Genomic DNA, 278,069 nt, shown 5'->3' on the forward strand with positions numbered 1-278,069 from the left:
TTCTGGGACCTCTCCCAAGTTGAGGGAAGGTTGAAGGATTATAACTTGCAATTTTCATTGTCACCTCCTTCAGTATCCTCAGATGCATTTCACCCTGTCCAGGTGTTTTGTCGATTTTGATTACCAACAGGGCTATCTAATACTTTTTAAAATCAAATGTGAACAATTATAGTAAAAAAAATTCCTCTTCTGCCATTATGGTGTGGGTAGTATCTACCTCTTTGGTGAATGTCTTAACTTCTTACCTCAACCACACCCACTGCCTGCATGTGTAAATCCTCCTTACCACTACTCTACTACTTATGTGCTATCAGAAACAAGACTTTGGGATTTCCCCTTTACATTGACCACCAGTATTTCCTCATAATTCCATTTTATTTCTCTAACTTGCTTTCTTGTATTCCCTCTGAACCTTCCGTGTTCCTCTTGGTTGTCAATTGTATTGTAAACCTGACAGAATTTTATGGTCTGGAACTAACTTTCAGTTCCTGGTTTTGTGAACTTCAAAGTTTGCTGTATTTCATAATCAGTTGAAAATCAAAATGCATTGAAGCATTTTTGTTTTAAAAAAAGTTAACTGTTGTTTTATTCAAACTATTGAGGATTAGTGGCACTTGATATTTTATATTATTTATTTAATGTTTGCACAGTCACTTGACCAAGCAATAGCCTTTTCAGTAACTAATGGTGTTCAAGTCCATCTCCAAGTCTAGTTAGTGAACACTCTCAATTAGGTACATCAATGTTTGAAATGCATTAGAGCTGCACTCTGTATATTCTTGGGGACCCTGTTGCCCAGAGCCTCGGCCAGCCCAGAAATGTTTTAAAAGGGCCCACATGTTGTGGGAGATAAAAGCTGAAGGAACTGGCAGTGGGATGTACAATGGGAGAGTGCTTTCTGATGGTTATTTTCTTGAGTCACTGTTATTCCTAGTGTGATGACTTTCATCATTTGGGGTGGCACCTCTTAGTTACTTCTGGTAAGTTGAGAAATCATTGAATGAGAGTTGATTTTGGTTGAAGTAGACCTTTTCCAGCAGGTTGCCGGTTGCTATTCCCCTTCTGATGTGGATGGGCAATGGAAGCAGGCAATGTTGCTTTGGACTGAAACATGTGGAGCTTAGTTGGTTAAAGAGTACATGCAATTATGTGCATGTTGATTTGCACATTGACAAGTTTGGACACAATATTCTGCAGTTGTATCAGTGATGTTTAGGATAACTCTTATATCTACCATGTTATTCCAATCATTTCATTTGTCTCTAGCACCACCTTTTTTTAAAATTGTTTTAAACATAAGGAAAACTTTTGTATTTGTTGTAATAGAACATAGAACAGTACAGCACAGAACAGGCCCTTCAGCCCACGATGTTGTGCCAACCATTGATCCTCATGGAAGGTACTGGATCAGTGGTGCTGGAAGAGCACAGCAGTTCAGGCAGCATCCGAGGACAGGCAAAATCGACGTTTCGGGCAAAAGCCCTTCATCAGGAATAAAGGCAGAGAGCCTGAAGCGTGGAGAGATAAGCTAGAGGAGGGTGGGGGTGGGGATAGAGTAGCATAGAGTACAATAGGTCAGTGGGGAAGGAGATGAAGGTGATAGGTCAGGGAGGAGAGGGTGGAGTGGAAAGGTGGAAAAGGAGCTGGGCAGGTCGGACAAGTCTGGACAAGTCAGGGGATCGTGTTGCTGGAGGTTAGAAACTAGGATGAGGTGGGGGAAGGGGAAATGAGGAGGCTGTTGAAGTCCACATTGATGCCCTGGGGTTGAAGTGTTCCGAGGCGGAAGATGAGGCGTTCTTCTTCCATGCGTCTGGTGGTGAGGGAGCGGCGGTGGAGGAGGCCCAGCACCTCTATATCCTCGGCAGAGTGGGAGGGGGAGTTGAAATGTTGGGCCACAGGGCGGTGGGGTTGATTGGTGCGGGTGTCTCGGAGATGTTCCCTAAAGCGCTCTGCTAGGAGGCGCCCAGTCTCCCCAATGTAGAGGAGACCGCATCGGGAGCAACGGATACAATAAATGATATTAGTGGATGTGCAGGTAAAATTTTGATGGATGTGGAAGGCTCCTTTAGGGCCTTGGATGGAGGTGAGGGAGGAGGTGTGGGCACAGGTTTTACAGTTCCTGCGGTGGCAGGGGAAAGTGCCAGGATGGGAGGGTGGGTCGTAGGGGGGCGTGGACCTGACCAGGTAGTCACGAAGGGAACGGTCTTTGCGGAAGGCGCAGAACGGTGGGGAGGGAAATATATCCCTGGTGGTGGGGTCTGTTTGGAGGTGGCGGAAATGTCGGCGGATGATTTGGTTTATGCGAAGGTTGGTAGGGTGGAAGGTGAGCACCAGGGGCGTTCTGTCCTTGTTGCGGTTGGAGGGGTTGGGTCTGAGGGCGGAGGTGCGGGATGTGGACGAGATGCGTTGGAGGGCATCTTTAACCACGTGGGAAGGGAAATTGCGGTCTCTAAAGAAGGAGGCCATCTGGTGTGTTCTATGGTGGAACTGCTCCTCCTGGGAGCAGATACGGCGGAGGCGGAGGAATTGGGAATACGGGATGGCATTTTTGCAAGAGGTAGGTTGGGAAGAGGTGTAATCCAGGTAGCTGTGGGAGTCGGTGGGTTTGTAGAAAATGTCAGTGTCAAGTCAGTCGTCACTGATGGAGGTGGAGAGGTCCAGGAAGGGGAGGGAGGTGTCAGAGATGGTCCAGGTAAATTTAAGGTCAGGGTGGAATGTGTTGGTGAAGTTGATGAATTGCTCAACCTCCTCGCGGGAGCACGAGGTGGCACCAATGCAGTCATCAATGTAGCGGAGGAAGAGGTGGGGAGTGGTGCCGGTGTAATTACGGAAGATCAACTACTCTACGTAGCCAACAAAGAGACAGGCATAGCTGGGGCCCATACATGTGCCCATGGCTACCCCTTTGGTCTGGAGGAAGTGGGAGGATTCAAAGGAGAAATTGTTAAGGGTGAGGACCAGTTCGGCCAAACGAATGAGAGTGTCGGTGGAGGGGTACTGTTGGGAACGTCTGGAGAGGAAAAAACGGAGGGCTTGGAGGAGTAGAGGGATTGGATATCCATGGTGAAGATGAGGCGTTGGGGGCCGGGGAAACGGACATCTTGGAGGAGGTGGAGGGCGTGGGTGGTGTCTCGAACGTATGTGGGGAGTTCCTGGACTAGGGGGGATAGGACAGTGTCGAGGTAGGTAGAGATGAGTTCAGTGGGGCAGGAGCATGCTGAGACAATGGGTCGGCCAGGGTGGTCAGGCTTGTTTTACCTCGTTTTTACCTCATGTAAGGTAAACCTAATGTACGAACCCTCAAATTTCTGTGACCATATGCATGTCCAGCAGTCTCTTAAATATCCCCAATGACCTCGCTTCCACAACTGCTGCTGGCAATGCATTCCATGCTCCCACAACTCTCTGCGTAAAGAACCCCCTCTGACATCCCCTCTATACTTTCCTCCAACCAGCTTAAAACTATGACCCGTCGTGTTAACAATTTCTGCCCTGGGAAAAAGTCTCTGGCTATCAACTCTATCTATGCCTCTCATTATCTTGTACACCTCAATTAGGTCCCCTCTCTTCCTTTTTTCCAATGACAAAAGTCCGAGCTCAGTCAACCTCTCTTCGTAAGATAAGCCCTCCATTCCAGGCAGCATCCTGGTAAACCTCCTCTGAACCCTCTCCAAAGCATCCACATCTTTCCTATAATAGGGCGACCAGAACTGGACACAGTATTCCAAGTGCGGTCTAACCAAAGTTTTATAGATCTCACGGTTCTTAAACTCAATCCCCCTGTTAATGAAAGCCAAAACACCTTATGCTTTCTTAACAACCATGTCCATTTGGGTAGCAATTTTAAGGGATCTATGTACCTGCACACCAAGATCCCGCTGTTCCACCACAGCGCCAAGAATCCTGTCTTTAATCCTGTACTCAACTTTCAAGTTCAACCTTCCAAAATGCATCACTTCGCATTTATCCAGGTTGAACTCCATCAGCCACCTCTCAGCCCATCTCTGCATCCTGTCAATGTCCCGCTGCAGCCTACAACAGCCCTCTATACTGTCAACGACACCTCCAACCTTTGTGTCATCTGCAAACTTGCTGACCCATCCTTCAATCTCCTCATCCAAATCATTAATAAAAATTACAAAGAGACGAGGCCCAAGAACAGAGCCCTGTGGAACACCACTCACCACTGACTTCCAGGCACTACCTTCCTTCCACTATATTCCTTCAACTACCACTCGCGTCTTCTGTCGACCAGTCAATTCTGTATCCAGACAGCTAAATTTTCCTGTATCCCATTCCTCCTGACCTACCATGGGGATCCTTATCAAATGCCTTACTGAAGTCCATATACACCACATCCACCACTCGACCCTCATCGACTTGTCTAGTAACATCCTCAAAGAACTCAATAAGATTTGTGAGGCATGACCTGCCCTCACAAAGCCGTGCTGACTGCCTTTAATCAAGCCATGCTCTTCCAGATGGTCATAAATCCTATCCCTCAGAATCCTTTCTAACACCTTGCAGACAACAAACGTGAGACTGACTGGTCTGTAGTTGCCGGGGATTTCCCTATTTCCTTTCTTGAAGAGAGGAATTACATTTGCCTCCCTCTCGTCCTCAGGTACAACTCTGGTGGAGAGCAAAGATGCAAAGATCTTCACAAGTGGCAAAACAATTGCATTTCTCGCTTCCCAAAGCAGCCGAGGACAAATCTGGTCTGGCCCTGGCGACTTGTCAATCTTAATGTTTGTCAAAATTCTCAGCACATCAGCTTCCTCAATCTCTATCCGTTCCAGCATGCTTACCTGCTCCTCAATGGTTTCATTCACTACAAGGTCCTTTTCTTTAGTAAAGACAGAAGCAAAAAAACTAATTTAGGGCTTCCCCTACCTCCTCAGACTGTATACATAAGTTCCCTATGCTATCCCTGATCGGCCCTACTCTTTCTTTGATCATTCTCTTATTCCTCACATACGTGTAAAATGCCTTTGGATTCTCCCTAATCCTTCCTGCCACGCCTTTTTCGTGTCCCCTCCTGGCTCTCCTCGGATCATTTTTGAGCTCCTTCCTCGCCTGCCTGTAATCCTGTAGAGCTGAGCAAGACCCTAGCTTCCTCCACCTTACGTAAGCTGCCTTCTTTCTTTTGACAAGAAGCTCCTCCGCTCTCATCATCCAAGGTTCCTTTATCTTACCCCTTCTTGCCTGTCTCAGAGGAACACATTTATGCATCACTCGCAACAACTGTTCCTTAAACAGTCTCCATATGTCTATAGTGCCCTTTCCATGGAACAATTGCTCCCAGTCCATGCGTCCCAACTCACATCTGATAGTATCATAGTTGTTTTTTCCCCAATTAAATATCCTCCCATTGTGCCTGCTTCTCTCCTTCTCCATAGCTATGTAGAATGTGAGGCAGTTGTGGTCACTATCATCAAATGCTCTCCCACCGCAAGATCTGACACCCTCCCCGGCTCATTGCCGAGCACCAAATCCAAAATGGCCTCTCCCCTATTCGGCCTGTCAACGTACTGAGTTAGGAACCCCTCCTGAACACACCTTACAAAAACAGCTCCTTCCAAACCATCTGCTCGAAGGAGGTTCCAATCAATACTGGGAAAGTTAAAGTCACCCATTACAACAACTCTACTACATTCACACTTTTCCAAAATCTGCCGACCTATGCTTTCTTCAATCTCCCTGCTGCTACTGGGGGGCCTGTAGTAAACCCCTAATGAGGTGACTGCTCCCTTACTGTTCCTAATTTCCACCCATACTGACTCAGTAGGCAGACCCTCGACAATGGTAACTTCTGTAGCTGTGATACCCTCTCTGATTAGCAGTGCTACACCCCCTCCTCTTTTTCCCCCCTCCCTATTCTTTTGAAATGTTCTAAACCCTGAAACATCCAGCAACCATTCCTGCCCCTGAGAAACCCACGTCTCTGTTATGGCCACAACATCATAGCACCAGGTACTAACCCATGCTCTAAGCTCATCACTTTTATTCCTGATACTCCTTGCATTAAAGCAAACACACTTTAACAGATTCCTTGGTTCTTTCCCAGAAAAACCCTTCCCACTAGCTGGTCTACTTCTTGCTATTGCCTCAGCTCCATCAACTCTCACCACCGGTATACAGCTCAGGTTCCCAACCCCCTGCCATACTTGTTTAAACCCTCCTGAACAACTCGAGCAAACCTTCCACCCAGGACATTGGTCCCCTTCCAGTTCAGGTGCAACGCGTCCTTCATGTACAGGTCCCACCTTCCCCAGAAGGCATCCCAATTATCTACATATCTGAAGCCCTCCCTCCTACACCAGCTGCGCAGCCATGTATTAAGCTGTGCCCACTCCCTGTTCCTCGCCTCGCTATCTCGTGGCACCGGTAGTAAACCCGAGAACACTACTCTGTTCGCCCTGCTCTGCAGCTTCCACCCTAACTCCCTGAAATCACTTTTTATATCCTCGATCCTTTTCCTGGCTATATCATTGGTGCCAATATGTAACACGATTGCTGGCTGTTCGCCCTCCCCTTTCAGAATCTTATACACCTGATCGGAATATTCGAAAAACCAAACAATTCAAACCAATGTAAAAAAACACTAATTACATAGATAAATAAGTAATAACTAATAACTTAAAAAAGGAAATCATAACAATAATAATAATGATAACAGCTCAATGAAACAGAGCAATAGCCCTCTACCATCGAGCGCATAAATTTATACATATTCATATGTTTGTAGTTCCTCCACTTGGGATACCAGATTCACTAAACAGAATTGCTATGGCTATATAAAGGCTCCTGCTAGTAAGGCGGACACATCTGTACCCAGGTAGTCCAAAAAGGGTTGTCCCATCTTATAGAAATTCTCAGTTTTATGGTGCACCATACTTGGAAGAAAATCCAAAGGGATGTGCTCCATGTCTAGCTTATGCCAGCCCGACAGCCCCGGGGGATTGTCCGACACCCACCCTGATAGAATGTTCCTTCTGGCATAGAAATTGAGGATACTGAAAAGCCTTTTTTGTGTGGAAGTGAATAAACAAGGCCAAGAAGAAGAGATACTGGGTCCATCTCCACCTCCGTCCCCAAGACCTTCTCTATTTCACCTACCACAATGCTCCAGTATGCCCGCAGTCTGTGGCAGGACCAAAGACAAGGAGTGAGCATGCCCAAACTCACTTTGCATTTGGACACATCGGAGATGCTCCTGCTTTAAATTTAGTGAGGCGGTCTGGAGCCATATGGACCCTGTGGAGAATCTTCAAATGCAAAGTGTGGATCCTGTTGCAAATGGAGATCCTCCCATACTTCAGAAGAAATCTGAACATCCAGCTCCGTCCCCCATACCTTAGCTGTTTGGACTCGTCTGAGGGACCCTCTCCCAAAACATTGGTTACAGAAAGTGTACCCTCAGCGCTCAACCCCCTTCTCTATGTCAGACTTACAAGAATTAGTTAGAAGTGTGGTCTCTTTTTGTGTGAAATTTCTAATTTGAAAAAAATGGAAGAGATCCCCACTGGGCAATTCATATTTCTGAGCCAACTGGTCAAAAGGCATCAGTATGTCCCCTTCGAATAAATCACTAAATCACCCAGGCAAGACAGACCCCTAGCTTCCCATAGTTTAAACCCAGAGTCCATTATCCCTGTCTGAAAGTCCGGTGTACCATCTACGGGTGTCAAAAATGATGCTTTGGCAGTATTCCCCACATGCATCGACCTCCATGCCATGACAGTTTTGATGACTACTGGGGCTGTGACAATATTCCTTAACTGTCGTCATTTTGTCTAAGAACAGCAGGCTACTAAGGGGGCAACTTGCCTGAGGTGCTTCGATGTCCAACCCAAGTGAGTGAGGGTCCCCCCCGGCCCAATCATTCATGTAAGATAGCACTGAACGTAACTGATAGTTTTTGATATCTGGGAGGCCCACTCCTCCCAGTCTGTAAGGTAACTGCAATTTAGTCAATGTAATTAGGGGCCGCTTGCAATACCAGACAAAAGGACTAAACCAGCCGTTCAGTCTTCTGAATATTTGCTTAGTAAAAAGCAGAGGAAGCATTTGCACAGGATACAACAGGCGGGGCAGAATGTTCATTTTAATGAGGGCTATCCAACCTAACCAAGAGATCGGAGGAAGCACCTCCCAACTGTGAAGGTCCTACTTGATTCTGTCGAATAAATGGGCAAAGTTGGCTTTAAATAGCTGATCAAAAATGGGTGTAATAAATATATCTAAGTAGAGAAAGCCCTCACGCAACCATCTAAAGGGGAACCGAGATCCGCCCTCAGAATCAGGCACTCTCGGGAGACCACCCATGGGCATGGCCTCTGACTTCGTAAAATTGATCTTATAACCTGAGAAGCCACCAAATAAATTGATGCGTTGCATCTGGTGTGGTACTGAGACTGTTGGGTTTGATAAGAAGACAAGAACGTCGTCTGAATACAGTGCAATATTATGTGACTTCGTCCCTACGTCTGGAGCGATTATATTGGGATCTCTACATATTGCCTCTGCCAGTGGTTTGATCACCAATATAAACAGCAACAGTGATAAGGGACAGCCCTGTCAACTGCCCCTACAAAGATTAAAATTGCTTGACCATCCACCATCGGTGAGGACCTCAGCAAGAGGATCACTATACAAAACCTCCACCCGCCTGATGAAGGTCTCTCCCAGGCCAAACTGCTTCAAAGTATGAAAATGATATGGCCACCTGACCCTGCCAAATGCCTTTTCCACATCTAAGGAGATCACCATTCCCTGTACCGATCACTGTTGACATACTTGGATTATGATAAGCAATCTCCTGACATTATTCGACCTTTTATGAATTCCGTCTGATCCTCTTTAATGATGGAGGGCAGTACAGTTTCTAGCCTTAATGCCAGAGTCTTGGATAGGATTTTGAAGTTGACATTCAGGAGCGAAGTGGGTCTATAGGATGCACAGTCCTCCGGGGCTTTCCCTTTTTTTAAGGATGAGAGAGATGTTCGCCTCTTTTAGATGGTGGGAGGAGGCCACGACAATGTGAGTCATTTAACATACTAAGCATCGGCCCTGACAATATACTTATAAATTCCTTATTTAACTCACTGGGGATTCTGTCAGGACCCAGTGCTTTACCATTCGGAGCTGCCTCACAGCCTCCTGCACCTCTTGCTCTGACAATGGGGCATTGAGGAGACACTCTTGTTCAGGGCTCACTCCCGGAAGGTCCAAATTCTTAAAAAAAGTCTTCAGCCTAAGCCACCCATCCTCACAACTTTCAGACTGGTATAGTTAAGAGTAACATTTCCGGGATACTGTATTAATCCTTTTAGAATCATGGGTTAAATTTCCAGTGTCCTCTGTGATCAAGGTAATGGCTCGGGGGGCACTCCTTTTCTGAGCCAGGTACGCTACGTACTTGCCCGCTTATCCCCATGCTCAAACAGCCTTTGATTTGCAAACGTAAGCTCCTTCTTGGCTGTGTGGCTGTGTGAGCAGTGTTCAGTGTAGACCGAAGCACTGTGATCCTCTGCAGTTTAACCAGCGAAGGCCTGTCAAAGTTAGCCTTTACAGCTACTTTCAGATTCACTTCGAGCAAGTATTGCTGCTCACCTGTATTCCGCTTCTTACTGGCTGACTAGGAAATAACCAACCTTCTAGCTTAGGCTTTAGCTGTTTCCCAAAGAATGGATGGGCTACTGGCTGAGCCTGAATTAATATCTAAAAAAAGCCATGAACTCAGTAGAAAATAATTCAATAAACTTGCTAACCTTGAGGATGATGGGGTCTAGTTGCCAGTGCCTCAGGCCTACCACAGTATCCTTACTATTAATCGTTAAATACACTGGGGCGTGATTGGAAATAGTGATATTGCCAATTGTACATGATGCAATCGAGCCCAAATGCGCTGCAGGATCAAAAAAAGATCAATCCTGGTATGGCATTTATGCGGATTTGAGAAGAACATGAAATCCCTACCAGTAGGATGAAGGTGCCTCCAAGCATCTACCTATCCCAGTTCAGCACACAAATCCTTTAATCGCTTAAATCGCTAAGAAGTTATTGGAGGTCCTTTGGGCAATCTGTCCACCATAGGGACCATTAGAAATTTAAGTAAACATTTAAGATCCTGTATTCTCCCCCATGTATCAGAGCTTTAAGCATATCTTTAATACACTCTCATAACTTAAAAGGGAGACTCTTTCTAACTAGAATGGCCACATCTCTACTCATAGAGTCATCGAGATGTACAGCACAGAAACAGACCCTTCGGACCAATCCGTCCATGCTGACCAGACATCTCAACCCAATCTAGTCCCACCTGCCAGCACTTGGTCCATATCCCTCCAAACCCTTCCTATTCATATACCCATCCAGATGCCTTTCAAATGTTGCAATTGTACCAGCCTCCACCACTTCCTCTGGCAGCTCATTCCACACACAAACCACCTTCTGTGTGAAAAAGTTGCCCCTTAGGTCTTTTTTATATCGTTCCCCTCACACCCTAAACCTATGCCCTCTATTTCTGGCCTCCCCCCATCCCAGGGAAAAGACTTTGTCTATTTATCCTATCCATGCCCCTCATGATTTTATAAACCTCTTTTAGGTCCCCCCTCAGCCTCCGATGTTCCAGGGAAAACAGCCCCAGCCTGTTTAGCCTCTCCCTATAGCTCAAATCCTCCAACACTGGCAACAGTGTTGTAAATCTTTTCTGAACCCTTTCAAGTTTCACAACATCTTTTCGTTAGGAAGGAGACCAGAATTGTACGCAATATTCCAACAGTGGCCTAACCAATGTCCTGAATAGCCGCAACATGACCTCCTAACTCCTGTATTCAGTACTCTGACCAATAAAGGAAAGCATACCAAACGCCTTCTTCACTATCCTATCTACCTGTGAATCCACTTTCAAGGAGCTATGAACCTGCACTCCAAGGTCTCTTTGTTCAGCAAAACTCCCGCGGACCTGACCATTAAGTGTATAAGTCGTGCTAAGATGTTTTCCCCAAAATGCAGCACCTTGCATTTATCTAAATTAAACTCCATCTGCCACTTCTCAGCCCATTGGCCCATCTGATCAAGATCCCATTGTAATCTGAGGTAACCTTCTTCGCTGTCCACTACACCTCTAATTTTGGTGTCATCTGCAAACTTACTAACTGTACCTCTTATGCTCAAATCCAAATCATTTATATAAATGATGAAAAGTAGAGGACCCAGCACCGATCCTTGTGGCACTCCACTGGTCACAGGCCTCCAGTCTGAAAAGCAACCCACCACTACCACCCTCTGTCTTCTACCTTTGAGCCAGGTCTGTATCCAAATGGCTACTTCTCCCTGTATTCCGTGAGATCTAACCTTGCTAACCAGTCTCCTCTAGTGTGCTGATACCCATCTCCACATCAACACCAAGCTTCCTGATGCCTGTCTCTGATGTCTCACACTACTTGTCAGGCTTCACCAGATAGTTTATCCAACTAAAAATGAGAAAATTTTAGCCATTGTTCTCCTGTGACAATCTCAGTTGCTTTGCCACAGATTCAGTCATTTCTCTGGCAACTGTCGAAGCATGATTCGCAATGTTGGCAACCTTGATTTCACAAGAAACCCGGAAAAGAGTTTCCACAAGCAGGTTCATTTAATCAGTCAGGCCCTGTAACTGGCCAGCATCATATCTGATCAGCTGCTGCCACACTTTGGCTGTTGCTGAAATGATCACCCATGCGTATTATACCTCCAGTCATGATCATTCTCTGAAGATTCGAGGGTTCTTCCTTGGATTTTGGGGTGGTACTGGAGGACTGCAGAATTTCAAACATCATGCTCTTGTTCAGAAAAGGACATAAAGATACAATTGTTTAGATCAGAGTGGTGCTGGAAAAGCACAGCAGGTCAGGCAGCATCCGAGGAGCAGGAAAATCAATGATTCGGGCAAAAGCCCTTCATCAGGAATAGAGGCAGGAAGTCTCCAGGGTGGAAGATACAATTACAGACCAGTCAGTTTAATTCAGGTGGTGGGGAAGCTTCAAGAAACAATTATTTGGGATAGAATTAACAGTCATAGTTAAAAAAAGTTGGGTCAATTTTGAACAGTCAGCATGGATTTGATAAGTAAATATTATGTCTAACTAAATATTTGGAGTTTTTTGAAGAGGTCATATCGGGGACGAGGGAAAGGTTGTTAATGTGTGTACATGAACTTCCAGAAGTTGTTCAATACTTGTAAGGTATGCCTGGTGCTGCTCTCTAGCGCAGCCTCTTGCGCTCTCCATTGAACTAGAATTGAATGAAACGTAACTGCAAAACAATGGTAGATGTTACAGACAAATAGATAAGGTGCTGTGAGGATGTAGGTTAAGCCAGATATGCTTGCACTAGCAGTAGTTATAAGCATCTGTTCCCCACTTTTGCAAAAACACAAAAACAAACCCCAATTAAAAGGTCATAAGGATCAATATGGTTGGGGAAAGGGAGGAATTGTCACAGGTGGGGGAAGTAGATAGTAGTGAAGAAGAATATACCTAACAATGGGCCACAGCAGGATGTGGTGAAATGGCCGAGTAAAACTTGTACTTTGTTATGCACAAGGCCGGATAAGGCAAGAGATAAACAATAGTAATGGGCACTGGGTTTGGAGTAGTGAATCCTATATAAGATATGTACTTGCTAAACTCTGTGTGCCTTACTTCAGGCACCACGCTTGCAAGTGTATAATAAACACACTGATTGCTTCAGATCTTGTCTCGGACTGAAATTATTGAAGTGAGTGAGCTTTGGTTCTCACAAGAGAGGAAGCAGAGTTAACATTTTGGGTGGAGAGATTCTTCTTCATCACTGATTTTAGCTTGGAAAAGTATATACAGTACATTCTGGATTAGTGGTGCTGGAAGAGCACAGCAGTTCAGGCAGCATCCGAGGAGCAGTAAAATTGATGTTTTTACGTCGATTTTACTGCTCCTCGGATGCTGCCTGAACTGCTGTGCTCTTCCAGCACCACTAATCCAGAATCTGGTTTCCAGCATCTGCAGTCATTGTTTTTACCTATACAGTACATTCACCTATCTGCCCCAAAACTAAGTAACAACAAGTCAATATCACAGCTTTTAACCTATTTTTAAACAAGGTCTGCACTCACTAATGTCATCATTTGCAGGGGTTCTCGGGAACGGAACCCTCATGGATACAGACAAATGACTGTATGCTGAAGATTGGGTGGGGTTGGGAGAGAAGCAAACAATGGATGAACCTAGGGTGAGAGAATAAAAGGGCAGCAGAATGGGGAAAGATCAGAATGGTAAAATCAATAACTGCTACTGGGGACCATTGGTGGCTGACAATAGGTTGTCTGTGGTAGTAGCCTGTGTATTGACGAGGCCTGGTTTGTGGGAGTTTGCATAAAGACAAAGGGGAAGGTGCTCAGGCCCTAAAATTATTGAGCTTGATATGGAATTCTTAAAGGCTGTGGGGATCCCAAGTGGAAAAGGAGATGCTGCAACATAAATTTTGTAATGCAAATGTTGTTGGTGGATATGGTGGATATTAACATTAATTAATAGTATATTTCACATTCATATAAAAAAGAATTCCTCCAGTGAATTTCCAGTGCAGGTAAAACTTTGCTCTGGGTCGGTCGAGTTGGTCTAAGTTATCTGGCCTGCCTTTCTATGGGTTATTCTGAGTTAGCTCCCTCCCTCACTCAGGCTGTTCTGAGGCACGTGGCCAGCACCACCACGTGCTCCAGCTTCCGGGTACTTGTCCCATTGCGTCACCGGGGCGACCCTGGGCACGTACATCCGCTTACTACCCCGCCCACCGGCCTCGAGGCGGAAGTTGCCGTTACCTGGGAGACGGGGCCCTTCTGAGAGAGGCTGCCTGCGGGGAGCGGTGAGTGGTTCGGCGGAGAGTTGATGCTGCACGGACGGGGACGGGGACGGGGACGGGGACCCGGGACCCCGGACCCCTCACCCCGGACCCCTCACCCCGGACCCCTCACCCCGGGCTGTCCGCTGCCCCCGTCCCCCTGGCCCCGGGGAGCAGTGTGGGGTGGAGTGAGCATCCCTTTGTAACATCGGTGCCCGCTCCCTGTCTGTAAGTGAATGGGCTGAATGGCCACAGTGGGGCCCCTTGAGGACAAATTCAGATCCCAGCTCCTTTGGAAATCAGCAAGTGTCGGGTTCTCTAGATCGTGGTGAGGCTGAATAACCCCTGAACCACTTTGCTCAGCTTGTGTTGCACTGGGGTTTACAAGGTCAGAGGTCACAGCACAGTTTACAGTCCAGCAGGTTTATTTTAAGTCGCCAGTTTTTGGGGCACTGCCCCTTAGCAGACTTCTCCTGACGAAGGGGCGGCGCTCTGAAAGCTTGTGATTTCAAATAAACCTGTTGGACTGTAACCAGGCGTGGTGTGACTTTTGAGCTTGTGTTCCGCGAGGCTGCTGAATTTATACAGCCAGCTCGAACATATGTGCGGGCTGAGGAGGGTGACAGTCATCACCCTTGAAATTAAAGCAGAAATTGCCCATCCGTGCGACCTGGGAGTGTAGTGCTGGAAAAGCACAGAGGGGCAGGTATCCGAGGAGCACGAGAATCGGGTTGTAGGTCAGGGCCGAGAGATAAATGGGAGGGGGGTGGGGTGGGGTGGGGGAAGGTAGCTGAGAAAGCGATAGGTGGATGAAGGTGAGGAAGAAGGTGTTAGGTCAGAGGGGGCACTGATGGACGGGTCCGGGGGGGGCGCGGTGCCGAGTTGGAGGCTTGGGATTGGGATAATGTGGGGGGGGAGGGGAAATGAGGAAGCTGTTGAAATTCACATTTATCCCGTGTGGTTGCAGGTCCCAACACGGAATATGACATGTTCCTCCTCCAGGCATCGGGTGGTTTGGCGGTAGACAAGGCCCAGGATCTGTTTGGAAGGTAAAAACAATGACTGCAGATGCTGGAAACCAGATTCTGGATTAGTGGTGCTGGAAGAGCACAGCAGTTCAGGCAGCATCCGAGGACAGGCAAAATCGACGTTTCGGGCAAAAGCCCTTCATCAGGAATAATGAAGGGCTTTTACCCGAAACGTCGATTTTGCCTGTCCTCGGATTTTGCCTGTCCTCGGATTTTGCCTGTCCTCGGATTTTGCCTGTCCTCGGATTTTGCCTGTCCTCGGATGCTGCCTGAACTGCTGTGCTCTTCCAGCACCACTAATCCAGGATCTGTTTGCCCTTGACTAAATGGGAGGGAGAGTTGAAGTGTTCAGGCACAAGGTGGTGGGTGCGGGTGTTCCAGATATGTTCTCTGAAACAATCCGCAAGAAGCTGACCTGTCTCCTTGGATGCTGCCTGACCTGCTGTGCTTTCCCAGCACTACACTCTCGATTCTGAGCTCCAGTATCTGCAGTCCTCAATTTCTCCTCCTCAGTGCGATCTGACAAAATTGAAATTAATGGGTATTAGATGAAAACTCTCCATGATCTGTTTCTTTTTTCCATGCAGTTCTGCCGTCTGGAGTCCCTGAGTTAGGCCTGGTACTCATCTATCAACTGAATAGAGTTTATGAGTCAACATTATGGCATTGAGCCATTCCATTAAAGAACGAACAATTGCAGAGAACAGCCTCATCATACTTCTCCAGGGGATACATAATCATGTTACCACTGTGGAGCTTAGGGACGAGAGCTCCGTGAAGGGTCGCTTTGTGAACGTTGATGCATTCATGAACATCCGGCTAGCTGAGGTTACATATACTGATAGACAGGGCAGAGTGTCGAACTTGGATGACTTCTTTGTGACTGGCAGAAATGTACGTTATGTTCACATCCCAGATGAGATTGATATAATTGAGACTGTTCAGAGCCAACTGCAGAAAATCCACCAAGTGCGTAACTTTGGAGGGAAAGGTCGAGGGAGAAGAGAATTTCCATCAAAAAAGTAGCAATGATGTGCCATCACAGCTCAGTGATGCATGTGGGACATAAAGGATAATGTCAGAACTCGGTGATGTTGGGGTTTGGACAGTGCAGTGTTTGGGGTGTATGAGGACTGGATGGTATATGGCAAGTGTGGACATCAGGAGTGGGTGGGGAATATGAGGACTGTAGTGTTTGAGAGACTGATTAACAGGACTAAGTGGTGTGTGGAGGGGTGGATACCATGACTGGTGTTTGGGGTTTTGTGTGTGAATATAATGACTGTGCACTGGAGGCTTGGTTATCCAAACTTGATGTTTTGGTGGGGGGCGGGGGAGGGGGATGGTGTTGGGTATCTGAACTGATTGCTTTTTTTCAGGGTAATTAGATAGTCAAATTGGGTGGTGTTTGGAGAGAGTGGATATCAGGGCTGGAGAGTGGGCATCTGATTTGGTGGTATTGCATGGGACTGGAGTTGATATCTGGATTCAGTGACGTTTGGGGAGTGTGGTGATCAGGAGTGATTTGTGTTTAGGGTGTGGCTATCAGGACAGTGTGGTGTTTGGGCACTGGACATCAGGGCTTAGTGGAGTATGGTGACTGGTCACTGTGGGATTTGCCTGCCCAGTTGGTCTGATATGCTTGGCAAGAATGGCTGCAATCCTTATTGCCATGTTGGAAGCTTCGCACTCCAGTGAGGAATGGGTGGGTCAGTTGAATTCCAGAGCAGTACTGAGAGGGAGCTGTGTTGTTGGAGTTACCATCTTTGAAACATCATACCACAGTATCAGCTGTTTCAGTGGTCATTGTGCCAGTTCAGCTCCCTTGGCAGTTTTGGAAGAATGGAAATTACTAGTTCCTGTACAGATTCTACATAAACATTGATTTTATCTTGGAATCTTGCTGTGTTGAACAGCTGCTACATCCCACAACAGATCAGTGACTTGCACTTCAAATTCCATGTATTTCTTCAGATGCATTCTAAGTTATCTTTGAGATGTGGAAGGATGATATACAAATACAAGTGCTATCACAAACATTGCCGCTGTGTTTATGTCTGTGCTCCTAATAGGTGATTGGATAATTGAGTGGATTTCTTAAGAGCCAGTGCCGCCATGTCCATGGTTTCTGTCTGCCTATTGTGTAGGTCAGCAAGATCCATGTGTATTTGAAACAAATGCTGATCATCGTAGGTGGTAATGGTAAGTATTGTCACTGGTGTGTCACCTTTCCAAACAGTGCATTGTAAATAGAATGAATGGCAGAAGAAAATGCTCCCACAACCTGGTACTTACTCCATTGCAGTCACTACCATTATACTACAGGCCATTCACATCCATACTGATAATTAAATATAACAAAAGTTTGTATGAATCTCTTCTTTTAAAATTGAACCCCACTAAAAGTGAATATCATGTCCATGTGTACCTCCCTTTCAGTCATGTGGTAGAGAACCGAATCCAGAGTTCATGTTGGCAAGGACAGAATCTTAAGTGTTTGTTGAAAGTGTGAACATTTAATTCAGCTGATAGCAAGCACTGCTAAACCCAATGACTGTGCTGAGCAACCATAATAATTCTGAAGTCACTGTACATACTTGTATCTAAACACAAACTTGTATCAATTCTTTTCTCATTCCCAAAAAGGGTGATTCTGCTTGTAAATACATTGTGATGACTTAGGTTTTGGGTAATGTGGGACAGGAAGGTCGCCTTCTCACTGGAGGGAAAGGCATCCTTCTCCAACCAGACTCTGAGACAGTGCCTGGTTTTTAAGAGTAAATCTTATGTTGTAGGTGTTCACAATAAGTTGGGTGCATTTTCAGTTAGTGTAGAACTAGTCTTTCTTAGTCATCCCTAAATTGTTGACAAAGCTAGTATTTATTGTTGATTTCTAATTTCCCTTGAGAAAGTGGTGGTCAGTTACTGCATTGACCTTGAGTTAGTTATACTTCCGGTGCTAGTAGACCATAAGATATAGGAGCAGAATTAGGTCCTTTAGCCGATTGAGTCTGCTGCACCATTCTCACCTGCTACTAACACCAATTACTCTGTCTTATTTAGCAGCATATATTTGGAAATCGAATCACGCCCATTAGCTCTTGTTACCATCTCAAATAATTTTAACAGATGTGTCAGGCATGACTGCCCCTTGAAACCATACTGACTCAGCCTTATTTTACCATGCATTCCATTTACTCCGCAATCTCAGTCTTAATAATGGGCTCTAAAATCTTACCAACAACCAAGTTCATGCTAACTGGACTATAGCTTCCTCCCTCTTCTTAAACGAGGGTGTTACATTGCCGGTTTTCCAGTCCTTTGGCACCCTCCCTGACTCCAGTGTTTCCTGAAAGATCACTACTAATACCTTTACAACAATCTGCACTTGTTCTTCTAAGTGGTAGATGTTGTGGGTTTGTGAGGTACTGCTGAAGGGAGAGTTATAAGAGAACTGTGTGTTCTTACCGCCCCCTTGCTCTTGATCTTCCAGCGTGTTCTGTGACCTCCACTTCACCCGACTCTCCAAGCTCCAGCACTCATTTTCTCACCATAGATTCAACTTATTACCACCTTTTCTGGCAATGCTCCTTCCAAAGTACGTTCTTGCACATTGACCTGCTCCTGTATCTCTTAAAATTTTAATTTCTTTACCTACTCCTTGTGCAAGAGTAAACCTTATCCACATAAGTAAATTCTTTTAAGAGATCTAGTACTCTCATATTAACCAACCTTTGACCAGGCTCTTCAACTTCCAATGGGATCTCCTTTACCACTTTAATAAACCCCATTGGTTTTTTTGTTTTACCACATCTAATTTCTCAGTAGTTTTCTTAAATCACCAACACTAACTTCATAAAAAAATCAAAAGAACTGTGGATGCTGTAAATCAGAAACAAAAACAGAACTTGCTGGATAAAGCTCAGCGGGTCCGGCAGCATCTGTGGAGAGAAATCAGAGTCAATGTTTCAGGTCCATTGGCCCTTCTTCAGATGGTAGCTAGGAAAGGGTTGTTTATGCAAAAAAATAGGGTGGGGGAGGGGTGTAAGGAGTAAACAATAGGTGGAGATAAGAGCCCAAAGAGAGAGAAGGGTGAAGGAAGATGCTGGAGGTTTAGGGATATTGAGGCTTTGGTCAGGACTAAGAAGAATGCATACATTAGGTTTAAGCTATCAGGCTCAAGTGAATCCCAAGATAACTATAAAAAGTATAGGAGCGCACTTAAGAGGGAAATCAGAGGAGCTAAAAGAGGGTAAGAGATGGATCTGGCAGTTAAGGTTAAAGATATTCCCAAGAGGTACTGTAGTCATATTGAGAGTAAAAGGCTAGGGAGAGAATAGGCCCCCTTAAAGATCAGCATGGCTGTCTGTGTGGAGCCACGGGAGATGGGGGAGACGTTTATTGAATATTTCTCCTCTGTTTACTGAGGAGAGAATCGGGGATGCTAAGGAAATAAGGGAAACAAGTGGGGGATGTTTTTGACTGCATACATATTACCAGAGAGGAGGTGTTTGCAGCCTTACGGTGCATTAAGGTGGATAAATCCCCTGGACCTCATCAGGTCCATCTTCAGATGTTGTGGGAGGCTAGGGAAGAAAACGTGGAGGCCCTTGCAGTAATTCTTGCTCCATCTTTAACCACTGGTGAAGCTTTGAAAGACTGGAGGGTGGCTACAGGCCAGTGAGCATGACATCAGTGGTAGCAAATTGTTGGAGAGGATATTGGGGGACAGGATCAACCAACATTTGGATAGTCAAGGTCTGATTAGGAATAGTTAGCAGGGATTTGTATGCAGGATGTCAGGTCTGACAAATCTTTGAGATTTTTGAAGAGGTAACCAAAGTGATAGAGCAGGGTAGGGCAGTGGATGTCGTCTACATGGACTTTAGTAAGGCCTTTGACAAGGTCATACATGGCAGGCTAGTCATGAAGGTTAGGTCACGTGGGATACAGGGAGAGCTAGCTAATAGAATTCAAAATTAGCTCTATGGTAGGAAGCAAAGGGTGAAGGTCGTTTCTCAGACTGGAGGCCTGAGACTAGTAGTGTGCTGGGGTCGGTGCTGGGACCTTTCTTACCTACATTAATGATCAGGATGTGAATGTACTAGGGATGAATAGTAAGTTTGCAGATGATACAAAATTAGGAGGTATCACTGATAGGTAAGAAGGTTATCAGAAATTGCAGAGATCTTGATAAGATGGGAAGTGGGCAAATAGAATTCTACAAATACAATTCACCCCACAGACTTGTGTGTGTGTGTGCGCGCGCATGACAGAGAGTGTGCATGAGTGTGAGTGCCTGTGAGAAAGCTTGGTAAAGTGTGTGTGTGTGGGAGTGATGGAGTATAAGCCTGTGAGAGGGTATGTGCGAGGGGTGGGGGTGTATGTATGTTTATAAGAGAAAGCGTGTGTATGAGAGAGAATCTGAGTGAATGTGTGCGAGAGAGAGTGTATAATGTAGTGGGGTCACCTGTAGTGTGACATGAATCCAAGGTCCCGGTTGAGACCCTCCTCTTGGTTACCGAATTTGGCCATCGGCCTCTGCTCGACCACTTTGGTTTGTTGCCTATTCCAAACTCCGCCTTGTAGGATGGTCACCCGAAGATCCGAGGCCGAATGTTCCTGACCACTGAAGTGTTTCCTGACTGGGAGGGAACACCCCTGTCTGATGATTGTTGTGCGGGTGACTTAAAAGGCATTCTAGGATTTACATACGAATGAACTGAAACCTGCAACCCATTCTAAAAGATGAAACACCTAACAACAATCCAGGGTTGTTCAATATATCATTTAGTTGCATGACACTGTAATCTTTTGCTGTAAATTGTGTCTTATGATCCACAACCACCTGATGAAGCAGCACTCTGAAAGCTAGTGCTTCCAAATAAACCTGTTGGACTATAACCTGGTGTTGTGTGATTTCTAACTTTGTCCACCCCAGTCCAACACCAGCTCCTCCACGTTGAATATAGGAGTTAGGACGTTATGTTACAGTTGTATAAGTCATTGGTAAGGCTACACTTGGGAGTATTGTGTACAGTTTTGGCTACCCTGTCACAGGAAAGTCATAGTTAAACTGGAAAGAGTGCAAAGAAGATTTATGAAGCTGTTGCCAGGAGTTAAAAGGCAAAGGTTGGCCAGGATAGGATTTTATTCCTTGGCACGTAGGAGAACAAGGGTTGACTTATCGAAGTGTATAAAATCATGAGGGACATCAATAGGATGAATGCAGATAGTCTTTTTCGCAGGGATGGGGAATTGAAAACTAGAGCGCATAGGTTTAAGGTGAGAGGTTATAGATTCAAGGAGGACCTGAGAGGCAACTTCTTCATGTAGAGAGTAGTACATGGTCTGCCAGAGAAAGTGGTTCTGACAGGTACAATAGCAACATTTAAAAAACATTTGAATATGTACATGGATGGGAAGTGTTTAGAGGGATCTGGTTCATATGTGGGCAATTAGAACTAGCTGAGTGGGCACTATAGTCAGCATGGACCAGTTTCAGTCAAAGGGCCTGTTTCCATGCTGTATTACACTGATTCAATAAGACCAATTGGACAGATAAAGGAGAAGCAGTGAGAAAGTGAGTAGTGGAGATGAAGGGCCAAAAGATGAACAAGAAACCAGAATTGTGGTGCTGGGAAGAGGTGAGGTGGCCTGGCCAGAAAGGCTACAATGGTGGGAGGAGAGACATGCTGTTAGGGAGGGTGCTGCTAAGATGCGGTGAAAAGGAGAAGGCGGCTTTAAAGGGGAGAAAGGCAAGGACTAATTAGGGATAGCAACAATGCTCTGTGCGTGGGAAATCATGTCAGTAACTTGATTGAGATTTTTGAAGAGGTACAAAGAAGTTTGAAGGCAGAAAGGTAGACATCAATACGGTAGCAAGCCAGATGGTGGACTGGTTAGCAGTAAAAATCCAAGGAAAGCTAGCCAGTTGGATACAAAATTGGTTTTAAGAAAGGAGACAAAGGGTGTGGATTTTCAGACCATAGGTCTGTGACTGGTCGTGTGCCTCAGGATCAGTGCTGGGTCCACTGTCTTGTCATTTATATAAATGATTTGGATGAGTATATAGGAGTTATGATTATTAAGTTTACAGGTGACACCAAAATTGACGGTGTCAAGGACAGTGAAGAAGGCTATCTCAGAGTACAATGGGAGATTGATCAGACAGGCCAATGGGCTGAGTGGCAGGTGAAGTTTAATTTAGATAAATGCAAGGTGTTGCATTTTGGTGCAATATGACTTATACACTTAAAGGTAGTGTACTGGGGAGCATTGGCAAACAAAAAGTCCTAAGGGTGCAGGTGCACGGTTCCTCGAAAGTGGAGCTGTAGGGTGTTTAAGGCAGTATTTGGCATACTTGCCTTCATTGGTCAGTGCACTGAGTACAGAGGAACCTCGATTATCTGAATGACATGAGCGTACAGTATTTTGTTCAGATAATCGAATGCCGGATAACACAGTTTAGCCAAGCATCGGGATCTTGCAATTTATTTGGATAATCTGAAATTTGGATAATTAAATGCCGGATAATTGAGGTTTCTCTGTATAGGAGTTGAGAGTCATGTTGCGGCTATGATTTGGTTTATTGTTGTCACATGTACCTAGGCACAGTGAAGTTTTGTTTTGTGTGCAGTACAGGCAGATCATAATGTACAAAGATCTTTGGGTGATTGAACAGAGTGAGGAAATAAAGTTACAGCTGCAAAGAAGGTACACAAAAAGCAAGATCAACTTTGGATTTGAAATTAGAGAAATCCATTCAGAAGTCTAATAAACAGCAGAGAAGCTGTTCTTGAATCTGTTGGGCAGTGTATCGATTTAAGAGAATATGTTAGTTGTTTTGACAGACTTAGAATTGAGGATTAAAAGTGCAGAAGTGTGAGAATAAGATCTACTGCAGAGATCTCACAAAGATTTTCCCTGTATCAGTGCCACCTTGGAATTAGGCTGTACAGGATATTGGTGAAGCCACTTTTAGAATGTTGTGTTCAATTCTGGTCTCCTTGTTATTAGAAAGATGTTGTTAAACCTGAAAGGGTTCAAAAAAGATTGACAAGGATATTGTTAGATTTGGAGGGTTTGAAAGATAAGGAGAGGCTGAATAGGCTGTGTTTTTCCCTGGAGATCCAAAGACTGAGAGTTGACCTTGTTGAGGTTTATAAAATCATGAGAGGCACGGATAGGTTGAATAGCCAAGGTGTTTTCCCCCAGGATAGGGAAGTACAAATCTCAAGGGTAGAGGTTTAAAGTGAGAGGGGAAAGATTTAACAGAGACCTAAGGGACAATTTTTTCACACAGAGGGTCATGTATGAAATTTCTCCATAGCTGATGGTGGGTATGAAATGAGCTGCCACAAGGAGATGGTGGAGGCAGGTATACCTACAACATTTAAAAAACATGTGGATGGGTACATAAACAGGAAGAGTTCAGAGAGATGTGGGCCAAATGCTGGCAAATGGGTCTCGATCAGTTTAGGATATCTGGTTGGCAGGAACAAGTTGGACTCAAGGGTTTGTTTTCATGCTTTATAACTCTGATTCTTCAGCCATGTTCTACACAGCACTGGTGCTGAATATTTATTCAACAGCTTGTTAAACAGTGAGAGAACTTAAAGAACTAATGTAGAGTAGTCAGAATCCAGATGGGGTGGGTGCACATATTTATAATGCCAGCCGTTTAACCAAGGATGCAGAGCGAGTTATTTACAAATCACTCTGCATCTTATTAAAAGCTAAGACACTAATATGCTGAACATCACAGGGCTTGTTGTGCAACCTTGTCACACAGCAATCCCAATGATGTACACTAATGCATACTTGCCTGACATTTAACAGACACCCAAGCACCCACAGAGAGTTACTGGAGGTGCCAATCTTCCAGAATTCCCATTGGGTCTCCAGAAATTCAAAGGTAATTTCATATACGCTGTTGTGAGCAACATGGGAAAAAAAAATCATTGAACAGTATTTTCTTTTTCTCCGAATACTTTATTGATTTTCAAAATTATAGAAAAATATTAAGATACATAAATGTCTTCTCCAAGGCAGTTCAGAATGAGTAATAAATACATAATAGTCATGGGGAGGCAATGGCCTTGTGGTATTATCGCTGGACTGTTAATCCAGGGACCTAGGGAATGTTTGGGGAACCTGGATTCAAATTTCTCCATAGCTGATGGTGGAATTTTAATTTAATTTTTAAAAAAATATGGAATTAAACATCTGACAATCACCATGAATGATTGTTGGAAAAACCCATCTGGTTCACTAATGTCCTTTAGGGAGGGAAAATGCCACTCTTCCCTCGTCTGGACTACATGTGACTCCAGATCCACAGCAATGTGGTTGACTTTAAATTACCCTCTGGGCAATTAGGGATGGGCAATAAATGCTGGCCTAGTCAGCAATGCCCTCATCCTGTAAATAAAGAAAACTGGTTCAGCCAGCAGCACCCACATGCCATGAATATATTTTCACAAAGTGGGAGAATTCATTTTTAATGTGAATTAGTGTGAGCACATTCTTTTCACTGACACTATATTATCTCTGAAGATTGTAAAGAAAGTACGATAATTTGGATATCAAGTACATTGTATTTCATTTAGGAACTTGGAATTCTCTCCATTTTAAAAGTCTCCTTTAAGATGTTCCTTAAAATCTACCCATTGACGGCTGGGCATATCCTGGATCTACAAGGTCAGTTCCTGTTTAAACACAAAAATGAACAGTTAAAGACTCTAGTGACTCCAAGGATTCTGTCAAATATATCCATGTGGGCCACAGCCGTTGTGAGCTCCACAGTGTGTTTTCTCCTAAAAAGGTCTTTTCCCTCACCCTTATAAAGTGCTTTTATTTCAGCTTCCCTGGTCTGATATGCTAACTACGGTTTCTACAGGCAGCTCCTCAGATGTGAGGTAGGGCACAGAAAGATGATTTATTTGTTCATTCTTGGGATGTGGGTGTTGTTGGCTGGCCAGCATTTACTGCCCACCTCCAGTTGCCCTTGAGAAAGGTGGTGGAGAGCTGCTTTCTTGAACCACCGCAGTCCGCTTGCTGTGGGTTGACCACAATGCCATTTGAGAGAGAATTCCAGGATTTTGACCCAGCACCAATGAAGGAACAGTAATATATTTCCAAGTCAGGATGGTGAGTGGCTGGGAGGGAACATACAAGCAGTGGTGTTTTACTAGGTCAACTGCCCTTGTCCAACTGGATGGAAGTGGTTATGGGTTTGGAATGTGCTGACTGAGGATCGTCAGGCTATCAGACACTTGGATCTTTGTAAGTAGCCAGTTATATCATGCATATTCAACCAACTGACTTGTTTTAGCTGCATACACCATGATACATTTACTTTAAAAAAAGTGCCCATGTGTCTTGGTAGAGGGGCTGGGATTTTGGAAAACATTTGTTTACACTACCAATTGTCAATGGTTTTGAAAAATTATGGAATGCTGCTTTATCTTCCTTCAAATCTGTGGCATCATATTGTTGCATCATCTTTGCCTCATGCACCATGTCTGAGGTAATGAGATTTACTCTGGATGAGTTTGACCTATGTTACGTGCTACTGACGGAACTATCAACAAATCAAGCCAGTCCTAACTTCATGTACATTCCCGGGTTAAAATCTTGCAGTTCTGCCATTTGCAGTCATAAATGATACAGACAGTTAAACAGCTGGGAGGATGGGGGTCAGGCTCACCGGTCTATAGTTCCCTGGCTTGTCTTTACCACCCTTCTTAAACAGTGGCACCATGTTTGCCAACCTCCAGTCTTCCAGCACCTCACCTGTGACTATCGATGATACAAATATCTCAGCAAGAGACCCAGCAATTACTTCTTGAGCTTCCCACAGAGCTCTAGGGTACACCTGATCAGGTCCTGGGGATTTATTCACCTTTATGCGTTTCAAGACATCCAGCCCATCCTCCTCTGTAATATGGACATTTTGCAAGATGTCACCCTACAGTCCCTACAGTCTATATTTCCCTACAGTCTATATCTTCCATATCCTTTTACATAGTAAATACTGATGCAAAATATTAATTTAGTATCTCCCCCATTTTCTGTGGCTCCTCAAAGGCTGCCTTGCTGATCTTTGAGGGGCCCTATTCTCTCCCTGGTTATCCTTTTGTCCTTAATATATTTGTAAAAACCATTTGGATTCTCCTTAATTCTATTTGCCAAAGTTATTTCATGTCCCCTTTTTGCCCTCCTGATTTCCCTCTTAAGTATGCTCCTACTGCCTTTATACTCTTCTAAGGATTCACTCGATCTATCCTGTCTGTACCTTACATTTGCTTCCTTCTTTTTCTTAACAAATACGTCAATTTCTTTAGTCATCCAGCATTCCCTATAGCTACCAGCCTTTCCTTTCACCCTTACAGGAATATACTTTTTCTGGATTCTCGTTATCTCATTTCTGAAGGTTTCTCATTTTCCAGCCATCCCTTTACCTGCAAACATCTGCCCCCAATCAGCTTTTGAAAGTTCTTGCCTAATACCATCAAAATTGGTCTTTCTCCAATTTAGAACTTCAACTTTTGCACATTCTCCCCGTGTCTGCGTGGGTTTCCTCCGGGTGCTCTGGTTTCCTCCCACAGTCCAAAGATGTGCAGGTTAGGTGAACTGGCCACACTAAGTTGCCCATTGTGTTAGGTAAAGGAGTAAATATAGGGGAATAGGTCTGGGTGGGTTGCTCTTCGGAGAGTTGGTGTGGACTTGTTGGGCTGAAGGGCTTGTTTCCGCACTGTAAGTAATCTAATCTGGTCTATCCTTTTCCATCACTATTTTAAATCTAATAGAATTATGGTCGCTGTCCCAAAGTGCTCCCCCACTGACACCTCAGTCACCTGCCCTGCCTTATTTCCCAAGAGTAGGTCAAGTTTTGCACCATCCACATACTGAAACAGAAAATTGTCTTGTACACACTTAACAAATTCCTCTCCATCTAAACCCTTAACAGTCCCAGTCTATGTTCAGAAAGTTAAATTCCCCAACATAACCACCCTATTATTCTTACAGATAGCTGAGATCTCCTTACAAGTTTGTTTCTCAATTTCCCTCTGATTATTAGGGGGTCTATAATACAATCCCAATAAGGTGATCATACCTTTCTTATTTCTCAGTTCCACCCAAATAACTTCCCTGGATGTATTTCCAGGAATATCCTCCCTCAATACAGCTGTAATGCTATCCCTTATCAAAAACGCCACTCCTCCTCCTCTCTTGCCTCCCTTTCTATCCTTCCTATAGAATTTGTATCCTGGAACATTAAGCTGCCAGTCCTGTCCATCCCTGAACCATGTTTCTGTAATTGCTATGATATCCCAGTCCCATGTTCCTAACCATGCCCTGAGTTCATCTGCCTTCCCTGTTAGGCCCCTTGCATTGAAATAAATGCAGTTTAACTTATTAGTCCTACCTTGTCCCTGCCTGCCCTGACTGTTGACTCACTTCTGTTCTCAACTATACCAATCTAAGGTTGATCTCTTTCCTCACTATCTCCCTGGCTCCCACCCCCCACCTTACTAGTTTAAATCCTCCCGGGCAGCTCTAGCAAATTTCCCTGCCAGTATATTAGTCCCCTTCCAATTTAGGTGCAATCCGTCCTTCTTGTACAGGTCACTTCTACCCCAAAAATTAATTCCAATGATCCAAAAATGTGAATTCTCCTATACACCAGCTCCTCAGCCATGCATTCATCTGCTCTATCCTCCTGTTCCTGCCCTCACTAGCTTGTAGCACCGGGAAGTAATCCAGATATTACTACTCTCGAGGACCTCCTTTTTAAATTCCTGCCTAACTCTCTGTAATCTCCCTTCAGAATCTCAACCTTTTCCCTTCCTATGTCGTTGGTTCCAAAGTGGACAATGACCTCTTGCTGGCCCGTCTCCCTGTTGAGAACATTCTGCACCCTTTCTGAGACATCTTTGATCCTGGCACCAGGGAAGCAACATACCATTCTGATTTTTCTCTGTTGGCCACAGAAACGTCTTTCCTTGCCTGGATGAATACAGCTCCAAAAACGTTCAAGATGCTCAACAGCACTCAACTTAAAAGGAGCCCACTTGATCCACACCCCATCCACCTTATACATTCACTCACTCCACCACTGGTACAAAGTGCATACTATTTACAAAATGAACTGCAATAGTTCACTAAGGCTCTTTGAACAACATCTTCCATACTTCTGGCCTCAGCCACCTCAAAAGAACAAAAAGCAGAAAGAAATACCTTGTAAATTCCACTCGCCATCAGACATGGCCACTTGTACTGCCATTCATTTACTGTAGACAGGTCAAAGATCCTCCCAAAAAGCATTGTGTGTACTAACATCATATGCACTGCAGCAGGTTGAGAAGGTAATTTAGGGTGGGCAATCAGCAACACTCAAATCCAAGGAGTGAATGAAACAGAAATGTTCCAAATAAAATGTAAGTGTTCTGGACGTACAGTATGGAAACAGACTCTTCAGTCCAACTCGTCCGTGGTGACCAGATATCCTAACTAATCTAGTCCCATTTGGTCCATATCCCTCTTAAGCCCTTCCTATTCATATACCCGTCCAGATCCTTTTTAAATGCTGTAATTGTACCAGTCTCCACCACTTCCTCTGGAAGCTCATTCCAAGCACACACTACCATCTGTGTGAAAAAGTTGCCCCTTAGGTCACTTTTACATTTCTCCCCTCCCACCCAAACCTGTATACTCTAGTTCTGGAGTCACCCAGTCTATGGAAAAGATCTTGTCTATTTACCTTATCCATGCCCGTCATGATGTTAGAAACCCTAGAAGGTCACCCATCAACCTCCGACGCTCCAGGAAAACAGCCCTAGTCTGTTCAGCCTCTCCCTATAGCTCAAACTCTCCAACCCTGGCAACATACTTGTAAATCTTTCTGATAGGAGGGACACTAGAACTGCACACCACATTCCAAAAGTGGCCTAACCAACGTCCTGTAAAGCCACAGCATGACCTCCCAACTCCTATATTCGATACTCTGACAAATAAAGCATACCAAACTCCTTCTTCACTATCCTATCTACCTGTAACTCCACTTTCAAGAAACTATGAATCTGCACTCCAAGGTCTCTGTTCACCAATACTCCCCAGGACCTTATCATTACGCATATTTCACCAATTTTCTCTACACTTGAGTCAATTTCTTTTTCCTGAATTTGACACTAAAAACGAAACCTGAAAAACGCCTAATTTTAAAACCTGTAACGAGAACTTTTTTTTTGTTATCCAAATTCACCTGTCATTGGAATACCTTCACCATTCTACCTATACATCACAATCAACCACAAGGTCATGATTCGGAGATGCTGGTGTTAGACTGGGGTGTACAAAGTTAAAAATGACACAACACCAGGTTATAGTCCAACCGGTTTATTTGGAAGCACTAGCTTTCGAGCACCAGCAGTGCTCCAAAAGCTAGTGCTTCCAAATAAACCTGTTGGACTCTAACTTGGTGTTGTGTGCTTTTTAACTCCAACCACAAGGTGGCACCAAAACAGCACAGTTCAAAGTATTGTACAAAGATTCATACCCTAACTGGTAGGGAAAAGCGGCAGTGATCCCAAAAACTTAATTGACATAAAGGGAATGAAACTATTAGGTCTTTTTTGTAGCAATTGAAACATGATCTGAAATTCAACCTCATTGGCAGCTGTGGCTCAGCATTAGCACTTGCCTTTCAACCAGATAGCAGCTCCCAAGACATGAGTATTAAATAGATATTTTTGATCAAGCTGTTCAGACATATTATGACAAATATCTGGGGCAAGTGGGGCTTTAACTGGCCTAGAGGTTCTACCACTACTGCTGCACCACAAAATGAGTAATTAACATAAACTGACACTTCAGTTCGACATAGTGACAGAATGTTGCACCACCGTAGGTGCACTAATCTGGAATAAGATATTAAACAAAGTCCCAGTTTGTCCTCTGAGGGAGACACAGGATATCCTATGGCACTATTGAAATGATGTTATCCTCAATATCCTGGTCCATACTTATCCCTCCAGCTATACCTGAAACAGATTTAATCATCATTATCACCCTGGTATTAACATTGGTAATGCAAATTAATGTCAACATGAGATAGCCAGATTCTCTGTTACTGGAGATGGCCACTGCCCCGCATTTGCATGGCATGAATATTTCTTGGCACAAAATAACCCAAACCAAACTGAGTTTACAGAGCAGATTGTGAAGTTCGATAGCATTTTTGACGACACAGTGATAGACTCCCAAATAACAAGAACGTATGTACAAGATTCCGACTGGGTGCCATGTGATAGAGTAAAATCTTCAAGGAGAGCCAAAGAAAATGTAATTCCCATTACCCATTTGAAAAGGATAGCCTTCATGTAATTATGAAGGAAAGGATCATGGTGGCAAAGTCAGAAGCTTGTCTTGGGCTGAAGGCTGATAGGTTTGTCATGTAACCATTAAGTGTCTGTTAACAAGTATTCACTGAATTGGAGGAATCCTTTTTAAAGCACAGAGATTAAGAGTGATAATGTGGTCAAGTTTTCCAGACAGCATACTTTCAAATCTTTCCATGGAAATTTGAGACCTTGAATTATTAAAGAAAATAGTTGAGAAGTTGTATGAAGTTCGTAAACATGATCATGAAGCTGTTGGATTGCCCTAAAAACAAACTGCTACACCTTAAGGAAGGAAATCTGTTGTCTTTACTCAATCTGACTATAAAGTGACCACAGATCAACAGCATAGCTGGCTCTTAACTTCACTCAGAAACAAATCATTTGATTACAAAGGTTTTCTGTGACTTAAAAAGAGAGCCCGTTATCACCACTTCAAGAAATTAGGGTGGAACAATTAATGCCAGTGGCAGACACAGCTCACGTACAAAAAAAGTATCACAGGGTTTCATGAAACAAGGTTGTTAGATTGGTTGTTGGTCTGTTCGCTGAGCTGGTAGGCTTGTGTGGAGACATTTGGTCCCCTTTCTAGGTGACATCATCAGTGCTGTGTTGCCCCCTGTGAAGAGCTGCTGTACTGTTCTGCTTTGAATTGATGTGATTCCGTTTGCGCTGCTTCCGGTTGGTGCCAGTTCCGTTTTTTCCATTGCAGCGTTGGCATATCGGGTCCAGGTCAATGAGTTTGTTGATGGAGTCGGAGGATGAATACCAGACTTCCAGGAACTCCTTTGCTGTTCTTTGGTTAGCCTGACTAGTATCATTGTCTCAGTCAAACCTGTTGTTCTTGTTGTCCGTGTGTATGGATACGAGGGAGAGTTGGTTGTGTCGCTCAGTTGTTAGTTGGTGTTCCTAAATGCGGGTCATTAGCTGTCTACCTGTTTGTCCTACATAGTGCCTAATTAGGCACCTTCATATGCAACACCAAGAAGACAAGGCATGCCCCAACACAACAGCTACTCTCCCATATATTAAAACATTTCGGAACTGACGACTAAACTGCTCCAACCACTGACAGCATCCAACTATCTTGACAGCATACAAATCAACAGCCACACAGAGAGCAGCTCACCAGAATAAAGGACCCATACCCAGTATGTGTAGGACAAATGTAATTTACAAAGTCCCATCCAGCGACTGCATTAAGCACTACATAGGGCAAACAGGCAGACAGCTAGCGACCTACATCCATGAACACCAACTAGCAACTAAGCAACACAACCAACTCTCCCTGGTTTCCATACACACGGACAAGAACCATAAGTTTAACAAGACAATGATACTAGGTCAGGCTTACCAAAGAACAGCAAGGAAATTCCTGAAAGCCTGGTGCTCATCCTCAGACTCCATCAACAAACTCATTGACCTGGACCCGATATACAAACCGCTGCAATGGAAAAATCGGAACCGACACCAACCGGAAACAGCTCAAACGGAATCACATCAATTCGAAGCGAAACAGTACAGCAGCTCTCCACAGGAGGCAACACAGCACTGATGATGTCACCTAGAAAAGAGGATGAAACGTCTGCCCCAAACTTACCAGCTCGGCAAATAGACCAACAACGAATCCAACTACTTCCCGAGCTACAGATCTTCACAAAAACTTTAACAAGGTGGTTAGCTCGAGCAGAATCATGACAACATATTCTCCTCTTTCCACCTTCCATATCCTCCCAAGCCTCCAAGAATGGTCACAAATATTCAAACTAAAGAATCTCTCTCCATGCAGCGTGAGCAGACTTTGACCAATGTAGATGAAAACCTTAAGGATGAACCAGGGTAAAGCACCGTCCAATGATGAGGTTGAACATGTGTACTGGAAGCTATGTACTGTGTGCACTGGAGGTCCCATATGAGGACTGTCTCTGCTATTACACCCAGGAATTCAAATCTTCTTGGGATTGTTTAAAATGTAGACAGTTGCTTGGGCATGGTCACCCACATGGACCTGTATCCTTAAAATAAAATAAATATTCAAAGGGTTCAAGACCTCAACACCTCATCTATGAAGTCTTTCATTACCAGTTTAGAGAACAACTATGAACATTTTATTTTGCAGGAGTAGGCCTTGCAATCCTGTTTAGCTTTTGCTGTTATTCAGTAAGATCATGGCTGCACAATGTGAGTGAAGTAACTCAGCCCAAGGCCCCAAGTCATGGTACTGAGTGCACTGGATAAGGATGGGAGGCTTTCGGAGACAATGGCTTGGGGAAAATATGAATGTCAATTAGGCTACTTTTAGGGCAGGCCTGGGGTGGCATTTTGAACGATGAAGTTTGGAGAGGTCGATGGGATTCAGTAGGGCAGGGAAATGATGGTTAGATGAAACATTGGCAAGGGTGGGGTTGGGGTGTGGAGAGATAAAAGTTAGGTGGGCTAGTGGCAGTGGGCAGGTGTGTGTTGAGTGGGGTGCGTGACTGGGTGAAGACCGACTGACTGAATGGTGGGTGAGTGGGTTCAGCAACTCAACTGCTGGTTTTGAGATACTTAGCTGAACAGACACGCACCCTCCTTCTCTGGTCCATGCACTTTCATGTGTAACGTGCCAAGGTCACCTTAACGTGCATCCCAGCAGAGATGAATGAAAATGTTAGTTCAATCCAATTCCTTCACTGGCGCCAATACCTACCCTCTTTCCTAGTGATCAGCATTTGGAGCCTTCCTTTCTCTTTCTGCTTAACCTAAAAAGGGAAAAAAAGTTTGATTCATTCACTCTTGCTCAGGCAATGGTTACAGATAATATACTTGTATGCACACACTTTATTAAAGAGCTATATTTTTGCTTCCTAAAGGTATGTTTCTAATATGAGAGAGTGGCTCCAAAATATTCTGAGGGCCATGGGAATAGGAAGCTCAGAAATATGTTCAAAACATCTGCCCATGGCTTTTTAGTGTAGCCACTTCATTATTGTTTACCTTTATGTACTACAGTCAAGTTTGCAAATGACAGAAAAATAGTTGGAAAAGAAATGGTGAGGATGACACTGAGTCTGCAGACGGATATAAACTGGTTAAGCGAGTGAGGAAAACTATATCAGATGGAATATGGCATCAGCGGTGGGCAAGTTGTTGAAGGGAATTCTGAGGAACAGGACGGACATGTATTTGGAAAAGCAAGGACTGATTAGTGATAGTCAACATGGTTTTGTGTGGGGGAAACATGTCTCACAAACTTGATTGAGTTTTTTGAAGTAGTAATTAAGAGGTTAATGAAGGCAGAGCGATTGATGTGATCTATATGGACTTCGGTAAAGCGTTCAACAAGGTTCCTCATGGTAGACTGGTGAGCAAGGTTGGATAACATTGATTATAGGGAGAACTAGCCATTTGGATACAGAAGTGGCTCAAAAGGTAGGAGTGGCGGTGGAGCGTTGCCTTTCAGACTGGAGGACTGTGACTAGTAGTGTATCACAAAGATTGGTGCTGAGTCCACTGCTTTTCATCATTTATATAAATGATTTGGATGTGAACACAGGAGATATAGTTAGTAAATTTGCAGATGATACCAAAATTGAAGGTGTAGTGGGCAGCGTGGAAGGTTATCTCAGAGTACAATGGGATCTTGATCAGATGGGCCAATGGGCAGAGAAGTGTCAGATAGAGGTTAATTTAGATAAATGTGAAGTCCTGTATTTGGAAAGGCAAATCAGGGCAGGACGGATACACTGAATGGTAAGGTCCTAGGGACTGTTGCTGAATAAAGAGACCTTGGAGTGCAGGTTCATAGCTCCTTGAAAATGGAGTTGCAGGTAGCTAGGATAGTGAAGGGGTGTTTGGTGTGCTTTCCTTTATTGGTCAGAACATTGAGTACAGGAGTTGGGGGGTCATGTTGTGGCTGTATAAGTCATTGGTTAGGCCACTTTGGGAATATTGTGTGCAATTCCTTCCCATTGGAAGGATGTTGTGAAACAATGAAAGGGTTCAGAAAAGATTTACAAGGATGATGCCAGGTTTGGAGGGTTTAAGCTCTCGGGAGGGACTGAATAGACTGGGGCTGTTTTCCATGGAGGCAAGGCTGAGGGGTGACCTTATGGAGGGTTTATAAAATCATGAGAGGCATGGATAGGATAGATAGACAAGGTCTTTCCCTTGGGGTGGGGGAGACCTAGAGGGTATAGATGTAAGGTAAGAGGAGAAAGATTTAAAAGGGACCTAATGGGTAATGTTTTCATGCAGAAGGTGGTGTGTGTATGGAATGAGCTGCCAGAGGAAGTATTGGAGGCTGGTACAATTACAACACATAAAAGGCAACTTGGTGGGTATATGAATAGGAAGGGTTTAAGAGGGATATGGGCCAAATGCTGGCAAATGGGACTAGATTAATTTAGAATATCTGGTTGGCATGGACGAGTTGGATTGAAGGGTCTGTTTCTGTGCTTACATCAGGACATTGAATCATATCTGAAAATATGACACCTGGTGACTAAAAGCTTGGTCAACAAGTCGATTTTCTTTTTGTCTCAAAAGGAGGAAAGAGTGGTAGAATGTCAAGACTTTTTATTCGTTATTGATCTGCCAATTCCATAAGGGAGGCCTTCCTGCTCCCTTATTAATTTCTTGACAAAACTTCCATATAATTTCTCTGGTTTCAGAACTTTATTTATTTTTATTCTCATAATGGATTACTTAAAGGAAAATGTGATAGTTATGGACAGCCTGTTCTTGTACTGGGTGAGCAACTCCCCCGAAAGCAAATATATATTAGCACGTCAGCTACAGGGTTAATTTAATGTCCTTGTACAGGAACGTGGACATAAGATGAAGCGCTTAAAGTATATACACAGTTTAAACTGTGACCCTGAGGAATCTTGTAAATTTCCACTATACAAATAGTTTAGTTATGATTGTAACTGCAGAATGATGCCTGTTGGAAACTGTCCCACCTGATGTTTGATCAACCGCATTCAGCAAGTGTTGCCATGGTGAATAATCGCAAAGCTCTATTTGACCCATATTCTTATGTTGCCAATATTACTGGAGTTGCTCTGCAGCTAAAATTAATGAATGTAGACAAAAGCCACACAAAAAAAACCTGCATCTCTAGTCAGGTTGCCTGAATTGACATGTCTTGATATTACTGTAAATGTCAAGGCTATTTACCAGAAAATTTCAGGCTTCCAATCTTGCTCTTAAGTTTGAGTGTTTGGCTATTTATATAGTTTAAAGGTGACAAGACTTGAAAATGCAATAACTAATATTCCGGAAATAACCAGGAATTTCCAGCATGTGATGGGAATATGATTGCACAGTAGTAACAGATGTCAAGAGGACAGAGACACAGTCACACATCTGTCTATGTCACCAGAGTAAAATCCAGTATTGCATTTTGTAAGGAAAAATAAATAAGGCAAAAAGAAATGAAATGGTATGAATTCTAAATAGAGGCGTCAAGGTGAAAAGCAATGCCATATTGCTGATACTTTATAAATTACTACCTAGACATTGCTGCAGCATTGTGTTCAATTCAGGGTACAACACTTCAGGAAAAATGGATATCAAGGCTTTGAAAAGTGTGCTTAAGTGTAACCATTTACCAAAATAGTTCCAGAGGTAAAGGACTTCAGATTTATGGAAACACTAAAGAAACTGAAACTATTCTTCATAGTGCAGAGATGGCTAAGAGAAGATTTGATAGAAATACTGAAACAAAAACAGAAATTGCCAGGGAAACTCAGCATGTCTGATAGCATCTAATGAGAGAAAGCGGAGTTAATGATTCGAAATAAGTAATCCTTCTTTAGAACTGAAAATTCTGAGGTGTTTTTATAGTATTAATGGGGAAAAACTGTTTGTACCAACATGAGAGTTAGAAATTAGAGATAGAATCCAGAAGAGATTTATGTAGCAAATTGTTATTGCCTAGAATCCACTGCCTAAAAAGGTGTTGGAAGCAGATTTAATTGTATCTTTTCAATAGAATTGGAGACATACTAGAAAATGAGAAATTTGCAAGGCTACAAGAGCAGGAGAGTTGAACTAATTGGATAGCTCTTGTGCCACCGTGTGGGCGGCACAGTGGCACAGTGGTTAGCACTGCTGCCTCACAGCGCCAGAGACCCGGGTTTAATTCCCGCCTCAGGCGACTGACTGTATGGAGTTTGCACGTTCTCCCCGTGTCTGCGTGGGTTTCCTCCGGATGCTCCGGTTTCCTCCCACAGTCCAAAGATGTGCAGGTCAGGTGAATTGGCCATGCTAAATTGCCCGTAGTGTTAGGTAAAGGGTAAATGTAGGGGTATGGGTGGGTTGCGCTTCGGCGGGGCGGTGTGGACTTGTTGGGCCGAAGGGCCTGTTTCCACACTGTAAGGAATCTATCTAATCTAAAAGAGTCATCAAAGATGCAATGGGCTGAATGGCCTCTTTTCTCTACTGCAGATTCTGTGTTGTACTTTTGCATTGTTAACTGAATGCTAGATGGTCAGAGTTATCACTAAATTTGACCATAATATTCAAATGGAAAATGAAAGCACTAACCCCATTATTTTGAGTGCTTGTTAAGATAAAAATAACCAGGAATTTCCAGCATGTGATGGGAATATGATTGCACAGGAGCACAGCATGAGAGAGAACAATTTTAGCATTATCGAATATTGAAATCAACTAGATTCTAAGTTTGTCTTTGACAGGTAGCTAATGCCTTCACTGCATGTTCTTCACTACATATTGTCACCTTATTCAACAGCATTTCATATTTAATGTTCAGCCTAATCAAAGGTAGCATGCAATGACAATAGTTTGAATATTTTACAAAGTATTTTTAAGATCGAGGCATTTCTTGTTTTTCATAGCCAGGTTCCAATGTTGTACCCTGAATTGCACAGAGACACGAGAAATTCTGACTCCATGAATCAACCCTTTAAAAACAGCTGCCTGCATTTCCTATTTTCAGCCTGAGGCGTGGGCTGAATTGGAATTTGGGCCAGGCGATTCAGGAAAAGCTGAGAAGGGTGCCTGGATTCTGAGGCAGGCTGGGTCACCCTGAAGCTCCAGCAGTACATCCGTTAAAGAGTAAAATATAAAACATTCTTACAACCCTCGTTATTCATGCTATAAATGAGCCTGCAATTCAGCCAGCCTCAAGTAAGTAAAGCTACAAATTGCAGAGGCCAGCAGGATTGAATGTGGTGCCTAACTCTGTAGATTAACACAAGAAAGGTTCAATATCCTCATAAAGGTACAGGAAGGTGACTGTCTGGAAACTCTTAAATGGTAGCCATTACTGTCTCACCTCCTTTATTCTTTTGTACATCACTGCTTTGATTGATACTCCCTGCTGTCTCACACATAGCTTTTGCTCCAGTCTCCTCCTCAAATCTCCATTTTAACAGATAACATGGCAAGTTCCCAAGTTATTGTCCCTCAGTCTCCTTCTTCAATGTCTACACTCCATCAGCAGTGATCGTTGAGTCCTCACACTCCGATATGCCTGCTTTTTCGCACTGTAAAAGACTGTTCAGATCTTAGGGAGCATAGGAGGTAGAGCTGCAGCTGAAGCCGCCACCACTATAGGATTGCAAATATGTAGACCATGCATTACTGGAAAGGTGTGCATACAGCTTTCGATATCACATTGGTACTTTATACTTAATTATCATTCATGGTGAACTGACATTGCTAAATGTCACTATCTGCAATATACTGACTAGGACCCTATTTCTAGCTTCAGTACTGATCTGCGTATTTGTCCTCCCACAGGTAAACTGACAGAAACAATCTGTGGAGGAAATAAGAGAAAAAGAAATTTTCAGAGGACGTTCAGCACTCTGATTATACATAATCTTATGACTGTCTTACTTGTACCTTGCACATAGAACAGGCCAGGCCCCAGGCTCTAGGATTCCCTCCCCAAACCTCCCTCTCTACATGAATAAACTGCAGGAATTTCCAGGGAATTATTAACAAGTGGTTTACAGTTTACTCAAAATACCATTACATAATAAATTGTCCAAAGGAAAACAACAGGGTTCTCAAACTGATGCCCAATATAGAAAGTCTGGAAGTTGAATATGATGATTCTTAATCAGTAGAGGAATCAAGGGTTATGCAGAAATGGCAGGAAAGTGGACATGAGGAAAGTCAACTCCGCCATAATCTTATTGAACAGTGGCACATGTTTGAGGGGCCAAATGGCCTACTACTGTTCCTATTTCTTATTGATCAGTCTGAGGGAATTATATTGATTACAAAAACCTTCAGTCTAATAACAACAGTACAGGTCCATTTAATTACACAGTGCTGGTTAGTAGTTGCATCTGGATAGTAATAAGAACAAACTGGTTAAAATAGGTACAGGGATAGGTCTTTGGAGCAGGAATAACCTTCAGAGCCCTATAAGACTGCTTTGCCATTCAATAAGATCATGACTGATCTAAATGTGGTCTCAACCGTATTTCTGCCAGTCAGATCCTTTGATTCTGTTGTCAAAACTCTACTTTGCTCATTCTTGAATAAGTTCAATGGACCAACCTCCAATGCTTTCTGAGGAAGCAAATTCTACGTAACAATAACTCTAAGTGAAAAAAAATCCTGTTTGTGGGAAAATATCCCTTTATCAAGTCCCCTCAGGATTGTGTGTGCTTCACCAAGATCACATCAGAACACAAGAAATAGGAGGAGTGATTATTTGGCCCCTCAAGCCTGGCTCTACTCAACAAGATAATAGCTGATCTGCCAGACCTCAATTCCTCTTTTGTGCAGCTGCGCATAGTGTTCAACTCCCCAATATTTCAAAAAAAAAACTGCCTCCTTTTGAAATACTTTGTACTCTAGCCTCTACAACTCTCTAGGCTAATGAATTCCAGACATTCACGATCCTCTGGGAGAAGAAATTCCATAGCATTCTCAGCTTGGACTTCCATTCATTAATTCTCAACCAAAGTTCCTCAAACAGCCAAAACTTGCTGCAATTGTGGTCACCATGGATTCCACTGGCACCCACGAGTTTCAAATGCTATAATTACATAAAATAGAGATGGCTGGGCAGGCAATCAATTTAGGTCTTTAAACATGTTAATAGCAAAATCCTTAACTGTAATCTTGGCTGTAATAACATCACCTGAGTTCAACAATTTGGCCAATAAAGAGACACAGAAAGAGCACCTACCAATCACCCATTTTCCTGTGACGTCACACATTTCAGACATGTAGAAACAAGTTGAAAGGGCTCTCTGTCACAGTTTTTTTAAATCTCCCAGTCCCACCATCCTTCTCACGCAGGTCTACTTATCTTTATGAAGTTACTGTCGCCACTGTCTCACATTATTTGCTTATTCTATTCTCTTTCCTGCTCTTCATGAAGCTGCTGTGCCTGCTTTGTCTCTGTTGCACTCTTTACAAAGCCTCATTCCTGCTCTCATCACTGAAAGTCCCAGCAAATGTATACATGGCTACGTGGCTAAGGTGATAGGCAACAGTTAAGAGCTATGGGCTGGAAAATTAGGTGAAAATGTGGAAAGCAAGAAAATGCTTCTGGGAGTGACTCTGGCACGAGGAAACAATATGTACTGGCAATTTTGAGGATTGATCCTGTAGCAGCAGCCCTGAAACTCAAGGAGATGTAGTAGAGGCTGTAGCTTGACTATGCCTGTGAGAGAATAATGACTGCAGAACAATTTAAGAATTTTATGATTAGTAGAGATTGGTGACAAACAAAATCTACAATAAAGTAATAAAAGGAAAAGAGTAATAATGTAATAAAAGAACAAATAGAGTTGGAGAGTTTGAAGGAATTTAGTAATTGCTCTGAAGTACAAGTTAGAGGACAGTAAATCTTATCACAAACTTGTACAACACAGAAAAAGAATATGGCTAGAATGAGATTAGTGGCTTAGCATTTCAAAGAGAAACTTTGAGATCAAGATGTTAGAGTAAATTCCCTCATAGCTCTCCAGGCTACATATTTGTGGGAATATAAGTCAATCAATACAAAAATCATTCCTTTAAAAGGTGAAAAATTTAAAAGAGAAGTGTTTCCAAAGCCACTTTTAAGAAGTGTGATGTTGAAGGGGAGCTGTGGAAATCAAACAGGTACATTTATGGATTGAGTGATGCATCAAGGGACTAGTCTGTCTTGCTGAACATGGACTTTATGCAACTGACAGGTACAGTATTACGCTGAAGCACGCTATTTGATAGGTTTGCAGGCCAACAGAGAATTAACAGAAAGTAAATTTTCTTGAATGTAAGTTGTTGAATAGGAAGAGCGACAATGAGGAAAGGCCTCACTTGATGAAAATTTCCAGCATCTTCTCCTCTTAAGGTTTTCAGCATCTATGCTATTCTGGTCTTGTGTTGTAATAATGACAAGTAACCCAGGTTAAAGATGATTAAGAGCTGAAAATGTGTTGCTGGTAAAGCACAGCAGGTCAGGCAGCATCCAAGGAACAGGAGAATCGACGTTTCGGGCATAAGCCCTTCATCAGGAATTAAGGATGATTAAGGACTAAGTATTGGCTAGAAACAAAAACAGAAATTGCTGGAAAATCTCAGCAGGTCTGGCAGCACTGCAGAGTGAAATCAGAGTTTTTGGGTCCATCGGCCCTTCTGCAGAATTTCCAATAGTTTCTGTTTTAGTTTCTGATTTCCAAGCTTGGCAGTCTTTTTGTGTTTTTGTTTCGTCAAGTATTGGTCAGACATTGGAATAAATACCCTCGTCTTCTTCAATGGTTTTTAGGAACTTTTATGACGCGCTAAAGAGGACAGATGGGGACTTGGTTAACATCTTATTCAAAAGAGGTTACCTCTGGTCTTGCAGCATTCTTTTTGCTCTTAAATGTCAGTGTAGATTATGTGCACAAGTCTTTGGAATAAGACTTAAACATAACTTTCTGACCCCACTAGACACAGCTACCTACTGATACTACTGGGTTCTTCCTAATCCTTCAATTCTTTCCAAAATATATATATTGCCCCATGTCCAGGTGGACAACTTCCCCACCTTGTAAACTATCTTTACAATACACATGGCTGTCAATTTTCTGGAGCAGCGTCCCTTATATTTATAATTTGCTCTCACTTCAACACTACATCTTTGAACCACCATTTCTTCATTTTCAAGGTATCTTTTCTGTAAATTTAGACAAATTACCAACATTAGCTCTACCCACCTATCCTTCTTATGCAAGTATATTGGGAAGAAGCATGCAAACATTCAACAAGAATGTACAAAACTGGAAAATCGAAGACTAGAAGATATAAGAGCAGACCAAGGCCAATCAACCCATCGAATCTGCTCTGCCATTTAAGAAGATCATGGCTCATTACATAATCTTCAACTCCACTGTTTTTTCCCCATAATGCTCAATTCTCTTACGGATTAAAAATCTCAGTCAATATCCTTAACAAGCAACCTCTACAGCTGTCTGTGGTTAAGAATTCCATAGATTCACTACTCTCGGAGGAAGAATTTCTCCCTTATCACTGTCTTAAATATGTGACTCCTTATTCTGAGATTATATCCTTGGTTCTAGACTCTTCCCAAATGGGAAACAACCTTTTTGAATCTACCCTGTCAAGTTCCCTAATAATCTTGCATTTTTCAATTAGATTCACTCTCCAATGAGTACAGATCCAAAGTACACAACTTCTCATAAGATGGTGTCTCCGTACCGGGAAACAGCTTAGTGAACTTTCTCTGGTAGTCTCCAATATTAGTGCATCTTCCCTTAGATGAAGGACCTAAATCTGTTCAGTATTTAGCAAGCATTACATATTTTTATACTCTATTTCCTTTGAAACAAAGGCCAACATTCCATTTGGCTCCCCATTACCCACTGAACTGGATGCTTGCTTTTGTGATTCACACACATAGAATCTCAAATCGCTGTGTTATAGACTTATTCAGTCCCTCTCCATTTAAGTACCATACCACTCCTCTATTCAGCCTTCAAAATAGTATAACTTCACATTTTCCCACATTATACTAACTAAGCCAAGTTTTTGCCCAGTCTTTTAAATCTGTTTATATCCTTACTGCCAAGCTACTTTTGTGTCATCTGCAAACTTGGCCACAGTACATTAACTTTCCTCCTACAAATAATTAATATACAGTAAATAATTATGGCTTAAAAATGTGTTGCTGGAAAAGCACAGCAGGTCAGGCAGCATCAAAGGAGCAGGAGAATCGACGTTTCGGGCATAAGCCCTTCTTCAGGAAGTAAATAATTATGGCCTAGCATTGATCCCTGTGGTACACCGTCCTGAATGAACCTCCTTATCCTAACTCTCTGCCTTCTATTAATTAAACAGTCCTCTGTCCAAGCCAATATTCTATCTCCAACATTATCGTATCTCATTAAGTAGCCTTTGCATGTGGTGCCTTATCAAGTGCCTTCTGAAAATTTAACCTGCAATGCAACCTTAAACTCTGAATTTAATCTCTAGAATGCCCTCTTTTCACTGTACCTTCGGTGGTTATGTTTCCATGAACTTCACCATGATAGGAGTTTCCTCTTGGATCAGTTGCCTGTCCTTCCTACTTTTTAGGACCCCCTTTAAAATCCACTTTTGACCGATCATTTGGTCACCCTTTCAAATATCTTCCCTGTTTAGGTCTGGGTTTTTAGGTTATGTCTATGTGGTTACATAATACTGGTCAGAAAGATTACTTCAATGTTTCCAATATAAGGGTTTTGAAACTTTTTTCCTCTCCAGGTTCATTGATTTCCATTTGTTCCAAATGGATTATCATAACGGTGCTTTAGCTATATGGCTAACAGTGACTGGAGATTATGAGCCAGGACAATTTTACAACTGAACTGTACTAATTTTTAAACCTCCTGTCTCCTGTCTCCAAAGAAATCTTGATGCCCGAAACGTCGATTCTCCTGTTCCTTGGATGCTGAATGACCTGCTGCGCTTTTCCAGCAACATATTTTCAGCTCTGATCTCCAGCATCTGCAGTCCTCACTTTCTCCCCTACTTTTAATTGTAAAGAAGTCTTGCTCCTGTTTGTTTAACCAAAATGCAATCCCTCGGACTTATTCAAATTAAACTCCATATGCCACTCTTCAGCCCATTGATCCAACTGATCAAGATTTCTTTGTAATCTTAAAAAACATCCTTCAATGTCCATTTATAACCAATTCTGGCTCCATCCGCAAACTTATTAACCATGCCTTCTATATTCTCAGCTAAGTTACTTATATAAATGACAAAAGTGGACCCAGCACCAATCCCTGTGGAACATCCCTGGTCACAGGTCTCCAGTCTGAAAACAACTCTCCGCCATCATAGTCTGTCTCCTGCCGTTAAGCCAATTTTGTATCCAATTGGAAGCTCACCTTGAATCCCATGTAATCTAGCTTTACTATTTAGTCTACCAAGCGAACCTTGTCAAAGGCTTTCTTAAAGTCTGAGTTAACAATGTCTATGTCTCTGCCCTCAATCTTCATAGAATGCCTACAGCATGAAATGCGCCCTTCGGCCCATTGAATCCAACTGACCCTCAAAAGAACATCCCCCCCCTGCAATCCTCATGGCAACCCACCTAGCCTGCAAACTATGGGCAATTTAGCATGGCCAATTCACTTAACCTGCACATCTTTGGATTGTGGGAGGAAACTGGTGGAAATCCATGCAGACATGAAGAGAATGTACAAATTCCACACATAGTTGCTCGAGGCTGGAATTGAACCCTGGTCCCCAGAGCTGTAAGGCAGCAGTAGTAACCAGCGAGCCACCATTGGTTACTTCCTCAAGAAACTGCATCAAGTTTGTCAGACACTATTTCCATAGCAAACAAAAAAACATGCTGACTGTCCCAAATCATTCCTTATCTCTCTAAATGTACATAAATCCTATCTTTCAGAATTTCTTCCAACAGTTTATCCACCACTGAAGTCAGCCTCACATGTCTGTAGTTCCCAGGCTTCTCCTCACATACCTTCTTAAACAAAGGCACATTAGCCACTCTTCAATCATCTGGCACCTCACCCATGGTTATAGATGATACAAATATTTCTTCAAAGCAGCCTGGAACTTCCTCCTTAACTCTCCATAACATTCTGGGACACATTAGGTCAGGTCCTGGAGGTGTATCCACCTTTAACGTTTCTACGGCCTCCAACACTTCCTCTTCTGTAATGTGAAATGGTTTCAAAATATCAATATTTATTTCCATGTTCACTAGCCTCCATTTCCTTCTCCATGGTAAAATCTGCCACAAAATACTCATTTGAGGTTCAATACAAAGATCTTTAAGGGGCCGCTCTCTCTCTCTCTAGTTGCTCTAATTGATGTTGCACCCCTCTGCTGGAAGGTGAACAATCCTCTCAAAGCCATCCGTATGGCTGCAGGCCCTGATCCCCAGCGCCATTCTAGTAGACTTTTTAAATATCTTCTCAAAGGTGTTGAGGACAACAGGGAGTGCTTCTCACAAGTGGGTTCATAGAGATGTACAGCAGGGAAACAGTCCCTTTGATCCAACTTGTCGACGCCAACCAGATATCCTAAATTAATCTAGTCCCATTTAGCCATATCCCTCGAAACGCTTCCTGTTCACGTTCCAATCCACATGCCTTTCGGTTGTGCCTCTCAGTCTTCCAGGTGATTGATTCCCATCTTGGTCCCCACCTTCAGCCAAGTCTCACCTGCGGCTCCAAGCGCCAAAGCACGTGTTTCGGCGGGAATCAACCAGCGCCATTTGCACGGGCGGCCTGCACTCGGAAATACCGGGCGCCATGGTGTTATCATGGGGCAATTCTCGCTGCCACACCCGTTATACCGTGCTCCCCGCTCATAGGTAACACTGAGGTAAGTTTAACGAATATCGGCAATTAAACTCGAATCCCTTTCACCAAATGCTGAAGCGTACTCCCCACTTTACCCGAGATAACATACACACACGCGCGCGCAGTCTGAGGGATAACCGCTAACATCACACTGACTGCTTCCGAGAGCGTTTGGGAAGACACGAACCCGTCCAGAGGGCTCGGCAGCGGTTCGGGAACGGCTCGGGGTGGATTCGGGAGGAAACGGCGGCGGTTCTGGTTTTCGGGAGGACTCGGGAACCGCTCGGTGTGGGTTCGGGAAGACTCGGGCGCGGTTCAGGCGTTCGGGAGCGGCTCGATGTGGGTTCGGGAGGACATGGCGGCGGTTCAGGTGTTCGGGACCACTCGGGAGCGACTCGATGTGGGTTCGGGAGGACATGGCGGCGGTTCAGGTGTTCGTGTGGACTCGGGAACCGCTCGGTGTGGGTTCGGGAAGACTCGGGCGCGGTTCAGGCGTTCGGGAAGACTCGGGCGCGGATCAGGCGTTCGGGTGGACTCGGCGGCGGTTCGGGCTGCGCCGGGGGCCGCTGGTAGCCGCCAGACTTCCTGAGCGGTGAGAGAGTGTGCGCGAGGTGGCCGCTGTGCGAATCGCTGCTCGGAAGTGCACGGCGCTCAGCAGTTTTCAATGACTGGCCTGGTTACTGTGAGTATTGCCCGGCCGTACAAGTGGCCGTGTTTGGGCCTGAACGGGGTTGGGCCCTGGCACTTTTGTCCGGAGCCTCGAGCTCGCGGCGTGGGGGTGCCGGTCAGTCCGGGGAACCAGGCCCGTATTATCGGCTTCCGGGGAGTGGAGGGTGGCGGCTGCTCGAGAAGCGCAATTCGCGGGTGTCGAGTGAGTGAGTGAGCCGCGGGCCTGGGCCCCGGCCGCTGGAGGCCCCGGAGAGTCAGGCGGAGGGAAGGTAGCCGGTCGGGTGGAGTTAATTTTGATCATGGCTCCCTCCAGTCCATCTCCAGATTGTGTTCCGTGTTACCAGGGCGGGGGAGGGGGGAGTGAATGATCACCAGCTGTGGCTTGGCCATGGAGAGGGAAGAGGATGTGGATTAGCTAATACAATATTTAATTTCTGTGGCTGGTTGAGAGTTGGATAGTAAAGGAGGAGTTAGGAACGAACTAGAAATAGGAGAAACCTTTCAGAAAGCTTCGCGGCGAGCGTAGTGTGTTTGACAGGAATTGGTTGGTGACTTTAGATCATTCCCAAAGCTCTACAACCTTCAGGTTTCCTCACTCGTGCCCGAATCCAGTTGATAAAGATTAGTTCCAAGGATTACTCGCTAACTTAATGTTGTATCATTTGCCCATTATGAAGGGTGAAAGTGAGGTCTGCAGGCGCTGGAGATCAGTCAAAAAGTGTGGTACTGGAAAAGCACAGCCGGTCAGGCAGCACCTGAGGAACAGGGTCATTCATTCCTGATGAAGAGCTTGTGCTCGAAACGTCGTCGCTCCTGCTCCCTAGATGCTGACTGACTGGCTGTGCTTTTGCAGCACCACACTTTTTGACACTGCTAGAAAGGTAACGAGCAATTCCTATGCTGTAGCTTAGTTAGGAACAACGTGTGAAATGTCTGTACTGTTGAAGAGGAGCATGCGGGTATGTGTGAGCAGGAGACATGACATTTGATGTAGAGGAAGAGACGTAAATACAGGAATTGGATAGGTTTCCTCCATGTTTGGTGTAATAAAGTTGTATATATTTAAAGAGTGGGTTTATAATTAATTTTTTTTGCAGTGAATAAAGCATAGAGGAAATCTATCAATGATGCAAACGAAGAATAGAGTTTTGTATTAAGTAATGAAAGAAAGTAGTGGGTATAGGGTCAAGGTCATACTCTGAGAGTGAGCATGCATGTGACAAGTGAGCTCCTGAAAGTGTCAAATCTGGGACACGATCTTTTTCGGGGAAAGCATGTTCGTTGAATGTTGGCCCAGAATAGAGAAGGGAAATGTGCAGTGGTGTCTAGTGAAATTTTATCTGAATGTGCATGTAAAATAAAGTACAAATCGACAATGAGGACACGCTAATCCATGGGGAAATGTGTTGGAATGATGATTTGGAATGAGAATTATAGCTGGGAGTTCACTGTTGTGAGGAAGTCTATGTTAAATCAAATGGGGGCATAAATTAATGTTGAAAAGATCCATTCTTAAACTTGAGCAGATATTTAACTGTATATTTTAAGGATGTAATAGTGTCATTTTAATGCTACCAGTTTGAAGTGTACCTAAATTTAATATGCTTGAAGGTGCTACTGGTTGCTTTATTCTGTCTTGTTACAGATCCTGTTTTATTCCAAACAGTAAATATCTGCAACCCCAGATGTAAAATGATTTTCAATTTTTGATTTTTAAAATGGACTGTTTTATGGGTAAAACTGGTGCCTTTTAGAGTAGTGATTGTGTCACTGATTCACATAGATCAGAAGAGATTTTTTAATCGGGGACTCAAGCCTAAAGTTCCTGGCTCAGTGGTAGAGACACTACCACTGCACAGCAAGAGCCCTATATTTTCTAACCAACCTGATCAGATATGTTATTACACACGTTTGGAGTATTTGTGACTTGAAGCCAGGTGTCTCAGTTCAGGGGCAGGGACACTATCTCTGCACCATGAGAGGGCTCCTGTTTCTAATTAATCTGTTTTTATACGACCTGGTATACCTGGTCACTCCACAGCCTGAATTCTTTCCAGTTAATGGGACTATAATTATAGTCCAGCATTTCAGTGAGGCCAGCCTCTGTGTGAAATGGTGTACTGAAATAGGCAGAGAATCCAGAATTGCAGAGAAGTAAAAGCAGGATTTGATTCGCAATAGAACTTACTTCAGCAATAGTACACTAAACTGCATTCTCTTGGGAGTTAAAATGAGAGTATAGTAGAGAATGGTTGCTAAGTGATACCTGGTTCAGAGGAGTTTATGGAATGTGATCATAAAACACTTTTGGTTTTTTAAAAAATCTCGTATGTTTATAATGTCTTTCATAATCTCAGGATGTCCTAAAGGATTTTTACAGAAAGCAAAGTAGATTAATTGTCTAATCTAATCTATGTTCCAAGATTATGCTGTTGTCTTTATTTTTCTTTTGCATTGTGGGGTATAAAGCGTATATTGTAAACTGAGGTGAGCTAATTTACTCCTGACATTGAGCAGTTGTCAACGATCATCATCCTGCATGTTACTGTGAAACTGCATTTGCAAAAGATGAGTAGTTTAGGTTGATTTAAGTTTATCAAATAGAAATGTGTAGTTGCTGAGAAAGATTTGGTCAGTAAATTGATTCCCTATGACTCATGAGCAGCAGCCACTTAAGACTTTCCCCGAATGTAATTGTATTTATTTCGATCTGGTAATCATTTACCAAGGGGGAATATCTCATAGCCTGTTTTCCTTATGTGGTTATATTGACAATGCTAGAATATTGTATAACTGCTATCATATCAAATAAAGCATATCTACCACTGCTGCTGTGTCTTTCATTGAAAGATTTGGAACAATTGAATTATTTTCAGTCTAAATAATTGACAGTTTTTTTTGCTGTGCCGCCTTTTGACTTCATTGTAAACTATTTACATTTACTTATTTAGTAGGACTATGAGTAATGAAGGTTACAAGTTTTGGTGTATTTTTGTGTTAAGAGGTTGCAGCTCCAGTTTAACTTTAAGAACCAATTTGAGATTATTTCTTATTGTTGCCCTGCCAATATATTTCAAATTCAGAACCCCATTTTTGTTGTCACTGTATAAATTAATCCAAGATTACATATGAGATAAAGGTTGGATCTATATACAGAGACTGGGGGCAAGGTGCAAAATAGTTTCCATGGTCAAAACATTCGTACAAAGCAAGAAACGCTTGATAAGAAGTTTATACTGACACTTCTGAATTCCTTTATTATGGAAGTTTACTTTTTTTGGGGAGCCTGCAAATAGGATACCAAATGGCATGCACACTTGCACTTCCTCACATTGACTGTATAGGCTGATAACCCCTTATGACACCTGACTTGTCACACTGACATTTAGAGTTTTGGGGATTTCTCTTTGGTGAGAAGGTGAAGGTTCAAACCATATTTTGTTTTTAAATATCCCAGCAGTATAAAGATTTTGTTGATGACCTGTTTCAAATCCTCCTAAATGCTTTTCCAAAGAGTACAAGTTGAGGTGTAACATAAGGTGAAGAGCGCTATTTGAAATAGCTTTGACAGCTGAAATATTGAATTAAGAACATGACGACAAAAAGATACCACCTGAGAACATTGGCAGCAGTCAGAGGGATCTCTTGGAGAAAACTGGTCACATGAAGTTTAACAACGAGGGCTCTTTAGCCTCCTTTTTCCTCTATATCATTTTGAATGTCAAGGTGGAACTGAATAATAGAGAAAATGAGTAGTAGTCATAGAGATGTACAGCTTGGAAACAGACCCTTCGGTCCAACCCGTCCATGCTGACCAGATATCCCAACCCAATCTAGTCCCACTTGCCAGCACCCAGCCCATATCCCTCCAAACTGTTCCTATTCATATACCCATCCAAATGCCTCTTAAATGTTGCAATTGTACCAGCCTCCACGACATCCTCTGGCAGCTCCTTCCATACACGTACCGCCCTCTGCGTGAAAAGGTTGCCTCTTAAGTCTCTTTTATATCTTTCCCCTCTCACCCTAAACCTATGCCCTCTAGTTCTGGACTTTCCGATCCCAGGGAAAAGACTTTGTCTATTTATCCTATCTATGCCCCTCATAATTTTGTAAACCTCTATAAGGTCACCCTTCAACCTCCGACGCTCTGGGAAAACAGCCCCAGCCTGTTCAGCCTCTCCCTGTAGCTCAGATCCTCCAACCCGGCAACATGCTTGTAAATCTTTTCTGAACCTTTCGAGTGTCACAACATCTTTCCGATAGGAAGGAGACCAGAATTGCACACAATATTCCAACAGTGGCCTAACCAATTTGCTGTAAAACTGCAACATGATCTCCCAACTCCTGTACTCAATACTCTGACTAATAAAGGAAAGCATACCAAATGCCGCCTTCATTATCCTATCCATCTGCAACTCCACTTTCAAGAAGCTATGAACCTGCACTCCAAGCTCTCTTTTGTTCAGCAACATTCCCTCGGACCTTACCATTAAGTCTATAAGTCCTGCTAAGATTTGCTTTCCCAAAATGCAGCACCTCACATTTATCTGAATTAAACTCCATCTGCCACTTCTCGGCCGATTGGCCCATCTGGTCCAGATCCTGTTGTAATCTGAGGTAACCTTCTTCCCTGTCCACTACACCTCCAATTTTGGTGTCATCTGCAAACTTACTAACTGTACCTCTTATGCTCACATCCAAATCATTTATGTAAATGACAAAAAGTACAGGACCCAGCACTGATCCTTGTGGCACTCCACTGGTTACAGGCCTCCAGTCTGAAAAACAACCCTCCACCACCACTCTCTGTCTTCTACCTTTGAGCCAGTTCTGTATCCAAATGGCTAGTTCTTCCTTTATTCCACAAGATCTAACCTTGCTAATCAGTCTCCCATGGGGAACCTTGTCGAACACCTTACTGAAATCCATATAGGTCACATCTACTGCTCTGCCCTCATCAACTCTCTTTGTTACTTCTTTAAAAAACTCAATCAAGTTTGTGAGACATGATTTCCCACGCACAAAGCCATGCTGACTATCCCTAATCAGTCCTTGCCTTTCCAAATACATGTACATCCTGTGCCTCAGGATTCCCTTCAACAACTTGCCCACCACTGAGGTCAGGCTCACCGTCTATAGTTCCTTGGTTTGTCTTTACCGCCCTTCTTAAACAGTGGCACCACATTTGCCAACCTCCAGTCTTCCAGCACCTCACGTGTGGCTATCGGTGATGCAAATATCTCAGCAAGAGGCCCAGTAATCACTTCTCTAGCTTCCCACAGAGTTCTCAGGTACACCTGATCAGGTCCTGGGGATTTATCCACCTTTAACCGTTTCAAGGCATCCAGCACTTCCTCCTCTGTAATCTGGACATTTTGCAAGATGTCACCATCTATTTCCCTACAGTCTATATCTTCCATATCCTTTTCCACAGTAAATACTGATGCAAAATATTCATTTTCTGTGGCTCCACACAAAGGCCACCTTGCAATCTTTGAGGGGCCCTGTTCTCTCCCTAGTTACCCTTTTGTCCTTAATATATTTGTAAAAACCCTTTGGATTCTCCTTAATTCTATTTGCCAACACTATCTCATGTCCCTGTTTTGCCCTCCTGATTTCCCTCTTAAGTATACTCCTACTTTCTTTATACTCTTCTAAGGATTCACTCGATCTATCCTGTCTATACCTGCCATATGCTTCCTTCTTTATCTTAACCAAACCCTCAATTCTAGTAGTCTTTTTTTTCTAAAACTACACACCTCGTGCACTGGAGAGACTTGACAAGCAGTTAGCTTCCTGTGCTTTTTATGATACAAGAACTTCTACAACAAAAAAAAAGTTAACATCAGCACAGATGAAGTAAAATTGAGATGAGAGGGAAGTTCTGACTGTAACATTGCATACAAGTCAGTGTTAACATGTATGGAGATGCACAGTGCTGGATTCAGAGGTTTTGGATGGTTCAAGCTAATGGCATATTACTGACCAAAGTGTTTGGGAGCTTAATGCTTGTCAGCTGCCTGGAGGTTCTCTGCACAGTGAAGCACAGGTTTGGGAACTGCTGTCTTGTGTACTGGACACTTCATTATTTTAGCAGGCTGTACTGCTGCTCCACCCAATGATTGTATGAAAATGATCTTCCAATGCTTTATGCATTGGCTTCTTCTAATGTATTCTGTTTCTAGAGGAAAGAGGGTAGGAGCTGTCAATAACGGATTTTTCAGTACAGAAAGACAAAATACAGAAAAATGAATAGTAGGATATGCATGAGATCTGAGAAATCCCTTACTTAAACCGAGGTGTTTTAGCATTGAAATAAGAACAAAAGAAATTCAGATCAGGTTGAATCTGTGGAGAGAAACAGAATTAATGTTTCAGGTTGATGACCTTTCACATTTTTAGCTTTGGCTATTCTTTCATGGGTTAGAAATGAGATCAGTAATTGTGATTTCCCTTTAGTGAAGGGAAGTAAGGCTGAGGTTGGGAAGAGATGGGGAGTGAAAAAAAGGATGCAGCATGTTCCTGGGGGAACTTACTGGATAAAAACAACCAAAATTTATTTTACAATTAGCTGTTTAGGATTACCACCTGCTGAAAACTTATGACTTGACACTTTTATTTTGCTGTTTGTTGCAAAAAAATATTTTTTGCTCTTGGCTTAATGTAAACCATTGTCTGCAATGGATCACTGAAAAGAAAATAGTATTTTGAAACTTTTGTAGAACCTTAAAGTTTTATAAATGAAGTATCTTTGTAGCTAGATTACATGGGTGGGAGAGTTGAGGAACTGAACTTCTAATTCTGCATTTTTGATATTAGGATGTTGTCATGTAAATTTCCATATAACTTATGTACATTGATCATGTTTGTTTATTATAAGTTTGTAGCTTGCTTTACTCATTCTGGTATAACTTGCATGAAGTAATTTGTAATCAGATTGAAAACAGCTCACAGATGCTCATAAATGTAAAATGCTGTTTTTGCATGCCATTGTAAAGCATTCTACTAGAGGTCCCGGCACTAATGGCTGCCTATTTCTTAGGGAGAACAGGCTGGTTTCATGCTGAAGCTGGTAAATGGTGAAACTAATTGGCTTCCTCCAAGTGTTGTAATAAGAGCAGAAACCAACCTCGTCATAATCAGACTTCATTCTATCTGATAGGTTAAAGATGTTCTTTAGTGAATCACCTGTACTGACAGTTGTGTTATTCTAATGTAGCCGTTTAAATGTTGTACTAACATAATCAAAGTTTTCATGAGGAGGATTAATGTAACTTTTATATCTCTTGTGTGTTTAAGTGTTGCCTCGGGAAAAGTTTCATTGCTATTTTCTACAAATATGACCTTATCCAGTTTTACCTAACTAAGACAGAGCCAAAATATTAAGTGGGATAAATTATTCAATCAAAGGTACAACCTTGGTGACAACTGAAGTACTGATAAAATGTATGTTCAAAATGACACATTTGCCTATAATTTCAATTAGTAATTTAGCTTGGAGCATTACATTCACACAAGCATAATCTTTAAAACTAAATCATATTTTGGATCCTAAGCATGCATCGCAGTGATTAGAAAAAGTTGAGGGACCATTGGTATTCTAGATAATTTTTAGGAAGTCATGCTTGCATTTCAAATATTTTCCAGCTATTGTAATACTGAAACCCTGTTTTAAACTTTTATTGCCTGTGTAGTGTTAGCTCCAGTTGTGGAATAGTTAAAGATGATCAGCCAACTTTTGTATCATAATCTTTCACTGACTGACTATACTTCAGTTTATGTGAGGAGAGATTGGAATTTTACCAGGCCCTCTGACGTTAACCATACAGATTAATTTCTAGCAAGTGTGTACGCCTTGTAGATTCATGCACAATTTACTTTTAAGTATTCACTGACCCATTTCAAACCCAACTGCCAGAAGTGGAAGTGGCTTTTAAATCTCTTGTTGCTGATACAGCTTTGAACAACAGATTAACATCTCTCGGTTAGAACAAAACAACTGCATTTAGCAACATTATGGTTTTGCCTGCTGTCTCATCTGTCAGATGGAGCTAGTTAGATTGGGTGGAGATAAGCTCTTATTAAACTCACTTTGAAAAATCCACTATTTAGAAGATTTAAGTCTGCCCAATGGCAATATTTGAGTACCTAAAATATGATCTTTTTGGAAGGTTATAGGAATGATAAAAATTAAAGAATGTTTAGTAATTGCTTTGTATTTGTGTACTTTTAAGCTCAGATGGCTGGTTTGTTTTGTGTTGCAGAAAGGCACCAACATCCTGCACTGGCCGAGGTCACCACAAAGTCCTAACTTATCAACTGCACCCCTCTTGTCTCTTAGAATCTTGTATTTTTTAAATTGGGCTGTGGGATTTGTGCATCACTGGCGAGGCCAGCATTTGTTATACATACCCAGTTGTCCTGAGTGGCCTGCTAGGTATTAGTTTAGACATCACATGGCTGCATTATGTGGAGGGCAGACCAGGTGATTTCCTTCCCAAAAGAATACACATGAGCATCTACGACAGTCAACAGTTTCATGTTTGCCATTATTAAGACTAGTATTTATTCCAGATCTATTAATTCCATTTAACCTCCACAGACTGTAGTAGTGGGATTTTAGCCTGTGTCCCCAGAACATTAACTTCGGCCTCTAAATTGCTAGTATCATTGCCATGGTCCATCATCTGTCGCTGTGTGGATCTTTTAACATAATAAAACAATCAAACAAATATGTTGGGACATCAAGTTAATGTACAGGACATTGGTGAGGCCATTTTCAGACAGTTCTTCTCACCGTGCTGTAGGAAGGATATTGTTAAATGGGAGAGGGTTCAGAAAAGATTTAGAAGGATGCTGCTAGGACTGGAGGGTGTGAATTATAATGAGAGACTGGATGGGCTGGGACGTTTCTCATTGGAGTGTCAGAGGCTGTAGGGGGACCTTTTTATAGAGGTTTATAAAATCATGATGCGCATAGATGAGTTGAAAAGCAAAGATCTTTCCCATGGGGTAGGGGAGTTCAAAACTCAAGAGCATGTTTTTTAGGCTTAGAGGAGAACATTTTAAAAGGGAGTTGAGGGGCAACCTTTTGATGCTGAGGGTGGTTTGTATGTGGAATGAACTGCCAGAGGATGTGGTAGATGCAGGTAAGTTACAACATTTAAAAGACATTTGGAGTACATGAATGGAAACGGTTAAAAGGGATAAGAGGCAAGTAGGACTAGTTATAGAGTCATACAATTATATAGCATGGAAACATACCCTACAGTTCAACTATGCCACAGAAACCATGTTCCCAAACTAAACTGGTCTCACCTGCTTGTGTTTGGCCCATATCCCTCTGAACCTTTCCTATTTTTGTACTTATCCAAATGTTTTTTATATGTAACTGTACCTGCATCCACCACTTCCTCTGTCATTTCTGTCCACACTGTAACCACTCTTCGGAAAGAGCTTGCCCCGATCTCCTTTTTAAATCTTTCTCCTCTCATCTGGTAAATCTTTTCTGAGCCCTCTTCAATTCTATAACAAGACAATCAGGACTGCACACAGTTCTCCCGGAGAGGCCTCACCAACATCTTGTACAACCTTAACATGATGTCTCAATCCCTATACTTAAAGGTCTGGACAATGAAGGCAAGTGAGCTAAATGCCTGTCCTCCTGTGCTGTAAATTTCGAAGAATTATGTACCTGAGCCCTGAGGGGTCTCTGTTCTACAACACTACCTTGGGCTTTGCCATGAATTGTGTAAGTCCTGCCCTTATTTGTTTTAGCAAAATGCAATACCTTGCGTTTATCCAAATTAAACTTCATCTGCCACTCCTCAGCCCATTGACCCAATTGATAAGGTCACTTTGTAATCTTAGGTAAATTCTTCACTGTCCACTATATCTCTAATTTTGTGTTGTATGCAAATTTACTAACCATGCCTCCCGAAATTCTCGTCCCCAAATCCTTTATATAAAAGGACCCAGTACCGATCCTTTTAGTTCGGGAAACTTGGTTGGCACGGGCAAGTTGGACTCATTTGTTTGTTTTTGTGCTGTATGACTCTGCAGTCTGAACCTCCTTTAAAAATGAGGCAAATTGCCAAAAGCTTGGATGAAGTATGGTTTTAAGTGTGCCTTAAATGAGAAAAAAGTGAGCTAAACAGGTGAAGAAGCTGAAGGAGTTAATTGCGGAGTTTTGGGCCCACACATCTTGGATGCTTAAATGTGTAGCTTTAGTGAAGCATGGACCTCTTGGAAAAATCTGGAGGAGATGCTTAAATTGGGGAAGTACAGGCTATAATTTTTGAAAATGAAGCTGGGAGTTTTGAAAATTTGTAGATGATATGAGGTTCACACCTCAATGTTTGAAGCTAACTTTCCCAGCCAAACAAATTAGCCGAGAATGCAAGAAACATGTATTGTCAGAACGCAGATATTTTCAAAATTAGTTGCTCATTTATAGATGTGTAACAATGATTATCCCTTCAAACATTCTTGTAAATGGGCCTTTATCTCAGACCTTGACTCCCACCTGGTCAGTTAACAGCAATTAGCAAATCCATTGTAAATGGATAAGCGTACCTACTTGGCATGTAGGCTTTCCTTAATGCACCTGGTCGCTGGCTGATCAGCATTTATTAGTTGCCCTTGGAAAGGTGGTAGCGAGTTGCCTTCTTCGACTGGTACATGCCACATGCTATAGGTAGACCCAAAATGCCATTAGGAAAGGAATTTCACGGTTTTCACCCAGGAACAGCGATATATTTCCAGGTCAGCAGAGTGGTTTGGAGGGGAGTTTGCAGGTGGTGGTATTCAATGTATCTGCTGCCCTTGTCCTTCTAGGTGGAAATGGTCATGGGTTTTGAAGATGCTGTGTATGGATTTTCTGTAAATTTCTGTAGTACATCTTGTAGATACAGTCAGTTCTGCTATCACGCGGTTGTTCCATTCTCGTGCAATGCCGTATTATAAGAAAATCATGCAAAGCAGTACTATTCAAGCTAATGGGACCAGAATCACATTATAACCAATACACGTTTTAAATGTTCATGCTTTAGAAACAGTGTGTCCAATTTGTCAATCGTGTTATAGCAAATTTGAGTTAACAATGCACATTATAGCACAATGACCTAAAGTACACATTGCTGCTATTAAGTGGCAGTAATAGAGGGAATAGATGTTTGTGGAAGTGATGCCAATCAAGAGGGCTGCTTTGTCCTGAATGTTGTTCACATTCTTGAATGTTAATGGAGCTGCACCCATCCTGGCAAGTCAGGATTATTTCATCACACTCATGCCTTGTGTCTTGTATATGGTGGATAGGTTTTGGAGAATCAGGAGATGATCACCACAGTACAGTATTCCTAGCGTCTGATCTGCAGATCTAGCCACTGTATTTATGTAGTGAGTCCAGTTGAATTTCTGGTCAATGGCAACCCCCATGATGTTGATATTAGGGGATTCAGTGATGCTAATACCGTTGAATATCAAGGGGCTGTGGTTAGATGGTCTCTTATTGGAGATGATAATTGCCTGGCATTTGTGTGGTACACACTTTACTTGCCATTTGTCAGCCCAGGCCTGTCTTTTGTCAGTATCATGTTGTATTTGAACCATGGACGACTACAGTATTTGAGGAGTCGTGAATAGTGCTAACAATTGTGATCACAATGAATATCCCTGCTTCTGACATATGATAGAGAGAAAGTCTTTGATCAAGCGGTTGAAGTTGGTTGGACCTAGACCCCTGCAGAGAGATCCTGGAACTGAGATGACGACTTCCAAGAACCACAACCATCTTCCAATGTGCCAGGTACGACTTCAACCAGTGGAAAATCTACCTCCTGATTCCCATTGATTCCAGTTTTGCTAGGGCTTCTTGATGCCACATTTGGTTGAATGTGGCCTTGATGTCAAGGCTGACTTCCCTTTGGAATTCAGCTCGTTTGTCCATGTTTGAACCAAGGTTGTAATGAGGTCAAGAATTGTGGTCCTGGTGGAACCCAATTTGGTGTCACTGAGCAGGTTATTGCTGAACAGGTGCTGCTTGCTAGCACGGTTTATGACCCCTTCCATTGCTTTACTGATGATTGAGAGAAGAGTAAACTGGCTGGGCTGTCCTGCTTTTTGTGTACAGGAGACACACTTGGGCAATTTTCCACGCTGTCGGACAGATGCCAGTGTTGTACTTGTATTGGAAGAGCTTAGCTCAGGAAGTGGTGAGTTCCGGAGCACAAGTCTTCAGTACTATTGCTGGAATGTTGTCAGAACACATAGACTGTGTAGTATCGAGTGCCAACAACCATTTCTTGATAGAATGTGGACTGAATCGAATTGGCTGAAAACTGGCATCTGTGATACTGGGGACCTCTGGAGGAGAGGGAGATGGATCATCCACTTGGCACTTCTGGTTGAAGATTGTGTGAATGCTTCAGCCTTATTTCAGGCTCTTCCTTCATTGGAAGTATTTGTGGAGTCACCTTCCCCAGTGAGTTTAATTGTCCACCGCAATTCACAACCAGATATGGGAGGACTGCAGAGTTTAGATCTGATCCACTGGTTGTGTCTGCTTAGCTCTTGTCACTTGCTTATGGTGCTTGTATGAAAGTAGTTCTTTGTGAAAGTGAGGATTGCAGATGCTGGAGATCAGCGTCGAGAGTGTAGTGCTGGAGAACCACAGCAGGTCAGGCAGCATCTGAGGAGCAGGAGAATCGACATTTCGAAAAGAAGTTCTGTTTGGAGGCTTTGTGAGGTTAAGACCCCATATTGAGAAGTGCCAGTACTCTTAAGACGGGGATTAGCCCTATTTCAGATGGTAATGGTTGAGTGGGGGAGGAAACCGGAGCACCTGGAGGAAACCCACAGACATGGAGACAATGTGCAAACTCTACACTGGGTGGCAGATTTCCTTCCCTGAAGGGCATCAGTGAGCCACGGAGTTTTCAATGATTAACAGTGATACGGGTTCAGTAAATTCTTAATCACTGGTTTTTAAAATTGAATTCAAAATTCACCATCTGCCATGGTGGGACTAGAGTTGAGAGTGTGATGCTGCAAAAGCACAGCAGGTCAGGCAGCATCCGAGGAGCAGGAAAGTCGACGTTTCGGGCAAAAGCCCTCCATCAGGAATGAGGCATGATTCCTGATGAAGAGCTTTTGCCTGAAACGTTGATTTTCCTGCTCCTCAGTGCTGCCTGACCTGTGCTTCTGAACATCAAATTCTCAACTCTAATCTCCAGCATCTGCAGTGCTCACTTTCGCCGTGGTGGCTTTTGAACCGAGATCCCCAGAACGTTAGCCGAGTTTCTGGATTCATTGTATAGTAATAATATCCCTTGAAAATTGCCTCCTATGTTGTTGTGGCATAGTGACAGTGAACCTACCTCTAGACCAGGAGGCCATAACAGGCTATAAACATCTAGGGCAGCTTGAACAAAAGCTTCTGTTTGGCAAAAAGGTTCCCAACAAAGTTGCAACTAGAATATTTGACACTTAAATTAGGGAAAATTCTTTCTCGTGGCATCCTCCAGATTGGTCCAGCTGCAGTTCAAGACCTGTGAGTGCAGTGCAACGACTGGTATGAGAAACATCCCTCTCCTCTTCCTTGCTAAAATCAAAGAGCTTTGAGGAAATAACCTCCACCTTGTGGTCTGGGTTTATTGATCTGCAGAATTTGTTTTCTTTCCACCCACAATATTTGTGTCAAATCATCTGATTTGTCTGTCTTATGAATAATTTGTGCATGTATTGGGTTTAAAACACTACAACCTAAACTGTGTAATACATTTATCCAATTTTTGCCTCTGTTGAAAACCAATTTTGTCGACAATAAATAGTTGATTTTCTGTTAACGCTGAAACCTGATGTGAATTACCTTTGCCCGAAGTAGCAGTCCATCAAGCAAATCAATCAGTCAGGACGAAAACTGTCCGGTGGTTAGTCATGCCTGACATAGACGAAGTTGGTTGTAGTTGTTGGAGGTTGGGCATCTTATTGTCATCCTCACGGGGCCTTGAACCCCAATTAAACACAGAGGACATGAACCCCAATTAAACACTAGCCCCAGTACTGTGCAGAGGACCCGAACCTCAATCACACCCCCCTCCCCCCAGTGCAGCTCAGAGGACTCTAACCTCTATCTGCCAGCACGCTTGCAAAACTGTCTCTCTCTCAACTGGACTAATTAGCGTTTGAGGAATCCATAGGATAAAGAGCAATCGAGCGAGGGGACCATCTCCGGCACACAGGAATATCGAGAGGGACCAAGGTTGAACACCTTGTGGGCCCGTCCGTCGTGAGGCACTGATGTTCCGGGCAGACGCTGACACTGTGCGATCGTAAGTATCTGGATTGTTTGCCGACTACGCCAATATTGTCTTCCCGTTTTCCCCCTCCATTTGAAGCATAATGCTCAGAGACAGTGTAGTTTTACTTCCTTCATTCTTATTCATCATCTGATGAAGCTAACAGTGGTGAAGAGGAGGTCTGTATGTTTTTTGTCAGTGGGCTTCCTATGGATATTAAACTACGTGAGCTTTACCTTGTCTTTCGATCATTTAAGGGATATGAAGGTTCACTGATCAAGCTAACATCAAAACAGCCAGTTGGCTTTGTTACATTTAACAGCAGAGTTGGAGCAGAAGCAGGAAAGAATGCATTTAATGGCATTCGACTTGATCCCGAAAATTCTCAGACATTTTGGTTGGAATTTGCAAAGGTGAACATTAACGTGGCCAAAAGCAACTGATGGCTGCAACTAACCCCACAAATACGCACCGTGCCTTGGGAGCGCACTTCATTGCACGGGACCCTTAAGAACAGTACTGATCCCTGAACTTCCAGAGGCCTGGGCTCCCTATCCACTGTACACAACAGAACTGACCCCTGCCATTCCACATACTGTGTTCACCTACCCTGCTGCTGAAGCTGCAGCTGCCACACATCACGCTCAGATGCACTGGTATCCTCCATCTGAAGTATCTCCATGAAGATGGAAGTCTTTTCAGTTTTGTTAAGTATTTAACTGCCCTTATCCAAGAATTCAGATTTCTCCATGGAGAAATTTTGTTTTCAGGTTGGACTTTACTGAAGGAGATTTTGCATAGCTGGCTCATTTTCACTCCACTTGGAGGGGGTGGAATTGTCACTAAGGAATGTGGAATTTAAGAACTTGACTAGTGAACACTTTTGTTTTCTATGTGAGGATCCTGTTGACTGTATGGACTAGTAATTCTTGTTACAATCATTGTATGCTATGTGTCAATAACTTACTTAAATACTGGCTGTCAGATTCTTACAAATAAGCTGGTAGCACCTTTTTCATCCTCATTTAGTTGGTCATCCTGGAATGATAAAAGGAGGGAATGAGATGTTAAAAGGTTAATTTGTTGTGCTGGCATGTAAAAATATTGGATGAGCCAGCTGGGGGTGGGGGGAGGAGGGAAAAACGTTGTTTTCCTGTCTTGCAGGTAGGATGTGACAATCTAATCCCATACCGTTTTAAGGGAAAGCCTGATCTCACGCCGTTTTAAGGAATAACCTGATCTCATTTTTGGATATAATCTAATCACTTTACGTTGTTTTTGGGTGGCATGTGACTGTGGGGGAGTGCCCAGGGTTTGTGTCTTGTGTACATGACTGACTGTGATATAAATGCCTGTATAAAGGGAGGACGGTACCTTTGTTCAGGGAGCCTTGCTTGACATACTCCGCAAGACTTACCAAGAGTGTTAAGTGTTCCTCCAAAAGCTTGTACTTGCCGAAATGAATCGCGGCTATTCACAGAAATTGGTGTATTATAGTTGTATCAAGCATGTAAGAATCTCAAGAAGGGAACCTAACAGGGAGATAGAGATTTCTAATTAGGAATGGACGGAAGGATTATGAAGAGCAGGCAGTAAAGTGCAGTTGATGTGGAAATGAGATCAGCCACGATCATATCACATGGTGGAGGAGGCTCGAGGAGCTGAAATGGAGTCATGCTTCTAGTTCTTAAGCTCTGAGTTTACAATCAGTTTTGTACTTGATAGAACAAAACGTTAAAAGCTAAAAGACTAGATCTAACCTGGCTACAAAATTTTTGTGATGCTCCATGACAACATTACATAAGGCCTACATATAAAATGGTTGGACTGGGTTGTGGCTGCCCTAGTTTAGACATCAAAAGGTTATAATTATTGGCCCCTCAGTTATTTTCAGCCTGGTCTGGCGAAGCAGAGTTATTTAAGGCTTGTTCTTCTATCACGTACAGCAAAAAATGTCTGAATTAAAGTCCTCTGTTTTGTATTCCAGGCAGTCCACCATGACCTAGGTAATTGAGCAAATTTCAGGAATTGATGGAAGAAGCAAGGTTGATGGGATAGCATGTTTTTGAATCTTCTTTTCAATTAAAATGATCTAGTATGAACAGTCAGCAATCTTCATACTTTCAGTCTTTGCCCCATTTTGGACTGGACATTTATGGTTAGGAACTGGTTCCTGTCTTTTCAAGAAAACTTCCATCAATTAACATACCACCTAATTAAATCTATTTCTGATTCCCTCATTCCTTTCTGCTTGTTGGCATTGAATCAGTACCATTGAAATGGCAGACAAAAAAATGACTTCAGTGCTTTATTTTGCATTTTGGGGTTTGTGGATTATGAAGGTGAAGTAAACATTATGCACTGTTTATGCACATTAACCCTGTGGGGGAGGGTGTGTGGTGGTATTCAAACGGAAGATCCATAGAAACACCAGAGAAGCTGCAATATTTTCCAAGTCAGTCAGTTTAACTTCAGTAATAGGAAGCTTTTCAGAGACTCTAATCCAGAACAAAATTAACAAGTACGTGGACAAGTGTGGATTAATTAAGGAAAGACCGGATTTGTTCAAGGGAAATTTGTTTTAATAATCCCCACAGAGTCCTACAACTTTTAAAAATAATTCCAGTCACTCACTGACTTAAAAGAAACTTGGCCATGACAGGCATTGGACAAGAATGGGTCCTTTGGGGGACAAGTGGAGTGATAACTTTTGGGAATAATGAGACAAGGCAATATGAAATAAAGGATACAAATCTCAAGGGAGGTGTAAGAGAAGAAACGTGGTCTTTATGGGCACACATCTTGGTGAATATATTGCAATTTGAGAAAGCAGTTTAAAAAGCTTTTGGGTTCCTGAATTTTAGTGAAACATGAATGTCACAATAAATCGCTATTAATTCCAGATGTGTCTCTGTAGAGGACCTTGAAGATGCAGAGAATGTTTACTAGAATGCTACCACGGTTTAAGAACATGTGGAGTAATTGAAGTTGGATTTTAGATTTTAGAGAAAGTTAAGCAAGTGATCAACTCATGAAGCATTTTGATAGAGTAAGCCAGAGAAACAATTTTGCTGGCAGTAGACTCTGTGATAATTGGCAGTAAAGGACAGATGTGAAATGTGAATTTTGCTTGCGTATTTAGTTGTGATCTTGAATGTGCTGCCTGAATTAGTGAAAAAACAATCCATTTTAAATAACTTTAAAATCGAATTGGATGCAGGGTTATGGGGAAAATAGCGTGGGACTAAGATTAATAAGTAGCTCTTTCAAAGAGCCTGCATTGGTGAAAGGGACCAAATGACAGCCTTTTAAGTTTTAAAGCTCAGTGAAATTTTAAGTATAGGTCTGCTCTGACAATGAAAAGCTGTATGCAAGAACTTGTGTTAAAAAAAAAAGTTATTGCCTTTTTAAGCCATGTTGCTTAGTGTCTCTGTGGTACATTTTTTAAACTAAAGGGCAATAACTAGTACTGGTTGATTGAGGTAAAAATAGTCTCCCATTTGTGAAGTTCTTTGGTGCCTTCCCTGTCTGACCATTCTTCATTTGATTAGGCAAAAGTGAGGACTAGTTGCTGGAGATTAGAGTAGAGAGCCTGGTGCTGGAAAAGCACAGCAGGTCAGGCAGCATCCAAGAAGCAGGAGAGTTGACAATTTGGGCAAAAGCCCTTCATCAGGAATTCTTCATTTTGAGCTCATACTAAGACTGATGGTCAACTTTTTGACAACGAACTGAGAAACACAACTGAACCCTGATCTGTCCTTGTGTGAAACAGACATTTGCACATTTTCCAACAAGTCAGTGACTCTATGCTTCTCTCCCCTTTGTCTTTCTCTCTTTCCCTACACACTTTTAGTTCCCCCCCCACCCCTCCAGTCAGTCTTTCTGTCTATGCATTCTGACAATCACTCTCTTCTTTGTCTCTCTCTACTTGTTCTGACAATCTGAATCCTACTCGAAACATGCTACAAAGGTGACTAATTAGGCAAAGTGAAATGATATTATAATCCTGACTCAAAGTATTTAATACTGACACTGCCTAGTACAAGCAGGAACTGCATAATGATACGTGCAGTCTATCATTGCATAGACTTTCAGTCAGGAAAGCATATTTGCCAGAAACCTCATGGCTGAAAGCGAGTCTTTAATTAGACCAAGCCATTGTGTTCAGTTATTTGGAAGACGAGGTTCTTACTTTATCATATTGGAAAGAACTAAGCTCCCTTGTGTACCCTGATTTAGTAATTCCCATACAAGGAATGAAAGTAATCTAGAACTCAAGTGCTGTTTAAAAACACCCGGTTTGTTTGCCTACTTAATCTCCTTTTAAAGGTAAAAAATCACACACCACCAGGTTATAGTCCAACACGTTTAATTGGAAGCACTAGCTTTCTGAGCACTGCTCCTTCATCAGTTGGTTGGATGAAGGATCCAAAAGCTAGTGTTTCTAATTAAACTTGTTGGACTATAACCTGGTGTTATGTGATTTTTAACTTAGTACACCCCAGTCCAACACTGGCATCTCCAAATCCTTTTAAAGGATTGTTCTTATGAATTCTGAGGTGGGATAAATACCACACCTTCCCTCAAGACAGTACTCGTTCTAAGAGCATGGCCTAATAATTTTGGCACCTGTAGATATTGCAGTAGTCAGGTAATATGTCATCATATGATCATGCTGCAGATTGCACATACACATGTCATCAAGCAGTGTGCGATGGTATAGAAAAAGCCAATTTTAACTCTTGTGGAGACTAGTGACATTTTGTTGTTTGTGCCTGAAGAATTGTGAAGGAAATCTTTCACAAATACATTCCAAGGCCAATCCAGGAATTTTATTGGAACATTGGAAAGGAATTTAATTCCCACTGTTTATCCGGTAATGTTTTGTGTAGCTTGCTAATGGATATTTAAAAAATGAATTCACCTTTATTCATACAAAATATGTAGCTGAAATTTGTTGGGCATTTGTAATTGTGATTTGCAAACTAAAAATTGGGGGTAGCTTATTAGCTGTATTCCAAATCTGCTGAAAGTTTAGTCAGGCATTTCACAAGAGTTTTCAGTCCCCTCTACTTTGACTAGCCAGTTAATTGAATGTCATGTCTACTGATTTTTTAAGGCCCAGCCATTGTTTTCATGCAGATTATGATCCAAGAATACAGATTTCTCAAAGGGAATTTGTTGTGCACTCAGTGTCCCCACCTCTGAGCCAGGAGGCCTGGATTCAAGTCCCACCTGCTCCATAGATGTGTAATAGCCCCTCCGAACAGGTTGGTTAGAAGGTATTTACAGATTTCTCTATCTGTTGCTGTTACCACTGTTCAAAACTGCCCATGAAGGTTGAAGTATTAGGCTCAATTTCAGTGATCAGTACTCCTCTTGTATTCAGTTGCTCTTCCTTTAGATACTATTTACCCAGCTGTATCCCAAAAGCAGAACAACTATTTAACACTATCTCTTCAAAATAGAGACCTGCATTTGAACTAACATATTTCATCCAACTGAGATAACTGACAGTTGGCCCAAAGATCTGAACTGTTAATTTTCATATTGGCAAATAAACACAATTATTTAATGCCAGTTGGAATAATTATCTAATTATCAGTGAAAAAATGTAACTGTGTTCCAGCAGCATGTGCCTATTTATTTTGCAGCATGGTGGTTCACACCAGGGATTGAAGGGAACTTTACCTTTTTGTTTTGTAAGTTCTGGCATATTTTGCCATCAAACTATTTTCGGCATGCTACTTGAGTCATAGTTGTTGCTTTCAATGATCAGAGCTTACATCACAATTTAATGACTAGGTAGTTAACTTGTCAAAAAAATTATATGTTACACTTCTATTTCTGTAATTAGCATTATAGTAAATGAAAGAAGGCAAAACAAGTCAGTGGGAATTAGGGGCAAAATCTCTCCATTATAGAATCATAGAATCCATATAATGTGGAAGCAGGCCATTCAGCCCATCGAGATCATGCTGACCCTCTGAAGAGCATCCCACCCAGACCCACCCCCTTACCCTATCCTTGTAACCCTGTATTTCCCATGGCTAATCTACCTACCCTGCACATCCCTGGACACTATGGGAATTTAGCATGGCCAATCTACCTAACCTGCATATCTTTGAACTCTATTAGTTGGAGTCATCCAGGGCACATAGTAAATTGGTTGTGGTTGTTGGAAGTCAGTCATTTCAGCTCCAGGACATCTTACAGGAGTTCCTGAGGGTAATATTCTAGGCCTACCATCTTCAGCTGCTTCATCAATGACCTCCCCTCCATCATAAGGTCAGAAGTGGGAATGTTCATCTATAGTTATACAATGTTCAGCATCATTTTCGACAACTCTGTTGCTGAAGAAGTCCATTTTTCAAATGCAGCAAAACCTTGATAAATAACTAGACTTGGGCTGGAAAGTGGGATGGCACTTTGATGCCACAAAAATGCTAGGCAATGACCATTTCCAATATGAGACAATCTAATAATCATCCCTTGAAATTCAATGGCTCTACCATCACTGAATCTCCCATTATCAATATCCAGGGGTTATCACTGACCAGAAACTGGACTGAACTTGTCACGTAAGTACAGTGGCTACAAGAGGAGGTCAGATGTTAGGAATCCTGCAGTGAGTAACTCTCCTCCTGATTTGCCCACAGCCTGTCAACCATTTACTTTGCACAAGTCAGGAGTGTGATGGAATACTGTCCATGTAATCTGGATGAATACAAAATAACAATGCTCAAGAAGCTTAACACCATCAGGACTTGCTTGATTTGCACCACACCCACAAATATTTACTCCATCTACCCAGAGGCATTCGGTGACAGTAGTGTGTACAATTTACAAGATACACTGCAGAAATTCACCAAAGATCCATGGACAGCACCTTCCAAAGCCATGATCACTTCTAGAAGGACAAAAGCAACAGATACATGGAAATGCCAACATCTGCCAGTTCCCTTCCAAGCTGCTCACTATTTTGATTTGCATAAAAATGCCATTCAGTGTATTTGGGTCAAAATCTTGGCATTGGTTACCTTGAGGCATTATGGGTCTGTCTACAGCACATGGACTACAACAGTAACAGTACCTTAAGAGTAACCAGGGATATGCAGTGAATGCTAGCTTGGTCAGCAAAATAAAACAAACTTAACTTGGAATAGTTTCAATAGAAGCTTGCACCCATAGTTGTGTTTTACAAGGAAAACTCAAACTTCACTTTTTGATTGAAGAGTTTACAGATCAAACTCTGAATTCATAACATCATCATTGCGTTGAGGTAAAATGTATTCCTAACAAATTGGTAGTGTTCAATGTTTTGTTTTCTTGTCCACAAAATAAATTAAATGCAATTCAACATAAACTGTATTTGATATTCCAGATTTGTTGTAAAAATCTATTTGTCATGGCACCAGTGATAATTATCCATTGTTATTTGATTAATTGTCAATTATATCAAAAATGTGTAGAGAGTGGGTGACTAGGACCTGTTACAGCAAATGGTGATTCCATTTGTCAAGACTTCTTAAGCACTGCATTTTATGTAAGAAGAAAAGGATCTTAATTCACTGAGCTGAGCATTAAACTTGGTTGGTACAATAATTATAAAAATGCATCAGAGGTGCTTAGCTTTAGTTTGTGTTACAGGCTCTTTAGTTTTTCTCATTAAATGTAAGAATATTGGTGTAAAGTGTATTTTGAGTATTCTCTTTCTTGTCTTTCACTTTGTCCTACCAAGATAAAAATGCTAACTTTGCCTATTAAGTTATTGGTCACTTATGTGCTGCCTTGTACATATTTAGTTCAAACATTTAATGAAGTAATCACATAGGGCAAGAGTCAGAGGGAGACTTTAAATTTCTGCAGTGAGCATGAAGATCATTTTATTTATGTTGTGTTTATTTTGTGGACCCACTTCAGAAAACAGTTTTATAATATTGACTGCGGCATTTTGTGCTGTGGGATCCATATTTATTTTTGTGGGACAGATTCCGTGGCAAAGCAGCAGTAAATGCTGGTGCCTTGAGTATGCGTAGTTAAATTTAATTTGCGTATACTTAGTTCTGGCTGGCACACTGGCTACCAGGGAAATTTGCCAGCATAAAAGGAAGACATTATTTATATTTCTACAGCATAAAAGCCCACTTTCAGAGTCAAGAAGCTACCAGAGACCGTAATGCCTTAAAACAAAGTAGTGTACTGGATGGCAAGTAAATATGGCTTGACTGTGTTTTTAGATCAATATGAAAAGTTTTAAAAGTTAAAGTATTTATTGAGGCCATCGGATTGGTTGTGCATTTGAGATGGTAGAGAAATATCGGGTGGTGTTCTTTTGAGCTGTTATGAGTTGAAGTGGACACTTTTCAATGCCTGAGGAATCGAGAGTTAGATGAAGAAGGATGTGATGATGTCTATTGAGTTATAAGCCTGACTCAATGGTTGAGCTTTTATTTAACAATCTCCAAACCTGTGTAGGTGTTAAAAGATTCAAATTTTGTGGGGGAGCTGTTATTTGTAGTGTAGATAATGCACTTTAATCCAAGACCTCATGTCTTTTATCTGGATGTCTCTCTTAGTATGTGGAATTAAAGCTCAGCTATTCTGATATTGCAAGTCTAATATTCTTCAGCTTAGCTAGCTGATGACTCTAGAACCAAGGGGCATAATATCAGGAAAAGGGGTGGGCCATTAAAGACTGAAATGAGTTTCATCACTGAGGAGGGTGAATGTTTCAAAATCTCGATCACAGCTTCATAGAATCATGAAGTAGAGACATATCAGTGTTACTGCATGAAAAGAGGCCCTTTGACCCATTCTGTCCACGCCACTCATTAAAGTATCTATCTAGTCTGATTCCATTTCCCAGCATTTGGGCTGTGACCTTGTAAAATGTGGCTTTTCATTTAATTAAGACTTGAATGTTGCCTCTACCATCCTTTTCAGGCAGTGAGTTCCAGATATCCACCACTCTGGTCAAAATAATATCCTCCTTAAGTCTGCTGTAAATCTCCTACCAGTTACAGATAGTTCTCATATAAAGCATGTTTCGGTAGCTCGATTTGGCTATAATATCACTGAAGAATTAGGGAACGGTATTTTCGAAAACGCTTACCTCTTCGCAATCGTGCGATTCCAGCAGCAATCGTTTTGCTCACTTTGTTCTGCACATGCATTGATGTCAGCACTGAAGTCTCCGCGCTGTTCTGCACATGTGCCGATGTCAGCTGCTGTCAGAGCATGTGAGAGGTACAGTACCAAATATTGAGCAGCTTCATCTCAAACATTAAACTAGTGAATGTAGATTGCTCTCCCTCTGAGGCAAGAATATTCTTGTATAATTCCTGTCTAACCCCTGTATAATTCCTGTCGGACTGCATTACTTTCATACATGCCATTTGCCTTTCTAATCTGTTCCTGTACCTGCATATCTCTTAATCTGAACTCACCCCCAAGAAACAGTCAGGAGACAATCAACCACAGCCATCTCCTTCTGCAACCACAACTACACCAGAAGGTAGTGATGATGATGACCCTCTGTTCCTGCATCAACAATATTTTTTCAATGTAATGTGTTAAATTTACTTTTGTTTCATTAATAAATGATTTAAACCTTCATTCAGGCTGTGCTATACTTTGTGTTAAGCTTTTGAGTGATGTTTGAGCAATCTTGAGTGATATTTTTAGGCCCTATTATTTATATTAAGTTATTTTCTATTAAGTGAGGTGTAACTGGAATGCAACTATGGCATTCAAGGAGAATTAAGTGTACATTTAAAACTATGCCCCCTGGAAATCAGCCGTGCAGTATCTGTGCTCTTTGTAATTTTGTAGACCTCAACTGGTTTTCTTTGTTCCAAGGAAAACAATACACCGAAGCTCAATCATTTTGCATGTTGAAGACTGAAATTGGCAGTTTAAAGACAAATGACATCAAAGCCATGGCAGCAATGCAGGAATTTGTCATTGAGGTAGATGATAAATCATAATCTAATTGAATGACTACAGGTTGTACTAGTTGAGTGGCCTACCGCTGATCCTAATATTCCTTTGTTCCTATTAGCTACATCCCCTCTAAGTTGTGTGATGGAACATAAGGAAAGCAATTCCAATGTTCTGCACATGGCGATTGCTTTGGCACGCACATTGTGGCATTGAGTTCCAGTTCTGGGTGTTTCTGCCATGCATGGACTTTGGATACCAGCCCAGCAGGGAGAAAATGTGAGGGAACACTGCCACTAAGTATTGTTTTTTGAAATGTACTTTGATAACTGGAAAGTTATGGTGCCTGGTATGACTTGCAGGCTCTACCTGATTTAACTGATTAAATCATGGTGACAGTTTCATCAGTTTCTCTGGTTACTGTTTTTGTGTGACGTTAAGTTGTAATACAAATACTTGTACAAGCAGTGACATTCTATGGTTTGCAGAGTTGTATTATCATGTTTTCATCCTCTAATTGCATTAGTCAAATCTCACTTGCAAAATTTCAAAGCCATATTATATATATATAGTACATCTTTCCATATCTTCAGACAGAGCGATGGAAATTAACCTCTGACTCATTTGACAGCTGCATGAGTGGTTTCTTAAATTCTGTAGTTGAAAGGCACGTTGAAGGACAGAATGAAGCTGTACAGATGTTTAAGGGTTAATCTCAAATCCCTGATGTATAGTTTAAACATTTTTTCTAGTTGTCGCACTCCAGTGAAGATGGTAACTGCCTGAATCTTCTAAACTAAGTGCTGAGTGAAATTTTCCACTAGAAATTTAGTTTTTGTGCACATGGTGACCTTGGGCAGGAGTGAGTGTGATACTGTTGGAGATTATATCATGGTGCTACTTTCATGGCCTGGTTAGCAGAAACGGGAAATGACTCACCAGCATGTGTTGGATTTAGTGTGCAGCCACTGAGTAGTTTACTTTGAACGAAGAGCCAAGGAATTGTTGTTACTGAAGCCAAAAGAGAAAAAGCACTTGAGCTATCGTTTGCTTTGTTATCTCCTGGATTTTGCAAGTTTTCATTATAACTAAAAAGTAACTTGCCACAGTCCCAATTCAAACATACTTCAAATTAGTTTCTCTGTTAAGATTGCCGCAAATACTTTACTGATATTACTTGATGCTTTAATATTCAAGGCACTTTGTATGTGGATCTTGTTTCCCAAATGTTGTAGTTTCCTGCTGTAACACTCAACTTAGAATACAAAACACATGTTGTGCAAGGTATTCCTGTGTGGTAATTATTTTGTATGGAATTATGTTTGCAATCTGTGCCCAGCGTCGTCTTCTAGCTAGAACTTCTAATTGTTACAAGAAAAACTTGTATAAAAGTGCAAAAACACTGTTTCGTGCTGTATTGATTGGGAAAGGAGAGAGTTTCTTATTTGGTACATGAACAAGCTATATCCTACTTCAGTTTATTCAAAACTTGACTGTTGCTCTCACTCCTTTAACCAATTATCCTTCCTTCTTGAAAACAGAACACAGGTTGACTGTCCCCATCCAAGCAGTTGTGTTTGTCGATTAATTGATCCTTTTTGAGTAGGTTATGGAGTCAAGCTTACCTTGCAAAGACTAATCAGGTACCTTGCAATATTCCCTCTAATTTGCACAACTACATGGCAATCCTAGGAACTTCCACACATGCTGTGAACTAGTTAGCCCTTTTAAATTACCGCAGTTAAAAATGGTTGCATTTTTAAGTATATTTTTTGCTCACTCCAAACGAAATAGGAAGAATAAGACCATAAGACATAGGAGCGGAAGTAAGGCCATTCGGCCCATCGAGTCCACTCCGCCATTCAATCATGGCTGATGGGCATTTCGACTCCACTTACCCGCATTCTCCCCGTAGCCGTTAATTCCTTGTGACATCAAGAATTTATCAATTTCTGCCTTGAAGACATTTAGCGTCCCAGCCTCCACTGCACTCTGTGGCAATGAATTCCACAGGTCCACCACTCTCTGGCTGAAGAAATGTCTCCGCATTTCTGTTCTGAATTTACCCCCTCTAATTCTAAGGCTGTGTCCACGGATCCTAGTCTCCTCGCCTAACAGAAACAATTTCCTAGCGTCCACCCTCTCCAAGCCATGTATTATCTTGTAAGTTTCTATTAGATCTCCCCTTAATCTTCTAAACTCCAATGATACAATCCCAGGATCCTCAGCCGTTCCTCATATGTTAGACCTACCATTCCAGGGATCATCCGTGTGAATCTCCGCTGGACACACTCCAGTGCCAGTATGTCCTTCCTGAGGTGTGGGGACCAAAACTGGACACAGTACTCCAAATGGGGCCTAACCAGAGCTTTATAAAGTCTCAGTAGCACAACAGTGCTTTTATATTCCAACCCTCTTGAGATAATTGACAACATTGCATTCGCTTTCTTAATCACTGACTCAACCTGCATGTTTACCTTTAGAGAATCCTCAACTAGCACTCCCAGATCCCTCTGTACTTTGGCTTTACGATTTTTCTCACCGTTTAGAAAGTAGTCCATGCTTGTATTCTTTTTTCCAAAGTGCAAGACCTCGCGTTTGCTCACATTGAATTCCATCAGCCATTTCCTGGACCACTCTTCCAAACCGTCTAGATCCTTCTGCAGCCTCCCCACTTCCTCAGTACAACCTGCCTGTCCACCTAACTTCGTATCATCGGCAAACTTCGTTAGAATGCCCCCAGTCCCTTCATCCAGATCATTAATATATAATGCGAACAGCTGCGGCCCCAACACTGAACCCTGTGGGACACCGCTTGTCACCGGCTGCCATTCCAAAAAAGAACCTCTTATCCCAACTCTCTGCCTTCTGTCAGCCAATCCTCAATCAATACCAGTAGTTCACCTCAAACACCATGGGCCCTCACCTTGCTCAGCAGCCTCCCGTGTGGCACCTTATCAAAGGCCTTTTGGAAGTCTAGGTAGATAACATCCACTGGGTTTCCCTGGTCTAACCTACTTGTCACTTTTTCAAAGAACTCCAACAGGTTTGTCAGGCACGACCTCCCCTTACTAAATCCATGTTGACTTGTTCTAATCAGACCCTGCTCTTCCAAGAATTTAGAAACCTCATCCTTAATGATGGATTCTAGAATTTTACCAACAACAGAGGTTAGGCTAATTGGCCTATAATTTTCCATCTTTTGCCTTGATCCTTTCTTGAACAAGGGGGTTACAACAGCGATCTTCCAATCATCTGGGACTTTCCCTGACTCCAGTGACTTTTGAAAGATCTCAACCAACGCCTCTGCTATTTCCTCAGCCACCTTCCTCAGAATTCTAGGATGTAGCCCATCGGGGCCAGGAGATTCATCAATTTTAAGACCTTTTATCTTTTCTAGCACTTTCTCTTTTGTAATGGCAACCATACTCAACTCAGCCCCCTGACTCCCTTTAATTGTTGGGATATTACTCATGTCATCCACTGTGAAGACTGACGCAAAGCACTTGTTAGGTTCTCCTGCTATTTCCTTATCTCCCATCACTAGGCTTCCAGCATCAGTTTGAAGTGGCCCAATGTCTACTCTTGCCTGTCATTTGTTTCTTATGTATTGAAAGAAACTTTTACTATAATTTCTAATATTACAGGCTAGCCTACCTTCATATTTGATCCTCTCCTTCCTTATTTCTCTCTTTGTTATCCTCTGTTTGTTTTTGTAGCCTTCCCAGTGCTCTTGGCCACTTTATAGGATCTCTCTTTTTCTTTGATAGATTTCCTGACTTCCTTTGTCAGCCATGGCTGTCTAGTCCGTCCCCGGATAATCTTTCTCTTCTTGGGGATGAACCTCTGTACAGTGTCCTCAATTTTATCCACAAACTCCTGCCATTTTTGCTCTACTGTCTTCCCTGCTAGGCTCTGCTTCCAGTCTATTTTCGTCAGTTCCTCTCTCGTGCCGTCATAATTACCTTTTATTTAACTGTCACACCATTACATCCGATTTTGCCTTCTCTCTTTCAAACTGCAGACTGAACTCTACCATATTATGATCGCTGCTTCCTAAGTGTTCCCTTACTTTAAGATTTTTTATAAAGTCTGGTTCATTACATAGCACTAGGTCCAGAATAGCCTGCTCCCTTGTGGGCTCTATAACAAGCTGTTCCAAAAAGCCATCCTGTAAGCATTCCATGAATTCCCTTTCTTTGGATCCACTGGCAACATTATTTACCCAGTCCACCTGCATATTGAAGTCTCCCATGATCACAGTGACCTTGCCTTTCTGACATGCCTTCTCTATTTCCCGGTACATGTTGCGCCCCTGGTCCTGACCACTGTTAGGAGGTCTGTACATAACTCCCACTATGGTTTTTTTGCCTTTGTGGTTCCTCAATTCCACCCACACAGACTCCACATCATCCGACTGATCATGACAGGCCCAGGTTTTGCTGATTTGTCTAGTTTCTGGTTTGTGTTCTGGTTCCTATAACTTTATTTTTGGGTAGTTGTTAGTGTACATCCTTGCTTGCATTCTGTTGTTGCATAACTGTTGTTCAACAGTATTTGAACTTCAGTATTGCAGAGGTTTAGAAAACTTTTTAAATTCATTTGGCTGTCTAGAAGTAAAGACTTAATGAGATCATTCAGGGGAATTTTAATTATAATAATTTTCATATCAAATCATGCCAAAAAACTTAGATTTGATTAGATTCCCTGCAGTATGGAAACAGGCCCTTCGGCCCAACTAGTCCAAACCGATCCTCCGAAGAGTAACCCACCTAGATCCATTCCCCTACCCTATATTTATCCCTGACTAATGCACCTAACATTATGGGCAATTTAGCATGGTAAATTCACCTAGCCTGCACATCTTTGGATTGTGGGAGGAAACCCATGCAGATACTGGGAGAATGTCCACATGGACAGTCACCTGAGGTTGGAATCGAACCTGGGTCCCTGGCGCTGTGAGGCAGGAGTGCTAACCACTGAGTCCCCGTGCCACCCTTACTTTGCAGTTTACAAACTGAAAAGGCAGGAGAAACTCAGCAGGTCTGGCAGCATCTGTGGAGAGTCATATTGGACTCAAAACATTAATTCTGTTACTCTCCACAAATGCTGCCAGGCCTCCTGAGTTTCTCCAGCATTTTGTTTGTTTGTCTTCCAAGATCTTGTATTTAGTTTTCACTTTACAGTTTAATCTTAATATTATTTTTAGCAGTACTTATTACTGCATGAAGGTTTCACATTGAGAATGTGACCTTAATTGGTTAAGTCCTGCTAGCCTACATGTGTGATTGCATAGATGTTCTGATTGACAAGCCAGATTGTTACCAGTGCAATATCAAAGCCACAGTTAGTCACTGTGAAGCAAAACAGGATAATACCCCGATTCCGATTAAACATGTACTATAGAGTTATAATTTTTGTCTTTGAATATATAACTTGGAACATTTTTCAGTAACTCCAGGATCCATTTTGGAATCAAAATATCAGGCAATAAAAATGTCCAGTCATGCTGCCTTTTGGAGGGGAAAAATAATTGTATCTTTCTAAATATCGTCATCAAGTGTTGACAAATAGAACATCATTTTGAATATGAAGCGTCTGTATCAGACACTTAAGTTCAGGAGTTACAGATTGCCAATTGCAAAATAACATTGCCTTTTTTTGTCCACTCTATTCCAAGCATTTACCTAAAATATACCAAAACAAAAGTGGAATACCTTACTGTACTGTTTTGACATTGTTTGATGGTGACAATCCTCAGCTTTTTTTTAGAATGAGGATGGAAATTGGTGTTTGAAGCAATCTTGTGCCACCTATCATGTTGGCATCTAGATTAACAGGGCACAAGCTCATTCTGCAAAGATTGTACTTGTTTTAAAAAAAAAATTGAAGGGAATTGGTAGCACTGAGATGGCATTTTTAAAAATATTCTTGCACTGAGGCTTAATTTAACCTTCATTCTCAACTATTTAATAAATTGAGCCAGTCATAGTGGCCGTAACACACAACCAAATTTAAATTGTACTAGAAGTTAACAAATGAAACAAATTTGTACTGTTTCAGTTGGGGCATTTGTGCATAAGTTTAAGGGAGAGTCAATGTTGACTTTGTTTCCAGCTTTCAAATCAATCCATGCTCTCCAATTAGTAATGAGTTGGCAGTCTATAAAAGGAAGCAATATCCTTTTAAGGTCATCTGTTCTGCTGCGAGAGAATTTTTGCAATCGCCTTTTGACAGTGGTGCTGTATTGAACAGCATCAACAGAAACTGGAAGCAGACATGCATTTGCTGACCGAATTGGCCTTCACCCTCCAGCCACAGATGCTGCAAAAGTTGTGAATCGCTTCTACAATGGGAAATCACAAGTACAAACATGCAGTCTTTACAGCACCTGCCATGCAGAACTGTATTGCAGAATGTTTTGAAAATATAGAAGGCAGCTACCTTTTTTCCCTTTGAACATTCTGATGAAGGGCCATTGGACCCGAAAAGTTAGATGCTGCTGGACTTGCTGAGTTTCTCTAGCAATTTCTGATTTTAGTTGCCAAAATTATCTATCTGCATTGTGGTCATGTTGGTCATAGTAAAAGATTGCCCTGTGGTCAGATATGACATTTGTTATAATGTTAATTTTGACAGCATAATTCTTTTGAAATTTTAGAATTTTCCAGTAATGTGTTTAATCTTGGGCTGGACCTATAATTGTGTGGCAAATTATCAGTTGAACTTTACATACTTTGCTATGTAAACTAAGTAAATATACAAAGCATGTTACAAGGATGCCTCTCCCTTTTAAATAGCTCAAACTGAATGTATAAATGCATCAGTGTTGGTAATAGTTGAAGCTATTAATTTGTGATCTGGTAATTCATAGAACTAAGTTTTAAATAAACTTAAGATATGGCTTCCTGAGTTTGTTTGTAATAAAAGGTTTTGCCGGCAGGCTCTTCTTTAGTACTTGCAGTTCAGGGCAAAACTTCTTACAGTATGGCATGTATAGAGATGGCCTACAGGTCTAACTCATGTTTTTGATGATTGTGGTTTTTGTTGAGCTAGAACTCGAGGTTCTGCCAGTTTCTCCATTTTGGCAGCAGAAATAACAATGCCTATTTCTATGTCTGCCTTTATCTTTTATTAATACCCTCGTTCAAGCTTCTGAATTGCTTCCAGACTTGATTTATTCTTGCACTGTCTGTCTTGTTTCCCATCCTCTATCCTGTATAAACTTGAACTCATCTATAGTTCTGCCACTTCTTTCCTCACCTGTACAAAGACCTGCATTTCCAGCATGACCACCTCACTATCATTTATTAGGTCCTGGTTCACCAATGTCAAATATGTCATAATTCTCATTCCAGTGTTCAGATGCTTCTATGCAATTGCCCTCCCTGATGTAACCTCCTTCATCTCTACAATCCTTTTAAAACTCACCTTTCTTAATGCTCCTCTTAAGACTTTCCTTAGAATTTACCTGTTTCTCCATTTTTAATCGCCCTTGTTATGGACCAGACCAGACCCCCTCAAAATATATGAAGACAGTAGATTTCTCTTTTTAAACAGGTAAATGTGAAGTGCATTTGTCACACAAATAGAAACTAGGACAAAACACCAGTGCTTCACTGGAAGCTCACTGATGATCCCCAGCATAGCAACGAAACGTCCAGCTCAGTGAGCAAACTTACAACCTGAATGCCTTTTATGTTTGAGAGTGGGAACCATCCTTGGTATTTTTGTGGCAACACCTTGGATGATTCTGAGATCCTGTAAACAGTTTTTTAAATCTCCAGAGTTCAGCGGGCTTGTGGTGTAGGGACTAGTGAGGTCAGAACTCCCAGGTGCTAACTAATTACAGTGTAGGTCTCTCTGCTGTAATGCGTGTTTCATTAACAAATTGGTAGCACTGTTTCTAAAGCACAAACTTTTAAAATGTGTGTTGGCTATAATGTGATTACAATACATCGCCAACACTGTAAACGCTGTTTCAAAAGCGCGATTTTTCTATAAAGCAGGGTTGCATAAGACCACAACCATTGCATTATAGAAAAACTACCTGCATAGTGAATTTAATTCATCACAATCTGACCATGATGAGGCCTGTGGGGCAGCAGGGCAGATCTGTATTGCTACAAAGCTGTTTGCAAACATGGTAACGAGTGAGTGATTGGGATGAAGTGAAGGTTCATAAAAAGTGCCACTGAATGAGTGCATGGTAGGGGGTGTTTGGGGGTGGCAGACCTAGCATAAAATGCATTCAGGAAGTGAGATGTCTTTGAAAATATGGTTTTGAAACAATAGTAGGCATTTGGCCCGTTGCCTGCTTTGCCAGTCAATACGATTGTGACCTCAAATCCATGTTTTCGCCTACCCTGATAATCTTTCGAACCCTTGATTAACAAGAATCTATCTTCTAAGGTCTCTGCTTTCACCTTTTGCTTCCTTTTCTGGAAAAGAATTCAAAGACTCTGTTGCCAGGGTTAGAAGATTTGAGCTTATAGGGAGTGTTGAATAGGCAAGAGCTGTTTTTCCCTGGAGCATTAGAGACTGAGGGGTGATCTTTATAGAGGTTTATAAAATCATGAGGTCAGGGAGACCAGAACTAGAGGGCATAGGTTTAGGGTGAGAGGGGAAAGACATAAGAGACCTAAGGGACGACTTTTTCATGCAGAGGGTGGTGCGTGTATGGAATGAGCTGTGAGAGGAAGTGGTGGAGGCTAGTACAATTGCAACATTTAACAAGCATCTGGATGGTTATATGAATAGGAAGAGTTTGGAGGGATATGGGCCAGGTGCTGGCAGGTGGGACTAGATTGGGTTGGGATATCTCAAGACTTGGACCGAAGGGTCTGTTACTGTGCTGTACATCTCTATGACTCTGACTCATTATTTATTGAAAAAAATGTTGGTTTTAAATGGGTGTCTGCTGATTGTTAAACAGTGACGTGTTGTTCTAGATTTTCCCGTAAGATATTTATCTTTCCCACATGAATCCTGTCAAGTCTGCTCAGGATCTTATGTTCAAGTCAGTTGCTCTTAAACCTCAACTCCAGCAGATACAAACCTATCCTATCCAATCTTTCGTCATTTGATAAAACCACCACCCACCCATTCCAGGTATTAGTCTAGTAAACCAACTTTGAACTGCTTCCAATGCATTTCCATCCATCTTAAATAAGATAACAAATACTGTGCATAGTACTTCAGATGTGGTCTCACTGGTGCTCTGTATAATTGAAACATTATCTCCCTGCTTTTCTATTCAGTTTCCCTTGTGATAAGTGATAACATTATCAGTTTTTCTAATTGCTTGCTGTGTTAGGGCGGCACGGTGGCTCAGTGGTTAGCACTGCTGCCTCACAGCACCAGGGTCCCAGGTTCAATTCCAGCCTTGGGCAACTGTCTGTGTCTCTCTGTGTCTGCGTGTGATTCCTCCGGGTGCTCCAGTTTCCTCCCACTCTCCAAAGACCTGCAGGTCAGGTGAATTGGCCATGCTAAATTGTTCGTAGTGTTAGTTGCATCAGTCAGAGGGAAATGGGTCTGGGTGGGTTACTCTTCAGAGGGTCGGTGTAGACTTGCTGGGCCGAAGGACCTGTTTCCACACTGTAGGGAATCTAATCTAATCTTCATACTAATCTTTTCTGATTAAGCTGAAAGCACCCAAAGTCTTCTACTTTGCAGAGCTCTGCAATCTCTTGCTATTTAAATAATGGTTTTTTTAAATCAAAGGGGCAATTGCGCGTGTTTGTCATATCTTTGCCCACTTTTTTTTGTATCCTCCTTGTGTTCCCTTCACAACTTGACTTTCCTACTTTAAAATAAATTTGCGGATGGTAGACATCTGAAACAAAAACAGGAAATGTTGGAGAAACTTGGAGAGTCTGGCAATGTCAATGGAGAGAAAAGAATTAATGTTTCGTTAGAATTGAAAGCACCTGGGAAATGGTATTTATACTGATGACGGGCTGTAGGGGTAGAGTACTAAATCGAATAGATGGAGATAGTACCCAGAGAGAGGGAGGACAAGCAGACAGAGATTGCAGGTGACAAACTGGGAGAAAATTAAATACTAAATGGGTGTGAGTGAAAAGTGATTAGTTGAAAATGTAAACTGATGAAACATTAATTATTTTTCTCCCCATAATGCTGTCAGACCTGCCAAGCTTTTCCTACATTTTCTGTTTTTGTTTCTCTCCATGCCAATATATTACTATAGTATGCCAAGACTTTTAAGTATGTTACATCCACTAGTTTCCTTTTACCCACAGCATGTTACCTCTTCAAAAAATCAATAGATTGGTCAAACGTAAATTCCTTTTTACAAAACCTTGCTCTTAGCCAAGCAGTCTGCTAAAATTTCTCTAATAATGGTTTCTAACGTTTTCCCTCTGACTGATGTTAAGCTAACTAGCCTGTAGTTTCCTGCCTTGCCACCTTTTTTGCAAAACAGAATTACATTTGCAGTCAGGGCAGATAGGGCAGTGAAGGAGGCTTTTGGCACACAGGCCTTCATCAGTCAGGGCACTGACTATAGAAGTTGGAAATTATACTGCAGTTATACAGGTCATTGCTGAGGCTGCACTTTGAGTATTGTGTTCAGTTTTGGTCACCTTACTATACAAAGGATGTTGTTAAACTGGAAGAAGTGGAGAATAAATTTATAAGGATGTTGCCAGGACTCAAAGGGCTGAGTTATAGGGAGAAGTTGGACAAGCTAGGATTTTTTTCTTTAGACTGTAGGAGACTGAGGGGGGTATCCGATAGAGATATATAAGATCATGAGAGGAATGGATAGGGTGAATGCACTCAGTCTTTTTCCCAGGGTTGGGGAATTGAGGACTAGAGGGCATCAATGTAAGGTTAGAGGGGGAAGAATAAAAGGGAGCCTGGCGAATAAAAGAATAAAAGGGAAAGTGGTCCACATGTGGAATAAGCTGCAGGCGGAAGTGGTTGAGGCAGGTGCATTAACGACATTTAAAAGGTATTTGGACAAATACATGGATTGGAAAGGTTTCGAAGGATATGGGTCAAGTGCAGGGAAATAGGGTTAGAGTGGATGGGCATTTTGGCTGACTTGGACCAAAGTGCCTGTCTCCGTGCTGTAAGACTGTATACTACTTACAATTCCAGTGGGACTTCCCAAATCAAGAAAAATTCACAATTTGGGAAAACTTGGAAAATTGAAATCAATGCATCAACTATCTCACTGGTCTCTAGGTAAAGTCTTCAGGATCCGTGCACTGGTCAGCCTGCAGCTCCAGCATATTTATTCTCAAACACTTCTGGCGATTGATTTTCCTGATTTTCTCTCTTTCACTCCCTGATTTATCACTACTTCTGTGAGATTTCTTGTTTACTCTTTAGTGAAGATTGATATAAAATAACTGTTCGAATAATTTCATTATTTTTGTTATTCATTCTTCAGTCTGACTTTTGATAGGACCAATGCCGTTTTGTTAAGACTTTTCTAAATATTCATAGAAAGACTTAATATCTGTTTTTATTTTTCTGGCTAACTTTCTCTCCTATTCTAATTACTTTGTTCCTTTGTGATGTTATTAACTTTGTTTTCTGCTTATTCTTTGGTGTTTTAAGAAAACTCTGATCTGCTGACCTGGTACCTGTCTTTGCACAATTTAAAAAAAAATGTTTGATGCTATCTTTAATATTTCCATGGATGGTGGATCTGTCATTAGGAATTTTTCTCTCACATTCCGTATACTGTATGTTATGAAGTATCCCCTTAAATATCTGTCACTGCATCTGAATTGACGTACCTTTAATATAATTTGCTAGTTAACTTCAGCCAGCTCTACTTTTGTCCCCTCATGATTGATCTTATTGAAATTTTAAAAAATAATCTTTGACTTTGAGGGAAAGAAGTGTGAGTCAATGATATTTTAATATAGTCTCTACTATATAAGGAAAACTTCATTATGAGATCATTGACTCTGTCTCATTGCACTATTTCAAGCCCACTATAGCTTGTTCTCTGGTCATCTTCTAAGAAACAATTCTGAAAACGTTCTACGAACTCATTTAGGCTACCTTTTACTTATCTGAATTTTCCATTCAATATGTTGATTGAATCTTTTAAAGATTGAATCATGGGAAACTTTAAAAGATGTATTTTTCCAATAAGAGTGTTCAAAGACAAAACTGTCTGAATATTTCATGAGACATAGAACCATGTAATTCATTATAGCTTTTATGATTTGTATTGAGTGCAAATATTTCTAGGTCACTTCAATTGGGTGGAATTATTAGACTTTGAGCAATTAGAAATATTAGTTTTCCCTTTGCTCACCTGTGATTAAAGATTAATATAGTGGACTGTTGCAGTTGTATTAAAATATCAGATTCACCTCAGCATTTCGGACACTCAATAATAGTTAAGAACATAGAAACAGAGCATGCCATTCAGTTGGTCGAGCCTGCTCCAACATTCAATATGATAATCGCTGATCTAAACTTCATTGCTTTTCACTCACCCTACTCACATAACCCTGTATGCCATTGGTAATCAAAACTTAATCAGTCTCTAATTTAAATATGTTCAAAGACAGGGCTTCCATCGTTCTCAGCAATATAATTCCAAAGGTTCACAACTCAGCATGAAAAAATACTCTTCTCATCTCAGACCTAATTTAGCTCAGACATTATTTTTAAATTGTGCTCCGATTTTAGTCTCCCCAACCAGTGGAACATCTTGTTTGCATCTAACTTGTCAATCTCTTTTAATACTTTAGAAGTTGGAATGTTTCAAAACTGTTGAAAATACAGGCCTAGTTTTCCCAATGTCTCTTAATAGGACAGTCCATCACCTACATATATTTTGCACATTCCCATTTAGCTTTGTATCGCCTGCAAATCTGGAAATGTTACATCTAGTCCCCACGACTAAACATTTATATATTGTGAACATCTGGGATTCAAAGCACTGATCCTTGTGATACCCCACAAGTCTCAGTTTACCAATGTGAAAATGACTCATTTATTCCTAATCTGTTTTCTGTTGATGCGTTTACTACAGGATGAAGTCCATACTGACAACAGAATAAGACCTTGCTGTATTAGGTACTTAAAAAGCAAAGAACTATGGCTGCAATTTGCAATTTTTTTTGAAAAAATGTGTTCCAATTTTAAATTGCCATCTTACCACTTCATCAAGGGGAATCAGGGGTGGGCAATAAGCGTTTCCATAAGCTAATGATGATCCCATGAATGACTATTGACCTGCTGAAAATTACTTTGTCTCCAGGCACCAGCAGAAACAAAACTCCCATTAAACATTAACAATTTACAGCACATTAACTAAAGTTTGCTTTTGATTTACAGATCAATATACAGTCGGTTCTGCTCTAACGAGTGTTTCTTCAACACGAATCGGCTTTAATGCGATTGAAGAATTTCAACAGCTGTTTGTAGAATGCAAACGTTCCTTACGTGTATTGGCTATAATGCATTTCCGATCCCATTAGTTTAAATGGCACTGCTGCATGATTTTCTTATAACAAGAGATTACGCAAGAACGGAACTTTCGTGTTAAATCAGAACTGACTGTATAATACATAGAAATGGAAATGTTTAAAAAAAATTTAGTAAAATTTTATAAATTCATGGACAGCCAAATTCATGTTGAGAAAATATTTTGCAAAGTTTCCACTTGGAGTTATGTTCAGGCCCCGTAACGGCAACCAAACAGTAAGGTTGGCATAAAAGGCAGTCATATTGGACTGAAGACATTAAATCTGTTTCTTTCTCCACAGATGCTGCCAAATTTTTCAAGATTGCTTATTATATAATACAAAAATTCACACCACCATTTTCTCAAGGACAACTAGGGATGGACAATAAATACTGACCCAGGCAACAAAACTCATTCTATAAGCAAATGAAACAAATTTCAGAAAGGCACACTAATAATCATGGGAAACTTTAAAAGATTGCACTCAATACAAATCATAAAAGCTATAATGAATTACATGGTTCTGTCTCATGAAATATTCAGACAGTTTTGTCTTTGAACACTCTTATTGGAAAAATTGCTGTCCAATATGTAACAATGCTGTGGCTTTAAAAGGTGTTGTGGTTCTGTTTGCAGAGCTGGGAATTTGTGTTGCAGACGTTTCGTCCCCTGTCTAGGTGACATCCTCAGTGCTTGGGAGCCTCCTGTGAAGCGCTTCTGTGATGTTTCCTCCGGTATTTATAGTGATTTGTATCTGTTACTTCCGGTTGTCAGTTCCAGCTGTCCACTGCAGTGGCCGGTATGTTGGGTCCAGGTCGATGTGCTTATTGATTGAATCTATGGATGAATGCCATACCTCTAGGAATTCCCTGGCTGTTCTCTGTTTGGCTTGTCCTATAATAGTAGTGTTGTCCCAGTCGAACTCATGTTGCTAGTCATCTGAGTGTGTGGCTACTAAGGATAGCTGGTCGTGTTGTTTCGTGTCGACCTGGACCCAACGTACCGACCACTGCAGCGGACAGCTGGAACTGACAACCGGAAGCGGCAGATACAAATCACTATAAATGCCGGAGTAAACATCACAGAAGCGCTTCACAGGAGGCTCCCAAGCACTGAGGATGTCACCTAGACAGGGGACGAAACGTCTGCAACACAAATTCCCAGCTCGGCGAACAGAACCACAATAACGAGCACCTGAGCTACAAATCTTCTCTCAAGCTTTGAACTTTAAAAGATGTATTTTGTCCTAATCTTATGGAAAAAGGTTGAGATGAGGTGCAGACCAGTCTACTCCAAAGACAATAAAGTAAACAGTTGTGATGTCTTGGGTTTTATGTTAGAACAATAGAAACAGCCTGAATGGAGGGAGTCCAGCTCCAACAGAAACAGGATTTCTTTTTTAGCTTTAACATTCAGTAGCAGTTGCTGGGATCATGAAGATGGTTGTGGAAGCACTTAGTCCTCTCTCTATAACAGCGAAAAGCTGGGGTTCACTTCCTGCTGCTAGAAGTGCATGGGAAATAGGGCCTGGGAAATGAATATTCAAGGCTACACGTGCTATCGTAAGGAGAGACAGACAGGCAGAGGGGGTGGGGTGGCCATGTTGGTAAGGGATGATATTCTGTCCCTTGCGCGGGGGGACCTAGAATCAGGGGATGTAGAGTCAGTGTGGATAGAGCTGAGAAATACTAAGGGTAAAAAGACCCTCTTGGGAGTTATCTACAGGCCCCAAACAGTAGTCTGAATGTCGGATGTAAGTTGAATAGGGAGCTGAAATTGGCCTGTTTCAAAGATGTTACTACAGTTGTTATGGGGGATTTCAACATGCAGGTAGACTGGGAGAATCAGGATGGTATTGGTCCTCAAGAAAGAGACTTTGTGGAGTGCCTCAGAGATGGATTCTTAGAACATCTGGTGCTGGAGCCGACCAGGGAGAAGGCAATTCTGAATCTGGTATTGTGCAACGAACCAGAATTGGTCAGGGACCTCGAAGTGAAGGAGCCATTGGGAAGTAGTGACCATAATATAATAAGCTTCAATCTGCAATTTGAGAGGGAGAGGGTAAAATCGGAAGTGACAATATTTCTGTTGAATAAAGGGAACTATGGAGCTATGAGGGAGGAGCTGGCCAAAGTTCAATGGTGCAATACCTTAGCAGGGATGACCGTGGAGGAACAATGGCGGATATTTCGGTGTATAATGCAGAAGTTGCAGGATCAGTTCATTCCAAAAAGGAAGATAGATCTTAGGAGGAGGCATGGGTGGCCGTGGCTGACGAGGGAAGTTAAGAAACATATAAAGTTAAAAGAGAAAAAGTATAACATAGCAAAGATAAGTGGGAAAACGGAGGACTGGGATTACTAAGAAGGAAATGTGCAGAGAAAAAAATGAGGTACGAATGTAAACTGGCCAATAATATAAAGGAGGATAGTAAAAGTTTTTTCAGGTATGTGAAAGGCAAAAAAATGGTTAAAACTAAAATTGGGCCCTGGAAGACAGAAACAGGGGAATATATTACGGGGAACAAAGAAATGGCAGAGGAATTAAATCGGTACTTCAGATCTGTGTTCACTGGGGAAGACACAAGCAATCTCCCTGAGGTAACAGTGGCTGAAGGACCTGAACTTAAGGGAATTTATATTTGCCAGGAATTGGTGTTGGAGAGACTGTTAGGTCTGAAGGTTGATAAGTCCCCAGGGCCTGATGGTCTACATCCCAGGGCACTGAAGGAGGTGGCTCGAGAAATCGTGGATGCGTTGCTGATTATTTTCCAGAGTTCGATAGATTCAGGATCAGTTCCTGCGGATTGGAGGGTGGCTAATGTTGTACCGCTTTTTAAGAAAGGTGGGAGAGAGAAAACAGGAAATTATAGACCAGTTAGTCTGACCTCAGTGGTGGGAAAGATGCTGGAGTCTATTATAAAGGATGAAATTATGACACATCTGGCTAGTAGTAACAGGATAGGTCAGAGTCAGCATGGATTTATGAAGGGGGAATTTTTTGAGGATGTAACTCTGAAGATGGACGAGGGAGATCCAGTAAATGTAGTGTACCTGGACTTTCAGAAAGCTTTTGATAAAGTCCCACATAGGAGGTTAGTGAGCAAAATTAGGGCACATGGTATTGGGGGCAAAGTACTAACTTGGATTGAAAATTGGTTGGCTGACAGGAAACAAAGAGTAGTGATAAACGGCTCCATTTCAGAATGGCAGACAGTGACCAGTGGGGTACCGCAGGGATCAGTACTGGGACCGCAGCTTTTAACAATATATGTTAATGATATAGAAGATGGTATTAGTAATAATATTAGCAAATTTGCTGATGATACTAAGCTGGGTGGCAGGGTGAAATGTGATGAGGATGTTAGGAGATTACAGGGTGACCTGGACAGGTTAGGTGAGTGGGCAGATGCATGGCAGATGCAGTTTAATGTGGATAAATGTATGATTATCCACTTTGGTGGCAAGAATAGGAAGGCAGATTACTACCTAAATTGAATCAATTTAGGTAAAGGGGCAGTACAGAGAGATCAGGGTGTTCTTGTACACCAGTCAATGAAGGTAAGCATGCAGGTACAGCAGGTAGTGAAGAAGGCTAATAGCATGCTGGCCTTTATAACAAGAGGGATTGAGTATAGAAGCAAAGAGGTTCTTCTGCAGCTGTACAGGGCCCTGGTGAGACCACACCTGGAGTACTATGTGCAGTTCTGGTCTCCGAATTTGAGGAAAGACATTCTGGCTATTGAGGGAGTGCAGTGTAGGTTCACGAGGTCAATTCCTGGAATGGCGGGATTACCTTACACTGAAAGACTGGAGCGACTGGGCTTGTATACCCTTGAGTTTAGAAGACTGAGAGGGGATATGATTGAGACGTAGAAGATTATTAAAGCATTGGACACTCTGGAGGCAGGAAACATGTTTCCGCTGATGGATGAGTGCCGAACCAGAGGACACAGCTTAAAAATACGGGGTAGACCATTTAGGACAGAGATGAGGAGAAACTTCTTCACCCAGAGAGTGGTGGCTGTGTGGAATGGTCTGCCCCAGAGGGCAGTGGAGACCCAGTCTCTGGATTCGCTTAAGGAAGAGTTGAATGGAGCTCTCAAGGATAGTGGAATCAAGGGTTATGGAGATAAGGCAGGAACAGGATACTGATTAAGGATGATCAGCAATGATCATATTGAATGGTGGTGCAGGTTCGAAGGGCAGAATGGTCTACTCCTGCACCTATTGTCTATTGAATTTGCCTTTGTCAAGGATGTGTTTATGGATTGTTACTATATTGGAACAGTTAATTAGTAGTCGTTAAGCATTTCAATTGAGTTACAATTAAGCCAATTTTGTTTTGTCTGTATTTTAATTAGTATATGTATAAGGTGTGTTTTGTTTCAACTGTGGCAGTCTGATCAATCAAATTGCATCCAGAACACACCACCTTACACTTACTTTAAAGTAAGAAAAAGTTAAGGCTTAGACTATCTTAATACATTTTGAGGCAGCTAGGCCTGGTCTGTAACAAATATCACCCCTTCACTGTGGACCTGCAATTTTAGTACGATGACTCATTATTCTGGATTTCCCCATTGAAGCATTGTGCTTGTACCCTTTTGAATCCTTTAATCATTTTAATAGGAAAGCTCAAGCCACGTTTACAGAACCTGTCCTGATAATTTAATCCTTTAAACTCTTATTTTATTCTAGGAGATGTACACTGTAATTCTTTCAAAATCAGTATTTATTTCTTGTGATTTTGTGTTCAAATCTCTTTGTACCCACCTGCTTTGCCCGAGCTTTCTTTCTAACAATAATGGTTTCTGTTCAGCAGTTCTTAAGGTGACTCATCATCATCTTCTCAGGGAAGGAAAAAGTCCCGTTCTCTTTGAAAATCCGTGCATTGAATATAAATATATTTAATCTTGCTGATGAATAATTTCAAATGAGAAAACCTTAGCTTCTGTTGTCTTTCAACATATGTTGTAGCAGAAAGGCCTAAAACACAATGATTATTTTAAGAGACAAATTTGATTGAGGACTGTTTCCCTCTGAAAAGTGTAAAAATAAATGTTCCTGTACTAAGAATGGTTTTTAGTCTTTAAATCTTTTCAGAATTTGATAAATTTTGGGGTTTTTTCAATGTCTTCCAAATAGTTAATTTTTATTGGCACTAACAATGGTCATGGGAGTCATTGCAAACTGCTTTCACTGGAAGTTCTGGCTCACGTTTTGCTGCTGTTAAATTCCATCAGCCCACAGCGGCGGCTCAGACAGTTCTTTTAGATTTGCTCACTCTCTATTCAGTCTGCCTAGGCTATTTTTGTACTGGTGATGAGCTCTGTTTACCCTGTAATTTTACTATTTTAGTGCCAATGAATTGTTCTGTATGAATATGGTCTCTGTGGCTTGGCCTGTCCATTGTGCATTTATAAGTAATTAAGAATCTGTGCCAACAAAGTCACTGGAACTTCAGACTCTTTGAATAGATTGTATCTCTACTCTGAGTGATTACTGATTAATTCTTTGGAAGTGTGGTAGGTCTCGCTCATGAATGATTTTTTTTTAATAGTTGTAGGTTGTCTACTGCTAGTTCATAAATGTAACTTTTCTGAAAGTACAAGATGAAACTTAGTGAAAAGTAGGACTTTGTAAAGTTTTGACTAGTTTCTATTATGAAAGTTGATAGTGAAATTCAAAAATGTTCGTAAAGGCATAACTAAAAGCATAACCAAAAACAATGATAGACCAACAATCAGCATTCACATTGTATCGTGGCAGTCATGGCATGATTTATGGTGAATTGAATTTATACCAGAAAGTTTTATAATCAAAGCTTCTCAGGCTAACTACGCCTTTTAAAAAATTTGCATTTATACCTGCGTTTTGGTGGGTACTAAATACATTCAGTTTGATTGCACTGGAAAATATATTTTTAGTTCTTGTATGCCCACAACTTGAAGAATGCTGAATTCAAAGTACATAGTTCCAAGCAATGACTTATTATGTATGCATGAAATTTGAGATTTTCTCTCTGTGCATGTAGAAGTTTTGAGTAATGAATCTTTGAGTCATTGATCTTTAATTTTTGTCTAATGTCCTTTAAGGAAGGAAATCTGCCATCCTTGTCTGGTCTGCCCTACGTGTGACTTCAGACCGACAGCAATATGCTTGACTCTTAACTGCCTTCAAATAGCTTAGCATCTTAGTTTGAGGTCGATTAGAGACAGGCAAAAAATGTTAGCCTTGCCAGTGATGCCCACATCCCATGAAAAAGAAGAAAAACAAATGCTTTGGTTCCATACAGCAAGGAGAAAATATTGTTTTCAATTTAGCCTCACATCTAATTTCAGTCAGATTATCAGTCTGTTCCATTCCAGAGACTTGAGTGTAGAATCTAATCTGGGTGTTACTTAATGTGCCTCCATTTTAGAGAAGTATTACTCAAGACTTTCTTGCATGAAAGCTTCTATGACACCATTTGAAGAGTAGCTGGAGAGTTTTCCCCCATCCTATTGAATATTTATTCTTCAATCAATTTATGTGCCTATTATCTTATTGCTTTGTGTAAATTGGCTGTAGTGATTGCTGTTGTGACTACATTTTCAGGTCCTTTGCCTGTAAAGTGCTTTATGATGTACTGGTCGTTCTGTTAAAATGCATGTTTCATCAACGCGAATTCACTAGCACAATTAACGAATTGGAGTACTGTTTCTAAAAGTGCAAAGATTTAAAAAGTGTGTTGGCTGTAACACGATGACAGTGCCAATACTTTAAGTGCTGTTTCTAAAGCATGATTTTTCTATAATGCAGGAGTGCACAAGAATGCAACCATCGCATTATAGAAGAACTGACTGTACTGAGGTTGTGGGAGGTGCTATATAAATGCAGGTTTTAGATGGTTGTGAGCCTGAAATTTACGCATTGATCTGAGGACCTTAAAACTTTAACTCTTTAGATTTGATTTGCATTTTACAGCTTACTTGAAGTGACTTTTCATTTATATGGATAAGTGTAATATTGAGGAAGCTTGTAACAAGTTGCAAGAAGGCATGCTTATATTTATTTTACCGTAGTTATTTTACTGTAATTGGCGTATAAATTTCTACATCGATGAGTGAAGTATTACACATTAGTAAGAAAGACGAGGAGGTTGCATTCTTGAAAAATAAAAATTTGAATAGGATTGAGGAGAAAGGCAATCTGGGAGGACAAATACACTACAGTAAGTAGCAATGCAGTTGAATAAGGTCATCACAAAATGTTTGGTTATAATCTGTCAGGAAAGGCTATGTTTCTGTTCTTAAAATGGCTTAAGGGGTTACTTAGTGGGGGGCCTTCTAAAATTAATCAAGGGTTTGATGGAATGAATGCAAAATGTTTCTGCATGGAGGGAAGGGTAGAACTGAATAGAATGTAGTTATCCTGAAATCAATTGAGGAAATAAAAATTCTCTACCTAGAAACTGTGAAGATATGTTACTTCGTACTGTAGGGAGTGGTTAATGCATTTAACAGATGCTAAGCAAGCAGATTAAATCGAAGTGAGGTAAGTAGAGGCGGGCACTATAGCATCATTTAAGATGTATCTAGACAGATACATGAATGGGCAAGGAGCAGAAGGATAAAGATCCTTGGAAAATAGGTCCAGATGGAGGATCTGGATCAGCGCAGGCTTGGAGGGCTGAAGGGCCTGTTGCAGTGCTGTAATTTTCTTTGATTAATCTGACAATGAAAGACTGAATGAGCCTACACTAAACCATTACTGGGCTGTTTGGGCTAAATAGCCTGTATGTTGGGTAACAAGTAAACCAGTGCATTTAATAAAAAAATTCAGTAATTTATCCCGAGAGAACCCAATAAAATCTTTTATATTTGAATATTTTGTTTAAAATCACAAATGTGTCTCACTGACTTTTGCATTTTAAAATCACTCTTTCCCCCCCCCCAAGAGCTTTTTTTTTGAAGGAATACATCAGGATTTCAATTTCAAATTTATATTTATCCTTTTAAATTTAAGTCATCAGTAAAATGACGGAAGGTGTCATCAACTGCTGCCTCACAGCACCAGGGTCCCAGTTTGATTCCAGCCTCGGACAACTGTCTGTATGGTGTTTGCACGTTCTCCCCGTGTCTGCGTGGGTTTCCTCCGGGTGCTCCGGTTTCCTCCCACAGTCCAAAGAAGTGCAGGTCAGGTGAATTGGCCAGGCTAAATTGCCCATAGGTTAGGTGCATTAGTCAGAGGGAAATGGGTCTTGGTGGGTTACTCTTCGGAGGGTCGGTGTGGGCTTGTTGGGCCGACAGGCCTGTTTCCACACTGTAGGGAATCTAATCTAATCTAATAGTGCTATCAAGCAGCACCTGTTCAGCAATAACACGCTCCGTGACGCACAGTTTGCATTCCACCAGGGCCATTCAGCTCCTGACCTCAGTGCAGCCTTAGTTCAAACATGGACATAAGAGCTGAATTCCAGTGGTGAGGTGAGAGTGATAGCCTTTGACATCAACGCCACGTTCGACTAAGTATGGCATCAAGGAGCACAAGCAAAGCTGGAGTTAATGGGTATTGGGGCAAACGCTCTGCTAATTGGAGTCATAAGGGTCACATAGTAAGATGGTCGTGGTTGTTGGTCATTCATCTCAGCTGCAGGCCATCTTTGCAGGAGATGCTAAGGGTGGTGTCCTAGTTCAAATCATCTTCAGTTGCTTCATCAATGACCTTCCTTCCATCAGAGGGTGGGATGTTCACTGATGAATGAATATGCAATGTTCACACACTGTAGAAGTCAATGTTCAAATGCAACATGTTCTGGACAATAGCCAGGCTTGGGCTTACAAGTGGCAAGTAGCATTCGCACCAGACAAATGACCGGCATTGCCCATCTCTCAATAATAGACAAGCTAGCCATTGAGTGGTATTAACATCACTGAATCTTCCACTATCAACATCCTTGGGGTTACCATTGACCAGACATTCAACTGGACTCACCATATAAACATAGTGGCTTCAAGAAGAGGTCAGATGCTCGGAATACTGCACGAGTAACTCAACTCTTCACTCCCCAAAGCCTCTCCATTATCTACAAGGCACAAGTCAGGACTGTGATGGAGTAGTCCCCATTTGTCTGGATGCAAATTGGTGCAACTTCAATAACACTGAGTTTGAGAGTATTCAAGACAAAGCAGCCCCCTTGATTGGCATCACATCCACAAACATTCACTCCCTCTGCCAATGGTCAGTAACAGCAATGTGTACTGTTTACAAGATGCAGAAGTTCACTAAAGATTCTTAGACGACACATTCCAAATCCTCAATCACTTCCATCTAGAAAGACAAGGGCAGCAGGCATATGGGGCCACCACTACCAGCAAGTATCCTCCAAGCCACTCACTTGACTTAGAAATATATTGCTGTTTCTTCACTGTCTGAGTCAAAATCCTGGAATTCCATCCCTAAGAGCATTGATGGTCTACCATGTGGAATGCAGCAGTTCAAGAAAGCAGCTTGTTACCACCTTCTCAAGGGCAAGTAGGGACAGACAATAAATGCTGGCCAGCCAACGTTGTCCACCTCGCACAAGTGAATAAAAAAAACTAAAATGCAGTCTCTGTGAAAGTAGTTGGGAGACTCTTTGTTTGGTCTTTTGTTGCAGTTTCAAACTCTTTGCCCATTTTCCCCATCAAAAGACAATGGCATAAATTATTTTTGAAATGTGTTTTGAATAAAAATGTTGTGGTTTCACTAGTAGGTGAATGGTTATTGACACTTGTCTTGGCTTTCAGGCAGTTGATTAACAATGTCTGGACATTCAAGAGGCACCTAACACCTACTGTTGACAAGCAGAGAAAAACAAATGGCTTTTAAAAAGCAAGACCAAAGCCAAAATGGTTAGCCACTGCACACTGTAAGGCTGTCAACACTTCTCTTCAGAGATTTTTTAACATCAAGTATTCACAACAAAATAACAGAATTTTGTCTGCAGTAGTCTCTTCAGTGTATTCTGCATTTTTCACCTAGTTTGGAATAAAGCAGTTCACATAGGCAAAGTGATACTCAGTTGTATTAATCGATCCCTACTTTGGAGATGTGAAAGAAATTTGAAAATATGACATGCCAAATTCTGATTGTGAGCGAGATGGTTTCATTCTCAGAATCCTGAATCACGCTGCTATGCTTAGATACAAGGGAGGGGGGTATAGACTTCTATAAGGAGCAAGTCAGCAGATGTCTTATATCACTGAGTCTTGGTAGATATCTGCGGCAAATCTGAATTTGTACAATCCTGAAAAAGCACCCTTAGCGCTAAATTCTGGTCTAACGAAGACCTTTCTCAAAAACAATATATTGAACCAATATGCTTAGAAATGGCTTCATCTTTTAAACTGTGCTTAAAATAGTCTCATAGCGAATGAGTCCATTTCTAATGTGTGTAGAGTCTGAGGAGATAGGGGAAGTGCCAAATGAATATTTTTCATCAGTATTCACATTGTCTTTTTCCAGTGTTGTTGAGGAGAATGCTGAGATACAGGCTACTAGATTAGATGGGATTGAGGTTCACAGGGAGGAGGTGTTAGCAATTCTGGAAAGTGTGAAAATCTGTAAATTCCCTGGGCCGGATGGAATTTATTCTAGGATTCTCTGGGAAGCCAAGGAGGAGATTGCAGAGTCTTTGACTTTGATCTTTGTCAGCATTGTTTACAGGAATAGAGCCAAAAGACTGGAGGATAGCCAATGTTGTTCCCTTGTTCAAGAAGGGGAGTAGGGACAACCCTGGAAATTATAGAACAGTGAGCCTTACTTCGGTTGTGGGAAAAGTGTTGGAAAAGGTTATAAGAAATAGGATTTATAATCATCTAGAAAGGAATAAGTAGATTAGGGCTAGTCAGCACGGTTTTGTGAAGCTCATGCCTCACAAACCTTATTGAGATGGTGACCAAACAAGTGAATGAGGGTAAAGCAGTTAATGTGGCATATATGGATTTCAGTAAGGCGTTTGATAAGTTTGCCTGCCGTAGGCTATTGCACAAAATATGGAGGCATGAAATTGAGCGTGATTTAGTGGTTTGGATCAGAAGTTGGCTAGCTGAAAGAAGACAGAGGTTGGTGGTTGATGGGAAATGGTCATGCTGGAGTTCAGTTACTAGTAGTGTGCCACAAGGATCTGTTTTGGGGCCACTGCTTTTTATCATTTTTATAAATTACCTAGATGAGGGTGTAGAACGATGGGTTAGTAAATTTGCAGATGACACGAAGGTCAGTGGAGTTGTGGATAGTGCTACAGAGGGACATAGGTAAGCTGCAGAGCTGGCTGACAGGTGGCAAATACAGAAAAGTGTAAGGTGATTCACTTTGGAAGGAGCAAAGAGTACTGGGCTAATGGTAAGTTTCCTGGTCATGTCGATGAGCAGAGAGATCTGTGTCCCTGAAAGTTGCCACTCAGGTTGATATGGTTGTTAAGATGGCGCATGTTCTCTTTTATTAGGAGAGGGCTTGAGTTTGGAACCATGAGGTCTTGCTGCAGCTGCACAAACTCTGGTGTGGCTGCACTTGGAGTATTGCGTACAGTTCTGGTCACTGCATTGTATGAAGGATGTGGAAACTTCCTTAATTGAGTGGATGTGGAAACTTCCTTAAGTGACTTAATTGAGACCTATCAGATAATCAGAGGGTTAGATAGGTTGGACAGTGAGAGCCTTTTTCCTCAGATGGTGATGGCAAGCATATGGGGACATAGCTTTAAATTGAGGGTGATTGATATAGGACAGATGTCAGAGATAGTTTTTTTTACTCAGAGTAGTGGGGCGTGGAACGCACTGCCTGCAATTGTAGTGTACTCGCCAACTTTAAGGGCATTTAAATGGTCATTCCATACACACATGGATGAAAATGGAATAGTGTAGGATTGATAAGCTTCAGATTAGTTCCACAGATCTGTGCAACATCGAGGGCCAAAAGCCCTGTCCTGCACTGTTATGTTCTATGTTCTAATATTGTCTTTTCACAATGTGAAGGAAGAGATGCAGAGCAGTTGGAATCTGCTGTGAAAGACCTCAGCATGATAACATAAAATATTTTTTTACTTTTCTTTTGGTGCAGTTTTATTGGGACTTAAATTATTGGTTGAAATGTGTCATTTGGTCAGCTCCCAATGCAGCAACTATTTCCCTTCCCAAGGGAATACGCACGTCGGCATATTCCTCAATACAAATGTGGTGATTTGAATTATCAGATTCACTGTTCACTTTATTCCATTCCTACATTAGAGACAGTTTAGATGATACTATTTCTTTTCAGAGTAGATATGTTAATAAATATGTTTATAGTGGAAACAAAGAAGTAAGCAAATTAACAAATCTTTCCCTATTAGCTAGAGGGTGGGCACGGTCATTCAGTTCTTAAAACTGCACCAGAAAAGGAATGGTAGGTTCAAAAGGGGTGTAGTGAAGATTGACTACGAATGATACAGAAGTTTAAAGGCAAAGGGAACAGTTACTTATACATTAGAGAATCACAGGGGTTTTTTTGCAGTGCAGAAGGAAGCCACTCAGCCTGTTATGCCTATACCAACTCTCCAAAATAGTATCTCACCTCGTGCCATCCTCATGCTGATTCCCTTCTGAGCTGGACATTTTCTGCCACAATATCAAGCAATGTATTTGACACTTGTTGCAAACACAATTTTTCTTTCATATACCTTTTTTGTTTCTTTTACTTTTAAACCTGTGCCCTCTTGTCCTTGATCCTTTCATGAGTGGAAACTTTTCTACCACTGAATCTCCAGGATCCCTAATGAATTCGATTACCTCAGTTGGAACTACTCTCAGCTTTCTCATCTCCAAAAACAGCATTTGCAGCTTCTTCTGATCTGTCTTCATAACTGAAATTCCCTATCCCTGGAAACATTCCCATAAACCTCTTCTGCACACTGTCCAATATCGTTGCATTCTCCTTCGTTCTCCCCCATCCCGAGAAATGGATATAAGATTATAGCTGAGACTGAGCTTGTGTCTTACAGAAATTCAGTATAGACTCCTTGCTCTTATACCCTGTGCCCCTATTATTAAAGCCTGCTTTATTAATACTGCTTTCACCAGTCCTGCCACTTTTGAGTTGTGCACATATTTACCTACCTTCCTCTGCTCCTGCTTTCCTGTAATTGTTGTGCCCTTTAATTTGTTTTATCACTGTTTTTCTTATCAAAATGTATCACTTCACACTTTGCATTGAACTTCAACTGCCACCATTCCGCCCACACTTCATCAATGTGTCTGTTCCATTGAAGTTCTTGCTACAGTTTACAATACTGTAGAAGGCTGAGGAGCAATTATTCGAGGTTTTTGTGGTTTTACTGAGGGTGTGACAAAGCACATACATTTATTCCACTAAGAGAGTCTAGAACTCTGGGATAATTCTGAACATTATAGCCTCAACACATTGGAACAAGGTAGTAGAAGTTTGGAACTCTCTACCAAATGCTGAGAGAGTTGAAGTTTTGAAATCTCAAGATTGGTTAGGTATCTGATGGATGCAGACGTCAAGAGATATGATGCCAAGGCTTAGAAATGCGGTTGAGGTGAAGATCAGAACAGCCTTGAGTGGCTGAGAAGCATTTTTCTTTTCCTGTGTTCCCAAGTCAACCTCCACTATGTGAAGTGTAGTCATCACCGATGGTCACAATTGATGAATGTCATCTAAATGAGAGATTTAATTATTCACAACGTGTATCTTTTTAATGGATGTTTCGAGAAAGATGAAGGTGGAATCCTGCAATAGTAGTCCTGTACTGCGTGTGAATGCAGTTGGCAGCATAAGGACTGGAAAGACTGTGTTATGTAAAAGTTGAAAGTACCAGAAGGTAGGATGCACCATCAGACAAGTTGTAGCTTGTTCTTTGCCAACCTGTGTAACTACAACCCTGCTGATTTAAGGTTCTCTAAAATATTACCACTTTGGCTTTGAAAACTTTGGCTTTTAGGCTAATGCTGTTTCTTTTGACAATTGGTGTGTAACTGAGAATTAGAAAATTTAAGTGCAACAATTAGCAATCAGTTATGATGTGCTGTTATATATTTTCCAGAGGTCTAAATTTGTGCTTCACAGCAACTTGATAATGGTGTGAAATGTGGTATGGTTGAGGATGGTGGAAGTAGAGATAATCAATGACATTAATAGGAACTGGACAGGCACTTGAGGAAAAGTAAGTTCTAGAGCCATGGAAATACAATGGGGAGTGAGAGTGACAAGTACTGTACTGAGAATTGGTATATATTTTGGGCCACATGTCCGCATATGCCATTATGACTGAATTCTCACTCTCAACAGAATCGGAGACTTGGAAGTTAAATATAACTGCTAAAATTAAGCTCTGCTTCAGTATTTAAAATGCTGATATACAGACCTGGTACAGTTTTGTCCAGAATCCTCCAATGATCTGATGCGCAGCATGGTGGCTCAGTTAGCACTGCTGCCTCAGTGTCAGGACCCGGGTTCAATCTCGCCCTTGGCAACTGTCTGTGTGGAGTTTGCACGTTCTCCTCATGTCTATATCAGTTTCCAGCCACAGTCCAAAAACATGCAGGTTAGGTGGATTGGCCGTGCAAAATTACCCATAGTGTCCATTAGGCTAGGTGGGTTAGCCATGGGAAATGTGGGGTGACAGGGATAGGGTAGGGGAGTGGGTTTGGGTGGGATGCTCTTCCAGAGGGTTGGTGTGGACTTGTTGGGCTGACTGGCCTGTTTCCACATTGTAGGGATTCTATGATCTAAAAATCTGCTAGGTTGTGAACACAAATTGGTTGCTGTTGGAATCTGAAATATTCATTTCTTTAAACAATGATTCTGTTGTGTGAAATTCAAAATTTTGTTTAGTTCATTTTTTTAACTTGGTACCTGCAATTAATAAGTGTGTGTGCTTGGTTCCATTTAAGAAACTGCTAACTAAATAGACATTTAAAAGTTCCATCTGTAAATTAAGCCAATAGCTCTGCTCATCATAATTTATACCTCTTCTGTTATGCATACCTGAAGTAAACTTGGGGTGCTTTTTATACTATTTTTGCACATTGTCTATATCTCTTTCCGTAATGGTTAAGTTGTGGAAGGCTGTACACTAAGATCCACATTTGTGACTCCAGTGTTTTAATTGGGGCACTGACTCCACCGCCTGGGGGAAAAAAAAGCTGAGGATGAATTACCCCATAATGTTAGAACAAAGTCTCTATTGATGCCTGTGTTGGGCAGTGAGTTCGAGGTGGAGTAGGACTTGCAACAGGATTCAAAGTAAACAATTTCCTAGCAAAGTCTGTTTAAACAGCACACTACAGCAAAACAGATCATGTAAAGAGTGTCTGAAGTACAGCAAAAGCTCTCTACTAAAACTGCATCAACAAAGTTAGGGTGATTTTCTCCAGCAAAGTGCAAGGAAGGGAAGATAGTTGCATACAAATTATGCACATAAAATAAATTCCACTTTGATTAGATGTGATTAGGCCAGCTTCTCCTGTATTTCCATTCCAGCTGGGAATACTGCTGTTTATTTGTAGCCTTGTTTGAAATCATTGCTAATACCATTGCTGTTTGTGCTCAAATAAATTGTTAAGCCAATTAATGAGATAATGAAGCAACGACTTGAGTGCATGATTCAGTAGGTCGATGCATACATTCTAAAACAGGTGCCTACAGCATTATACTCAGCTATGTTAAATACAGTGCTTTCTCAAAGTTTGTGCACTGGAATGAAGTACAGTGGAACCTCAATCATCTGGCATTTGATTATCCAAATATCAGATTATCTGGCAAGATTGCCTGGTCCCAGTTCTTGGCTAAACTGTTATCCGGCATTCGATTAACGGAATGAAATACCGCCCACCCGTGTACTTCGGATAATCGCGGTTCCTCTGTAGTAGTTTTGCTCATGAGCTGAATACTTGTCATGCTTTTAAAAAGCTTTGAGTGTCTCTGGGTGGTGATCTGCAAATGAGCTTTTAGTACTTTCAAGTCAGAGCTTTATACAGGTAGTTCTTCTGTAACACGATAGTTGCAATCTTGTGCAACCCCGCCTAACGGCAAAATTGTGCTTAGGAACCATTGCTTCAAAGAATAGGCGATGTAAATGCGTTAGAGCCAACACGTTTAAAAATTCGCACTTTAGAAGCAATGTCTCCAGTTTGTCAATCGTGTTATAACAGAATGATCTGTATTGTAAGAAAATATTTAGTGTGATGGGCTTCCCAACTCTGGCTCATGCTTTTCAAAAGCTGCAGTGCACCATGAAGTAGGTTAGAACAAGGTGTAAACAATTTTATTCAAAGTGGATATGTAGAAATTATTTTAAATAATCTTTGTAAAAATTGGAAGTTTTCAGATTCTATCTTGGGACTTGGTGCTCTTAAAGATGTCAAAATAGTCTTTAAAAACTGCATATTTAAGCTGCCATGGACTCTCAAAAGTCCTGGAGCCACCAAACATGACATCATTTTAATTGCTGTTTGCAATCTATGGCCCAGAATCTCTGGCCCATCTTCCAAGAACTCATGACAATTACTCTTCTAGCCTTCAAGGGATGCACTTCTACGTTCTGTTTTACATGTAATATTCTTGCCCTTGAAATGTATCTTTTCATTTGGTGGAAATAGTGCCATGGGAGGTTTTCAAATATGAGAATTAAAAATTGTATGAACTGCAAGCGTTCTGCTTGAGGGCAGGCAGTAGTAATATTACTTGACTAGTGAGTGAGAGGCCCAGGCACATTCAAGCTCTGGGTGGAAGGGGCATGGATTCAAAGTCCTGCAAAGCTGCAGGTAGATATTAAATTCAGTTTTCAAAAAAAGTGGATGTGGAAGCTACTTTTCTAGAATGATGGCGATGAGGTGAATATTTATTGTTGCAACACTCATTCACCACAGCTCCTTTGCACGTTCCAAACCAATACCATCTAGAAGGACGAGGGAATGGGTATACATGGGGGCACCAAAGTTTGCAAGTTCTCCAAGCTGCTCTCCATCCTGATTTGGAAGTCTGATCCTTTACTGTTGCTGAATCAAAATTCTGGAACTCCTTCCCTAAAAGTCTTACCACATCAAATGGACTGCAGTGGTTTAAGAAAGCAGCCCACCACCACCATCACTAAGGCAATTAGGGATGGGCAACAAGTGACAGCCCAGCCTATGAAGCCGACATCCCTGAATGAATTAAAAATACATGTCCTTTAGGGAAGGAAATCTGCCATCTTTACTTGGTCTGTTTGCCTGGAGTCACATGTAGGACAGACTAATTGTTTGTCTGAAATGACTGAGCAAGCCTCCTGGTAAAGGACATTTAGGGGTGAGCAACAAATGTATGCCTTGCCAGTAACAGTCTCAACCCATGAAATAGTAGAGAATAGAAGTAATAAGATGAAGTTAACGTGAAGGAAACCACAATGTAGCAGCTACAGCTTGGCCTGTGATAATGCTAAGCTATCAACATTAGTTCTAATGTAAATATCCATAGCAATTTATAGGATATTGCTCTACTATTTAGTTTGTGTGTGTGTGTGTGTGTGTGTAGATCTAATCTTTCTCTTCCTTTTTACAGTTCTGTATTTACAATATGCATAGGGTCAGGTTTCCTGCAGTGAGATTGGATAACGAGAGTCTGGGGAATTAATAGAACAGTTAACTGCTGTGCTGTGTTCCTAATTGTGGTTGTACTCTGCCCTTGTACTAATAGCCTCCAACAAAACTGGAATGTGAAGTGCAACAAGTAGAACTTGAAGTGCAAAAGCTTTCATTTATGTCACCAGACCAGTGCCTTCAGTCAGATACTGCTCTTCTAAGCCTCAATACAAATGCTTCGTGCATTCTGTATTTGTTGGGCTCAAAACAAGGAGTCAAATGGATTTCACCCAAAGTATCAAGAATTTTACATTGACTTGAATAGAAATTTGGAATAAATAGTTTAATCTGAAGTGTCTTTTCTTTTAGGTGTTAACATAGCCAGCAGAACTAGAAAACATCTGAAACTTCAAATGTGGTTTTAGTTTGTTAATTACCGCTTGCATGATAAATCATACATCATTTATCGATCTTATTACCAGTTTAACTATGTGAAGTTTCTAGAAAGTTGTATGGGTCATTGCTGTCACGTAAAGCAACAAAAAACGTTTTTGCAACTTCTTGAAAGAATTATGTCTCAATGTCCCTTACTTAGCACCAGTGAGAACACAAATCTTTAACAGTGATTAAAGACAGCAACATGTTCTGATCTGTGAAGTATCCTAATTAGTTCTTCATTGCTGTTTATTCTGTACATTTGTCTCTTTGCCCTCCTACACCAGCTCCAATTCCATTGAAGCATTAAATCAGATTCTGTCAAATAACTGGAAAATGTTGCTTAATACCATGAACCTGTGCTTGTCAGTATGCCAAAAATATGTCAGGCTCCTGATCTGTAAAATGACCTTTCTTCATTGCAGCTTTTCCTTTCTTTTAATAACTGGGTTAATGCATTTATTGGGAACTGCATTACCTCTTCCCTTCCTTAGGAAGCTGGAGCTTGCACATTTTAATTTTTAAGTTTGACTTGAGTTTATAACATAGGCTATTGGGTGTTTGTTCACAAAAATGTTTTTGAATGTTTTGTGAAGAAAGAACTGACAGCATTGAGTTGTCATGCACAAGTAGCTTATATTGCTTAGTTTCCAGTCTTGTCCAAGCTAGACCTAGGGTGGTAAAATATTCTAATTCAAAAGATCAAAGTGAAAGACCAGTTGTACTTAATGTTTGATCACTGACAATAATTCCTCCTTTAACCCCATCCTAGTTGTGTTTTTAAAAGTGCACCTTTTAAGTGTGTCAGACCTTCTGGTCATAAATGAATATGCAAACTAGAGTTTCATAGATAAGTTTCTCCCGTGATCCTGAGCAGGTGTTCAACCTTCGTCCACCTGCCCTGCCCTGGCAGCTGTCTTTCTACAGTCTCTGTTAACGGAAAGTGGAAACTGACCATTTAAAGCTGTGTAGCAAACAGGTCTGTATGGGAATCTCCCAAACTAACCCAGGAGGTTGCAGTCAAACCTCCAGATAGTAATGTTCTATTTTTGAACTGTGATGTTGACATGAAAATGGAAATTATAGTGTCGATCCAAGAAGCAAGCCTTAAAAACTAATTTGAGTTTAAAACAAAACACAGGCAGCATGGTTGTTCACTGATTAGCACCACTGCCTCTCAGTGCCAGGTACTGGGTTTGATTCCAGCCTTGGGTGACTGTGTGACCTTGCACAATTTCCCCACGTCTGCATGCATTTCCTCTGGTGGCTCAGGTTTTCTCCCACAGTCCAGAATTTTGTGTGTTACGTGGATTGGTCATGTGAAATTACCCATGGTGTCCATGGATGTGCAGGCTAGGTGGATTAGCCATGGGAAATGCAGGGTTATGGGAATAGGTTTGGGGGGTAGGCTTGGGTGGGATGCTCTTCATAGGGTTGATGTGAAGTCGATGAGCTGAATGGCCTGCTTCCACACTGTAGGTTTCTATGATTCTAATGTTAAGTACAGTGATGAATATTGTGATCCATAATGATGGGGCAGTTGATGTGGCAGATTACATTTTCTTTTTTTTTAATGAAAGCTCTTATTTATGTTAACAGGTATCATTACGCCAACTTATTCTTGTTGTTTTCAAAAACCTTATACACCTAAAATTTTAACTACAGCTTTAAAAATGTGATCATATGTAGCTTTCACAAAGTCAGCTGCATGCAGTCGGTTCTGCTATAACACTCGTTTCTTCAGTGTGACTCAAGAATTTAGACCATTATTTGTAGAACATGAACTCTCCTTATCTGAATTGGCTATAATGCGATTCTGGTCCCGTTGGTTTAAATGGTACTGCTATTAAGTGACTTTCTTATAACGCAGGAGCACATGGGAATGGAATTATCGCATTATATCAGAACAGACTGTGTATGTGGGGGAAGATTAGAGTGGTGCTGGAAAAGCACAGCAGGTCAGGAGCATCCAAGGAGCAGGAAAATCGACATTTCGGGCAAAAGCTCTTCATTCATTCCTGATGAAGGGCATTTGCCCAAAACGTCAATTTTCCTGCTCCTTGGATGCTGCCTGACCTGCTGTGCTTTTCCAGCACCACTCTAATCTGGTCTCTGATTTTCTGCATCTGCAGTCCTCACTTTTGCCTGAAGTGGGGGAATCCCAGTGTGTTTAAATTACACAGTGGCTGATTTTGGTAATGTATTTAGCTACTAAAAACATACTTCGTGGCAAACAATTTGTGTGGGGGAAGGTTCTCGGAAATGAGCTTAATTTATACCAAAGCAAAGAGTTTTCTTGTTTCTGATGAATTAGAGCATTTTAGCTACCTTTCGTAAATCTACAAAGTTTGTTGGATTCGGTTTTAAAGATTTTAGAAACAGTTTTTCTTGCTGAGCCCTCAAGCTTCCTACAGTTGATGTCTGCGAGCTCAGAACATCCTGTTCTATATTTCATCAAAGCACCATGGATTATGGACGATATTATGCTTTTGATCATTGCTAATACTGAACTTATACCTAACTAGATAATGTACTTCTGCTGAAACAGTGAGAAAATCAACTCAAATTGGCAAGGAGCTCAGCACAAAGTGTCTTACTGTTTGCAACTGAATATCAATTAGGCTGACATTGCAAAAGTAAAGATCCATTACCACCACTGAGGCAAGGTGTAATTGCACTGACGTGTAAATATCACCTGATGAAGGAGCGGTGCTCAGAAAGCTAGTGATTCAAAATAAACCTGTTGGACTATAACTTGGTGTTGTGATTTTTAACAATGTAAATTGCTAGTCATGTTATCATGTAGAGTGATTGAGGAACCGTGAAGACTCTTTGGCCTGTAATGTCTGTGCTAGTTCTCTGTCCCATTCGTCCAAACTTTTTCTGCACAAATCTATTTTCTTTAGGTGCAAATGTAATTAATTGTTGAAAGCCATGTTGAATCTGCCTCCATCACATTGTCAGACAACGAATTTCAGATCTTTAAACCCTGGCATTTTCCATAGGTTACAGTTAATCTTTTGTTAATCATTTCAAGTTGGTATCCTCTGGTTCACAATCCTTCCATTCAATGCAAGTATTTTCACCCTACCCACTCTGTCAAGGCCTTTCATAATTTTGAGCACCTGTCAGTCTCTCAACCATTACTTGAGAAAAGTCCAAGCTTCTCTGGTCTATCCACAAAAATGGAGTGTCTTGTTCCTCAAACCATTCTCATAGAATCTTCTCTCCACCCTATCTGAAGTCTTCTCTTCCTTCCTCAAGTGCAGGGTTTGGAATTGCATATGATATTCCAGTTGAAGACAGAGTTTTCAAAATAACTAACTTTGCTTTGAATTCTATGCCTATTTATGAAACCCAGGACCTCATATGACTTTTCAACTGTTCTGTTATTCCCACCTAGCCTGCCACCTGAGTTCTTTGTGTGCATAGACCCATTTTTAATCTGTGTCCTTTGATATATCCCTTATTCATCCTACCTAAATGTAGCATTTGACACCTTTCTGCATTAAATTGTATCCCCGTATCTGTCCTCATGAGATTTATCACTATTCTTCTCTGTTTCCATACTTTCAAGTTTTTTCATCTGCAAATGTTGACACATTGCCCTATATACTCAGGTTAAATAACTAAACTAAAATGTCGACCCTATCCCAGGAACCCCCAATGCATATCATCCTCCATTCCAAAACAAAATTGTTCATTGGTATTCTGTTTATTGTGATTCAGACAACTTGGTATCTACACAGTCCACTACCCCTTTTATTCAGCAGTTTCAATCTACCAGCATGTCTGTGGCATGTTATCAGACATCTTTTAAAATTCCATGCAAAAGCATTACTGTCATCAATCCTCTCTCACCTCTTTAAACTCAGTCAAGTTAGTTAAACATAATTTTTCTTAACATATCAGTGCTGGCTTCTCTTAATTAATCCATATGTCTTAAATGATAGCTAGTTTATTGACCTGGTTTATCGTGTTTAAAGCCATTCCACCACTGGGGTTAAACTGGCCTGGAGTTGCAGACTTTTTTGAAGGCTGTAACATTTCAATGGTCAAGTCCTCTGACACACTCCTGTATCTAAGGAGGATTGAAAAATTCCAAGAAGTACCAGTTCTCCTTGAAAAGGCCTTGACAGAGTGGGTAGGGTGAAAATACTTGCTTTGGATGGAAGGATTGTTTACAATTTTGCCTTGGTATCCTCAGGTGGATTCTATACAGCCCCAGTGGCTTCTTAAATTTATACTATAACCAGTCTTTCTGTCACATTTGCTTTTATCCATTTTTATTCCATCTATTATTACATTTGTTTTAATGGAAAATTAGCTTGCTAGCATTTATGATCCCTCACTCAGTTCAGGGCAACTAGGGGCTTGCATTTTAGAGGGCAGTTAATAGTCAATCACATTTTGTGGATATGGACTCTTGTAGACCAGACCAGGTAAGACCACAGATTTCCTTCCCTAAACAGTGTTTGTAAGCTAGATATGGTTCTTATAGTAATCTGAGAGTGTTTCATGTTTACCGTTGTTGCAACTAGTTTTCAATTCCAGATTCATTTAATTGAAATTAAATTCTTCCAGCTGTCATAGTGGGATTTGGACTTAGTACTCAGAATATTTGCTTGGCTCTATGGGGTACTAGTTCACCAGCATTAACATTAACATTACACCAGCACCTACCTATCTAAGTTACTCCTCTTTCACTGTGACTTTGGTAACATCAGTCTTTGTAAAGACAGATGTAAAGACTTATGAAGTACCTCTGTCTTCTGAGTTGCCTTTTTATGTTAGCAACCAGTCTCTGCTCTTACTATCTCTTTACTGGTGCACTTCTCACTTCCTCTCTGAGCCTTTTATTTTCAATCTAGTTATCAATGGTAATTTTCACCAGCATTGTCTGACTCAGAATAGCATCTGTTTCTGCTTCATCTTACTTCCAAACTGCTGCACTTAATTCTCTTAATATCAACTGGGATGTAACATGGCTAAGTCCCTTGTTATCACTATTTCTGGTTCACACGATTTTGTTTTTGTTCCTTTGAGTTTTCTTTCAGGTTGACAGATGCATCCGGTAACCCTTTTTAACATTGAATGTAATGTATATGTTAGATTGTACTATAAATTAGATTAGATTCGATTAATTACAGTGTAGAAACAGGCCCTTCGGCCCAACAAATTCACACCGACCCTCCGAAGAGCAATCCACCCATACCCATTCCCTCTTCCTACAAATAAGAATTTGTAAAAGGAAATAGGGATGGAAAGCATAGAGGTGCACAATTTAGAAATATATTGTATATTCAGTACCTCCTAGAACTGTGTTGTAGGCCAGGCCAGCACTTGTTGCTCACGTCTATTCAAGCTGGTAGTAGGCTGCCACCTTGAATTCTGGATTAGTGGTGCTGGAAGAGCACAGCAGTTCAGGCAGCATCCGAGGAGCAGTAAAATCGATGTTTCGGGCAAAAGCCCTTCATCAGGAATAAAGGCAGAGAGCCTGAAGGGTGGAGAGATAAGCTAGAGGAGGGTGGGGGTGGGGGGAAAGTAGCATAGAGTACAATAGGTGAGTGGGGGAGGGGATGAAGGTGATAGGTCGAGGAGGAGGGTGAGGTGGATAGGTGGAAAAGAAGATAGGCAGGTAGGACAAGTCATGGGGACAGTGCTGAGCTGGAAGTTTGGAATGAGGGTGAGGTGGGGGGAAGGGGAAATGAGGAAGCTGTTGAAGTCCACATTGATGCCCTGGGGTTGAAGTGTTCCGAGGCGGAAGATGAGGTGTTCTTCCTCCAGGCGTCTGGTGGTGAGGGAGTGGCGGTGAAGGAGGCCCAGGACCTCCATGTCCTCGGCAGAGTGGGAGGGGGAGTTGAAATGTTGGGCCACGGGGCGGTGTGGTTGATTGGTACGGGTGTCCCGGAGATGTTCCCTAAAGCGCTCTGCTAGGAGGTGTCCAGTCTCCCCAATGTAGAGGAGACCGCATCGGGAGCAACGGATACAATAAATGATATTAGTGGATGTGCAGGTAAAACTTTGGATGTGGAAGGCTCCTTTAGGGCCTTGGATGGAGGTGAGGGAGGAGGTGTGGGCGCAGGATTTGCAATTCCTGCGGTGGCAGGGGAAGGTGCCAGGATGGGAGGGTGGGTTGTAGGGGGGTGTGGACCTGACCAGGTAGTCACGGAGGAAATGGTCTTTGCGGAAGGCGGAAAAGGGTGGGGAGGGAAATATATCCCTGGTGGTGGGGTTCTTTGCAGAAGGTGGAAAGGGATGGGAAGGGAAATTGAATTGCTGCTTCTGCTGTTGGTTATTTGATTACTAAGTTCACCTACTGTCGATGATTTGATAAAACCCAGTGACTTGCTGCTCTGTTTCAAATGATACTAACAGGATCTACATCTTTTGCAAATCTTGAGTCAAACACACAGGCCAGACATTTAGATGATTTTTCCCACAATCTAGTAGTTTCATGATCATAATGAATGAGATGAGCATTTTATTCCAATTTTATGAACATCAAATTTCTCCTGGCTTCTTGGTTGGATTTGAGTACATCACTTAAACATTAGTTCGGATCTCTAGATTACTGGTCCAACTACATAATTGAGCTACCATCCTTGTGTATTCTGCAGCTGTGCCTGTGAGAGCAGGTAAATGAAATGGCTATTCACAGATTTTAAGAGCCATTAAAAGTGTGAAGGATTGTATGTAATGTTTAATGTCTGGACACAGAATGGCTGGCCCACAGAAAACAGGGTGGTAGTTGATGGAAAGTATTTAGCCTGGAGCTCAGTGACCAGTGGTGTTCTGTAGGGATCTGTTCTGGGATTTCTGCTCTTTGTGATTTCATAAATGACTTTGATGAGGAGGTTGGGAAACTAAAGAAAGATTTAGACAGTTTAGGACAGTGGTCCAAGAAATGGCTGCTGAAATTTAATGTTGAGCAAATGCGAGGTCTTGCACTTTGGGAAAGAGAATACAGCGGAAACTTGATTATCTGAACGAGATGGGCAGGCACTATTTCGTTCAGATAATAGATTATTCGGAAAATCAATTAAATGTCTTTCCTTTGGGGCTCGGAGTTTTTAAAGTCTGGTCCTCGTTCAGGAGATTGCAGCATAACACTCTGTGTGACTCCGCCCCCCCCAATCCTGCCCCCCCGAAACCCCACCCCCCAGGACAAAGTGCGCGAGCCCCTGCCTCCCCTCCGCCACCCCCATTCCGTCCCCCGGCATCCGGACTGCACACCAATGATAAGACTGCTGCTGCTACTGCCTTCGTCAGGTAAGTCTCCAAATAACGTGCGCACACAACATTTTACTGGAACTTTTTGACAGGTTCCACGTTGGAGAGATTATTCCTGGGAAGCAGGGGTGGGTGGGGGGGTTTCGGGTGCACCCCTCTGTAGAACTCCAGGGAAAGTATGGGGAGAGAGAGAGGGCGGGAGGTGGGTCATTTGGAGACGGTGCCTGTTTAATCACTGTAAACAAAAGGCACGATCACTGTTGGAAGCACGTCTTTGATGTAATGTTTCTATCGGGACCTCGAGATCCCCTTCGGATAATCCGATTTTCAGATAATTGGTATTCGGGTAATTGAGGTTCCCCTGTACAGGCATAGATTAGTTTCTAAACAGTGAGAAAATTCATAAAGCCAATGTACAAAGGGATCTGGGAGTGCTAGTCCAGGATTCTCTAAAAGCTGACTTGCAGTTTGAGTCCTTGATTAAGAAAGTGAATGCAATGTTGTCATTTATTTCAAGAGGGTTGGAATATAAAAGCAGTGATGTGCTCCTGAGACTTTATAAAGCTCTAGTTAGGCCTCATTTCGAATACTGTGTCCAATTTTGGGCCTCACACCTCAGGAAGGACATACTGGCACTGGAGCTTGTCCAGCGGAGATTCACAAGGATGATCCCTGGAATGGTAGGCCGAACATACGATGAATGGCTGAGGATCCTGGGATTGTATTCATTAGAGTTTAGAAGGTTGAGGGGAGATCTAATAGAAACTTACAAGATAATGTATGGCTTAGAAAGGGTGGATGCTGAGAAGCTGTTTCCGTTGGGCGGGGAGACTAAGACCCATGGGCACAGCCTTAGAATTAGAAGGGGTCAATTTAGAATGAAAATAAGGAGACATTTCTTCAGCCACAGAATGGTGGGCCTGTGGGATTCATTGCCACAGAGTGCAGTAGAGGCTGGGATGTTAAATATCTTCAAGGCAGAGATTGATAAATTCTTAATGTCAAGGAATTAAGGGCTACGGGGAGAATGCGGGTAAGTGGAGTTGAAATGCCCATCAGCCATGATTAAATGGCGGAGTGGACTTGATGGGCCGAATGGCTTTACTTCCACTCCTACGTCTTATGGATTAGTAAGTTTACCACTGACACGAAGGTTAGTTGAGTTGTGGATAGTGTAGAGGGCTATTGTAGGTTGCAATGGGACATTGACAAGATGCAGATTTGGGCTAAGAATTGGCAGATGGAGTTCAGCCTGGAAAAGTATGAAGTGATTCATTTTGCAAGGTTGAATTTGAATGCAGGTTATAGGGTTAAGGACAGGATTCTTAGCAGTATGGAGGAACAGAGGAATCTTGGGGTCCCCAACCGTAGATCTCTGAAAATTGCAACCCAAGTTTTGAAGGTTGTTAAGGCGTACGGTGTGTTGGCTTTCATTAGCAGTGGGATTGAGTTTAAGAGCTGTGAGGTTACTATGCATCTCTGTAGAGCCCTGGTTAGACCGCACTTGGAATATTGTGTTCAGTTCTGGTCACCTCCATTATTGGAAGAATGTGGAAGCTTTAGAGAGTGTGCAAAGGAGATTTGCCAGGATGCTGTCTGGACTGAAGGGCATGTCTTATGAAGAAAAGTTGAGGGAGCTAGGGCTTTTATTACTGGAGCAAAGAAGGATGAGAGGTGACTAGATAGAGATGTACAAGATGATGAGGGGCATTGATAGAGTGGTTAGCCAGAGACTTTTTCCCAGTGTGGAAATGGCTTTCATGAGGTAACATAATTTTAAGGTGATTGGAGGAAGGCTTAGGGGTGAAGCCAGAGGTAGGTTCTTTACTTGGAGAGAGGTGGGTGTATGGAATGCACTGCTGCAGTGGTGGTAGAGTCAGATACATTGGGACATGGATGATAGTAAAATGAAGGGTATGTAGTGTTAGTTTGATCTGAGAGTGGGATAAAAGCTTGGCACAGCATCGAGGGCTGAAGGGCCTGTACTGTGCTGTACTATTTTATGTTGTTCTAAATCGAGGAGTTAAATTGCAAATACATGTATGGTGACAAAGTTTAGATATTTATTGATCTGCTGGTCTACATACCAATGTCACTGTGTTCAAAGTGGAATTTTGAAGTAGCTTGAATTTTAGTTCAAGAAACCTCCTTGATATTAGTAAATTTTTGTTCCAGGAATAAGAGTCGCTGTGCTAAGTGCTTCTGCATCTCCTTAGTCAGCTGCTTCCTGAGCACAAGATACTAAGAACTAAGTATAGCACATTAGGCACAAACCAAAACATTACTCTGGGAACTGCTGTGTCAATCAGCTTCAATGACATTCGGAAATTCACGTGTACCGCAACTTTGAAACTTGAAACTTATTTTAATTCCATTTTAGAGAATTCTGCTGTTCCTTTAGTGGTTTATAGACAGACTGTACTTGGATTCAAAATAACTGGCCTAATTGAAAATTGCATATGTCATTAATTTCCAGCAATAAATTATGCTTTGCACATGAAAAAAATTGTGTATTTCAAATTCACTTTATTTTAATCATGCCTATAGTTGTATTTAAATCTGAGTAAGTTTTTATGGTGGAAACTATTCCAACTCACCAATTAAAGAAAGCCTTCCACTTATAGAACTCCTTTTAAGACCCATCATGTCCAAGAGCACTGTACAGACCATTCTCTCACTTCACATAACATTCAAAGTTTTATATTCACAATCTTAGGCCAAAAGTCAAGGAGTTGAGTTTTCTCAAATTATTTTTGAGAAACTAAAATGTTTGATTTGGCTCTTAAAAGGTTGTTGCCATGTAATAATTTTAAAAACAGCAACTCTAACAGTTGCAATTTATACCCTAAAATTTATTATACAGCATTAAAGCAATGCAAATTTCATCCAACATAATATACGTATATACCCAAACTTAACTAAACAGTTTCCTGAATTGCTTCAGAATTATTCTGAATAATTCATTCAGAAAATGAATCACGTGCCACGTGATAGAGATTCGAGGAATAGGGAAAGAGAACACTTAAATGCGTGGCTACAGGGATGGTGCAGGAGGGAGGGATTCCGGTTTTTGAATAACTGGGGTTCTTTCTGGGGACGGTGGGACCTCTATAAACAGGATGGTCTACACCTGAACCTGAGGGGCACCAGTATCCTTGGGGGGAGGTTTGCTAGTGCTCTTGGGGGGGGGGGGGTTTAAACTAACTCTGCAGGGGCATGGGAACCCAGATTGTAGCTTCAGGGTGCAGGGCCTGGAGTGTAGGGAGGTTAGGAACATGGCATCAATTTCCAAGGAGGGTGTCTGTAAACAGGAAAGTGGCTTGGTGTGTATACTTCAATGCAAGAAGTATACGAAATAAGGTAGGTGAACTTGCAGCATGGGTTGGTACCTGGGACTTCGATGTTGTGGCTATTACGGAGACATGGCTAGAACAGGGACAGGATTGGCTGTTGCAGGTTCCAGGATTTAAATGTTTTAGTAGGGTCAGAGGTGGGGGTAAAAGAGGGGGAGGTGTGGCATTGCTTGTCAAAGATAGTATTACAGTGGTGGAAAGGACGATGGATGAGGACTTGCCATCTGAGGTAGTTTGGGCTGAGGTTAGGAATAGGAAAGGTGAGGTCACCCTGTTAGGAGTCTTTTACAGGCCTCCTAATAGTCCTAGAATCATTGAAGAAAGGATAGGGAAGGTGATTCAGGAGATGAGTGACAGTAATAGGGTGGTTGTTATGGGGGACTTTAACTTTCCTGATATTGATTGGGAAAGCTATAGCTCAGGTTCGTTAGATGGGTCAGTGTTTGTTCAATGTGTGCAGGAGAGTTTCCTGACACAATATGTAGACAGGCCAACAAGAGGTGAGGCCATACTGGATTTGGTTCTGGGTAACGAACCAGGCCAGGTGTTAGAATTAGAGGTAGGTGAGCACTTTGGGGATAGTGACCATAATTCGGTGATTTTTACTCTCGTGATGGAGAGGGATAAGTGTGTACTACAGGGCAAGAGTTATAGCTGGGGTCAGGGAAATTATGATGCGGTGAGGCATGACTTAGGATGTGTGGCTTGGAAAAGTAGACTCCAAGGCAAGAGTGTAAATGATATGTGGAGCTTGTTCAAGGAGCAACTATTGAGTGTCCTTGATAATTATGTACCTGTCAGGCAGGGAGGAAAGGGTCGTGCGAGGGAGCCGTGGTTTAATAAGGAATTGGAATCCCTTGTTAAATGGAAGAGGGCGGCCTATCTCAAGATGAGACGTGAAGGTTCAATTGGGGCGATTGAGAGTTATAGGGTAGCCAGGAAGGACCTGAAGAGAGAGCTAAGAGCAGCAAGGAGGGGACATGAAAGGTCCTTAGTCGGTAGGATTAGGGAAAACCCTAAGGCTTTCTATAGGTATGTTAGGAATAAAAGAATGACTAGGGTACGAATAGGTCCAGTCAAGGATAGTAGTGGGAAGTTGCGTGTGGAGGCGGAAGAGATTGGGGAGACACTGAATGAATACTTTTCTTCAGTATTTACTCAGGAACAGGGCATTGTCGTCGATGTGAATACTGAGTCACAAATAAGTAGAATGGATGGCTTTGAGGTATGTAGAGAAGAGGTGTTGGAAATCCTGGAAAAGGTGAAAATAGATAAGTCCCCTGGGCCTGATGGCATTTATCCTAGGATTCTCTGGGAAGCAAGGGAGGAGATTGCAGAGCCATTGGCCTTGATTTTTATGTCCTCTTTGTCTACTGGAGTAGTGCCAGAAGACTGGAGGATAGCAAATGTGGTTCCCTTGTTCAAAAAGGGGAGTAGGGATAACCCTAGTAACTATAGGCCGGTGAGTCTCACTTCTGTTGTGGGCAAAGTCTTAGAGAGAATTGTAAGGGATAGGATTTATGCACATCTGGATAGGAATAATGTGATCAAGGATAGTCAGCATGGTTTTGTGAAGGGCAGGTCGTGCCTCACAAACCTTATTGAATTCTTTGAAAAGGTGACGAAGGAGGTTGATGAGGGGAAAGCGGTAGATGTGGTATATATGGATTTTAGTAAGGCATTTGATAAGGTTCCCCATGGTAGGTTACTGCAGAAAATACGGAGATATGGCATTGAGGGTGAGTTGGAGGTTTGGATTAGGAATTGGCTGGATGGAAGAAGACAGAGGGTAGTAGTTGATGGCAAAGTTTCTTCATGGAGTGCCGTCACTAGCGGTGTTCCGCAAGGATCTGTTTTGGGACCATTGCTGTTTGTCATTTTTATAAATGACCTGGAAGAGGGGTTAGAAGGTTGGGTGAGCAAGTTTGCGGATGATACGAAAGTCGGAGGAGTTGTTGACAGTGAGGAAGGATGTGGCAGGTTACAGCAGGATATAGAGAAGCTGCAGAGCTGGGCAGAAAGGTGGCAAATGGAATTCAATGTAGCTAAGTGTGAGGTGATTCACTTTGGGAAGAATAACAAAAAGATGGGGTACTGGGCTAATGGTCGGATACTTGGTAGTGTGGATGAGCAGAGGGATCTTGGTGTTCATGTACACAGATCTCTGAAAGTTGCCACCCAGGTAAATAGTGCGGTGAGGAAGGCATATGGCGTACTGGCTTTTATTGGTAGAGGAATTGAGTTCCGGAGTCCTGAGGTCATGATGCAGTTGTATAAGACTCTGGTGCGGCCGCATCTGGAATATTGTGTGCAGTTTTGGTCGCCATACTATAGGAAGGATGTGGAGGCACTGGAACGGGTGCAGAGGAGGTTTACCAGGATGTTGCCTGGTATGGAAGGAAGATCGTATGAGGAAAGACTGAGACACTTGGGGCTGTTTTCATTAGAGAAAAGAAGGTTTAGGGGTGACTTGATTGAGGTGTACAAGATGATTAGGGGGTTAGATAGGGTTGACAGTTAGAACCTTTTCCCGCGTATGGAGTCGGGTATTACAAGGGGGCATAGCTTTAAATTAAGGGGGGGTAGATATAGGACTGAAGTTAGGGGTAGGTTCTTCACTCAGCGAGTCGTAAGTTCATGGAATGCCCTGCCAGTAGCAGTGGTGGACTCTCCCTCTTTATGGGCATTTAAGCGGGCATTGGATAGGTATATGGAGGATAGTGGGTTAGTATCGGTTAGATGGGCTTGGATCGGCGCAACATCGAGGGCCAAAGGGCCTGTACTGCGCTGTATTCTTCTATGTTCTATGTTCTAAAAATTATTCAGAATAATTCATCTCTGGTTTATGGATCCTTATCATCATCATCAGTATTAATGGAAAGAATAGTGGTATCATTTCACAAATGATCATCTTCTGCACCATCAAGTTCATTTGATATTCCAAATTTTAAAAACTGCTTTCAACAATGTTGAGAAAAAGTTCATTGCTCACATCTAAAGACCAATCACATCTAGGGCAGTACGGTGGCTCAGTGGTTAGCACTGCTGCCTCACAGCACCTGGGTCCCAGGTTCTCCAGCCTCTGGCGACTGTGCAAACTCCACACAGACATTCTCCCCATGTCTGCATGGGCTTTCTCTGGGTGCTCCGGTTTACTCCCACATCCAAAGATGTGCAGGTCAGGTGAATTGGCCGTGTTAAATTGCCCATAATGTTAGGTACATTAGTCAGACTCCTCCCTCCCCTTCCTAGACTCCTTCATTTCTATCTCGGGCGACCGAATCAACATGGACATTTACTATAAACCGACCGACTTCCACAGCTACCTAGACTACACCTCCTCCCACCCTGTCCCTTGTAAAAACGCCATCCCATATTCCCAATTCCTTCGTCTCCGCCGCATCTGCTCCCAGGAGGACCAGTTCCAATACCGAACAATCCAGGTGGCCTCTTTCTTCAAAGACCGCAATTTCCCCCCACACATGGTCGACGATGCTCTCCACCGCATCTCCTCCACTTCCTGCTCCTCCGCCCTTGAGCCCCGCCCCTCCAATCGCCACCAGGACAGAACCCCACCGGTCCTCACCTACCACCCCACCAACTTCCATATACATCGTATCATCTGTCGCCGTTTCCGCCACCTCCAAACGGACCCCACCACCAGGGATATATTTCCCTCCCCTCCCCTATCAGCGTTCTGAAAAGACCACTCCCTCCGTGACTCCCTCGTCAGGTCCACACCCCCCACCAACCAACCTCCACTCCCGGCACCTTCCCCTGCAACCGCAAGAAATGCAAAACTTGTGCCCCTCCCCACCTTACTTCCCTCCAAGGCCCCAAGGGATCCTTCCATATCTGCCACAAATTCACCTGCACCTCCACACACATCATTTACTACACCCGCTGCACCCGATGCGGCCTCCTGTATATTGGGGAGACAGGCCACCTACTTGCGGAACGTTTCAGAGAACACCTCTGGGACACCCGGACCAACCAACCCAACCACCCCGTGGCTCAACACTTCAACTCCCCCTCCCACTCCACCAATGACATGCAGGTGCTTGGACTCCTCCATCGCTAGACCATAGCAACACGACGGCTGGAGGAAGAGCGTCTCATCTTCCGCCTAGGAACCCTCCAACCACAAGGGATAAACTCAGACATCTCCAGTTTCCTCATTTCCCCTCCCCCCAGCTTGTCTCAGTTCCAACCCTCGAACTCAGCACCACCTTCCTAATCTGCAATCTTCTTTCTGACCTCTCCGTCCCCACCCCCACTCCGGCCTATCACCCTCACCTTATCACGCTCACCTTAACCTCCTTCCACCTATGGCATTTCGAATGCCCCTCGCCCAAGTCCCTCCTCCCTACTTTTTATCTTGGCCTGCTTGGCACACTTTCCTCATTCCTGAAGAAGGGCTCAGGCCCGAAACGTTGATTCTCCTGCTCCTTGGATGTTGCCTGACCTGCGCTTTTCTAGCAACACATTTTCAGCTCTGATCTCCAGCATCTGCAGTCCTCACTTTCTCCTACATTAGTCAGAGTCTGGTTGAGTTACTCTTCGGATGGTCAGTGTGGACTTGTTGGGCCAAAGGGCCTGTTTCCACACTGTAGAGAATCTAATCTAATGTCATCGTAGGGGTGGCAGGGTGGCTCAGTGGTTAGCACTGCTGCCTCACAGTACCAGGGTCCCAGGTTCAATTCCAGCCTTGGAACCAAAAATTATTCCAATGTAAAAGGTTACATCAGGTCACTATGAAATTATAAGAACTGGCATATCAGTCCAAGAAGATTGCATTCCAATGGCATTTTTAAGGTTTCTTCAATCATTAGTAAGCATGCAAGTGCAGCCAGTGAAAAGGGCAAATGGCAAGTTGGCCTTCATAGCAAGGATTCAAGTACAAAGTCTTGCTACAGTTACACAGGGCATTGGTGATACCACCTACATTGGAATAATTTTGGTTCCGATTTTATGATCCCTTCTCAAGGCTGTCATCTAGGCTTCAGCAATATTGGTCAGCTTACAATCGTTGTTTCATACAGAAGGGAGCTGAGGCAAGGCACCTTTCAGATCCAAGAGTGTGCTGACAAATAGCTTCTATATAGATCTCTGCCTTCAGAGGAATTTAATTACAATATTTTTCAGTATTCTAGTGCATAAAAAATGGCATTCCTGTTATAAATGGCATTCCAGTAAATGGCCCAAATTCTTCATTTGGGAATTTGTTGAAACAGGCTTCCTGAGACATTGTTTTATGGCGTTTATGTAAAAGGTCAATGCGCATGAAGGTTGGTGCTGATAATCAGTGACGTTAATTGTTTTACAATTTATTTGGTGGAAAGGAAGAAGTGTGCTGATAAAGTATTTAAATACTAAATATGAAAGGCTGCTGATTTGTCTTTGAAGTGATTTTACAATGTTCTGTTTTTTAATAAAGTTATGATTTCCTGCAGTTTTGCCCCATATTTGCTCACATCTATATTGTGCTTTTTAAGAACAAAAATTGTTCAAGTTCTGAATGTGGTCACGCTCAGTATGCAAGTTGCCAATTTCCTTTTACCTCACAAAAACCCAGGATTAGATTCAATGTTGGGGTTAACTTTTCTGCCAGACCATGCAAATATAATAAATAAAATGAAGATCTGTGAATATTGGAGATCTGAAACAAACAAAAACATAATTTGATGGAGAAACTCAGGTCTGACAGCATCTATAAAGAAAAAGAGTTAACTTTTCAAGTCCAGTGACCCTTTTTCAGAGCTCGGTTTATAACCTTTTCAATTTTACTGTGTATCTCTAAAGGGAGATCAGTTTTTTCAGATTTAAGATGCTCTTAAATATTTGCGCACTTGCTCCCAGTAAAATATTCTTGTTGTATTCTCTTTTCTACCCTTTCTGGACACATTGACATATCCACTTGCGTGAAATAAAAGAGCAGATCCATATCACCATTTTGAATCAACTGCCATAAATATGAGTTCAAAATGAGACTAACTTTGACAAAGAGTCAGTTAGACTCGAAACATCAGCTCTTTTCTCTCCTTCCAGATGCTGCCAGGCCTGTTGAGATTTTCCAGCATTTTCTCTTTTTGTTTCAGATTCCAGCATCGGCAGTAATTTGCTTTTATGGATATGAGTTCTCTCTTTTTTAAAAGGTTTTATTTGCCTTCCTTTCCTGAAGTTGCTGACATCCTTTAGGGACCACTCTGAATGTTCCAAAGGATATGTACTGTTGATTATTGAATCATGAAATTCGCCATAGTTCCGTCTCGTGATATTATCATCTCATCACGAATCACAGGATAAAATTGTGCCAGAGTTTTTGACCAATTTCTATTTTTCCTGGGGCCAGTTATAATTCAGCTGACAGTGCTGCAGAGATCAGCTAACCAGCACAGACCAGGAGTCAAGTCACTTTGTGGACTGAGAAGCACGAATCAAAAAGTCGTTTATGAAAATTCTGCTGAATTGGCAAGAAAAGATAGATTATTAGAAAAAAGGCTTCTTCTGTCTTTGATTGATGTGGGATTATTTTAAACTAAGAATTAAGTATTGATTAAATTAATTGATTGTTGACTAGTGTAGACTGAACTACTTGCAGGAATTATTGTATAAGTAGGGGCTTAATTGTTATATGCACCTTTGTGGAAATGTAGAATGGTTACTGCCTAGGAGGCTATTTGATCCACCGTGTAATGCTGGTCTTTTGTCGGAGAAGTTCATCTATTGCTGCAGGACTGCCATTTTTCCCGGTCCCCACAGATAACAATCCAATTCCTCTTCAAACATATTCTCAGGTAGTGCATTCCAGATACTAGCTAACTGGGCAAGTTGTTGGAGGGAATCCTGAGGGACAGGATATGCATGTATTTGGAAAGGCACGGACTGATTCGGGATAGTCAACATGGCTTTGTGCGTGGGAAATCATGTCTCTCAAACTTGATTGAGTTTTTTGAAGAAGTAACAACGGATTGATGAGGGCAGAGCAGTAGATGTGATCTATATGAACTTCAGTAAGGTGTTCAACAAGGTTCCCCATGTTTAGCAAAGTTAGAGCTCACGGAATACAAGGAGAACTAGCCATTTGGATACAGAACTGGCTCAAAGGTAGAAGATAGGATTGTGGTGAAGGGTTGCTCTTCAGACTGGACACCTGCGACCAGTGGAGTGCCACAAGGATCGGTGCTGGGTCCACTACTTTTCATTATTTATATAAATGATTGGATGTGAATGTAGGAGGTATAGTTAGTAAGTTTGCAGGTGACACCAAAATTGGAGGTGTAGTGAGCAGCAAAGAAGGTTACCTCAGATTATAAAGGGATCTTGATCAGATGGGCCAATGGGCTGAGAAGTGGCAGATGGAATTTAATTTAGATAAATGTGAGATGCTGCATTTTGGGAAAGCAAATCTTAGTAGGACTTATACATTTAATAGTAAGGTCCTAGGGAGTGTTGCTGAACAATGAGACCTTGGAGTGCAGGCTTGTAGCTCCTTGAAAGTGGAGTTGCAGGTAGATAGGATAGTGAAGAAGGTGTTTGGTATGCTTTCCTTTATTGGTCAGAGTATTGAGTACAGGAGTTGGGAGGTCATGTTGCGGCTGTACAGGACATTGGTTAGGCCACTGTTGGAATATTGCGTGCAATTCTGGTCTCCTTCCTATCGGAAAGATGTTGTGAAACTTGAAAGGGTTCAGAAAAGATTTACAAGGATGTTGCCAGGGTTGGAGGATCTGAGCTACAGGGAGAGGCTGAACAGGCTGGGGCTGTTTTCCCTGGAGTGTTGGTGGCTGAGAGGTGACCTTATAGAGGTTTACAAAATTGAGGGTCATGGATAGGATAGATAGACAAAGTCTTTTCCGTGGGGTCGAGGAGTCCAGAACTGGAGGGCATAGGTTTAGGGTGAGAGGGGAAAGATATAAAAGAGACCTAAGGGGCACCGTTTTCACGCAGAAGGTGGTACGTGTATGGAATGAGCTGCCTGAGGATGTGGTGGAGGCTGGCACAATTGCAACACTTAAGAGGCATTTGGATGGGTATATGAATAGGAAGGGTTTGGAGGGATATGGGCCAGGTGCTGGCAGGTGGGACTAGATTGGGTTGGGATATCTGATCGGCATGGATGAGTTGGACCGAAGGGACTGTTTCTATGCTGTACATCTGACTCTGACTCTGACTCTACTTGCTGCTTTAATAATGTCTTTAAAAAGCAACCATTGCTATGTTTTTCAATTACCTTAAATCTGTGGCCACTGATTCTCAATCCTTCTATCATTAAGAATCATTCTGCCTATCTACTCTGTCCTGGCCCCTCATCTCCCCATAACTTCCTCTTATTGAACAGCCTTAGCTTCTCCAGTCTATCTACATAACTGAAGTCAAAACCTTGCGTGAAAATTTAATCTTGTGAGTAACCACTTTGGATTCCTGCATGATTTCAATTTGGCATTTAGAAACTGGAGAAAACCTTAATTGCTGGTTACAATAGCTGAATCAGGATGTTCTAGATTTGCAAGAGGATAGGGAGGAGGCAAAATGACCATTTATATCGCAACCACTTAAGTCTGCGACAGCCCGAGGAAAACAGAAAAACAATGCATGGCTCTCGCTATTGAAGAAAACAAAATTTATCGGTGATGTGTAAATTTGTGGTCCAGCCACTTCCAGTTTATAGTGAGAAGGGCTCAACATTGCTGTTATCCAAGCAGTTTTCATGCTAATACTGGAGTATCAAAAATCTGTTGCCCTTTACTGCGACTCACTCTCAAAGAACCACCATGCTGTAAAATAAAAGACTTTTAAAAGTCAGTAAAGCAATCATTTTGCAAATATGTCACACAGCATCCCAGGATCTGTAAAAATTCAAGCTCAACTTTTGTGACCCATTTGAGTCGTCCAGTTTAATTTGAAATTTTCTTCTGGTGTGAAGAATGTTTTGAAAACTTATCCTCATAACCTTTTCTGAAGCACATTTGTAGTGTAAGAGTAGAAGGCTGTTGTTGCCAGTGTTTGTGAGGCTTTTGAAAGCCCAACAATTGTGGTGTTTTGAGATATGGAATCAAGCCAAGAGCTCTGAGTTCCAGTTTACAACTTGCGCTGAAAGGTTCTGTGTGGTATGTATGTGGAATGCATGCACCAAGACAAGATCTTGCCACGTAATTGCAGAACTTGAGCCGCCTTTCAGATGTGCAGCAGCTCACTGAGCTAGGGTGCCGGGAGGGGCTGAACTTCAGCTTAACTGTGAAACTGTGCCCCACCACAGATGATTAGTGTCATTTGTACTAAACTTCAAATTCTGCTGCTACTTTGAAAACAAAGAAAAGTAATACAGGTATTTAATTTCCTGTTTAAACCCACTCTATGGAACAGCTTGAGTTTTCAGCAGAAATGGGCAGATTTTCTAGCTATATTTTAAACTATAGCATAACAAGCTATATTTTTGTTGCTGATATTTTATTTTTAATTTGATAGTAATATGTTTATGCAGATGATTTTTATGACTGCAACAGTGTACTCATGATGTGAGATCTATCATTGTGCTGTTATGGAGTATCTATTGCTTGATATGTGAAGAGACAGCAGGTTAACACTGGACTCCATTTAATCTGTATCACTCTAATGCTCAGCTCATTCTTTCTTCAAGCACACCTTTTTTTCTCTCTTTGGAATAATAGGGAAGTGGCAGAAGGATTCACGGGTCATATAGTCTGTTGAACCATGTCATGATTACTCCTTCCACAGTGAAACTAAATGGTGGGGCTTTTGCGTCAAAGGTAGAGATGCTACTACTGTGTCACACTGCCTCCATAATGGCAGAATTGTATACATTCAACAAAAGGATAAAGATCAGAGTTAGACTCCTGGTTGATTCAGTAAATTGATCTGAATGTCCTCATTTTAAATTGCTGTTTCTGAGGATGCTACTGAAGAGTCCTGTGTTGCTGTATGATATGGACAGACACATTGGAACTAATAACAGAGGAAGGGAAAACGATGAGATTCTAAAGGGGGAATATAGAAAGTCAGGCAGGAATTTAAAAAGGAAGTCCTGGAGGTTGGTAATATCTGGAGTACTCCTGGTGCGATGAGCTAGTGAGGGTAGGAATAGGAGGATAGAGCAGATGAATGCGTGGCTGAGGACCTGGTATAGGGGAGAAGGGTTCACATTTTTTGGACAAGAAGGATGCATTGCACCTGAATTGGAAGGGGACTAATATATTGGCAAGGAGATTTGCTAGAGCTGCTTGGGAGGATTTAAATTAGTAAGGTTAAGGCTAGGGGTTGCTTAGGGGTGTGTGGGGTGCGTTGGGACCCCAGGGTGATAGTGAGGAAAGAGATCAGTCTGAGGCTGGTACTGTTAGGAAAAGGAGCAAATAAAACAGAGCAGGCAAGAACAAATCAGAGAGCAAGGTGGGACTGATAAATTAAACTGCATTTATTTCAATGCAAGAAGCCTAACAGGGAAGATAGATGAATTCAGGGCATGGTTAGGAACATGGGACTGAAATATCACAGCAATTACAAAGGCATGGCTCTGGGATGGACAGGACTGGCTGTTTAATGTTCCAGGGTACAAATGCTATAGAAAGGATAGAAAGAGAGGAGGAGGGGTGGTGTTTCTGATCCGGGATAGCATTATGATTATACTTAGAGAGCATATTCCTGGGAATACATCCAGGGAGGATATTTGAGTGGAAGTGAAAAGTAAGAAAGGGATGATCACCTTATTGGGATGGTATTATAGATTCTCTCCTCCTCCCCCCCCCCCCCCCCCAAAAAAAAAAACAGCAGGAAATTGAGGATCAAATTTGTAAGGAGATCTGTTATCTGTAAGAATAATAGGGTGGTTATGGTGGGGGATTTTAATTTTCCAAACATAGACCGGGACTGCCATCGTGTTAAGGGTTTAGATGGAGATGAATTTGTTAAGTGCGTAAAATAAAATTTTCTGCTTCAGTATGTGAATGTATCTACTGGAGAAGGTGCAAAACTTGATCTACTCTTGGGAAATAAGGCAGGGCAGGTGACTGAGGTGTCAGTGGGGGAGCACTGACAATTGGGGGGATGGTCAATTTTAATGCTATTAGGCAAGATCTTTCAAAGGTTGATTGGGGGCAGATGTTCGCAAGTAAAGGAACGGCTGGAAAATGGGAAGCCTTCAGAAATGAGATAACAAGAGTCCATGGACAGTACATTCCTGTTAGGGTGAAAGGAAAGGCTGGTAGGTGTAGGGAATGCTGGATGACGAGAGAAGTTGAATTTTTGGTTAAGAAAAAGAAGGAAGCATATGTCAGGTATAAACAGCAAAAGGGAAATCAAGAGGGCAAAAAGGGGGCATGAGATAGCTTTGGCACATAGGGTTAAGGAGAATCCAAAAGGATTCTACATGTACATTAAGGAGAAAAGGGTAACAAGAGGGAGAGAATAGGGCCCCTCAAAGATCAGAGTCAAAAGATGTCGTGGTGGACAAGCACAGCTGGTCAGGCAGCATCTGAAGAGTGGGAGAGTCCAGGTTTCGAGCATAAGCTATTCTTCATTCCTAGACCACATTTTTTGACTCTGATCTCCAACATGGGTGGCACGGTGGCTCAGTGTTTAGCACTGCTCCCTCACAGCACCAGGGTCCTAGGTTCGCTTCCAGCCTCAGGCAACTGTCTGTGTGGAGTTTGCACATTGTCCCCGTTTCTGCATGGGTTTCCTTCGGGTGCTCCACTTTCCTCCCACAGTCCAAAAATGTGCAGGTCAGGTGAATTGGTCATGCTAAATTGCCCATGGTGTAAGGTGCATTAGTCAGAGGGAAATGGGTCTGGGTGGTTTACTCTTCGGAGGGTCGGTGTGGACTTGTTGGGCCGAAGGGCCTGTTTGCACACTGTAGGGAATCTAATCTAATCTGCAGTCCTCACTTTCTTCCCTCGAAAGATCAGCAAGGCAGCCAATGTGTGGAACATGTTTCAGAGGCGGGGCTGCTGGATGTTTTAAAATACATAAAGGTGGATAAATCCCCAGGACCTAATCAGGTATTCCCTAGAACTCTGGAGGAAGCTAGGGAAGTGATTGTTGGGCCCCATGTTGAGATATTTGTTTCATCGATAGTCACAAGTGTGGTGCTGGAAGACTGAAGGTTGGTTAACATGGTGCTAGTATTTAAGAAAGGTGATAAAGAACCCGCCTCTGACATCCCCTCTATACTTTCCTCCAACCAGCTTAAAAGTATGACCTCTCGTGTTAGCCATTTCTGCCCTGGGACATAGTCTCTGGCTATCGACTCTATCTATGCCTCTCATTATCTTGTATAACTCAATTAGGTCCCCTCTCCTCCTCCTTTTCTCCAGTGAAAAAGTCCGAGCTCAGTCAACCCCTCTTCATAAGATAAGCCCTCCAGTCCAGGCAGCATCCTGGCAAACCTCCTCTGAACCCTCTCCGAAGCATCCACATCTTTCCTATAATAGGGCGACCAGAACTGGACGCAGTATTCCAAGTGCGGTCTAACCAAAGTTTTATAGAGCTGCAACAAGATCTCATGACTCTTAAACTCAATCACCCCTGATGTTGGTGTTTGGAGGGAATCCTGGGGTACAGGATTTACATGTATTTGGAAAGGCAAGGACTAATTAGGTATAATTCAACATGGCCTTGTGCGTGGGAAATCATGTCTCACAAACTTGTGCTTTTTGAAGAACCAACAGAGGATTGATGAGGGCAAAGCAGTAGACATGATCTGTATGGACTTCAGTAAGGCATTTGACAAATTCCTCATGGGGGATGGTTAGCAAGGTTAAATCTCATGGAATACAGAGAGAACTATCAATTTTGATACAGAACTGGCTCGAAGGCAGAAGACAGGGTGTGGTGGTGGGTTGCCTTTCAAACTGGAGGCCTGTGACTATTGGTGTGCCACAAGGATTGGTGCTGAGTCCACTGCTTTTTGTCATTGAACAAAATTATTTGGATGTGAACAGAGGAGGTATAGTTAGTAAGTTTGCAGATGACCCCAAAATTGGAGATGTGGTGGACAGTGAAGGAGCTCACCTCCGATTCCATTGGAATCTTGATCAGATGGGCCATTGGGCTGAGGAGTGGCAGATGGAGTTTAATTTAGATAAATGTAAGATGCTGCATTTTGGAAAAGCAAATCAGAGCAAGACATGTGCACTTAGTGTATATGTAAGGTCGTAGGGAGTGTTGCTGACCAAAAAGACCTTGGAGTGTAGGATCATAACTCCTTGAAAATGGAGTTGGAGGTAGATAGGACAGTGAAGAAGGCATTTGGTGTGCTTTTCTTTATCAGACAGAGCATTGAGTATAGGAGTTGGGAGGTCATGTTGCAGCTGTACAGGACATTGGTTAGGCCATGTTTGGAATATTATGTGCAATTCTGGTTTCCCACCTATCTGAAGGATGTGAAACTTGAAAGGATTCAGGAAAGATTTGCAAGGATGCTGCCAGGTTTGGAGAATTTGAGTGAAAGGGAGAGGTTGAATAGGCTGGAGCTGTTTTCCCTAGAGCATCAGAGGCTAAGGGGTGACCTTTATAGAGGTTTATAAAATCATGAGGGGCATGGATAGGGTAAATATACAAAGTCTTTTCCCTGGGGTCGGGGGAGTCCAGAACTAGAGTGCATAGGTTTAGGGTGAGAGGGGAAAAATTGGAAAGGGATCTATTGGGGCAAATTTTTCACGCAGAGGGTGGTGCATGTATGGAATGAACTGCCAGAGGAAGTGGTGGAGCCTGGTACAGTTACAACATTTAACAGGCATCTGGATGGGTATATGAATAGGAAGAGTTTAGAGGGATATGGGGCTAAGTGCTGGCAAATGAGACAAGATTAGGTTAGGACATCTGGTCAACATGGACGTGGTAGACCGAAGGGTCTGTTTCTGTGCTGTATTTCTCGATGACTGTGACTCCTTGTATCTTGGTTCTGACATTGCTGCAAAGCTGCTTCACACCCAGGATTCACATCGCGAATGACCAATTTGGGCAAGGAAATAGAGAATCCTATAGAATGCTAAGATGCTTTTGAGGGAGGCAAATAAAGGGATACAATTTAAGAGACAAAGCAAATCTTGTCACGTTTGTCTTGCCAAAAGTAAAGGCAAACATATTTTCTGACTGTCCCCTTAAGTTGACTAGCCAAGCTCAGATAACAATTGTGGACAGGCAAAAGCTCAGTGAAAGCATCATAGATAGGGAGGAGGCTGGAAGAACACAGCAAGCCAGGCAGCAACAGAGGTGGAGAGGTAGACGTTTTGGGTGTAACCAGTCTTAAGGACCTGGGGTGGTTGTAGGGACGCTGCAGATATGGAAGCTGTGATGCTCGGCGGACTATTCCCCAATGTAGAGAAGACCGCATCGGAAGCACCTGATGCAGTCGACTAGGTTGAAAGAGGCAGGTGAACCTCTGTCTCACCTGCCTCTCACCGAGCATTGCAGCTGGGCCAGCAGGGGCCAACCAGACCTCCCATTCACCGTCCATTTCAATTCCCCAAGTGACTCCTCCCTTTACGGCATGACCATCCTTGGCCTCCTCCATTGCCAGAACGAGCCACCAACACAAATTGATGGAACAACACTTGATCTTACGCCTGGCTAGCTTACAGCCTGGAGGACTCAATATTAAGTTCTCCAATTTCAAATAACCTTCCTTCCCATCCCTGACTCCCTTCCCAGCCCTTTCTGCTCCTCCCTGCCACCAACTGGATTCACTCCTCCCATTGACCAACCAGGTTGTACCCTCTACCCGTCTTCACTTATCCCCACTTTCCCACCCTGCCCCGCCACCCCTTAATCGCAGCTCCCGCACACCAACCCCCAGTACTGAAGATACCCGAAACATCGACTTTTCTACCACCTAATGCTGCCTGGCTTGCTGTGTTCTTCCAGCCTTCTGCCTGTCTAATTTGGATTCCAGCCTCTGCAGTTTTTTATCTCTCACCAGTGCAAGCATCAGACATGACAAAATTCCATCAGGAACTCCTGGAAAAAGGCAGTTCTGAGTCTGAAGAGAGATTTAATTGTTTGGACATGTATTACATAAGATTTTTGGGAGTGCAGGGGAGAGTGAATGCTAATTGTGTAGTGGAATTGGAGTGGGGAGAAAGTAAATGCATAACTGATGGTGAAGGAATGCGAAAAGTTGCTTTGTATGTGGAATAAGTATTAATGTTTGGCTTTAGTGTTTTTCTGTATCAACATGCAAAGCATTTCACCATGAATTGCATTAGAAGCACTTGATTATTGTTTTGGTTAGGCTGTTTATTTGTCATCCTTTACTCAGTGATTTGTCTTTTTCTTCAACAGAAAATCAGTGGCATTTCCGGTTGCTCATTTATGGAGTTTCTGAAGGGCAGCAGGGACTATTGCCAGGCACAGCACGGCCGCCTCGCGGACAAGTGAACTCCAGGTCTCTCCCATTTCATCTGCTCCACGAGGAAATCATCTTAAATGTAAAAGTGCCAACAGCAAACTGGGATTCATCTGGATACTGGATTTAAAAATTGGATAGTTTGAGAAGTAGAGGACGTTTGTTCTTTCAATGACCTAGCCTGGATGGGGTAAATCTGCCTGTGTTTTGTGCAATTGGATGCTGTAAGAAGCACCATTGCTCAGAGACACCAACCAAAACGTGCCAGTCTGAATTGGATTTCACATCAACTGTGTTGAGTCCAGTTGTGTGAGTGGAAATTTTAAAAGCACAAGTACGAACAGCGAAAAGGATCACAAAGTGCTGCTTCAGAATCTCCCTTTTTTTTTAATACACTTTTTTTTTGACGTTGCAACCACAATGAACCGCCCGGCCCCCGTAGAAATCATCTTCAACAGTATGAGGTTTCTCATCACACACAACCCAACCAATGCTACCCTCAACAAGTTCACAGAGGTAAAAACAATGTTATCTTCAGGCCAATGTGTAAATAATCTAATCAACATGGAAACTGATGCAATATTTTCAGTGTACTCTGCAATATTCCCTGGTTTTTTGGGTTGAAATATGCCCCTGCAGGAGAGGATAAAGCTTTAGGAAAAACCAAATGGTACTGTGACAAACTATTTCACCTTTTGTACTTGAAACTGAGTTCAGAGCATGACCATCTCGTGACAAGCCTCACCCACACATGCCATGCAAACCAATGCTAAAATCCTAGGCACACATACAGGGGGGGGGGAATCTGCGTGAGCTGTGATGCTGCCTTACCTTCTGAACTGGGACCAGACTTAATAGAAAACTCCGAACCCCAGAGGAAAGACATTGAATTGATTAACCGAATAATCAATAGTGCCCGCCCATCTTGTTCGGATAATTTGAGGTTCCTCTGTATTTGTATGTTCTTGTCCAGTGATCAGAAGTTCACAAAACAAATCAGGCTTTGCATTCAATGTTCAAAGGCAGCCAAGGTTGTCTTGTTGGAAGATGACATGTGGGTTGAGTATGTATGATTTTAACCTCGACGCTTTCAAAGTGAAAACCTTTTTTCCCCCCTCAGGTAACATTGCATTATCTATAATACTGACTTGTTTGTCATATTCTGCTGTTTTTTTCAACCTGCCCTTAATGTCCATAGCATTGCCAATATCTAGATTTGTTTAATTTTGAAAATAAAAGCCCAGCCCCATTCTATTGTCCCTACTCCTTTTCTAAACAGTAAATTACTTTTTACAGTAATGCAAAAAGAAGCAAAATGGTCTGAATTTAATTGGTAAAGGATTAAAAGTCATTTTGACTATTCATTTCAATCTTCAATGGATTAAAACTCCTGGAGTAGATGTGATTTTGTTTCTAATGTAGGTAATGTTAGATGGTGAATGTCACTCAATTAACCTTCTCTTAAGCAGGCATTGGGGAAAAAAAACACCCAATCAGTTGTCACCAGTTGTTTTTACATGTAACACAAAAAAAATTGCTCAATTAATCTTTAACAACTCCTATTTTCACCCTAATTAAGGCAGTGAGTAACTTACTGCAAAATGTCCTCTTTCTCCCTTTTTTTTCTCTCTCTCTCTCTCTCTTCTCCTTCGCCCGCCCCCCCCCCCCCCCCCCCCACCAACTTAGTGCATTTCTCTCAAAATGTGGGGATTAAGTATGAGTCTTCACTCTACTACTTTGAAGTATAAAATATTGTGCAGGTGCAGTTTGCTGTGGTTATTATATTGAAGCTTGAAATTAAATGGAGTGATACAGCGAAGCTCCTTTCACTGCATGTATCAGCTCTTGACCAAGTACTTTAGACTGAACTGGGTAAAAAATGTTCACTACTACAAACAACGGCCAACAATGTAACGTGAGGAGCAACTTCATGAGAGTTGATGGTAAATGAATAAAGTGTTTTTGAAGTTTATGTAGTGGAAATTTCTGCCATTCGATTGCTTTTTCCTCAGAGGCTACAGGTAATCACTTAATGTAGTTAAAGTGGCATTTAAAATCTTTTGATGTATAGAGGGATCTGGGTGTTCAGGTCCATTGTACCCTGAAGATGGCAACGCAGATCGATTAGAGTGGTCAAGAAGGTATACGGCATGCTTTCCTTCATCAGACGGGGTATTGAGTACGAGACTTGGCAGTTACAGTTGTATAGGACTTTGGTTCGGCTGCATTTGGAATACTGCGTAACAGTTCTGGTCGCCACATTGCCAAAAGGATGTGGATGCTTTGGAAAGGCTACAGAGGAGGTTCACCAGGATGTTGCCTGGTATGGAGGTCGCTAGCTATGAAGGCAAGTTGAGTAGATTAGGATTATTTTCATTAGAAAGATGGAGATTATGGGAGGACCTCATTGAGGTATATAAAATCACGGTAGATAGCAAGAAGCATTTTCCCAGAGTGGGGGACTCAATAACTCGGAGTCACAAATCCAAGGTGAAAGGATGATAGGTTGTTTTTCTTGAGATTCTTACACACGTGATGCAACTGCAATACACCAACTTCTTTGAGCAGCCGAAATTTATTAAGCAAGGATGAGCTTTCGGAGGATCACTTGCACTCTTTGCAATGCTTGCAAAGTGTATCAAGCGAGGCTCCCGGAACAAAGGGACCAGTTCTTGCTTTATACAAGATTTTACATCACAGTCAGTAATGTCCACAAGACAATCCCCAGCTACTCCCCCAAAGTCAAGACACAATGTTTCTGGAAAGAATCAAAACACTACAATGTAAAGTGATTAGGTTATTCCTTAAAACAGCATTTACAGAGTATGATTAGATTATCACACCCTGCCTACAAAACAAGAAACCACCCGCGCGCCGCACCCCCCAAACTGGACATCCAATTCCTGACATGTCAGCAGAACAGATTAACCCTTTGTCCCCTTGAGATATTAATCTTAAGGGAGATATGTGTGGAAAGTTCTTTACGCAGACGATGGTGGTGCCTGGAACGCTTTGCCAGCAGAGGTGGTAGAGGGAGGCATGATATCGTCATTTAAGATGTGTCTAGACAGATACATGAATGGGCAGGGAGCGGAGGGATAGAAATCCTTAGAAAATGGGCAACAGGTTTTGATAGAGGGTGTGGATCAGTGCAGGCTTGGAGGGCCGAAGGGCCTGTTCCTGTGCTGTAATCCAGTCAAATATAAATGGGACTTGTCCATAATAAGACCATAAAATGAGGGAGCAGAAGTAGCATATTAGAACCATTGAGTCTGCTCTACCATTCATGGCTAATCTGATAATCCAACTCAACTCTACTTTCCTGCCTTTACCCCATAACCCTTGATTTTCAGACTGATTAAAAATCTAACTATCTCAACCTTGTTTCTGTTCTATGAATACTTCATGCTTACTGACCACCTGAATTAATGCTGGCACTTAACTGAGTCTATAAGCTGAGCGCATCTCAGCATCATTTCTTATATTGGAGAATTACTTAAGTGGCAAGCATCCAGATTTTTTTCTTAAATGAATTGTTGGCTGTATAATCACCCCAAGATTTGAGTTTCATCATTAAAGGCATTTTTCTCTCAATGTCATTGCATTTGATGAACTTCTTCAATAATAGATAACCTGGAAACTGAACCTGCGACCATAAAACAGAAGTGTAATCTGCAAATCAGACTTTTATATGTGACTATGTTCCAACCCAAATATTGCATCTGCTTAAAAACATAAGTTGTGTATAAAGGGTTCAACCATCTTCTGTCTGGGTGGATGAAAGGTTTTTATTTAGGTAGTATGATTTTTACAAATCCTGGTTTAAAAAATCCAGTTGATGGGAGGAAAAAAATGTGTTGCCAGGAACACGAACATGATCCACAGAAAGCACTTCCCTCCGTTCGGCTGCCTTGCTAATCTCAATTCTACTACTACACAGAGTCCATGACTCTGTCATGATGACGACCTGATTTGACCAGGCTGCGTTTTGTATATCAATACTCCAAATTTGGAAATAGTCACTTCTGTTGACTTCTCTCGAGGTGGGGGGGTAACTAAGGTTATGTTCAGGTTCACAAGCTTTTGTGAGAACCAGTTCTGACAACTGGTCACTACCTGAAATATTACTCTATCTTTGTCCATCAGTATTGCTTGGCCTGCTCAGTATTTCCCATAGTTTCTGTTTTACCATTCTTTTTCCAGTAAGCCTTTATGCCCTGGAGATTCTAAGCATGGATTCCAGTGATAAAACAGCCACTTTTAAAAGAAAGCAACAATTCTAAAGCATAAAAGTTGCTGTTTACACTTGTCTCAGATACAATTAATATAAAGTTAACTAGTATGATGCTGCTGTTTCCAAGGGCTAATGTAATTAATCATATCAAATGAAGAAGTTTTATCCCGGAACCTTCTCAACCACTGACAAAATATCTTGTGTTTCTTTGAGGTAAAAAAATGACCGTACTCTTCATCTGAGGTATTTGATAACGTTCTGTTGGATAAATAGGAGATTTTACTGGGAAGGTGTTGCTATAGATGGGAAAGATATTGCAGATGATTTAGCTTTGGACAAGTACTTACTTACTTTGCATTTTCTCTGCCTCTGATGCAATCCTGGGTTAGCTTCTCCCAACACCTGAAATTGAGGTCAAAACTTTGACCATGAAAACACACTCAGACTCTGACTCTCTTGAGGGTGATACTGTGGCACAGTGGTTATCACTGCTGCTTCACGATGCCAGGGACCTGAGTTTGATTCCATCCTCAGGCGATTTGTCTGTGTGGAATTTGTGCAAACTGTGCAATGTCCCTGCGTCTCCATGGTTTCCTCTGGGTCCTCCAATTTCCTCTCTCATTCCAAAGATGTGCAGGTTAGGTGGATGAGCCAGGCTAAATTGCCCACAGTAACCAGGAATGTGCAGGCTAGATGGATTGCCACGGGAAATGCAGGTTTACAGGGAGGAGGGCTCTGGACGGGATGCTCTTTGCAGGGCTGGTGTGGACCCGATGGGTGGAATGGCCTGTTTCCACACTAGAGATTCTATGATTCCAAGATTGCTTTGGTAAGCAATTGTCAGATATTATGATTACCCACCAAACTTAATTATAACTGTTAATATGATGCGGCTGTTTGGCTTCAAGTAGTTGGGTACACACCGCATGTGTTGCATATGCAGAGTAGCAAAGACAGGACTGTTGCTCTTTAAACTTTCAGTTTGACAGGCAGACATATGCCTCTTCATTCTGACACTAATGTTTGCAAACTGCCAAAGGAATTTTTGTCACATGTTTCATTGTCTCTGCAGACAGTTTATGTGAATGTGCTGCCAAGGGAAGTGTCAACAGGTTTTAGTCATCAACTGAAACCTTAGGTTCAAAAAGCTTTCCTGAACAAGCTGATCACTTTGTTTTCCCTTCTGATACAAAAGTTGTGGTTGTCATGTGGATTGCTGAATACCTTGATGTTATACTGCACTTCTATCTCTGAACCAGCAGCTAGCACATATTCATAAGTAAACAGTAAAGCACAAAGCATGTCCTTGAAGACTATAGTCTTACCCGGAGTTGTCTCTGAGCAGCTCTACACGCAGAATCTGTTTTCCTCACCGGATCACCAACTTGGAAAACATTGGAGAGTATCTGAAGATAAAACCTGCTGGGAGGATTTGACAGAATGAATTAGTAGTCTACACTAAGAATACCAATTTTAGATTTTGTGATGGAATTGACTGACAAATTTGCTAAATCTTCAAATGACCGTCTTGCTGCTGCAAACTGTAGACAGCGAACCTAACATCTGTGATAGTTGTTACTTGAGAAGATTGAGAGATAAGATATACATGCATTTGGAAAGACAGGGTTTGATTAGGAGTAGTCAACATGGCTTTGTGTGTTGGAGATCATGTCTCACAAATTTGTTAGAGTTCTTTTAATGAAGTGACCAGGAATGTTGATGAGGGAAGGACAGTAAATGTAGTCCGTATGGATTTCAGTAAGGCCTTTGGTAAAGTTCCACATGGTACGCTGCTCAGGAAGGTTAGATTGCATGGAATCCAGGGGGAGCTGGCACATTGTATACATGGTTGATGGTAGGAAACAGGGGGTTATAGTGGAAAGATACTTGTCAGACTGGAGGCCTGTGACCAGTGGAGTGCCCCGGGTTGGTGCTGGGCCCATTGCTGTTTGTTATTTATATCAATAATTTGAATGAGAACGGACAACGCATGATTAGTAAGTTTGCAGATGACACTAAAATAGGAGAGATTGTGGACAGTGAGGAAGATGATCAGAAATTGCAGCAGGACCTTGAACAATTGGGGGAGTGGGCTGAGAAATGGCAAATGGAGTTTAATATAGATAAGTATGAGGTCTTGAATTTTGGAAAGTCAAATCAAGGTAGGAGTTTCATGGTGAATGGTAGGGCCTTAAGGAGTGTAGACCTTGGAGTTCAGGTGCATGGTTCTCTGAAAGTGGAGTCAGGGCAGTGAAGAAGGCTTTTGGCACACTGGCCTTCATCAGTCAGGGCACTGAGTATAGAAGTTGGGAAGTTATGTTGCAGTTCTACAGGATGTTGGTGAGGCCACACTTGGAGTTTGGTTTTGGCCACCTTGCTATAAGAAGGATGTTACTAAACTGGAAAGAATGCAGAAGAAATTTATAAGGATGTTGCCAGGACTGAAGGGTCAGAGTTATAGGTTGGACAGGCTAGGAGTTTTTTTTTTGTTAGAGTGTAGGAAACCGAGGGGGGATCTTATCTAGGCATGGATAGGGAATGCACTCAGTACTTTGCCCAGAATTAGCGAATTGAGGACTGGAGGTTAGAGGGGAAAAAGTAAAAGGGAACCTGAGGGGCAATCTTGTTTACACAAAGGGTTGTATGTAGATGGAATGAGCTGCCAGCGGAAGTGGTTGAGGCAGGTACAGTAACAACAGTTTAAAAGGCATTTGGACAAATACACAGGAAAGTTTTAAAGGATATGGATCAAGTGCAGGGAAATGGGGTTAGCGTGGATGGACATTTTCATCAGCATGGCCCAGTTTGGGCTGAAGGGCCTGTCTCCGTGCTATAGGACTCTATGAAAGCAATGAGAGTACTAAGCTTTTGAAAAACCTTACAATGAGCCATTGTAGCACAGTGGCGATGCCTTTCAGATTCCTTCAGCTAAATATTAAATACACGTTTCTCAAAGACATATTAAATTCTTAGCATTACTGAATTACTTAACTTGTATCAACCCCACATGATGCGGAAACAGCCAAACTTGAGTCGATCTTGCAGGCTCTGCTTCTAATTGCCACTGCAATATTCACACCACAAATATCCAGTTGCCATCATGGAAAAATGTGTCAAATTGCAGCAATATGATTTTCTTCAACCCTGAGGATTTTTTTTATTTCCAGTAGTCCTGATAAAGTTCCAATTGGAAGTAAAATTTGCAATCACTGTTGATTAATTAAAATTTGTCAAATTGAAGGCAAAAGCATCAAGGTATAGTTCAGGTTTGTTGCTGTTCTTGTGCTTCAGTAAACACGGAACTTTAATTTTACTTCCTTTGGTTTTTCCTTAGTTTACGTTCTTATTAAAACAACAAAAAACAGCTTTAAGAAAGAATGCAAAGTGATTTAAAAGTAAACCATGTGATTTTTTTTTCAAAGGTGCAAAAACCCCAAAAATGTGCAAATCTTTAGTTACTGGTAGTATTTCCTGCTTCCAAAGCAGAAGTTAAGAATTTGAATGCTCATGGGGTCAGAAACTATGCCAAAGTTACAGCTATGGACTGATATCCAGCAGTTGCTCAGACTGTCAGCTGCAAACCACAAACCCTGGCCTGTCGATCCCCAGTGTTGTACAGGAGCCCTTAAAAAAGCATTCCACAATAATAAAACTGACCACCCTCCATTGTGACATTGCCTTTATTTCATTACCCATAGCTGACTATCTCCTTGATAAATCAAAAGTACCATTCAAACCAACCAACCAATCGGGGAAAGCAGAAACAGGAAAAAAAAATCTTCTGAAAGAACCTTTTTAATGCAAACTATTGTTGTGCCTTCTCAGGAACTCAAAAAGTTTGGTGTTACCACACTGGTTCGAGTTTGTGAAGCCACCTATGACAAGGCTCCTGTTGAAAAAGAAGGCATTCAGGTTTTGGTAAGTAGCTATTAACTACAAACAGACTCCAGGTTTTGGACATGATCTGTTGACATGCAAATTGTAGAATTTTGATTTTGTCCCAGAGATTTGAGTGTCCACTGAATTACAATCTGAAAGTGTAATTGAACAAAACCAGAAAAAAAGTATGCCTGTGAAAAGGTCATTTAATCCATCCAGTTCAACTTTATGATTTCTGTATAGCTAGAGAGGATCAGCTGTTCATTGCTCTTCCTACACCTGGCTTAATCCTTATCAAGAGCTACAGGTGAATGGAGTCAGAATGACCTCCCTGTGATACTATTTTAATAAAAGGGAAAAAGGGGAATGATATGCAAAAGGACAAAGTGGGACATAGATTTAACAAAACTTCATGTTTCGTTTGTTTACTGGTAACAGTGTGTCTAAGCCCTGATTTCATGGACTATGCAAGCTCTGGGGCAACAAATGAGCATTCTCAAGTTGCTGAAATGAGCCAGATTTTGGCGCTTTGACTCTGATGCCACATCTGCGAGGCAACAGTGATGAAAACAAACATTTCCAAACTTCCAGCCCCATTAAGACAAACCAGGAATGGAACTGTAAAATAGGATTCGATTGACTTCACATTTCAGTGTTTGCATTGCAAGTGCAAATTAGACACCTGCTAGAATATGACATGTTAGGAAGAAATTTCCATTGCATAAACCCATGCTGCCAGTCACAGAGAGAGAGAGAGAGAGAGAGCACAGAGACAGACCCTTCAGCCCAAACTGGTCCATGCTGACCAAAATGTCCATCCACGCTAACCCCATTTTCCTGCACTTAGCCCATATTCTTCTAAACCTTTCCTATCCATGTATTTGTCCAAATGCCTTTTAAATGTTGTTAATGTACCCACCTCAACCATTTCCACTGGCAGCTCATTCCATATGTGTACCACTCTGTGTAAAAAAAAAAAAAAGTTGCCCCTCAGGTTCCCTTTTATCTTTCCCTTCTAACCTTAAACTGATGCCTTCGAGTCCTTGATTCCCCAACCATGGGAAACGTACTGAGTGTATTCACCCTATCCATGCCTCTCATGATCTTATACACTTCGACAAGATTCCCTGGGAGTCTCCTACACTCTAAAGAAAAATACTCCTAGCTTGTCCAACCTTGCCCTATAAGTCTGACCCTTCAGTCCTGGCAACATGGTGGCACAGTGGTGAGTACTGCTGCCTCACAGCGCCAGAGAACCGGGTTCAATTCCCACCTCGGGCGTCTCTGTGTGGAGTTTGCACATTCTCCCTGTGTCTGCGTGGGTTTCCTCTGGGTGCTCCAGTTTCCTCCCACAATCCAAAAAATGGTGAATTGGTCATGCTAAATTACCCATAGTGTTAGGTGAAGGGGTAAACGTAGGGGAATGGGTCTGGGTGGGTTGTGCTTCGGCAGGTTGGTGTGGACTTTTTGGGCCAAAGGGCCTGTTTCCACACTAAGTAATCTAATCTAAAAAAAACATGCTTGTAAATTTCTTCTGCACTTTTTCCAGTTTAATAACATCTTTCCAATGACAAGGTGTCCAAAACCAAACTTAATACTCCAAGTGTGGCTTCAACAACATCTTGCACAACTGCAACCTAACTTCCTAACGTCTATACTCAATGCTGTGACTGAAGAAGGCCAGTGCGCCAAAAGCCGCCTTCACTGCCCTGTCTACCTGTGACTCTACTTTCAGAGAAACGTGCACCTGAACTCCAAGGTCCCTTTGTTCCACTACACTCCTTCAGGCCCTACCATTCACCATGAAACTCCTACCTTGATTTGACTTTCCAAAATGCAAGACTTCACACTTATCTATATTAAACTCCATTTGCCCTTTCTCAGCCCACTTCCCCAGCTGATAAGGTCTGGCTGTACAGGGCATTGGTTAGGCCACTTTTGGAATATTGTGTGCAATTCTGGTCTCCTTCCTATCGGAAGGATGTTGTAAAACTTGAAAGGGTTCAGAAAAGATTTACAAGGATGTTGCCAGGGTTGGAGGATTAGTGTTATCGGAAGAGGTTGAATAGGCTGGGGCTGTTTTCCCTGGCGTGTCGGAGGCTGAGGGGTGACCTTTTATCGAGGTTTATAGAGAGGCATGGATAGGATATATAGACAAAGTCTCTTCCCTGGGCTGGGGGAATCCAGAACTAGAGGGCAGAGATTTAGGTGTGGGGGGAAAAGATATTAAAGAGACCTAAGGGGCAGCTTTTTCACACAGTGGGTGGTACATGTATGGAATGAGCTGCCAGAGGAAGTGGTGGAGGCTGGTACAATTGCAACATTTAAAAGGCGTCTGGATGGGCATATGAATAGGAAGGGTTTGGAGGGATATGGGCCGGGTGCTGGCAGGTGGGACTAGATTGGGTTGGGATATCTGGTCGGCATGGACGGGTTGGACCGAAGGCTCTGTTTCCATGCTGTACATCTCTATGACTCTATGCTGTAATTTCTGATAACCATCATCACTGTTCACGATACCTCCTGTGTTAGTGCCATCTACAAATTTACTAATCATGCCATTTTCATCCACATCATTGATATAACAAACAGAAACAGGCTGCATCAACCCCTGAGGCACTCCACTAGTTTACAGGCTTCTAGTCCGACAAACATTCTTCCACTATTAATCTCTGCTTCCTACATTCAAGCCAATTGTGCACCCAATTTGCCAGCTCCCCCGATTCCATGTGATCTAACCTTTCAGAGCAGCCTATCACGTGGACCCTTATCAAAGGCCTTTCTGAAATCCGTATAGACAATGTCTACTGCCCTGTCCTAGTCAACATTTCTGGTCACTTCATCAAAGAGCTCTAACAAATTTGTGACTCATGATCTTCCATGCACAAAGCTATGCTGACTATTCCTAATCAAACCCTGTCTTTCCAAATGCATAAATATCTTATCTCTCAGAATCTTCTCAAATTTAAAAATCATACAACACCAAGTTATAGTCCAATTGTTTATTGGGAAGCACTGTTTCTTCATTAGGTGCTCCAACATCATCATCTCAAGTGACTTAACGATCGCAGATGTTAGGCTTACTGGTTTATAGTTCCCAGGTTTTTCTCTGCAGCCCTTCTTGAATTAGGACACAACATTCGCTACCCTCCAGTCTTCTGGGACCTTACCTGTGGCTGATGATGTAAAAATATCAGTCCTTGTCTAAAACTCTGTTTTTATGAGATATAACAAATCCTCTAATGGATCTTTTTCCCAGAAAAAGCATGATTTTATTTGAGAACTCAGTTCTGAATAAAGTTAGGAAGTGACCAAATGGAAGATTTCATGTGCTATCTCTTCTCAAGCATCACAGTGTAGCTGAAATTTATCTATTTGCTGTATTTAAAAATTACTTAGGACTTATTGAATAATCATTCTCCACAGCTTGTTATTTTATGTTCTTAAACCAAACTTTCTTTATCCAAGCTGGTGATGACCTTCCTGTATAATGACAATATAAGAACTCTGAGCAGGAGTAGGTCATCTGGCCCTTCAAGCCCACTCTGCCATTCAATAAAATCATAGCTGATCTTTTTGTGGCCTCAGCTCCACTTACCCACCCTCGCACCATATCCCTGAATCCTTTATTGTTCAAAAAATTATCTATCTAAGCTTTACAAACATTCAATGAGGAAGCCTCAACTACTTCACTGAGCATGGAATTCCATGAACCTCAGTTTTGATACCTAGCCTTTTCTGCAATACTTTCAGATGCTTTCTTAAAATCCAGCTGGACAGCATCTGTTGTTTGTTTCCTTCATCAACCTTGGCTATTACAACATCAAAAAGTTCAGTTTGGTTAATCTGAGCTGGCTATCCTTAATTAACTTAAAGCTCTCCAATATCCTGTTGATTTTATTTCTCTGATAATTATTTCTAAAACCTTGTCCACTATTGATGTTAAATTGGCCAGCCTTAGTTTCTAACAATGTCCTTGTACCCTTTCTTAAATAAAGGAGTGACATTGCGATTCTCCAATCCTCTGACACATTCACTTATCTGGGATGCATGCCATCTGGACTAGGTGATTTAACTATTCTAAGCCTAGCCAGTTTGTCCATTCATCTATTATACTGCCTGTAACCTTTGTTTTAAAATTCATGGAACGTGGACTGGGCCAATCTTTATTGTCCAAATTGAGCTGGAATAAACAGTGGTGAGTAGCCAACTTCAGCTGCTGCAGTTCTTGGTGTGTAGATGGACCCACAGTGCTGTTAAAAAGGGAGTTCCAGGATATTGACCAGTCATCGCTGCAGGAATGGCAATATAATTCAAAGTCCGAATGGTCTGCAGCTTGCATGAGAACTTGGAAGTGGTGGAATTCCCAAGCATCTGCTGTCATTGTCTTTCTAGGTAGTTTATAGTGTCCTTATGAAGGAACCTTGATAGACTGGCACCATTGTGCATCGATGGTGAAGGTATTGATTGTTGAAGTTGGTGGGTGGGATGCTAATTGTGCAGATGCTCTTCTCCTGGATGGTGATGAGTTGCTTCAGTGTTGCTGGAACTATACTCATCCAGGCAAGTGAGTAGCATTCCATCACACTCCTGACTTGAGCCTTGTAAATTTTGGATATTCACTGGGGAGACAGGAGATGATTTATTCACTGCAGGATTTGAACATTGATCAGCGCATGTAGTGTGAATATTACCTGCCAGTTACCAGGCCAAGTCTGTTTATTGCCAGGTCTCACTGCAGAAACATGCATTGCTTCGGTACCCGAGTCAGGAATTATGCTGAACATCACAGAATCATAAGTGAATGTTTCTATTCCTGACCCCATGATGGAGGGAAGATCAGTTACCAAGGACTTGTACCCCGAGAAACATCAGGCAGTGATGTCCTTGTATTGAAGAGTTGCAGTATCGCTGATTCTGTTGATTATTTTGTCAACATCCTTTTCCTTTAAAACACTCAGAGCATTGACTAAGTATTCTAGCATTGCCTTGCCCACTATGCATTTCTCAGCCTCTTTGTCCCTAACGGGACCAACTTCCTATCTTAGTAGTATTATCTATGAATCAGTTAAAACAAATATTTGTATCTTTATTTTAACTGCTATTTTATGGATGCATTTTATCTTTGCTAGCCTAGTTTCCCTTTCATTCCCAATGTTGATTATTTTTGGCCTGATTTGAAGAATTCACCTGAAATGCGATTCATCTTTTGTTTTGACCATATTTTCTATCTCCTTCGTCATCCAAGCCATCCTAGCTTTGGTTCCCCTACCTTTCATCATCATTGCAGTATACCTAATCTTTGCTTGAAAAGTCTGTTCTTTCAAGATCATTAGTTTATCCTGCCAGTTTTTTTTCCATTTTACCCTGCTGGGTCCCTTTTGAAGGAAACTCTTATCCAATTCTGAAATTCTACTTTAGATTAGAAAAATCTCCTCATAGTTACCAATTTAAACCTTAGGAGAGAATTATCTTTCTTACCCTAGTGTTCTCACATCAGCATTTGGTTGACATTGCTCCTCAACACCAGATCCTGCAATGCCTTCTTCCTAGTTGGACCAAGAAAACAATGCTTAAGAACTCACTCCAGAAATTCCTTTGTCTCCACCCTTAACATTATCAAACTCAACAAGAGTAATATAATTCCCAATATCTTTGCTGCGCAGCTCTTGTACATCTTTAATTTCACTGTAGATTTTTCCCTCTATCACTTTCTTAATATCCTGAAGTTTACCAGCGTGTTCATATCCTTGTTCGTGTCAAATCTAACAAAACCGATTTGCTTTTTCCTTGCCTGTCTTTTCTGGCACTTTGTATCAATGAATATTAAGCACCTAGTCTTCCCCACCTTTAAGCCATTTTTCTGTTATTATTATCGCTATACCATATTTCAACATGATTATTTATGCTTGTAGCTTATCAATCTTGTCTATGCATGCAAAAGCTAGTGAAAGAAATAGTAGCATATTAGATAGAAACCGTTCTATTCAATACTCTGAATATTCCTCTTTTCTACTTCTATACACTGGAGCCCAAGCTCTGCCTGTTTAGTTTGATGTGGAGGTGCTAGTGTTGGACTGGAGTGTACAAAGTTAAAAATCTCACAACATCAGGTTATAATCCAACAGGTTTATTTGGAAATACTAGCTTTTGGAGTGCTGCTCCTCCTTTAGGTAGCTGTGCAGCAGGATCATAAGACACAATTTAAAGCAAAAGTTTATAGTGTCATACAACTGAAAAGATATATTGAACAAAACTAGATTGCTGTTAAGTGTTTCATCTTAGAATGGGTTGCAGGTTTCGTTTCATTAACATGCAAATCCCAGAACTACTTTTAAGTCTCATTCTCGAGAAAGCTTAAGGCTTTATATTAAACAAAAGTGACATCTCAGCTCAGACAATGAATTAAAGGTGTGAGGTTGGATTCTGTCTGTATCCCAATCTCGAGTCAGACTGGTTCTGTTTTCAAAGTATGAATTTATAAAGTGGTATATGGATTGAGTGCTTGCATTGACTGCCTGCAGATTGTGTGCTTTTTGAGCAAAATAGAATGTATCTGCAAATACAATACTACTTTGGAAGCACAAGAAAATTTTCTGATTCAGAGACTTGACCTACTCTTGGGAAAGAAGTAGGGTAGGTGACTGAGGTGTCAGTGGGGGAGCATTTTGTGGCCAGCAACCAAAATTCTATTAGTTTAAAATAATGATGGAAAAGGATAGACTAAATCTAAAAGTTGAATTTCTAAATTGGAGAAAGGCTAATTTTGATGGTATTAGGCAAGAACTTTCAAAAGCTGATTGAAGGCAGATGTTTGCAGGTAAAGAGGTGGCTGAAAAATGAGAAGCCTTCAGAAATGAGATAACGAATCCTGAGACAGGATATTCCTTTTCGGGTGAAAGGAAATGCTGGTAAATGTAGGGAAAGATGGATGACTATAAAAATGAAGATTTTGATGAAGAAAAAAGAAGCATATGTCAGGTTTAGACAGAAGAGATCAAACGGATCCTTAGAACAGTATAAAGGCAGTAGGAGTATACTTAAGAAGGAAATCAGGAGGGCAAAAAGGAAACATGAGATAGCTTTGACAAATAGGGTTACGGAGAATCAAAAGGGATTTTATAAGTACATTAAGGACAAAAGGGTAACTAGAGAGAGAATAGGGCCCCTCGAAGATTAGCAAGGCGGCCGATGTGTGGAGCTGCAGGAGACGGATGAGATACTAAACGTGTATTGTGCATCAGTGTTTACTGTGGAGAAGGACATGAAAGATATAGAATATGGGAAATATATGGTGACATCTTGAAAATGTCCATATTACAGGAGGGGGCATTGGATAAATCCCCAGGACCTGATCAGGTGTACCCTCGAACTCTGGGGGAAGCTAGGGAAGTGATTGCTGGGCCCCTAGCTGCGATATTTGTATCATCAGTAGTCACAGGTGAGGTCCCGGGAGACTGCCGGTTGGCTAATGTGGTGCCACTATTTAAGAAAGGTGATGAGGAACAGCCAGGGAACTATAGACCGGTAAGCCTGACATTGGTGGTGGGCAAGTTGTTGGACGGAATCCTGAGGGACAGGATTTACATGTATTTGGAAAGGCAAGGACTGATTAGGGACAATCTGCAGGATTTTGTGCATGGGAAATTATGTCTCATTAACTTGGTTGCGTTTTTTGAAGAAATAACAAAGAGAATTGATGAGGGCAAAGCGGTAGACGTGATCTATATGGACTTCAGTAAGGCGTTTGACACGGTTCCTCATGGAAGACTGGTTAAATCTCATGGAATACAGAGAGAACTAGCCATTTGGATACAGACTGGGTCGAAGGTAGAAGACAGAGGGTGGTGTGGAGCATTGCTTTTCTTATTGGAGGCCTGTGACCACTGGTGTGCCACAAGGTTCGGTGCTGGATCCACTGCTTTTTGTCATTTATATAAATGATTTGGATGTGAATATAGGAGGTATAGTTAGTAAGTTTGGCGATGACACCAAAATTGGAGTTGTAGTGGACAGCGAAGAAGGTTACCTCAGTACAACAGGATCTTGATCAGATGGGCCAGTGGGCTGAGGTGTGGCAGATCGAATTTAGTTTTGATAAATATGAGGTGCTGCATTTTGGAAAAGCTAATCCAAGCAGGACTTATACACTTAGCGGAAGTGTTGCTGAACAAAGAGACCTTGGAGTGCAAGTTCATAGCTCCTTGAAAGTAGAGTTGCCAGTAGATAGGATAGTGAAGAAGGTGGTTGGTATGCTTTCCTTTATTGAGTATAGAATTTGGGGAGGTTATGCTGTGGCTGTACATGACGTTGGTTAGACCACTTTTGGAATATTGCGTACAATTCTGGCCCCCTTCCTATTGGAAGGATGTTGCGAAACATGAAAGAGTTCAGTAAAGGTTTACACGGATGTTGCCAAGGTTGGAGAATTTGAGCTATAGGGAGAGCTGAATAGTCTGGGGCTGTTTTCTCTGGAGCGTCGGAGGCTGAGGGGTGACATTGTAGAGGTTTATAAAATTGTGAGGGGCATGGAAAGGATGAATAGAAAAGGTATTTTCCCTTGGGGTATGGGAGTCCAGAACTAGAGGGCATAGGTTTACAGTAAGAAGGGAAAGATTAACAAGGGACCTCAGGGGCAATATTTTCATACAGAGGGTAGTGTATGTACAGAATGAGCTGCTACAGGACGTGGAGGGGGCTGGTATAATTACAGTATTTAAAAGGCATCTGAATGGGTATAGGAATAGGAAGAGTTTAGAGGGAAATGTGCCAAGTGCTGGAAAATGGGATTGAGTTAGGTTAAGATATCTGGTTGGCATGGACGAGTTGACATTATGACACTAATTGGTGCCAGATCTAAATTATATTTTTCAGGATTCAAACTCACTAGGTTTGAGCATGTACTGAAATCCAGACTGGTATGTTAGTCTAATACTGACAGTCTTGCCCTTCCTGATAGATGTAAAAGATCCACTGACACTATTTGAAGAAGAGCTGGTGCATTTCCATCTTGTTCTGATCAATATTTATTCTCAACCAGAATAATGCAAACAGGTTAATCAGTTTATTAATTTATTGGTATTTGAGGAACCTAATAGGTACAAATTGGTTGCCACTTTTTCTACATTGCTACAATGACTACTTCAGAAGTGTTTCAGTGGCTACGAAGTCCTTTGCCATATCATGAAAGAATGTGAATTATTTGTGTTTAATGTCAGTTTTTCGTTTTCCTGTCTTTTGTGGACAGGGAATAAGCCTTTTTGTCAATTTTAAGCACTATACGCCTGGAAACTAATTCACTTGGTCCTTGATAACCTGCTTAGATACTCCAGTAATCAGATCAACGAATGATATTTCTATAATCAATAATCTGTGTAGATGCCTGGAACATAGTTTTGAATCTCTGAGCTGTGGCAAATATTCTCTTGCTGTTGATTTTCTGTTCCATATCTATCCTCATATTTACATTATCCAAATGATTGACAATTAGTGGAAAACTTAAAGTCCCACCTGCATCAGAGGTGTGTAATAATGTCTCTGAACAGTTTGTTTAGAAAATTTCTGTAACTAACTAGAGTCTGTCCAACAATTGGAATGTTAGTTATGTCTGCCAAATTACATGTAGTGAAGGTTAGATACTGAAATGTATTGCAATCTCATTTTACGATACGAATGACTGCTACTTGCAGAGGTCGGTCAAAACAAGTAAATAATATTTTTCAGTGCAACTTTGATACAACTAAGGTTTTCATACTTATACTGGAAGGAAGGGCCGCTGCTCGTTGCATCAGAGCCTCATTCACGCACATCTTCCCTGAACAAATTCAGGTCAAACTTGGACTGCTACTTCCTGACTGGCTCACGTGACTTTTGATCATGGCAGTTAGCATGCAAGCAAATTGTGACTTACAATAATGCAAGTGTATTCAGTAACCAGATCTCCAATTAAAAATTTCACTGCCAGATATAATGTTAATGAGAGGCAGAGACAGTTGAAACCTTTGTCCCACTGATGCCTGGAGTCGAAGGCTGTGGCTGCCATTCCAGTCAGTACCAGTACAATTAAGACTATAGAAGAACAGACCAGTCATCCAAGAATGAAGCCAAGTTTTTGATTTTTGTGTATTGAGTAATACCTTGCAATAGTTTAACAGGAAATACGTTTACTGAGGACAACCACAAAAGGCATTATAATATAGTGATCTTCTAATAGCAAACTAGAAATTGAAGTTCTGAACTTAACAGCTGATTAATGTTTTAAATAGGGATTGGATAAAGTGCTGCTATTTCCATGGTAAGAGACTAGATTATAACTTCTGCAGAGGCCAGCAATTGTTGCCTAATTTCTCTTGAACCAAGTGACTTGCTAATACATTTTGAGAGCAAAATTAAGAGTGAATCACATTGCTGTGCATCTGGTGTCACATTGCTGTGCATCTGATGTAGCCAGAGCAGGTGGTGGTGATTTCCAGTTTCAGGCTATTGGATTAGTAGTTCTGCATATGTAACACTTTCCCTGTGATAATGGAAATTCTTGGTTGATAAGGTGAATGGTCAAGCTCTGCAGGCTCACTTCATGTTAAATACCTATATTCTGCTGTCATTTGATGTTCACCAGAGCAAAGTTCAGCAATGGCAGCAATTGTAGCTGCTTGAATTGTTGATGCACTTCAACTAGTGACTGGAGTAGAAATAGATCACTGAGGGATGCATTTCCTGTTTAGAGCTGGAGAAACCTCTTTTCTTGACTTGTTGCCTGACTAGTGAGAGCTTGCTATATTGGTTGGTTTAATTTCAGCCACAGGATAGAATAGTTGATGCTTTAAAATGATTGTAACCTTTGATTTCAGATGAAACGGACAACTAAAAGTTTCAGTGCACCTAGTAATTTTTTTTAATGCATCTAAAGTGTATTTTCTGCTGTTTAATCCTTGAACTGGAACTATTTGATTCTATGCAATTGTAATGGCTGAGATCTCATAACCTTAATTGAAGCAAAAAAATCAAAAGATTGTGATACCTAGAGAATCTTCCTCATTTAATGAGTCTTTTTTGCAGTATATTCGATTGCTTATCAGATGGGAGAAAAAAATGTCAAAGTAATACTGGTTCTCTTGATTTAACTCATTGATGTTTTAATGTTATTAAACTCTTGGCTGAAATGGTCTTGTAATATCTATGGAATCTTCCCTACTTGCATCATAGCGAACTCCTGATGCCTGAAAGTGAATTTCTAGGCATTTTGGCTGTAGACCTTTCTGATGGAAGATCATTTAAACAAGCAGCTGTGCTCACGTGATATTGGCTAGAGAACTTAATCCAAGCCTTGATATCACGGACTCAAAGTTTAGTGGCTTTCCTGTCACCAGAGATGCTGCAGAAAAGTGTTCCATGGGTTAATTTTATGATTGTTACTACAGCAGTGGTACTCCAGTTATTTCCATTTCAGTGCTCAAGTTGGGGATTGCTAGCAACAGCAGCTATAATATAAAAAGATAATTGAATATCCCATTGTTTTGACTGAGTTTTAGCCCTTCCAATAAAAATTGTGTTTCAATCCCTGTTGATCTAATGTGTTTTAAAATGCAGAAACTCCTCTAAGTTTGGCCAGATCCTGAATTGAATTCATGGTTTTCCACAGTAAGGGTGATTTCTACCATGGTGGGGAAATTCAATTTGAATTCCATTTTAAATATCTATCCAGGAGGAGAGTAAAAGGTCAATGCAAAACAAAGTGAAAACTACTCTTCTCATGGCAGCAGTGTCCTAAGACTGCAGATATTTATGAGAACTATGGCATAGGAATAAAAATAATGGGCATAAACTGTTGAAACTATAAACTTCAGGGGTTGCTGAAGATGAGTCAGAAATCATGTTATTGTGTTGCTGCAAATAAATGCAGCGACATGTAAAGTCGGTGATTGTTGCCACAGATTATTTGGGAAGAGGTTTGAGGGAGTCATGGTCAGACAATGAAGTAATTGGTTTGATTGCTTCCTGAAAAATAAATAGCATTTTCAGTATGCATTCTGGACTAGTAAGTAAACGTACATTCTTCTGTATTTCTAAAAAATAAATCTGCAAGTCGGCAGGGGAGATGGCCCTTCATTTACAGCAGACAATTGACTTCCCATGAGGGTAATCTCGGGTGTGTTTGTCATTACCTTTCTCACCTGACTCCGAGGAGTAAACAGGTGTATTCAGTACTTCAAAACCAATTTGTGTAAGATATCAAATGTGCAACAATAGTATTTCTATAGAAAGTTTAAATGTTTTCTTGTCAGCAATCACTTAAAAGATTTTATGTGGCATTCTGTTTGTTCCTCATTGGTAGCTTTTGTTAATTGTTTTGTCATTGTGGTCCTTAGAACTTTTTTGGAGCTTAAATTGTTTTTGTTCACTTTAGCTGTGCTTTGCAGTTTCAGAAATGTTAAGTTAGTGCTGAACATGTGCAGCAGTAACAGATTTGCAATGTAACAGTGCTGTACATGTAATTAAATTGCTTTTAACATTCTTTAGAGTGTACTATTGCAGGAGGCTGTTGGGTAAAACTGGGGTCAAAATGTCCTTCTATCGTAAAGGAATATAAGAAGACTTTCTTTTATCAACTTTGAGTCAGTATTTCCAGTTAGGTGGAGTCTGGTGGGAGGGTGTGGGACGTGATGATAATTTCCTTAACACACTGAAGCAGTCAATGTCCAAATGAAGCAAGATCTGGACAATATTCAGGCTTGCACTGAAAAATGGCAGGTAACATTCATACCACTCAGATGTCATACTATTTAAAGAGACAATCTAACCATTGTCCTCTGACATTCAATGATGTTGCCATAACTGAATCACCCACCATTAACATCCTAGAGGTTATCATTGACCAGAAGTTGAATTGGACTAGTCATATAAATACAGTAGCTGTCACAGCAGGTCAGGAGGTTAGAATCTGCAGCAAGTAACTCACCCTTTGACTCCCAAAGTTTGTGCACCATCTCATGGCAAAATTCAGGAGTATAATGAAATACTCCCAACATGTCTGGATGAATGCAGCTTGACACCATCCAGGACAACGCAGCCCACTTGGCACAACATCCAATCCCTCCACCACCGACATTCAGTAACACCAGTGCGTCATCTACAAGACGTAGTGCAGAAATTCACCAAAGCTCCTCAGACAATACTTTCAAACCCACAAGTGCTTCCATCTTGAAGGACAAGTAGCAGATATGTGGGAGCCCACAAACTTTAAATACCCATCTGAACAGCTCAGCATCCAGACTTGGATGTTTATTGCTGTTTCTTCAGTGGTATTGTTGGTGTATCTATATCACCTGGAATGCAGCAGTTCAAGAACGCAGCTCATAACCACCTTCTCTGGGACAATGAGGGATGAACAGCCAGCAATACCCAAATCCTATGAGTGAATTAGCAATAAAATGCTTAGTAGCCTTCATTGTTCTCATGTACCTTAGTTACTTGCATATATAAATTTCCTTCAAGGGCTATAGCATTTAACTTTTCTGCTAATTTTAGGACTATGTGTACTTATAGGCCAGAGTGTGTGTGAGATATACACACAAGCAAATTTAAAATACTAAAATCACTTCCACAACTTTTAACTAATAACAGCAGTGATGTGGAAGTGCCGATGTTGGATTAGGGTGGACAAAGTTAAAAATCACAGAATAAAGTCTGTGTCCTATGATCCTACTCGGCTAGCTAGCTGACAAAGGAGCAGCATTCGAAAGTTTGTACTTCCAAATAAACCTGTTGGACAATAGTTATTGATAATGTCAGATATGTTTAAATTCAGGGCTGTCAAAGTTAATAAATTTCTACTATTGGTTTTTAATCCATTTGTTTTACTGTGTTGCAAAATTGTAAAGAGTACTTGTGAATTAGAAGGCAGGAGGTTAGAATTTGTTGGTAAAAATTATAGGGGAGAAAATGTTGGTCCCTTTGAGGTGTTGTGCTTTTCAAAGCTTGGAGATTTAAACAGAGTCTGCAAGCAGCTGTAGATGCACAGAAGTTTCTGAAATTGAAACATATGTATCAATTGAAATTGAAACACATGGCTGTGTGATTGGTAACTTAGGCTTGTTTTGATGTTAAGGCAATCAACTTGAATATTAGCCAATTAATTTAAACCAGGCCCTATATACCAAAGCTCAATTAAATTTAAACCTGATGGCTTTGACCAATCCGATTGTAAATAAATTAATAGGTCACAAGGGTATAAAAGATGACGACTTTTTGAAAATCAGGATGAGAGAGAACTGCCATGTGAAGAGTAAATATATGGCTCTCACATGCCTTTTAGATGGTGCTTAGAGAGTTTAAAGGTATTATAGCACTCTTAACTAATATTTCTGACACACACAATCGATATAGGAGTTTCACACACCAGAATTCAACAGAGAAAGATGTTCCTGGTGAGGGTCAGCAGAGAAGATGAGAAGCATTCTGGAAGATCTCTCCCAACTGTAATTTTGAAAGACTAAATTCTATTGTTTTCTTATACAAGTGGGACTTGTATTTTATTGGAACAGCATACCATTAGGATTTTGTTTTATTAGGGAGTAGTTAGGGAGGAATTGTTTGTTTGGAGACTATACTATGTTGAAATTCAAATTGACAAGCTGGTCTTCACTGGTACAACACTTTCAATTTAATTAACCAGTCCATAATATTTTAATCCATATTGTTCTTTTTCAATAGACCAGATTTCAGGCTTTGGTAAGAAACAGCTGTTCCATAAATGTTCCATTTGTTTCCTGGATTATAGCCTCAGTATTCATTCTGCATATTTTTTCAATGGTATCCAGGGTTTGAGAAAGGTTTAATTTTTAAACTGGCCAATGTCCAATTTTTAAATGTTTTGGCCTGCCATTTTGAATTTGCACTAAATTTCTAAACTCCATGAACACTGGGAAGTATAACATCTGTTTTACTGAATCTCTGCAGTTGATAGCACTTTGTATTTGACCACCTATGTGTTATAATGTGCCATATATTACAGAAGCTTAGAAAATAGAAGCTAGAGTAAGCTTTTCATGACCTAATGTCTATCTCAATGCCATACACCCCCCTCAACACCTCTGTGTAGAACTTATTGTAAACTCAAGTGTAGTCATTTTCACATGACCTTTTTAATTCTACAATTCATTTCCAGTACTAAATTTCTGCATGATAAATTGAAGATTGTGGTTAAAACATTTTATGGAAAATATTTGGAATGATTTGACTTCTTTTTAGCATACCTTACTGATTGCTCTGCCATTTTGTTATTTTTATGCACCCTAATACATTTTAATCTAAATTTATTTTCCAAGATTCTACTTTGTTTTCACCTAGATATTTGAAGCTGATCATCTCGAATACTTTAAATAAAATAATGTGAATTCAGGAGGCAGTAATGTTGTGTCACTGCAATAGTAATCCAGACCCCCTATGGCATCAAGCCACAATAGATATTGATTAGAACAGAAAATTATCTGGTTTGTAGAAATAAAGGAAGTAGTAGTCTGAGCCAGTCCATCATCAAGCCTGTTTCTCTATTCATATGGTCATGGCTGATCATCCACTTGGTGTCCTTTTTCTATCTTCTTTCCTTTTCCTTTGATCCCTTTACTGTATCTCCAAAACTATATCTAACTCTTCCTTGAAAGCATTGACTGTTTTGGCTGAGAATTTTTTGTTTTCTATGGCAAAGAATTCCACAGACTCACCACTTTCTGGGTGAAGAAATTTCTCCTCACCTTAGTGACATCCTTTAGGGAAAGAATCTGCAGTCTTTCTGTTGCCTGTTTACATGACTGTAGACCAACAGTAATATAGTTGACTGAATTGCTCTTTGAAATGGCCTAATGAGCCGTATCAAAACTACTACACAATGTAAAGCAGAAAATTAAGCATGAACATCAACAGGCACTGGGACTGACAACAGCAAACCCCAACCCTGTCCATCTTCTTTACTATATCTGAGGCCTTGTACCAAAATTGGGAGAGCTGTCCCAGAGACTGGTCAAGCAAAAGCCAGATATTCTCTTAAAATAACTCTGTCCCAGATACCGCCATGGCCAACTCTGGGCATGACACAGATCCAGCAGAGATGGCATCCAATTCAATTTGTTCCATTTTATGCCTAGGGCTGATAAGTGCAAGTAAATAGGTGCCACACAAGTACCAACAATGACAATCCCAAACAAGAGGGAGTCTGACAATCAATCTTTGATATTGCCAATCCTGACTCTTCCACTATCAATGCCCTGAAGGTTTCATTTATCAAAAGCTGACTTGCTGTATAAATATTGTGACTACAGAAACCGGTCAGAAGCTAGGGATTCTGCAGTAGGTGACTCATCACTTGACTCCCTAAATCCTGTTTACAAGTAACAAATTATGTATAGAAAGGAATACTCTCCACTTGCTTGGGTGCCTGCAGTTTCAACAATACACACATTTGACACCATTGGGGGACACCATTGATTGGTACTCTGTCCATCATCTTTCGTGTTCAGTCTCTTTATGACTGAAAGGTTGTAGCTGTCTGTGCCATTTCTAAGATGCATTGCAGTAAATTGCCAAGATTCCCCTGACAACACTTGCAATCCTGACTTGGAACTACTTCGCCGTTCCTTCATTGTCATTGTGCAAAAACCCTGGAACTACTTTTCCTGACCAGTGTGATGTACTCTCCCCTCAAAGACTTCAAAAATTCAAGAAAGCAACTCCATCCCACCACCTTCAGGGCAATTAAGGATGGTCAATAAATGTTGGCTTCACCACCAATATCCATATCCCTGGATAATCAGAAACAAAAACAAAAGAAATCCTAATGTAACATCATTGAGGGGTCTTTTTGTTACTATAATTAGTATGCTGAATTGTGTTCAATCTCAAGTTGTCATGATTTTCAGGTAACAATAATAAACACAATCAAACAACATGATTTCAATTACACCTTGAGTTTTTAGTAAAAACTTTAGCGCAACTGACTCATCAAGTCTCAAAAATAACCCAATTCTTAAAATTATTTCTAAAGCTAGTGCATGCATTCAAAACTTGAATGTGAGGTTTTGCCAAAGCATCAATGGAGCTTCAGGTCTTTATGATCTCAATGTACTTAGAAAAGCAGGCCAATTTATCTTCAATTTGAGGGGTTGCTAACCTAGAGTTGTCTGCTAAATGGAGTTTGAAGCTTCACACCTCCCTCTCTCTCTCTCCCCCCCCCCCCCCCCCCCGCCACTCCTGTATCCAGGCATCCAAGTTAACTATTAATAAGCCAAAATTGCAAGTGGGTATCAGCAAGAGTCACCACTAATGAAATCAATCGCTCAAGTTAGCAATTGAGAAAAAAATCAAGCCAGCCAGTGTCCTGACAGCAATCTATGCAGCATCGTTTTTGCTTTTCCTTGCTTAGCCAACAATAACTCAAATCTGCCTGGCAACTGCATTTCATTGATATTTATAAAATTATAAAAAGGCATCAGGATTTGCATCGTGAGAGAACTCTGAACACAGCGAAATTGATCAACCCATTCTGATTCAAGCTTGATCAGCTTAAGCTTTCACTCATTTTGTGCAAATTTGCAAACGGTTCTTGTCTTGCAGCAACTTTTGCGTACAACTGTTGGAAATCTCTTGCAACAGTGATATTGGTCACGAAGGTCTCATTGGACTATTCTGAATGAATTTACTCTGCAAAATTTACTAAAAACTAATCTGAATTGGCCACAGTGGTGATGCTTTGAATCAAAAAGGGCATAGGAAGTGGATATCTCTGCACCAAAGGTGCAATGATTTCTGTCAAAAATACACTCATTATTGCAGATTAGTCTCATCCCAATTTTAATGTTTAATATTTTTCTCATTTCTTAATAGTTCTCCCTCCATTGCGATATTCTCAGTTACCCTTATTTTGCTAATTTCAGTATCAGTTCTCGCCAGTCAGTTTCTTAGCAATGCAGTTGCAAGTTAGACAATGACTCAAAGTTAACTTGATTCATTTCCTACAAAGGAATCCTGTGGCATCTTGAAAGCAGACTTTTCTGCTGTGTACCTTTTACGAAGGTCTGAACACATCTTTGTGATTAAATACAGTAGTGCATTCACTTTGATAAATACTGAGATTTAATTTGTGATATGTGAAGTAGCTAGATATCAGCTTTGTTAAATGTGTTCCAGATTGTATGTTTGTATTAAGTTGTTTTAAAATACTTTGTTGAAATTAATGTTATGATGTAGAGGGGCCGGTGTTGGACTGGGGTAGACAAAGTTAAAAATCACACAACACCAGGTTATAGTCCAACAGGTTTATTTGTAAGCACTAGCTTTTCACCATGCCGCTCCTTCTTATGTTATATGGATTGACTGTCTGCATTGACTGCCTAATAATGCAAATACAAATTCACCACGTAGACTTGTGTGTGCACGTGCATGAGAGAGTGTGTGCGCGTGAGTAAGTACATGTGAGAGAGTGTGTTTGTGTGTTGCAAGCTTGATAGTGTGTGGGAGTGTGATAGGACAGAAGTCTGTGAGGGGGTGAGTGTGGAGGGTGTATATGTGCATGTATAAGAGATAGCGTGCGTATGAAAGAGGGTCTGCGTGAGTCAATCCATACAATATTTTATAAATTCCACTTTGGAAATAGAACCAGTCTGAGTCAAGATTGGGAGATAGACTCTCACCTCACACTTTTAAGGCATTGTCTGAGCTGAGATGTCACTTTTATTTTATAAAACCTTATCTTGAGAATGTGATTTAAGTTCTAGCATTTACCTATTAATGGACCAAAACTTGTAACCTATTCTAAAAGATAAAAGGCAACAACAATCGAGGTTTGTTAAATATGTCGTTTTCCTTTCTTGACACTGTAATCTTTTGCTATAAATTCTGTGTCTTATGAAGAACCTGAAGAAGGAGTGACACTCCGAAAGCTAGTGCTCCCAAATGGACTCTAACCTAGTATTGTGTGATTTTTGAAATATATGTTGTCAAATTACAACTGGAATATAAAACCATTCCTGTGGAGTCCAAGCCATCTGTATGGCAGTTTGTTTTAGATCATAGAACAGTACAGCACAGTACATGCCCTTTGGCCCATGATGTTGTGCCAAGCATTTAACTTAATCTAAGATCAACCTAATCTACACACCCCTCAATTTGCTACTGTCCATGTGCTTGTCCTGCAATCCCTAATGTGTCTGACTCTACTACCATCACTGGCATTGCATTCCACACACCCACCATTCTCTGCGTAAAGACCCTACTTCTGACATCTCTCCTATACCTTCCTCCAATCACCTTAAAATTATGAACCTCCTTTGAGAGCCTATTCTGCCCTGGGGGAAAGAGTAGATAGCCAGAGACTATCTATGCCTCTTATTACCTTGTACAACTCTATCAAGTCACCTCTTTTCCTCCTTCTCTCTAGTGTGAAAAGTTGTAGCTCACTCAACCTCTCTTCATAAGACAAACCCTTCAATCTAGGCAGCATCCTGGTAAATCTCCTCTGCACCTTCTCTAAAGCATCTACATCCTTCCTATAATGAGGTGACCAGAACTGGACACAATATTCCAAGTATGGTCTAACCAGAGTTTTATAGAGCTGCAGAAAAACCTTGCGTTTCTTAAACTCAGTCTTCCTGTTAATAAAAGCCAAAACACCACACGCCTTCTTAACAACTTTGTATCAACTTGGGTGGCAACTTTGAGGGATCTACGTACGTGGACCCCAAGATCCCTCTGTTCCCCACACTGCCAAGAATCCTGTCTTTAACCCTGTACTCAAATTCAATCTTCCAAAATGAATCACTTCACATTTATCCAGGTTGAACCCCATCTGCCACTTCTCAGCCCAACTCTGCATCCTGTCAATGTCCTGTAGCCTGCAAAAGCCCTCAATACTAGCTTCAACACCACCAACTTTTGTATCTTTGGCAAACTTACTAACCCAATCTACTACTACTTCATCTAAGACACTTATAAAAACTACAAAGTGCAGAGGCCCAAGAATAGATCTCTGCGTACACCACTGGTCACCTACCTCCAGGTGGAATACTTTCCATCCACTACCACTCGTTGTCTTCATTCGACCAGCCAATTCTGTATCCAGACAGCCAAATTTTTCTGTATCCCATACCTCAACTTTCTGAATGAGCCTACTATGGGTAACCTTATCAAATGCCTTACTGAAATCCACATACACTACATCCACTGCTCAACCTTCGTCAACCTTTTGCATCCACTTCATGTGAAAGAACAATAACAATTTGAGGTTGTTGAAAATTATTTATGCATATGTATAAATCTTTACCTAGCTGCTTCTGTAAAGAATTTCCCACTGATCAGTGATAACTTAGATGCATTTCTGGTTAGAGAAGAACAAAGTTAATACAGTATGTTAAACAACTAATTTAAGTACACTCCACTGTATTACATCTAATATTAAATGTAAAGTTGCCATAGCCCCAGAGGACTATAGGTTGCCCTCACAGTATAGAGAGAGAGAGAGAGAGAGAGATGACTGGTGGTTTATCCTGAGGGTCACCAGACCTCAGACAAGAGGTAGAGAAGGAGAGTCCCTTGTGGTAATCTCAACTAATACTGGGATTGAACTTGCACTGTTAGCTGTATTGTCAACTAAGCACCCTTCGTGATTACGTGTAAAGAATGAGGTAATGTGGGCAGCACGGTGGCACAGTGGTTAGCATTGCTGCCTCACTGCGCCAGAGACCTGGGTTCAATTCCCGCCTCAGGCAACTGTCTGTGTGGAGTTTGCACATTCTCCCCATGACTGCGTGGGTTTCCTCCCACAGTCCAAAAATTTGCAGGTTAGGTGAATTGGCCATGCTAAATTGCCCTAGTGTTAGGTGAAGGGGCAAATGTAGGGATTGGTCTGGCTGGGTTGCTCTTCAGAGAGTCAGTGTGGATCTGTTGGGCCGAAGGGCCTGTTTCCGTACTGTAAGAAATATAATCTAATGTCACTGTTAGTACAGTCTGATACCCGAGCTGCAAATCTTTTCAAAATCTCAAAACTATTAAAACTATTAGAAAGATCAAAAATTGGAAAATCAAATCTAGTATGTAAGTTAGCTTGCTGAGCTGGAAAATTTGTTTTCAGATGTTTCGTCACCATACTAGGTGACATTATCAGTGAGAGCTCTCGGTGACGCACTGGTGGTATGTCCCACCTCTCTCTTTACAGGTCTTGGTTTCTTAAGGTGGGTGATGTCATTTCCGGGTCTCTTTCTCTCTCTTTCACCCCCCCCCACCACCACATCTAAAATTAGTTAGATATTGGTTAGAATGCCATGCCTCGTGTGTCTTTGTTTCAACTGTCCTAGGGTTTATGTGCTGTCCCAGTCAAAGTGGTGTTGTTCCTCGTCTGTATGTATGGAAACTAGTGATAGTGGGTCATGTCTTTTGGTAGCTAGTTATTGTTCATGTATCCTGGTGGCAAGTTTCCTGCTTGTTTGTCTGATGTAATATATTTTAGAGGTCTTGCATGGTATCTTGTAAATAACTTTAGAGTTACTGGCAGTATCTAATGAATCCTTTAGTTTCATTAGTTGCTGTTGGTGGGTTTGTGGGCTATCATGATGCCAAGGGGTCTGAGCAGGAATCATGTTAATCTCTTGAAGTAGAATATTAAATGTGACTCTACCATTTCTGTTTTCCCCACAATCAACTTCCAGTTTCATCCTTGAGGCCCAACATTTGCTTTAGCCATGCTTCCCTTTTATATGTGGAGAAAGAGTACTGGTTGGTACGGCGGGAAAGGAAGAAGCTGAGGGCTTTGAGTCCTTCGTGATGGGGGGTGGAGGTGTACAGGGACTGGATGTCCATGGTGAAGATAAGGCGTTGGGGACTGGGGAAGCGAAAATCATGGAGGAGGTGGAGGGTGTGGGTGGTGTCCCGAACGTAGGTGGGGAGTTCTTGGACTAAGGGGGACAGGACAGTGTCGAGGTATGCAGAGATGAGTTCAGTGGGGTAGGAGCAGGCTGAGACAATGGGTCGGCCGGGGCAGTCAGGTTTGTGGATTTTGGGCAGGAGGTAGAAACGGGCGGTGCAGGGTTGTGGGACTATGAGGTTGGAGGCGGTGGATGGGATGCTGCCTGACTTGCTGCGTTTTCTAGCAACACATTTTCAGCTTCCCTTTTATATGTGTAAAGAAACTTCTGTCTGTTTTTATATTCTGCACTAGTTTCTTTTTATAATTTACCTTTACTCTCTTTGACTTTTTAAGTAATTTTTTATTGCTCTTTAAATGTTTCCCAATTTTCCAACCTGCCACTCTCTTTTGCAATATGGTGTGCCTTAGTTTTTGTCTTTTATATTATCTTTAGCGTCCTTGTTTAGCCATGGATCTTTTTCTTTTTCTTTCTGGAATATATTTTAGCTGTGAGCAATTGAGTATCACCTCAAACATCTGCCACTGCTGATCAACTGTCCTACTTTTTGGTCCACTAGGACCAAATCTGTCCTTGTACCTACGTAATTATATTTGTTTAACTCCAGAATGCTAGTGAGAGACTCCAGTTTCTTGCCCTCCAGCTGAATTTGAAATTCTGGCATGCTATGATTACTCTTCCCTTGAGGATCCTTTACTATAAGATGATTTACTAATCCCACCTCATTACCCAGTACAAAACCCAGAATAGCCTGGACCATGGTTGGTTCCACAATACATTGATTCAAGAAACAATCTCTAATACATTCAATGAATTCGCACTTGAGGCTACCATTGCCAATTTGATTAATTTGGTGATTTTAATATGCATTAAAATCAATGATTACTGTTGTATCTTTCTTGCAATTCCCCAATATTTTCAGTAGAAAGTAACAACTGCAGATGCTGGAGTTCAGAGTCGAGAGTGTGGTGCTGAAAGATGACAGCAGGTCAGGCAGCATCCAAGGAGCACTGTGCCCCACTGCAGGACCACAAATCGGGACTTGTAGATTATTCCCACCAAGGGCTTCTTTTCCTTGCTATTTCTACCCAGACCTATTCTATGTTTTGATCTCCAGCACTGAGATCATTTCTCATTACAGCTCTGATGTAGTCCTTTACTGCAAAGCTAGGCCATCTTCTTTTCCTTCTTCCTTATCATTTTGAAACAGGGTAGCCTTGGATTTTCAATTCTCATACTTGGTCTTCCTGCAACCACACAGGAAGCAAGAATCTTGAACATGTTGGACAAGGACAAGAGTTTAGATTACGACAGCACTACTTCCAGGATCTCTCTTCCTGACTCACTCATAGTCTCACCCGCCTGTCCCTGACCACTGACTGAATTTGAGATAATTAATTTAAGGGGTGTGTCTTCCTCTGAAACAAAGCGTCCAATTAACTCTTTCCCTCCCTGATGTATCACAGCTCGGACTACAGCTCATCAACTCTGAACCAGATTTCCTCAAGCAACGAACACTGTAGGTGTGGTCACTAAGAACCCCAGTGGGGTCCACCAGCTCCCATGTCATGCAAATACAACAAAAAAAAAACTGCAAGTCTGAAACAAAAAAAGAAAATGCTGGAGTTAACGTTTTGGGTCCAGTGATCCTCCTTCAGAGCTGTAGCTAGTTATAGGTTTTAACAGTAGGTAGAGGTGGAGCCAAGAGGTAGACAGAATAGTAGTTGTGCAACAAAGGAATGGGTAATGCTTTGCTTAGAATCAACAGCTGCTAATGGGGACCATTAATAGCTGACAGTGGGCTGGTTGTGGTGGCAGCCCATCTGATGACACAGCCTGGGTGTGGGTAAAGAACATGGAAGATGATGCTCAGGCCCCAAAATTATTGAACTCTATTATTAATTCCTGAAGTTTGCAGCGACCCAGGTGGAAAATAAGATACTGTTCTCCTAGCTTGTGCTGAGCTTTGCTGGAGCACTGCAGCAAGCCCGACACAGCTGTTGGCTAGGAAACGTAACGGTGTATTGAAATGGCAGGCAACTGGAAGCTCAGGGTCATTTTTGTGGGTGTTTTACTTAGTGGTCGTCCAGTCGACATTTCATCTCCCCAGTGTAAAAGAGACTACATTGTGGACAGTGAATACAGTAGACTAGATTGAGTGAAGTGCGGATAAATCACTTGTTAACTCAGGGCTTTGGATAGTGAGAAGGAAGAAGATAAACAGGCAGGTATTACCGTTTCTGTGATTGCATGGGAAGGTGCTGTGGAGGTTTATTGTGAGTGGAGGAGGAGTAGCCCAAAGTGTTCCAGAGGCAACGCCTCCTGTGGATGGCTGACGAGGGAGAGAAGGGGAACATGTCTGGTGGTGGCATTCTGCTAGAGCTGATTCAAATAGTGCCTTATTATCTTTTGGATATGAATGCTTGAGTGGTGAATGAGGACCAGGAGAATCCTATTGGTATTATGGGTGGAAAGAGAAGGGGTGAGGATTGAAAAGCAGGATATGAGTCAGACACACCTGAAGCCTCAGTCAACCACAGTAGTGAGGAATTCTTGATGGAAGAAAAAAGTGGACATTTGTGGAAGCTGGTATTGTTGGAATGGAGAAATTAGAAACATGGAATAGAGTCTTTACAGGAGGCAGGTGCGAGGATGTATAGTCCATGTAACTGGGAGTGACAGAGTTTGTAATCCCTCCCTCAGATACTAAGTTTCTTGAGCGATTTCTGTTTTGGATGCAGGTCCAGCAATGTTTAGTCCTGCACTTCTATTACATAACCCAACTTTTAATTTTTTTTTATAAAGTTTCCTTCTGGTTTTTATTTTTATATCTGTAAAATTTTCTCCTTTTTACCTTTAACCTGAAAGCAGCTGGTAATCAAATTAGCAGCTATTACTAACCAATGAACAGATGGTTTTCCTCTGATGTCACTCTTTGTTTCTGCTGGACCCTGATCCTGGGCTTCAATTTATTCTGTTAAAAGGACCTTACAAACTATGAACCAAAAAAAAATCAGAAGTACCACTTCCACCCTGCACCGAACTCCCATGTTACTCCAAAATCCCAGAAACAAAACATTCACACAAAGCTTATTGGCTTACTGATTCTTTGAAACACTATTTGAAACACTTGGGTGCTTTCAAATGTATTCGTAAGTACTTTCAAACATAATTTGATTAGGGGCATTAGCAAGCCAAGAACCAGCTGAGAATGGCAGCCTGCATGGATTACAAAACTGGAAACATGATGACTACTGAGCTGATTTTCCAATAATGAGCAGCCTTGTGCCTTGGGAGATGAGCATCCCATTTTGTAATGGAGGCAGGCTCAATATCAGGCATTGCAGAGGACATTGGACAATTATTTGCATAGAAATAATGTGTAACAGTATGGAGATGAAGCAAGAGATTGGCACTAGGTAATGATACTCATTTGAAGAACTGATGCAGACACAGTGGGCCAAATGGTATCCTGTACTATAAGACTTCTGTGATTCTGTGAAATGAGTAGCAGACAGGATGGAAAACAGCTGTCAAACGGTGAGGTATTCATGTAAGAATGGAACCATAGAGTTAGGAGAGTACTTGTGTGGAATGGCTATTTAGTGGGTTAATTAATGAAGGGTGGATGACCTGATTTGGGGAAAGGTTGTAAGAGCACCCTCCTTCATTTTATTTCTTACTGTCCAATTTCCTGGATGGGTGCAGTTCCAATGACACTGAAGAACCTTGACACCATCCAGAATAAAGTGACCTGCTTGTTTGGTGCCACATCCATGAGCATCCACTGTAGACCTCCACTAGCAGCAGTGCAAGATGCATTGTAGAAATTCAACAGACTCCCTCGACAGCACCTTCAAATCAACAACCACTACCATGTAGAAGATAAAAGACAGCAGATACATGGGAACACCACCTGCAGGTCTCGTCCAACCACTCGCCATCTTGACAAGGAAATATATTACTCTTCCTTCACTGTCACTGGGTGGTAAGGTGCTATGAAAAGAGGAAAAAAGTGCATAGGTTGACGGTTACTCCAGTTCTGGACAAGATTTAAATGTTGTATTATTGCACCTCTGGAAAAATCTGTACATTTTCACCCTTAATCTTATTTGTGGTCTTATAAAACAACTTCCTTACCCCCTTAATTATTGCTACTATTCCAATATGTCCATGTTAGTCTTAACACTAGGATATAATTTATACCTGCATACTGCTGTGTAACTGGTAAACTGAAGCTGAGGGCCTCTTGGCTCTGTGCCACCAATTTAAATAGCAACAGTGTTCTATTTCCTGGTCAGATGCCACAGAGCAGTCTTTGTACCTGAATTCAAGAGTAGTTGAATTTGATCAGTTTCACTTGGCGTACATGTAAATGATACGTGGACCTCTGCTCATGGCAACTCTGTCAGTTCTTTTTTACATGACATATTGAATGCTCTTAGATTTGCATTGACAAAAACTAATAGGAGATTTTAATCAATTTATTTAAACTATTATGGAAGCAGAGATGTTTCTGAATGCGCACAAACCCAGCACAGACTTAATGTCACTTCTTACTGAAAATCTATCGTATGTGATAATAACTTTTGAGCATATGACCCATGTTGCATTTCTGTCCCTTGCTACATCTGGTCTCGGTGGTCATGCTGTATGCCCTTTGAAGTCCGATCAAGTTGATTTCATTGTTTTTCTACTTGAGCATGACCAGTTTAATCCTAAATTTTATTCCTCTGAAATTTTCTGTGAAACCATCCCATGTGTTTTTTACAGAAAATGTATGCCTAACATTAAAATGTTTTCACAATTTGAGATTTTTGAGTGTTGTACCTTTTGTGTTCCTTATTTCCTTCATATTTTCTTTACTGCATCAGCTAGGCTCTTCGTGCTGTCTTAAGATTCTGTAAGAAAAATCTTTTAAATCTTTTAAATCTTCAGCTGAGATAATTGCTTCCATAAAGGAAAAAATGGTGGGTGACTGCATCTTTGGCATTCTACTACTTGCACTGAACAGAGGCCATAAAAAAAAATAAAGGTGTGGAAACGATGAGGTGGTTATTAAATTGTCCCATATGCCCTGTCCACTTTCCCTGTCTGAAAAGTTACCCTCCCTAACAGTTCTGGAGTGTAACTACTTTGGAATGCAACTCCTCCAGAAGGATGCTCGCACTACCCTGAGCGTGACTAGAGGTGGGCAATAAATACTGATTTACTGAAATAGGTCACAACCAATAAAGAATGATTGTGTTTTTAAAATTGCCAATATTCTGCAGCTTGCCTTTGACATTAATTTAGAGGTGCCGGTGTTGGACTGGATTGGACAATGTAAAGTCACATGACACCAGGGTATAGTCCACTAGGTTTATTTGAAATCACAAGCTTTCAGAACACTGTCCCTTCATCAAATGACAATGGCCAACATTAACCATACATCATTCCACAAAGTATTGAACTGTAGCAAATTGTTGTGCTAAACATTCCGCATTTTAAGTTTCACATGTAGATAAGCCAGTGGCCTTAACAGTCACCTTTGTGCAGATTGTGCTCTTGTTGTTTACCCATTTTCCTGGATAGGAATTCGTGAAAATTCTGAATAGCACTGATTCTTCAGCTCCTAATAATGTGCTGAAACATTAGTCATTCATGTCTGGATGCTAAATTGAATCTGGTGTTAGATTTAGGTTCAATTCATTGAAAACTATAACGTGGTTGCACTCTTTATAAAAAGAATCTGAGCAAACTGCACCTCTACTAATGTAAAAATGGCTTTCTTGAACTGAGAAGTGTTGAATAACAGAATTGTAGAATGGTTCGGAACAGAATTTAATCAGGAACATCAAACAGTAGAGGTGGCATAGTGGCTCAGTGGTTAGCACTGCTGCCTCTCAGCGCCAGGGACCTGGGTTCGAATCCAGCCTTAGGTGACTATCATTGTGGAGTTTGCACATTCTCCATGTGTCTGTGAGAGTTTACTCTGGGTGCTCTGGTTTCCTCCCACAATCCAAACATGCAGGTTAGGTGAATTGGCCATGCTAAACTGCCCGTAGTGTACTTGGATGTGTAGGTTAGATGCAAAGGTGAGGGGACATGTGGAGTAATAGGGTAGGGAATGAGTCTGGGTGGGTTCCTCTTTGAAGGGTCGGTATGGACTTGTTGGGCCAAATGGCCTGTTTCCACACTGTAGAGATTCTGAAACACGCAAGGGCACAAAGTGAGGATATTAACTGTTGAGCCAGAGTAATTAAAAAATTATAAAAGGCATTCAAGCAAAAAAGAGAGAAAGAAAAAGGACACTTGAAAGAAAACAATTACTTGACATATCATTTGGTTTTATTAAAATCTTTTGAAATCTTATTTTCATGTTCATTTTTAAGAGCAAAATTTAATACACATGAATCAGTGAATGGTTAGGGAGTGATTTGCCAGGTGTGTTTATAGTCCTGTTTAAGTTGAACCATGGGTATCTGTTGTCTTAAATTGCCTGTTGTCTTTTTACCTTAAAGTTGATGCTTTTTTTTGTAATAGTGTGGAGTTCCTGTTTGTTTAACAAGTTGACGATTGTGCCTTTACTGAATTCTTGTATATTTGATAGGCTGAGGATTGACCTAAAATGGGCTCATGAGGCTGATCTGGTCAAGCAAAGAAGCTCTCTTTCTTTCCCCATATGACATTAGTAATGTCAATTATATTCTAAAAGTTCCGTTAATAGGGTGCTTCAACTGTATGATGACTTGGTGACGCTTTGCCAGATACTACCATAAGATTTTGGTGGAGGGGGAGCAGCTTGTTGCGATATAAATGTGCCTCAAGACTTTCAAAATTGTTTTTATCCAAAATAATTTAATGACATGAATGAGGGCTCCTCTTTGACTTGTGTGTGAATTTCACATACATCACTAAAATGTTGCCTTATTGAATAACCCTTCATTCAATGCATAAATAGTGGGATTGTGAAGAACATGTTTTTTCTCCATGTAGACTATTCATCTTCATGGTGGCACCTCAAAGAACGAAGAAAATACCTTTGCAAATTAATTTAGGCTGACCGTTTGAACAGTAGGGCAGCTAAGTGGTTAACACTGCTGCCTCATAGCATCAGGGACCCAGGTTTGATTCCAGTCTCTGGCGACTGTGTGGAGTTTGAATGTTCTGCCCGTGTTTGCGTGTGTTTAGTCCAGGTGCTCCAGTTTCCTCCCACAATCCAAAGATGTGCAGGTTAGGTGAATTGGCCGTGCTAAATTGCCCTATAGTGTTCAGGGATGTGTAGGTTCAGGGTAAATGTAGAGTAATACGGTAGGGAATGGGTCTGGGTGGGTAACTTTTCGGAGGGTTGGTGTGGACTTGTTGGGCCAGTGGGCCATGTTTCCACACTTTAGGTTATTCTTTGATAATACGGTAGTATTAAATGTCTGACAGAATGGCAGTTTCTCCTGCTGCCATTCAAGATTTATGGGTCATTCATTTGAAGATGCATCCAACTGTGCATGCTGCTTCTGATTGATACATCTAGGTGATTGTCAATTGTTGAGGATATTTTGTCTGCCTTATGGTTAATTGTTAGAAGCAGTGTTTGTCTCAAACGTAGAATGATCTCTAATTTCTTGTGTTCTATAGAGCAACAAAATGTTTTGGCATGAGCAATTTTGCCACATTTATTGTGATGTATTAGTTTTACTATTAATGTCTTTCATTTGTGTTTCATTTAGGACTGGCCATTTGATGATGGAGCCCCACCTCCTACTCAAATTGTGGATGACTGGTTGAACCTGTTGAGAGAGAGATTCCATGACGAACCTGGATGTTGTATTGCTGTTCACTGTGTGGCAGGATTGGGGCGGTAAGGAAAAAATTGGTTACAATAATAATTCAAATTTTCATAGTCTTAAATATAACAACATCCAATACACCTTACAGACGATCATTAAAAAGATAAACACAACAGAATCAGCTGGTAACATGCCAGCCTTTTTGGTATTGCCAGGGTAGTAGACTTGGCATTGCCAAGTTGACAGCTTGTTGAATTTTCTTTCCCTTTAAAGTTGAAGTTGTCAGGTATTCTTTTAATTGTTATCAAAAAAAGATGTGGCTATTTTCTTTGATAATTTAGAAAATCGGTAAAAGAGGTTCCTGGCAAATTCTTTTCTCTCCTTTATTACTTGTTATTTGACTATAGACTACTATCTGGATGAAGGGCTTTTGGCCTAAACGTTGATTTTCCTGCTCCTTGGATGCTGCCTGACCTGCTGTGCTTTTCTAGCACCACTCTAATCTTGACTACCATCTGGAAGTTGGCTACATCATCCATGTATTTTTCACATCTGTTTAATATTACGTTCGTTTATTTGGCTTTTGGCAGTTTCCACGTTTCATGAAATTGAGGTTGTTAGGGGATCATCTGTGACTGTCCCATTTAATGCAAACCATTTGTAATTTATGCCTGGTGAGCATGCATGCCAACCTAGCAAATGGGTAAGATCTAACCACTACTTCCAACAAGCTGACACAAGCCAAATAAGTTGACAAATTGAGAATAGCCATGAGGGCCACTGCACTTTGAATGATAAGTAAAAGTCAATTTATTACTTTTATCCGAGTGAAGAAACAGAAGTACGTGGAAATCTAAAGTGTAAATCTGAATATTGAATTGGAAAACCAGGACATCATTCTTGTCTTGAGAAATTTTAGCTTTTCTTCTACAATGTTTCATTTTAAGTATTTTATTTCTACAAAATAATTGGAAAAGGGAGAGAAAAGCAGTAAAAGAGGGAGAAAAATGAGTGACAGTAGGAGAATAGATTATAATCAGGGAGAGTAAAAAAATTGTTTTGCAATAGGAAATTGGGGTATAGTGTCAGCACAGGAGAGAACTTGGAGAGTCTGAGTATAATGGGGAGGAAGAGTACCACCTTCAACCGTGGGTTAGTCAGATGGAGGTAAGGTTGGTGGATCAGTGGTAAAATGCCATATGGTCATAAGATTTAGGAGTAGAAGTAGGCCATTCAACCCATTGAGTATGCTCTGCTGTTATGTGAATTCGTGGATGATCGGATTACCCTCAACCTTGCTCGCATTTTGCCAAGAACCCTTGGTTTGCTTACTAATTTGACACTTGCAGTCTTGAATACATTTAACTGTCCCCAATTGAAGGCATAGAAGAGTGCCTAAGTTAACTAAAAGGAGGGAAATGTTGATGTGAACTGGATGGGATTTTGAAGGAAAGAATATTGCGATATTACAAGGTAGGAATTTTGCAAGTCACCTTTGGTACCTTCTCAGTCTGCAAACTTTATTTCCTACACTACTATCTGAAAAAGTCCCACTAAGTTGCCTTAGGACTACATGGCTATCATTCCTCAATTGTCACTGGGTTCGAATCCTAGTGCTACCTCCCGAACAGTACTGTGAGTGCCCTTATATTGCAACTATGGCAGCTGTTCAAGGAGGCAGCTCTTTAATTACTGTAGAAAAGTTGATAATGGTACAGTATGGCCAGTGATACATCAATAAATTAATAAAACCTCAATTTTTAGAAATAAAACAAAGGTAATTAGATTTTTAATATATTAGCCAGGCAACCATTTAGCCAAAATTTACCACCAGCTGTTTGTTTCTTTCAAATCCAAACTTGCCTTGCAACAACATGAAAAGACATTTATTTCACATCATTGAAACCCAGTTTGCAGCAGCTCACTGTATTCTATTCTCTTCCCCCTCGCTTGCTTGCTCCTCCATCCCCTTCCCTCCCCACCAACCATTTACACATTTGCTCACCCTGCTTCTAGAATCCAGTAACTGTCTCCTGCCAGCATTTGTCTAGAGTTTTGGCAAGGATTTTGCTATCGTTTTTGAGATTGTTCCAACCCACTGTACACAGAAGAGACAATCCTGTCACTGGTATCAAAGACAGCACCAGAAAAAGAGGGGCCCATATATTTGTGCATCAGTTGACTTGCTCAAACATTGAGGTAAAAACAATGACTGCAGATGCTGGAATCCAGATTCTGGATCAGTGGTGCTGGAAGAGCACAGCAATTCAGGCAGCATCCGACGAGCAGCAAAATCGACGTTTTGGGCAAAAGCCCTTATCAGGAATAAAGGCAGAGCCTGAAGCGTGGAGAGATAAGCTAGAGGAGGGTGGGGGTGGGGAGAAAGTAGCATAGAGTACAATAGGTGAGTGGGGGAGGAGATGAAGGTGATAGGTCAGGGAGGAGAGGGTGGAGTGGATAGGTGGAAAAGGAGCTAGGCAGGTCGGACAAGTCCGGACAAGTCAAGGGGACAGTGCGGAGTTGGAAGTTTGAAACTAGGATGAGGTGGGGGAAGGGGAAATGAGGAAGCTGTTGAAGTCCACATTGATGCCCTGGGGTTGAAGTGTTCCGAGGCGGAAGATGGGGCGTTCTTCCTCCAGGCGTCTGGTGGTGAGGGAGCGGCAGTGAAGGAGGCCCAGGACCTCCATGTCCTCGGCAGAGTGGGAGGGGGAGTTGAAATGTTGGGCCATGGGGCGGTGTGGTTGATTGGTGCGGGTGTCTCGGAGATGTTCTCTAAAGCTCTCTGCTAGGAGGCGCCCAGTCTCCCCAATGTAGAGGAGACCGCATCGGGAGCAACGGATACAATAAATGATAGTAGTGGATGTGCAGGTAAAACTTTGATGGATGTGGAAGAGTCCTTTAGGGCCTTGGATAGAGGTGAGGGAGGAGGTGTGGGCACAGGTTTTACAGTTCCTGCGGTGGCAGGGGAAAGTGCCAGGATGGGAGGGTGGGTCGTAGGGGGGCGTGGACCTGAGCAGGAAGTCACGGAGGGAATGGTCTTTGCGGAAGGCGGAAAGGGGTGGGGAGGGAAATATATCCCTGGTGGTGGGGTCTTTTTGGAGGTGGCGGAAATGGTTTATGCGGAGGTTTGTAGGGTGGAAGGTGAGCACCAGGGGCGTTCTGTCCTTGTTACGGTTGGAGGGGTGGGGTCTGAGGGCGGAGGTGCGGGATGTGGACGAGATGCGTTGGAGGGCATCTTTAACCACGTGGGAAGGGAAATTGCGGTCTCGAAAGGAGGCGGCCATCTGGTGTGTTCTATGGTGGAACTGGTCCTCCTGGGAGCAGATACGGCGGAGGCGGAGGAATTGGGAATACGGGATGGCATTTTTGCAAGAGATAGGGTGGGAAGAGGTGTAATCCAGGTAGCTGTGGGAGTCGGTGGGTTTGTAAAAAATGTCAGTGTCAAGTCGGTCGTCACTAATGGAGATGGAGAGGTCCAAGAAGGAGAGGGAGGTGTCAGAGATGGTCCAGGTAAATTTAAGGTCAGAGTGGAATGTGTTGGTGAAGTTGATGAATTGCTCAACCTCCTCGCGGGAGCACGAGGTGGCACCAATGCAGTCATCAATGTAGCGGAGGAAGAGGTGGGGAGTGGTGCCGGTGTAATTACGGAAGATCAACTGTTCTACGTAGCCAACAAAGAGACAGGCATAGCTGGGGCCCATACGTGTGCCCATGGCTACCCCTTTGGTCTGGAGGAAGTGGGAGGATTGAAAGGAGAAATTGTTAAGGGTGAGGACCAGTTCGGCCAAACGAATGAGAGTGTCGGTGGAAGGGTACTGTTGGAGACGTTTGGAGAGGGAAAAACGGAGGGCTTGGAGGTCCTGGTCATGGCGGATGGAGGTGTAGAGGGATTGGATATCCATGGTGAAGATGAGGCGTTGGGGGCCGGGGAAACGGAAGTCTTGGAGGAGGTGGAGGGCATGGGTGGTGTCTCGAATGTATGTGGGGAGTTCCTGGACTAGGGGGGCTAGGACAGTGTCGAGGTAGGTAGAGATGAGTTCAGTGGGGCAGGAGCATGCTGAGACAATGGGTCAGCCAGGGTGGTCAGGTTTGTGGATCTTTGGAAGGAGGTAGAACCGGACAGTGCGGGGTTCCTGGACTATGAGGTTGGAAGCTGTGGGTGGGAGATCTCCTGAGGTGATGAGGTTCTGTATGGTCTGGGAGATGATGGTTTGGTGATGGGGGGTGGGGTCATGGTTGAGGGGGCAGTAGGAAGAGGTGTCCTCGAGTTGGCGTTTGGCTTCAGCGGTGTAAAGGTCAGACTACCACTGCGCCCCCTTTATCCGCTGGCTTAATGGTGAGGTTGAGATTAGAGCAGAGGGATTGGAGGGCTGCGCGTTGTGAGGGTGAGAGGTTGGAGTGGGGGAGGGGGGGTCAACAGGTTGAGGCGGTTAATGTCCCGGCGGCAGTTGGAAATGAAGAGGTCGAGGGCAGGTAATAGGCCAGCGCGGGGTGTCCAGGTGGATGCAGTGTGTTGGAGGTGGGCGACGGGGTACTCGGAAGGTGGGTGGGAGTCCTGATTGTGAAAGTAAGCTCGGAGGCGGAGGCGACGGAAGAAGTGTTCGATGTCACGGCGTGTATTAAATTCATTGATGCGTGGACGGAGGGGGATGAAGCTGAGTCCTTTGCTGAGGACTGATCGTTCGTCCTCAGTGAGTAGGAGGTCTGGAGGGATGGTGAAAACTCGGCAGGGCTGGGAGCTGGGATCTGGTGTGGGTGTGGAGCTGGGAGTGGGGTCGGAGCCAGTACCTGGAGTTGGTGTGATGGTGGGGGGAATGGGGGTGGAGGCATGAGCAGTGGTAGTGTTCCCCTCGGGGTTCTGGGGGGTGGGGATAGTGACAGTGGGTTCTGTGGGGGGGTGTGTCAGCAGAATGCAGGTGATTGGCGCTGGTGGGGTCGGAAGTGGTGGCAGACACGGCAGTAGGGGTGGCGGAAGTCACTGAGCGTGTGGCTTCGGCGATGATGTGAGGGCTGGAAGTGGCTGTGGGAGTGGCCATGATGGGGGCACAAGTGACATCATCAATCAGCGTGGGGGTGGTAGCTGCATCAGCCGCATGGCTAATGGCATTTCCGAGGCCAGGGGAATCTTCTGGAATGTTTGAGGAGCGCTGGTTATGGAGGTGGGTGGATAAAAGTTTGCTGTACTTACAGTTTTTGATATTTGAGATGGAATTGAAATACTGTTTGTTGAGAGTATGAATTCTCCTGAGGATGTAGTACAGAGTGGTTCCTTTGCAATTCTGAGAGAGTGTGGCCCTAAGCTGAGGCAGGGCAGACTGTAGAGAGGTCAGGTGCCGGCGCATTGCTGCAAGCGTGGAGCGGAGGATCTTAAAGGAGAACTGTTGCTAGTGTTTTTGAATCTGTAGTCTATACTGTTTGTCCTGTTCGGGTCCGAACTCTGCTGGTTTAAAGGTGGTCCGGAGTCCGTGTGGGATGAGTTGGTTACGGAGGCATGCACTGAGGAAGCAAATGTGGCTGTGGTACCGAGTTTGTTTCACGACATGGTTGAAGAGCTTTTGGGCAGAGGAAATGACCTGGGAGTTGCAGTGGGAGAGGGACTCCCTGAGATTCTTGTAGAGAGAGGAGGAAAACTTCTTCAAGGCAGGCATCCTTGCAAGAGGATTCACAGTAGGGGCTCAAACATTGTACAGTCTCTCTGCGAAGCATTGATGTTGTTTGTTATTAAGTGTAGAGTAACTAATTGGGTTTGATTGGGTTATTAGGTGTTTGATTTGTAGTAGTCAGTAATGGTTGATCTTTGTGTACTAATTGCGAAATGGATGGAGAAATTATTTCCAAATAAGAAAAACTGTTTCTATGAAGATGTATAACAATTGATGAATTTTGTTTTGGGTAATGTTGAATTCTGACCCCAAGTTTTGGTAGATTTTGTTTTTAGAACGGGAACCATTTTCTTAAAAATCAATATTCACAATTTGTAACGTCGCACGCATGATAGCTCTTGATTGTGTAAACATTTTTCCCAAGCCCCTGCTAATAATATAGAATCAACCAAACTTGTTAAATGTGTCTCTGTTCTTGTTTAGGAGGGAAATAGTTTTGTTGTTGATTCACCAGAGACAATTCACACAAGTCTTAGTGCTTAATGAGTCCAACCCACTCAGTCCATCATGCTTGCACTAGTTCTTCAAATGACCTTTATTACTGAAAGCCAATCTCTTATTTTTCCCCTATACCCTTGAATATTGTTTTTAACCAAATAATTTTCCAATTCCCTCTTGAATACCTCAATTAAACCTGCCTCTATGGTAGTTCCAGACAGTGAATTCCATGCCCTAACTATTTGCTGTTGAAAAAGATTTTTTTACACAACCCTTGCTTCTTTCACAAATAATTTTAAATCTATTCACTCTTGTTCCTTTGGCAAACAGAAGCAGTTTCTACCCATCTAGCCTAATCATTTTGAGAACCTTTATCGATCTGAGAAAGATTGGAATTTGTATATGTATTCCACATCCTATCAAAGAGCAGTCACAAAGACAGCACCTTAATACGACACTTCATAATGTAAATGTTGAATGGTGTAAATTAAGGACCCTAGATTAAGTCAGGCAGTGTGCAGTTGAATACTGTAATGACAGATCTGTGATTCTATGGTTCAATGAGTTGAATAGCTTTTGTTTGGTTCTATTTTTTTTCTTTCCTCTTAGGTGTGTGTAAATGTGCAGCAAATACTGGTGCACAAAAAACAGTGCAGTCTTGCTAAACAAGTACTAATTATTTAATCTATCTTTCCTTTGCACTATAGAGCTCCAGTGCTTGTTGCATTAGCATTGATTGAATCTGGAATGAAGTATGAAGATGCTGTTCAGTTTATAAGGCAGTAAGTAAAGTGTCATTAATACTTACAGTTTTATATTTTGTCATTTGAACATTCTTACTGGCTGGCTTTGTCAGTGAGCTCTCTGTAGAACTGAATTGTGCACACCAAATAGTATGAGACTTAATCCAATCACTGGATTAATTGATCACTCTCTCAATGCCATTTTGTTTAAAAGCATCCCAAAGATTTTCACAATAAGATCTTTGAGATTCTTTCAAATCAAATAGTATTAAGAATGGTCAGCTAGTCCAGCAAAGATTGAGTCATGCCTCAGACATTGTGATGTGTTGTAGTGTCCCTATTTCAGCACTTACAAATATTTTGCTTACAGTGGTGGGGAATGGAAAATCCCCCATACTTTATCTGGTTTAGGCAGAGAATGGCAACTTTATACATTTTTCACTGTCCTTAAATACAAGCGACAATAAAATCTAAATCTATAAATAGTTAAAGGCAATTCAGGATGGAAATTAATTCTGGTCTTGTCTGCATCCTGTCAATGAATCTTTGAAATAGCAACGCATGCTGCTCTGAAGTTTTTTGTTGAGGATTTTGTCTGTGCAAAGATAAGTGTATTTTACTTGTCTAAGCAGACTTCAAAACATTGGGGCATAAATAGGAGGAGTAGACCATTTGTCCCATTGAACCTGCTCTGCCATTCAATAAGATCATGGTGACGTTTTCGTGGACTCAGCTCCACTTACCTGCCCGCTCACCATAACCCTAAATTCCCTCTCTGTTCAAAAATCTATCTATCTTTGCCTTAAAAACATTCAATGTGGTAGCATCAACTGCTTCAGTGGACAGGAAATTCCATAGGTTCCACAATACTTTGGATGAAGAAGCTACTCTTCAACTCAGTCCTAAATCTGTTTCCCCTTATTTTGAGGCTATGCCTCCTAGTTCTAGTTTCATCTGCCAGTGGAAACAACCTCCCTGCTTTTATCCTATCTGTTCTCTTCATAATTTTATGTTTCTATAAGATCCCCCTCCTCATTCTTCTAAATTCAACTGAGTACAGTCCCAGTCTACTCAACTTTTCCTCCATAAGAAAATCTTCTCCATTCCGGAATCAACCTAGTGAACCTCCTCTGTAACCTCTCCAGTTCCAATAATTCTTTTTCACATAAGGAGACCAAAACTGTACACAGTACTCTAGGTGTGGTGTCACCAGTACCCAATACAGCTGCAGCATAACCTCTCTATTTTAAAATCCATCTCTCTCGCAATGAAGGACAATATTCCATTTGCCTTAATCACCAGCTAACCCGCAAGCAAACTTCTTGATTCACGCACAGGACATCCAGGTCTCTCTCCATTTAAATAATAGTTCATCTTGCTGTCACACTTAGCAACATAGATGTTGAGAGAGATTTACTCTTTATCTAATCCACACTTGCTCATGGCTTATTACAATAGTGTAGAGAGAGATTTATGCTACATCCAACCCAACCTGGGAATGTTTGATGTTAATGCTGGAAGTTTGAAATTGAATAATTGCCATTGTGTGGAACAATTTGAACAGCAAAATGACGTAAATACAATAAAAGATCTATGGCTGCTTCTCGATGACTTGGGCATGGGAGATTTGCTGCTTACTACACAATTGGAATCTAATTTTACGTTAGTTGCTGTAAAGCAGCTATATTTGGTTTTTCTTATGTCCACATTAGTCTGCTCCAATCATACTCAAAACTGATCATTGAGAAGTATTAGTATTGTCTATAAAATTATCAGTCTTATCAAATCAGACTCCCGTTGAGTCATCTCATTCTGTTTACTCCCATTTGAAACTAGCAAATTCCCTGCCAATGTTGAGTGCTGCACTCCAGTAACATTGAGAGCCAATTGAAGGATCCAGACTACAGGTCTCTTGGCCAATGTTCTGAGCGTTTTCCAAAAAGAGCTTTGAAAATAAGCACTGTAGTCTCCAAAGTGTCCTGCTTAAAGGAACTGTCAACTGTAATTAAGATACTCGGACACATTTGTGTCCAATATTACTTAAAATGTCAGATGTAATTATTGGAAGATATGTGATAGATGCAGTTATAATGTACAGTTAAATAACTTACATATAAATACAGTTAATGCGTCAAAATACTGAAACTCACCCATTCCGTTCTTTCTCCATTTCAGGAAAAGACGTGGAGCTTTTAACTCAAAGCAACTACTTTACCTCGAGAAATATCGGCCAAAATGGCGTTTGCGCTTCAAAGCTGCAAATAGCACAAGCTGCTGCATCCAGTAACAATCTGTCTCTGGACTGTAGATATCTTGATGACGCAAACACAGAAAATTGAATATATTCACATTCGGTGAAGACAGGACCTTCAATCTTGAAGTGAATTTTTAAAAAAAGAAATCTGTCTTTGTGGTGAAGGAATTGTGTATTTTTCATATGATTGATCTTATCAGGGAAGTGTTGCATCTTAAAATGGTCTGTATAGAAAGAATTCACTACCTCTGTAAAAGGAGGTTAAGATTATGTCTGTGCAAAGTCCCACTGTCACCTCACTTTGTAGACCTCACTTGCAATGCACAAAGACTTCTTAAGGTTATGGTTCGATGCAATAGTTTATCCCTTTGATTGCAGCAGGTAGGCAAAATAAAAGATGGAATCTGGCACTGTAATTGTATTGTATTTGATTTCCAGAGATGAGCAATGCCAATCTTAGAGAATAAGCTCTTTGTTTTGATATAATACATAAGGTTTCTTCTAGACTTGAAGCATCAAGTGTATTAACATCTTTACTTTAGGTTTTTCTAATCAATTTTTCAATCAAAAAAGAGGAGGGGGAGAGTATGAGTAACTGTCCTTTTATTTAAAGATGATGTTTTGCAACTCTTATGCAGTGACAATCTGCAATATATGCATCAGTTTCCAGGATGTGGAATGTGTGCTGCAATATTGGGTTTGCAGTCCCTTCATGGCAAATGCTCCAGCCTGTGTACTAATATTACCTTAGTGGGGTTTTCTTTTCCCCCACCCCAAGTAATATGTAGTGTTACACTATACTGTCTCTTTCCAGGACAAGATTTGGAAGGCAGTGAAATAGTAAATTACCACACCACAATGGTTCCTGTGACTTTTTATTGGAACCCACAAGATCGGTAATTCAATGCGCTACAGGTTCTTTCTGGGAGGATTATTGATCGAGAAGTTATGTCCCTCTGGATGTTACATGGTATTTTATGAACCTAACAACAGAAAACCATAACACACAGTAAAGTCTCATCATCTTTTACCAACTTGTTATACATAGAAAAGGGAAAAAAATGAACCAATAATAGATTGAGAGACTAAAAACATGCAGTGTCTGGATTTCTAATGGAGTGTTAGGGTGAGTGAAAAGATGGAGGTGAAAATCTAGAAAGTGGTTAAACGAAGAATGTAGATGTCTAACATCTGGCCATAAATGTTGCATTGAATTGTATACAAAGATGAATTAATATCTGTTTTTCCTTCTACACTCTTATTTGCCTACAATGAACGTTTGCCATTTTCTATATGTTTTTGTTTGGGTTTAGCACTGAACCCCTCACAAAAATGTGCAGAATGTCAATTTATTTGATTTTCTCATTATAAGTTTTCAGCTCTTTATGAAAAAGGCCAAAAAAAGCTTTTTTTAATTCACTTTAAATATAGAGGAAGGACAGGAATTTCATGAGCTGTGGATGTGAGTAATGAAACTGATCTCTTGGGTAGTTAAGGTGCAGCTTGTTGATTGTGTCCAATCATCAGACTGATATTTGAGGAGAAATTGCTTCTGAATCATGACTTAATCTTTTTTAAAATAGATTTTCTCCTGATAGTGTTTTTTTTAAAAAAATCTTCCACAAATATTATTTCTGTTTAAGCACTTGCTACTCATCTGGTACCATACAATAAGTCTGAAGTCTGGCTGCCTTACATTGTTACACTGATACTTGTTGATCAGACCCATTTTGCAAATTTAACTGGGCTGTTTCTGATTCTATAAATGTGATTCATGCAAAAGCTTACATCACAGTCATAGCCAAATGTGTACAGAGGCACAATGTACCCAGCAGAGACTCTCGAAACAAATGTGCAACATTTTCACTATTTAAGAGCATTATCACTCTAACTTTAGTAGGTACTAATTTTATATAAGTGTGACTCCTTAATGCTCCTATTAGATGTGGGGTCAAGCTGCTATTTACTGATGCAAAATGAATTAACCAGTGCCTGTTACCATAGATGGCACTAATGCCAAAGGATTTCCTGGTGTCTAAACATTTGGGGACCCTGCATGCTGCCCTTCTCTATACTTGTGCCATGACTTGTTCGTTTGCAGCATGTTGTGGGAAGTGTCCAGCACAGGAGAGTAAGGTGCAACTTAATTTAACTCCCCTAAAAGATAGCAAATGCTTGAATGTGATTCTGGAGAAACAGTTTTGTGTCTACCCTCGTATTGCAGATATTTTCCATTGTACAGGATGTAACAAAACAAGAAAGTGAGCTGAGTAACTGGAGCATACCAGTTATATCAGCTAAAGCCTAGCTAATCTTTAACTATGCCTGTCTGTCCAGTATGATCCTGTGTTATGTTAAACCTGACTCAACCTAATTTCTTTCTCCCAATCATTTCTTATCAAGGTTAAATTAAAATAACCTTGAAAAAGTGGTTATAAACACAATCTTCTGTACTTCTGGTGTGATTTGCCATTTTCCACCATTACTTGAGAAGCTCTTCAAGAATTTTCTGAATCAATTATACACTTTTAGAACTATTTAATTGTTTATTTTGAAGTTATTTGACTTTTTTTATTTAGTAATTTCCAATTCTTCCAAGAACAATCCAAAATAATACACCTTAATTTGTAACAATCAGTGCCCTGAAATTCTGATACGATAATCATAGATATTTTGACTTGCACACTGTCAAGTCTTGTCAATACATGCTTCAGCAGTAATTAGTAGCTGTTCTTTAAAGAACATGAAGACTTGAAATAGCTGACCTATGTGGTCATAAATCTGGTAGCTCTGTCTTTGCAGCACTGTACTCTATCTTGGGAATCCTGGATAGCTTTGTTACTAGTATGCTGTTTTGATGCTACATTGCCTCATGTCTAGTATCTATCCCCATATAAATCTAAAAGAAATCACATAGGAACTGAGTTAGATTTAAAATTTTTGGGAGGAGAAGGAATTCCCACATGTTTTTAATCTGAGAGGATGTGGAATAATGTGATCTAGCCACACTTTCCATCTCTTGTGTGAAAATTATAGCTCATATTTAGAAGGAAAATCTCGACACCCTCTGTTTATATGCTTTGCTTTTTAATTGAAGAGCCTGTTAAACCCTGCTATATTGGAGAGTCTGCTAATCATTTCATTGTGACTTTTGAGAAATTGAACGAGATTCATGTGGTCCAAAACACCAATTTCTTTGAGAACTTACTCTTTTATTTGAAGAGGTAAATGTTAAGAAGCTGGCCTCATGTTTCCTTGAGGTTTACCGGGACAGACTTGTAAAGTGTGGGTTTGTTGTGATAGGGAAATGTTTTTTAAAAAAAAATAAATTAATTGAACCTCTGGAGGTGAAGAGACAGCTTAATTACATTTACAAATCAACTCTTTGTTTCAGAAAATAATTTCCTCTAACCTGAAAATTATTTCTATTTTGCATTTGTCTTTAGGAAATGCCCAGTTATTGGAAGGACATCTAATTTATTTGTGTACATCTTGATGGCAGTTGACAAATTCAAACATTTGATCAGGAGATAATTAAGTTTAAAAAAAAAATCTAAACTAGTTACTGGACTGGTGAAAATAACAAGATACTGCAGGTACCAGGCCAGTGTTGGAAATGCCCAGTTATTGGAGCCTCTTCAAGACACTTTCAGGGAATTTTGATGTCCCAGTACCTATACCCAGGTTCACTTTGTTTCTTGAGGACTTTGTGTTGTCAGATCTATGCTTTTGAGTGCTAAAATAAATACCAAGGGTGAAATAGTTACATTAGCAAGTGACCTATCACTATTTCAAACTGGTATTTAGAATCAATTTTCTTTCATTTCAAAATTAACAAACTATGCTAAATGACTTGGTGATTTCTGTCCTGGAAAGACTGCATTCCTTTTTAAATTATAATACGTGTTCAGAGGGAAACTCGAGTAGACATTAACAATCGCCAAATACAAAACTTCAGCAGGGCCTTGGATGATGAGGTTTCCTGTTCCAAAGGTGGGGCATCTTGAGCGATCATTGATGTCTTGAGACATGTGATTTGAAATGAGCTAAAACATTCTCAATCATAAAATAGCGCCTTGACATTGCTGGTCACTGACTATGTCATCTCTATGACCATTCTGTGCCTATCCAATTGGTGTGTACGCACCAACAATCATTTAGTAATTATCTAAAACTACCGATATTTATATTTTCAATGATCAATTGTGTTCCAAATATATTCTTTTTTAATCATTTTGCAAAACAAAATGTGAGAAGTGCAAGTCAATGTTATGGAAACGCTGCCCCTGCTGTGACAAAAGGGGCGCAGTCTTTCTGGAATCATGTTTCAGCATAAATTCTGCTTTTCTTGATTCGATATTAAAAGAGATTGTGTCTTTAGTGTTAGAGCTCTCATACTTTGTGTTTTGTTTCATTGTTTATAAAGCTTGGTTATCATGGGGCTAAAAAGTTCATTTTCACTAACTTGAAGTGAAAAAGCAAACAATTGATACAGCATCTCAGTTTGTAACTGAGTAAAATGATCAACTTATTGTCGCCTTGGGTGGACAAGTTTAATTCTTAAACGGGGACTGAGGAATCAAAAGGTGCTTGCTGGGACTTGTGTAGGACATGAGGTTGGCTGCAAACACAAATGTTTTTAGGTACAGGAAGGTATTGGCCTATATCTTGGGTAGAAAAAGTAAGTTTTTCAGCAGTCACCATTATTATGGAGTGATAATTTATGATTTTGCAACAGAAAATTGCTGTTCAATTTGCCCCTACTCCTCCAGAAGTTTTAAGTACTTGAAAAGTGTGTTTCAAGACATTTTGCCCACTGTATATCCTTTAAACACAGTGAAGGTTAGGGCTGATAGATTTTTTTAGCAGCATGCTAAGCCCAAATTAAAATGCATCTCTTGTGCTCTGAAAATGAACTTTACAAGTGTTTTATTACTCTCCAGAATTTAATTATTGTTGAATATTTTGAATTTTTTCATTATCTCAGTCCCATCTTCCCCTCTTCATTTCTAAATGTGATTTGACATTGAATATTAAGTATGTACCTTCCTTTCAGTAAGATTTAGATTCTGCATGTCTGAGCATTCTTCAATTTGAAGCTTACCCTGCTGACATACAGTACAAACTCCTTACAGAGCTACTATACTCAAATTTCTAAATGTAAGTTGGCAGTCAAAAGTCAGCAAAAGATGTGTGCAAGATGCTAAAAGGGTAATAAACAATGACTACCATTATTTCACCACTGGCAGGAATACTGGCTTGGATTTTGCTATCTTACTCTTCCGAAATGGCTTAAAATTTGCTGATTTAAGTTATATCTGTTTTATGGCCTAGCAGGATAACTAATTTTACAGATTTATTAACCTGTCCTGCCTGGAGTTGCAGATTTTTTTGCATTCCTTCCACCTTGTAGATAGATTTTTTTTTTACATTTCTTCCTCATTGTAGTTACAGACGCCCTTATATGTCCTCTGGTGTTAAGACCTTCAGTATAAACAATTTGCTTGGATCAAATTTGTCAAATTATTTTTATAATTAAGATCAGGCTGAAGTCAAAAGATGACAAACCAGATTTCCCTTCTGGGGGTACACTCCTTCCAATACATAAGTTGGTTAATGTTTTGCACCAATCTGATGAAATAATGCATCTTTCATGACTGCAACATTGTTGTATTAGTAAACAGTCAGATGGCATTTTCAAGTTTCTGCCATAATTTCATCTCTGCTTTCCATTCATATATTTATGCAGGCTGTAAGAGTTCAACATTGCCATAGTAAAGCAAAGCAGACCAATGGCCAGCACATTGCTTTTCTGTCTCTCTTACTGTTTTCCAATGACTTCAGCAATTTAAAAATGTCAGTATCTGAGTTGTTCTGTCCTACCTGTGATTTGTTAATTGGTCTCTGGTCTCAATTGACAGTGCTGGTGGGCATTTCCCTCTCATGAATCGGTAAATGACTAGAACTCCTGATCCGTATCTTTAATTTGTGCACACTGGTGAAAATGTGCATGCACGAATATCAGATTAGAACACATTTTCCATCTAAGTGCAAAGTGAATTATGTCCCACCTGTGTTAGGAGCAAGTGGATGCTGATTACTCCACATCCCAGCAAGGGGCAGGAGTGGATTGCAAGAAGAGTAGGCTGGGTGAATTGATATAATATGAACACCAATATATGACCATCTAAAATAGAAGTCCTGCCTTGTCTCTGGAAAAAGCTGGAAAATGTGTGTTGATCAATGTCTACAAAGAACATTAATATTCTGTCAGAGGTGCACTCTTAACTTGAATCCTAACGTAGGGTTACTCACAAAATATCAATAATTTATTGGTGATGTCTTCAAACCTTTTCTGTTTTATCCCTTCTTACATCTCTGAGCTTTCAGTTTAGCTTTGATTGTTCTGAGGCATAATTTGATAACTTTGGAGTGCTTGAAGTTTCAGTTAGACCTGGATTTCACAATATTTTATCACTGCCAGTTTTTGAACCATTCCTATAGAAGAATCTGTACTGGTGTACTGAAACTACAAATTAAAGCCAGCAGTGACAGCCGCTGTATGTGAAGATTCATTGAGTATCCTAATCTGCTACTACAAGTACAATTGTGCTACAGAGACAAGCTAATGAATTTAGTAGAAGTTAGATCTGTAGCAGGTTAAATGTTCTGTCTCGCTCCTGAATGACAAAAGCATAGGGTCATAAGAGATGTACAGCATGGAAACAGACCCTTCGGTCCAACCCGTCCATGCTGACCAGATATCCTAACCCAATCTAGTCCCACATGCCAGCCCTCGGCTCATATCCCTCCAAACCCTTCCTATTCAGATAGCCATCCAAATGCCTTTTAAATGTGCCCATATCCCCCTCAACCCTTCTTATTCACATACCCGCACCTAAATGCTGTTTTAATGTTGTAATTGTACTAGTCTCCACTACTTCCTCTGGCAGCTCGTTTCTTACGTGCATCACCCTCTGTATGAAAAGGTTTCCCTTAGGTCCCTTTTAAATCTTTCCTCTCTCATCTTTAACCTGTGCCCTCTAGTTTTCAACTTAAACCTTCCAACACTGGCAACATCCTTAAATCCTTTCTGCACCCTTTCCAGTTTCACAACATCTTTCCTATAGCAGGGAGACAAGAAGTGAATGCAGTATTCCAAAAGTGGCCTAACCAATGTCCTGTACAGCCGCAAAATGATCTCCCAACTTATATACCAATAAAGGCAAGCATACAAATGGCTGCCTTCACTGTCCTATCTACCTGCGACTTCACTTTCAAGGAACTATGAACCTGCACTCCAAAGTCTCTTTGTCTGGCAACACTCCCCAGGGCCTTACCATTAAGTGTCTATGTTCTGCCCTGATTTGCCTGACCAAAATGCAGGATCTCATATATATCTAAATTAAACTCCCATCTGATTAAGTCCTGTTATACCCTAAAACTAACTTGATACTGTAGCATTTTTAAATGTTTTGGCATGCAAGTTTTCATGCTTTTCATATTGGCACAGATATCGATCTTCCTTCGTGATACTGTTGATTTGCCCAGAGTTACAATCATACCTTTTATCTGATCTACTCATGTTGGTTAAAACAAATCTTACATTTTCAATTTGTATTTAGTTGTCACTTTGTTTTCTAAGCTCAGTTCAGTGTCATTTTTTAAAATAATACTTCAAGTTGTAAAATGCATACAATTTCAACTATTTCAAGTTAGAAAATGAAATTTCTTTCCTCCATTACATCATTTCATTGTATCTTGATAGATGTTTACACAGGTTTCCATCACTACCCTGCCTAGAAAACTTTTTCAGTATTGATCATTTTTTAAATTCAGAGCTTGATAACATCAATCTGAAATATTTCTTCAGAGGTGGTGACATAATGCTTCATTGAAGTTAAGCTGCTACAGGAATTAATATCCACCAATGGAACAAAGGTGTGATAAGTGAATTATAACACTGGCCTAAAGCTGCATTTGGGGGTTCACCAAGCCTTTATAATTTCACAATTTACACTTTTAAATTCTATACCTATCCTGCAATCAGCTAATATATGAAACTACAAAATGTGCTACATGCTTTGCTACATTTTAAAAATATCTAATTATAATGTTCAAAAGCACCAAATAGTCCAAGTTTGATGATGTGACAATTAATATTTACACTTAAAGTGCACACCATCAAAGTGAGGAGCACTACAGTGGTTAGCACTGTTGCCTCATAGCGCAAGAGACCCAGGTTCAATTCCCACCTCCGGCAACTGTCTGTGTGGAGTTTGCACGTTCTCCCAGTGTCTGTGTGGGTTTCCTCCCACAGTCCAAAAATGTGCAGGTTAGGTGAATTGGCCATGCTACATTGCCCGTAATGTTAGGTGAAGGGGTAAATATAGGGAAATGGGTCTGGGTTGCTCTTCGGAGGGTTGGTGTGGACTTGTTGGGCCAAAGAGCCTGTTTCCACACTAAGTAGTCTAATCTATTAAAATATCAACTTTGCCTTCCTTGCCAGTGAATGTTGATTTAAGCAACCAGACCTTCTGTTGGAAAGTGGTAATAAATTTGGAAATGAGCAGCAACTTTCTTTTTCTGCCGCCTGCACTGATGCCTCAGTTCCCATTCTCAAACGCAGACAGTAGAAGTCCAAAGGAAAAATGTTTCCAGCAACTCTTGACCCCGCCGCCTCCGGCTCTCCATCTGCTAAGTTGTTGGACTTTACTGCCCATCTTTACTGTAAGAAGGGATGTATCGAAAGTGGCTTCCTGCACTTGCATTATTAGATCGACGTCATAAACATGTGAGTCATCAAATATCCCAAGGGGCCTTCACAAGAGCTTTGTAAAGCAAAATTAGACACTAAGTTACATTAAATGGTATTAATGAAGTTTTTTTTCAAACTGGTAGATGTTAATCAAAGGTTTTCTAATCCGTGGGCTGTGAAAGCAGTGGGGATTGCAAGCTCAGAAGCAGCAATGGCTGGCTTGAAGCTTGGACTAATTTCTAAAAGTTGTGGCTTTCTTTAAATTATCACTTTTGTTGGACATTGTGGTTACTTCTGAAAAGAAATTCAAACTTCCACTGATTTGAAAAAAAATTATATGCCAAGATTTCAAAAGTAATACATGTTGCATGCGTGCAGAGTTTTTTATGAGAAAGCACAATGGAAACAAGTATGACCTGATGGCCATTTTGGAAATGAAGTTGCAAGGTGAAACCTAAATATTTAAGGATATTTGAGATTTTGGAAGGACAGAAAGCTATTGAAAAGGTAAGATTAGAGTAGCAGTGTGGAAACAGACCCTTTGGCCCAATCAGTCTGTACCGATTGTCCGAACAAAAACCCATCCAGACCCATTTCCCTCTGACTAATGCACCTAACATTATGGGCAATTTAGCATAGCCAATTCACCTGACCTGCACATCTTTCAACTGTGAGAAGAAACCCATGCAGATACTGGGAGAATGTGCAAACTCAACACAGTCGCCCGAGGCTGAATTGAACCTGGGATCCTGGTGCTACGAGGCAGCAGTGCTAACCAATGAACCACCATTCCATCCAGAAGGTAGCTCTGTTTATTAAGGATAATATAAGGTCATGAGAAATAGAAACAGTAGTAGTCTATTTGGTTCATGGTTCATGGTTCTTCTGCCATTCGATAGGAATGACGGATGAACCATTCCAGAAGATTCCCCTGGCCTCGGAAACTACTCTGACACCATTAGCCATGCGGCTGATGCAGCTGCCACCCCCACGCTGATTGATGATGTCACTTCCGCCCCCATCATGGCCACTCCGACAACCACTTCCGTCCCTCACAATTCCTCATGCATCACACGTGACATCACTTCCACCCCTCCTCATTGCTGATGCCACATGCTCAGTGACTTCCGCCACCCCTACGCCGTGGTCACCACCATGTCCCCCACCAGCGCCACTCCCCTGCAATCAGCTGACACGCCCCCCACAGACCCCACTGTCACTATCCCCACCCCCCAGAACCCTGAGGAGAACACTACCCCAGCTCATGACTCCACCCCATTCCCCCACCACCACACCCATTCCAGTTGCGCCCCCAGTCCCAGCTCCACACCCACACCAGCTCCCAGCCCTGCCGAGTTTTCACCATCCCTCCAGACCTCCCCCTCACTGAGGACGAACGATCAGTCCTCAGCAAAGGACTCACCTTCATCCCCCACCATCCACGCATCAATGAATTTAATACATGCCGTGACGTCGAACAATTTTTCCCTCGCCTCCGCCTCCGAGCTTACTTTTACAATCAGGATTCCCGCCCACCTTCCGAGGACCCCTTCACCCACCTCCAACACACTGCATCCACCTGGACACCACGCGCTGGCCTATTACCTGCCCTCGACCTCTTCATTTCCAACTGCCTCCGGGACATTAACCGCCTCAACCTGTCTACCCTCCTCCCCCACTCCAACCTCTCACCCTCACAACGCGCAGCCCTCCAATCCCTCTGCTCCAATCCCAACCTCCCCATCAAGCCAGCGGATAAAGGGGGCGAAGTGGTAGTCTGGCGCACTGACCTCTACACCGCTGAAGCCAAACTCCAACTCGATGACACCTCTTCCTACTGCACCCTCGACCATGACCCCACCCCCCATCACCAAACCATCATCTCCCAGCCCATACAGAACTTGTTCACCTCAGGAGATCTCCCACCCATAACTTCCAACCTCGTAGTCCGGGAACCCCGCACTGCCCGGTTCTACCTCCTTCCCAAGATCCACAAGCCTGAACACCATGGCCGACCCATTGTCTCAGCATGCTCCTGCCCCATTGAACTCATCTCTACCTACCTCGACACTGTCCTAGCCCCCCTAGTCAAGGAACTCCCCATATACGTTCGAGACACCACCCATGCCCTCCACCTCCTCCAAGACTTCCGTTTCCCTGGCCCCCAACGCCTCATCTTCACCATGGATATCCAATCCCTCTACACCTTCATCCGCCATGACCAGGATCTCCAAGCCCTCCACTTTTTGCTCTCCCGATGTCTCCAACAGTACCCTTCCACCGACACACTCATTCGTTTGGCTGAACTGGTCCTCACCCTTAACAATATCTCCTTCGAATCCTCCCACTTCCTCCAGACCAAAGGGGTAGCCATGGGCACACGTATGGGCCCCAGCTATGCCTGCCTTTTGTTGGCTACATAGAACAGTCGATCTTCCGTAATTACACCAGCACCACTCCCCACCTCTTCCTCCGCTACATTGATGACTGCATTGGCGCCACCTCGTGCTCCCGCGAGGAGGTTGAGCAATTCATCAACTTCACCAACACATTCCACTCTGACCTTAAATTTACCTGGACCATCTCTGACACCTCCCTCCCCTTCCTGGACCTCTCCATCTCCATTAATGACGACCGATTTGACACTGACATTTTTTTACAAACCCACCAACTCCCACAGCTACCTGGATTACACCTCTTCCCACCCTATCTCTTGCAAAAATGCCATCCCGTATTCCCAATTCCTCCGCCGTATCTGCTCCCAGGAGGACCAGTTCCACAACAGAACACACCAGATGGCCTCCTTCTTTAGAGACTGCAATTTCCCTTCGCACGTGGTTAAAGATGCCCTCCAACGCATCTCGTCCACATCCCGCACCTCCGCCCTCAGACCCCACCCCTCCAACTGTAACAAGGACAGAATGCTCCTGGTGCTCACCTTGCACCCTACCAACCTTCCAAATCATCCGCCGACATTTCTGCCACCTCCAAAAAGACCCCACCACCAGGGATATATTTCCCTCCCCACCCCTTTCCACCTTCCGCAAAGACCGTTCCCTCCGTGACTTCCTGGTCAGGTCCATGCCCCCCCTACAATGCACCCTCCCATCCTAGCACCTTCCCCTGCCACCGCAGGAACTGTAAAACCTGCGCCCACACCACCTCCCTCACCTCTATCCAAGGCCCTAAAGGAGCCTTCCACATCCATCAAAGTTTTATCTGCATATCCACTAATATCATTTATAGTATCCGTTGCTCCCGATGCGGTCTCCTCTACATTGGGGAGACTGGGCGCCTCTTAGCAGAGCGCTTTAGGGAACATCTTCGGGACACCCGCACCAATCAACCACACCGCCCCATGGCCCAACATTTCAACTCCCCCTCCCACTCTGCCGAGGACATGGAGGTCCTGGGCCTCCTTCACTGCCGCTCCCTCACCACCAGATGCCTGGAGGAAGAACGCCTCATCTTCCGCCTCGGAACACTTCAACCCGAGGGCATCAATGTGGACTTCAACAGTTTCCTCATTTCCCCTTCCCCCACCTCACCCTAGTTCCAAACTTCCAGCTTAGCACTGTCCCCATGCCTTGTCCGGACTTGTCCTACCTGCCTATCTCCTTTTCCACCTATCCACTCCACCCTCTCCTCCCTGACCTATCACCTTCATCCCCTCCCCCACTCACCTTTTGTACTTCTATGCGACTTTCTCCCCACCCCCACCCTCCTCTAGCTTATCTCTCCTCGCTTCAGGCTCTCTGCCTTTATTCCTGATGAAGGGCTTTTGCCCGAAACGTCGATTTCGCTGCTCCTTGGATGCTGCCTGAACTGCTGTGCTCTTCCAGCACCGCTAATCCAGAATCTGATGAACCATGATGTCAACTTGGCTGCGTTTTCCCTTAAAACCCTTGATTTCCCTACCAATGAAGAATCTAGCTGTCTCAGCCATAACACAGTAGGGATAGGAAACTATAGTTCATAAGTCAAAGATGTAGAATCAGTTCAGGTGGTGATAAATAGCCAAAGTAATACTTCATGTGTTTATTGGCCTAACAGTAGCTTTGCTGTAAACATATACTTATTATAAACGTGATTTGTTTTAAAAAAGCACTGCAATAATAAATGATTTCAACCTTAATATGGCTTAAATGAATCAAACTGGCAAAGGTAACTTGAATTTGACATGTATTTGAGACATTAGTTTACACTGGTATAGTCCAGTACAAACCAAGGAGATGGCTGTTTTAGACCTGCAATGGTGCAGGACACAAGTGAAGAAGTCTATAAGTAACAAAGACCATAACACATTGAAATTTTACATTCAGTTTGAGTAGAAGGCTCCAAGACCAATGTTTTTAATAAAGATTTAAAAATTAAATAAATTACAAGGATATGGGACTGTTGGTTAAAACAAACGGAAAAAATAGATTAAAAGGGACAAATAAAGTAGTCGTGGAAGATATTTAAGGTGATGTTTCATAAGTGATGAATTTATTCCATTGAGAAAGAAATTTATGAAAGGAGGATTTACATTTGTGGCTAACTAAGGGAGTTTAGGGTAAGATTAAATTGAAGGAAAATGTGTAGAATACTTCAGAGACAGGTCAGATGATTAAACAGATTTTAAAGCCAGCAAAGAATTGCATTTTGTTAAAAAGGGAGAATTCAGACTATCAGATAAAAATAGCAAGACATTTAAAAACAAATAGTAAGACTTTCTGCAAATATTTAAAAAGGAAACAAATATGACAGCAGAGTTTCCCAAACTGTAGGTTGATACATTAGCCCAACTTCCCTGATGCAATCGGTGAGTAGCCTCCCACACCACCTGCACTTACACTACCTACTCTTGCAGGTAAGTGCACCTCTCACCCTACACTCTCCGGTCTCTTCCACACTCCCATTCTCGCTCATGCCTATGTGAGCAACACCCCCCGCCCTCCATCAACTTTTTCAGGTTTGAGGTCACAAGTAATGTCAAGCAACATAAAGGGACCACAATGGCAAGCGCTTCTTTAAAATTGAGAGACTGAAATTAATAATAAAAGAAAGAAATATCACAGCCATTTTGTTATCCCTATGAAAGACAAGAAAATCAAGAGTATAAAATAAATGAAGAACTTCAAACAGCTTCAATCTCTTGGAAAAAGTGGTGGGAGAATTTATTACATCTAACAGTTAAGTCTCGTGGACCTGATGGCTTTCATTCCAGGTTTTAAAGGGGGAGTGACTGCAAATACAGTAAATGTGATCTTCCCAAATTCTATATACTTTGGAAAGATTTCAGTGGATTGGAAAATCACAAAAATAACACCACTGTTCAAAAGGAGGTGAAAAGCAGGAAATTAAAGGCCAGTTAGTCTAATGCGTATTGTACAGACAATGCTTGTCTCCATTGTTGAGTTAAAAAAATCACAGCTCCAGGTTATAATCCAACAAATTTATTTGGAAGTACTAGCTTTCAGAGCGCTGCTCCTTCATCAGGTAACTAGGAGCAGCGCTTTGAAAGCTAGTGATTCCGAATAAACCTGTTGGACTATAACCTGGTGTGTGTTTTTAACTTTGTCCACCCATGTTCAACACCAGCACCTCCACATCATGGCTTCCTTTATTGAGAAGGAAGGAGCGGAACATTTAGAAATTCATAATATACTTAGCCAGAGTCAGCGTGGTTTTTGTGAAAGGGAAATAATGTTTGGAAAATTTGGAGAGTTCTTTCAGGAAGAAAACAAGCAAGATTGGTAAATAGTAACTTGATGTACTTAAAACTTCAAAAATGGATTTGATAAGGTGCTTCATCAAAAGTTACTACATAAAACAAGAGCTTACGATGTAGAGGGTAAAATACAAGCACGGCCAGCAGATTGGTGAGCTAACAGGGGATTATTAAGAGTCTTTTAGGTTGGCAAGTTGTTGCTAATGGAGTTCCAAAGGGATCAATACTGATCATTACATGTACAATACATATACGATATATAAATGAAAACACCAAATGCATGGCAGCACACTTTGCAGGTGTCACAAAAGTATATTGTCAAGAGAATATAAAGAGTCTACAAATAGATTTAGGTAGGTTAGGTAACTAGAATAAAGTTTCAGATGGAGTATAATATTGAAAAATGAGAACTTGTACACTTAGCAGGAATAGAACAGTGGTATATTATTTGAATGGAGACTGATTATAAAACCTTGATGCAGCAACTGGATGTCCTTATATGAATCTCAAAAAAATTGATTTACAGGTGCAGCAAATGATTAGGAAAACAAATAGAATGCTGGCATTTATTGCAATGGAAATCAAGTATAAATGATGCAATGCATGATGTTGTGGGCACATGTCCCTACAGGGAGAATCTATCCAACTTCTCTGCCCTTCTGGCAGAGGCCATCCCAATGACCATGTGTAAAACCAGGGTCATAGAGTTATACAGAGTGGAAACAGGCCTTTCCGACCAACTCATCCAGGCTTCCTAAACTGAACTAGTCCTATTTCCCTTTCGCTAACCTTCTTCACTGTTCACTATGCCACCAATTTTGGTGTCATCTGCAAACTTACTAACAATTCTTTCTATATTCTCATCCAAATTGTTGATATAAATCACAAACAATAGGGGATTTAGAACCAAACCTTGCAGCACATTGCTGGTTAAGACTTCCAGTCTGAACAGCACCTTTCTATCACTACACTCTGCCTCCTTTAATCAAGCCAATTTTGTATCTAATTGGCTAGCTCGCCCGGTGATCTAAGCTTCCTAACCAGTCTACCATGTAGAATCTTGAAGTCCTTACTAAATGCCAAGTAGACAATGTCTACCATTCTATGTTCTTCCAGCTCACGTGTTCAAAGAAAACTACCGTACATACTCATGAAAATATTGAATTTTTTAGACTATTTTTTAAGGTTAAATTTATGGGGTCGACTATTACATGGATACTATGTTTGAGGGGCTGAAATTCAAGCCACAGTCCAAAATACTATATCCTTAGCAGAAGTCCAATTGATCTCTAAACAAATAAAACCATAACGAATTCTTTGAAGAGGTAACAAGTACATTAGATCAGGGAAATCCAGTGGATGTTATCTACCTAGACTTCCAAAAGGCATTTGATAAGGTGCCTCACAGAAGGCTGCTGAGTAAGGTGAGGGCCCATGGTGTTCAAGGTGAGCTAGTGGCATGGATTGAGAATTTTCTGTCTGACAGAAGGCAAAGAGTTGGGATAAAAGGTTCTTTTTCAGAATGGCAACTGGTGACAAGTGGTGTCCCGCAGATTTCAGTGTTAGGGCCCCAGCTGTTCACTTTATATATAATGATCTGGATGAAGAGACTGGGGGCATTCTGGCAAAGTTCGCTGATGATACGAAGTTAGGTGGACAGGCAGGTAGTTCTAAGTAGATTCACAAGGATGATCCCTGGAATGGTAGGCCTAACATACGATGAATGGCTGAGGATCCTGGGATTGTATTTCTTAGAGTGCAGAAGGTTGAGGGGAGATCTAACAGAAACTTACAAGATAATGCATGGCTTAGAAAGGGTCGACGCTAGAAAATTATTTCTGTGAGATGGGGATACTAGGACTCATGGACACAGCCTTAGAATTAGAGGGGGTCAACTTAGAATGGAAATAAGGAGAAATTTCTTCAGCCAGAGAGTGGTGGGCCTGTGAAATTCACTGCCACGGAGCGCAGTGGAGGCCGTGACGTTAAATGTCTTCAAGGCAGAGATTGATAAATTCTTAATTTCACAAGGAATTAAGGGATATGGGGAGACCGCATGTAAGTGGCATTGAAATGCCCATCAGCCATGATTGAATGGCGGAGTGGACTCGATGGGCTGAATGGCCTTACTTCCACTCCTATTTCTTATGGTCTTACGGAATTACTAATTACTGGATGAAAACAATAGAAACAAAAATGATTTAGTAATTATTCTGTCAAAGCTGGTTTTTTTTGCCTTGTTGTTCTCTTTTTTAAAAAACTTACCGTAGAGTGGGGATGATGACATCTTTGGTGCAGCTAAGAGCGAAAATAGGAGGCCCAGAGCAGAGCAGGACAGCCAGCAAGCTAGAGGCCCGGAGTGAAGCAGTATGGTAATACAAATTGTGAATACTAATTTTACTAATAATGAAGTCATAGAGGTGTACAACATGGAAACAGACCTTTCAGTCCAACTCGTCCATGATGAACAGATATTCTCCATTTGCCAGCATTTGGCCCTTATCTCTCTAAACCTGTCCTAATCATATACCCATCCATAAGCCTTTTAAATGTTGTCATTGTATCTGCCTACATTGCTTCCTCTGTCAGCTCGTTCCATACATGCACCACTCTCTGCATGAAAACGTTACCCCTTGGGTCCTTTTTAAATCTTTCCCCTCTTGCTTTAAACCTATGCCTCTAATTTTGGACTTCCCCCACCTTGGAAAAAGACCTTGACTACTCACCCTATCCATGGCCCTCATGATTAAAGTCACCCCTCAGCCTCCAACATTCCAGAGAAATAAGTCCCAGCCTACTTGACCTCTCCCAATAACTCAAACCTCCGGTTGTTGTGAATCTTTTCTGCACCCTCTCAAATTTAACAAAAACCTTCCTACAGAAGAGTGACCAGAATTGTACACGTTCTAAAAGTGGCTTCCTCAATGTCCGGTACAACCACAATATAATCCTAAACTCAATGTTCTGGCCAATGAAGACAAGTGTGCCAAACACTCTTCTCACCAGTCTGGCTACCTTCAATTCCACTTTCCAGGGACTATGCACCTGTACCCTTAGGTGTTCAGCATCACTCCCCAGAATCCTAGCATTAACTGTGTAAGACTGTCCTGGTTTGCCTTACCAAAATGCATGAATGGCTGTGGACCCAGCATCAATCCTTATTATACGCTGCTGGTCACAGACCTCCAGTTCAAAAAGCCACCCTCTATGCACCACCCTCTGTCTCCTACCTTCAAGCCAATTTTTTATTCAAATGGCTAGCTGCCCCAGATCCCATGTGATCTAACCTTACTAACCAGTGTACCATGCAGAACCTGTTGGAATGCTTTGATGAAATCCATTAAAATGACATCCACCGCTCTGCCTTCGTCAATCCTTTTTGTCATCTCATCAAAAAACTCAGACAAGTTAGTGAGACATGATTTCCCATACACAAAGCCATGTTGATTTCTTTGATTTGGACATAATAGCTCCAATGCATTCCTGGCTGATGTCCCTCATTCTATCCTTGTGATCATCCAAATTTATGCTGCTCTCTCTCATCTTAATTGGCACTATGTCCCAATTCTCCTATCCGACCTGTGCACATTGGCTCCTAGTCAAGCAACAATTTAATTCTAAAATTCTCATCCTTGTTTTCAAATTAATTCATGGCTTTACACATGTATATCTCTAATTTCCTCTCGCCCACAGCCCTCTAATAAATCCACACTCCTCCAATCGCGTCCTTTTGTATACTCCCAATCTAAATTTCTCTACGACAAGAGTACATGCTTTCATGTTCTCCAAGTCCCACCATTTCTTTACCTTGCTTTCCTACATTAAGGGCACTCCTTAAATATTACTTCTTTGTCAAAGCTTTTAGACAACTGACCTAATATCTCCTCCTATAGATTACCCTGATGCACAGAGAGTTCTGAACACAGACCAGTCCATCATGCAAACCAGCCTCCCATCCATTGACTTCATCTATACTCCCCATTCCAATGGGAGAGCAACCAACACTTTTCACAGTACCTCAGTACGTGTGACCAGTAATAAATCAAATCAAAATAGAATTATAAGAACTTGAACTCCAAAGGGATAGGGTAATAATATAAGTTGGCCTTGAAACAGCTTAGAGTAAATGTGGATGAAAGAGATATTAGTTTTAGAAAAAAAGACAAAAGAAGTCAAAGTAAAAAAGAATAAAGGCTAGAAAGAAAAAGTGTTATACAAATAAGTTAACGTGTTTCTGTTAATAAGACTGGACAAGCCAAAGTTAATTGCTGGAAGTTAAATGGGAAATTATAGTGTTCATTAGATAATGAATTTAAGAAATCCGCAGCCTAACATTGGTGTGAATTGTATATCAAAACACATAATAGCACAAAAAAAACTTCCTCATCATGACATTCACATTCAGGATAATACCTTCACTCAAATGTTGATCTATTATCTGTGAAGAACTAGGGTCTAGTTTTACACAAGATATATGGAAAATCCAGATTTTGTAACCAAAAAATAGGGGATTGACTTTTACTCGAGTATATATGGTAATCAAATTTGTGAGACATGATTTCCCATGCACAAAGTCATGCTGATTATCCCTAGTCAGTCAAATGCATGTGAATCCTGTCTTTCAGAATCTCCTCCAACAATTTATGTTGAACTGATGTCAGACTCACCAACCTGTAGTTACCTGGATTTTCTGTCCAGCCTTTCTTAAATAATGGTACCATATTTGCCACCCTCTAGTCTTCTGGCACCTTGCTGATGGCTGTTGATGATATAGACATCTCTGCTAGGGGACCTGCAATTTCTTCCCAGCTTCCCACAATGTTCTGAATTACATCTGATCAGGTCCCAGGACTTATCCATCTTTTTGCATTTTAAGACTTCCAGCACCACATCTTCTGAAATGTGGACTCTTTTCAAGACATCATTATTTATTTCCCTGAGTTCCCCAGCCAGTTCCATGGTAAAGACTGACATGAAATATTTGTTTAAGATCTCACCCATCTGCTGTGTTCTATGCAGATGGCTTCATTGATCTTTAAAAGGCCCTATTCTCTCCCTAGTCACTTTTTTGCCTTTAATATATTTGTAGAATCTCTTTGGATTCTTCTTTACCAAAGCTATCTCATGTCCCTTTTTGTCCTCCTGAGTTCCCTCTTAAGTGCTCTATCTACAATTTGGCAGGTAAGAATAGAACTAGGTAAGAGCAGTTCCAACTGGCTAGATGGCAGTGGAGAGGCATTGGTGAAGGATGATGAGAGGTGAATCATTTTATATATATCTTGCAGACAAGTTGAGAATGTCGATGAGGTCAATGTTTACCTTTGTCATAGTCACATAGGATGTCATTTGAGATTCTGATAGAGCCCTTTTGGTAATCTGACAGATACAGAAATTTGATTGGAGGGATTCAAACGTGAAATTCCAGAATAGATGGTAATGGATTTGGGAACTGACATAACTTTGGACTGAAAAGGGAGATTGGTTGTTTGCAAGGAAGTTCTTTTAGTTGTTATGGGTTAACTAGCTGACTATATAAGTAAAAAGCAACAGAGAGTTGAACTGTTCTCTTCGATTCAAAGCTGTGGGGAAAATATTCTGTTCTCAATGGTGGTGATTTTGAAGGCAGGAAGGGCACTTTATTAGTCTGCAGGGGCCAGCAGCTGTATTCCTTAGGGCCATACCTCCCAGACAGCAGCAACCAGAATGTCCCCCTGATGCTTCGCATACAGATAGCAAAACAACTCCCTTACACAGAAGCAAAATTCTGTGGATGCCAGGAATTGGAAATAAAAATAAAGCAGCAGATAATATTTCAAATCAACCAGTGGTGGGACCTGCTGGAAATATTGGAAAATTCATTTCTTCTAAAGTAGGCCCTGGGAGTTCAGCATTTCCAAGGCCTTGAGAGGGAATGTGTTGCTCTCGAATGGTTTAAGAAATAATCTGAAAATGATTTGTTACCATTTCTATGGATCGTTCTCATTTTCATTCAAAATATAAAATTTTGGATGTTAAAATTTGAATACAGAACTGGCTCAAAGGTAGAAGACAGAGGGTGGTGGTGGAGGGTTGCTTTTCCAACTGGAGGCCTGTGACCAGTAGAGTGCCACGAGGATTGGTGCTCAATCCACTACTTTTTGTCATTTATACAAGTGATTTGGATGTGAACATAGGTGGTATAGTTAGTAAGTTTGCAGGTGACACCAAAATTGGAGGTGCAGTGGACAGCGAAGAAGGTTACCTCAGAGTACAACAGGATCATGATCAGATGGGCCAATGGGGGCTGAGGAGTGGCTGATGGAGTTTACTTTCGATAAATGTAAGGTGCTGGGTTTTGGAAAAGTGAATCAGAGCAGGACTTATACACTTAATAGTAAGGTCTTGGGGAATGTTGCTGAACAAAGAGACCTTGGAGTGCAGGTTCATTGCTTCTTGAAAGTAGAGTGGCAGGTAGATAGGATAATGAAGAAGGCATTTGGTTATGCTTTCCTTTATTGGTCAGAGCCTTGAGTATAGGAGTTGGGAGGTCATGTTGCGGTGTATAGGACATTGGTTAAGCCACTTTTAGAATATTGTGTGCGATACTGGTCTCCTTCGTATTGGAAGAATGTTGTGAAACTTGAAAAGGTTCAGAAAAGATTCACAAGAATGTTGCCAGGGTTTGGAGGTTTTGAGCTATAGGGAGAGGCTGAATCGGCTGAGGCTGTTTTCCCTGGAGCGTCAGAGGTTGAGGGGTGACCTTTTAAAGGTTTATAAAATCATAAGTGTCATAAATAGGATAAATAGACAAGGTCTTTTCCCTGGGGTGGAGGAGTCCAGAATTGGAGGGCATAGGTTTAGGGTGAGAGGGTAAAGATATAAAAGGGACTTGAAGGGCAACTTTTTCACACAGAGGGAAGGGTGGTGCGTGTATGGAATGAGCTGCGAGAGGAAGTGGTGGAGGCTGGTACAATTGCAGCATTTTAAAAGGCATCTGGATGGATATATGAATAGGAAGGGTTTAGAGGGAAATGGGCCAAGTGCTGGCAAATGGGTCTAGATTAGGTTAGGATAGCTGGTCTGTTTCCATGTTGTACGTCTCTATGACTCTAAAAGAAGAGACATGAAGACTGTTGGAACTGATGAAGGTTAAACTCATTATCTATTTCCTTATGTAGGAGGAATAAAAACAGGCTGGTTTAATAAATTCACTGTCAGCTCTCTTAACATCAGAAAATCTTGCTATCACCCTGTACACAGGATTTTGTAGCTATCCTACTGGATCAGAAACCAAGTAATGTACAGAATATTAAGTGGTTAATCTAATTGAGATGTTTAAGATGATTAAAAGGAGCTGTTTGGGCTGATGCTGAAAAAAATATTTCCTCTGGTTTAGAGGAATCAGTGCAAGGAAGCATAACTCCAAATTAAAGTTTGGTGTTTGGGGGATGATGTTTCTTTACACAAAGGACTGTGTAGTCAAGTGCTGTTGAAGGGTAACTTGAAAACTTTTAAACTGGTATTGATAACTTAATATTTAGCAAGGGTTACAGAAGCAAGGTGTGTAGTTGGATTTTAAAATATAAATCGACCTTGATCTAATGAAATAGCAAAACAAGATCAAGGACTGGAATGACTTCCTCATGTTCCTAATGTCCTATAATCCTACATTCTTTTGTTATAATGTTCACATCAGGCATTTAGAGTGGAGATAATGGTGTGATGATAATGTTACTGGATTGGAAGTTTGGCTACTGATTTGGAACATGCTCAAATCATACCAGGGCAGATGGTAATATTTGAATTTAGTTAAATAAAACTGAAATTGAAAGTTATTTTAACCATGACTAACGTACACACTGCAGGGCAATTTTTAAAATTGCCAATCCACCTAACCTGTACATCTTTGGATTATGGGAGGAAACCCAAGCCCCCAGCGGAAACGCATGCAGACATGGGAAGAATGTGCAAACTCCATACAGACAATCGCCCAAGGCTAGAATCAAATCTGTTAGGCAGCTGTACTAACCACTGAGCCACCTCAAAAATGGAGCAGCAGGACTTGAACTCAACCCCTGATAAGTTCATGAACCACACACCTTATCCATTAGGGCATGCAATGATTAAATTGCAACAATCAGTGACTCTTCATCAGAACTGATGATTTCTAACTTATGATGAAGAGTCACCGGACTCAGAACATTAATTCTGCTTTCTTCCCATAGATGCTGCCAGACCTGCTAAGTTTCTCCAGCAATTTATTTTTTGTTTCAGATCTCCAGCATCTGCAATTCTGTTTTATTCTACAATGTTGCAAAGTGTGCTTCCATTACGACTGAGGAATAGGCACCAAGAACCTTTCTTTCTGTACCAACCTCAAGTATTTCTTCATAATATGACAGATCAAGTGCGGAATATTTTATCTGATGTATTCAACACTACAGCAACTGCTTTCTTCCTCCCCCACTCAAACAGACCGGTCTGTTTGGAAATGTTAAAAAAAACTGAATCAACTGATATTGGAGTCTCGTCCTCCTTGATGCACTTCAAACAACATTTTTTTCATTTCCTTTGCCTAGTCCAAACAGGTCTTTGTTCTTCTTAGACGAGACTGAATAAATGACGGCATACTATTTCAAGAGCTTCTAATTAAGTGACATTCCAGAAACCCTTCAACAGAAGCAATTTTGCCAGAGTGGAAGGTTAAAACCTTTGAATGAGGTAGCTTCAATCCCTTGCTTCCAAAGACAATACTTCCACAGAGACAGTCCATTATTAAATACATGCAGTGTTTACAACTTAGGCTCAGTGTTAAGGCAAAACCTTGGTTTCACTTTCCACAAATATAAAATAAATGCATCTTCTCTTTTGTAACCTTGCTGAATTCTGTATTGGGCTGAAATTTACAGCTGTTCGTGGATAACTTCAGACAGAGCTTCCCAAATATTTTCTCGCTGTGACTCATTTTGAGTGTTGAAAATTTTTGTGGCCCCCTTCAGTGAAAACTGGAGCACAGTTGTACAGCTCTTCTCACTTGGCTAGAGTTCCATGTCAGTCATTGCTGCCTCAGAGCTCCTGCTTTTCAGCTTGTCACACTATTTGGGGTTCGGCCCCTGTTTTCAGCTAGGAGGTGAGGAGACTTTCAAAATGACCTGCCACATTTCCTTACATGTTAAAAGTAATAGATGACCTGCCCATGCAATCGAGCTGCTTGGCTGAAGAATTGAGTGCCTCTGGCCTCTTATTAGAGGTTAAGGGCCCTCCACTACAAGCAGAGTCAATCAGGTTTCAGCAGATTTTGTGGAATGGGGTGAAGGGGTCCATCTTCTTAAGAACTTTTTGCCCACAGTGGGGCCCCTGTCTACAGCCATCTAATTGGCTGCTGCCTACAAACCTGAGCCCTGAGTCCCACTGCCTGCTCAAGGAATCCCCCTGCCTTCTGCCCCATGTGGCAGGATCCCTATTACCTGCATGAAATCCAGCCAATTTGTATCCATTGTCCCTGATCAATCGCTAGCATTGCCGCAGAATGCAAAACTAGTGAAGGATTTACTAGGAGTTCCTCTCTACACAGAACCTCTTTACCCACTGCCCTGGCTGTGCTTTGTTAAAATGCCTGAATGCAGAGCCATAGAGTTGTTAACATTTTTTAGGCAAATAGAAAGTAAATACCTCCTCTGAAATGTTCTTCATGATAATTATTTCCAGAGAAGAGCCATAATTGATAAAACCACTCTCTATCTTTGTCTAAGTAGGTCAAAGTACTGTTGCTAACAAAATGCACAAGTGGCTGCTGACCTTCATACACCACCAAATATGTGGCCATCACAGTAACATGAACGTCATCGGGTTAGTAAGACATCATGTCTGTGCATCTCAATAGTGGTTTATGACTCCATAAATGTTTTCTGTGGAGTCACTTTTAGCCAGTGATGTAGTATCAATACAGCAAGGAGATCAGCAGAGCAGTATGTGAAATGACATCAGCTAATCTGTTACTGACGTGGAGGTGATATCGTTATTCATTTTTAAGAAAATGAAACTGTACTTTCATGACCTCCAAAGAACTTTAGTCAAAGGATTTTGAAAGGATATATACATAGACCGTCAAAGAACATTTGTACACAGTAAACTCCCACAAATAATGTGATAATTTTGTCAGATTGTTGGGAAAAGTTTTGGATAACCTACCTCCTCTCCTTTAACATAATGTCAGGAAAACTTTATGCCTGCTTGAGATGAAAGATTGGTTTAATGGTGCTTCCAAAAGACTTTTCAACCATGATGATTTGGAGCAGATAGGGGGTTAACATTCTATCATTGTAACTTCTGCCACAGGCTGGAGTGTTGAAGATTTATTCACAGGATGTGAGCATCGCTGGCCAGGTCAGCATTTATTGCCATCTTTTATTGCCTTCCATAGGGTGGTGGTGATAAGTGCCTTCTTGAACTGCTGTATTCCTTGGTGGCAGGTACAGTGCTGGTCAGAAGGGAATTCACGATTTTCATCCAGCAACAATAAGGAACAGTGGATGTATTTCCAAGTCAGGATGGTGAGTGACTTGGAGCAGAACTCTAAAATGCTGGTGCACCCATGTAGCTGCAGATCTTGTGGTCTATTGAATGACCCTTAGTATGTGACTGCAGTACATATTGATGATGGTACATACTACTGCTACTGAGCATCGGTGGTGGAGGAGGAAAGCTTAAGGTACTGCAAGTGGGTTTCTTTGTCCTGGATGGTGGTAAGCTTCTTGAACGTTGTTGGAACTGCACTTATCCAGGGAAGCAAAGAGTATAGCTGAAAATGTGTTGCTGGAAAAGCGCAGCAGGTCAGGCAGCATCCAAGGAACAGGAGAATCGACGTTTCGGGCATAAGCCCTTCTTCAGGAAATTTCCTGAAGAAGGCCTTATGCCCGAAACGTCGATTCTCCTGTTCCTTGGATGCTGCCTGACCTGCTGCGCTTTTCCAGCAACACATTTTCAGCTCTGATCTCCAGCATCTGCAGTCCTCACTTTCTCCAAGCAAAGAGTATACCATCACTCTCCTAACTTAGAGTCACAGAGTCATGGAAACAGACCCTTCGGTCCAACCCGTCCATGCCGACCAGATATCCCAACCCAATCTAGTCCCACCTGCCAGTACCCGGCCCATATCCCTCCAAACCCTTCCTATTCATATACCCATCCAAATACCTCTTAAATGTTGCAATTGTACCAGCCTCCACCACATCCTCTGGCAGCTCATTCCATACACGTACCACCCTCTGCGTGAAAATGTTGCCCCTTAGGTCTCTTTTATATCTTTCCCCTCTCAGCCTAAACCTATGCCCTCTAGTTCTGGACTCCCCGACCGCAGGGAAAAGACTTTGTCTATTTATCCTATCCATGCCCCTCAAATTTTGTAAACCTGTATAAGGTCACCCCTCAGCCTCCGACACTCCAGGGAAAACAGCCCGAGCCTGTTCAGCCTCTCCCTGTAGCTCAGATCCTCCAACCCTGGCAACATCCTTGTAAACCTTTTCTGAACCCTTTCAAGTTTCACAACACCTTTCCGATAGGAAGGAGACCAGAATTGCACGCAATATTCCAACAGTGGCCTAACCAATGTCCTGTACACCCGCAACTTGACCTCCCAACTCCTGTACTCAATACTCTGACCAATAAAGGAAAGCATACCAAAAGCCTTCTTCACTATCCTATCTATCTGCGATACCACTTTCAAGGAGCTATAAACTGCACTCCAAGGTCTCTTTGTTCAGCAACACTCCCTAGGACCTTACCATTAAGTATATAAGTCCTGCTAAGATTTGCTTTCCTAAAGTGCAGCACCTCGCATTTATCTGAATTAAACTCCATCTGCCACCTCTCAGCCTATTGGCCCATCTGGTCCTGTTGCAATCTGAGGTAACCTTCTTTGCTGTCCACCACACCTCCAATTTTGGTGTCATCTGCAAACTTACTAACTGTACCTCTCATGCTCACATCCAAATCATTTATGTAAATGACAAAATGTAGAGGGCCCAGCACCGATCCTTGTGGCACTCCACTGGTCAAGGTCCTCCAATCTGAAAAACAACCCTCCACCACCACCCTCTGTCTTCTACCTTTGAGCCAGTTCTGTATCCAAATGACTAGTTCTCCCTGTATTCCATGAGATCTAACCTTGCTAATCAGTCTCCCATGGGGAACCTTGTCGAATGCCTTACTGAAGTCCATATAGATCACATCTACTGCTCTGCCCTCATCAATCTTCTTTGTTACTTCTTTAAAAACCTCAATCAAGTTTGTGAGACATGATTTCCCATGCACAAAGGCATGTTGACTATCCTGAATCAGTCCTTGTCTTGCCAAATACATGTACATCCTGTCCCTTAGGATTCCCTCCAACAACCTGCCCATCACAGAGGTCAGGCTCATCGGTCTATAGTTCCCTGGCTTGTCTTTACCACCCTTCTTAAACAGTGGCACCACATTTGCCGACCTCCAGTCTTCCGGCACCTCACCTGTGACTATCGATGATACAAATATCTCAGCAAGAGGCCCAGCAATCACTTCTCTAGCTTCCCACAGAGTTCTCGGGTACACCTGATCAGGTCCTGGGGATTTATCCACCTTTAACCGTTTCAAGACATCCAGCACTTCCTCCTCTGTAATATGGACATTTTGCAAGATGTCACCATCTATTTCCCTCGTCGATATCTTCCATATCCTTTTCCAGAGTAAATACTGATGCAAAATATTCATTTAGTAGCTCCCCCATTTTCTGTAGCTCCACACAAAGGTCACCTTGCTGATCTTTGAAGGGCCCTATTCTCTCCCTAGTTATCCTTTTGTCCTTAATATATTTGTAAAAACCCTTTGGATTCTCCTTAATTCTATTTGCCAAAGCTATCTCATGTCCCCATTTTGCCCTCCTGATTTCCCTCTTAAGTATACTCCTACTTTCTTTTTACTCTAAGGATTCACTCGATCTATCCTGTCTGTACCTGACATTTGCTTCCTTCTTTTTCTTAACCAAACCCTTAATTTCTTTAGTCATCCAGCATTCCCTATAGTTACCAGCCTTCCCTTTCACCCTGACAGGAATATACTTTCTCTGGATCCTTGTTATCTCATTTCTGAAGGCTTCCCATTTTTCAGCCGTCCCTTTACCTGTGAACATCTGCCTCCAATCAGCTTTCAAAAGTTCTTGCCTAATACTGTCAAAATTGGCCTTTCTCCAATTTAGAACTTCAACTTTTAGATCTGGTCTATCCTTTTCCATCACTATTTTAAAACGAATAGAATTATGGTCGCTGGCCCCAAAGTGCTCCTCCACTGACACCTCAGTCACCTGCCCAGCCTTATTTCCGAAGAGTAGGTCAAGTTTTGCACCTTCTCTAGTTGGTACATCCACATACTGAATCAGGAAATTGTCTTGTACACACTTAACAAATTCCTCTCCATCTAAACCTTTAACACTATGGCAGTCCCAGTTGTTCCTTGCAGATGGTGGACTGCCTTTGGAGTAAGTTATTTGCCACAGGATTTCATGCGATTGTAGCAACAGTCACCAGACCATTCGTGGATTGTTCAGGTTTGAGTCAAGAATATGGTGCTGGAAAAGCATAGCAGGTCAGGCAACATCAGAGAAGCAGGAATTGCTGATGAAGGGCTTTTGCCCGAAATGTCGATTCTCCTCCTGCTTCTCTGATGCTGCCTGACCTGCTGTGCTTTTCCAGCTCCACACACTTGACTCTGACCTCCAGCATCTGCAGTTCCCACCTTCGCCAGGCTTCTATATGGACTGCTTCAGCACCTGAGAAGTTGTGAGTAGTGCTGATGTTGAGCAGTCATCAGCGAACGTACCATACAGAGAAGGTCGATGATGAAGCAGATGCAGATGATTGGCCAGTACACTGAAGAACTCCTGCCAAGATGTCCAGGTTACTGAGATATCAATCATCCTCCTTTGCGCTAGGTATGACTTGAACCAGCAGAGAAATTTCCCCCCCTTTTCTTGCTGGATTCTCTGGCCTGGGTGGATTTCCTTGCCCCCGGTGCTGGATTCTCCCGGGAATTATATTCGTGTTCTCGGGAGTGGATTATTTTGCCAGGGAACTGGGTTTTGGTCCCAGTGTTTGAATTCCCTCACCCGGGAGCGGGATCTCTTTCTGCACGGACTTCTTTGTGAGTGACCTCCGGGGGGCGCGGCCCCGAGGGCTCGATGACATCACCGAGGCCCCCGCTCCGCCAATGAGGTTGGCCCTGCAGATCATGTGCCCACGAGGCGGGAAGGAGTCGGCACGTGGAGGTGCGACCGTTAAGGTAAGCGCGCGGAGTGGGCAGGTGCAGAGAGTATGGAATATGTTCGGGTTGGGGGAGGGAGCGGGGTGGAGGGTAAGTTTGTTACTGCGCTGGAGAGGGAGCTCCTAGGTGTTGTGATCTCCTCCTTGGACATACATCCGTTACTGTCATCCAAGACGCCTGGCCAGTCAATAAAAGATTCAAAATGAACAATATTTTTGCAGTTTGAAATTAGTTCGATAAGCTTTCATTCAACAATTACCTATTGAAACAAATTAACACCACGTGGCTTCTCTGCCCATATCCCTTTGGCACTGACTTTTGAAGTTCTCTGTATTCCTATCCCTCTGGGTCTGATCCATAGATTCCTCTTCTAATTCAACCTACAATCAAATCAGCTATGGTCTTATCCAATGGTGGAGCAGACTGGAGTGGCCAAATGGTCCACTGCTTCTTTGAATTCATAGGCTTCAATCTGTTCATTTACCAAGTATCGCTGGTTTTAAATCAACATCTATTCCCTCTTGTGTGCCATTTATAAGGCATATTGCAGAAATTCACCTCTGATCCTTAGCACCTTCCAAACTCCTTCCATCCGGAATAACAAAGTAAGTAGACCTATGGGAATGCCATAACCTGCAGGTTTCCCTCACTATCCTGACTTGGAGGTATATCACTGTTCCTTTGCTGTTGCAAGGTAATTGCCCTGGAATTTCCTGCATGAGGGCATTGTGTGTCTACCTACAGGACATGGTCTGCAACGGTTCAAGAGGGCAGCTTCATTAGAAACAAGCGATAAATGCTCGCCAGTCAGCGATGCCCACATTCTACAAGTAAATTTTGAAAAAAGGCATTGTCCTCATCTACACACCTGGTCACTCCTTCAAAGAATTCAATCAAGTTATTCAGACATGTGGTCAGAAATGACCTCCCCTTAACACAACCATGTGTCCGTTCTTGATTATGTTTGCTTCCAATAGGTTCCCCATCACTGGGGAACCACTTGCCTGACCACTCAGGACTTCCTCTCTGTGGTAATTTCTTGAAATGTTATCACAGACCTTCTTCCCGAGTTCTATACTGTACTCATAATTTCTCTCACTCGTGAACACCGACACAAAGTATTCATTTAGAACCCTACCTTACGTTTTCTGACTCCATGCTCAAATTAAATATTTGGTCCTGAATAGGCCTTAGTTTTTCCGTTGTTAACTTTTACACTTAATGTATCTGCAAAACAATTTAGGATTTTCTTTTATGTTACCTGCCAATATCTTTTCATGTTCCCGTTTAGCTGTCCTAATGTCCTTTATATATGCACATTCTATACTGTAGGATTTCTGCTGTTGTGAGCTCTCTATGTCATCCATAAGCCTCCCTTTTTCTCTTAATCCAATGCTGTGTATCTTTCTGGATAATGTCTTATAGGATGTTTGCACTAGCTCACATGTTGAGTAAGCCCTAAGTGTGCACTTTCCAATTTTCATGGACTGTATGATGTTCATAGTGGTAAAATGTTTGCGAATGTAACACCTTGTGTAGACAATGTCAAAGTGGAGAGCCTGTTTGTTTTCTGTTGGAGGTTCTTCTGCTTTGAATTTTCACCCTGGTCTGTGTTGTTACTAACTTTGCATGTCAGTTGTATGAAAGTCCCTGCCACACTCCTTGTTGCTGCTAGCGTGCTGCATATGCTTTTCTGCTTGGTCATGTCATATTGTACCTTCGCGTTGTGTCTTTGGGACCAGATTTATTGTATATTTGAGCCCGGTGTCCCTTTGCACATGACTTGGAAAGGTCTTGGAACTTTAAGCAACGTCACCATGAACGCAATGGGCTGCACCACTCATGCAGCTAGCTTGCTTTCTGCATCCTCGCTGCGGATTGGTGACTGTACCTAAGACTTACAAATGTTGTGCAGCTACAACTGCTTCATGTTTTCTGTCATCTTTTAACCAGTATGTCAATGTTGTAATTAGGTAATTATAGATACCCAGGTAATTATAGACCAGTGAGCCTTACTTCTGTTGTAGGAAAGGTTTTGGAAAGGATTATAAGAGATAGGAATTATAATCATCTAGCAAACAACAGTTTGATTTCAGGCAGTCAACATGGTTTCGTCAAAGGCACGTCATGTCTCACAAACCTCATTGAGTATTTTGAGAAGGTGACCAAGCATGTAAATGAGGGTAGGGCAGTTGACGTGGTATACATGGACTTTAGTAAAGCCTTTGATAGGGTTCCACATGTTAGGCTGTTAGAGAAAATGCAGAGGCATGGGATTGAGGGTGATTTAGCAGTTTGGATTAGAAACTGGTTTTCTGAAAGAAGGCAGTGAATGGTGGTTGATGGAAAACATTCAGCCTGGAGTCCGGTTACTAGTGGTGTGCCACAAGGATCTGTTTTGGGACCACTGCTGTTTGTCATTTTTATAACTGACTTAGACGCAGGCATAGGTGGATGGATTTGTAAATTTGCAGATGACACTAAAGTCGGTGGAGTAGTGGACAGTGTGGAAGAATGTTACAGGTTGCAGGGGGACTTGGATAAACTGCAGAATTGAGCTGAGAGGTGGCAAATGGAGTTCAATGCAGCTAACTGTGAGGTGATTCACTCTGGGAAGAATAACAGGAAGGCAGAGTACTGGGTCAATGGAAAGATTCTTGGTAGTGTGGATGTGCAGAGTGATTTTGGAGTCCACGTACATAGATCCCTGAAAGTTGCCACCCAGGTTGATAGTGCTGTTAAGAAGGCATACGGTGTGTTAGGTTTCATTGGTAGAGGGATTGAGTTCCGGGGCAGTGCAGAGGAGATTTACCAGGATGTTGCCTCGTCTGGAGGGAAGGTCTTATGAGGAATGGCCGAGAGACTTGGGTCTGTTCTCATTGGAAAGAAAAAGGCTAAGAGGGGATTTGATAGAGACATACAAAATGATCAGAGGATTAGATAGGGTAGACAGTCAAAGTCTTTTTTCTTAAGATGATGAAACAGCTTGTACGAAAGGCCATAACTACAAATTGAGGGGTGATAGATTTAAGACAGATGTCAGAGGCAGGTTCTTTACTCAGAGAGTGGTAAGGGCATGGAATGCCCTACATGCCAATGTAGTTAACTCAACCACATTAGGGACATTTAAGCAATCCTTGGATAAGCACATGGATGATGATGGGATAGTGTAGGGAGACGAGCTGAGAATAGTTCACAGGTCGACGAAACATTGAGGGCCGAAGAGCCTGTTCTGCGCTGTATTGTTCTATGTTCTGTCTGGTATGACTCTTCAGAACAGGAAGAAGTTCTAAAAAAAAGTCACATTTTACTTGAAACATTAACTCTGTTTCTCAATGTACAGATGCTGTCATATCTGTTGAGTCTCTGTAGTACTCTCTGTGTTTGATTCATCTGCTGAAACAACTCAGTCTGTGAAATTTGGCAGTCATCACCCTTATGATACTACCTATTCACAAATTGATCCATTGAATCTTGTGGCTGCTGTTTGTAAGACATCAGCTTCAAAGGGGAGGTTGGAGACTTGCTAATACAAATTAATTTATTGAAAGGTTACAAGAATATTTGTGGCAATAAATTGTCCTCAATGTCTGCAATTATTGTTTCCTTTTTTAAACTCTCAGGGATTATCTATTAAACCATAGGCAATAGAATATCTTAATTACTGAAATATGGAGACAGACTCGGATACATTTCCGATGTACATGAAAGGAGTTCGTGGGGAACTAATAGTTGATTCAGCAGAAAACATCTCATCCAACTCATCATCTGAAGATAGAGACCGAGGCAGCTTGCAGGCTGTAGTATACACAATGGATTCATCAAAAGTGGAAGTTTTAGACAGTACGGTCGCCGAATCTCAGAGAAATTGTTATACTGAGAAGTTCCACCCTGACTGCAGCCAGAGAATAAAGGAACTGACATCAGTATTTATTGGATGTGGTTCCTTGGAAGAAGAGGAATTAAATGTGAAAGGCCTGATGTCTGAATATACACATGAAGAACCAGGTCTAGAGACCAGCCACCAATGGGAGAAGGATCGAACAAATGTGGAGCCACCCAAGACAGAGAAGGTATTGCAAATTAAGTAAGGATAAAGTTCATAATTCTACTGGAACCATAGAGCTGCTCTCTCATTGGAGAGAGATTACTGGTGCTGGTTTAGCCTGAGAGTCACCACGCATCAGGTGATGGGAGAGGTTGAGAAGGAGGGTCCCTCATGGTAATCCCAGCTGGCTTGGAATTGAACCCAGGCTGTTGTCGTTGCTCTGTGTCACAAACCAGCCATTCAGCCAACTGAGGTAGCTGACCCCCATTGCAAATGAAGTAACTTGATAAGGAAGTTACTTATCAAATTGTTTCACTGCAAAAGGAGTAATTTTTGTTTTCTTGCTCACGTAAGGCAAACCAAATAACTCAAGTGACATTAATAAGAATTGCAAGTGCCTGCTTCATGATCATTTGATGAACTGAAGTAGAATAACTTAAATTTAAACTAATCAAATCCATCTGTGTACCAGGTCCTGGGAGTTACACTATTTAATTTGTCTACAGTTTGCTGCTGGGAAGCTGAATTTTGGATTGTAAATTTTGAGTTATTTCATGACTAAGATTATTGATTATAAAGCTGGGGCACTGGAGTTCACTGATTACAGTAGGTGGAATGTTGATTACTTGGGTATGGTTGCATCATGGTAATGTTACAGGACCGGTGATCGGAGAAATGGATGAATGCTGCAGAGACTTATATTTAAATCACTAGTATAGCTAGTGGGGAGTTTAAATTTAATTAATTAACAATTTGAAATAAAATGCCAGTTTCCCATTATTGGTGACCCTGCAACTAATAAATTGTTGCAAAAGCCGATTTGATACACCAAAGTCCTTCAGGCAGGAAAACTGACATCTCAACCTGGTGTGGCCTACACAAAATTCTAGACCCATTGCAATGTGGTTGACTAACTGCCCCCTGAAATGGTCCATCAAGCCACTAAAATGCACTAGGATGTATCTAGTAATTCAAGTAGTTCAGTAGTTCAAGAAGCAGCTCAGAAACACTTTGTCGAGGACAGAAAGGTACGAATAACAAATGCTGGCCTCACCAGTGTGTTTACATCTCAAAAGACATTTTTTTAAATGGGCAGGATTTAGATTATTGACGACAATCAATAGTACTGAGGTTACAAGATCAAAACAAATGCAGGAGTAGAATGTGCAACTCCTCAAGATTGCACCATCATTCAAACCAATCATGCTTAATTCTCTACTTCACTTCCATTTACATGCTCACTCCCCATGTTCTTTGCTTTCCTAAGATATAAAAGCTGTCTGTCTTATTAGTAATTGGAGAAATGGGAGTAATGCTCCAAGCATTTCAATGAGCATTCTTTGCAGTGTGGGAACGTTGGAATTCCATAGTCCAGAAGCAGCAGCATCCAGGGAGCAGGAGAATTGACATTTCAGGCATGAGCCCGTCAGGAGGGTGGAGGAAGGGAGCTGACAGATAAATGGGAGGGTGGGGTGGGTCTGGGGGGAAGGTAGCTGAGAAAGCAATAGGTAGATGCAGATGGGGATTGATGGTGATAGGTGTCCGTAGGAAATATATCTCTGGTGGTGAGGTCTGATTGTAGGTGGCAGATATGGCAGAGGATAATGCATTGTATCTGAAGGTTAGTGTGGGTGGAAGGTGAGGACTGTGGGTTCTAACCTTGTTGCAGTTGGATACATGCACCAAACAATCCACCGTCCTGTGTCCGATCACTTCAACTCCGCCTCCCACTCTCCCAAGGATATGCAAGTCCTGGGCCATCTCCAATGCCACCACCAAATTCAAGCCACCCGATACCTGGAGGAAGAATGCCTCATCTTCTGCCTTGGGACCCTCCAATTACGTGGTATCAATGTCAATTTCACCAGTTTCCTCATCTCCCCTACCCTCACCTCATCCTAGATCCAGTCCTTCAACTTGGCACTGCATCTTGAACTGTCCTACCTGTCCATCCAACATTTCCGCCACCACCAAAAAGACCCCACCACCAGGGATATATTTCCCTCCCCACCCTTTTCCGCCTTCCGCAAAGACCGTTCCCTCCGTGACTACCTGGTCAGGTCCACGCTCCCCGACAACCCACCCTCCCATCCTGACACCTTCCCCTGCCACCGCAGGAACTGTAAAACCTGCGCCCACACCTCCTCCCTCACCTCTATCCAAGGCCCCAAAGGAGCCTTCCACATCCATCAAAGTTTTACCTGCACATCCACTAATATAATTTATTGTATCCGTTGCTCCCGATGCGGTCTCCTCTACATTGGGGAGACTGGGCACCTCCTAGCAGAGTGCTTTAGGGAACATCTTCGGGACACCTGGACCAATCAACCACACCGCCCCGTGGCCCAACATTTACAACTCCCCCTCCCACTCTGCCGAGGACATGGAAGTCCTGGACCTCCTTCACCGCCGCTCCCTCACCACCAGATGCCTGGAGGAAGAACGCCTCATCTTCCGCCTCGGAACACTTCAACCCCAGGGCATCAATGTGGACTTCAACAGTTTCCTCATTTCCCCTTCCCCCACCTCACCCTAGTTCCAAACTTCCAGCTCAGCACTGTCCCCATGACTTGTCCGGACTTGTCCTACTTGCCTATCTCCTTTTCCACCTATCCACTCCACCCTCTCCTCCCTGACCTATCACCTTCATCCCCTCCCCACTCACCTATTGTACTCTATGCTACTTTCTCCCCACCCCTACCCTCCTCTAGCTTATCTCTCCATGCTTCAGGCTCTCTGCCTTTATTCCTGATGAAGGGCTTTTGCCCGAAACGTCGATTTCGCTGCTCCTTGGATGCTGCCTGAACTGCTGTGCTCTTCCAGCACCACTAATCCAGAATCATCTTCCTTCCCACCTATCCGCTCCCCCATCTCCTCCAATCTATCACCATCACCCCCCACCTGCATCTACCCATCGCCTTCTTAGCTACCTTCCCAGCAGCCCCACCAGCACCCTCCTATTCATTTCATTTCTCAGTCCCCCCCACCCCACGTGCTTCACATTCTTGAAGAAGGTCTTATGCCTGAAACGACGATTCTCCTGCTCCTTGGATGCTGCCTGACCTGCTGTGCTTTTCCAGTGCCACACTTTTCAACAAGAATTAACCTCAGTTAACTTCCAGGTCTGATCTCATAAATAAATATCCATTTGTTTGTCCTTTTTAGAGCAAACTGCTGCTTGTTTGACCAATGGTCACCTTCATCTCTCAGGTCTTCTATGATTCAATAAACCAAAAATGATATCAAAAAAATGAAGATTTCAACAGTGGCACTCTACTTAAACTTTTTTAAATCCACGTACATTAATTCCACTGACTCCGCTTCATCTATTTATATCCTCAAAAAAAACTGAGGGATTGTCAGGTACAGTTTTCCTTTTATAAAACCATGATGGTTCTGTCTGATAATACTGCAATTTTTTGAGTCCACATTAAGACTTTTTATGACTAGATACCATCATTTTTCCAATGGTTAAGTTTGGCCGTCCTGCCTTGATTGTAAGACCAAACAAATTTCGGAGGGTGAGTAGGCCACCTAGCCTCGCAAGTCTGCTTCACCTCAATAAGGTCATGGCTAACTTGATTGTGGTCATACCTTCACTTTACTACCAGCCCAAATTAACTCACTTATCAATTAAAAATCCAACTCAGCCTTGAATATATATTGTTCCCCATTTCAGCCATAGGTGGGGAGCTCCTTGTTTTTAAAGTGTACATTCTAGTTCTAGATTCCACCTGAATTCCCTAGCTCTTATACTCCTTTCTTAACGACAGTTGTTATATTTGTTAACTTCCAATGGAATTGTATCAGAATCTAGGAACATCTGGACAATCATAGCCATCTATTATCACTGAAGCTTTCTGATCCACTGTACAAAATCTGCACAATGTTCTATTCTCTTGACTTATTCTTTGAAGATTTCAAAATCCTTCCATCACCTGACTCTTTCTACCCCTTTGGTTTAAAGACCTATTCACTACAATATGTGGGGAAAGTGTTATTGATTACAGTAGATGGGATTGGGGTTATTGATTATAGTAGAAATGCTGGGGGTTTTAGGTAACTGAGGACCAGGTAAAGATGAAGGGCAGAAAATGTGTTGCTGGAAAAGCGCAGCAGGTCAGGCAGCATCCAAGGAACAGGAGAATCGACGTTTCGGGTATAAGCCCTTCTTCAGGAATGAGGAAAGTGTGCCCAGCAGGCTAAGATAAAAGGTAGGGAGGAGGGACTTGGGGGAGGGGCGTTGGAAATGCGATAGGTGGAAGGAGGTCAAGGTAAGGGTGATAGGCCGGAGTGGGGTGGGGGCGGAGAGGTCAGGAAGAAGATTGTAGGTTAGAAAGGCGTGCTGAGTTCGGGGGATTTGACTGAGACAAGGTGGGGGGAGGGGAAATGAGGAAACTGGAGATATCTGAGTTCATCCCTTGTGGTTGGAGGGTTCCCAGGCAGAAGATGAGGCGCTCTTCCTCCAGCCGTCGTGTTGCTATGGTCTGGCGATGGAGGAGTCCAAGGACCTGCATGTCCTTGGTGGAGTGGGAGGGGGAGTTGAAGTGTTGAGCCACGGGGTGGTTGGGTTGGTTGGTCCGGGTGTCCCAGAGGTGTTCTCTGAACCGTTCCGCAAGTAGGCGGCCTGTCTCCCCAATATAGAGGAGGCCACATCGGGTGCAGCGGATGCAATAGATGATGTGTGTGGGGGTGCAGGTGAATTTGTGGCGGATATGGAGGTATCCCTTGGGGCCTTGGAGGGAAGTAAGGGGTAAGTGTGGCCGCATGTTTTGCATTTCTTGCGGTTGCAGGGGAAGGTGCCGGGAGTGGAGGTTGGGTTGGTGAGGGATGTGGGCCTGACGTGGGAGTCATGGAGGGAATGGTCTTTTCGGAACGCTGATAGGGGAGGAGAGGGAAATATATCCCTGGTGGTGGGGTCTGTTTGGAGAAGGCGGAAAAGACGGCGGATGATCCGCTGTGCATGGAGGTTGGTGGGGTGGTAGATGAGGACCAGTGGGGTTCTGTCCTGGTGGCGGTTGGAGGGGCGGGGCTCAAGGGCGGAGGAGCGGGAAGTGGAAGAGATGCGGTGGAGGGCATCGTCGACTACGTCTGGGGGGAAATTGCGGTCCTTGAAGAAGGAGGCCATCTGGGTTGTACGGATTTGGAACTGGTCCTCCTGGGAGCAAATGCGGCGGAGACTAAGGAATTGGGAATATGGGATGGCGTTTTTACAGGGGGCAGGGTGGGAGGAGGTGTAGTCTAGGTAGCTGTGGGAGTCGGTCGGTTTATAGTAAATGTCCGTGTTGATTCGGTCGCCCGAGATAGAAATGGAAAGGTCTAGGAAGGGGAGGGAGGAGTCTGAGACGGTCCAGGTGAATTTGAGATCGGGGTGGAAGGTGTTGGTAAAGTGGATGAACTGTTCAACTTCCTCGTGGGAGCACGAGGCAGCACCGATACAGTCATCGATGTAGCGGAGGAAAAGGTGGGGGGTGGTGCCAGTGTAGCTGCGGAAGATGGACTGTTCCACATATCCTACGAAGAGGCAGGCATAGCTGGGGCCCATGCGGGTGCCCATGGCTACTCCTTTGGTTTGGAGGAAGTGGGAGGATTGGAAAGAGAAGTTGTTCAGGGTGAGGACCAGTTCAGTCAGTCGAAGGAGGGTGTCAGTGGAAGGGTACTGGTTGGTACGGCGGGAAAGGAAGAAGCGGAGGGCTTTGAGTCCTTTGTGATGGGGGATGGAGGTGTATGGGGACTGGATGTCCATGGTGAAGATAAGGCGTTGGGGACTGGGGAAGCGAAAATCATGGAGGAGGTGGAGGGCGTGGGTGGTGTCCCGAACGTAGGTGGGGAGTTCTTGGACTAAGGGGGACAGGACCGTGTTGAGGTATGCAGAGATGAGTTCGGTGGGGCAGGAGCAGGCTGAGACAATGGGTCGGCCGGGGCAGTCAGGTTTGTGGATTTTGGGCAGGAGGTAGAAAAGGGCGGTGCGGGGTTGTAGGACTATGAGGTTGGAGGCGGTGGATGGGAGATCCCCTGAGGTGATGAGGTTATGGATGGTCTGGGAGATGATGGTTTGGTGGTGGGAGGTGGGGTCATGGTCAAGGGGACAGTAGGAGGAGGTGTCCGCGAGCTGGCGTTTAGCCTCAGCAGTATAAAGGTCGGTGCGCCAAACTACTACTGCGCCTCCCTTGTCTGCTGGTTTGATAGTGAGGCTGGGGTTGGAACGGAGGGAGTGGAGGGCTGCACGTTCCAAGGGTGAGAGGTTAGAGTGGGTGAGGGGGGTGGAGAAGTTGGGGCGGTTAATGTTCTGCTGGTTTGATAGTTACAAAGATGAAGGGCATTAGAGAATCAGATTGGTTTTTATGAAACTCAATGGTCATCATTAGACTTTTAACTCCAGATTTTTATTCAGTTCAAATTCCACCTTCTGCCATGAGCGGAATTCGAACCCAGGTCCTTTGAACATTACCACGGTCTCTGGATTAAAGGCCTATCAACAATACCACAACGCCATCACCACTCCTTTTAATTACAATGCTTGTGACTGGTTTATTGGTCACAGTAGGTGGGACTATATTGCAATTGGAAAGACAGATTATTAGTTATGGTGGGTGAGATAGATGTTATTGATTAGACTAGTGCAATGTTGTTTTATCCTGCAAATAATATACTATGCACGTTTTCTCATTCAGGCTGGTGTTCTTGGCCACTGTAGGAATGGAGTCTTGCCTGTATACTATGTAAGTTGTTCTCCATTTATGTTTGCTTTCTCTTTGATTTTGTTTGTATTTCATATTTGTTTTTAGCCTGTTTCTACCCAATTTTCTTTGTTATATTTTGGAAGCTAACTGGACACCTGGTGTTGTAAGAATTGGCAGATGTGGGCCAGATCCCTTGTTCCCTTTGTTCCCTTTCTACAGCGTAACTAAACAAAATCTTAGAATCCCAACGCAAACCACCAACCCCCTTATCCCTGTAACCCTGCTTTTCCCACGGCCAATCTACCTAACCTGCATATCTTTGGACTGTGTGAGGAAACTAGAGCACCGGAGGTAACCCACGCAGACGTGAGGAAAATGTGCACACTCCACACAGACAGTTGCCCAAAGCAGGAATTGAGCCTGGATCCCTGGCACTGTGAGGCAACTGTGCTAACCACTGTGCCAGCTACTCAAGACTGTTTAAACAAAATAAAAGAATTGCAGATGCTGGAAATCAGAAACACAAATAGAAATTGCTTGAACAAGTCGGGTCTGGCAGCATCTTGTGGACAGAAATCGGAGTTAACATTTTGGGCCCAGTGATCCTTCTTCAGGACAGAAGATTGCTGACATTTTGCAGCATTTAAAGCTATATCTAAAGCTAATCGACAATGGAGCCCACAGCGAGTCTGCGTCCGTTTGAATAACATGATTAGAAGACATTATGTGTTTAATAGAATTCTGATTACAGTTTGTTCTCTTCATGTCACGCTCACAAGATCCTGGGTGGAAAATTCTACACTGTGGAATTATTTTAATACAGCTAATGCTGTATTATACATTAATCTTTATACATCATAGATCCTTCTGGCAGAAATTTGACATTTCAATATTGCATGAGCAGACATAAATATTTTCTTAAATTGAATCAGGATCAACTCCTGGGAACACTTCTCAACAGTTTCCATTGGGAAACTATTACAATTCAGCATAGATGGTTGGCAAGTTGAGTGTCAGGGTGCAATATCATTCATTTCATAACTGCAGAGATGAGAAAAAGATTATGTTTGAAGTATCACATACCAATGGTTGTGGCACATTCTGCATGTGGTGTTCCACACCGACCCTCCAACGAGCATCCCATCCAGACCCACTTCTCTACCCTCTCTACCATGACCAATCCACCGAACCTGCACCTGCACATCTTTGGACTGTGGGTGGAAATGGGAGCACCCGGAGGAAACCCACATAGAAACGGGAAGAATGTGCCTGAGAATCATAGAGAGCCACTCATGATGCTGTGAGAAAGCAGTGCGAATAACTGAGCCACTGTGCCAAATGGAATGTCTTATTCGGAAAAGCTGCCAAGATAGTTGGTGCAGTAAATGACAATGTACTAAATTCACAGACACTGTACCAAAGTTAGTACAGGTTGTGATAAACAATAAAAACTGTTAGCAAGGTTCAGCAGGTCAGGCACTCCGATAAACAGAACACTTTTTCTCAACCCAGAAACTGTATCTGTTTAATAATATATTGGTAATTCTTATTGATAGTTCTCTAACTGGACCAGTAATCCAGAGGTTCAGGAGACACGAGTTCAAATCCCACCACCACAACCAGGAAATTAGGTTCAGTAAGGTATATAAATCTTGAATTAGAAATTAATTTGTGGAGTTAGCATGTTCTCACTGTGTTTGCCCCTACAAATATTAAAATTGCTTGACCGTACACCATCGGTGAGGACCTCAGCAAGAGGATTACTATACAAAACCTCCACCCACCTAATGAAGGTCTCTCCCAGGCCAAACCGCTTCAAAGTATGAAAATGATATGGCCACCTGACCCTGCCAAATGCCGTTTCTGCATCTAAGGAGATCGCCAATGCCTGTACCAATTGCTGTTGACATGCTTGGATCATGTTAAATAATCTCAATAACACCATCAGTCGATCTGCGACCTGTTATGAACCCTGTCTGGTCCTCCTTAAGGATGGAGAGCGGTACAGTTTCTCATCTTAATATGAGAGTCTTAGATAGGATTTTAAAGTTGACATTCAGGAGTGAAATGGGCCTATAGGAAGCACAGTCCTCCGGGGCTTTCGCTTTTTTAAGAATGACAGAGATGTTCGCCTAAGCACGGCCTTAACAATATACTTCTAAATTCCTTATTGAACTCACTGGGGATTCTGTCAGGACCCAGTGCTTTACCATTCTGAGCTGCCTCACAGCCTCCTGCACTTCTTGCTCTGATAATGGGGCATTGAGGAGACACTCTTGTTCAGGGGTCACTCCTGGAAGGTCCAAATTCTTTAAAGCAAAACTCCATCCTAACCTGCCCACTCTCTCAGCTTTCAGATTGGTATAATTCAGAGTAAAATTTCCAGAATGCTACATTAATCCTTTTAGAATCGTAGGTTAAATTTCCAATATCCTCTCTGATCAAGGTAATGGCTTGGGGAGCACTTCTTTTCCTAGCAAGATATGCTAGGTACTTGCCGGCTTATCCCCATGCTCAAACAGCCTTTGATTTGCAAACGTAAGCTCCTTCTTGGCTGTGTGGCTGTGTGAGCAGTGTTCAGTGTAGACCGAAGCACTGTGATCCTCTGGAGTTTAACCAGCGAGGGCGTGTCAAAGTTAGCCTTTACAGCTACTTTCAGATGCACTTCGAGCAAGTATTGCTGCTCACCTGTATGCCGCTTCTTACTGGCTGACTAGGAAATAATCAACCTCCTAGCTTAGGCTTTAGCTGTTTCCCAAAGAATGGATGGGCTACTGGCTGAGCCTGAATTAATATCTAAAAAAAGCCATGAACTCAGTAGAAAAGAATTCAATAAACTTGCTAACCTTGAGGATGATGGGGTCTAGTTGCCAGTGCCTCGAACCTACCAACTCTTAATCATTAAATACACTGGGGCGTGGTTGGAAATAGTGATATTGCCAATTGTACATGATGCAATCAAGCCCACATGTGCTGCTGGGGTCAGAAAAAGATCAATCCTGCTACGGCATTTGTATGGGTTTATAAAGAACGTAAAGTCCCTGCCAGTAGGATGAAGGTGCCTCCAAACATCTACCAACCACAATTCACCAGACAAATCCCTTAATTGTTTAGATTGCAAAGAAGATATCGGTAGGCCTTTGGGCAATCTGTCTACTGTAGAGACTGTCAGACAGTTGAAAACCCTCCTACGATAATATGCTGAGATGCAAGGTTAACCAGTCTAGAAAGTGTGTCTGTCAAGAAATTAAGGGGTGGGCTTTGGGGACAGTAAACATTTAAGATCCCGTATTCTTCCCCATGTATCAGAGCTTTAAGAATTACAAATATCCCGTGTGTGTCTTTAATGCACTCTAATAACTTAAAATGACCACCCCTCTAATTCTCGTATTGAAAGATGAAAAATAAAACCGGTCATTCCCATTCTGTTGCAGATTCAAATGCTTTGCATCATCCAAGTGTATTTCTTGAAATAACGCAGCGTCCACCCTCTCCCTTTTAAGGCCGGAAAGTACCTTCTTCCTCTTGATAAGTGAATGACTTCCCTTAATATTCTATTTGCATCATTTAAACACAACCTTTGCCATAACCTTCTATAGCACCGTTAAGACTCCAGAGAGGAAGATCACTGAGCTTTATTGCAAAAGAATCCACAAAACCCAAAAACTACACAGACTAAAATAGCTACAGCCAACAAATCTATAAAAGTTACAAAAGCTATATATAGCAAAAACAGAAAAATAAAAAATTGCCAAAGGCACTGATTGGAGGAATTTGCCCCGATTCAAAGGGGGTACCTACACATCCTACAACCCTACTAACCATCCCAACTGCCCTCTCAACTCCTGCGAGCTAGGGTCACGCCACATATAACGACCACTGGTACAGAGAAAAAAAACACCAAGAGCAAGGTTAGTATTATAGACAAGTAAACTAAAAATTTATATATCACCTATCCCCTAACATAACTCTGAGATTAAAGATAAATACTGTATCCATCCCAGACATCATTTCATGCAACTTTTTACCAGAAAGGAGTGTTCACCAAGTCCTTTTTGAAGAAGAACAAACCCGAACAGCTCTGTCTTCCAAGATAATTTGGCCGTTTGACTTAAGTTAACATGTCCACAAAGTTCTTTGCTTTCTCTGACAATTCGAACAAATGGATGGATCCATTATGATTGATCCATAGTACCGCTGGATATCTTAGAGAATATTGGATCTCAAGCTCTCTCAATCTCCTCTTGACGCCATCGTAGGACTTCCTTTTCTGGACAACTGCCGCTGAGAAGTCTTGAAGAAACATGACCCTGGAGCTGCCACATACCAACACCCTTGGATCCCTCCCCGGAGCTCTCGAGGCTTCTATGACCCTCTTCTTGTCTTTATAATGTTGGAACCTCACCAGAACAGGGCATGGGCGCTGATCCGTATCTGGCTTTCATGCCGCGATCCTGTGGGCTCTTTCAATTGTTATCCTTCCCTTCTCAACCTCCAAACCAAGGAATTCCGGAAACCACTTCTCAAAGAACTACACCGGCCCCTCAACTTCTGTCCCCTCCAGTATGCCAACAATGCGCAGGTTCTTTCTACTGCTGCTGTTTGCAAGATCGTCTACCAGATCCAACAGACCACAGACCTATGTTTCCAGGGCTTCAATCCAGCTCTTGGAGGAGTCAGTCTCTGCCTGTACCCCTGCAGCCTGGTACTTGAGTTCATCAGTTCTTTTTCCCAAGTCTTGTAACATAGCAGATACAGGAGCCAACTTCTCTTCGATTTTTCCTGGATCTGCTTCCCCAGGACTTGCAAGATTTGGCCAGCTCCTCAACCAGGGTCTGGTGAGTAAGCAAGCCCGCTGCTTCAGTGAGCTGGGCTGTGGCCCTGGCCCCAGGGGAGCTTCCTTTTTTCGCCATTCTCTAGCTGCAAAGACAAAGGTAAGTCAATTTTTTTTTCGGGTTTCTAGCTCCTTTAATGTGTTTTTACTCACAGTAAAGTGTATGTGAGGGGTTCTAGCTCTGTTGGGTCGGTGTTTCAGTGGGAGCCCAGCAAACAAGATTCTTACAGGACGTCACCATCTTGGATTCCCCCAGATTTGATATTTGATAACACACATCTGTGGTGGGTAAGTTACTTGAGAAGGTTCTGAGAGGTACTATATAATGCATTTGTAAAGATAGGGTTTGATTAGGAATAGTCAGCATGGCTTTGTGAGTGGGAGGTCATTCCTCACAAATTTGTTAAGAGTTCTTTGATGAAGTGACTAGGAATATTGACGAGGGCAGTGCAGTAGACATAATCTCTATGGATTCCAGTAAGGCCTTTGATAAAGTTCCCCATGGTAGGCTGCTTTGGAAGGTTAGATCACATGGAATCCAGGGGAAGCTGGCAAATTGGATCCAAATTTGCTTGATGGTAGGAAGCAGAGGGTAATAGTGGAAGGATGCTTGTTGGACTAGAGGCCTGTGACTCGTAGAGTGGCTCAGGGGATCACTGCTGGGCCCATTACTATTTGTTATCTATTTCAGATGAGAATGTACCAGGCATGATTAGTAAGTTTGCTAATGACACTAAAATAGCATGTATTGAGGACAACGAGAAAGGTTATTAGAAATTGCAGCAGGACCTTGATCAGCTGGGGAAGTGGGCCGAGAAATAGCAAATGGAATTTAATATAGATAAGTGTGAGGTCTTCCATTTTGGAAAGTCAATTCAACGTAGGAGTTTCATAGTGAATGGTAGGGCCTTCAGGAGTGTAGTGGAACAGAGGGATCTTGGAGTTCAGGTTCACAGTTCCCTGAAAGTGGAGTCACAGGTGGACAATGCAATGAAGACGTCTTTTGGTGCACTGGGCTTCATCATTCAGGGCATTGAGCACAGAAGTTGGGAAGTTATGTTGCAGATATACAGGACATTGCTGAGGCTGCACTTGGAGTATTGTGTTCAGTTTTGGTCACCTTGTTATAGGGAAGGGCGTTATTAAACTGGAAAGAGCGCAGAAGAAATTTACAAGGATGTTGCTTGAGTTATAGGGAGAGGTTGGACAAACTAGGATTTTTTTCTTTAGACCGTAGGAGACTGATGAGGGACCTTGTAGAGGTGTATAGTATCATGAGAGGCATGGATACGGTGAATACACTCAGTCTTTTTCCCAAGGTTGGGGAATCGAGGAATAGAGGGCATCAGTTTATGGTTAGAGGGGAGAGAATAAAAGGGAACCTGAGGGGCAACTATTTCACACAGAGGGTGATACACATATGGAATGCTGCCAGTAGAATTGGTTGAGGCATTGAAAGAGCATTTCAAAGGCATTTGGAGAAATACATGGATAGGAAAAGATTAGAAGGATATGGGTCAAGTGCAGAGAAATGGGGTTAGCGTGGATGGATATTTTGGCGTGGACCAGTTTGGCCCAAGAGGCCTGTCTCTGTGCTGTAGGACTCTATTCTCAGGTTTTTAAGTAACTGTGAAGTGATGGAGTTGGGGAATCGATGGGATTTTGTTTTGCTGTTTGTTTTTACATTTCTCAAGTTGTGTATGCAGATAACTTGGTTTGTTTTTATTTTTATTTCTTTTATGTGAAACTTAGTTTTATTGTAAAACCATTTCTATACCTCTGTCCTCGAGGATTAAAGCTCACCGTGAGTTAAAATGATTTATTTATTTGATATGATTTATTTATAACCTCTGTCAAAATGTTTCATTTTTTGAATTGTTACACATGAATCAGAATTTGTTCAGATTAAAATAACAGATTAATTGACAATTAGAAGTAAAAATATGCATGACAAAATAACTTGTAAAGCCCTGTCATATATGAAATTGAGGACAGCTGTTCAGCACACTACCATGTTCTTCTGAGTAAGTTTGTAGTTGCAGGTGGAATTCGGTGAGAAATTGTGCCAGAAGTTGATTGAATGCAGAAAAATGCAAAGTCAAGCAACTGGAGGAGGCACAATGTGAATAAATGTGAGAAGTGTTTAAGCTGGACCTGGAGGTATTTGGGAAAAAACAAGAAGATGTAATTATATAGCATTTATAGAATTAGACATTGTTGCTGAAGTAGAATTAAATAGTTTTAGTGATGGTGAAAATATATTGTTGCCAGCTCATCTTGGGGCCAAAACAAAACATGAAGTCTTGCATCCTGGGTGTGCAGCTCATTCCGAGGCAGTCACCAGAGAAAGGAATGAAATCAATATGTAGGGAATGGTGTTGCAGTGGAGACTGAAGACAATGGTTTCAGTTCCAATATTTAGTTGTAAGAAATTTCTGCTTATCCAATAATAAATGTCAGATATGAAGTCTAATAATTTGGAAATAGTGGAAGAGTTGAGAGAAATGTATCGAGGTAGAACTGTGTGCCATTGGTGCACGTAAAACCATTAGATTTAAGAGCAGAATTAGGCCATTTGTCCCATTGAGTCTGCTCCACCCTTTGATAGTGGCTGATATGTTTCTCAACCTCATTCTTCTGCCTTCTCAGCATAACTCTTGATCCCCTTATGAATCAAGAGCCAATCTGACTTTGTCTTAAAGACACTCAATGACTTGTCCTCCATAGCCTTCTGCGATATTGAGTTCCAGATATGATTAATGCTTCATTCTTTGATACTATGGAATGCGGAACATGGATAAGAAATTGTGAGATATTATGTTACAGGATATTGCGTTATAGGCTATCTTTATTAACTCACTCACCAGCTCGCTATGTTCATTAACACCAGGTCGCCGTTCATTCATTCATTACCCTTTAATATAACATGGTTTCATTCATTCATTCATAAAAACCACGATTCTGTAGTATCCAAATTAAAAACAGCCCTTTCAAACCCATTAGTGCACTTTCACACCTCATCAGCCCTTGCTACAAGCAGTGTTTACCTATGAATAAGTGTAGCATAGAGAACAATACCATCCCCATCAAGTTTCCACGAAACAATGTTAATCAGCATTTACCAACCATCTCCTGGACCTGAGTAGATTAAGTACCTGTTAAATAGCTATTAATTGGGCCATTATCCCTTGATGAAAGTAACTGACAAAACAGCACTTCCATGAAATTGCATACATGAATGAAACTCATACCGGCAAATAATAAATACATTTCACAATATCCTTTATTCTTTTATTAAGTATAGGTGCAATTTTTAACTTATTTATAGAGCATATGGGCCTAGCATTTTTACTAATATTTACTAACTTAAAAGACAAAAGGACTAACACTTCCTAATTATGCAAGCAGACCGGATAGACATCCCATCAGAAGTAGCAGCCAGCAATTAGCACATGTTTTAACCCGTCTCCTGTCTCCAAGGATAGAAGCCCTTCAAATGTTTGTATACTAGAGATAAACCAAATAATAAAATTTTAAAAAATTTAAGAACTGTGTATAAAGTGGCTTTTGTCAGAATTGCACTTCGGAATTTGGAGATGCCGGTGTTGGACTGGGGTGTACAAAGTTAAAAATCACACAACACCAGGTTATAGTCCAACAGGTTTAATTGGAAGCTAGTATGCTTCCAATTAAACCTGTTGGACTATAACCTGGTGTTATGTGATTTTTAATTTCGGAATTTGATTGCCATCTCAAACTTGTGCTGTGATTGCTGAATAAAAGAGGCTATTTTCGCTACTCACTAATTCCGATCATTATTTGAACACAATCCCACAATAGGAGAGGACCAAGCGGACAAGAGAGGTAATAGTGAGGGAGTGGGAAGAGAAGCCACTACAAGTGATAATCAGGCTACAGTTATGTAGATAAGAATGAAACCAGCAGAGAATAATCCCACTCATAGAGTCGTAGAGATGTATAGCACAGAAACAGACCTTTTGGTCCAATTCATCCATGCCGACCAGATATCCCAACCTAATCTCGTCCCATTTGCCAACTGGACACCACTGGAAAGGCATTTGAAAGGATAGTCAAAGACTGTAGACATAGTGTCACTTATGTGAAGGTGTATGTGTAAATCAACTTCCTCATTTCTGTTCCAACTTGTTTCAATTTTTGCTGAGCTCTGGTATAACCAAATTCTATTCAATCCTGATTCAGAAAATATCATTATCTTGTGTTCGGGCACATAACTTGCAGAGTAGGTTCCCAGTTGGCTTCCAGACAGAAAACAGTGTTATGAAGAAGAGTGAACGAGATAGCAGCAGTTCTGTAAAAGAGTTATACTGAACTCAAAACATTACCTCTGTTTCACTTTCCACAGATGCTGTCCGACCTACAAATTTCTCCAGTAGGTTTGTTTAAAATTTCAATCATCTGCAATACTGTATTTTGCTTTTATTATATAAAGCAGTTATGTAGAGTAGCAGCAGATATCATAAGCTGAAAATGTGTTGCTGGAAAAGCGCAGCAGGTCAGGCAGCATCCAGGGAACAGGAGAATCGACGTTTCGGGCATAAGCCCTTCTTCAGGAATGTTCCTGAAGAAGGGCTTATGCCCGAAACGTCGATTCTTCTGTTCCCTGGATGCTGCCTGACCTGCTGCGCTTTTCCAGCAACACATTTTCAGCTCTGATCTCCAGCATCTGCAGACCTCACTTTCTCCTCGCAGATATCATAAGGACTAGGAATCAGTGTTGAGACTAAGGCTGCTAACAACTTGATTTGGACTTTAGATTGATGCACTGAAGGGTACTGTAGGTAAACATATAAGAGATGATTGTCGAGAGTGTGGAAAAGCACAGCAGGTCAGGCAGCGGAATAGATGGTTGATGTAATGAGGAAAGAAAAGAGGAGGTCTCAGCGGAGCTTGAACACCAAGCTCTGCATCATATCCTGTGGTGTCCTATATAATTTCAGGGTTCTTTCTTTTCAGTGGGTGATTATAATAATACTTTCATGGTAATGGCAGTCCTGGTGGTGAAATTTGTTCAGAAAACCATTTTCATCATGTTGACCGATTTGCAAATTGTCATTTTCTGTTTCAGATGTATAAGTCTTCAGTGATTCAACTGTTAAAAGCCTGTGACCCAGATATCCAGCCTGGCTTGTTGCAGTGTCTGGAAGATAAATCTGAGAGAGTGACGTGGAACAACAGTTTGAGTGGTAACAGCAGCTCTGTGCTGATCCACAAAGGGGTTTGTACAAAAAGTAGTAATGATTGTTCCCCTTAGAGAAGAAAAAGTTAAGGACAGATTTAGCAGATAAAGAGAATTAATCTGTTTCCATGTTAGAAGAGTATCTAACCAGGGAAGACAGATATAAGAAAGTTCTTATGATCTAGAATACTTGAAAAGATAATAGAACCAACTTCAATAGTAGCTTTCAAAAGAAATTTGCACAAATTTTTTGGGGCCAAGAGCAGGCAAATGGGACTAATTAGTTCTTTCAAACAGTCAATATAGATGCAATGGGCTGAATGGACCCTTCTGTGCTATTTAGTTCTTGATAGTTATTTACTTACACTCTAGCTGTTCTTATTAATAAGAGATTTAATCTAATCTGTGCTACACAAGAGATTAGATACATGGAAAAGGTCTTTTAAAATCTAAGTTTCAAGGCTCTTAGAGTCATAGAGATGTACAGCATGAAAACAGACCCTTCGGTCCAACCTGTCCAATGCCGACCAGATATCCCACCCAATCTAGTCCCACCTACCAGCACCCGGCCCATAACCCACCAAACCCTTCCTATTCATATACTCATCCAAATGCCTCTTAAATGTTGCAACTGTACCAGCCTCCACCAATTCCTATGGTAGCTCATTCCATACACGTACTACCCTCTGCGAGAAACCGTTGCTCCTTAGGTCTCTTTTATATCTTTCCCCTCTCACCCTAAACCTATGCCCTCTAGTTCTGGACTCCCCGACCCCAGGGAAAAGACTTTGTCTATTTATCCTATCCATGCCCCTCATAATTTTGTAAACCTCTATAAGGTCACCCCTCAGCCTCCGACGCTCCAGGGAAAACAGCCCCAGCCTGTTCAGCCTCTCACTGTAGCTCAGATCCTCCAACCCTGGCCACATCCTTGTAAATCTTTTATGAACCCTTTCAAGTTTCACAACATCTTTCCGATAGGAAGGAGACCAGAATTGCATGCAATATTCCAACAGTGGCCTAACCAATGACCTGTACAGCCGCAACATGACCTCCCAACTCCTAGTCCTGTACTCAATACTCTGACCAATAAAGGAAAGCATACCAAATGCCTTCTTCACTATCCTATCTATCTGCGACTCCATTTTCAAGGAACTATGAACCTACACTCCAAGGTCTCTTTGTTTAGCAACACTCCCTAGGACCTTACCATTAAGTATATAAGTCCTGCGAAGATTTGCTTTCCAAAAATGCAGCACCTCGCATTTAACTGAATTAAACTCCATCTGCCACCTCTCAGCCCCTTGGCCCATCTGGTCCAGATCCTGTTGTAATCTGAGGTAACCTTCTTCACTGTCCACTACACCTCCGTTTTTGGTGTCATCTGCAAACTTACTAACTGTTCCTCTTATGCTCGCATCCAAATCATTTATGTAAATGACAAAATGTAGAGGGCCAGTCACCGATCCTTGTGGCACTCCGCTGGTCACAGGTCTCCAGTCTGAAAAACAACCCTCCACCACCACCCTCTGTCTTCTACCTTTGAGCCAGTTCTGTATCCAAATGACTAGTTCTCCCTATATTCCATGAGATCTAACCTTGCTAATCAGTCTCCCATGGGGAACCTTGTCGAATGCCTTACTGAAGTCCATATAGATCACATCTACTGCTCTGCCCTCATCAATCTTCTTTGTTACTTCTTCAAAAAACTCAATCAAGTTTGTGTGACATGATTTCCCATGCACAAAGCCATGCTGACTATCCCGAATCAGTCCTTGCCTTTCCAAATACATGTACATTCTATCCCTCAGGATTCCCTCCAACATCTTGCCCACCACTGAGGTCAGGCTCATCAGTCTATAATTCCCTGGCTTGTCTTTACCGCCCTCCTTATACAGTGGCACCACGTTTGCCAACCTCCAGTCTTCCTGCACCTCACCTGTGACTGTTGATGATACAAATATCTCAGCAAGAGGCCCAGCAATCACTTCTCTAGCTTCCCACAGAGTTCTCGAGTACACCTGATCAGGTCCTGGGGATTTATCCACTTTTAACCGTTTCAAGACATCCAGCACTACCTCCTCTGTAATCTGGACATTTTGCAAGATGTCACCATCTATTTCCCTACAGTCTATATCTTCCATATCCTTTTCCAGAGTAAATACTGATGCAAAATATTAATTTAGTATCTCCCCCATCTTCTGTGGCTCCACACAAAGGCTCTTATAGTATGTATCTTGTTTAAGTAATATTCATTGTTTTACATTTGGACGAAGACAGTTAATGTCAGCAAACAGGTAAGATTGCAAGACCTAGTAATAATTTTCTCACCTGACAGTTACATATACAGGAGTTGGTTAGCTTAGATGGCTAGACAGCTGGTTTGTGATGCAGAGTGATGCTAACAACGTGGGCTCAATTCCTATACTGGCTGAGGTTACCATTGAAGGATTCTCTTTCTCAATCTTGGCCCTTGCCTGAAGATTTAACCTTCAGATTAAACCACCACCAGTCATCTCTCTCTAAGGAGAGAGCAAGCCATGGTCTGGTAGGATTTTCGACTCTACTATTATCCACACATTCGTGTCAACCCGACTTTAGATGAAAAGGTAAAATTCTTTGCCTATAGTTGCCCAGTTTCTGTAAATATCAGTTTCTTCAAAGTTAATGGGACCATTTAGGATTTTGGGTAAAATATGGAAAGAGAGCTATCAATTTATTTGCCCTCTATACATCATTAATTGAAATGAAAATTGGGAGAGAAGCATGGGAAACCGACCTGGTGTTGACCATTTAACAACGTAACCCAAAGTCACTATGAATTGCATTTGCTTTCCAGCAATGCTTGCATAGCTGTTGGGAGCTGAGACCTTGGCTGATGCATCCTTCACAAAGCTTAAAAGTCTGAGCTCAAACACAGTAGCATGACCCAGTTTCTCATTGAGGTCAGTTATTCAACATAGAAAGTGCATTAAAGTTGGGATCTTCATGATCTGTGTATCTTGATGACAAGCTAGTTATATCACCAGTGCTGTTGATAAAAGTTAGCTCAGTTTCTTCCTTCATTTTTTTTTGTGCAGCTAATGCTCGTGATACGTAATTGTAATATCATGTAAAATCACCTTTGTGTGAGTATTAAATATGTGAAGATGGACTTAATTTTCCAGCACATCCTCTGCTACAGCTGAATGCCTTCATCTGCTGTGGGTGTGGGAAGGGATTCAGTGATTCATCCACACTTTTCACACACCGAGTTCACCTGGAGGATGGACAGTTCACTTGCTCCAAGTGTGGGGTGGGGTTCACTCAGTCATCCTACCTGCTGACACACCAACAAATACAGACTGGGGAGAGGCCGTTCATTTGCTCCATATTTGGGAAGTGATTCACTTTATTATCCATCCTGCAGACACGCCAGTGAGTTCACAAGCGATCATGGGTGGATTCTGCTGTTGTTTCTATTGTTAACCACATGCAGGACTGAACTGTGCTCATTCTGAAGGTAAAGTGGGAGAGATGGTGATTTAAAGGACTGTGGAGAAGATTATATAAGAGTACAAAGATTAGACTCCATTAGTTTAGATTACATTACAGTGTGGAAACAGGCCCTTCGGCCCAGCAAGTCCACACCGACCCGCCGAAGCACAACCCACCCATACCCCTACATTTACCCCTTACCTAACACTACGGGCAATTTAGCATGGCCAATTCACCTGACCTGCACATCTTTAGACTGTGGGAGGAAACCGGAGCACCCGGAGGAAACCCACGCAAACACGGGGAGAACGTGCAAACTCCACACAGTCACTCACCTGAGGCGGGAATTGAACCCGGGTCTCAGGCGCTGTGAGGCAGCAGTGCTAACCACTGTGCCAACGTGCCGCCCACTCAAGAGATCTTGATCAGCTGTGACAATGAGCTGTGAAGTGGCTAAAGGCAAACCGGGACAGGACTTACACAGTTAATGGTAAAGCCCTGGGAAGTGCTGTGGTACAGGTTTATAGTTCCTTGAAAATGGTGTTGTAGGTAGCGTGGTGAAGAAGGTGTTTGGCATGCTTGCCTTCATTGGTCACAGTATTGAGTGTTGGAGTTGGGATGTCATAATGTGGCTGTACAGGACACTGGTGAATCCACTTTTAGAATACTCTGTGCAATTCTGGCCACCCTGGTATAGGAAGGGTGTTGTTATACCAGAAAGGGTACCAAAAATATTTACAAGGCCTGTGACCAGTGGAGTGCCACAAGGATCTGTGCTGGGTCCACTACTTTTCATCATTTATATAAATGATTTGGATATGACCATAAGAGACATAGTTAGTAAGCTTGCTGATGACACCAATAGACAAAGTCTTTTCCCTGGGGTGGGGGAGTCCAGAACTAGAGGTGTAATGGACAGCGAAGAAGGTTACCTCAGTTTACAACGGGATCTTGATCAGATGGGCCAATGGGCTGAGAAGTGGCAGATGGAGTTTAATTTAGATAAATGCAAGGTGCTGCATTTTGGGAAAGCAAATCCTAGCAGGACTTATACACTTAACGGTAAGGTCCTAGGAAGTGTTGCTGAGCAAAGAGACCTTGGAGTGCAGGTTCATAGCTCCTTGAAAGTGAATTAGCAGGTAGATAGGATAGTGAAGAAGGCGTTTGGTATGCTTTCCTTTATTGGTCAGAGTATTGAGTACAGGACTAGGAATTGGGAGGTCATGTTGCAGCTGTACAGGACATTGGTTAGGCCACTGTTGGAATATTGCATGCAATTCTGGTCTCCTTCCTATCGGAAATATATTGTGTAACTTGAAAGGGTTCATAAAAGATTTACAAGGATGTTGCCAGGGTTGGAGGATTTGAGCTTTGGGAGAGGCTAAACAGGCTGGGGCTGTTTTCCCTGGAGCGTCGGAGGCTGAGGGGTGACCTTATAGAGGTTTATAAATTCATGAGGGGCATGGATATGATAAATAGACAAAGTCTTTTCCCTGGGGTCGGGGAGTCCAGAACTAGAGGGCATAGATTTAGGGTGAGAGGGGAAGGTTATAAAAGAGACCTAAGGGGCAACGTTTTCACTCAGAGGGTGGTACGTGTATGGAATGAGCTGCCAGAGGAAGTGGTGGAGGCTGGTACAATTGCAACATTTAAAAGGCATCTGGATGGGCATATGAATAGGAAGGGTTTGGTGGGATATGGGCCGGGTGCTGGCAGGTGGGACTAGATTTGGTTGGGATATCTGGTCGGCATGGACGAGTTGGACCGAAGGGTCTGTTTCCATGCTGTACATCTCTATGACTCTATGAAGTCTTTTTCCAATTGTAGGGCAGTCCAAAACTGGAGGGCATAGCTTTAAAGTGAGAGGAAATATTGAAAAGGGACCTGAGGGGTAGCTTTTTCACACTCATGGTGGTGTATGTATGGATTGACCTGCCAGAGTAAGTGGTGGAGGCAGGTACTATTACAACATTTAAATGACAATTGGACAGGTACATGAATAGATTAAATTAGATTACTTTACAGATTAGATTACTTTACAGTGTGGAAACAGGCCCTTCGGCCCAACAAGTCCACACCGACCCGCCGAAGCGCAACCCACCCATACCCCTCCATTTACCCCTTACCTAACACTACGGGCAATTTAACATGGCCAGTTCACCTGACCTGCACATCTTTGGACTGTGGGAGGAAACCGGAGCACCCGGAGGAAACCCACGCAGACACGGGGAGAACGTGCAAACTCCACACAGTCAGTCGCCTGAGGCGGGAATTGAACCCGGGTCTCAGGCGCTGTGAGGCAGCAGTGCTAACCACCGTGCCACCGTGCCACCCACAAATAGGAAAAGTGAAGAGGGATATGAGCCAAATACAAACAAATGGAACTAGTTCAGTTTAAGATATCTGTCAGCATGGATTTATTGAACCAAAGGGTCTGTTTCTGTGCTCTCTGACCCTGAGCTTTTTTTTTTAACAGTGCAATTGACTAAAGAAGTATGTTCCTACTGCTTCTTATTCAGTGATTTCACCTTTTGGAGCTTGGTGCAGTACCAGCCTTACTCAGCGAACACTAGAATGGAGAAGAACAGAAATACTTCTCTTTACTTTCTCACTTTTGTTCACTCTGTTTCACTTTCTGTTATTTTTTTTTCTCATTTCTCTTTTCTCTCTTTTTTTGTTCTGTCTTTTTCTCTTTCTACCTCTCTCTCTCTCTCGGACAGATGGTAGTAGATCTTCAAATCACTGCAGTCTGTGTGGTGAGGGTACAACAACTGTGCTGATAGGCCCAGAATTTTGACAAGGAGGAAGGAGCAGATAATATATTTGCAGGTCAGGCTGGTATGTAACTTGGATCAGGTCTTTGAGGTGATAGTGTTCTCATCTGGCTGTTTTCTTTGCCTGTTTACATGGTAGCTACACTGTAGGGCAAACTGTAAATCATTAAACAATGGGAGTTTGAAGGACTAGCAATATATTAATCAAGTGCAATTTTATTTTTCATGTAGATTAGACAAATCAAATTGGAAAAAGTAGCCTGGAGGAGGAGTTCATGTAGTACATTCAGAACAGTTTCTTAGAACAATAGGTTCTGCAACAAACTAGGGAACTGACATGATTAGGCTGGATTACTTAATGAACTCAAAGCAGTATATCCTCCGGGTGAGAGTGATCATAACGGAATAAAGTTCTACATTAAGTTTGAGGGTGAATAATGTAGTTATGAAACTAGGTTCTTAAATAAAGGAAATTACAAGGCTATAAGGACAGAATTGCCTGAAGTGGGCGGCACGTTGGGACAGTGGTTAGCACTGCTGCCTCACAGCGCCAGAGACCTGGGTTCAATTCCCCCTCAGGCGACTGACTGTGTGGAGTTTGCACATTCTCCCCGTGTCTGCGTGGGTTTCCTCCGGGTGCTCCGGTTTCCTCCCACAGTCCAAAGGTGTGCAGGTTAGGTAAATTGGCCATGCTAAATTGCCCGTAGTGTTAGGTAAAAGGGGTAAATGTAGAGGAATGGGTGGGTTGCGCTTCGGCGGGTCGGTGTTTCACACTGTAAGTAAGTAAAGTAAAGTAATCAGAAGTGGGCTGGGAAATTATGTGAATATGAAAAGCTGTAGAGAAACAGTGGTCATTTTAGGAGATATTTCAAAATTCTCAGCAAACCTAAATTGCAGTGAGAAAGACGACTCCATGAGAAGTATGCACTATCAGTGGCTAACTAAGGAATTTAAGGATAGTATCAAGTTGAAAGAAAAATATACAATGCTGTAAAGGTTATCGGTAATCCAGAGTATTGGGAAAAATGAGAAATCAGTAAAAACTGACTAAAACAATAATAGAAGACAGAAAAGTCAAAGCATGAGAGAAAATCAACAAGAAATGGAAAAATAGATGTTAAGTTTCTATAGGTATATTTAAAAGGACAAAATTAGCTAAGGTTTATAATTCCACAATGGAAGATACAAAAAATATCCCTAAAATGGAAGAAAATAAAGAGGCAAAAGAGATAGAGGATTTAAAACAATAATAGAGTCATAGAGATGTACAGCAAGGAAACAGACCCTTCGGTCCTACTCACCCATGCCGACCCATATTTCAACCCAATCTAGTCCCACCTGCCAGCACCCGGCCCATATCCCTCCAAACACGTCCTATTCAAATACCCATCCAGATGCCTTTTAAATGTTGCAATTGTATTAGCCTCCTCCACTTCCTCTGGCAGCTCATTCCATACACATACCACCCTCTGAGTGAAAACATTGCCCCTTAGGTCTCTTTTATAACCTTCCCCGCTCACCCTAAATCTATGTCCTCTAGTCAGTTTTTACTGATTTCTCATTTTTCCCAATACTCTGGATTACCGCTAACCTTTACAGCATTGTATATTTTTCTTTCAACTTGATTCCCTGACCCCAGGGAAAAGACTTTGTCTATTTATCATATCCATGCCCCTCATGAATTTATAAACCTATATAAGGTCACCCCTCAGCCTCCGACGCTGCAGGAAAAACAGCCCCAGCCTGTTTAGCCTCTCCCTATAGCTCAAATCCTCCAACCCTGGCAACATCCTTGTAAATCTTTTCTGAACCCTTCAGAATCAGGATGAATGAGTTATTTTCAACTGGCAAAATGTAACACATAGAGTAGCATGTTGGGATGTTAGTGCTTCAATTATTTAGGTTAAAACTTTATTGCTGGAACAGCACAGCAGGTCAGGCAGCATCCAGGGAACAGGAGATTCGACGTTTCGGGCACAGGCCCTTCTTCAGGAATGTTCCTGAAGAAGGGCTTATGCCCGAAACGTCGATTCTTCTGTTCCCTGGATGCTGCCTGACCTGCTGCGCTTTTCCAGCAACACATTTTCAGCTCTGATCTCCAGCATCTGCAGACCTCACTTTCTCCTCGCAGATATCATAAGGACTAGGAATCAGTGTTGAGACTAAGGCTGCTAACAACTTGATTTGGACTTTAGATTGATGCACTGAAGGGTACTGTAGGTAAACATATAAGAGATGATTGTCGAGAGTGTGGAAAAGCACAGCAGGTCAGGCAGCGGAATAGATGGTTGATGTAATGAGGAAAGAAAAGAGGAGGTCTCAGCGGAGCTTGAACACCAAGCTCTGCATCATATCCTGTGGTGTCCTATATAATTTCAGGGTTCTTTCTTTTCAGTGGGTGATTATAATAATACTTTCATGGTAATGGCAGTCCTGGTGGTGAAATTTGTTCAGAAAACCATTTTCATCATGTTGACCGATTTGCAAATTGTCATTTTCTGTTTCAGATGTATAAGTCTTCAGTGATTCAACTGTAGGTTTGAGTAATCAAATGGCCTATTCATGCAACTAAGTATGTTCTTCTTTTGTTCTTAATTACAAAGTATGGATGAGCAGGTACATTAGGTACTTAGGAAGGTAGATGGAAATTTAGAATTGCAAGGGGGTGGAGTATAAAAGTAGAGAAATATTGTTACCACAATACAGAGCACTGGTAACACCGCATTTGGACTACTGTTTTGGTCTCCTTGTCTAAATTGTATTGGAAGCAGTTCAGAGAAGGTTCACACAGCTGGTTGAACAGGTTGGACCTGTACTAATTAGTACTTAGAAGAATGAAGAGTTAGTAAATGAAATATATAAGAATCTTGAAGAAACATGACAGAGCGGATACTGGGAGGGGGTTTTCTTTGTAGGGGAATCTGAAGCTAGAGGCCCAGTTTAAAAATGAGCAGTCTCATATTTGGTGGCATTTCTTCTCTTAGTTGAAAAGTGCATATGGGAGGATGGTAAGTGAGGGAACCAGAGTTTGCATAAAGTGGTATATGAGTAAGTTCTTTGACAGCACATTACAAAAGGTTCTCAAATTCAGACTATGGTTCATGACTTGCTTGAGAAACTGTGAACTCAAATCAAGGATTAGTTGGCCTGACGTCATGAAAATTGTAGGGGTTGGAGTTGGCCTTTCAAGGATGGCATTGGTGGAAAGAAGGCTAGTTTGTTGCTGGAGTATGTGTAAGTAGATGGGCAGAAATTTGACATGAGAGATGCCATGGGGCCATGCAGCTTTTTACTGAGCAAGTTTGACAAGATGGGCTGAGAAAATCTAGTATTACTCATGGCAAATAATACGCCAAAAAACTTGATGCACGTTTGATTTGGCCAAAAAAAACTGCAAGATTCACTTGGCTTACAAGGAATCACTAGATTGGAAATAATCAAAGTTGAAAGTCTCTGCATCATTGCATAGGAGGGTATATGCTTGGAATAAAAATTTGTGAGGATTTCAAGCAAGGCTGGAAAATTTGCCAAGCTTGTGCAAGAGGTAAATTGGCAGAAGCAACCTTCACCTTGGAAGACAGTTCTGGGAAAAGAAGAAGTGAAAGTAAGCCTTTGGAAACTAAAAATGACTTTGGACAGGGTATGGAGAAACTAAATGACTACTTACTATAGAGTATACCTGTGAAGTAGGATTTTCAAAGTTAAAGTAAAGTGTTCGAAGTAATGAGGAAAGTTTGAAGAATAAGCTCATGCATTAATAGCATCTGTTTTATCATGCTTTTAGTTTGTTACAGTAAAAATCTTCAACCTAAGATCTTGTCATCTCATCCTTTATCAACCTGAAGTTTGAATTTCTTTTTCAAAGTTATTGGTCACCATAGAGATGATTACAACACCCTTACCTATTTATATAAGCATGCTTGGGCATTCACGTGCAAACATGAAATCTGATTTGGAGAAATACTCGGTTTCAGTGCTTATGTTTTTATTTTGCTGCAATTTTCATTCCCTTTATCCTTCATTTCTGTTTAAAATCTTCAGCAGCATTTTGAGGCAAAATTCAGTTGTTCCAATGAATTTGATCAATGCCAAAAGGATCAGGAACTTGAAGAGGTTCCATGCAAGCAACCGGACTTCTGCTCTGACCAAGCAATAGGTAACACAGCTAATCATGAAATACTCCTTTGGAGCAGTTCATTACTGTGCGCAAGGAATTGATATTTCATTTACTGCAACATTACTGTCCAGTCTTTGATTGGAGACCTTAGCACTGGCTTGGTTCGTTGTGGGTTGGGTTTCACAGACAAATGGAAGCTACCTCAGCTTTGAAGCTTCTTAATAACTGCATGCACTGTTATTGGTTCCTTTAATGAATGTGTTTGGTCTCGTTCAGTTATAGGAAACAGTCTAAGAATTACCTAAAATAAAAATAAAGTACTGCAGATTCTGGAGATCTAAAATTAAGACATTATGTACAAATGAATCATATTGGACTCAAAATGTTAACTCTATTTTTCTCACCATTGACCTGCTGAGTTTCTCCACATTCTGTTTTATCTGAGATCTATATTTTTGTTAATACTAGGACAAGGGCCACGATTCTTGAATTTGTCTTCCAAGTGTGGGGCCGACCTGTAACAAATACTGCCACCACCGTCAATGAAACTGTTGGATCGAGTGTCAGCTCATCACCACCATATTTAGGCAATTAGCAATGGGCAATAAATACTAGCCTAGTCAGTGATGCCTAGGTCCTAATTGTAAATGAAAACAAGTCTGTCAGTTTCCCAGAACATTGTGGTGCCCCACTTCCAGAGAGACTGATACTTCTCCCTGCACCCACCCACCTGCCTCCACTCCCAACCAAGAATCAGACACCAATGGGCACTGAGCAGCAGTACAACTTCAGAGTCCAGGGCTGCTGGCTACACAGCAACCTGGAGCAGCGAGCAATCTATGTGATTTATTGGGGGCTGAAATAATTGCAGGATGGGGATTGTGGGGAAGAGGAAGCCTCAGGAGAGCTGGAGGCAAGAGCAGTGGCAGAAATTCAGTAGCCACCCCCATCTCGTCCACATCCAAGTTGCCACTCTTCCCCAGATTGAGTTGGATGGTGTTCCCCCACACCAGAATGCCAGGCAAGCTGTGCCAGTTTGCTAATTGAGCAGGGCTGCCACAGTCCTTGCCAGCTGGGAACAGAATTAATCAGGGTGATAACATGAATAGTCTCTTAGAAGTGACTTAATTGACTACTCAGGGTCTTGATTGCTAACGGGTCAGGAAGATTGCCCATAGACCTTCCACTCAGAGCTAATAATCTCAGGATTATTACCTGAGGCTACTGGGTAAATAAAATTAAGGAGTTAAATTCAGAAGAATCAAGTTTCAGTTTCATCCTGCCACAAAAATCGGGTTTGCAATTCACAAGAGCAGTTTCACCTTAGTAGCAAAGCATTGTTAGGTATTTGAAGAAATATTTTTGTCCTCATCTGGAAATTAGTCCATACCATCAGAAAGAGACTTAAGGAGTCTAAGGAGAAAAACAAAAGAGCCAGTTATGGCATGGAATTAAAGAGTTAAGATAGGAACGATATTTCTCTGGGATTGCATGTCTAGAAGGGATATTCCAGGGGAAAAAGGTTTTTTTTAAATTTTGCTGTTTATGCTAAGATCTTTTCAAATTGACTGATATATATATATATTTCTTTGTGTAATAAGCTTCTGTTCTTGTTGAAATTTGTGTGGAATTCCCTTTCAAGGGTATTGTTGGTCTACAACACGTGGACTGCAGCAGTTTGAGAAGACTGCTTACACCCACCTTCTCAAGGACAGCTAGGAACAGGCAATAAATACTGGCCAGGTAGAAATGGCCACATCCCATGCATGAATAAAGAAAAGAACATTTGCAGCCTCGAGTAAATATGTTCAGTGACTAACCATCGTGGTAATCAACTGTAAAAGTAAAACTTATGATCTATTGAGTCAAGTTTCATTCCAAATTAACGTCAGCTGGAGTTATAAAATACCCAGTTGCTTCTATAAATTTCATTTGGCCGCAGAATGTGCTACTTGTTCATTTTCACTGAATTATATGTACGGACAAGGAAGGAAACTTCCATTCTGCTACTTGGCTTGGATTCTAGTCCAAGATGCAAAAGTGACAGAATCAGTGTACTTATGTATTAATCTGGAAGTTCCCAGTCTTGCTCTTTGTTGTGCAGTTTTTAGGACTTTTCTGATTTTAGGTTTCCCTTCTGTTCAGTTCCAAAGCAGCATGTTGTACGTAGACAAAGGAACAATCAAAGCAGCACTGTTCCCACTACTCGCATAGCTATACCTCAGTTGTCCAGTGAAGAAATCAGGATTATTGTGTACACATCATTTAAGGACATCCTGATACATAGGTACGTTACCATATACTAAAATATAGTGAAGTATATGTGTTATGTTCCACACAAAGAAAGTACCTTTTCCAGTTCTCTTTCTGAAACAGGTTTGTAATTTATTTTCTCAGATTTATCAGTTGTTAAGTGTTACACCCTTGCTTAAATCCTAGATAACCCCAAAACACATAGGTTAATGTAAAGGTTTTCAGAAAGCTTAGAGATAACTACTGTTTTGGATGTTAATTCTCACTATTTAATCTAGTCCAATCAGGGAATTCATATTCAATGAGGCCCACCTGGCTGACCTTGTTACAATCCTACGCTTCAGGTTTCTTCACTTGGAAAGCTCTTTTGTACTGTAACATGACTGATATTTGGAGGTGAGTGTGATGACCAACATTCTGTCTAAGCTGCTGTGAGGGTCCATCACTCTGACACTGTTCATAGCATTGACTTCTGGTTTAGAAGTCACCTCTATGTATGGAACTCAGAGGTTCATGCAGTAGAAAACAAAATTAGAAAGAACATACCTGGTATAATGACCCAGTCCGACACAGTAGCCAAGACCACCTGTAACAGTCAGTTTTTTGAAGTTTTCTTTGTTAGTTTCTGTACATAATCAAGCTAATTTGATGTATCACTCCACTGATACAAGTGATTTCTCATATAAAGTGGGTAGCATTTCATTTTTTAAGTGAGAAAGTAGTGGGTTTAAACCACATTCCAGTTCATTCCTCTCAGAAGTTCTGTCGTTTGGATTTTTTTTTAATATCAGCAGTATTTTTCGACAGTGTTCACTATAGAAAATGAAAATGTTGGTGAGGAAGATGCAGAGATACTTGCATCTAGACTAGAAGAGATTAAGGTTCACAAGGAAGAGGTATTAGAACTACTGCAGAGTGTGAAAATAGACAAGTCCCCTGGGCCGGATGGGATCTATCCTAGGATCCTCTGGGAAGCAAGGGAAGAGATTTCCGAGCCTTTGGCATTGATCTCCAAATCATCATTGTCTACAGGAATAGTGCCTGAGGACTGGAGGATAGCAAATGTGGTTCCCTTGTTCAAAAAGGGTAGTAGAGACAACCCTGCTAATTATAGACCAGTGAGTCTCACTTCAGTGGTTGGAAAAGGTTAGAAGAGATGGGATTTATAACCATCTAGAAAAGAATAATCTGATCAGAGACAGTCAGCACGGTTTTGTGAGGGGTAGGTCGTGCTTAACGAATATTATTGAGTTTTTTGACAAAGTGACCAACAGGTAGATGAGAGTAAACCGGTTGATGTGGTGTATATGGATTTCAGCAAGGCATTCGATAAGGTTCCCCACAGTAGGCTATTATACAAAATGCAGAGGAATGGGATTGTGGGAGACATAGCAGTTTGGATCAGTAATTGGCTTGCTGAAAGAAAACAGAGGGTTGTAGTTGATGGAACATGTTCATCTTGGTGTCCAGTTACTAGCGGCGTACCACAAGGGTCGGTGTTGGGTCCACTGCTGTTCATCATTTTTATAAATGACCTGGATGAGGGCTTAGAAGGGTGGGTTAGTAAATTTGCGGACGACACTAAGGTCAATGGAGTTGTGGATAGTGACAAAGGATGTAGTAGGTTGCAGAGAGACATAGATAGGATGCAGAGCTGGGCTGATAGGTGGCAAATGGAGTTTAATGTGGGCAAGTGTGAGGTGATAGGAATGCAAAGTACTGGGCTAATGGTAAGATTCTTGGGAGTGCAGATGAGCAGAGAGATCTCGGTGTCCATGTACATGGATCCCTGAAAGTTGCCACCCAGATTGACAGGGTTGTTAAGAAGGCATACAGTGTTTTGGCCTTTATTAATAGAGGGATTGAGTTCCGGAACCAGGAGGTTATGCTGCAGCTGTACAAAGCTCTGGTACAGCCACACTTGGAGTATTGTGTACAGTTCTGGTCACCGCATTATAAGAAGGATGTGGAAGCTTTGGAAAGGGTGCAGAGGAGATTTACTAGTATGTTGCCTGGTATGGAAGGAATGTCTTACGAGGAAAGGCTGAGGGCCATGAGGCTGTTCTCGTTAGAGATAAGGTTGAGAGGTGACTTAATAGAGACATACAAGATAATCAGAGGGTTAGATAGGGTGGACAGGGAGAGCCTTTTTCCAAGTATGGGGATGGCAAACACGAGGGGACACAACTTTAAAGTGAGGGGAGATAAGTATAAGACAGATGTCAGAGGTAGTTTCTTTACTCAGAGAGTAGTAAGGGAATGGAATGCTTTGCCAAGTTTAAGTGCATTTAAGTCATCATTGGACAGGCATATGGATGTACATGGAATAGTGTAGATGGGATGGGTTTCCGATTAGTATGACAGGGCGGCGCAACATCGAGGGCCGAAGGGCCTGTACTGCGCTGTAAATGTTCTATGTTCTGTTTTCCATGCTAATCAATATTTATCACTCAGCTGTGTGCAAAATGGCTGCTGCACTTCCTACACTATGCTTAAAAAATACTTAATTGGCTGTAAAGTACCTTGGAATGCCCAATGTCATGAAAGGCACTATTCTTCTCATATAGTTCTCTGCCCAAAGGCAGATCTGACCCAAAATGCTACAGCTTCGACCTTTGGTGAAGGGCGAAGGAGCCAGTCAAGTCTGCAAACATATGAATTAGAAGCATTCAGTAAGATCATGGCTGACTTGTTTGTGGCCTCAATCCACTTTCCTGACTACCTGCTGTACGTTTTGATGCCCTTGTTAGTCAAGAATCTATCTGTCTCTGTCTTAGAAATATTCAGTGACCCTAACTCCATTGCTCTGTGTGGATAGACAATTCTGCAGATCCATGCCCTCTGAGAAAAAAAGATTCGCCTAATCTCTGTCTTACCTAGGTGATGACTTGTATTTAAACAGTATCCCATAGTTCTGAACTGGTTTACATACCTTGTTGGGTCTTTTTTTCCATGGGTGACCATGTTAAATAGGGCAGGTGCCCAACCCACCATTCTTCCAAACGTCCCCCTGTAATAGGGAGGGTGTGCAGGTGTTGAAATCGGCAGCCGACACAGGGTATATAAATAAATAAATAAGGGTAAATTGAGCTTGTTTAAAGTACAGTTCACCCCAGTACTATACTGCTCGAAATATAATATGGTTGGAGTGGGCAGCCCATTTTTTAAAAAACGTATTTTACAAAGGAAGGAAAACTGTCTAACTTTCTGCTGTTGGCATTGTTCCAGTACCTTTTAGGGTGTCTTTTGCACATCGGGTCCCTCCTCCTGAGAAGATAGCATACCTTCACCCTCGTTTCCAGCATGGATTTTAAAATCCACCTCTCAACACCACCACCCCTCTCACCATACCCTTCCCAAAGTGACCAAATGCTTCCTGCTCAATGGCCCTAACAGACATGGTACCGGAGATCCATTGGACCTTCTTTGTGGGATTAGGTGTGGGCCCAGCAGCACCCACAATCCACTCCTGAGACTGCTGGATCATCTGACATCCTGCCATTGAGGGGTTGAATTCTCATTTCCTATTAATTTAGTCCACCTTTAGCACATCATGGCTATATAGGTTGCAGTTTCTCTCGGGCTTTTTAGCTCACTTTGTTTGAGGGAGTGGGGAACATACACATTTACTCCTTGGCTTTTCTGCAAAGGGGAAGCATCCTTTCCACATTTACCCTTTTGGGTCACCTCAAGATCTTCTATGTTTAAATCCACCCTAGCCTAAATGATGTCAAACACTGCACTGTTGGCAGCAATCTGCTCCAAACTAGCCATCCAGCCAACTAAACCAAAAAGCTCCCTCCCCCAAAAAGTCCAGGTTGATGTGACAATATGCATTTTAGTTTTATATTCCTGTAGTTATGAGTAGTGATGGTAGAGGATCCTGTTTTCTTCCCATCACATGGTTGACTAGAAATATCATCTGTTTTTTTTCATCTGCCATTGGCATTTGTTGGAAGGATTTGTAGGTTAACATATATACTGTTCAATGACAAAACGAACACATCTCAAGCCCTGGAGTGAGGATTAAATTTGGAGCTTCTGGCTCAGAAGTAGAGACACTGTCCCACAAAACCTCTGTCAATGTAAGTTCTTTCTTACTGAAGAATTGAGAGGGGCTGCATATTGTTGTCATACTCCATTGATGCCGATACGGATGAACAGCATTAGTACTGTTCAGCTAATTTATATTTGGAGTAAAATGTTTTAATATCCATTGCCAATTACGCTTGTCTTTTACATTTACAAAATGAGGAGAAAAATCATCCATGTTGATTTGTGTCTTAAAGAGTTATCAAATTCAAATCTTTAACAAGATGTTCCTGATGCATGATCAATGAACATTACTTTAAAAAATTATACTGCTTTCTCAGGTACTATACTATCCCTTTGACTCTTTTGATAGACTGTCAACACCTTCATTCAGCAGATCACAAATTTAACATTTCAGTTTATTGACCATCTGGTAAGGTTGTTTCATGTACCAACCACTGTCTAATTACTGAGTACAAATGACCGATTCCATTTCAGTTAGGTAGGGATAGTAAATCAGAGATGGAAACTAGACAAGAGAAATGGTGAAGATACCATTAAAATATAAATAAAACAGCATTAATATGTTGCCTTTCTCAACCACGTGCAGTCCCAAATCTCTTTACAGTCAAGCAACTACTTTTGAAGTGTCACTGCTATTGGAATGTAGGAAGTGAAGTTGCTAATTTGTGCATAGCAAACTCACAACTAGAGATATGGTAATGACCAGATAATCTGTTTCTGGGATAATGCTACTTAGGAGATAAATATTGGCCAGAATCTAAGGACTTTTTTTTTCTTCAACATCAGACCATGTAATGCTTTACACCCACTTTATAGAGGAGACAGGATCTTGATTTAGCATCTCAACCAAGAGATGGTGTCTGTATTGGGACTACATCTCTATATTTGTGTACTATATGAAAAACTGGAAGATATTGACTTATTTGGACATGCTCTAGATTAAACTACGTTTACTAAGGAATGGGGTCAGTAGTTTAATGTGGTTTAAAGTCACTGCTGATTACAGAAAGTCAAATGACTTTGGAAAATCAGTCAAGCAAAGCTTTTTAGGTAATATGAAATAGGGGTTATAACATTTAATTGGAAGAGTCTTGTTCTAAAGGCTGTCTAGCAGCCCATTTCTGGCCTTGGTTTCTGTTTCAAAAGCCTAATGAATCAGAAGAGAAAACAACCTCCAAAGCTTGCAGAAAAGTCAAGTCTATCTCCTGAAATTCTCTCGTGATTGAAGTATTTGTAAAGTGTTGTAAACCCTGACAAGCTGAACTGAAATCATTTTCTAAAGACTTGAAATCAGTGTTTCCAGATTTCTAGCCAAAACTTGCTTGGAAGATTTGCCATTAGTCTATGGTTGTCATCAGCAAGATGTTCATCAACAAGAATCATGAATTTGTGGAAATCTATCTCTTGTTTTCCAGACTTCTGGCCAATTAGGATGGTTTTCTTTATCCCTTTCTAAATATCAAATCTGCAGACTTGTGCTGCCTTTTGTGCTGTGTGTGTTGTTTTGTGATTAATAGGGGATATAGTTCAAATTCCTGATTATAGCCTACTTGTTAGCTAATTTTACTATTTGTTTTCAAAAATGATTTTATTTTATAATAAATGGATTATTTTCGAGAGAATTAAAGAAATCTGGTGAAAGTTTTTTTCATTTTGGACAGCAGTTTCAAAAGGAAAACAATTCTCCATTTTTATGATTGGATCAAAATTGTATACTAATAGTGACTCTTGGAAAAGTGGGACTTGATTGCCAATACATTCCTCCCATCCTAATTGTAACAATCTAGCATTCTCCCAATGCTGTACTGATGAACTGCTAAATTTAGGACCAGATTCTGAAGGTTTTTTTTGTATTTGCTTTATCAGGCTGCAAGAGACCAGTGATTTAAATTTAAATGAAAATGCTGTGCGAGCTGTGTCGGCAGACATTGAAAAGGAATTGTTCAAGCTATTTTACTGCACTAATACCAGATACAAGAACAAATACAGGAGTTTGATGTTCAACCTTAAAGATCCTAAAAACACGGTAAGGCTGCAACATAGCTACATACATTTTGATTATTGGATTCAAATACTTAACCTGGGTACATAACACTGTAGTACTTCTGGCCTGACGTTCCACCAGCCTTTGATTGTGGATTAATTACATTCTAGCTTCTTTGAAGTACAAGGGTGTAGGAGTTCCTCATTAAACCTGTGCATGGTGATTTATGCAAGCATCTGCATGAGTGATAAAATAAGCCATGTACTCAAGCTGGGCTGGATTTTCCTGGCTACCTTTGTTGAGGTTGCTGGGAGAAGGGAGATATGAGGCGGTGGAGAATTGAGGTCTATGTCTGGGGTGCAGCACTAAGCTAGTCTGCTAGCCCATTTTTAAAAAAAAAATTGTTCCTATGATGTGATTGCTGTTGCCTGGGCCACACTTTATAGTACTAATCTTGATTATTCCTGTGAAGATGGTGGTGAGCTACCTTCATGAACCGCAACAGACCTTGGGGTGTAGGAATACCCATAGTGCTTTAAGAAAGGCTTTCCAAGATTTTGATTCAGTGGTATTCCCCCATGTCTGCTGTCCTTGTAGTTCTGGGTGGTCAGCTTTCCAGTTTGGAAGACGTTGTCAGAGGAAATTTGGTGAGTTACTGCAATGGATCTTGTGGATGGTTAACATTGATGCCACTGTGCATCAGTGGTGAAGGGAGTGAACCTTGAAGATGATGAATGCAGTACCAAACCAGCAGGCTCCTTTGACCTGGATGGTGTCAAGCTTTTTGAATGTTTTTGGAGCTTTGCTGTCCTGACTTTGCCTTGTAGACGGTGGACAGACTTTGGGAGTCACAAGGTGAGTTACATGCAGCAGGATTCCTAACCTCTAACCTGTTCTTGTTGCCACAGTGCTGCTTTGTCAGCTGAAGGGATAGGTGGTAATTAGCATTCCCTCTCATTTTTTTCTGGCTGGATAGACTTCCAAGGTCTAGAACTGACATGCCACTGTATTGCCGAGAGGGAATGTTGGTGGTAAACAGCCCATGTTTGACTGGATGCTGGAGTCTGGAGTTAATGTTGAAATATAGAAACAAAGAAAATTGGAATAGCAATAGGCCATTCGGGTCTTCAAGCCTGCTGCATCATTCAATGCGATGGCTGTTCATCAAAATCAATACCATGTTCTAGCTTTCACCTCACTTCCTTTGATCTCTTTCGTCTTAAGAACTGTATCTAAAACATTCAGTGTTTTATCGTCAACCACTTTCTATGGTAAAGAATTCCTCAGGCTTACTGCTTTCTGGATGAAGAATATTTTTCTTCATCTCAGTCCTACCCCATGTCCATAGTCTGTGACCCCTGGTTCTGGACTCTCGGTCATCAAGAACATCCTTCCTCTGTTTACCCTGTGTGATAGTTGGTATATTTGTTATGAATATTAGTAGTCTGTCTCTGGAAATGGATTTGTAGATGCCGGTGTTGGACTGGGGTGTATGAAGTTAAAAATCACACGACACCAGGTTATAGTCCAACAGGTTTAATTGGAAGCACTAGCTTTCGGAGCGTTGCTCCTTCATCAGGTGATTGTGATGAACCACCTGATAAAGGAGCAGCACTTTGAAAGCTAGTGCTTCCAATTAAACCTGTTGGACTATAACCTAGTGTTGTGTGATTTTTAAGTCTGGAAATGGACACAGTAAAGTCAAGAATGGGAAGGGAGAGTTCAGAAATGGACCAGGTGAAGATGAGAGAAGGGTGGAAGTTGAAGGTAAAATTGACTAATTTTCTCTGATATGGATAATAGCAAGAAGTTGCACTGATTCAGTCATTGAAATACCAGAGAAGGGTTATAGAAAGAAGCCTGTGTAGGACTTGAACAAGGAACGTTCTGTAAAGCCCACAAAATATAGATACGTCTAGGGCCTGCACAGACATCAATGGGCATGTTACAAAAATTATTGGAATTAAGACAAGTTAAAGATGAAGTTGTTGAATTACAGAACAAGCTCACGCAAGTGTGGAGGAGCGTGGTGGTAAATGGGGACTGGTGCATTCTCCATTTCAGGGAAGAAGCAGGGAACCAATCTTTGGGTCAAAATCCTGGAATTCCCTCCCTAATGGCATTGTGAGTCAACCCACAGCAGGTGGACTGCAGTGGTTCAAGAAGGCAGGTCACCACCACCTTCTCAAGGGCAACAAGGGTGGGCAACAAATACTGGTCAGTCAGCAATGCCCACATCCCACAAAATGAATACATTTTTAAAAAGCCTCTCATAATTGTCCTGATGGAGCCTGGAAACTGCAAATAATTGAAATGCCATTGGGCATCGCAGAATTGTGAATGTAGGTGGGAAGAGGCTGGACAGTGAGCGAAAAGTTAGTCAACATAGGAACACATAAGCTCAATTGGCAATAACGAGGCTGAAAGAATGGGTCTGCCAGAACAGTCCTGATTTTGGGAATAAGGTCGAAGCTAGTTGTACAGGGTTGGGGATTGATAAGTTGGGAAGCTGGAAAGGAAAGATGTCAAGAGCAAATTAAGTCAGTGACAATCCTTGAAGTAGTGACTTGGTGCTCATTGGTGGGGGTCATAGTCTGGGGTTATCAGAAGAAGTGTCTGAGAATTGATGTTTAGTCTCTGTAAGGTAAATGTCAGTCCCCAGATGATAGCAGTACCAGTCTTTGACAACAGATCTGTGATAGGTTGAGGCCATGGGAAATTAAAAAGTGAAGCAATTTAGTGGTGTACCAATAAAATGGCATAGTAGTGCTTACATTAAAGAAACAAAAGTTTCCAAATGGCTACTTAAAAAAATCTGAATGTAGTATGAAGGATTAAACAAAGTACAGCATCAGTCAAGTGTGCTGAATGAAAAAAAAAGGAAAAACACAGGATAACAAATAACAGTCTGGAGGCAGGAGTTAAAGACTAAAATTGTTGAACTTAGTGTGGAGTCCAAAAGGCTGGAGAGTATAGAGTAAAAAGAAAGTTAGCCACTAGGATACACGAACACTAGCTAGCCACAAAAAGACACGACCCTCTCTCCCTCGTAGCCCTACACACGGATGAAAAAAACCACCATTTCGACTGGGACAACACATCTGTCCTGGGACAGGCGAAGCAAAGACATGCCAGAGAATTCCTAGAGGCCTGGCACTCCAACCACAATGCCATAAACAAACACATAGATCTAGATGCCATCTATCAACCCCTCAAAAAACGAACAGGAAATGACATCACCACAAACCCCAGGAACCCCATCCAGGAGAAAGATATAAATAGAAAGCAGGAGACAACAGCTTCGCTTCACTTGGAGGTCGCCACTGATGATGTTACCTAGCCAGGTAATGAAACATCTGGATATCAAAGCTACAGCTCAGCGAGCAAACCTACACCTTAAGTAAAAAGAAAATGTACTGTTTCTCAAACGTGTTTTGAACTTCACTGTGACATTATAACAGGCAGAATTATAAAAGACAGAAAGGTCAATGGGAGCAAGGTGGAGAACTCACATGATAAGCCATTGGAAGCTGATGGTGGTGCTTTGCAAAACAATCGCCCAGTTTGCGTTCGGAGTCCACATGGTAGAGCAGACTACTTCATGAGCAGCAAACATGGTATATTTAGTTAAAAGCAATATGAGTAAATCATTGTTTCATTTGGAAAGAGTGTTTGGGGATTTGGACAATGAGAAGAAAGGGGGTGAAAACCACATTTATCTTTTATACTTGCACAGAAAGATTTAGTAGAGAAGAAAGTCCTCGAGAGGACTGAGAAGTGGACTGGATGGTCCATAGGGAATGTTGAAAAAGCAGGCGAGGGGAAGATATGTTTGGTGGTTGTATCATACTGGAGTTTGTGGAAATAGTGGAGAATAATTTATTCAATATGAAGGCTGATGCGATGGAAGGTGAGAAGAAGGGAAACTGTATCATGGTCCTTGCTGAGAGAGGAAGGAGGGATAGCAAAAATGTATGAAAAAAAGCAGACCATGTTGTTGGGTACTGTTCACCAATCTCGGTGAGAATTCTCAGTTGAGGAAAATGAAAGATGTCAGGAGTGTAGCATTTGGAAAGTATCACCATTAGACTATATGCAACACAGATGGAGAAACTGAGAGAATGAAATGGAGCCCTTCATGGATTCAGGTTATGAGGAATTGGAATCAAGATGGCGTTAGGAGTCCATGGGTTTTGTAATAAACATTTGTAGGCAGCCTGGCTCCAGAAACAGAGATAGAGAGGAACAATGTGATGGTTAAAAAAAGAATGGGAATTGAAAATAAAGTCAATTAAATTTTCCAGTACATGGTGAGAGCAGAAGATAGTCATGAATGTACTAGAAAGAGAGACAAGGAAGGGTACCCAAATAGGATTAGAATAATGAATATTATACATGTTCTTCAAAAAAGGCAGCTGTCAGTAGTGTTACCACACAGCAGTGAACCCTTCTGCTAATTAAATCAAACACCCAGAAAAGCTCACCTTGCCTCGTAATCTGTAAAAATACTATTGACAGAGAACTCCCAAATTCCACTGTTTACAGAAAATAAAGTCAATTTATTCCTTAACTCTAAAAGTGAACATTAAACAACAATTATTTACAACACCTAAGCCGCCTTTCTCTTAACTGCTTCTTATCTGCCTCCAACTCTATAACAATATACTGTTCCAATAAAAAATCATTTATTAAAATTACGTCAACTTAATCTCAAAACCATACAGTGGCTGTCATCATCGGCCTCTGTCTTCTTCCGGCTGAAGATCTCCCTGGGTCGTCATCTTTCTTTTACTGCGAGTATTTTTCACATGAAAGAGATACCTTTGTTTTTGGATGACAGTCTTTTGCAATGGCAGTTACTCTGACTTGCAAAATGCCTTTTTTATATCCCCAGCATCAGATCGTCTCATTGGTTTGATGTTGGCAAAACAATAAATTTAAACTCGATTAGGTTTTAGTATCCTGGGGCATAATTTAAACTGGTTAAATTCGAATTGTTGACTCGGCAAGATGGCGGTAGATTCTGTAGAACTGCTGTGGACAGCTCTGTCTAACAGCCAAGGCATACTGGTGTTTTTTGCCATCCCTGGCTAACTTACGTGGTGGAATTATTAGTTTAAAACCTTACAGAACACAAATTTGTTAATATTTGGCAGTGGGAAGGATGCCAAAGGGAAAAGGATTGAGCAAACAGCAGCAGGGAGGACACTCCCCTGCAGCACTTACCACACCAGAGACTGGACCTCTCCTGAACCCCCCCCCCCCGGGGACCTGACAGACTCACAGGAATTGGCTGGGGCGATGGAGAGACTTACCTTGAAAGTTGGGGCTACGATTGAGGAGATCCATGGGGAGATTCGAGCCCAAGGCCAACTTATTGCATCCATGCTACAGAAGCATGAGCATGAGATCAGGGCCTTGGGGAGCGGTTGGAGGAGGTGGAGGGTCGAACTAAGGCTTTGGAAGCTAAGATGGAGTCCTCATCCAGTCAGATCCAGGTGCTGGAGCGAGAGATGTGGGCTTTGCGAGACCATATCGATGACCTGGAAAAACGAGGTCAGAGGATAAATTTCCGAATTGTCGGGCTCCTTGAAAATGAGGAAGGTGAGCAGTCAGTCAGCCTCTTTGAAAGCTGGCTGCCGACGTTTTTGGGCCTTCACATCAGGTCCAGCAGGCTGCAGATTGAAAGGCACATCGGGTTACAGTGCACAGGTCAGGGCTAGTGCAGTGCCCCCACCCGATCCTAGTGCACTTCCACTCAAGGACAAGCAAAAAGTCATAGAAGCTTCCAGATCCCTGGGAAAAGATCCATACGCACTGCTGCACAAGGGGTCAAAAATCATATTTTTCCAGGATTTCTCGGTAGCTTTAATTCGAAACAGGAAGTCCTTCGATGAAGTTAAAAAGAGGCTGAGGAACCTGGGCATCCAGTACTCCATGAAATACCCCGCAGTGCTCTGTTTCAGCCACGAGGACTCAGTTTATACATTTGACTCAGCAGATAAAGCTAAAAACTTTGTAGACACTTTAAGATAGATGGACTGGCCTGAAGAATACGGTTAATGTTTTTTCTCTTTTCCTTCTTTCCCCATGTTTTCCCTTCCTTTTTTTATTCCTTTCTTTCTCCCTAATAATTTCTTTTTTGGAAAGGGGCAAAAAAATTTGGAATAAGTTGTTCCTTTTTTTTTAATAACTGGAGTTTCTGACAGGAAATTTTGTGGATGTTCTTTGTTGTCTCCCTCTTTTTCTTGTTCTGTTTCTCTTTAGTCCCAAGTAGGGGTGACATTAAGCCAGGGATGGATGGAGTGCTCATCCAGACTTTGTCTTTTTTCTGTTTTAAGGATCATCTCCTTGTTTTTATTTCTGGCCTAAGGCTAGGGAACAGTCCGGGTTTGAAGGAGCTGTGCAGAAGGGGATGAATAGGGTGAGTGCCCCCTATAGGCAGGGGAAGAGTCCTCCATTCAAGATTTTATAGTTGGTTTTCTTTGTAGTTTTTTGGTAGTAATTGTTGTTTATAGTTATGATAGAATAGTTTTTGTATATATAGTTCTTCGACTCTATGAGTCTTTATTTACTTGTGTTCAGCGCTTTGTAAGCAAGGTTCTCCCTCCCAGGATTTCAAGGGTCTCTGAAAGGAGATATGGCTAAGTGTCTTTTTAAATGGTGCACCTGGAACATCAAGGGAAGTCATTCGCCTGTTAAAAGGAAAAAAAGTGCTTTCTAGCCTTAACAGGGAAAGGGTTGATATTGCTTTGTTGCAGGAAACCCATCTTGTTGATGGGGAACACCTGAAATTACAACAGGGGGTTATGACCGGGTATTCTTTTCATCCTTTACTACTAAAAGTTGAGGAGTGGCGGTACTTATCCAGAAAAATCTTCCGTTCACATTATTAGACCAGGTGAAAGATGAGCAGGGACAGTTTGTGATACTTAAAGCCCTGATACATGGGGAGGAATATGGCATTTTAAATGTCTACTGTCCTTCGATGCATCCCCTCAAATTTTTGATTAGTGCTTTCTTTAAGCTGAGTGCTTTTGGAACGCGGCACATTATCATGGGGGGCGTGGGATTTTAATTGTCTTTTGGATCTGACAGTGGACAGGATGCCTTGTGGGCCCCCAACTATTTCTTCACAGGCCAAGCAGGTGGTTGACTTATGTGAGGAGTTGGGGCTGGTGGATATTTGGAGATGTCTTCACCCTACTGGCAGGGACTTCACCTTATTTTTCAAACCTGCATAAATGTCACACGAGGATTGATCTCTTTCTGGCTACCTTGGTCCTTCTGAATTCGATTATGGGTTGTAAAATTGGGAATATAGCTATCTCTGATCACACGGCAGTATATTTGGAGGTTAAGGCCAAGAGTAAAGGGCTAGGTTTGCGGCACAGGCGTTTGGACCCTTTTCTCATTAAGGATTCCAAGTTTCTGGAATACCTTTTGAAGGAGTTTCAGGAATTCTTGACTATCAACTCAGGCACAGCTAGTAGTCAGCCTACGCTATGGGACACTGCTAAGGCATTTGGTAGGGGATTACCTATTTCCTATTCAGCTAGCCGGAAACGACAGAAGGGGGGACAGCAGCGTCTACTTGAGACGCGGTTGAAAGCCACCGAGGCGGCACATTTGGCATAGCCTTTGATGACTAAGCTACAGCAGATCACTGCCCTCCCGGCTGCCTTGAATTCAATACTGACACAAAATGCAAAGAAAGAACTTGCTTTTGCTAGACAAAGGCTGTTCGAATGTGGGGATAGGCCAGGGAAGTATTTAGCGTACCTGACTAGGAAAAAGCGTACTCCCCTATCCACTGCAATCAGAGACAGCGCTAGGGTCCTTACATACAATGCTAAAAAGATTAATGAGGCTTTTTGGAGCTTTAACTCTGAATTGTATCGGTCTAAAGGTTGCGAGGGCAGGAGGGCTAAAATGGAGGCCTTTTTTAAGAACCTGGACCTCCAAGGGGTAACCTTGGAATAGGCCTCTCTCCTTGATGCCCCCTTGACAGTTCAGTAAATACAGGAGGCAACTAAGCAACTTCAGAGTGGGAAAGTGACTGGCCCTGATGGTCTCCCGGGTGAGTTTTATAAGGAGTTTATGGGGATTCTGTCAGGGCCAATGTTGGAGATGTACAATCGCTCCTATATGCCTACCACCATCTTTGAGAGAAGCTAATATTTCCTTAATTCTAAGAAGGGGAAGATTCCTTTGGATTGTGCCTCATACAGGCCCATCTCTCTATTAAATTCAGATTTCAAGATTCTGTCCAAGATCCTGGCACTGAGGAAAAGGTGTTGCCCAATATTGTTAAAGAGGACCAGACAGGCTTTATAAGGGGCTGTAGAACCTCTAATAATTTTAGAAAGTTGCTGAATATGGTTCAAGCATGTCAGCAATGATTAATTCAGGGGTTGGTGAATTCCTTAGATGCATAAGAAGCATTTGACTGGGTGGAATAGCCTTATCTTTTTTATGTCTTAAAACAGTTTGGGTTGGGTGGGGTCTTTGCTAGGTGGGCGGAGGTTTTATATCACCACCCTCTGGCCGCATTCATCACCAACGGGGTGAAGTCTGGGAATTTTAGGATTGCTAGGAGTAGCCGGCAACGCTGACTCCTCTCACCATTGTTGTTTACGTTGGTGATAGAGTCGCTGGCAGAGGCCATTCGTCAGAATGTCCACATAACTGCTCCTGAAGTGGGATCAAGGGCCCACAAGATTACACTGTATGCGGATGATGTCCTTCTATTTTTATTGAACCCGATGACCTCCGTACCCCATTTGATACAATGTATCGATTCATTTGGGGCTATTTCAGGATATAAGATTAACTTTGCAAAATCGGAGGCTATGCCTTTGGGAAACCTTAAGGATGTGTCAGAAGTTGAAGGTGGCCCTAAGTTCCCTTTTAAGTGGTCACGGGCAGGGTTCCGATACCTCGGCATTTTTATTACCTCCAAGTTTGATCTGTTATTTCAGACTAACTTTGCTCACTTGCTCGACAATATTAAGTGAGATCTCCAGAGATGGGAGGCTCTTCCAATTTCATGGTTGAGCCGAATATCTCTCATTAAGGTGAATGTTTTTCCTCGTTTGCTTTATTCCATGCATATGCTCCCTATAATGTTTCCCAGATCAACACTGCGGAAGTTTGTGGGGTGGTTTGGTAACTTTGTCTGGCATTGTGGGTGGCACCTCATCAAACTTACTAAATTGCAGTTGCCTCTAGGAGGGGGATGAGTAGATAACCCAGACCTCAGGAGGTATCAATTGAGTTCCCTGCTGTCCTTTGTCTTTGATTGGGTAGGTAACGATCCAAACTCAATATGGCTGGATATTGAGGCCTCCCAGGCAAAAGTGCCCTCTTATTAACCTGTTGTTCATGGATAAGATGAGGGCAGTTATGGACCACTGCCAGAACCCCATTGTCATTAGTACAGTCAAGGCACGGAAGACAATGCGTCAGAGTGAGGGTTGCTTATCCAAGACTTTGCCACTTACACCTATAGTTGACATGCCAGGGTTCCGACCAGGGATGATGGACTCAGGGTTCAAACTATGGGTAGCGAGAGGAGTTTCTAGTTTGGGAGACTTGTTTGAGGGGGAGGTTATGATGTCTTTTGAACAACTGAGCCGCAAATACAGTTGCCCAGCAGAGATCTTTTCCATATTTTTCAGGTTAGGGATTTCATCCAAAGAAGACTACGCTTCTCACTAAGCCCGATATAGAGAGGTTGTTGCTACGTTCCACAAGCACCCTTTCGGTTCGTGCCCTCTATTGCCTGCTGGGTGGCAGGACCTGGCATGATATTAACCGGTTAGGTGAGGTCTGGGAACAAGAGCTAGGAATGGAGATCTCTTCTGAAACATGAGAGAACATATGGCGGAATGCGCGAAAGATCTCAATCTGTAATAGGACATGTGCTACGCAGTTAAAAGTTCTGCACAGGGTTCATCTGGTACCAGACCCTCTGGCGATGTTTAAAAAAGGGACATCTTCAGTGTGCCCCAAATGTAAAATAAGTGTTGGTATTCTTACCCATTGCTTCTGGACATGCCACAGGCTCCGTGTTTATTGGAGCACTGTGGCTGGAGAGATAGGGAGGTTATTGGGGACTGAAGTCAAAGTAGACCCGATATCTCTCCTCTTAGGTCTACCGAATTTACCATCTTAGATGGGCATGGGAAGAAACTATTTAATATTCTTGCATACTGTGCACGGAAGAATATTCTGATGAATTGGGTGTCTGAGAACCTGCCGGGCTTGCTGGGATGGCAGAAATTAATTATGAAGCACATTCCCTTGGACTTTTTTACAAACATGGTGCACCACATAACAGACCGTTTTTATAAGACATGGCAGCCCTACTTGAGTTATTTGGATATAGATTCATCAGTTATCTTAACTAGGGCATTTGTTTAACCAGGATGGTTAGGTTTGTCAAGCCCTGGGCCCAGGAGGGGGTCTCCTGAGTTAATACGGGTGTATATACAATGCTCCCGTTCCTCTGTTTAGGAGCTTTGCGCCGAGCATGGCTGTTCTGTATTCTGTGTTTCTTTTGTTTTTTTTGCTTTTCTTTCTTTTTTTGATCTATTAGTTAATTACTTTTTTATTGGGGTTGCTTTGCACAGTATTAGGGTTTGTTTTGTATTATAGGGTAGGTTAGTAGACAGTAGTTGTATTGTAATTTGTTTTCTTTTTATTACACTGATTTTTGTTATTGATTGTATTTTTCAATAAGTTCATAAGTTAAAAATATTTGCTAATAAATACATTTACAAAAAAAATGTAATTGTTGTCAAAACAGCACCCAAATGTTACATAATTTTCAATTTTCTAATACACTCTGAGACTATTAGCTAGTCATATGACAGGTGCTTATAAGTTCTCAGTGTAAAACAGCATTTGCTGTGTCTTAAAGGTACAATACACACCTTCAACTTCATAACACCTCCCATTTAAGAAAAAATGAACCATCATAAGAAAAGGTGGTTGCTTTTTCTAATTCTTAACCCTGTTACAATGAAATAACATTAATCGAAATTCATATTAATTTCTGCACACACACATATATATAAAACATTGAACAGATACAAATGTTATGTCCCAAGAATGTCACCTCTGTCTTCGCAAATTCTGTTTTCTTTAGGTTTATTACCAGTTTTGCTTCTCTTAATCGTTCAAAGAGCCCTGCCAATTGTACTATGTGATCTTTCCATGACTTGCTAAAGATCACTACATCATCCAGATAATGGTTTGTTAACCCAACCACAACTCTGTTCATGGCTCTTTGGAATGTGATTGGTGCGTGCTTTGTTCCAAAAGGCATCACTTTGAATTGATATAACCCATTTGGAGTGGGTTATATTGCCATTTGGAGTGGCAAATAACAGAATGTTATTTCACTTACTTTGATAAAGGTACCTGCCAATAACCATGCAGTTAAGTCCAACTTTGTGATGTAACTGGTTTGTCCAACTTTCCCTAGACAGTTTTCTAATCTTGGTATTGGATATGTGTCTGATTTTGTTACGGTGTTGAGCTTCCAATAGTCCATCCAAAATTGTTGAGTCCCATCAGGTTGGGAACTAACATGATCGGTGTACTCCACTCACTCTGACTCAGTTTGATGATATCTTCTTTGAGTATTGCATCTACTTCCTTCTAGATTTGTGTGGCTTTGAAAGGATTAAGTCTGTAGGGGTGTTGTTTTATCAGAACAGCATTCCCTACTTCTACCTCATGCACAACAATATTAGTCCTCCCCATCTTATTCCTGCATATGTCCTGATACTGCTGCAACAAACTTTTCAACTGGGTTTTTTGCTCCTGAGACAGATACTTTACTAACCTATCCCACTCCTTAAGGACTTCCTCATTGTTTAATATATTTTGAGGCACATCAAAGTCCAGGACATCTGGATTTGATTCCTCACTCTGCGGAGTAATAACCAACACCTACGTCTCCAGTTTCTTGTTGTTATTATAATAAGGTTTCAACATATTCATATGACATACTCGATATAGTTCTTTTCCTTTCAGGCCTCTTTACTGGATAGTTTACCTGACTCACTGTTTCATAATTTGATAGGGACCTCCTACCACTGGTAACAATACTAATACGTCATCACCATGGGATTTCAGAGTTTTTATCTGCCCATGCATCATTCTATGCTGTGACTGCTTCAGGTGCTGCTTAGCTAACTCACCTACCTGATTTAATTTCTCCCTTGCCTCAGATACATTATCCAATTGTGAGATCTCCGACTTAGGTCCTGTCAATTCCTCTTTAATTTATTTCAAAGGCCCTCTCGCTTCATGTCTGAATACTAACTCAAAAGCAGTAAACTGAGTAGATTTGTTTGGGGCATTTCTAATGGCAAACAATACTAATGGGATATCTTTATTGCAATCATTTGGGTAATCCTGACAGTACGCTCTTAACATGGTCTTTAGGGTCTGATGCCACCTTTCCAAAGCTCCCTGGGATTCAAGATGATATGCACTTGATTTATATAAATGATTTGGATATGAACATAGGAGGTATAGTTAGTGAGGGTGCAGATGATACCAAAATTGGAGGTGTAGTGGACAGTGAAGAAGGTTACCTCAGAGTACAATAGGATCTTGATCAGACGGGCAGTGAGCTGAGGCATGGCAAATGGAGTTTAATTTAGATAAATGTGGGATGTTGCATTTTGGAAAAGCAATTCAGAGCAGGACTTATACACTTATTAGTAAGGACCTGGGGTGTGTTGCTGAACAAAGAGACCTTGGAGTATAGGTTCATAGCTCCTTGAAAGTAGAGTCGCAGATAGATAGGATAGTGAAGAAGGCATTTGGTATACTTTCCTTTATTGGTCAGAGCATTGAGTAGAGGAGTTGCAAGGTCATGTTGTGGCTGTATAGGACATTGGTTAGGCCACTTTTGGAATTTTGTGTGCAGTTCTGGCCTCCTTCCTGTCGGAAATATATTGTAAAACTTGAAAGGGTTCATAAAAGATTTACAAGGATATTGCCAGGGTTGGAAGATTTGAGCTAGGGGGTGAGGCTAAATAAGCTGGGGCTGTATTACCTGGAGAGTCGGAGGCTGAGGGGTGACCTTATAGAGGTGACCTTATAGAGGTTTATAAAATCATGACGGGCATGGATAGGATAAATAGACAAAGTCTTTTCCCTGGGGTGGGGGAAGTCCAGAACTAGAGGGCATGTGTTTACAATGAGCGGGGAAAGATATAAAATGGACCTGAGGGGCAACTTCTCCATACAGAGGGTGGTGCATGTATGGAATGAGCTGCCAGAAGAAATGGTGGAAGCAGGTAGTTACACCATTTAAAAGGCATCTGTATGGGTATATGAGTAGGAAGGGTTTAGAGGGTTATGGGCCAAGTGCTGGCAAATGGGACTAGATTATGTTGGGATATCTGGTCGGCATGAATGTGTTGGACCAAAGGGTCTGTTTCTGTGCTGTACATCTCCCTGATTCTGTGACCCTAGGTGCTGTATGCCTAAGATATCCATGAATTCCTTAAACAGCCCAGTGGTAAAATTAGACCCTTGGGCTGACTGAATCTCTGTATGTGGTCCATAACATGTGAAGAAAGCTACTAACTTCTCTACCACCCTTTTTGCCTTAATACTCCATCATGGAATGTCTCCGGAAACCTGGGAGACACATCCATTTGCAAGCACTGGTTCCCACTTCTAGTTTTCAGAAGGGAACCTACACAGTCAATCATAACCAGTGTGAAAGGTTCTTCAAATGCAGGAATTGGCAGCAAAGGTGTTGGTTTTATTACTGCCTGTGGCCTACCTTCCATTTTCCATGTATGACATATACGGCAAAAGTTTACCTCATCCTTGTGCATTCCAGGCCAATAGAAATGCTTTTGTACCTTAGGCTGAGTCTTCCTCACACCTAGGTAACCTCCTATTTGAAATTCATGTGCTACCCGTAACACTTTCTGACTGTATGCTACCGGCAACACAGTATGGTGCACGTCCGCCCATTTCTCGTATGCACTAACCTGCCGTGGTATCCATTTATATCTTAGGATTTCATCTTTCAGATAATAACCCTCAGGAATACATTCTGATTTCTTTTCTGAGTATACATCTATATTTTTTACTGTCTTGTCTTGCTATTGTAAGTCCATTAGCCTTTCAGGACTGAACACTTCTACCTGACCCTCTGCCTGTTCCTGCACCATTGAATCAAACAGGGTGTCCACTGACTGAGAGAAAGTGAGGGCTGCAGATGCTGGAGATCAGAGCTGAAAATATGTTGCTGGAAAAGCGCAGCAGGTCAGGCAGCATCCAAGGAACAGGAGAATCGACGTTTTGGGCATAAGCCCTTCTTCAGGAATGAGGAAAGTGTGTCCAGCAGGCTAAGATAAAAGGTGAACCTCAACTCCTTCGTCTTTCTCTTTAGTTTTTGTTTCGTGCTGTGACTTACAATAGTGGGATCTTGTTATTATACAGCTTGGAAAAATTCCAAGGTATTTTTCTTTTAACTCCTCAGTTCCCTGGTCTTCCTTTGGCTTCTACACAACAAGGATGTCACTCCCATCTGGGATCCTGCTAAATCATTCCCAAGAACAAACTGTATTCCTGGAACTGACACTCTGTCAATCACTCCCACTGTTACTTCCCCAATCTTAAGTTGGCATTCCAACCTGATCTTACACAAGGCAACACTACATTTCTGTCTATCTATCCCACAAATTACCACTCTCTTGGGTAACAGGTCAGAAAGATTGCAAATACGTTCATCTCTTACTATTAGAGACTGAATAGATCCTGTATCTCTCAAAATTATAACTTTTTCCCTTCTCCCCTTGTTCTTTCTGAGTAAACTTTACCTACAGAGGCGAAGTCTTTATAGAGATCAGGCACTAACTGCATGCCCAGCCCCTGCCTAGGCTGTGCATTTTTCTGCAGCTCCTCATCTTTTCTTGAGCTTTCCTTTACTACTTTCACTAATGCCACTGGCTTAGCCTGTTTTACCACATCTATTCCCATAATGCCCTTCTTTAATGACCAGCACTATAACTCTTAGGCTTTTTTAACCTGTGGTAAACTATTACCATTTTGCTCTATTCTTTGTTTTGTAATGTAGGATCTATTCTCCTAATTTCTATCCCCCATAAGATGAAATTCTTGCTGGAAGCTAAGTTTTGCCTTACGCACCAATGCATATTGTCTTCCATCTCTGCTGCTCTTCTCACTTCTTGAACTTCCAGTTCATCCACATGAATTATCATCATCTCTAGAAGTGAGATTTTTAAACTCCTCTAGCAGAATAACCTCTCTTGGAGTTTCACAGGTCTTATCAATTTTTAAGGCCCATATCCATCTATCAAAATTACTCTGTTTAATTCTTTTGAATCCAACATAAGTTCTTTATATTTCTGAACTCCTGTCTATATGCTTTTGGTAACAATTCATAAGCACTCAAAATAGCCTCTTTGACATATGTATAATCTCTTGACCCCTCATCAGATATGTTAAAATATGAGTGACAGAGAACTTCCAAATCCCAATATGTAATGAAAATAATATCATTTTATTCCTTAACTCTAAAGGTGAACACTAAATAACAACTATTCACAACTCTAAGACCCCTTTCTCTTAACTGCTTATTATCTGCCTTCTACTCCATAACAATATACTGTTCCAATAAAAAAGCATTTACTAAAATTACTTCAACATAATTTCAGAACCATAAAGCGGCAGTCATCGTCAGTGTCTGTCTTCCAGCTGAAGATCTCCCTGGTTCGTCTTCTATCTTTTATTGCAAACAGTTTTCATATGATAAAGGTACACTTAATTGAGAATGTTTTTGGATGGCAGTCTTTCTTGATGGCAGTTATTCTGTCTGACTTTCAAAATGCCTGTTTTTTTATATCACCAATTTTGGATCGTCTCATTGGTTCAATGTTGACAAAACAATAAATTCAAACTCAATTGGGTTTTAGTATTGTGGGGCATAATTTAAACTGGCTGAATTTGAGTTGTTGTCAAAATAGCATCCAAACTCAGGTATCTATTTGACAGCCAAATATTACATATTTTCAATTTTCCAGTACACCCTGAGACTATATGACAGGTATAATAGTTGTAAGCCATCAAAGCAAAACAACATTCACTCTCTCTTAAAGGTACAGTACACGCCTTGAACTTCATAACACAAGGTCCCAAGTGGATAGCCATAGCAACACCTTTTATTTGAAGTAAGTGAGTGGAATTCAATGCAAAGTTGTTCAGATTGTTATCAAGCTCAATCAGGCAGAAAGGATAATGGTGAATTGGTTGGACCTCTGTTTGAGGAAGAAGCAAGAGGTCTGAGACCATTCTGATGGGGGCTGGGTGTGCAGAAGGATTGAACGCCCATATTAAAATGAAGGATGTTATCATAGCAAACCAGAAGTTGTTGAAATTATGTAGGGCTTTGGAAAAAGCATAGGTGTAAGTAAGAAGAGACTGGATAGGGAGAACAAAATGCTGGGTTTAAATGATGTTTGGGTTGGATCCAAGAGAATGGAATGTAGCATATCCAGAGGGAGGTAAACCAGTTTGCGTGAGAAGAGCAGAGAAATTGAGACAGTTCATGTTAGAGCAGCATCGGCCCAGATAAGGGTAGGGAATGGGGGAGGATTGTGGTGTAGGTGGCAGAGAGCCTGTTTATATTCCGTAATTTTATGGTTTTCCATGTTTGGATTGAAACAATTTTAAATGGAATGGTCAATCAATGGCCACAGAATGACTTTGCCATCCTTTAAAGACAATGTGATCACCTCTTACTGGGGGCGATCAACAGCAAGCCTTTCAGCACAGAGAAAATAGCAAACTATCTGTGCGGGTAAGAGCTGGAGATGGTGTCTCAAAATGAAGGGGTCCCTCCCATTGTTTCAGAATTTTACAGAATAAAATTAGCTGCTGGTTCTGATTGGAAGTTCAAGAGGAGAGACTGTGGTCCTGGTGTGGCTATTCTTTCCATTTGAAGTCGAGGATGGGGGTAGGTGGTTGCACTTTAGTTACCTGAGTTGCTGCCCCTAGTTTGCTGTCGAGGAGTCTTTCTTCTTTCATCAGTCATATTTCAGCCACAAGAGGCCCTTCATTTGTTTATTTGGTCATCCCCGACTTGCAGTTCTGATTGAGCGATTTTTAAAATAGGCTGGAGACTAAGTATAGCCTGGCAAACCAGCACTCCACTCATCAGTGTCAATGCTTCTGTCCATTTGCTTCCAATTTACTGTCTCCAACCATTTGAAAATCTAGTCTACAGTAGACAGTGCTTAATGGTCATGCCTGGATATGTGAATAAAGAGCTGCATTTCTATAGCACTTGTGGCCTCAGGATGACTCAAGGGAAACATGGCAGTCAGTTTGTGCATAGCAAAGTTTATAAACGGCAATATGATAAATGACAGGTAATCTTTTGCATTGTATTAGCTGAGGAAGTAAATATTGCAGGACACCAGGGGTTTCGAAACTTCAGGAAACACAATGGGTCTTCTTATGCTCACTTTAGAGAAGAAACCAGCCTTCGGTTTTAAAGTCTTTTCTGAAAGATAGAACCTCTTAACACTGTACTAATGTATTGCTCTAGATTATGTGCTCGTGTTTATGCAGGTGTATGCCTTTTTAAATGTGATTAACATCGTAATTTATGCTCTCTGTGTCAGTCTGATTGGAAAATCAATTATTTTTACTGCAAACTTGCAGACCTCACGCAATAAATTGGAAGGCAGAGAGACCATTAATTACCCGACAAGGAGACAGGGGAGGGGAAGTTTGATCCATATTATTCTTGCAAGTTTTTAAAGCACCTTATTACAAAGTAAAAGTATCAGTACATTGGGAATAGGGCAAAAATGCTCCCATCCTGTATCTCTGAAATTGAGAAAATCTTAGGGTTCATCAGGTGTATTTGTGGACCCTGTAATTCGGACCTGTTTGTCTCTTGCTCATTACATTGCCACAGTGCTGGACTCAATTTCTGCTCCATCCTGAAAGAGATATATGGTTGTAAAAATCTACATTGGTCAATTATGGATCTGAATATCAGTACCAGATACTCATAGCATTGGCTAATCATGGTGTAAGTTGTAACTGCTGTTAAATTCATAAGGTTTAGGAGCAGAATTAGGCCATTTGACCCATCGAGTCTCCTCTGTCATTTGATGATGGCAAATATGCTTCTCATCTCCATTTTCCCGCCTTTTCCCCATAACGCTTCAATCCATTATCAATTAAAAATCTGCCTCACTCCTCCTTAAGGTTACTCACTGTGCCAGCATCCACTGCACTTTGGGGTAGCAAATTCCACAAATTGACGACCCTTTGAGAGAAGTAGTTTCTCTTCAATTCTTTTTAAACTTTCCTACCCCTTATCCTAAGACTATGACCTCCCATTCTAAAATGCCCCACAAGGGAAAGCATCTATTTTATCCGTACCTTTTATTATTTTGAATACATCAATTTGCTCTCCCCTCATTCTTCTAAATTCCAAAGAGTATAAGCCTAGACTGTGCAATCTCTTTTCATATGACAAACCTCTCATTTCTGGTATCAATCTAGTGAACTTCCTCTGAGCTTCCTCCAATGCCACTACTCCTTTCATCAAATAAGGGGAGCAAAACTGTGCAAAGTACTCCAGGTATTCAAAGTTTGTGTGAAGATTTGTAGCTCGGGTGCTCGTTGTTGTGGTTCTGTTTGCCGAGCTGGAAGTTTTTGTTGCAAACGTTTCGTCCCCTGGCTGGGCGACATCATCAGTGCTTGGGAGCCTCCTGCGAAGCGCTTCTTTGATGTTTCCTCTGGTGTTTATAGTGGTCTGTCCCTGCCGCTTCCGGTTGTCAGTTTCAGTTGTCCGCTGTCGTGGTTGGTATATTGGGTCCAGGTCGATGTGTTTGTTGATGGAGTTTGTGGATGAATGCCATGCCTCTAGGAATTCCCTGGCTGTTCTCTGTCTGGCTTGCCCTATGATAGTAGTGTTGTCCCAGTCGAATTCATGTTGCTTGTTGTCTGCGTGTGTGGCTACTAAGGATAGCTGGTCATGTCGTTTCATGGCTAGTTGATGTTCATGTATGCGGATTGTTAGCTGTCTTCCTGTTTGTCCTATATAGTGTTTAGTGCAGTCCTTGCATGGTATTTTGTACACTACATTAGTTTTGCTCATGTTGGGTATCGGGTCCTTCGTTCTGGTGAGTTGTTGTCTGAGCGTGGCTGTTGGTTTGTGTGCCGTTATGAGTCCTAGGGGTCGCAGTAGTCTGGCTGTCAGTTCTGAGATGCTCCTGATGTATGGTAGTGTGGCTAGTCCTTTTGGTTGTGGTATGTCCTCGTTCCGTGGTCTTTCTCTTAGGCATCTGTTGATGAAGTTGCGCGGGTATCCGTTTTTGGCGAATACCTTGTATAGGTGTTCCTCTTCTTCTTTTTGCAGTTCTGGTGTACTGCAGTATGTTGTGGCCCTTTTGAATAGTGTCCTGATGCAGCTTCGTTTGTGTGTGTTGGGGTGGTTATTTTCATAGTTTAGGACTTGGTCTGTGTGTGTGGCTTTCCTGTATACCCTTGTAGTGAATTCTCCGTTCGGTGTTCTCTGTACCATCACGTCTAGGAATGGGAGTTGGCTATCCTTTTCTTCTTCTCTCGTGAATCGGATTCCTGTGAGTGTGGCGTTGATGATCCGGTGTGTTTTTTCTATTTCTGTGTTTTTAATGATTACAAACGTGTCATCGACATATCTGACCCAGAGTTTGGGTTGAATTTGTGGTAGGACTGTTTGTTCTAACCTTTGCATAACTGCCTCTGCTATGAGTCCCGAGATTGGTGATCCCATGGGTGTTCCATTGATTTGTTCGTATATCTGGTTGTTGAATGTGAAGTGTGTTGTGAGGCACAAGTCCAGTAGTTTAAGTATGCCGTCTTTGTTGATAGGTTCAGCGCCCTGTTTTCTGTTCTGTATGTCCAGTAGGTTGGCTATTGTTTCTCTGGCTAGGGTTTTGTCAATCGAAGTGAATAGTGCCGTCACGTCGAATGATATCATGGTTTCTTCTTTGTCTATGTATATATTTCTGATGATGTCCAAGAATTCCTGTGTTGATTGTATAGAGTGTTTGGATCCGCTGACCAGGTGTTTCAGTTTCTGTTGTAGTTCTTTGGCCAGTTTGTATGATGGTGTCCCTGGTAGTGATATTATGGGTCTGAGTGGGATGTCTGGTTTGTGCACTTTAGGTAATCCATAGAATCTGGGGGTGTTGTTGCTTTCCGGTTTCATTCTTTGTAGGTCAGCTATGGTTATCTGTCCGTTTTTTTGTAGATTCCTTAGTGTGTTATTTATCCTATTGGTGAGTTGTGGTGTGGGGTCAAATTCCTTAATTTGGTAGGTGTTGATATCTGCAAGTTCTCTGCCAGACAGAGAACAGCCAGGGAATTCCTAGAGGCATGGCATTCATCCACAAACTCCATCAACAAACACATTGACCTGGACCCAATATACCAACCACTACAGCGGACAGCTGAAACTGACAACCGGAAGTGGCAGGGACAGACCACTATAAACACCGGAGGAAACATCAAAGAAGCGCTTCGTAGGAGGCTCCCAAGCACTGATGATGTCGCCTAGCCAGGGGACGAAACGTTTGCAACAAAAACTTCCAGCTCGGTGAACAGTACTCCAGGTATGTTCTTACCAATGTCTGCATAGTTGCAACAATACTTCCTTACCTTTGTACTCTATTCCGTTAGCTATAAAAGCCAACATTCCTTTCACTTTCTTTATTATCTACTATCTGCATGCTAGTTTCTGTGAACGAGGACACCCAGATCCCTCTGCATCGGAGCACCCCAACGTTTCTCCCCATTTAGATAATAGGTAGCCTTCCCATTTTTTTGACCAAAATGCATGACCTCTTACTTATCCACATTAAGCTCCATCTACCATGTTTTGGCAGACTTTCTTAACCTATCTATATCTACTTGTAAGGTTATTTCCTAATTGCAATTTAATGTCCCACCTATTTTTATGTCATCTGCAAATTTTGCTTTAGAGCCTTCTATCCCTCTATCCAAACTGTTCGTGTTGATTGTAAGTTGCTGGGGTCCAAGGGCTGAGCCCTGTGACACTCCAGTAGTTACATCTTGCCACCCAGAAAAAAACTCATTTATCCTAACCCTCTGTCTTCTGTCCATCAGTCAGTCATCTATCCAAGCTAATAAATTACCCCTAATCCCATATGATCCAACCTTTTGTGTGGGACCTTGTCAAATGTCTTCCGGAAGTCCAGATATTACATATATAGGATCCTCATTATCCACTTTGCTTGTTACATCTTCAAAGAACTTTAGCAAATTAATGTAACATGATTTGCCCTTCATAAAACCATGCTGACTCTGATGGAAAGTTAATGCTTCACTGGAGACTCTCATTGATGATGTTACCTAGTATGGTGACAAAACATTTGAAAACAAACCTTCAAGCTCAGCGAACTAACTTAGATACTTCTGATGGATAGTGATTTGACTTTCCAAATGTCCTGATATTGTTTCCTTGATGATTGATTCTAACACTTTTTCAGCAACAGATGTTAAACTAACTGGTCTGTAATTTTGCACATATTGCCTCCCTCCCTTTTTGAATAAGGATGTTGTATTAGCATTTTTCTAATCCACTGGAACTTTTATCATGTCCAGGGAATTTTGGAATATTGTAACCAATGGATCCACAATCTCTGCCACCATTTCCTTTAATACTCTAGGATGTGGGCTGTCAGGCCTGGGGGACCCGTCTGCCCTCAATCCTAATATTTTGCTGAGTACCTTTTCCCTATTGATGTTGATTGATCTATATTGTTGTACCCTATCTGTTGTCTCTGACTTGCCCGTTCCAATAGTAATGGTCCTAATGTCCTCCACTTTGAAAACTAAGGCACAGTATTGATTTAGCATCCCTGCCATCTCAGTGTTCCTCACTATTAACTCTCCGGTTTCATCTTCCAAAGGACCAACATTCACCTTCGCAACTCTCTTCCCTTCATGTACCTATAGAAGCTTTTGCTATTCTTTTTGATATTTTGTGCTCATTTACTTTCGTAATTTGTCTTAACTCTTTTCATTAACTTTTTTAGTATCTGTTTGCTTATGTTTGAAAGTTTCTCAATCTTCCAGCCTGTCACTGGCCTTTGCCATATGGTATTCCTTAGTTTTTGACATTATATTGTCCTTCGTCTCCTTGTTTAGCTATAGACATTTTTTTAGCCCTCTTACTATATTTCTTCCTCACTGGAATATATTTTAATTGTGAGTAATTAAATAGCTCCTTAAGTATCTGCCAATGCTCATCTGCTGTCTTACCTTTTAGCTTTCCTGCCCAAACTACTTGTGCCAAATCTGTCCTCATGCATATGTAATTTCCTTTGTTTAATTCCAGAACACTGCTGTGGGACTCCACATGCTCACCCTGAAACTGAATTTTTAATTCTGTCATATTATGGTCACTACTCCCTGGAGGATCCTTAACTATGGTGTCATCAATTCATCTCTCCTCATTACGCATTACCAAATCCAGAATAGCCTGCTCCCTGGTTGGTTCCACAATATACTGCTCTAAGAAACAATATCCAATACATTCAATGAACTCTGCATCCAGGCCACCCTTGCCAATTTGATTCTTCCAATGTATGTGCTTGCTAATATCCCCATGATTGTTGCCGTACCTTTCTTGCAAGCCTCTAATATTTCCTGGTTTATTCTGTGTGCCAGTACAGAACTACTGTTTGGAAACGTTGGATTACTCCTACCAAGTACTTCTTCCCTTTGCTATTTCTTATTTCTACCCAGACTTTTTCCACATCTCAATCTCCAATGCCTATGGAGTTTTTCTCATTACAGGACTGATACTTTCCTTCACCAGCAACGCTACACCACCTCCTTTTCCTTTCAGTCTATCTTTCCAAAATGCTGAGTACCCTTGCATTTCAATTCCAGGACCTAGTCTCCTTGTAACCATGTCTCACTAATCATTACCAGATCGTACCCTTTTGTTCCTATTTACACCATTAACTCGTTCATTTTGTTTTGAATGCTTCATGCATTTAGATTCAAAGCTTTCAAATTTGTTCTGCTGGTACATTTCCTTACTTTTTATAATTGCTTGATGTATAAAGCATTCACCTGTTCTGTCTCTCACCTTTATTGTCTGGTAACCATCCATCACATTGCTGACCTGCACTCTTACCTCCTACTTTAATTTGGGTTTTCTAAATTCTCCTACAATTGAACCCCCACCTCCTATTTAGTTTAAACTAGTCCTAACTATGCAATTTGCCAGGACTCTGGTCCCAGCACAATTCGTATGAAGACCGTCCCATCGGGATCACATCCCTTCTTCCCCAGTATTGGTGGCAATGTCCCAAATATTCAAATCCATTTCTCCCACACCAATCTTTAAGCCACACATTTACCTGCTTAATCTTACTGATGTTGTGCCAATTAGCTCGTTGCTCAGGCAGTAATCTAGAGGCTATTAGCTTTTTGGTTCTGCTTTTTAATTTAGCTTCTAGCTGTTCATAATCCCTTAGCAGAACCTCTGCCCTAGTTTTATCTGTGTTGTTGGTACCTACATGGACCATGACCATTGGATCTTTACCCTCCCATTCCAAGTTCCTCTGTAGCCCAGATGAGATATCCTGAATTCGAGCACCAGGTAGGCAGCACAACCTTCGGAACTCTTGATCCTGGTCACAGAGAACAGTGTCTATACCCCTAAATATATTATCCCCAATTACAACTATATTTCTCTTCTCTCCCCCTACTTATAAGGCTCCCTGCACCACGGTGCTGTGGTTAATTGGCTTATTCTCCCTGCAGTCCCATTTCTGTCCACACGGGAGGAAGACTCTTGAGCCTTTTGAACAAGGATAAGGGCTGATGTTCCTACAACTCTACCTCTTGGATTCCTCTACCTGCCTCACTCACAGCCACATCCCGATGTCCCTGACCACTGGCTGCATTTGAATTAGTTAGTCTAAAGGTTGTGACTGTCTCCTGAAACACAACGTCTAGATAATTCTTCCCCTCCCTGATATGTTGCAATATTTGAAGCTCACTCTAGCTCATCAATGCCAGAGTTCCTCTAGCAATAAACACATACTTCAGATGTGGTCACTGGGAACAACAATGGGGTTCACCAGCTCTCACAGTGTACAGGAGCAACATATCACTTGACCCTCCACCCTTATTTTGTTTAATTAATTTGAATTTTTTTAAATTTTTTAACTGTTTTTATATCTGTGCTTATTATCTCAATCTCAACACAAGTTGTAACCAATAATTTTAAAAAGATTCAATTTAACACAGATTCAAATTTAGCAGACAACCTATTAGGCAATCAAATCACTGCCTTCCTCTGACATCACACAGTTGAAGCGCACAGAATCGAGACTCTTACCCTCCTCGTCATTCGCTGGTTCGATCCCACTCAGCCCCACTCCTGAAGTGAAAGCTGTAAATCCCTGAATTAAGTTTTTATATCATTCACCTTCCCAGGCTGCCCTCTAGGTCGCTCCTGCTCAGCTTCGCTCCTGTTAAAATATCTTCTATGAAGTTCTCACTGATTAATGCCACTGTTTTCTGCTTTTATTACAGCATTTGTTTAGACAGGTTTTGCAAGGTGATATCACACCTCAGTGTTTGGTTCTAATGAGTCCCACAGAGCTTGCTTCCTTGGAGCTCATGGAATGGAGGAAGCGTGAATACAAACATGTAAGTAATGAAAGCTAGGTGAGTGCTACACAGCGAGGTCATGATCATGTAGGTATCAGCAACACAGATAAAACTAGGGCAGAGGTTCTGCTAAGGGAGTATGAACAGCTAGGAGCGAAACTAAAAAGCATAACTAAAAAGATAATAGATTACTACCTGAGCCACTCTCTGATTTGGTAGTTTTATGAAGAATAATACCATGTAACAGTGTGGTGTGTTTAATATAGCAGGCATGCCAGTGTAATACACTAGAGCACAGGGTACTGTCATAGACTCAAATGTCCATCAGAGTAATTTCTGGACTATGTTTAATGTGGATGAGTACAGTGAGTTGCAGGATGTTTAAACAGAGTGGATTTGCAGTGTAATAAGTTGGAATTCAGCCGTTTTCCTCAGACCACATACTGTGTTACAAGGGTGAATAGTACATAGTAGTGGAATAAATTGTTTACCATTGTTCATATCTCAGCTTTGCACTGTAACCCATACCTGAATCCTCATCTTCCTTGGCTGCTGTGACACAGGTTCTTATTTACATCCAATGTACCATAATCAAGTGCTGAAGCTTAGATATGTCCTCATTTTCAATTACTGTCATTTGCAGAGTATAAAACTGACTACAACAGAATCAGATGAATTCGAAAGAAAGCCACTGAGTAAACTGACACATAAAGGAGAAATAGAAATTGAAAAAGATCTGGATCAGAATTTAACCCTTGAGGATTTAATGGTAGGTAATTCATGGTTAAAACATTACGTATCTCACCTTTGTTGCTAGGATAAGAAAAGGCTTGTACGAAAGGTGCTACTCTGGGTTCAATGCCTGGGAGAACTGAGATTTATCATGACCAGGATAATGAGTATATTGTGGGCAAACAATTGTGAGAGGGAACAGGTTTTCTGAATGAGAAACTTGGAAGTATATATTTTCTTGACAGCCTGATTAAATTATTCCTAGGGCTTGATTAATTATTTTTCAATAGATTTCTTGCCAACAGTCAGCCTGATTGACAGGCTTGGGTGGGAAAGCAGTTGGAAAGTGTGCGCCAGCAAGAAGATTAGAGGGTAGGAATAGTCAGAGATCGGATTTAAGGAGTCAAAGATTGGGGTTTGGTGGATGAATTTGAAGATTAGGGATGGAGAGAGTATGTGTGTTACAACAAAAACAAAAATTGCTGGAAAATCTCAGCAGGTCTGGTAGCATCTGTGGAGAGAAATCAAGTTAAGGTTTTGGGTCCAGTGACCCTTCCTTAGAACTAATAGCAGCTAGAAAAGGCATAGCTTTTTATGCAGAAGATAGGGTGGGTGGAGGGGATGAAGAGTAAACAATAGATGGTGATTGAGCCCAAAGAGAGAGAAGAAAGAAAATGTGCAGGTAAGGTGAATTGGTCATGCTAAATTGCCCATACTGTTCAAAGATGTGTAAGTTAGGTACATTAGTTAGGGATATATGTAAAGTAATAGGGTAGGGAAATGGGTTACTCTTTGGAGGGTTGGTGTGGACTTGTTGGGCCAAATGGCCTGTTTCCACACTGTAGCAATTCTATGAGTCTATGAATAGTTGGACAGACAAGGGATTAGATAATAGTCAACCTTGGAGAACGAATGGCTGCTGATTGGGCGACACGGTGGCTCAGTGGTTAGTGCTGCTGCCTCACAGCGCCAGGGACCCGGCTTCGATTCCAGCTTTGGGCGACTGTCTATGTGGAGTTTGCACATTCTCCCTGCGTCTGAATGGGTTTCCTCCCACAGTCCAAAGATGTGCATGTTAGCTGAATTGGCATGCTAAATTGCCCATGGTGTTCAGGGTTGTGTAGGTTAGGTGCATTAGGAAGTGTCGAACAATAGGGTCGGGGAATGGGTCTGGGTGGGTTACTCTTCGGACCGTCAGTGTAGGCTTATTGGGCACTAATAGTCCCAATCATAGAATCATAGAATCCCTGCAGTCTAGAAACAGGCCATTTTGCCCAACAAGTCCATACCGACCCTCTGAAGAGTAACCCATTCCCCTACCCTATTACCCTACATTTACCCCTAACTAATGCACCTAATCTACACATCCTTGAACACTATGGGCAATTTAACATGGCAAGTTCACTTATTCTGCCATTGAATAAGATCATGGCTGATTTTTCTGTGGCCTCAGCTCTACTTACCCACCCTCTACCAATAACCCTTTATTCTTTAGGTGTTCAAAAAGATTACCTTAACTTTGAAAACATTCAATGAGGAAGCCTCAACTACTTCACTGGACAGAGAATTCCACAAATTCACAGCCCTCTGAGTGAAGAAGTTCATCCTCAATTCAGTCCTAAATCTTCTCCCCCTAATTTTGAGGCTATGCCCTCTTGTTCTAGTTTCACCTGTCAGTGGAAACATCCTCTCTACTCCTATCGTATCTATTCCCTTCATAAATTTAGATATTTCTATAAGATTCCCCCCTGCCCCCCATTCTTTTAATTTCCAATGAATATAATCCCAGTGTTCTTACTCTCTCCTTATAAGTCAACCCCTTCAACTCCGGAATCAACCTAGTGAACCCCCTGTAATAGCAGACAATGTGATAACAAGACCTGGTATGTGGCGGGGTGAGGTAAGGACATGTCCCATGTCTTAAAATATTGAGACCAGAAGGTTGTAGAGTTCCCAAGCAGCAACTGAGGTGCCAATTTTCCAGCTTGTACAAAGCTTTGCTGGAGCACTGCAGCAAGCCAGAATCAGAGATTTGGCCAAGGAGCAAGGTTCCATGTTGAAGTGGCAGATAACAGGAAGCTTGGGCTTTTTTGCAGAGAGAACATTCTGCGAACTAGTCACCCAATTTACGCTTTGTTTCCCCAATATACAGGAGACCACAATGTGAGTAGTGAATGCAGTAGACTGGATAGAATGAAGTGCAGGAAAATGGCTGCTTCACCTGGAAGGTGTGTTTGGGCCCTTAGCTACTGAGGAGGGAGAAAGTAAATGGGCAGGTTTACACCTTCTGTGGCTGCAGGGGAAGGTGCCGTGGGTGGTTATTGGGAGTGAAGGATGAGTGGTCCAGCATATCCTGGAGGGAATGATCCTTCCGACAGCCTGACAATGGTGGAAAGGGAATATGTGTCTCGTGGTCGCACCCCACTGGAGGTAAAGGAAATGGCAGCCAATGACCCTGTGGATGCGGATGCTGGTGAGACAGTAGGTAAGGACATTGGGGACCCTATCACTGTTGTGGGCAGGAAGAGAGGCGGTGAAGGCTGAAGTGTGGGAGATGGGTCAAACCCAGCTGAGAGCCCTGTTAACTGCGGAGTTGGGGTATCCTCGGTTGAGAAAGAAGGTGGACATTTCTGAGGCATCCCTGTTGAAATTGGCATCATCAGAAGCAATGGAGATGGAGGAACTGCGAAAATGGAATAAAGTCTTTACAGTGAGTAGGATGTGACAATGTATAGTTATGGTAATTGTGTGAGGCAGTTGGTTTATAGTGGCTTATTCCCTGAAATGGAAACAGTGTTGTCAAGGAAGAGAAGGGAAGAATTAGAGATGGACCAAATGACGTGAGAGCTGAGTGGAAATTGGCACCAAAATTGATAAACTTCTCCAATTCTGAATGAGAGAGGGGAGCAGACCAATGATTTCATTGATAAGTCATTGTGGATGGGGGCTGGAGTAGGACTGGAACAAGGATTGTTCCATTTACCCCACAAAGCGACAGACATTTCTGGGACCCATGAGGATTCCCATGACCACCTCTTTGGCCTGAAGAAAGAGAGATGAGTTGAAAGAGAAGTTGTTCAAAGTGAAGACGAGCTCGGCCAAGTCGAGGAGAGTGGTGGTAGATTGGGTCGGTTCAGGCCTTTTTCTGAGGAAAATGTGAAGAGCCCTGAGTCGATCCTGATGGGGGGATGGTCCATGGTAAAGAAGAGATGGCTGGAGCCCACAAACTGGTAATTCTGAAACTGACATAAAGCGTCAGAGGAATCGTGGATGTAAGTGGGAAGCGACTGGAGAAAAGGAGAGAAAAACCATGCCAAGATAGGATGAGATGAGTTCTGTGAGGAAGGAGCAGATAGAAACAATGAGTCTGCCTGGACAGTCCTATTTGTGGATTTTGAGAAGGTAGTAGAAGTGAGTTGTGCAGGGTTAGAAGACTGAGCTAGGAGGCACTATTAGGGGAGATGACAAGAGGTTAATGACCATTGTGGATCAGTAGCCTGATGTTCTATGGTTATAGTTCGGGGTGGGTAGGAGGAGGTAGTTGAGAACTGATGGTCAGCATCTGTAATGTAAACATCGATTCTCTTGCTCCTCGGATGCTGCCTGACCGGCTGTGCTTTTCCAGCACCACACACTTCGACTCGACATCTTTAATATAGAGGTCAGTCTGCTAGATGACAACAGCACCATCCTTGTCAGCAGGTTTAATCACAAAGTCACGTTTGGATCTGAGAGCACAGAGCACAGTCAGTTCATAAGGAAATAGTTTGGAATGGGTAAGGGGCTGAGAAATTGAGGTGACTGAGATGTGTATCATTGGGGTATCTGGGATCAGGTGGGGTTCATCATAGATAAAGGGGGAAGTGGATGAATGTGACATTGAGTTGAAGATGGTGGTGAGTGGATGTTACTGTGGTCATCTCATCCTGGACTGATTATAGATTAAGGAATATACTCCTGTTACTCCTCGCCCACTGAGTTGATTGCCTTTTAAGGAAAGGCTAGACAGCCTAGATCTGTATCCTGTGGAGTTTAGAAGAGTCAGAGGTGACTTAATTGAAACATGTGAGAATCCTGAACGAAACAAAAAATGCTGGAAATCACAGCAGGTCAGGCAGCGTCTGTGGAGAGAGAGCAAGCTAAAGTTGACTCTTCATCAGAACTGACTAAGTGTGCAGGGTGCAGCATTTACACAATAGTGTGGGAGTGGAGTGCTGGGGGACAAAGGGTGCTGATGGTAGATTAAGTGATCAGAATGTGAGAATAGCAGAATAATGGTGTGTCTAGCTGCCAAATTGGAAAGAACAGATGGTCCCACTGGAGTGAGGGAGGGGAGAGAGGACATGGTGACAGAGAATGCAATAATAAAGCCAAAAGAAAGGGACAAAATAGGAGTGAGTTCAGAGTCTGAAGGTGTTGAACTCAGTATTAAGTCCAGAAGGTTTATAGTACCAAGTCAGAAGATGTGATTTTCCTCCTCCAGTTTTTACTGTGATTCACTGAAGCATGCCTTTTTTTTAATGGGCAGAGATTGTTAGATTCTTGGTTACCAAATGGATGAAAGATTATTGTGGCTATGCAGGAATGTAGAGTTGAGGGTAAAATTAGATAAGCTATGATCTTATTGAGCAGGCTAAAAGGCCAAGTGGCCTACTTTGTTCCTTGTTCGTATGTTTGTAGCAGGATTTTAAAGAATCATAGAGTCATAGAGATGTACAGCACGGAAACAGACCCTTCGGACCAATCCGTCCATGCTGACCAGACATCCCAACCTAATCTAGTCCCACCTGCCAGCACCTGGCTCATATCCCTCCAAACCCTTCCTATTCATATTTACAAGGGTCTCAATTATCAAAGTTAGCATGGAACACACAGATGTGGGAACTGGCAGAGGAAACTGAGCAAGAGTGAAGTCTTACCATCATTGGTGCCCACCAGTTCTAACGTGGACCCAGTGTTAGCAGATTTATTAAGCAGGGGATGGAGTATTGGTTGGAAAGCTGAGGTTTCCTTCCCTACATACTGTAGAATATTATCTCTACAACATTTCTTATGGGGATCCCTATCAGAAGTAAGCATGATTGCCAGGCTCAGTCTTCAATCAAGCTAGGAATATAGTGGAACAGCCTGGACTAAAGATCCTGAAGCTAACAGAGATTGTAGAGAGGGTGCCTGATTGCCCACCTGAGGATGTCTAGTGCAGGGAATCTAGATAGCCCTTTTGTGTGCAGGGCTTTGAATGAGAGAGTGAGTTGTGAAGAGAGGGTGGGAAAGCAGTGGTGTGGTGTGTGATGGTGTCTGAACAAGGTACCTGGTGAGCCAGGAGAAAGTGAGGACTGCAGATGCTGGGGATCAGAGCTTAAAAATGTGTTGGTGGAAAAGCGCAGCAGGTCAGGCAGCATCAAAGGAGAAGGAGAATTGACGTTGCAAACTACTTGTTCACCACCAACTGACATACTGTATTTTGAGGGCTCTTAAACTTTTGTTTGAAGCAGTTCTTGTCATCTTTAAACTGTTTGATTTCCTGAAACCTGAGAAACACAACCAACAGTGTTGAATCTGTATACCTGTATAAGTTTCAATGTAAATCAGGCCACCCTGCCACCCAGGAGTAAGTGACTGCTAGTTCCTCATTCCTTTCTGCTAAACTCAGAAGTGAGATTTTAAAAGTTTTAACATCTCATCCAACATCAAACCATCTATTTGTGGGTTTTATAATTAGCCCCGTATTTTGATATTCAGACACTGACATGATTTGTAACACTCTGTGTCAATGTGCTGCCTGATATCGCATAAACTAAAATAGAAATATGCTTTAAGCCTTTTTATCTTCCACTCATCAAGATATAGGAATGAGAAGTGTCAAAGAGAACAATTTATACAGGGTGCTGATTTATACAGGGTGTTTGGCAGGGGACCAAGACATTGCAATAGAGAATAACTGTTCTCTGGTACAATGTAAAGTTTTGCGTAAACTTTAAAAAAAGAAAGTTTTCTCTGGTTGGCTGAGAAGTGCCACACAGAATGCACAAGGAATCAGGGATCTCTATTTGTTTATCTGAAAAGCCACAATGCGTGGACAAATTCCTTTAGATTGAAGAGGTCCAGACCTTATGTATTAATATAGGTAGTTTCTAGCAAATGTAAGTGAGCCATATTCTGCCTGCAACTTATCATCGTAAATTGATTGTTAATGTAATTCTTGGCACACTCAGATTGTTCAGTAAGTGTTGCCAAATCATAGAATCATTTGTAATGTTCAACACAGTGATTTCAGGATTTGGAGGCATGGCCTAATGTAGACAGTATTATCATTACTTAGTCTGTTTGAAGAGCTGTGCTGTTTGATGCAGTGTTTACTTATTATTTTAAAATTTGAGCAGAAGATTTGAGACATGAGTTTCCTCCTTGATGTTGAAATGTTAACCAGTCAGAGTCCACTTGTCGATCAGTCAGCACTCTATTTGTTATACAGTATCGATTGTTGCTTCTTTTGAGAGTTGACCTACTTATATCTGTCCAGATAATAGCAAAATGCAACGTTCCAGGAATACTCGAGTTCTGTACTACTAAGTAATTATCTCCTCAAAATTTAATTGAATGTTATTTTGACTTTGGACAGTATAGCAATTGGGCAGAACCATCGTTTGCAAATCTCTCCAAATTTAGACTTCTGTTGAGGTCAAAAAGTCAAATCCAAATCTCAGAATTATTCCCTCTGTATTTAATGTGGAATCTATGCTGTAATAAGTATGTACATATGTAACTTTTGCAGAATATGATTATTTGTATGCAACATACTTTTCAATATTATGTGCTTGCTGCTAAATTGGAACATAGTTAAAAATAGATCACGAAATTTAAATAAAGTATTTGATCACAACAGACAACTTACAGTAATATTCTCTTTCAGTAAACAAAGCCTTTACACTAAATGCCTTCCTTCTTAAGGGGATTCTCTTTTGCTCCGAATAGATTGTGGAAAGGTGACGTTTTGTAAAAGAAAGAAGGGAAGTTGCAATAAACTTTTCAGATGTGAATACATTTCCTGTGGGATGCTTTGTGCAATTCACATTTTACAGAAACAGGAATAGGCCACTCCGAAATAATTACTCAAGCCTGCCTTGCCATTTACTTCTGGATAAATAGACACTTCAACTCTGTTTACTTGCCTTTTCTCTATCTCTCTTGATACTTTTACCCAATGAAATTTATCCCCCCAACAGCCACGGATTATAGAGAGTCTGATCAAGATTCTACACAACCGAAGTGTCACTTCGGTATAATAAAAGCTGTGACTGCATCTTGTTTTCCCAGAAATATCAGGGGAAGAGTGTGTGATCATACTGTGTTTATGATATACTGAGGTAGGGATGGGTGGAATGACATAAAAGTTTAAAGTGCTTTGTTCAGCAAGGTAGTCATGGGATATTAAACAAAGCTGGGCAAGCGGAGATGAGGTGCAGATGATCTGACTGCATCGTAAAACATGCTTAGCATGCTGAATAGCATATTCCTGTAAGTGTCATCCAGCATTATAGTGCTAAAGGAGAGTTGTTATTATAACTGTGGGGGAGCCACAGTTACCAGATGCTGATTTGAATTATGTTTAAAAGAAATTTCGGAAGTCTTGTATTTATGTAGTCAAAACATAAAGTGCTTTACAACTGATAAAGTACTTTTGAAATTATTATACCCAGACCTCAGGTGAGGTTCCTCAGATTTTACAGTTCTAATCAGGCTATCCCAAACTGTTAAGTTCCTTTGCTGAGGAAGGATAAACTGGCTCCCCTTTTTTATTCATCCACCCAATCCGGTTGCAAAAGACTTAATTTAGAAACAGATCCTGTCTTGGATGTATACCTTTCTCCCAGACCCCAATGAACTTTCTTTTAAGAGAAGTCAATTTAACCAAGCATCCTTGAATTAACTAAAAAAAAGTTAATAAATTATTGAACATGAGAAGAATTAGGAATGTAGCACACACATAAAAAGATGAGATGAAAAAGATAAAAGAGTTTGCAAAATAGATGTATAAGTCTCTGAATTGTTCACAAACATTTGGACAGTTGGACCGCTGAATAAAGTGACCCTTGCACTGGTGGTTACTGGTAATGTCGTCATTGAAAATTGAACATATAAATTTCAAAATCCTTAGTTTTGCAGATTGTTTGAAATTTTGTTGTTCTGATTTCTTTCAATTGTGATTGAATTCAAGCATTCAGGGTGGCTAGAAAGTATTTTTGTTCTCCCCTTTCCTTTTGTCTGGCTAACTATCTAACTGACTGCTACCACTCGGAGTGAGATGATCCCTTTGCCTGCAACACAGGGGTGACTAGGGGATAATTATTCAACTGTAACTTTCATTGTATAATAATGCTTGAACCCAGACTAGTTCACATGGGTTCCTTAGTCCACTGGCATGCTAAGAATGTTTATTCCCATAGTAGAAATGAAGTTGACTTTTTAATCCTTGTCCTTCCTGTATTCTTCAGAGGGAAAAAAATACACAAAATGTGCAGGGCGTCATCAGCCCTTGTTATGTGTTTATTTGGAAGAAATGAAAGTTCTGTCTTTTAATTTATCTTTCCCACTTTTGAAAGATTGTTGTTGGAAGTTTCCTTCCTGTCTCTAAGTGTGATATTCCTTGGGTCTCTCTCCAAACAAACATAATTTATATCTGCAGCTAATTTTGCTTGTGTTACTACTCTCTAAGAAAAACAAACTTACAATTACAAATTAATTGTGTCCCATTGTGCCCCAGGGGTTCTGACCCATAGTCATGACAAAGTGTAGTCACTGTTGTAATATAGGAAATTCAGCAACTAATTTGCACACTGAAAACTCTGTGGTGTTGATTGATGGTTTTGTGGTGTTGATTGATGAATATATATCGACTAGGATATCAAGATAACCCTTCTGCTTTCTTCAAAGTCGTGCCACGTGATATTTTGCTGTCACCAGAGAGGGCAGACAAACTTGGGTTTAATACCCATCTGAAAAACAGCAACCCTCACACTTGCTCAATACTGAATTTGATTTTTGTGTCTCATGTTCTGGACTGGGATTTGAATTCTCAACCTTCTGAATTGGAGATGACAGGACCACCAATATGAAGCTAAAAATATTAATATTTAGAAAGTGCCTTCTTTCTTTGGGAGATTCTTGGTGTTGTTTCTTCAGATTGTGGATCAATTTGAAATCACTAGATCTTTATCCAAGCATATAGAGAAGAAATATATGACATACTTGTGGCTTTTTTGTTGTAGAAAATCCTGCCATTAAATGAAAAATATTAATCATGTAAACTTATTGAAGATGATAAATGATTCTAATAGACTTATTTTCCCTGCAGGACACATCGCCAAAATCCTTTGCTCATGCAGAATTATCAGCGTCTGAGAAAAACAGCATAGTAGACACTACACACCAACACAGAAGCCACCTGCTGGACCCTAATTGTCAGATCTGTTCAGGTAGCAGAAGTAGCAACTCTCAGAACATGTAATCATGCTTATACGTTTCTCGAACTGACTGATGCCACCTCATTGGTAGCTGCTGCAGATTTCCCAACCAGTTTGGAATTGGTAAAGGATAACAATCTACTGTTGTCTACAGATAGCTTGTGTGTCTCGCTGTGTCAGTGCCTGAAAAATGAAGTCCACAATGGGTATAAGACAACAATTTAATCCTTTTAGAACTGTGTAGCTCATGTGTCCATCAGAGTTGCCTTTCTGTATTTGAGTGATAATTTTCTCTGTGTGTGTGTGTGTGTGTGTGTAAAACTGAAAGTGCCACAGCAGAAAAGCCACTATCGAAACATCACATAAATCAACCTACATGATGTGTAACTCTCAGTGAAAAACATTACATCCTGTTTTATGGGTTGATTAGATTCTGTCGGTTTTAGTGATTCTGAAAGCCATTAGCGTGTTTTATCATGCCATTTTGAGAGCTACTCCGATGATATGAGAGAGTGCAGCCTGCTAGCTCCCTCTAATCTTACTCATGCCTCCTCATGGGAAACACCAAAGGGTGAGTTTATTCCAACCTGATAGGTAGGAAATCAACAGGTTCACATTATCTGTTAATCATCTTGCACAGTTTTACTCTGAGATCCAAT

The 278,069-nt window shown here is 41.8% G+C and overlaps 2 protein-coding genes, 1 long non-coding RNA gene and 1 pseudogene across 7 annotated transcripts; 3 read left to right on the top strand and 1 right to left on the bottom strand.

Moving 5' to 3' along the window:
* Positions 1–13,868: 13,868 nt before the first annotated feature.
* lsm10 (LSM10, U7 small nuclear RNA associated) lies at positions 13,869–16,928 on the top strand. Of its 3 annotated transcripts, none has more exons than XM_043717181.2 (3): positions 13,869–13,887; positions 14,831–14,912; positions 15,479–16,928. In XM_043717181.2, exon 3 carries the CDS (start codon positions 15,552–15,554, stop codon positions 15,915–15,917), a length of 366 nt encoding a protein of 121 aa, XP_043573116.1. In that variant the 5' UTR covers positions 13,869–13,887; positions 14,831–14,912; positions 15,479–15,551; the 3' UTR covers positions 15,918–16,928. The 3 variants fall into 3 exon arrangements, with proteins under 3 accessions (XP_043573116.1, XP_043573117.1, XP_043573118.1); XM_043717182.2 differs by lacking the exon at positions 13,869–13,887 and adding an exon at positions 13,951–14,091; XM_043717183.2 differs by lacking the exons at positions 13,869–13,887; positions 14,831–14,912 and adding an exon at positions 13,955–14,091.
* Positions 16,929–23,874: 6,946 nt separating this feature from the next.
* LOC122563753 (uncharacterized) lies at positions 23,875–45,388 on the bottom strand. 3 transcript variants are annotated; one of them, XR_015752175.1, is made up of 4 exons: positions 45,269–45,388; positions 44,235–44,428; positions 32,985–33,036; positions 23,875–24,601 (listed from the first exon to the last, which is right to left on the bottom strand). It is a non-coding gene; the product is annotated as an uncharacterized LOC122563753 (long non-coding RNA). The 3 variants fall into 3 exon arrangements; XR_015752176.1 differs by lacking the exon at positions 45,269–45,388 and having other exon boundaries at positions 44,285–45,103; XR_006315716.2 differs by lacking the exon at positions 45,269–45,388 and having other exon boundaries at positions 44,235–45,103.
* Positions 45,389–45,614: 226 nt separating this feature from the next.
* Positions 45,615–174,713, top strand: LOC122563751 (protein tyrosine phosphatase type IVA 2-like). Its single transcript, XM_043717939.2, has 6 exons — positions 45,615–45,763; positions 127,357–127,936; positions 135,480–135,572; positions 165,148–165,278; positions 172,016–172,090; positions 174,227–174,713. The coding sequence occupies exons 2-6, from the start codon at positions 127,841–127,843 to the stop codon at positions 174,336–174,338; spliced, it is 507 nt and encodes a 168-aa protein (XP_043573874.1). The 5' UTR covers positions 45,615–45,763; positions 127,357–127,840; the 3' UTR covers positions 174,339–174,713.
* On the top strand, positions 58,952–61,100 carry LOC122563752 (RNA-binding protein with multiple splicing 2 pseudogene; annotated as a pseudogene).
* Positions 174,714–278,069: the final 103,356 nt, after the last annotated feature.

Source organism: Chiloscyllium plagiosum, unplaced genomic scaffold, assembly GCF_037043375.1.
Source record: "Chiloscyllium plagiosum isolate Xiang-an unplaced genomic scaffold, Cpla_swu_hap1 HiC_scaffold_30, whole genome shotgun sequence".
In the NCBI taxonomy this organism is placed as follows: domain Eukaryota; kingdom Metazoa; phylum Chordata; class Chondrichthyes; order Orectolobiformes; family Hemiscylliidae; genus Chiloscyllium; species Chiloscyllium plagiosum.

Bases quoted from the DNA above. Each gene is read 5' to 3' on its own strand.
- LOC122563751 (XM_043717939.2), top strand. From the start codon at position 127,841: ATGAACCGCCCGGCCCCCGTAGAAATCATCTTCAACAGTATGAGGTTT. The intron at 127,937-135,479 runs GTAAAAACAATG...GTGCCTTCTCAG, and splicing joins CCCTCAACAAGTTCACAGAG to GAACTCAAAAAGTTTGGTGT. The intron at 172,091-174,226 runs GTAAGTAAAGTG...TCTCCATTTCAG, and splicing joins GCTGTTCAGTTTATAAGGCA to GAAAAGACGTGGAGCTTTTA.
- lsm10 (XM_043717181.2), top strand. From the start codon at position 15,552: ATGGCATTGAGCCATTCCATTAAAGAACGAACAATTGCAGAGAACAGC.